Genomic DNA, 282,168 nt, shown 5'->3' with positions numbered 1-282,168 from the left:
TCCTTTTCTATGTCTATGGAGGCTGAGAGTCTCCTCTAGCCAGTCGTATTCCTGACATAAGTTTCTATTCTCTTGAGGGCAGAGAATGTCCATTCAGCCAGCTAGCTAGCGTCGGGGTTGGCCGACCTCTCCTCACTATGTTACTTTTCTGGAAAAGTCTGCCTGGAAAATGGATTTTTAAGTATGTCCGAGACCAAATCATTTTCCTCTCCTCCATCAGCCGTTGTGGGCGTAAAAAAAAATTCTACCTCAAATATGTTAAAGGAGTGATATTTTGCTTTTTAAAATGGAATTATGCATTTTAAAACATTTCCCAGTGTTCTACATAAACTGTAAATACTATGCTTGGGTCTGAATTCTTCATTAATTCAACTCCACAGGTCTATCTTCAATCCTATTTCTGAGTAATGACACCAGAAAGGTCGTTTTGAGCGCTGGCCCTTTAAATGCAAATGAGCCACTTCACGCCCTACCTCCTCCAGGTTGCTGCTCTGTCCCATTCAACCACTTGTGTTCGTTAATACAACCAACAACTGAACATTTTAGGTAATCAACTCGAAGTTTGGACATATTTTCAGTATGGACTACAACCGCTGCTGACAAACATGTTCATCGGAAGTCTTGACCTTATACGTGTTAATGTCGTGACGTAACTAGTTATAGACGTAACAAATTAAGAAGGAATTAAAACGGGTTGCAGAAATAAACTTGACTTTTTTTTTTTTTTTGCAATATATTTTATTGATTTCACAAACAACAAACAATGAACAACACAGCACAGATATAGCCAAACCACAAAAGAAAACAACGATTCACATACATAAACTGCACATATAGTTTATATAAATTTACATTGGGGCTATACAATGGAGGAGATAAAGAGAGTAAAAATATTCTATGACTTATTAGTGAAGACAAAATACGGCCGCCCTTTCTTCAACAAGTCAGCAGTATTGTTGGGAAGGTAATTCAGGAAGGGATGCCAGACATTATAAAACAAGTTGTCATTGCCCTTTAGTGTAGCACTGAGGCGCTCCATAGGAAAGACCTTAAATATTTCCCTGTACCACTGTGTTACAGATGGAGGTTTATCTTTAATCCATTGAAACAAAACACATCTCCTTGCCAGAAGTAAAAGTTTGCCCATCAATACAACCTGTGCAGCAGGTAGCGAGGGCTGCTCCCCAGGTACTCCCAGGAGAAACAAGACAGGCTCCTGCTTAACTGTTGTTTTGGAAGATTGAGCTGAGCTCCCTAGCGATGTTCTTCCAATATTTGGTTATCATGTGACACTGCCAAACACAATGGTCGTATGTCCCTACTTCGTTTTTACACTTTCCACACAGGGGGGAGATCTGGGGATTTATTTTTTTTAGAAGGTGAGGGATACATTGTAGTCTGTGTAATATCCTGTACTGGCTTTCTCTGAGTCTGTTACAAGTAAAAATTTTCTTAACAGATTCAAAGGCGTCTGACCATGCGTTGGCATCAAGGTCAAGCTCCAAGTCTCTTGCCCACGACTCCATATATCTACTGACCGTGAAAGGATTAACAGAGTAATAAACTTGACTTTTGAATATGTGAAAATGAATATAAAGATAGCTTTGCAGCACCTGGAGGTTCAAATTCAAACTTTTTGAACTATTAGGGTCCAAATACACAAATAAATCTACCAAAGACTAATAAAAGTTGGTTTAGCAAAATATGACCCCTTCAAAGCACCGTATGACTTTCATCACTAATTTTTCTTCAAAACTGTAAAACCCCACTGATAGTCTAACTATCAGTAATCCATTAGGCTTTCCATGGTTACGCACCTAAATCACTTCCCTCACAGTGAACAACTTTGAAGATAACTCCATCACAAGCAGTCCGTTTGTTTACATACCAAAACAATAAGTCACTCAGACCTTTTGGAATTTTGTTGCGAAGTGCATTGTTGGAATGGGAATTCCACCCAACCGCATCAGCAACAAACACGGAGACATCAAGCAATGAAATCGTGCCCACTATCAGGTCAGAAGAAATGAAAGGAATCACTGTAAGTCAGTTGTCGTCTTAGAATATGGGGTGTGTGATCGTGAAACACAATACTTAGACATCAGTTTCATGGCATTTTAGGGATATGTCATTGTGTAGGCTTATCATACATGCTTCACAAGCATACAGGGTACGGCCAGGCCCTCACTGCTCACTTGCTCCTTACAGTTTGTGCATGATATCAATCAAAGCTAATGGTGGTTTAACAAAATATTAGACTGCAGGCCTCATTTTTGGCCAGGCTTTGTATGTTATATCATGCTTTAAAAAAATACTTTAAAATATATATCTGTTGTAATCCATGCAGACATTTTGTTTTTGTGAATTATTGGCAATTGGTCTATTCTGTCACTTAAGTGCAAGAATTTAGTTTTGAAAACATTTTATTTTCACGGTCCCGAATACAGTAACCTGGATAACCATGGACCACAGATAGCTCTTTTGTCCTGCCAACTGGCACACCGCCTCATGGCATTGCCGCTTGCTTCACAACATGGTCATTATCACAGGCAGCTTCACCAGAAGGGATTACACTAAATATGCAAATCAGAACAATGCTGAAAGTGTCACAGAGCAAGAAGGAAATGGGAACTACCGAATGTGTCCCAAAGTAACAGCATCTGATGTTAGCAAAAGTGAAAAATTACAATTTGAAGAGTCAGACTCAAACTGAGCCAACAGCCACAGGATAATGGGTAACTGCAAAATTGAAATCTCATTTCCATAAAACAAAATGGAACAAAGTCTGCCTGACTGATAGACTCAGTTTGTTTCATAGACAGTCCTGCCACCAGCAGTTTCTGCACAGGCAATTTCTTTGTTTTTGCAGAAAATGAATAAATCCCTTTTGGGTTGCCATATATTCAGAGGAAATGAAGTAGAACTCAAAACTTTGCTCGTCCCACTTACCAGTTAAATGTGATAGGATTGGTCCTACACACAAATGAAAGGAAAACAAAATACAGATATCATATGGGGGGGTTGAGACATAATGTTACAATCAGTCCCAGATGAGATGGACTTAAGAGCATTAAGAGGATAAATGATGGCAAATAATGACAGATGTGAATGAAAATATCCCACAATATTCCATTTTAGTGTGTAAGGCATCATGGGAGGTCCTTGGTTTGAGCAAAAGTGTAGCTGCTGGCTGTTGTGAGCTGCCCTGAGGGCCTCTCTCTCCCCTACTGCTCAATTACAGCCAAGAATGATAAAGCACCTCATAGTAGCCGGGCTACAGAGCTGCAGGCTCTATGTCGGGCCCTCATCAATATTTCAGCTCCTTTCCTTTATACTGTATTTACACTTATCTGGACTACGATGGGCCACATCACACCTCCAGTCTGCCTTCCCCCAGGCTATGGGTCATGCAATGAAACGAGCTGTTACTCAGTTACACCTGAATGAGAGCAACAGCAAAATGGCATAAATGGGGGTTCACTCTGTTTGGGGCAGGGGCATGATTACATTGTCTCACACTGAGGCTGAATTTAGCAACACATTTTACTATGTCCACTGTGAGAGGATCCCCCATAATCCCTGGGGATTTTGCCTCAGAGTCACCAAAAAGCACCTTCAGGCTGTCATCTTTGGATTCCTTCAGCTTGACTTGTTTTACAGGCCTTTTCTTTTACTTCTCCCTCTGCCTCTAGTCCATCTTAGAAGAAGGTTGTTATTTCAGTTACAAAGGTGACTTGGATATATATATTAAAAAAACAGAACAGGATATGACAAGAAGCATTTTTACAGATTTTAAACAAGGCTTGGCAAGGAAAGCAAGGGAAATATTAAGGATATTTATTAATAGGATCCATCACAGAAAAGAAATTGATTTGAATCTACCATATCTGATAGTTACCAGAGGAGATTGTGTACATTATTCTGAGTGTGTTACTTCAACCATCAAATACAGTTTTTGCCCAAATTTGCGCAAACTCTCAACTTTCTCTCATCACTCTGTTGTCTTTATAAACTGATGCATTTGTCTTCCCAAATCACATAGAGTACAACATAAATGTTAAAATAATGGGACAAACTAAAAAAAAAAAAACTGAGATAGGAGAATAGGAAGAGTAAAAAGCAAAATAGGAAAAACTGTACATTGAAATTAAATACATCGGCTGGTCCCTGGTGCAACCAACTGAAGGGACATTGTAAAGCCAGTTTTTCACAGCGAGCTAATATTATGAGAACGACCGCCCCCCAACAGACGCAAGCACACACTCACTGCCCCCCCGTCATGGCGTGTGGTGACCGTTTTTCACAGCAGGTAGCTAATTCCGCTTTTATCCCCAAGTAATATTGGCCTTATCGCTTGCACCACTGCGTCCATGCTGAGATTCAGTGAGCCACAGGGTGGGGGTGGTGGGGGTGAGGAGAGGCGAGGCGAGGCAGGTGCTGCTGGAATGTCAGCTTGGTGGAACTGATTGTGCTTTGAGGCCACAGAGCTGTTGCTCCATTACACACACAAACACCAACACACATCCACATACAGAGTAAGAGAGAGAGGAGCAAACGGCCCCAGGTCCTGCTCGCTCAAGCCCCGTCTAAAGCCACCAATATTGCCACTAATATTGCATTGCGTCACATTCACCCCTCCCCGACCCCTAACCTTATGGCACACACACACACACACACACACACACACACACACACACACACACACACACAGAAGTCTGGTCTGTTTACCCCTCCATACAGTCACTCCTATCACACCCCATCCAGTATCCAATGCTTTCCACTATTGCTTCTTCCACTAGAAAAGTCTCACACATGCATGCACACACATACACTAACACCAGAGCCAGGGAAAAACCATTTCACATTTCACCCACCCCCTCCCCATATGACTATTTTCACTATCCCGTCCACATTTTCTCATTCCACTCCTCAATTACAAGTGAGACCTGGAGCTCCCCTTGTGTCACCCTTCTTCCCTCAGCCATCTCTCACCCCCTCACCCCCATCCGAAGGATAGTGTCCCTCCCACCCTCTTTCTCAGTCAACAAGGTGCAGATGTCACAGAATACAGCTGCCTGGTAATGCACTCCATTGCTATACCACAGCATATATCATCATGTTAAGGTCTCTTGTTGTCATTTACCCTTACAAACAAATGCAAACACATACATTCGTACAGAAGGCTGTTGCACAGTAGACTGGGTGGACTTTGTGGTATTGGAAGCTAAATGCCACTAATAGGTCGATTCTGCACACACAATGAATTCAAATTGCCTGCTCTGCAGCACATTGAGCTTAACACTACACTTGAGCATTCCCATCAAACTGAGGGCATTTCCCCTGATGCCTATCTGCACTATGTTAATGAAGATATATGGCACAGGTACAGTGATGACATTTTCATGGACAGCAGACAGCTTCCATCTGCCCCGAGGCACTGATACATACCACGGCTGTCTGCTCTCTGATTTGGTAAGTCCGTAGTTTTGGACACCGTGAGAAGGTAGTGAAAGATTTAGGCGAGTGACTGCGTGTGCTGTCACATGGAAAACATGTATAGTGTGTGGTTGATTGCATGGCAGCTTGGCTTATATATAGATTGTGATTAATTTTTCTTTTTCACAACACCTTTAGCCATTGTTTCAATCAGTTATGATCAGACACTCCCTTGCCTCATAGCTACAATGAATTTAGATTACATTTCATAAAAGTCACTGTGTACTTAAATAAACTAGAAAAGCACTCGGAGAGTGCAGACCTCCGCCAAGGCAGATCAGTCCTCCCCTCCCCTGATCACCACCAAAATTTAATTATTTGTTCCTGGTGTCAGTATCAACATTTCCTGAAATTTTCATTCAAATCTGTTCATAACTTTTTGAGTTATCTTCCACACGGACAGACAGACAGACAAACCAATGCCGGCAAAAACATAATCTCCTTGGTGGAGATAATAAAATACATAGGAAAGTTTTGTGTGATCACTACAGATGCCAAACAAGATCACTGAGTAAATGACTGATACTTAATACGTTTTGATTGTTTTAGGTAGAGTTGCTGCCATAATAAATATAATCGCAGAAAGACAAGGGAAATGATATGAAATACCCAGTGGTGGACAATCCCAGCTCCATAAAGTAAAAGTCCTACCATGTATTTGTTCCAACCGTTCACTGAACCAGCCCATTTGGATGAGCACAACTCCTCATCCAGGTAGATGAAGGGATAATTAGTGGAATTACCTGTGTTAAGTGAACAGGTAGAACCAATACATGGGAGGACTTTTGCTTTATGGAGCTGAGATTCTCCACCACCGGAAATAACTGGGCTCTGCCTCTCATTGAGTGGGGCATCATCAGCACCTTAAACATCATCATTTGCTAAAAAATTCAGGCAACAACAATGCCATTCTCTTCAGAGTTTGACCAACTTCAAGCTTTGTTCGAAGCTTGTCTGACTGCCTGATTGCTTCTTGGATTTGTTGGGTTCTTCTCTGTAATGGTCTACTGTGAGGTCTTGACCTAAAAGTGCCCTGAGGGGACTTTAGTTATGATTTGGCAATGTGAAACTGAAGTCCAATGCCCTGTCTGATGAGCAATGAAGTGACCCTTCCAGGCATCATCATCTTTTTTTTAACTAAGGCAATGATGGCAGAACAAATAGAGTTACACACTGGACTATCTTCTATGATTCTTAACGATTTCTCTCACTGATGCCTTCCTTGGTTTTCCTTTTGTGACACACCTTCTCTCCTCCTCCACCCATTCCTTCCATCTCTCACTCGTCCCCTCTCCTTGTGTGTTTCTCCCTCTCTAGGTGGTTGTAGCTGGAAGGGTTGGGGTGCTGGTTGGCTGATGGATGTGGCTGAGTGCGTTGCCATGGTACTACCTGGTGGGGAATGTTCTGCACTGGGAGACTGAAGCCAGCAGTCTGCCAATGGGAGCACGGAGCGAACGAGGAGGGTGGTGTGGGCTACATGTGTGTATGTGTGTGTTTGGGGGTTGTCTAATTTCACAAATACATATACACAGTAGCTCAAACAAAACCTCGCAGGCATGCCTGTATCCACTACACACACATTCACAAACACACATGATCATGCACAGTCTCACATACACACTCTTTCCATTCGGTAGAATTAAATCTCACTGCTTCCAGAGACTGTGCAGTTGAATTATTTATGGCTACCCGTCTCCGGGCCAGGCCGTAATAAAGTTACGGCCGAGACTAATTTGCAGTTTGATGAGGTGGGCTTTTAGCTGTGGATCCTGGGCCAACATTAAGTACATATTGTTTTTACAGATTTGATTACCTTTTTATTGTTATTGTTATTAATGCACTGGGTGTGTGCATAGGGTGTAAGGGAACACACCCCTCCTCGTTTGCTCCAGACAATACAAAAACCCGACCAGGAGAGAACTGAAACTGAATAAGCAGTGTGTGGGGAACCATTAGACATATACAGGATGTAATCTTCTCACTTTAAAAATCCAATAAAAGTGGCAGCTCAACACCTTTTATAGCAACCTGGAGGCAATCTACTTCTAAATACATAAGCCTCAGCCGTGAATCAGCTGTGAATTGGACCTGAGCCATCTGCTGCTTGCACATATATACACACACGGGTGAAATCATGCACACTCACACTCAGGAATACGTGCACCTCCATAAGGACCTATAGAAGAAGTATCAGGGCTGGTAAGCTGATGTAGGCACTCAAAGATAGTACATTAAGGCAAGAGAGGGGAGCTTTACAGTAATGGGATGATGGCGTTGGGAATAACTGATTTTGATTCGCGATTTATGCAGGCTAAACAAAATTCAATTTTACACTATTTTCAAACAACCCCACTTTGCCTGGCAAAGACTCCGCAAATGTAAACCCTGTGGATAATTTGATGGAGTGTTGTTGGACTGTAAAATAAGGACCTTCACAAGCTATTAAAGGCTTAAAGCCTGTATAAAAAATGTTATGGTGATTAAAATTCGAGGAGATGTGTGGTTTTAAAACACCTTGCGGACATTCTATAACACTTCACATGGCTAAACAAGAACAAGACACAGTGCATTCACCCTCCCCCTGGTTAAATGATAATCCTTTGATTAATGACACCCAGCATATTTAATGCTTAATACGTAGAACGGGAGCTGACAAGCCAAACAATTAGGTCAATTACCACATGACAACTATGTTGTGTTGGGTTAATTACTGGAATCTTCTATGGTGGGACACATCCATTTGAGGGCCAATGGCACGTAACAGAGCACATATGCAAATGAGTTCACCTACAGTACAGGACACAGTCGTGCTAGAATATGTGATATGTGTTATGGATGAGGATTAGAAAGTCAATGAGTACGTGTTTTCAGTTTTGAGAGAGATAGACGACACTACAGGTTTTAGTGTTAATTACTAAGGTGTACATTACAGCACTGAATGGATTTCTATGTCTAAACTAAAATGTGACTGGGTGCACTTATTTTTGTTAGCGCATTTTCATTAGGGTTTGTCATGTTATATTTGTTTTAATAAACTGCAGAAATCTATCATAGTAATAAAAACAGAGAAGCTGAGGAGAGGATAAATAAAGCATGGGATTAAAACCAGGGTCCTGAACTAGCTTAAAGCCAGCCAGCGGCCACTGTCATTGGAAGTAGATTAATTAATCAAAACCAGAACACTTGAGCTGGTCACAACCACTCCACAGGGCCCATTATGTCATCATGCTTTCTCTCGATCTAGCTCATTTTCGTCCTTTCCCCTGTACTTCTTGTGCCTCCCTGGTGTGCTACATCTTAACAGGAAACTCATAGGCACTCTTCTTTTACATTTAAATGCAGGGACATAAACAGAAACAGGACATAGTTATTGCGCACATGCTGCTCTGTATGTTTGTAGAGGTTGGCGTGGGAGCAAAAGAGGATGGTGGAGGTCATTTCCATATTCACTTAACAGTGTTGCCTCTCTCCTTTCTGCACTGTAGCGCTTTAATCAAAGCGGGCGGCACTGCCACAGCTCCTAAATGGCCCTGGAGCGCCTTTGAAACATACTGACACTAGTGTCGCGCTGAAAAGGACATGCTTTTTATCCCCTTAAATAGCTTGTAAAAGGGCCCCATTGACTACACAAGCTGCCGACACTTCTATGCCTCCTCGCTTTGGGCTCTATTGTACTATCAAGTGAATGTGTCAACGATACTGGACGAACACAGGCAACAATATCCTGTGGGTTTTCTTGTTTTTTTTTTTCAATAGGCTTGGAGCGTTAGTGCATGGCAATGTTTATATTGATGCATGTGCTGCTGGTCTTTTATGCCACAAAAAATTAGACTGCTTTGAAGGAAAATTAAAAAAATAAATAGAGGAGCCTTATTGTAGTATTTTCCCCTTAAATTGAAATTCAAGGACATCATTTTCATAATGTACTTCTAAGAATGGATACACAAACACTGACTCCGACGGTGAAGGCTCACAGACATGCACATTCAATACTGTTACATACACACATAAATGTAATCATATCAACATGTGCATGTACACTGTAACAGCCACAGCATACACATCCTATAAGCACAGCAGTACAGTATGAAGGCTGTCATCCATCAAGAAGTATTGCCTGTCCTCGTTAGAAAGTCCTAATCCACTTGTTTCTGCAGTCTATTCTCCTGGTAGTCGCCCTGCACTACCACTCTAATGGGCCCAGAGAGCTCGCTGCACACACTGTCTCATTGTCTCCATTCTTCTTTCGCTGTCTTTTTTTGTAATGGTCTTGGAGTGCTGAGAGAGAAGAGGGAAGAAGGTTGGGCCATTGCCTCCAAAATAGCATGTGTGTGACATTAAAAACAATACATTTATAGAAAATGCAAGGGTGAGACACCACTAGTCCTACACATTTTATCTGTAATTCTTAAAATTACATGGATAGATAATTGTATTAGTATGTATCACTGTATGTATTGTTTTCTAAATCTTACTGTGTGTCGCAAATTGTAACCTAATTCATGCAAACTAAAAACAGCGAGCATGATACAATAGCAATTTCCATAGCTTGTTTGTATGAAGATGAAAAACTACTGTAATTCGGTCAACATCTATAGTAATAGCAGTATAGTGTCCATGAAATTCTGTTTATAGAAGGTATCATATATACCATTTTTATTCATATTACATTTACTGATGTATACTTGCATTATCTTTCCTTTCATATACAGGGTGGGGAAGCAAAATTTACAATTAACATTTAGTTGTTTTTTCTCAGCAGGCACTACGTCAATTGTTTTGAAACCAAACATATATTGATGTCATAATCATACCTAACACTATTATCCATACCTTTTCAGAAACTTTTGCCCATATGAGTAATCAGGAAAGGAAACGTCAAAGAGTGTGTGATTTGCTGAATGCACTCGTCACAGCAAAGGAGATTTCAAAAATACTTGGAGTGTCCATAAAGACTGTTTGTAATGGAAAGAAGAGAATGACTATGAGCAAAACTACTACGAGAAAGTCTGGAAGATACTATTAAAGAAGAATGGGAGAAGTTGTCACCCGAATATTTGAGGAACACTTGCGCATTTCAGGAAGCGTGTGAAGGCAGTTATTGAGAAAGAAGGAGGTCACATAGAATAAAAACATTTTCTATTATGTAAATTTTCTTGTGGCAAATAACTTCTCATGACTTTCAATAAACTAATTGGTCATACACTGTCTTTCAATCCCTGCCTCAAAATATTGTAAATTTTGCTTCCCCACCCTGTATATATATATATATATATATATATATATATATATATATATATATATATATATATATATATATATATGTATATATATAATATATTTGATATATAATATATATAAAATAGCATTAAGTGTTAAGGTTAAGGGGACAAGTGAGATTGCAGGTGAACAAATAAAATGGGCCGTGGCATCAAATATTATTGGATTTGCCTCTGGGTATTAATAAAGTTTATCTGTATCTGTATCAAATAAAGCTACAGAATTCTCTGAATTTCAGCACTGATGAGAACATTTGATTCAATGTCAAAGTAGAATATATAACATAGGCCCGTCCTTGACATTTTTAGATATTTTAATGCAATATAGCCTTAAAGTTCTATTTATAGACACTCTCGAGCAATCACACCAGTTTTGGTCCATTTACACAAACCCCATTTTCTGTGCATTGAACTGTGACTATACCACCCATGAACAGCACATGCAATCACATTTAGTGCATATTTTATTGACAACTTCTTGGTGTGTAGACAATTTAGCATGATACAGATTTTGGATATAATTTTGTCATCCTCCATTAAAAGGTGACATTATGATCATTTTATTACAACAGTAGTCTACACTGCTGCCCATAAAGTTGGAATAATTTTGTTTTCAGACACATTCCTCTTTTTCTTCTTATTTATACACATCAACAACAACGGGTTGTGACAATGACAGTGAATATCAGTTAGACCTTATCTATTAAGAATAAATCACACTGTCACAACCATTTCATTAGAAGAGATACAGACAAAAAATATATTTAATATCAACAGTGTATATAAGTAATAGAAATTATGTAAAACACTGTATCTGTATTTAACAGACTTTCATTTAGACCTATATGAGATCAATGAGTCATTACTTTGTATTTTGACATTTTCTGATGTAACTGTGATGCAACCACAATTTGCCCTCTTAACGGTGACTCATTGGATTTTGTAATTATCCATGTGAGCTGTTATTTGAGTGAATAATGTAGAATCTTTCAGATCCTTCAGGAGGATAACAACAGAGACACTCCAAGGCCTTGCAGCCACAACATAACACTGTATTGACTATTTGGTTTACCCTTGTGCTGCCTGAAGAGACTCCTCAGACTGCTAGATTAAGTACTGCTGTCTTTTCATCCGGTGTGATTGGTGTGTGTTGTGTGTGCTGTTACATATAATAGGGCGGCCTTTATACCAGTTTTCTCTGCTTTATTATACTTTTCTATGAGGCTATGTGCAGTGCATGCGAGTGGTGGGTGTGTTTGTGGATGTGTGTGTAATTGAGCTGGTGTAAGTACACCCTATCACTTCTCTCACTCTTTTCTCTCTCTCTCTCTCTCTTTCTGTAGTCACTCAATTAGGCGGAGAGCAGGCCCATGGGGAGCCATTGTTTGAGCAGCAGCAGAAGACAAACAAAACTGCCACCACACACAGGAGCTCCCTGGGCAACACTTGAGACTGCTGCAGTCATTCACTCACCCACTCCCAAACGCACACGCACACACACATGTGTAAAGATACCTCAGAAATTTGCATGTACTTACTGATGCATATAGGCACAAATACAACCACATACACACACATAAGCAGGAAACAACTTATAGCACATGCATTTATGCTCATGTTTGGAAACTCAAAAAAGAATTAATTAAAAGGCAGACGTTCATATAAGATTCACAGAAAACACAGACCATATGCACACAAGCGCACAAATGTACACAAAGGATTATTGCACAGTGTTCCTCTTCTTGGTAAATGGACCAAAACCACAGATCCAGAGGGAAAAAACAAGGGCACACATGTTTATACACAAATTACACCCTGTGGGATAACTTAGCCCCATTTCTACAACGAAAGGCCACACAGTGTTTGATGATCATGTGCACATGGATATTCCCTTATGCCTCTTCGTTTACGCCTTAATAACAACAGCTTTGTTAAGACAAGTGGACGAAAAAGACCAAAGGGTTAACATTTATAAACTCACGTCTTCTTACTGGAGAACAGCATCGACAGAGATGCTTGTTTTATTTCTTTCCATCTTTCTCCATTTCTCCATCATCCTTTCATCCTTTAATCTCAGTTTTTTCTCTAGAGAGAGAAACGGAGGATTTTCAAGTCATAAAAGTTTTATAGAAGCCATAAAGGGTAAGCGCACAGTCGGCCCTTCTGAACTCTTTATATCCATCTGAAACGAGAGATGGGCAGTCAGGTGCAGCATTTTTTTTTTCTGAAAATTGTTGAATAGCATCTCTCTTTTAAAATCTGAGTTTCCTTCTCCGCTTAAATACCTTCATTTAAGGTTTTAGTTGTAGCATTTTACCTTGCGCTTTTCCAAGACTTCTCGTGTTTCATGAAAGCAGTCAACACACTCTAAGAGCGTCAATGCTAAAAGAGTAGGGAGCTTATTGGAAGATAAAACCGAACTCTCTCTTTCAGCCTCAAGTCATAGACAGAACAGATATTACTTTCTATTACAATCCGAAGCGCAGAAATGTACTCCTAAGCTTTTAGTGTCAAAGCACAGGTATATTTACTGTTTTGAACTATTGGGATATACAGTACCATCCTATTGTGGGTATCTCCATCTGTCTTTTCACAGAATAAGGAAATGACTTCCACGTACAACATGAGGTAGCAAATGGGAGATGACAGTTATTCAACTGAATGGGGTGGCAGCTCTTTCCCCCTAACCTATGCGGCAAGCTGTAAAATAGCAAGCGAGCGAACAACAAGAGAAATAAATGACTTTCTGGACAAAGGCAGCAGCAAAGCAGAAAGCATTTCTCCTGAGGCTAAGAGGGGGAACGAGAAAGATGGAGAGATGGAGGAGGAAAAGGGAGGGAGTGGGGAGGGGATACATCACCTTGTGCAGCGCTCCATATCATTTGCATGGTTTATACTCTCCAAGGCCCCCACCATGCAAATGACTCATAAAGTAGAAATAGAGAGACTTTGGAGCTGGTGTCAGGAGTGAATTTATATATGATTGCCAGGCGGGCCCAGTGTCCTAAATCATTTTCAATTAGATGACACTTTCAATATCGAGCCGCTGATTTAGAGATATTAAAACTTCTTCTCCTTTATCCTCCACAGAGTTGAAAGCAAGCAAGCTTATCTGCCGCCCCCTTTCACCCACCCTCTCTCCCTCCTCTTCCTCTTTTCATCCAGTTTCCTCATCTTTCCCTACTTAAAGGTATATGTCAGAAATATTCTTATACAGGAATGATCCCGCTCTTCAAAAGAGGAGAGGCCTCTGCATATACAATGAAGGCAATTTGAAATTCATTTTACATTTACCATGTTATTGTCTGGATTGGCTTTTGCAGCACTGAAACAAATAGGGAAATTTTACCATTTGTGAACAATTACTCAGGGGGGGATGCAAGCCAGTGTGGCATCCATCTAAAAAAAAAAAGACATGAGGACAAGAAAGCAATTTTTTTAAAATATATTTACGATTTATGATGACAGAGCATTAAATTGCCTCTGCATTATTAATACTTGAAGAAATAGGACTTGAAGAAACTGGCACTAAAAGATTCCCCTAATGGTGTTTGCGAGTTAAAAAGGCAGCACATTTCTTGTTAAACAGAAGAAACTTTCAACGGCTCACGCTAACAAACAACCTTTATGCACCCTGTCTTTGCTTGCAACTCATCAAGAATTGCAGCAATCTTGAACCTCTTTAAATAGCCCTACCTCATTCACATTCTGCTCATGTGGCCCCCTCGACCTTTCACCAGGCTGCCTTTCAAGCATTCATTGTACCGCACTTAACTCCTCCGTTGCATCTGCCTGCACTATATTGTAAACCTTAGTCTGAAAGGCACCTACATTTAAATAAGTGCATCAGTGTTCTCTTGCTTCATCCAACCTTTCTTCGAGGCAATAAAACTGACTGAAATTGACAGAGTGGAGGTCCGTATCAGAAGCTTCACTCTCTAGCACCATCCCCATCACCTTATCTCCCCAACACTGCGGTGAACACAGTGCAACCCCAACCCATTTTGAGGCAATAAAATCTATATCTTAATGGACATACACCAACTGAATGTCCCTCAGTAATGCAACCAAATGACATCTCCTCCCCTCATCGTTATAGTGAACCTCTCACATTTTGCCCCCCCACCCCCACCCCACAGCCCCACCCCTTTAACACTACCACCCTTTCAGTAACAATAAAACTTAGATGGACATCTCCCATTTCTACACTTCCTTCAACATGCTGCCCTCCACCTCCACCTCCTCTACCTCTCCTTCCCACCCCCCACACTTCTCTGCCTGCCACTCCTGTATCTCCCTCTTCATCCCAGAACCCCCTCCCCTATCTGTTGTACCCCAGCTCTTCTATCTCGTGCTCTGTCCTATAAGCCCATTCCCTCCTCCTCCTCCTCTTCCTCCTCCTCCTTGCTGCTCCTGGTTTGATTGTGTATGGGGCAGGTCTTGCTGACAGGCCTGGGCAGGGCCGATAACGCCGGGAGCTGAACAATGGAGGGAATATTGTAAAGCCTAATGGAAAGGAGCTGGAGGTGGAGAGGATCAGGGACATAAATCAGCACGGCTGGCACTGATGGGGCTTTTCAACAGCAATAAGAGAGGCAATACCTCTTGGAGCACCACTGCAAGAGAGAAGACCCACACAATTCTGGTCTTGTCTCAGATTGAGAAGAAAACACATATGAAATGTCTTGACACAGACACACATATTCATGCATACACAAACACCCATACATATACAAAATTCCTGCTTGAAGACATCCGTCAGTGGACATATTGCACAACACACTTCCATGTACAAACCTAACCTATGTATGTGCACACACACCCGATTTAAAAGCACTTTCTGAAGGGTTATGTTAAGTAGACACTGTCAACCTGTGCGGGATGGATGGGGTGGAGGTGGGGGTCTGTGAAGGGGGAGTGCTCCTATAAGCCATTGAGAGTGATAACTGGTGGGGATGGATGAGTCACATTTTACCTTTATGGTGTTCTGCTATTCACTGTGTAAAGATAATGGACAGAGCCACTTAGTAATCAGAGGTTGAATTAAAGAGCTTCTCTCATCTCTGTTCTGACTCACTACAAAGCCTTTCTTCTCCCATCACTTTTCATTCTTTTCTTTCTTACCTGCCATCTTTTCTAATTATCTAGAAATAAATGAAATGCACTGGCATTTTGAAGAAAAAAAAAGTGCTGTGTATGCTTTTTTTTAATCCAGCAAAAATGTTAGTGAGCTAGTATCTTGACAATTTATAGACTGAGTATTTGGATAAGCTGGTGTTTTTCTTTTGTGAAAAGGCAGTTGTTTTCTCGAGTCTGTTCAGCGGATTGGATTTCTAACCCTGAAATTAGAACATGGGTGACCTTGTCTAATTTCAGTGGCGGAATGGTAACTATTAGTTGTAATTCTGATTAAATAAATACATAGCTAAGTAATGTAGCTATTCTAATCACTTCATCAAGCAATTTGTGATGCTTTAAAAAGAGCAACACTACTGAGAAAAGCATTCATTTAAACCTAAAACTGTACAGTAATATTAGTTCTCAAGTCTGATTTTGCAAATAAAATATTATTCAACACATTGAAATTGTTTTGACCTTGTTCTACTAATCACAAACTCACAAGAGTCTCCACCTTATAACAGCTTGCCCAATCATGTTTCACATGTATTTTAAATCCTAATATAATAAGTAGATAATAGACATAGATATGACAACAAAAATTAATATGTTTACCAGTACATTAGGTCAGTATTATTCAAGCATTAGGGTATCTGACATTGCTTTTGACATAATCACCTGAAGCTTAAGATCTTTAATGAAAATAATAGCTACATTTGGATGGGATTGTTGGGATGGGTAAGTTTTAAATTGGATAAATAATGAATTAATGCAACTATTTTCATTACTTCAACAAAGCAATGAAACCTGTCATAATTGATTACTTTAAGATTACTATGTGTTAAACTGAACAAACAGTATAACAACATCAGAGCCCTGATTTTAGAAGGAAAATGTTGAATTTCTAGCTCTAAAAGGTGTTCTAGTCAATCGCCATGGGATGGTCTATTATTATATTCTACATTATTCTCACATAGCCACACATCATTAGCACTGTAGCTTCGTCTGGCACCCTCCACTATTATTCTGGAACAGGGGTATAAGCTCTCTAGGTTTGGTTAGCTCTTTGAGTGAATCACCCTTGTCTTAGGCTGAGGGGGGGGGGGGGGGGTGTTTTGGTGGAACAAGCATGAATGAGGAAACACACTGTGGTATTAGAATGGTAAAATCTTTGCAGAACAAAATAACATATAATATGTGCATCTTTGTAAAAAAAAAAAAAAAAAAAGTGCCACCATTTTCAGAGTACAGATGCATCTCAGAGGTTACTGTTCTGTCACGTATTTCAAAACATTAACTTGTAGATAAGTGGAAGGAAAGAGAATGCCAAATCTACCTACATACCTAAATCAACTGCAAAGCTTTTCATTCAAAATTACCTATTTAGATGTCACCATTTTCTCAGTAACATCTAATTACTTTAATTTACCTTCTAAATTAATTATATATATGTTTATGTTTATGCATTTGGCAGACGCTTTTTTCCAAAGCGACTTACAGGGGAAAACCAATTAAATCACTCAATCAATCAAATTTTATTTATATAGCGTCAGATCACAAAAAAGTTATCTCATGACACTTTATATATAGAGTTGGTCCAAACCAGACTCTAAGCCAATTTACAGAAACCCAACAGAATCCTCCAGGAGCAAACACTTGTGGTATATAGAACCATTAATCAATTATTTCCATATGCCGTTCATCAAAGTGATTCATAATTATTGTAATCTTTCAATTCTATTTCTAAAAAAGTTGGGACGGTGTGTAAAATGTAAATAAAAGCCAAATGCAATGATTTCCAAATCTCATGAACCCATATTTATTCACAATAGAACATAGAAAACACATCAAACTGAGAAACTATATCATGTGCCAATTTTGTACCAATTTTGAAGCAGAAACACAACCTCCAAAAACTTTGGATAGGGCCATGTTTGTCACTGTGTAGCATTTGCTCTTCTTTTAACAACAGTCTGTGAACGTATGGAAACTGAGGAGACCAGTTGCTGGAATTTTGGGAGTGGATTATTGTCCCATTTTTATCTGACATAGGATTCTAGCTGCTCAATAGTTCATTTTAGCCTGCATCTAAACTGTTTTGGAATTACAGCTACATTTCAATAAAAATGATTCAATGATTTATCCATCTTATTGCAGTGTTTCTGTTTTGTGGTACAATTACATGAAGACAAATATAGAGAAGATTGACGGTAAAAGAGCAGCTTTTATTATGAAGTAATTAATACCGACCAAAGGAATGGATGCTATCTGTGGGGAAATAACTTAAAGTGTCTGTGAAGGGAAAAATCAATGAAAAATAAACTTCTGACCATAGAAGTTGCACAGTAAATGTACAGAGTTGGAATCACACGTACACACACATGCACCCACACACTTTTCCCTCTCGTCTCACTCTGATCTTAGAATATAAAATATGTGTCATGGGCCATCTTCAAGCATTCATCACTGTAATTGGCTGCATAACAGCAGCTGCCCAGTCTGAAACTCCGTCTACAGCAGTCAGTTTTGTTTAAACAGCGACAGAGAGTGGGAAAAAAAAGAGAGAGAGAGAGAGAGACAGACTTGGGGGAGGTGGGCGGGTGTTGATTAGATATCCTTCATAGGTCTTAAATCTCCATTAATCATTGCCCCTCTGTTCACATTCCTGACTCTCACATAGATAACAGCTCAGTATAAAAGAGGAACTGGGGAAGACAGAAAGAGGGAGAAAAAGAGCAAAGGAAAAGGGTGAGATCACAGACTTGTTAAAAATAATAAGCTGCTACAGAGCCACGTGGAGAGGCCCTGGTGGGATGGGAATTGCTGATTAAATTAAAGGCTCATTAATCAGCCCTTGACCATGACTCCCCCATTTCTCTTGTTCAGTTCGCGCCACTGAATTTCCCCATTTTTCGTTTGCTTTTCTGCTTCCTTCTCGCCAAGAGTGGGATCTCCTGCTGGAGGGTCAGGGTTAAGAGTCTGCAGGAGAGAGAGGATAAGAGAGGAAAAGACCTGGCAACCTGCTCCAATGATTAGCCTGGAAAAATAGCAATCTGGCCTCCCGCCTCCTTGACTGCCCCCTGGTGAAACTGAGTACAGCCAGGACCTCCAGTTTGGCATCGCCGCCAGTCCACTACCTCACAAAACAAGCACACATTCTTCCTCTCTTCTGCCTCCAGACTCATGCAAAACAAAGGCGTTGCTGGCGGTCTGCTGTGATTTGGCTGCAGATCTGGCAGCAGCCTTGGTAATCTGTTTGGCTGAATCTGTTTGGAAGAGGAGTGGTGTAAATGAGCGATGGCTGTAGGCATGAGTAGGCAACACTCTGATGATGGAGTGGTTTTGAGAGCTGAGTGCCTGTTTCATAATGGTGGTGATTATGCTGAGGTCATTAGATCCTACGCATTACATCATAGCTGCCAGCAAAGGGAATCCCCCTGATTTACCTTAATGGAGAAAAATGTGTTTTCTTCTCATTACAAAGCCAATCAAGTAGTCTGTCGGTTAATCAATCCATCAGAAAATCCATCAAAAGTCTCGTCGGAAAATGATCCCTGCCCTCTTTAATATGGAAACTGCATTATGGATGTTGTACGTCCTCTGATGCTCTTAGTGGAGACAAACATCATGTCCTTATTATGACTCAATCAATTAGTCAACAAAAGGCAAATCCATCAACTAACATTTGGCTATTTGTGATGCTTAATGCATTATTTACATTAACTGACAAGCTGATTGGTTTTAAGGTGACGCTATACTGAACTGTGCGCCAAAAAGATGAAAGCTGCATTCACATGATAAAACACAAAAACATTTCAGATGCAAAACAGCAGAAGTAAAATATTAACAATATCCCTGTAAGCAGATCAGGCTGATTATATGATCTTTAATATTGCAAATTAACCCTTATGCCTCACTTTAAAAAAAAAAACCTGTTTGCCTGCTTCAGACAATGTTCATGCCATAAAAATGTAGATTTTAATGTTATTTTACACTTTGAAAGAGTTGCTTCTTTTAATCTACATCAGTCCTGATCATCACTATCAAATATAAATTTTGATTTATTTATTTTTAAGTTTGTAGTATTTATTTACTTTCACTTTCACATGCTGGGATGTCAATGATTGAAACATTTTTTTTTGTTGATTTAGTTAATAAAAATAAAATGAAACAAGTGGTGCCAAGCACAACAAACCCCGCCCCTCACATGTATTGTAGCTTATTTTGGCTTTGATCCAGCTGATGTCATCATGTCTGTGTTAGTGGTGATGTCAGCATATCAATTGCCTCTATATATGTGCCAAGTTTGAAGTAAATTGAAACAAAATAGATGTTTATAGACGTGAAATTTCACCCATTATAAGTAAATGGGGGGGAAAATAAAGATTTTAAAAATTCATAAAAAATTTGAACTTTGACCTACTTTTCCCAAAATAGAATGACATCTATTCTGGGTCACTGGCAATATATAAACCAAATTTGGTGGGAATACAACCAATAGTTTTGCTGCTAGTGTTAACAAACAAACAAACAAACCAAACAAAAAACAATACCCCTTACCTCCCCTCCGGGAGGCAGGGTAATTAAATACCACTCAGTACATTAAAAACAAAACTGTTCTTTTCAAAAATTGTATGTATTATTTTTATTATACATAATATTTTCCATTGTAACTGTGATAGATCTTTTAATCAACTTCAGTCCTGATCATAACAATCAAATATTCATTCATTTTTTCATATTTTACCTCTTGACGGGCTAATTTAATGTAGTTTCATAGCAATATGTGTATTTTGTAAGATAGTCATTAATTTTACATACTGATTTTTTTTTTATAAGTCTGGTTGTAATTCCTGTAATTCGCCTTAAAGCTTTATTGTTTACTGAAATTCTGTTATGTTTATCATTGTTTCTTGCCATTCCAAGCTACACTGTACACAGGACCCCACCTCAATATAGTATAATCTCATGTAAACTATAATTATATAGTATATATACTGAATGATGGTTGAGTGAAGAAAAGCAATGCTGTATAGAAAGTTATGTTAATAAAGGCAGTATTTCTTTTCTTTTTTTCTCTCTTTTTTTAAGGCAATAAGAGGAAGATAATACTGCACTGCAAAAAATCACTGTGATACATATATACCAGGCTTTCTGCACATAAGACTAGAACAGAAATACTCTATGTCTCACTACAAGTTGGAATAACTACATTTCATCACAAAATTGTTTCTATCAATGTTGAAAGCCATAGCAGAAAGAGGAATCTGAGGTTGAATGGTGCACCTTTACAAAAGATATCTCTTCTCTTTTACTGTCAAAAGGATGCAGTGAAATTATCTCACCCTCAAAAAACACGGGTCTACATATACTTTGTTCTGCCCGTCCTGTGAGGTCCCCCCTCAGGATCAGCGGATAAATTGAACAGGAGTCCTTGACATATCTGACAGCATCCTTTTCACTCCACTGTCGCCCTACCACTCACTCGCCATAGTCCCCTGCTCGCTCCACGCGCCACGGAGCGGAGGAGTAATAGGATCCCTGGGCTACCTGACCCCCACGTATGAAAAGGGCCAACACACAAAGCAAGGAAGGAGCGGACACTTAAAAAGGAAATGGAATGAAGGTAGAGGAATAGAATTGGAAAGAGGGAGAGACAGAGAGAGAGAGAGAGAGAGAGAGAGAGGCATTGGAAGAACATGAGAAGAGCATAGAAAAAAAACAAGTGCCTAGCCATGTGTGAAAGACATAATTGAAAGTGTCAAAAGATGTAAGGAATGACAGCAATGAACTGGCTGAGCATGGCAGAGCAGTCTGTCAGTGAGCTACTACCTCCATCCTCAATAGATTCTCCCTTTCTCTCCTCCTTTGGCACGTGAACACATCCATGCATAAGCACACACTTAAATAATTTGCCATATTCTCCTTTACTCATTTGATCACAGCCATCTGCTTTTTGTCTCGCTGTGACTTAACCTTTCGCTGGCTGTTTCCCCAGCAGAGCGTGTGAGTGTGCAGCACATGTACAGCTAAAGACTGTAATATGTGCATGTGAGCATATGCATATAGATGGATTTCAAAGGGGAACGTGATGCCAGATCAGCACTTGACCTCATGTCAGCTTTCCCGCTTATCCTCATTTCCTTGCTTTATTCTCTTCTTCATGAGCTATCCCCCTTCTCCTCATCTTCCTTTTTTATCTTTGAAGATGAAGACGATGGTCTTTGCCCACATTGGACATAGATGATGAGCTGAATGCATGACTTCTAATTCAGAAAATCCGCCTGCTGTTTGGAATGTTTCATCTTTTAATAACCCGGGATGGGGGTGCCTTTGTGGGTTTTATCTCGCAAAAATGCCATATAAGCATCATTCAAAATATACAAGAAACAGGTATACATTGCAGTGAATAAATACATATTTCTGTTTATTTTTTTTTCATATCGCACTGGACATATTATACCATGCATAATACTGTGTTCTACTACTACTAATTATCATTCATTAAATCTCAGAGTATATTGAGGTAGGGACCTTATTTACAATAAGGGTGAGAAGAAACAATAATGATAAGTAACAGAAATTTAGTAAGTTAAACAATGAAACCTTAAGGCTAGTTAAAAGAATTACAACAAGAAACACAGAAAAACATCTCATGGAAAATGAATGATTGTCTTACAAATTGCACATGCTAAAAACCTGAAGGGTTAAAATTCCTAAAACTTAATGAAGTTATGATGAGGAATGAAGTTGATTAAAAGATTTTTTGTAGAAAATATACTACTACTACTACTACTACTACCAATAATAATAATAATAATAATAATAATAGTAACAGTATAAAAAGGGTTGTGGCTAAGTGTGGATTATTAACAATACCTTTAATGCACCTTTTAAAGAAAATGCATCTCAGTCACCTCAATTATCATTATTTTATTAAGAAAACCATATGAGTATGAGTAATAAGTAGACAAGTGACTGAAATGAGATCGGTTTGTGTTAAATAAAGGGAATAAGAATCGAAAAGCTGCATACCTAGAAACTGTGAAATTGCCCTTCTTACTATAAATCCAACAGTTACTTAATGGCATTTAAACTGACATTGAATGGAGTTAAAGTCAGAACAAGGACATAGAAACAGAAGCCGTTGTAGAAATGAGCAACAGAATGAAAAAAATACAAAATATCTTTGCGCTTAGATACAAATGCTGACTGACATCAAACGTGCTTCAACTCAATATTTAAGAACCAAAGTAGACTAAACACTGTGACGAGACAGTCAACCACACTACAACAAACTATCAAAGACAGCTTTAATGTTCACTTGAGTGTGACTTGGTGATATATTTACATCTTCTAAGTATTTACCGTACAATTTGAAGCTCCAGTTTGAAGACGATAACATAAAAAGGTGGGATTGAAATTCCTGAAGTCAAAACAAGTGTTGCCTTATCACTTCCTATTAGTCTGCGCACCAGTTCTGTCTTCATGGAGCTAATTTTCCTTCGAAGAAAAAACATTTACTCAGCGTCATTAATTAAAGGGAACTAAAGGACTGTGTGGCCGTATGGAGATGTGAGGACATCATTTGCATAGTGTGATGACACGGGTGGAAATCACTGTGATACATATATACGGGCTTTCTGCACATTCATGAATATTCATTTCGTCAGTACGACACCAACACACAACATCAAAAATAGATGCGCATGGTAGAAATGATCTTATCAGAAAATCCATGGGTGACACACAGCATTCAGCTGCAGTCCTGCACCATGGAGAATCTGCTCAGTGATTTGAAGTTCATTGAGTTCAGAGTGGTGTTGTAAGCCGGTTTACAAAGCCATTTGATAACAGAGCTCAACAGAAATGTCATGCAAGTCTTATGTGAGAGATATCCAGACTCCCTGCTGTAAAAACATGAAACTCTAAAAGACATACTGCAGAATAGTGTCAGAGTCAGAGGGCAACAAAGCTGTGTCTCTTGGACAGTAACTTCTATCCTGCAGCAAAGTTAACCCTTTAAACCCTGACGTGTCTGTGGTGAGCGTTCTGAATGTACGATTTATTTTAAATAAATAAAAATTCAACCGTTTGCTCAATCTGAAAAAAATCTAAATGTGCTGATAGAATAGACCTTGTTCTTTCCATAGACATCTGAGCATGCTCAGTGCACCCCCCTGCCATCTGTGTAATGGGGGGTAAAACACAGAGCAGTGAGTGAGACTGACTCGCTATAAAAAGAGACGGTTTGGGCTTTTTTTTTTTTTTTTTTTACAGTTTTCGTTGTGGTTTTTGTTTTTACTGTTGTTTACAGTGTTGTGGTGATTTTCCTTTTTTTCTGTGTTTTTACCAAGATTTGACCATGTAACTGCTTTTTGGAGTTCAACCAGGTGCCCAAAAAGCAGCTGGACTGATTTACCGAAAAAAGAGCCTTAAAACAAAAATCACTGAGCCATATTTCAAATACTTGTTGTTCAGTGTGTTCCAGTTCACGTTCATCACCCTAAATCTCTTATTGATGTACATTCTGAGTGTCTTTTTTAGTAAAAACCTGTCAAACTTCAATTCCTCTCCTTGTCTTTTTCTGTTATTCCATCCTGTTTTTACGCCAAAAACACACAGTAAAGAAAAACCACTGAAGAAAAGGAACACAAGCACATAGTCACAGCAGCTTTTACGACACTGAAACAGACGCAAATTCACAGCAGCACGTTTACCTGAAATAATGTGTCAGGGTTAAAGGGTTAAAGGTGAATAAGATGGCACTTCCTTGAACACTAATAGGTGTTTCTTCTCTTTGCCTCTGGGAATCAGTTTTACTTATACTGCTGAGCTTGTAGCCCCCCCCCCAGAAACAGGGAGGGAGGGAGGGAGGGAGGGAGAGAGGATAGGGAGGCGAAAAGGGCTGCAGGGTCTGGGGAGTTTATTTAAGACTCAAATTAAACACCCAGAGCAAAGGCGCCAACAAAAATTAAACCTTTAATGACGAATTATTTCCCTCATATTAACAACTCACAGAATACACAGAGAAAGGGTGGCTCGGAGGATCTGTGCGTTTGTGTGTGCGCACATTGTAGAAAACAGGGTCATATCAGCTTTATTGCTCATGTGCTTCACATTAACCTGTAATGAGAATAATATAATCTAGTGATATGAGCCTTTTGTGTTGCTGATCATAAGAACATCCCTGTATTCCAGGAGTATTTACTAAAAGGAATTTCACCAACAGAAAAGAAACGCATCCAGTGTATGATGTAAAATGTTTTATAAGGTGTCTGTTCTTTCAGCATCCCTCAGCAGGAACAAAAAAGTAAACTGCAGAATAATATGAATGTGAGTACGCTTGTATGTAAGCCTATAGACCACGGGCTGGCGTGTGTCTGTACATATATACCATTGAGCACAGTCATGTGCTGTTCAGCTGCATCTAAACAAGTACCCCAGCACAGAGCACAGTGGGAAATGAGCTGACCAGCCAGCAAGAAAGAGTGCCGACACAGCAAACAATGCTGCGACCAGGGACAGCCATAATGGGATAAGTGGCGGGCTGCAAATGTGTCAACTGGAGTGTGAACGCCATGTTAGGTATGCAAATGAACGGTAGAACCTACTGGTTTGGCATGCACGACCCATCTATTCAACAGCAGCCTGCCACAGAAAAACAAGGCTTGCCAGAGACGGTCTGTAGTGGCTGCAGTAGTTTATACTATACTAACTGTAGTTTATGGGTTATGGATTCCAGCCTAAATTAATTCATTACATCTCCCTCTGTAAGCCCAGAAAATGTCATGTTTTGTGAATGTAAGGAACACTGTTGCTCCACCTCAAGATAAAGTTTGGAGAATATTTTGCTGCATTAAAAGGTCTGACTGGCAAAGAAATACCAACTGTATCCAATAACATCTGAGCAGTTTGTTCTCACATAAACAGTTAAAAATGCATTATCCTATTTGATTTTTAGATTTGTGTCATTTCATCACACTGCCTCATGGAACATAACTTGGGACAAATAATAGTCAGTGATCAATGTCGAAAAACAAGTGATTTTTTTTTTATATTGTTTGACTTGTATCACAATTTAAACATACGATGATTGTCAATTTAAAGGATCATTTTATGAAAAAAGAAAGTCACATTTTGTGGCAAAGATGGTTTTGTGTTTAACAGTTAAATGGACTGCATTTCTCATCACAGGTGATACACATCACCAACACCAAAACATCTGCTACTTTGGTATATCTCACCTCAAACTTTGGGATTAAAGTAAAAGTATTAAAACAGGTGAAAATCACTACAGTTTGGTCATGTTGAAGCTACAGAGACATCTTCAGCAGCTCTGAACAGTTCATGGACAGAGATAGTTATGATCACAGTTAGTTTTTTCACACTCACAATTCAACAGTTTACCACAGACTATGACTTTCTTGATTTGTAAAGTTAAATTTTCAGTTGACAAATATCATACATGTAAATGATGACAGAATACAAACAATAATTGTCTCTTGCTATTGACTATAATACAATGTTTTCTGAAGTAAGTTTCTATATGGCACAACTGGAAAGGGCCGTGTATGCCCAAACAACAACACTGAGGGATGAGGGATTTTCATTCAGCACATTTTATAAAGTCTTTCTGTTACTAATAACATGTTATAATAATACTAAAGGAATTTTCATCAGACAACTTTTAAGAGGTTTCATAAACTGAAATACGACTGTCTTAGTGGAGACAAAGTACAGTCACAGTCGCATATATTCTCTGAGACTATAACTTTTACCCCTGCTCTAACCTGATAACAAAACAAAGAACCTTTGTATTTTTAGATATGTGCAGCAGTTCATCAGTCAGGAAACAGGCCTTTTCTGCTCAGACTTGACCTGCACTGTCTGTTTTGGCACAACACATGTTAGTACATATATATAAGAACACCTGCTCCCAAGTGACATGGCTTGCTGTTGATGTGTGAAGCTGCTGGATGGTATCACAGAGCAGATTAGTCAGTTGTTGAGCCCATTCAAACAAATACCAACATGCAAACACACACCCCTCCCACTCTGCCCCCCTTCCCCTTTCTGTTTCAGCACCCCTATTTATCTTTTTGATTTTGCGCCCTTGCAGCCACTGAGTTTGTTTTTCCTCATTTGTACATAAACAAATGAGAAAAGGCCGGCGGTGGTGTTAAGTGGAGAGAGGAGGGGCAGAATTTATGGTGACAGCAAAGGCACAAACAGATGCAAAAGAAAAAGAAAATGACCCACGGCAGAGCCCACATGATACGGCAGCATGCTTCAAGCTCCTTTGAAGAAAAGTCAGGAGCCCTTAAGGTTCAAAGAGGAGAAAAACCTGATTTCTGTTCTCTGCATTTTTCTTTGTCCTTCCAGCCCTCCCTCCTCCGTCTCCTCCCCTCCCTCGACCCCCCCTTTTTCTAATTTTCCTGAGGACGGAGGTGCCTGCCTGCCTGGCACATGACATTGATTTCCATCAGCGCTTGGAAATAACCTCCGAGCCGTTACCAGGGCAACCCGCATCTACCTTTTTGCATTTTTGCATATTGCTGCTGAGTTTTTTTTTTTGTCTTTCTTTTTTCATCACGTCGGCCGCTCCTCACAGAACGACGGGATGACAAATGCTCTCAGGTAGAGAGCCGATGGCAGGGGATGGAGAGGAAGGGGAGGGTGGGGGGTGATGGAAGAGGAGGAGAAAGCAGAGGACGGGTGGGTGGCAGGTGAGGAGGGAGGGGGCAAAAAGAGATGGATGGCTATGCCAGGCAGGAGCAGGCAGGGCCGTAGAAATTCTGGCACATGGTTTGTATGTATGTGTGTATGTGTGTGTGTGTGTGTTGTGGGGCAGGGTTATTGATGTCTCCCCATTGGGTGCCGGGGGGGCAAGAAGGGGGAACAATAAAACACCAGAGCACTGACACCGATGGACTCCTGCCTCCTAATTAACTACATAAGGACAAGCATCAGGAAAAAGAGGAGGAGGAAGTAAGAGGAAAGATGCATGAAGAGAGATCAGAGTGAAGGGAAAAGACAAACATTCCAATTTACAGATAGAAACATGAGACTAAAGGTCTTAGAGATGCAAGATGCTCCCTTATTTCTACTACTAGGAAACTTTCTAAAACACTGACATTTGTATTAGTTATTAGCTCCGCCAAGGAGGTTATGTTTTTGCCGGCGTTGGTTTGTCTGTCTGTCTGTGTGCAAGATAACTCAAAAAGTTATGGATGGATTTGGATGAAAATTTCAGGAAATGTTGATACTGGCACAAGGAACAAATGATTAAATTTTGGTGGTGATCGGGGGGGGGGGGCACTGATCTGCCTTGGCGGAGGTCTCCAAGTGCTTTTCTAGTATTCATATGTAGTCTTTCAGTTTGGATCTTTGATTTCAGTTCAGTTTTATTTATTAGTAGGGTTTTTTCTCTTTTGTGAGAAATGTATGTTTTAGTTCAATTTTAGTTTAGTTTTAGAGCTTTTAGGTAGTAAGAGGAAAGCAGCGGTCCTTTAATATGTGACATTTTAAAGGGTTGATGTATACATGTTGTGTTATTTATATATGTATGTATGTATGTATGTATGTATGTAGGGTTTTTAGAGTATCTTTTTTGGAGGTGCATCTAGGAGGTGCACTGTATCTATCTTATCTTATCTTATCTTATCTTATCTTATCTTATCTTATCTTATCTTATCTTATCTTATCTTATCAATCATTGTATATAAAATAACCTTTTAGTAGCTCTACCTGTGGGGGGGGGGCAATGAAAACAAGAATTTTAGTTTGCACTGCACTGTTCATTGCAGATTTCGGATAATGGTCATTGTTATTTTTTCCATTAAGGGGTCAACACATAAGCTTGACTGTGTATGGTTGTGTGTTCAGATAAAGTTTAAAGGCTGTTTTTATTCTACTAACTTTATGTAACCACTGTCTGTTTTGCTTATCTCTTACAACAGCCTGTATGTCGTTTTCTAGAGGATTCTTTCAGGATGGTCTATAAAAAAACCTTCTGAGGTTCTTCACTATTTCTTGTCTGCTCTATCTCTCCTCTACAGTTGCAACAGTTTGCAATACTAGTTACAATTAGCTTTGAGGCAGAGCTAGCTAACATCAACAAATGACCAGCACAAACTTCAGAATGTGTGCTTCTGTGTTCCAGTAAAGTTTGTGTTGGTCTCTGTTTTATTTGTTTTCTAAGTTAGCCACTGTCTGTTTTGGTTAGCTCCTTAATAATGGCCGGTATGCTGATTTTTTTAGAGGATTTGTTTTGGTTGAACACTAAAAACGTTCTCCAGGTTCTTCCATTCTACTCTTCTGCTCCTCTACAGGGGCAACACTATTTACAGTTAGTTTAGTAGAGGAGTTAGCTAGTTTTGACAAATGAACAGCTCCAAAGACAAACTTCAGTTTATATTCTTCTTCATTCAAGTGAAGTTTGTGTTGGAAAATACGTTGGTAGCATTTGTTGACATCAGTTTCCTCCAGATACCTCTCTTCTGCTCCTCTACATGGGCAACATTCGCTACAATTATCCAACTTCTACAAATGGCTAACTCCCAGTACAAGCTAGATCTTATTGCAAACCTTTAATGTTTTTACACTGTTTTAGTCTTAGCCTGAACAACAGCCTTACAGACCAGTTTGAGCTGTGACACCCACAGTGTAAACCTGTAAAAGGCATCAATCTTGATCTCTGACAGTGACAGTGTGTGCGTTTTGATGTACGTTTGTGTGTCAGTATCACAAGTGGTCTTCTTGCTTTGGACATTTACAGTTCAGTGGCGTGAGGAGGCATCCTTGTTGTTGTGTGGGTCGCAAATTTGTATGTGCACAGGAGCATGGGGTGTGTGAAGAGGTGCGTGGGGGTGGCTATCGAATCAGCGGCGTGTGTCATGAGAAATGTTGATGCACAGTGAGAGAGAGAAGGAGAGAGAGGCCAGTCTACCTACGACATTCCCTCACCAGCATTTGCCTCATGATTTCTCTTCCCCTTCCCTGTATCAACACCCCAGTCAAAGTGCAGCCAGGGAGAAAATTAATTTCTTATTACCTGATTATATTATTAGGTTTCGCTTGGAGTGTCAGTTAAATATTCCACATCAGCATTTCATCAGGCAGCGTATAGCATGGTATAGAAGATTGTGTTGTAGGCAGGGCTATGGGTTGAGCAGGGCAGGCCAGCACTGTGAGTTTGATTTGGGGGCTGTAATCGTCTGAGACGTGCCTCCCTATCCCAAGGAATAAAGACTGGCGCTGGCAATATGCTGCCAGAAAGCAATTTGCTCAAGTGCTATTCCCTCTCCAGCGTCCACTGGACACACACGCACGCACACACACCAGAGTAATGCCATGCCGGCCCATTCGTTTAATAGATGGTTCAGGAGTTACACTTGGGCAAAACACTCACCTACATACACATTTTTCGTCCCTCTCATACTCTCAAATGCACACACAAACAAGCAGAGGCTTTTTTCAAGTATGCTCAAGCTGACTGCATTCATCCAGCCGTCAAACAGATTTGCATTTCATCCTCTGCTCCAACACACAGAGGATTCAAGATGTGACCGATGCTTGAGCACATTCTGTAAAGCCACCTCCCCCCATGTCACAAACACAAAAACTGGTACTGGACTTTAGAGACCATCAGATGAAGGAAATGACATTCTGTACAGTCTGGGAGCAGCAACCAAGAGTATATAAAAGGGTATATAAAATAGACATTTCAGCTGTGAATCAATCTCATGATGTATATCCCTGGCTCAGAATATCCTGATAAGACTTGGAGGGGGTATGGTAAGCAAAATTGATCATTACAAAATTCATGAGGTCTAGAAATCCTAACTTGGGTCTCTTTCCTCCTGGAGGGCAATGTTATTATTTTTTCTATCCCTTGCAACAAATCTACACACTCAGTGGCTAAGGGAGAGAAAAGGGCAAATTTGCATACCTTCCATAAGGAAGAAAATCTGATCATATAAATGTAAATAAGGTGAGCTTAACTTATATTTTCCTTGAGAAAACACTGAATTGATAACATGAGTGGGAAAAGGGATGGAGGAGAAGACATGGATGGAGTGGAGAGGGCTCCAAGGGGCTCATGCATCAGTGTATGAATTAATGTCAGGGACTGACGGTGGGAAATAAGCTTTTTTGCACATGCCTGAAATGCTACTACTTTGGGCAAACAGCAGGAGGCAGTGGTGCATCAGCAGAAGCATAGATACACCTGCTCTTTCTGCACAGCCTGTGCCTCTCTATAGAACATGTAATATTGTTTAAACTGTACTTTATTAGTTTTGTATTCCTTCTGAGCATTTTATAAGTGGAAACTGCAGTTTCTGCAGAGATCAGGACTTTTTAAATCGTATATTATGAATGAATGTCCTTGTCAAGTTCAACATCAACATTTGACTGCATTCCTTTAGCTAATATATTTGGCTGAAAGGCACACAGACTTCCAGACTGAATGTAATTGTGACAGAGTAAAGTTCATGGCTGAGAAGATACAAGACAAGCATTCTATTAGTCCGCTCCGGGACATGCTGCTCTCCCTACAGAGAAAATAAAAGGACAATCTCTGTGGCTGTATCCGCACTGCTGGCTTAAATCAGATTATTTTCCCCACCTATTGTGACTCAGAATTTGATCTTTTCAAATACTCAATCTGATTTTCTCCTTATTTTGACATGTAATCAAAACATCAGATGTATGCTGTATACTATAATAAAAACAGAAATGGGGGGTGAGGAGGGTAGTTGTGAGGGTGTGGTTTAATTTTTGCTCAGAGCAGTACAACCCACAGAAGAACAAAATGTGATTCACATTATCATGACCTCGAAGGGGGTTTCATCACAGTGTGACTGTGAGGATGCCAACTCGGTCAATGGTGCGTGAAACTGCCTCCTTTTATTGGCATGGCATTCAATCAGCTCCTCTTGGGTATATGTCCTTGGCTTTGCAGTGGGGGCCACCCATTACAGCACTGCTGCCGCTGCCCACACCTTACCACCCAATCCCCTTTAATTCCATCCCTCCTCGCCGCCATCCCTGCATAAATACAATCAGTCCTGTCAAGTGAGGCACAACCACTTGCTCTCTTCCTCTATTGTTTCTGATTGATTATGCAGAGCAACCATTGCTCCATCCTCCCATCCCTCCCTGTGACTCTGAATTGCGGTGGAGTTGGCTCGATGCCAACAGATCCACCCCCATCCTTCCTATTTCCACCCTCTGACCTCATAGGGTGCTCACCCACCTATAAATCATCCTAGTCCACCTCGGTTGACACCCTCAACCAGTAAAAGAAAAAAAAGGGACAAAGCAAGATAAGGAACACCTTCTGCCACTTTGACGCTAAAGGCTCAAGGGATTGAAGATGATCTAATTTCAGACAATAAATATAATATTCACTCTTGAAAATACGAATCACAGTGTTTTCACCCTCTTACAATGAGATGCTCCAGGTGCATCATGTTTCTACAGTAGCTTTGAACAATCTCCTTTTCAGTCAGAAAATAATTCTCTTGAATGTTGTTCTCTCTCTATCTCGCTCAGCCATCATTGCTTTACCCTACACTTATTCTGCTGACAGGAAGGGTGAAGTTTGACAATCAACAAGCGAGAAATGTGACAAAAAGCCATGAATGTACAAACCAAGGAACAAAATAAAATAACAAGAGCCTTTTGTATTCTTCAAGGTTTTTGCAGCCACTACAGGGTAAGGTCAGGTCAGGGGCGATCTGCAAGCTCACTGTTAGATGCCACTACATCTTACAGCTTTATTACGGAGGAAGAGCAGATGTTTATTTATTCATAGGAGTATTGTATCAGTACACTGCAAGCTTTAAAACACAAAAAAGACAAGAGACAGCTGGCCAAGGTGAGAACTTTACAGGAAACTTCTTGGAAAGAGGTAAATGTATTGGAGAAGAGCTGCCTTTTTTCTTCGCCAGTCCTCAAGGGAACAGGTTATCTGCCACACACTAAAACATGGCTACATAAGACATTATTTCTCAATTTATTACCAGAACCAGGGGTAGCTATTTTGTCTTGGCAGCCTGGCAGCGGTGGGTAGAAATACAACTGTCTTGGCATGCCGAAGCACCTTGAAAGCTGATGGGGGTCTATATTTCATTGTCAATTGGTGTTGTTATCATGCGATGCACATTCATTCACACTCTGCATCAATGTGAGCTTTAACTGATGTGCCAGTCAGTCAGCCCCATTAAACCCCAAAGCTGTCCCTGGGCAGCCCTTTTGTCTTTGCTATTTGTTCCTCTCAGCAGCACTAAACAGCAGCTCCCACAACATTCACTCCAGCTAAACAACCTTTGCCTCCCCGGAGAGGTATGCGCTCCTCTGTCTCACAGCCACTGGTGACGTTAATGAAATATGCAGCTGTCTTTTAATCAAAACAAGGCCAATTTGCATAAAGACGGGAAGGGGTGGTGGACCCTCCTCCTCCTCCTCCTCCTCCTCCCACCCCGCCACAATGAGAACTGGCTGTGATCCAGGCAGACGAGCACCCATGATGTTGGATCGGGAGGATGGAGATGGAGGGAAAGCAGAGGAGGAGGAGGAGGAAAGGGAGAGGCAGGAGGTGTGGATGGAAGCAAGGGGAGGAGATGGTGGAGTAGGAGGGGCGTGAACACAGTTACAAACAAGCAAAATCCAAATTAAGCAAAAAAACAGATGGATGTGGCACATTAGCATATATCAACAACAAACAGGGACGCCATGCTTGGTGTTCAGGAGACTGAGTTGGCAGTGCTCAAGGGTAAATCGGGCAGAGGATAAGAGAATCCTGGTGGTCTGTGCGTATACGCATTTGTATTTGTGTAAACGTGTCATTGATATTAAAGGTCCCTTGTACAGGATGACAGTGAACAGGATGACATGTAATGCAAAACATCATCAGCATGCACGTTTTAATGAATGCAAGCCATTAACGAACGGCAAATTATGACTAACAGATTACCTTTCGCTGATTACTCTGGAGGTGCTCGGCAGTGCTGCGAGAGGTGGGTAGTGGGTAGAAATCTTTTGTTTTGGGCTGTTTTCGCAGCTGCAGATCACAAAATAGGCAGATACAACAGAGTTTTCTCCTGTTCTGTGTGTGTCTAAGTAGCTCTGAAGGAGACAGAGGCTGGAGGAAGATGTGTGTGTATGTGTGTGTGGACAGAGGGAAGCAAGACAACTAGCCACTGATGCCACACCAGCACAGACAGGCGTTGGCTGGCTTACCATAGGCTTACAAGCCAGATGGTGAACTGACTGACTGGAAGTCTTTTTGGTTGGCTTGAAGGCTGTCTGGCTGGAAGAACTCTGCCTGGTAACTACAGAGCCAGTAGAAACAGAAAGGCGAAGTGTATTTTTTTCATTTTGTATTGTGTATTCTTGATACACTGTGGTGCTCTTTTTCCTCTCTCCCATCTCTTTTTTTCAGTGTCTGACTTTAATACCTCCCTATGCATTGTGGTGCAAATTTATGCACCGATTGAGGGTACTTTAGCATGTGTTTTTATTTGATAAACATCCATCAAACACTAAGACACTGTCACTTTGCATTGGTGAAAATATATAGCGGTATATGCTGCGTTAATTCCTTCATAAGTGCGACATGGATTGCTGTCTCTGTGCCAGAATACAGTGGTAATGTGCCACAGTGGAGCAATATGGTGGCTGAAGAAGTGCAATGATATATTAGGTGATATGATCCAGCTGAGACACATCATGTACCTGCTGTTAAATCTGGCAGGATTTTCTATATTTCCAATTCAGGAGAAAAAAAGGCAAGCCACATTTTGCTTCCTGAGAATTAATCGGAAGCAGAGTTAAGACATTTTTTATTCCACTGATAGAACTGCAAACCTTTTGAATTATTATCAAGTTCCAGCAGAAAAAAATTCTATTCATACCTTGCCAATCTCCGGCTGGCCCACTGTTTCTCTGTGTTCAGCTGACACCAGCCGGCCACCTGCTGACAGACCGCTCACCATCTGAGGTGAGTGATGAAACACATGCTGTCCAATTTAAAAGCCCGTCACATCCACCCTGCTTGTATTAAGTTAAAAATTTAGTTTCTGTTGTTGAATGGCTAATTAATAAGACCTCCTGTTGTTTCACAATGTGCTGCTACTGCCCATATTGGCTCCTCATTTAAGCCAAGCTTTGTTTTTTCTTTTTTTATACAAAACTTTGCATCAACACTCAAATGATAGAGAATACAGCAAAAATGTTTAAGGCAGCACAGAGGGGAGTGTCCATATAACATCAGTTGGTGGTGAGCGAAAAGTCTGCACTTTAAGAACTGCTGAAGGAGCTAATTCAGGCTCAATGGGAGTCAGCTATACTAGTAACATTTGTTAAGATGTTTAGAATACAAATAGTTCTGAAGCACGTTTTGATACACACAGTGATATATTCCAAACATTGACTGGACAAATGGATGAAAGTATACTTAACTGAATAAGATAGAGGTACATGTTCAGTATCATGTTTAGTGTTGCTTGTAATATAGAGAGCTGCTGACAACCACCAACGCAAGTTCAGCTACATTAACCTACAAATACTGTGCATCGACCACAACAATACATGTCTGTTTTATTTCACTGACTGATAGATGTAGAAGTTCTGGCACCGTTGAATAATGTAACTATTCAGAGATAAGAGAGTTCATTTTTACATCACTGATTTCAATGATGCATGTCATTTCCCTCACAAACATATGAGGTGAAACACTACTGATATCCTCGTTGTCTTTGGCATCAATCTACCGTACTCAAAGTATATATTCTAACATGTTTAGTCTGAGATGCCATTGACAAGGTGACTGGAACAAGGTTCTGAATTGTTAGGTTGTGTGATGCATCATCAGATAAGACACAATTTGACACTGAATGTTGCCTTTGTTTTTTGAGAATCTCAAGGTCCTAGTTGTCCAAGGTAAAGATTGTGGAGATGGTGTGAGTGGTAAAAAATATGTTCGAAATGCAACCTTCCACCAGTTTCTATTCATCGTAAATCAAAGAGAACAGAAGGCCTGGAGTGAATGAAACTCTTTATTCCATATGGAGCAATGCTTCTTTGTACAGAATAAAGATTATAACTAAGGATTTTCAATAACCGCCCATTGTACTGAGTATACCTTGCTGGTATACCTAACAAAGAAGCCAGTGAATGTATGTGCTGCTGCTTCAGGGATGATCATGGCCATGTCTTCTGATGTCTGACAGTGCCACTGGATGTTTCCTGTTTTTTGGACCATTCTCTGCAAACCTTAGAGATAGTTGTAATGAAATTCCCAATAGATCAGCAGTTTCTAAAATACTCAAACCAGCCTGTCTGGTATTAACTACTATGCCCAGTTTGACCTTTAGCAGATTGTCTTGACCAATGTTTACATGCCTAAATGCAACAAGTTGCTGCCATTTGATTGACCAATGAGATATTTCTGTTTAAGTTGAACATTTATATTTTATAAAGTTCTGCTTATGAGAGGTGTCCCAGGCATATAGTGGTGTATGTTCACTCAGATGCTCTTATTGATTTAGCCAAGACTCCTACAGTCACTTGAATAAAAGGTCTCATTGACAGGTACAAGGATGGATCACTCATGGTGAATGATGATGGTGATGATGATGGTCATCACCCGCTCTCATAGATCCATTGCTAGAGTTCTTAACTCATATTCTATGCAGAAGAGACATGCTCCATATTTAATTAAATGGTTCAAAACACTGCAGGCCTTCTTCAATCAATGAACACAAAAGATACTAACTGGAGGATGCTTCTATTTTAACAAGGAATGGAGAAATAATGTCAGCAGCATTCCCCTTTCTAGGAATAGCCCATGTGCCTATGACTCTATAAATTGTCGTTGTAGCTGCATACGTATTACCATATGTATTTATCATATACTCATAGTAGGTTCCTGTTAAAATCTGATCCCAGGCCTTGTGAGATGATCTGTGGTTAGCCAATCAGAACATTTGCTGATGAAAATTGGCAGTTACATTCACCTTGTGATGAAATCTGAGCGTGTGTGCAGTGAACCAACATACTTTATTCTATTAACACCATTACAGAAGTCTACATCAGACATATATATATATATATATATATATATATATATATATATATATATATATATAAACAGTAAAGATAAAATTATAGGTGTTAAGATATTGGACCTGTAGCCTCTTTAGCCCAGGTGCCCCCGCTACCTGAGATAACCACAGTTCTGTCTGTGTTACCATGGTAATGCTTTGCGACGCTGGAAGCAATACACACGTTCCACACATCCACGTGACTAGAAGAACATCAGCTAAAAACTGAACAAAACCAATTTTCAGACAACAGATCACAATCCAGACAACAAGCACTTAAATGGGCAAATACCTAAAACAAACACACAGCGTATGTCATGAATGATTTCATAAATCAAAGACCAAAACTTTGCACCACTAGGCTTCCACAAAGCAGATCCAACAGTACAAATATTCAGATTCAGAATACTAGAGAGTTGGAAATGTTATTTCTGCATGTGCTAAAATTCACGGAACAAGACAAAGAGCTAAAATAAAGGTCACATTATGAAGAGATGGTGATGAATTTTATCTTACCTTTGATGTTTTCTGATCACAACTGGTCACAACTTTAGCTATCAGCTAAACCATTGTTTTGTGTTACAGAGAAATGATTCCCACTGGAAACAAAGGACCCAGGGCTTAACAGATTTTACAGTGACATACTACCTTATGGAGTGATTAAAAGAAACCAATTTAAGTATGAAAAAAAAAAAAAAAAAAAATCACCAAACAACAAGTGATGAAAAGTGAGAAGCAATGTGGACAAAGATTTTTTTTAGGATTTGAGGAAATCCCACTGTACATTGTAGCCACTGATAAACCTGCAGATGCAAATAAACTGAAAATTATTGTACATAGTAAACACAAACAACTAAAATGGATCTTTTTAGTTTTAAATATTATGTATCATATTTTACTGTAAAATGTACTACTTTTTTTTCACACTACCACCAGTGGACTGAGTGGACCTGGTGCTGTCATAGCAGTGTCACCGTTGTCATTATCACTCACCTTCATACCTCAGTGAGACCGTCCAGGAAACTGTTTAGATAGAAGTGTCAGTGTCAGGTGAGTGTTCAACAGACGGTGATTTTCCTGGGACTTGTCTCTCACCTTCACATGTGTCATTTGTCGTCATGTGGTGTCGTCTTCATCACAGAGGAGTTTCAACCCAATTGATTCAATGCAGAAACGGAAGGAAAAAAAAGCCACAGGAGGTGCAAGGCGTTAAAGGGTACAGATTTTAAATTTTAGCAACAAAAACTAATTGTAATTACCAGAACATTATTCCAGTGATTAAATTCTATTTTAATACTGATGCATTTATCAATTTCTCGTACTTATTTCTATATTTTTTCCAGCTCCAACCATAGGTTAAAGTGCATTACAGAACAGCTCAAGTTTTGTATAGTATTACATATTTATCAGGTTGTAATGATTAATTAGCCTCCATTGAGAGTTTTTACTGTATAAAAGACCCTAATACAACACTACTGCAGCATTTTACATTTACAATGTTCTCATTGGCTCAGTTTAACAGGATTTTAATTGGCTCAGTTAAACTGGTCATGCATGTTTCACACAAATGCAGTATATAATCTAGTTTAATTCAGGTGGCTGAGAGAGCTATGGTCTAACATGAATAAAGTAAGCAGTGTGTTTATAGTCATTATTCAGAAATTAAAGGGGCAATTCCTCAGTAAACAGGATATGATTAATAGTGGTGAAACCAGATGTGAAGTCATTTTTAACAGATTACAGCACTGTAATTTGAAAACAAGAGATTGAAATTGTTTTAATTACGTACAATAATTTCAATCCTAGTTGGAAACTGACAATGTTTGCAGATGCTTTAACCATTTAATACTGCGAACATTTGCACCAGAGACTGAATAAAAGTTGTGTTTATCCAACATCTCTTTGTAAACTTGTACATGAATCAAGACAAGCAGCTTTAAACAATAAAAATATCAATCTTTATTCTTTGAGATAACATATCAAAGATAAAACCTTAATCTATTATACTGTAACAAATTACACAAGACCTATACAACAGTAAACAAAGTGTAACCCAATAAGTCTCTCAAGAAAAGAATAGTTTGCTCTCCTTTTGCATTTATTATCTCGTTTGTTTGCATGTACTGAAAATATTGCATATTTTGACATGAAGAGACAGAAAAGTTTCTGTTAAGAAATTAAAGAAAAAAAAATAAGGATTTTATCAATTCATTTTTTTCTGCTGAAATAATGACATCATATATGTGCTAAGTATGGGTACTATTTAAGGTTGTTTGGCATAAATCCTTCTGAGTTGTAGTAAAATATCATCCTCCTTTGGCAAATTCAGTTTTCAGTGTAAATGTCCCTGTTCTAACCATCGAATGGATCAGGTTACATCGATATGAATACAAGCAAAAACTAAAAAAGAAAAAGAAAAACCCACGGCCGAGACCTAAAACATCACTGTTTAAGACCAGCAACAAACCTCTGAAAATCAGTTGGAATGAAAGTTGAATAAAACCGATTACACTAAACATACACATAAATACCTATTCATAAATCAATCTATATACTGTATGTGCTTCTCTTTAGAACAGAAAAATCAACTTTTATTTGGTTTACAGTCATAAAAATGGACAAAGGGGCTGCATGGGACAACAGGTGCACAGATTCCTCCATAACGTCTCTTACACAATAATATTAAAACATGAACAACAGCAACAAAAATACAACAGTAAATGAGCAATGTAAAATGCAAGGTATGACTGTTACACAACATTTGCATTAGATAGAAAGACACGCTGGTTTGGCAAAAAAAGGGGTCTTAAAAACATCATTAAACATCAAGAGGAACCATCTTTCTTAAAAGCTGCTCCACGCTGCTATTGCTGTCATTTTTGTACTATGCAGAGTGGAGGTGTCAACAATATCTTTTGTTCTTCCATAATACTATATGCCTAATCTACACATCCCTAATTAATCCTAGTATCTACACAAAACTATACACCACAACACAAAGTGGACCAAGCAAGTGGTAAAAAGTTCTGGTTATCTGAGATAATCTAGCATCTTCTGATATTCTAAACTTTATTGAATTATTCGGTTTCTCCTCATCTGGAAAGCCCCCGTATGGCCGATTAATGCCACCTAAGATAATGGAAAAAGATCCCATCATTCTAGCTGTATCTGGTTAAAATCTTGTCTTTTTTTTCTTTTTACTTTTGTATTTCTTACATCCTGTCCTTGGCAACTGCACTCCACTGCAGTCCTGACAATCATCAGATGCTCTAAAAATAAACCAAGCAGCCAAGCTCATTAATGAGACGTAGATGTATGTTGGTTTTATGGCCTGAGAGTGGCTGATAGTAAACAGGTCTGTATAGAAACTGCAGTGGGCAGTTACAGACAAACAAGGAGTAGCTATATGGTAAGGACTCAGAAAACAGCCCATGTAAGGAAAAAGTTGGTCATTTAAAGCTGGACTCTAACTACCTGATAAATTAAAAGCTGTGGTTTAGGTAGGTTTTATTTTTTTTTGCAAAGACATCCTACTAGGTAATAAAATACAGTAGGCTTCACATCATAGGTTTGTGTTCGAGTGCATGTGGGCTTGTTGGAGTAGACTGGATAGTTGTGTGAGTGTATGTTTGTGCATGGTTATGTCCACGTATCAGAAATCGGGGGTCTGACTGCTCACATGATGGTCTACATCTCGTGGGACAGGGCTTCGTGCTGAGCAGCCACGCCGTTGGCTTGCACAGCACTGGGCTGCACCTCGAGCTGCCCGTTGGCTTTGGGCTGGACAGGAGGATGGTCAGAGGGCTGAGAGCTGAAATGGGTGTTGGATTCATTTAACCGACGGACTCGATACGTCTCGTAGTGGATGCTGCCTGTGATGTCCTTGATGTTCTGCATGTGCGTCCTGAAAAACATAAATCAGTTTACAAAGACTGTAGGTGGAGTGTCTGAGAGTGAAAATAGGCTTTTTTGTTATAGACACTGTCCGCCTCCAAAAAAAAAGTCCCCACCTGACCCTAACTAAACTAATAGATAATTGACTCCCACTTCTTTAAACCAAACTGATGCAGTGAGTTGTTTCTCATTTCAGTTTGTAGAGAGCATAAAGACTGGACTGTGTTTCAATGGATAAAGGTCTGATGAGTCCAGATTGACCCTGTTCCAGAGTGGTGGGTGCATCAGGGTGAGAAGAGAAGTGAATGAAGTGATTACCCATCATGCCTAGTGCCTGCAGTACAAACCTGCAGGGGCACTGTTTTGATTTGGGGTTCAGGTCTAGGATCAGCAACATTATATGTCCATAAAATGAGGTCAGCTGTACCTGAATACACTGAATGACCAGGTCTGAACATCAGTGGATGGTTTTCTTCTCTGATGAAACGGATATATTCCAAGATACCAATACCAGGATTCATCAAACTCATAGACATACCACCAGAAAGACCAGACCTGAACCCCATTGAGAATCTTTGGGATGTACAAGAGAACATTTAAAAAAGTGGTCTGACTTGCCCATCATCAGTCTAAGATTATGGTGAAAACTTCATGAAACTTTGGATGGAAATACATGTTGTGACATTTATTGCATCTTATAAGCACTGCAGGATAGAAATAATACCACAGTGAATATGTCAAGTAATAAAATCTAAAGCTGGTTCATAGAAATATTGTGTATATGAGGTTTTTTTTGGCTGGGCAGTGTAAAACCTTTGTAATGAATAAAGTCCAATATTTTTTTATAACATTTATAATAATAATAATAATAATAATAATAATAATAATAATAATAATAATAATAATAATAATAATAATGATAATAATAATAATAATAATAATAATAATAATAATAATCCCCATGAATACAATGTAAACACATTTCCTCATATTTTGTAGTAATTTACATACTTCATATAATGCAGCATATTATTACAAAACATAGTGAGTTGTAACAATTCCAGCATGTGCATTTCAAACATAAATATACATAAATGTGACAAAATATGATTAAAAACACTAGACAACCATAATACTTGTCTAACTTGTCTTGTCTAATTTGGCTTGTCTAATTTGGCTTAATTCATATTTTAGTTAAACATATGGACAAATGGTACTGCGCAAAAGTCTTAGGTCACCTTAAGCTGTTTCCTTGTCTTTTTCTTTTTTGCAGGGTTCTAAATAACAGATTTAACAGTCTATTAAAGAACAAGGAAATATCAGAAATATGTACAAATGTGTGCTCAACACACACAATCGAATCAAAATTAAATGGCTTCTAAGGCAAAAGTCAGTATTTAAGGTGATCTCTGTTCCCATACACAGTTACCCAAACAATGAGAAACATCTGACATGTATTAAATAAAACCTGGAGTAACAGTTCCAGACATACTAAGCATAAACAGAGCTCATATATATTTGATACTTTGGTTTTTAGAAACCTCTTTCTTGTCTTTTGTGACACCTTGTAAAGCATATTTCCTGTCTATTCCAGTCTGGATCCAGAGACGGAGAAACATATGTATGATCATAAATCATAGTAAAGGAACAAGACATTTGCACTGTACTGTATAATGGAGGACATCATTTTTATTGGATATAACAATTTGTTGTGTTGTCACATAATGCATGAGTACATAATTTTACTGTACAAACTCACCTAATGAGGAGGTCTCGCAGGTAGGCGAACTCACAGTGTGCAATATTCTCAACTGAAAAGAAAAAGAGGAGAGAAAAAAACCTTAAGAGAAACTTCTACTATATCTAGACCTGTCCAATATTTCATGAAGCATCTGTGTAATGAAACATGACAAGAAATATCTCAGTGGGCATGCCTCCTTAAACTCACACTTGCTATTCCTTAATGGCCACAAGATGGTGATGTTGCTCATAAGTCAAGTGAAGGGCATCCTCTTACATGACATCTGCAGCAATTTTCTTAAGCCAAGATAAGACACTCCTCCACTTTCAAGTAATTTAATACATCTCAGCTCCCTTCTTTATTGGGGAAATTTAAGTGAGACATTTTAACAAACTCCCTGTGACAAGCTGCTGGTGCCTCCAGTAGGCCGAACACATGTTTGAATTATAGATTATGTCAAGAGTGTAAATGAAAAAAGGAGGGTGCTATTTATGTAAAGCTTTGAAATCCATGGGCAGGAAATTAAATTCCGTTTGAAAGGAGCAGAGTGGAATAACTGCTGGGTCTGTGAGTGCTGATTAGTCATGTCGAAGGAGCTCTACCAACTTGTAAAAATGAGCTGTGCCTGAATCTCCTAATGTGGAGGCCAGGAGAAGTCCCTATATAAACATAAACACATACCTGCTGCTCGCTCTGCCCTCCCTTCATCTCTCGTTGTCTCCTTAAACCTCAAAAATAAACAGTAACTCCTCTACTTGACTCCTGGCTGCTCCGCCGAGGCCTAATTTATGATTACAGAGCCCAAGTCTAGAAGCACAGCAGCTTCCTCTCTCCTGCTTTTCCTAATGTTCTCTTTCTCACACTGCTTAAGAACTAGAATGGAGCCATTGTTCTCACAGCCCGGACAAGACGGCATTTGTCCCGCTGTAGGTGTACTTCACCTCGTTCGCCCTGCCGCTCACTGGAGTTAATTTCATAATACTTGCAGAGAGAGTTGTAGCTACTTTAAAAAGGCCACCTAAAAGGGTTCAAGACACGAAATCTGAAATGTCATCTTCTCAGAAAGAAAAACATCTTTGTATTAGCTTGAACTACATGTATGTTGGCGTACCAGGTAGGAAAGAAAAGTCCAGAGCTGAAATGACATTTACTGACATCGCACTATTTATTACTTTCTACTCTTTGCCCTTTTGTCAAAATCTATGAGAATAATACACCAATCAATTGATCATTTCTGTACTTTTACATTTTAAAAGGGACTTTGTGTAGTATTTCTGCTTAAATAATTATCTAAGATTATTATTTGAGAGTCTAGAATAACATGTAGATGTGTATCAAGGTAGATTTGTTTCTTTAGTCCTTTAGCCCCCAAAAATATTTTCAAAAAAAACTTCACTTCACTTCAATAGAAAAAAACCCTTTTTCAATCAAAGAAAAAAAGTGTTCAAATGAAATTTTTTGGATCTCAAAAATTTTTTTTTTTTTTTGCATTCAAACACTTTTTTCTTTGACTGAAAAGTTTTTTTTTTTTTATTGAATTTTTTTTTTTTTTTTTTTTTTTTTTTTTGAGGGAACTGGAGAAAGTTAGTTTTAACAAAACCAAAAAGCACATCTCAATATCTCAAAGGGGAATGATAATTAAATTTGAATGCTCTAATAAACCTTTAAGTTTCTTCATTAATCTAATTATACTGATAGGCAAATATATTCATAAAGAAAAGTTCTCCAGATTACTCCCTAACTTTAATATCTTTGTTAAAGAATTAAGATCGTATTATAAAACATTAGCCTTAACAAAAAACTACAAATGTGAACGTACCCTCAAATTGTTTGATGATTTACTTTTTGTTAATATTTCAAAACTTTTTTTTGTGTCGTTATACTTACCTCCATATTGTTTGAAGGAATATTTAGTATGTGTGTTGCTTCCCTTTGTGATTTATTGCAACTGTTAATTTTCAATAAAGAAAGAAGAAGAAAAAAAAGGAGTTTGATGATGAATTTTATGAAGTTATAATGATAGTGTGCAATATTATCTTTGCTAAATTTACCACTTCTTGATCCACGGTCTTGAATAAACTGTGGCAGTTTTGACTTTATTTGGCCGATTCCAAACAGATCTTTAGTGCAGCTATTTACAACACAAACCATACAGAAAATGAAGGTGATTTGTGGTTTTACTGCGGCTGTTTTCTGTCTAAAAACAGAGCTAATAATGTAAACTATCAGCTGAAGCAGCAAGTGACGATTATAAGAGTTATTTTGATCGTTAAAATAAGCAGCTAGGAATTTTAGTTTGAAGAGGAAAATTTAGTGATACCATAATACAAATGTGTGCAAACAATGAGCTTTATACTTTCTTCAGTAAGCATACAGCATACAGTCCATCTATATGTATCATTTATTTGTTGGTGGGTTTGGTAGTCATGACGATGCTCTGGTCCATGACTTCCCCCTGCTGTTTAGACTTTGGAATATGAACACTATATACAACCCCCTTTAATAATTTTCTACTTTCACTGAACTAACTCTAGATACTGAATAGCACTTTAAAACTCTATAAAATGAATGATTTATATTTTACTATGTTTTTTTTTTTATGACACAGCCAATAAACCTGAGTTCAGTGTGCACGTTTGAGTACGCCCATGTGCATTCCTGGAAGCAGGCAGTGTTTAACAATGACAGTCCCCTTCAGTCGTCTACTTGTCCTCTAATTCCACACTCCCCGTCCAGACAAATGCCCTCGTCTGTCCTCTAACTCTCTTCTCACAAACGCTCCCAGCGAGTTGAGACAAGGACATTCACGTGCTTAAATCCTCCTTGGCGGTGTGAGTGCACGGCTCAGGCCAACAAATGTAAACTGTATCAAAGTTATCGCATCCAAAAGCCTGATGGGATGAGTGTGTGTGTCATCCCAACAGACACAGAAAGTCCTTGTAAATCTCCTTCTCCTGTCTCCTACATCTCCCTAACTACAGACGAATGTAAACAAACACTTGGTAGTGAAACAACAGACGGTTTAACCAGCTGGAGAGATTTAAAGAGCTGCAGTCCATAACTTTCCACATGCTCAAAATGCACCAAATAAGACAATCTGGCATCTCCTTTGTGAAGTAGCCTCACCTCGTTTGCAATGGCATGTTGTGTAACAAAAGGGAAGACTCTGTTGGAGCTTAATGAACCGAGCTCAAACCACAAATTAATGAACAGAGAGATCATTTTTCTTTCTTGCGTTGCCAATAGGCCACGTAACACACCTGGATTACATTACGTCTTACACTGATGATATTAAATCACTTGGCTGTCAATAGGTCAGGTGTGGCCTAAGTGTGAGCACACCAAATGTGTAAGTTTATACAGTTAAGTTTGACATAGGTTTGACCAAACTCCAACACACAGATGGTCATGATCTTGTGTTATTATTTATCCAAAGAGACTGATTGAATTAAACATCATCTGGCAGTGGCAGGTAAATATACTATGGACATGGCTGATGCATTTTACTTCCTCAGTGCTCGTTGTGTATTAGGTACAGGGTGGGGAAGCAAAATTTACAATATTTTGAGGCAGGGATTGAAAGACAGTGTATGACCAATTAGTTTATTGAAAGTCATGAGAATTTATTTGCCACAAGAAAATTTACATAATAGAAAATGTTTTTATTCTATGTGTCCTCCTTCTTTCTCAATAACTGCCTTCACACGCTTCCTGAAACTTGCGCAAGTGTTCCTCAAATATTCGGGTGACAACTTCTCCCATTCTTCTTTAATAGTATCTTTAAGAAAGTCGACATTGCTGTGTGATGTTCTATTGGTAGCATGTTCTAAAACGCCCCAAATAGCAGAATCCAGAGGGTTTAGATCTGGGCTAGAAGGCGGCCATAAACATGATTCCCAAAAATTGCTAAAGTTGGATTTGTTGCTGTTGTCAACAAGTGTTTTGGTGTTCTTGTGTAAGATTTTAACTTCAAATCATATTTTACTGCATTTCTAATGGTCTTGTTGTCTACCTCAAGTTCAATTGCCATTTTTCTCATGGATTTGGTTGGATCCTTTAGGATTTTGGATTTGAGAGCTTTAATAAAAGCTTTGGTACGTTTTTTGTTGCTTCCTCCACTTCCAGACTTTCTCGTAATAGTTTTGCTCATAGTCATTCTCTTCTTTCCATTATAAACAGTCTTTATGGACACTCCAACTATTTTTGAAATCTCCTTTGGTGTGACGAGTGCATTCAGCAAATCACACACTCTTTGACGTTTGCTTTCCTGATTACTCATATGGGCAAAAGTTTCTGAAAAGGTATGGATAATAGTGTTAGGTATGATTATGACATCAATATATGTTTGGTTTCAAAACAACTGACGTAGTGCCTGCTGAGAAAAAACAACTAAATGTTCATTGTAAATTTTGCTTCCCCACCCTGTAGGACGTAGCACGTAGCATGTTAGTTCAATACAATATTTCTGTGTTTCAGATATTTTTATTGCAAAGCCTTATCATAGTACAGATTTGAGATCCCCTGATTGGTACATTATCATAGAATACTTGTACTTTACTTCTTCAGTTAAAACTTGTTCTCAATACTGAAAAGACTAAGATGATGCTATTCTCAAACTCTACGAAGTTGCCTGAAACTATCCCAGTAGTGTCTGCTTTTGAGGGAAATGTCAGAGGTGGTTCATGTGTATAAGTATCTTGGTGTCTTGATTGATGACTCCCTCACTTTTAGACTCAACACTGAAAACCTGGTACAGAAGTTAAAGCTTAAAGTGGGCTTTTACTTTCAAAATAAGTTGTTTTTCTTGTGATGTAAAAAAGTGCCTTTTTTTTTTTTTTTTTTTTTTTTTTTTTTTTTTTTTTTTTTTTTTTAAATCGGTGTTGGATAAAGATTGCATCGTCCAAATGTCTCCAAATGGTTGACAGTTTATCATGCTTCGCTGAGGTTTATTACTAATTCTAAAGCCATGACACATCATTGTGAGTTGTATTCCAGAGTGGGTTGGCCTGCCCTGTCCACTAGGAGACTGGTACACCTTTATTTACAAGGCCATACTTGGACTATTGTCTTCCTGTGTCTGTAGTTTAATAACAAGAAGTGTTGATTCTTATTTTCTGTGACCGAATGAGCATTTATTCCCCTTTGTGCCGTTCACCTGTACAGAACTGGGTAAAAGGGCATTTGTCTGCTCTGCTCCTTGCACATGGAATATGTTGCTAAAAGACTGGAAACTGACTGAATTGATCTCCTTGAATGCTTTTAAATCCAAACTCAAAGTGCTAGAGAATAACTCAATGACTTGCACTGGTTTTTCATAGTTTGACTTTGACTGTTGTAGCTATGTGTGTTGTTTCATGCTGCCTCTTGGCCAGGACTCCCTTGGAAAAGAGGTTCTTAAACTCAATGGGATCTTTTTTCCTGGTTAAATTAAGGTTAATTAAAAAAAAAAAAAAAAAAAAAAAAAAAGCTTCATTTTTGATATCAACATAGCAAACACACATTCAGAAATAAAAACAAAACAGCATTGATAAAGTGAGAAAAGAGGAAGGAAAGAAAGAAAAAACACAAACAATTTAACATCTCATCCACCCCCCAAACCCCCTTCCCCATCCCCAGAGCCACTGGGATAGATTGGTGTAGTGCTACGCTGTGGACTACTGCTTATATAGTGGATCTTAACTGTCCGGCCCTTCCACTTATGACATCGCTTTTTTCCAAATTTTTTCAAATTCTCCCAGTTTGTGGTTCAGTGTGTATCTAATCCTCTCTAAGTGAAGGGTATCCATCATTAGTGGCTTTTCCATTGGACACCTGCTCAAAACTTTACCAATATTAACTAAATGTCCAAAAACAGAAGTGCGTAATGTCGGTTTTTCCATTAAATCACAAATGCAATGACTTGTTTATTTATTATCACGAGATGATATGAGAAGCCATTCCACAAACATGGCAACAAACATAAATATGGTGTTGATTTACAGATATATTCATTATTATTATATATTACCCCTCTATCTCGTACTAAATTAAAAAATTGGGTTTCCTGGTGTGTCCATACATACCACGACATGTTTCGTCTTCTTCTTCGCTTGTTGTAACATACATCAACATCCGTTTTTTTTAATTCACCTGAGTCTAGTTGCGAAAAAAGGTCTTTCCATTGCAGTTTTGCGTGATATACCATTTGCGCTACACCCGAAAAACCACCTAATGCCAGTGCAAAAACTTTTAATCGAAAAATGAGACTTTTGGTGAAATTGTCGTTTTTCCATTAGGTACATTTTTATAGAGTTATATTTGCGCAATTTGAGGATCAATGGAAAAGCGACTATTGTTGTAATCCAGGCTTTAAGTTCAGTACATTATTTCTATGTATGCATTTTAGGATTACCTTCTATGGTTCCCCATTTTGTTTTCCTTCCCAGAATCCTCTTCCCGTTCACTTGGTACTCCTGGTCACTGCCCACCACAGCAAAAGGAATCATCTCCTGTTGAGTCAAGTCCAAGAAGTGTTACCAGTGATTTCCAGGTCAGGAATTTTTATAGCTAGATTGTCAGATTCTGTAACTGTTTTTGTTACAATCGTGGCTTTTATATAACACAAAGAGACAAAAAATTATGTGTAACCAGTTTCTAAATTTCAGCCCACATAAAAAAGGGCCATGGCTATCATGCACTGCAGCCAACAGCAAGAAACTGTGGAAAGTGTGAACTCACAGAATCTGGCACGGAGAACTCACCCTGATCTTGTCATTGATCAGCCTGTCATCTGCATCCTCGTCGAACTCCTTCTGAGGGTAAACATCGATTCCATTGGCTCGTAGCTCTTCCCTAATCTGCACAAAGCCAAACACAAAGAAAGTACATAAGAAGGGGCTTAAATTCACACAGAGTTAAAAGAATGAATAATGGATGTTGAGTCTCAATCTGTGTAGGCTATAGTATACAAGTGCAAAATCCCAATCTGCATTCACAAGGACAAAGGGTTCCATAATGACGTACGAGGTGGAGGCTGAAAAAAGGAAAGTCTGATTGGCAAACACAAACAATCAAACAGGCTTAAACGTTCCATTCATCATCTCACCATCGCAGTGCTCTCCCTGCAGCCAACACTTAAATCCATCAGTCATCATAACACACAAACATACTTGACTCCTGTTTACTTATATGTACTTAAGTCTGGGCTATGACTTGAAAAAAGGCCACAAGAGGACTTAAATAAACCCTTGGTTATATGTTATACTGTCTGGTGTTGACTTTAAACGGCTCCTAATAGACATGACATGGAGGAGTTAGCATGTCGGTTAACCGCTCTTACAAAAAAATACACCCACACAGAGGTATGGTTGATAAAGAGAACAAGGGTGGCCTCCTTATGTCTCCATAATGACTGAAAGTCAGGCACGGCGGCAGAAAAATAGATAAGTTGCTGGAAAAAATGCCCTTTTAATGAATGACTGTTCCCTCCACAATTACTACTCTGACAATTTCCACTTGGTTCTTGATCAAACATTACATTGTTTATCCCTGAAAGCTTTCTCAGGGTTACATTATAAGATGCAAACCAAGAGAAATTCTACAAAAAAGCCACATCAAGTATTGGTTAAAGGAATGCGAACAGACACTCACAGCTGGACATAGTGAGGCAAAGCATTTAATAAAAAATCTCTCTTATTCTGTTTGCATGTCAAGTTGCTTCAGGGAAAATAGGGGAAAACATTTGGCACGAGAGGCTTTTAGTCAATAATCTTCAGGGTCATACAGAGCATGTGCAGCCAAGCAAAACAATCCAGCTACAAGCCCCGCAGCTTCCCTTCTGTGCCAGGGCCTGGTCCAATCCCCGCTTTGTTCTTATTGGACAGTGTTACAGTTATCAGGGGGGGAAAGGTAGCCAAGACACCCATTGTGTTTCCTCCACTCTAAAATGAATAAAGCTGTTAAGGAAGTCTGTAGTCTTGGAAAGAGGGATGGAGAGATAAAGGAAATGATGGAGGGAGGCAGGTGGCTGTCTACCTCCTGCAGATTGAGAATTATCCAACAGAAATACTCAGAGGAAATGGATGCAGCGCAGAACGTTTAAGATTCAAGCCAGGTGGAGCAAAAATCTGTTGGAGCAGGAAAGGCCATGATAAGGAGACTGCCAAGCTGTGAGGTTACCGGTGAGGTTTATTCACCTGGATAGACCGGCCCCATGCATGCTAGGATGAATTGGACTACATAAGAGCTAATGTCCACAGAAATGAACAGCAATTCAGTAGGTGTGTGTATGCATAATATACTGAGCAATAAAGGAAATGCACGTATAAGTAGAGAAAGATTAATGACAACATTTAACTCTCTTCCTGTGTCATGTTATATTCTCCTGGAATGGCTAATGGTCGATTATGAACATTTTTACCTCCACCAAGGAGGTTATGTTTTTGCCGGCACTGGTTTGTCTGTCTGTTTGTCTGTCTGTCCGTGTGCAATATAATCAGTGGGGGGGGGCACTGATCTGCCTTGGTGGAGGTCTGGGCTCTCCGAGTGCTTTTCCAGTTTTTTTAATTAATTCAAGTTTTTATTGGAGTTTTTACTTGGTACATGACAGTCATACAATGTTGATTAATGGTAACAAGCAGGGCTTTTATATATAAATGAAAAGTATCAATGATACTACAAGGCATGGAAGTTCTTAGAGAGAATAAAATAAAATAAAATAAAATAAAACAAAATAAAATAAAATAAAATAAAACAAAACAAAACAAAATAAAATAAAATAAAATAAAATAAAATAAAATAAAATAAAATAAAATAAAATAAAATAAAATAAAATAAAATAAAATACCAGGGGGAAGTAAATCAGCCGTCATCCTGCTGATTGGCAGTAATAGTAATGTAAGACCAAAATGGTTCCCAAACTGGTGCTGTGGTGCCATCCCTGTTCTTTAACTTATAAAGCATACATTCATAGGAAGCAGTCTTTATCATCATATTTACCCCTTCTTTAAAAAGTGGGTCTTTAGGGGTTTTCCAGTGTTTAAAAATAATCCTAATCCTGGCTGCTTATGAACATTTAAGTGCTTCGATATGTTATGCACTATCAAACCAACCTTCAGAATGCTAATAGCTCATTCATCAAGATTTTTCTAAGGCATAGTGAGCTGAAAATGTAACCAAATGAACATTTTATGATTTGCTTTTATAGGTCAAACTCATTCCGACTCAAGCACCACTCCTGATTGTTTATGCACTTTTGTAATCAACATTTCCCCAACCTCTGTTACTCTTTACATGTGCTCAAGTATATGTTGTGTGTCTGAATAAATACCTGCACTATCTATAAATCAGTGTTTTTCAACCTTGGGGTCGGGACCCCATGTGGGGTTGCCTGGAATTCAAATGGGGGGGGCCTGAAATTTCTAGTAATTGAGAAAAATATTTAAAAAAAACAAAAAAACAACCTTACTAATAAAAAACATATGGTGAGTTGAGAGAGACAATCACAATCCATAACAGACATGACTGTGAAGCTGAAACTGAAGCACTGTGGTACTGTTTATCTTTCAAATGTTCATTGTGGTCAGTTTCAGATGCTGCAGCTCTTTCATAATTCATAGTTTGAGCTATTGTTTGTTCAGTATTAATTGTCAGCCTTGTAAATCCAAGCTGGACTGACTGTACATATCCTGACCAAGGAAAATTCTCACTTTTTACACCTGGCTTTTCTGCCTCCGTCCATAATAATAAACATTATATAGACTAAATGTTGTCTAAAATTAATGTGTATTTGCAACATAGTATAGCAAACTATTACATGATCAGAAACAAATTAATTTTAGCAAAAAAATGTCTCCATTTTGAATGTCTGGGATCGCCAGTAATGTGTGATGTTGAAATGGGGTCACAAGCCAAAAAAGGTTGAGAACCACTGCTATAAATTCTATCTATGAAGGCTCACAATTTAAATTCTGCTGAATAATAATTCCACACTCTTAAATTTTAACTTGCCTTCCCTTTGTCGTTCAGTAAGCACACTTATACTTGCTGATTTTTGACAAAAGCAATGCTAAATTAAATTCACATTTGTACTGTGGAGGATATATTCATTCTAAAAAAAGAGAAGCACTTGAAGAGGAAGAGACGCAAACATTCAAGGGCAGCAGCTTGAAATTATTCATTAGTAGAAATTGATGAACATTCATTACTTTCCTTCTTTACTCCTGGTCCATGTGAGTCATGTCACAGACAGTACAGGGTGGGGAAGCAAAATTTACAATGAACATTTAGTTGTTTTTTCTCAGCAGGCACTACATCAATTGTTTTGAAACCAAACATATATTGATGTCATAATCATACCTAACACTATTATCCATACCTTTTCAGAAACTTTTGCCCATATGAGTAATCAGGAAAGCAAACGTCAAAGAGTGTGTGATTTGCTTAATGCACTCGTCACACCAAAGGAGATTTCAAAAATAGTTGGAGTGTCCATAAAGACTGTTTATAATGTAAAGAAGAGAATGACTATGAGCAAAACTATTACGAGAAAGTCTGGAAGATACTATTAAAGAAGAATGGGAGAAGTTGTCACCCGAATATTTGAGGAACGCTTGCACAAGTTTCAGGAAGCGTGTGAAGGCAGTTATTGAGAAAGAAGGAGGACACAGAATAAAAACATTTTCTATTATGTAAATTTTCTTGTGGCAAATAAATTCTCATGACTTTCAATAAACTAATTGGTCATACACTGTCTTTCAATCCCTGCCTCAAAATATTGTAAATTTTGCTTCCCCACCCTGTACATATCTATACCGCACAGCAGAGACGTCTCTGAACTTGTGTAATCACCCAGTAATTCACAAGTAAATGAAGGGTCTGTCTGCCCAGTTGGCATCAGGGTAGAGGTTTGAAAAAGAGCCAAACTGAGCAGGTGTAGGTCGCTGTTCGGTAAATAAACGTTTCACATATTGTTACTGTAATAGACATACAGATTTTTCTCAGATAGGTAAAACGTGGGTACGCCCAGATGGCTTCGCTTTGTGGTGTCTGGCAGCTCTTTCCTTTGCTGACCTGTGGTTGCCAGCGCACTCGCACAGAACATGTGTTTATAAGGGAAATCCTCTCACTGTCTGACCCGCAAATGCTCCCGAACATTTACTTTAAACATCTGCCCTGTTGCAGGTGTGATGGGAGGGACATCTAAAAAAATACATGCATAAAAGTTACCACAGTCACATGTTATACACACACACACAAGTATTTTCAGACACTGAGTAGAGGCCTCATTCATCCCAAAACCACACTCCCAAGCATGTCCACAAATACACACACATGTATTCTGTCCACACACCGTCTGTTTAAAGTAGTCCCTCTCTTCCAGGGTGAGTGTGTCAGCCTTTGCGATGACAGGTACGATGTTGACCACCTTACTGAGTCGTCTCATGAACTCCACATCCAGGGGCCTCAGACTGGAAAAGGACAGAAATGACAGAATACAGCTTTATTTCATGCATGAATACAAGTCTGTTGTTTGGCTGCACCTTGAAGACACTGGAATAGAGAACAATTCAACTCTGAGTCACACTGACTTATTTTTGTGAAATGGATCGCAACGTCTTTCTAGCTTTTTGTTTCCAAACTGAATAATTTGATGCCTGGATAAAGGCTTTCTTCCGTCGTATTTTCTTTAAACTTTATCCAACCATCATATTTGCAATGGCTAAGGAGGAAAAAATAACAAGTAGAAGAATTACAAGAGCAGCAGTTATTATGTAGCGTCAAACAATCTAACACACAAATGTGAAATGGGTAGCTCAAAAACAACAGTGGAAAAGCAAGATGAAGGCAGCATGAACAAAAAAAAACAAAAACAAAACAAGAACAAAACAAAAAACCAGTAACAGGAGCAACAAGGTAACAAAAATACAAATGCATGCATGAAACAACAGAAAACCAAGTAGATATTATTGAGGTGGATCACAGCTGTATGTACTGTGTGAGATAGTGTCTATTCTTCCAGTGTAATTCCTCACAGATGTGCAGTATCTACAGTGAAACAGACTAACCACCAGAGGGCACTCATGGTCTGTTCTTTACAGTCTAATAATGACGTCTTACTTTCTGAATTTACACTGCTTACTGCTCCTTCTGCATGTTTTTTTCTTTCTTGTTCTGGTTTCTGTTTAATGTAAGACAGTAAATCAGTGTTAGAGCAAAACCTTGGTGACAGCAACTCTTTGTTTGCTTTATAACATTTATTTTAAACATTCTGCTACCACTGTAGAGCAGATTTGGATTAAAAAAAAAAGTATATTCTCCACATTGTTTCATCATCCTGTGATATTTACAAGAAAAAAATAGTTGTTCCTGCTGATACAGTGATGGTTGCGGTCTTTGCGTCTAAGCCCATCCTGTCTTCGCTGTGCATTGTCTGTTTTTCTTTTCTCGGTGTTACCCATGGTTGCTCCTCTAGACAACCCTTCTCCTGCTGTCTCTGTTCTGCCCTCCAATTAGCCCCGACCAAGACAGGCCAGCCTGGTTCAGCCACCCAGGGGCAGCTGGAGAAGAGGCCTGATCCACTCTCCATGGTGACTGACAGGCATGTCACAATGAAAATGATGAAACACAGGGGAGCATGTGTTACATAGACCAAGGGAGAGGTAAACAGAGATCACACAGTAAGCCATGCAGTCAACCAAAGCATGACAGCATCACACACACGATACATTTTTCACGCAGAGAGGAAAAGTGGCATGTGTCATATGGATGCAGAGAGGTGCAGTAACAAGAGATTTAAAAAAAAAAAAAAAAAAAAAAAAAAAGGATGATGGTTGATTTGTCCCAACATTTATCCAATAATGATTGACAATTCCATAATAACAAACAGAATATTGTATATACAGATGCATGAATGTATAAATAGGCATGTGAGCTACATTATTTGCATGACTGGGCACACTTACACCCTGAAAGATGTGTAACGCACACACGAACATATGCTACATGAACAAAAACATGCATGCACAGATGCACCCACGATTGTGCTTATGTGGTTAGGAAATGGAAGCCACATACAGAGAAACTGAGCATGATAAACTCTGTGGTCGAAACGTGGGAAAAAAATAATAAAAATAATAATAGAGCCAAATGCTTCCCTTCCCTCTCTTATTTCTGTAAAAGATCTGAAACCAGTTCTGAGTTTAAAGAGTCAAAGTGCAGCCTTCCTTTTCTCTAGAAGACATGTTAAATGAGGAAACAGCAAACTACCCAGAGGGAAAATAGTGACTTTGCCATTATCGGAAATGGCTGCTGATGCCAAGAGTATGTTCTGCTTCACTGAGTACTGTTCATCCAGCTGAAACCACAGAAGCAACTTAAAAGCAAATTGCTGACACACAAATTACATTAGAGCCATGATAAATACAAAGTGCTGTTTAAGATGCTTCAAGTAAAAAGACAATCTGAAAAACACTATCTCCAATGTCCAACGACAGTGGCCTGTACGAGCTACCAGGGACGTTCTGTCATCATTTTCCTGCATGTCATTCTTGGACTGTGGTCATACGGCAGAGGCGTCCAGAGGCTTTTGGCGCTGTGTCTGCGTAATTGGTCACAGGCCCTAAATTAAACTTCAACTGACTTTACTGTGTGAAAAAAGGGAAAATATACAAAAAGAGAATAATGCTCTAAGTTTTTAGATTTGTTCCAGCACTTAAAAAAGCCTCTGGTCTTTGAAACAGGAAAGTCTGTGGGAGGATTGTGGAAAACACTAAAGTAACACATTGAGGCAATGGGGATATGACTGCAAAAGTATTCTGTGATCCAAGTCTAAGCTTGAGCCTCTATATTTAACTATGACATTAAAAATCTGTGCAAAATATACTGTATATTTATTTCCACACCGGGTCAGAACCTTTGCTCTCCTGCTTCCAGCTGTCTTACAGACCATAAGAAAAAGAAACACCACTTCCTGACATATATTTGCATCTAGCCGTTCTTAATAAGATGTTATTTCCATGTAAGACTGTAAAACAGGACGATGACTCTTATGGCAGAAAAATGCTGTGTCATATTACGCTCTGCTGTTTATTTTATTTCCAAAATTGCACTCTTTCAACATATTTTTGTAGTGATTTGCACAATACCTCATATTCTTCATGTTTTACTTACTTTATGTATTTTTATTCATAATTCTACAGTTTTTAACCTTAAAAGTTTTGCAAGTTTGCATTTGGTAGATCTGTATTCATTCATACATTCCCCCGGTTTTACACTGATAGGTGTGATCATATTCACATTTTATAGCTGTATTTACAGTTTTTATATCTTTCAAAGTGCATTAAGACGATCAGTCTTTCTATTTGGGCTTTTCTCATAACATTTTTGCATTAAATTTAAAGAAAATTTGCTGTATTGTCACATGTATTGTGATTGAGACCTAAAATGGCCTATATTGGAATTACATTAAGCTCATATCACACAGTGAAACAGCAGTCATGAAGTTCTGACAAATGTTAAAGGTTAGTTTTAAGATGAACTCAATTTATTTTCTCAGTAGGGAAATTTGGTCTCTACATTTTCCTCATCCTAAGATACACAGCACCTAGCATTAGCGATTAGACAAATGGGTAACAGTGTGCATGTGTACAGGCAGCAGTGTTATAAATACAGGTTTCTTATTCCAATCATGTCTGAAAATGTAATGTAAGAGAAGGAAACGACACTGATTCCCTGTGTAAGACAGAGAACAGAGGTTTGGATGTTATGTGGTAAGGGGTCCCCACAGAGGAATGGAGCGACTCATGTGCAGCTGTACACAAACTGATACGAAACACATTCAGGACACGAGTGTCAACATGCCCACTGCCCACTTCGGTCCACCGCATTACTTTAACGTGAATGTTCTCGAAAGGAGCAGCTGTGGTGACATGAGCAGATGATGAGGGGGTCTGTCAAACAGTGGGACCCACAGACGCACTTATCACCCCCTCACTCACAGGGAATAACATCTAAGTAGACAACTGTTGAGTTACTGGTGAGCAGACGTTCGAAGCAACAGTTGATGGAGTGGTCATCAAAATATGTGGTCAGATGGTTAGAGAATGCAACATATGTTTACAGTTTAAGCACATGGATGTTTTTTCAGTCAATCAATCAAATTTTATTTCTATATTATATAATATATATATACAGGGTGGGGAAGCAAAATTTACAATATTTTGAGGCAGGGATTGAAAGACAGTGTATGACCAATTACTTTATTGAAAGTCATGAGAATTTATTTGCCACAAGAAAATTTATATAATAGAAAATGTTTTTATTCTATGTGTCCTCCTTCTTTCTCAATAACTGCCTTCACACGCTTCCTGAAACTTGCGCAAGGGTTCCTCAAATATTGGGGTGACAACTTCTCCCATTCTTCTTTAATAGTATCTTCCAGACTTTCTCATAATAGTTTTGCTCATAGTCATTCTCTTCTTTACATTATAAACAGTCTTTATGGACACTCCAACTATTTTTGAAATCTCCTTTGCTGTGACGAGTGCATTCAGCAAATCACACACTCTTTGACGTTTGCTTTCCTGATTACTCATATGGGCAAAAGTTTCTGAAAAGGTATGGATAATAGTGTTAGGTATGATTATGACATCAATATATGTTTGGTTTCAAAAATATTGATGTAGTGCCTGCTGAGAAAAAACAACTAAATGTTCATTGTAAATTTTGCTTCCCCATCCTGTTATATATATTTTATAGCGCTAAATCATAACAAAAGTTATCTCATGACACTTTACATATCGAGTCGGTCGAAACCAGACTCTAAGCCAATTTACAGAAACCCAACAGAATGCTCCAGGACCAAACACTTGTGAGTGGTGACAGTGGTGAGGACAAACTTCCTTTTAAGAGGCGGAAACCTGGAGCAGACCCTGACTGCTGGGGGATGGTCATCTGCCTTGACCAGTTGGGGTTAAAGAGAGAGGGTAAAGGAGGAGAAAAAGAGAGAGAAATGGAGATAGACTGGGGGAGAGGGGGAGAAGGGGGGGGGAGTAAGGGGACACATATGGATGCAGCTGATGCACAGAAATCTGAACTAGAACTGTCAAAAGTTCAGCTAGTGTTAGTATAATTACTAAAAACCAGAATAAAGGTCCATAACTGTTAATACTACGACTACAAATACAAGTATTAACAGTGGCTGTACAACAACAGTTAGTACAAATAACAGAAACCACTACCATCTATGGAACTATATAATACACACTATCACATTTATATGGGTAAGTGAGTGATGACAATGAAGGCAGGAGAGTCTTTTTTTGTGTGTCTTTATCTGCGTTTGTGCAATACAATACCCTACTAAACAACCTCTGTTAACTACATTATTATGCACACGTTGAACTAAACCACACGTCTGCCTGTGTGTCCTCCTTGACACTCAGTGCATACGAGGACACACCACTCATCACTGTTAAATTTGACCAATTACAGAGTGAACCTGGAGGAAAGGACCCTAATAACTAACAAAGCAGCAGAACAAACATGGTTTGTATTATGGCCACATTAGTAAAGTGTGCCAAAGCAAACGTCATGTAAATAACACAAAAAAGCTTCCACCTGGTTGTGTGAGCAGCAGCCAAAATAGTGCAAGAACATTTAGATGAATATACACTAGTGTTTCCACAAACCATTTCTTACATTTATTTACTCAAACACACTTTTTGCCAAATTACAGCATCATTAGACTATTGTAACTTCAGCATTTCCATCTTTCACACCAACTACTATGTTATTTTTTCCTGCTTGGGTTCCAAATGAACTTTTCTAACAGTAACAGACTCATTAACCTAGACCAGATCATGAACAACATTAAGTGTGACTCAGTTACATCTAAGGTATCATGGCTTAAATTCTATAAAATTGGCGTATTCAGTCTCTTTTACGGGCTGATAATTGTTTCCCTATCTTTTTCAACTGTGGGAACAGTGGAGTTCAACGTCCCTATGAAACCTGACTCCTGAAGTGATACTTGAGCGTCTTTGTGGAGGGAATGAGTTCCACATGTGGTCACTACAGTGGGAGAAGAATAAAAAGAGCTGCAGATGCATGTGGTTAAAGAGCTGTGGACAGACAATAGGTGAGGGAGATTCCCAGTAGACCTGTTTCATCTGTGCAGCTGTGGGAGAAACCGGAGGGGGGATGAGGGACATAATGTGGGCCAGTGAATCACAGAGGAGTGTTTTTTGATGCGTTATCTCACCAGTGGCCAGTGGGAGGTATGAAGTATATGCAGCAGTGCACCCTCGAATCTGGGATCCTCTTCTTCCGGTTGATGTTGATTTCTTCCTGCAGATATGCTTCATACTGGTCATTGATGAATTTCATAATCGGCTGCCAGCTACCAAAAGGAAACACAAGTTTTTGGCATGAGAGGTACAGCAAATGATCTCAAAGTCAAAGCACTTACTCAGGCTTCTGCAGTGACTCTATGTGATGGTTTCTGATTTATCATTTAGACTTTTTAGTGATGAGGAAATATCATTAGAATCTTTACAGTTTTTAATTAAATATGTTGGTAAAACTATAAAGCCCACACACTGGATTTCAACCCTTAGGGGCCCACAGTCACAGCCCCGTGACTGAATCACATGACATTTTCAACACGTCGTAGTGTCGGAGGTCAGTCACGCAGACCACTGGGGACAACTGCATTCAAAAGTGCAGACTTGAAACACCAGAGCAAACAAATGTGAATAAAAGTATGAAAATGAGGTGGGGCGGGTGTTATATTTCTGACCATATCATACTCATTTTTTTGTCCTTTTTCAAAATGGAAAAAACTGCCTGAATCTGTGGATTCTAATCCACAGACAGCATTAGCATTACAGGTGAGGGTGAGAATGACCCCCACCTGAACTGGATGTGGAACCTGGGAGGACCAGGGGTGGGGTGGGGGAGAAAACCAGAGAAAACGCCTATGTAAAGATATGCTTTTATGTCAAATATTTAAGTATAGTTTTAATTTATTACAATTTTGATTTTATATACCTAATATTTGGAACCAATATTCACTTTTAAAGTCTCTGAAAAGGTTCGTTCAGCATCTTTGTGTTATTTATGCAATAATTTATACAAATTTTTCAAATTAGATTTTATATTTTTTGTGTGTTTTTTGGCCTTTTGTGTTGATATAGTAGGTTAAAGTGAAAAAATAATGGACAGATGAGATAGATGAAGTTGTGCTAAAAAAAAAAAAGATACCAAACATGGGTATGGTAAACATTTCTTTATATAGTATATAAAGGCAAAATTAAAAGTACTCAAAAACAAAAAGCCAAAATAGGCTCAGACCCCAAAGGGTTAAGTGAATAAGCATCTATTTAGCTGGAATGAAGGAAAATATGCAAAAACCTTAAGTAGCTATATGACTAAGAATACGGTCCCTACTTTGCATTTATGTATTTTTCTGTATTTATTTATTAATACAGTTTTTAATGTGTGTTGCTACACTTTTTATATGTTTACTTTAACCCATAAAGTTCCAAACATCCAGGATCAACCAAAATTATCTACTGATGTAAATTGTTTAATAACTTCTGAACCACTAAACTTATTAATAAGTATAAATAATTGTCGTAAAATGCAGTTTGTCATCTTTTCATAGTCATCAGATATGACCCATTTGGATGTTCAGAGGCTCTGTAGTTACCGTGGAAACACTGTCATCTTCTACAACATTGATTCACCAGTAAAAACCCATGTAGTTGGATCAACGACAGTGGATGGACTCACTGGGTTTATGTTCAGTTAATGATAGATTTGCTGAAAAAGTCACTTTTTCTTCAGTTTTTTTCTGTTTCTGATATAATAACCCTCAACTTTAATCTGATCTTTTATGAACATATACATAATCAGTGAATTAAATATAGGAAAACACCTGATTTTTACTGAAAAATGCAAAATAAAGAAGATAATATTACAATAAATGGTGATAAATCACTTAATAAAGGTTAAATATAGAGGAAAAAATCATTTGGGAGCTGCCACAAAAGTAGTACTGGGTCTTTATGGGTTAATCTTTACTTTTAATACTATCCCTTATGCTGCTGGAACACTGTAAATTTCCCCACTGTGGGACTAATAAAGGATTATCTAATCTTGTCATATATTAAGGGTATATTAAGGGTAACTTTTGTTAATTGAGTTTTTTCCTCTCTACTGTTTCTAAAATATGTGGCTTCATACCCTTCTCATACCATTATTGTATAACTTTGCTTTCTACTCTTTAAATAAAAAAAAATACATTGGTTGAACAATAATAACGTGCATTCCATTGTCAGTACAATTTTGTTCAATAAAAACAAAAGGCTGATTTTTTTTTTCCATCTAAAAACCCCTCAGCTCACCAGTTTTCATTGTTGATCTGATCCCCAAAGCCAGGAGTATCGATTACTGTCAGCTTCATCCTCACGCCTTTCTCTTCAATATCTGAAGAACAGAGTAGTTGGTGCTTCTTTAACACAGGCACACAGTACGAAAAATGTATAGAGCAACAGGAAACACCATATTCAGGAAACAACAGTGAATTCTAAGGCACTATAACAGTAAAATGCTTTTATCGTCACTGCATGGGTGAAGTTAGACCAATAAAAACAGCTACACTTCAATACGTTTCTGCATCAAGCCTTCATTCAGGAAGTGAAAAATCAATATCTGTATCAGTCTTCCACTTGGATTTGTGGCAAATAAGGAGCAAAAGGGGAGAGAGAGAGAGGACAAATCTAAGAAAATCCTAAGCAGATGGAGGAAACACACTGTCACTGAGTAAGAGAATAAACCCACCGTGACTAATGGACTTGATCTCGATGGTCTTGGGGATCCTTTCCTCCGGGATGGGCTGAACCGACTTGCGGCTCACCTTGGATTTAAACAGCGTGTTCATCAGAGTGGACTTTCCCAGGCCGCTTTGCCCTGAACAGGAAGACAAACATCCAACTGTCAGGAGAAACTAGGTGCATATTTATTACCCAAAATGGGGAGGAAAAGGGTATTGTTTTTGGTTTGGTTTGTTTGTTTGTTAACACTCTAGCAGCAAAACTATTGGTTGAATTCTTACCAAATTTGGTTTATAGATTGCCAGTGACCCAGAATCGATCTCATTGCATTCTGGGAAAAACAGGTAAAAGTTTCAATTTTTTATGAATTTATTTAATTTTTTCCCCCATTTACTTATAATGGGCAAAATTTCTCATATCTCTAGCAGCAAAACTGTTGGTTGAATCCATGCCAAATCTGGTTTATACATTGCTAGTGACCCGGAATAGATGTGATTACATTCTGGGAAAAGTAGGTCAAAGTTCAAATTTCTGATGAATTTTTTAAACTATTTTTTCTTCTCCCATTTACTTACAAATGTCTACAAAAACATCAATTTTGTTTCAGTTTACTTGGCACATATATAGAGGCAACTGATATGCTGACATCACACGCATAGGCATGATGACATCAGCTAGATCGATGTCAAAATAAGCTACAATACGTGTGAGGGGCGGGGTTTGTTGTGCTTGGCACCAGTTGTTTTTGGTTTAGTTTGTTTGTTTGTTAACGCTCTAGCAGCAAAACTATTGGTTGAATTCATACCAAATTACGTTTATAGATTGCCAGTGACCCAGAATAGATCTCATTACATTGTGGGAAAAGTAGGTCAAAGCTACAATTTTTTATGAATTTTTCAAATCTTTTTTTTTCTCCCATTTACTTATAATGGGAGATATTTCAAATGTCTGGCTGGATCGATGCCAAACTAAGCTACAACACATGCGAGGGGCGGGGTTTGTTGTGCCTGGCACCACTTGTTTATTTATTTATTTATTTATTTCATCCTGGACGGTCACAAGGTAAAACTGGTAGAACACAACATTCTCATTCAGCTGGACCACAAAGGTTCCTTTTCAGGTTTTCTCACTAAAAACCCAATGTGCACATGACATCAGCCATAATGTCATGTGTGCATGTGTGTGTAAATGGACCGTAACAACAGTGCAGCTGCAGGGTCAGACGGGCAAGATGTAGAGGCCAAAAGGACAGATGTATGGTAAGACCACACACATATATGCACATCATCTACAGAGGAAAAACATTCATTTGTCATTTTAACCTCTTCAAACATACATCACTGTGTTCAGCACAGGAATTCTGGAGTTTTTTCTACATCTTTACATGGTTCTGCTGGACATTACAGATGTAGACTGGTTCTGTGTACTTAAATGAAAACCTTTAGTTTGATCTTCAAGCAACAGACACAGGTCAGCAGAATGCAAGTCTAGATTTATCATCATCTGTATTACTTTCAACATTCTTTATACCATTTTATTTCCCTTAGAGTCCAACTGAGTCAAACTGAGGTAAAGCTGATGCTGCTGAAGTCATACTGATGCCTCCGTCTGCTCTGTTTTAACCATTAAAGACCGAGAACTATTTTCTTGGAGTTTAATGGTGGATTTTTCTTCCTGGGGTGAGATGTGAAGACAGTAGATGGCCAGTTGTGGTAGAAAGTGATTATTTACAGTCAGAGCACAAAAAATAGTTTAGAAATGCAGAGGTAGAACATTTAAAGTCCTAGTCATGGATAAAAAAAACAAACAAACAAAAACAAAATCAATGTTGAGAGAAATTAAGTAAAAACCATCTCTGAGGCATTTTGGAAACAAAGAGTGAGAATAGAATAGAATAGAATAGAATAGAATAGAATAGATCTTTATATCTATTGTTAGTGTTGTAAGGGTCAAGACCAAGTCAAGACCAAGACTGTACATACAATGAAAAATTATTAGAAGAGTGAACAAAGTAAGAATTCTCTATTTTAAGACTGATTTGCAGTAACCGTGACAAACAGTCTCTGCACTTTCTTCAAAGCACCACAATGCAGGAAAATGTTAATACTTAGTTATCTTTACTGTGTCTAAAATTGAGTATCCATCAACCAAACAGCAGCTGTTTCATTCACAGGATTACAGCATTAAAATGATGGGAACATACCAAGCCTGAATAAAATGCAATGACAAAACACTCAAACATCTTCACAATCCAAAACAAACCCATGAATATATATGCCTTATTTTTTTGTCCTGGTTTTTGGTTCAGTTTGGCTTTACATGTCGTTTTACAGATGTATTCTTTGTGGTTTTGGAAACCAGACTTTATTATTAACAAGTTTGCAGACATCACTGCTGCCGGACATGTTAACACCTTCTCCTGGTTGTCCTTCACTCTCACCGCATGCGTGAGGGAGGGGATGGGGGGAATGTTGTTACTCATGCGTTGTGTCTGTATGCAGCCATTGCTGGGGAACCATGGGAAACAAATCAACCAACCAATAACTGGTTGCTTTGAAGTACATCCCTTTCCACTCTAATCAGTGGTGTGAGCAAATAAGTGAACAGCGGTGGTCTCGACCGGTCTCACACAGTCCACACAGTCCAAGGCTGAGACAAGACCCAGTAAAAAAGCACCCGAGACCGAGGCAAGACCAAGACCTTAAAAAAGCAGTCTTGAGACCAAGACCAGTCTGGAGTACTACAACACTACCTAATATATTAGACCAACTCTAAATGGAAAGTGTCATGAGGTAACTTTTGTTATGATGTAGCACTATAAAAATAAAAAACTGACTGATTGTTTTCATTATTTATTAAGCCCATAAAATCACATATTGTATTTTATGCTCAATTGCAATAACAGCTGAGAGGTTCCACTGTTATGCATTTTAGTTTCAAAGTTAAACACAATGATAAAATCTGCATTTCATTTTAGTTTGGTTAGTAAAACAGATGAAATATTAAGGGTCTGTATCTATGCGGTTTAATAGTGAATGCACATATTCACATGTATATACTAACCACTGAGTCTGTTTCGCTGGTTCCTTCCACATTTGTCCACCACCCCCTGTCCACAAACCCTGCGGGGACCCACTGTGGTGTGTGGAACGTTGCCAGGCTGCCAGCCCCATGCAACACTTAAGGCAGCCTTTCACAGCATTCTGCAACTGTCACACACTCACATTTGCTCTTTTACTCACAGTTATATGTGTCGTCTTTTCAATCTCCTGTGTTCACCCACTGGCAGATACTCACACTTTTCCTCTCTCTTGCTCTCTCTCTGTGTGTCACATGCACACACACACCACCAAGACACCTTATCTGCCCCTGTGCATGGTGGGAATCAAAAGGTCAGGTGGCCGAGGGCAGGAATTAGGCAAATGCATCTCATAGAGCAGACCCCGAGGGATGGAGCCAAGACCACAGCTGTTCTAACCTTTCACGTCCTTACTGACCATCCAAGTGTCAACTCTCTTCGCCAAAAGAAATTTTATAAGAATTGCATGGTCCCTTTTATTTCTCATGCGAGGCCTGGACAGTGTTGCATTCTTGTGATTCTCTACAGCTGAAACTTTTCACTCTTTGCTTCTGCAGTTTCTTGAAGGCTGCACTTCACCCTCAGACATCTAATGTAGTCCATCCGAGAAAGCTCATTCAACATACTTTTTAAAAAATTGTTAATACTCTTACTCCATGAGAGCCTAAAAAAAACAAAACATTTAATAAACATCATTTATTATCAAAATTTAAGGCACGAAGCTAATGCTAATCCTATGGTGAGAATTAGGAGTTGAGTTGTAAGCAAATATTTGCCAACACATTAACAGGAATAACCTGATACACTGCTACACTAATGTGTAACAAAGGTCATTTGTTGTATTTTCATCCCCACAGCAATCAAAAATCAGTTTTTGCGTGTCTAAACTCAGCATTGTTCTTCTCAGCTGTAAACTTTTATTGTGTTCAACTGGTATTATTTCACAACACAGCATTATATCATCTCTTGACACAAGTTTTATCCTCAAGGTGTTGGAGCGATACATGTGGATACACGTTTGTGTTGAAATGTGAATTTTGCCTGCAACAATAATGAAAACTGAGCAGGTATCTGAGGAATACTAAAGAAGCTGTGGGTGTAAGATAATTTCATTTGTTTATTCCTACAAATAAACCTTCGCTGACTTATACCGCTGTGTGATTATTCTCCAACTAAAACTTTACCGTCCACTTCTTTGCTTTGCTTACATCTCTAAATCCGCACACCTCCTCTTTTATTCATAGGACCAGTCTGTATGCAACAAACCTGTGTTAGTCATGCCACGCGCTGTCTCCATGGAGCTGTGATAACATGCAATCGAGCTAAAACCAACAAATACTGGCCTTCAGGGAGAAATATAAAACTAAGTGCAATCTACACCTACCAACATGAAAGTAAAAAACAAACAAAAACACCACGGCTTTAAAAGTTTAAATGAGACACGATAACATTTTTTTTTATATTTACGCAACATGTTTTCCTTTCTTTGAAGATAAATAAACTTTTTTTTTAATATATATATGAATATATTATGTGTGCCCGCATGAATGCAAGAACAAGTGTTTGCATGTGTGTATGCGCTCACAGACTTGATGGTAGCACCTAATTGGCAGTGTATTGCAGATCTCTGAAGACGAGTGAGTGCTCCCTAAGGAGGCTGTGCTTCAGCTTGTCAGAGAAATCACCGTCATTATGCTGCTTTCTCAGTCTGACAACCCCCTTTTATCCACTCAAGCATGTGTGTGTGTGTACGTATTTGTTTGTTACATAATGGATCTGTTAAAAAAAAAAAGGCTTACTCAGAGATGCATCACGCTGGTGATTGTTAACAAAACAACAGATGTAGACGTTGACAGTCAAACAGTTTTCCACTTCTCAGCTTTTTACTCCGGCATCAAAGCACATTTAGAAAAGGTTTTATGATGAATGTAATGAAGGTGAAGAATACAAATCTTGTTTCTAGATTATAGAATGTGCAAACTAAGCATACTGCAAACAATGTCCTGTTTTATGTGTCAGTGGAAATAGATGTGCAAACCATTGTGTTCAGCCACACGCTTTGTTCTGCATTTGATGTGATGTTGCAAACTAAATTTATAAATTTTAAAATGGATTCCATCTGCTGTTTTTGTAGTCAATAATTGCTGTAAATGTAAAAAAAAATTTGGAAGCAATTACAGCCTCATAAGATCTTGGATACATCAGAAAATTTCAGAAGAGTTTTATCTAAATCTAACATGAAGGCATAATAGGACTCAATGTCAAGTCGCAGCAGTATTCTTATAGTATGGTACACATTTCCACTCATTCATTCATTCATTTTCTGAACCCGCTTTATCCTCACTAGGGTCACGGGGGTCGCTTGGAGCCTATCCCAGCTTCATAGGGGCGAAGGCGGGGTACACCCTGGACAAGTCGCCAGTTCATCGCAGGGCTGAACATATAGAGACAAACAATCACTCTCACATTCACACCTATGGGCAATTTAGATTAACCCATTAACCTATCAGTGCATGTCTTTGGATGGTGGGAGGAAGCCGGAGTACCCGGAGAGAACCCACGCGCACTCGGGGAGAACATGCAAACTCCACATAGAAAGGTCCCACCCCCCGTCGACTGGTGTTGGAATCGAACCCAGGACCTTCTTGCTGTGAGGCACGAGTGCTAACCACTGCACCACCGTGTCACCCAAATATTTGCATTTCCATGCAAATATTTAGTATTCCCAATTTATTTTTTCCACTTTTACAATTTGCACCACAATAGATGCTACCTTAAGAGGGATTAATGTCTGGTCAAAAGGTTTTGTTTATGGTTAAATAAGAAAATGAAAACTTTGTGCCAGTAAAGTTCAGTCTGTATCACAGCCATGACAACATAATTCAGATATGATAAATGATTTAAGGTTAACAGAGGTTTATATACTCTAATGGACTTCATATTGATGTGAATGCATTTTGTATCACACCAATTTATTTTGAAGGGATAATCTGAGGTCAAAAGAAAGGGAAAATTTTCATAGATGGAGCAGGGGTTTTTTTTGTATTCATTTAGGATTCCATAGCATTTATTTAAAGGAGTGATATTTTGTTTTTGTTTTTTTTTTAAAATGGAATTATGCATTTTAAAACATTTCCCTGTGGTCTACATAAACTGTAAATGCTATGCTTGGATCTGAATTCTTCATTAATTCAACTCCACAGGTCCATCTTCAACCCTATTTCTGAGTAATGACAACAGGAAGGTGGTTTGAATCGCTGGCCCTTTAAATACAAATGACCCACTTCACGCTCCACCCCCTCCAGGTTGTTGGCTGTGCTGCTCTGTCCCGTTCAACCAACAACTGAACATTTGAGGTAATCGGCTCCAAGTTTGGACATATTTTCAGTATGGACTACAACCACTGCTGCTGACAAACAATTATGTCGTACTCTGAGAAATGTTCATCGGAAGTCTTTACCTTATATGTGCAAATGTTGTGATATAACTAGTTATAAAATGTAACAAATTAAGAAGGAATTAAAACAGGTTGTAGAAATCCACTCAATTTTTGCCAAAATGAATATAAAGATAGATTTGCAGCACCTGGAGGGTTCAAATTCAAACTGAATGAACTATTAGGATCCAAAAACACAAATAAATAAATGAACCAAAGACTAATAAAAGTGAGTTAAGCAAAATATGACCCCTTTAATGCTCACATAAACCGTTTCATGTCATACTCACCAACAACCATTATGTTGAGCTCAAAGCCCTGCTTCATGGCCTTCCTCCTCATCTGCTCTAGGATGGCGTCGATGCCCACATAGCTGAAGTCACTGCCATGGCTCTTCTCCCCCTTACCTTGTGGGTTGGGGTGATGGGGCTTGGTGGATTCAGACATGTTGCTGTGGCTCAGATTAACCTCTGACCCTATGGAATGCACAGAACAGAAGAAACTGAATTTTCATCTTTTCATGGTGTCTCAAGGGGTGTCTGCAGGAGTCCTTGGTGTACTGTGATTTAATCATTCAGCAATAGATACAGTATGATACATTCACATCCCCTTCATTAGGTGCACTTTACTAGTGCCTGGCGGCAAGGTTATTATCATTAACGAAAACTAACTAAATGACAAAAACTAGAATTGTAAAAACATTTTCGTTAACTGAAATAAATAAAAACTATAATTAAAAGAAAAAAAATTATAACTAACTGAAACTGTATTGTGTGCTTATAAAACTAACTAAAACATATAAAAATTATGGATAAAATTCCCTTCGTTTTCGTCTTTGTCAATGTCGGACTGATATAAAATCGATTTATTTCCCTTGAGCAATTTTAGCTGCTGGCACCATATGACAGTTAACAGTTCGTCACTTCTCGTCACTTGTCGTTTACAGTCGTCTTCTCGTCCCCACTACCTGGAAACATGGAGACTAAAGTTGGGAAAAAGCAGCAGAGTCCTGTCTGGGATTTATTTGAATACGACAGCGAAGAAGAGAAAAGATACGACAAAATTAAACTAAAACTAAGCATTTAGAAAATAACGAAAACTAATAAAAACTAACAAACCTGCTCTAAAAACTAATCAAAACTAACTGAATTAGAGAAAAAAAAAGTCAAAACTAAATAAAACTAAACTATGATGAAAAATCCAAAACTATTATAACCTTGCCTGGCGGACCTGATAAAGGGGCCGATAAGTGCACATGCTGCTCCTGTAAGCTCAGCTCCTTCAAGCTGTGACGTGTTGTGCATTCAGAGATGCTCTTCTGCATATTTGGATTGTAACCAATGGTTATTTGAGTTATTGTTTCCTTTCTATCATCTCAAACCTATCTGTCCATTCTACGCTGACACCAACAACATATTTCTGCAGCTCACCCAATATTTTTTTCTTTTTCAGACCATTCTCGGTAAACCCCAAAAATGATTCTTCATGAAAATCCCAACAGATCAGCAGTTTCTGAAATACTCAGCTCATCTGGCACCAACAACTATGCCACGTTCAATGCTGATGGTCAGTCAGAACTTCAGCAGATCATCTGAACTATGCCTGTATGTCTAAACGGGTTAAATTACAAACACATGATTAGCCATCATTATTCACATTAATGAGCACTTGAACGAGTGCACCTAATAAAGTGGCCAGTGTGTGCATTTCAACTAAAATTGTTAACAGAATTTAGAGGCTGAAAAAGGCGGTGGTTCGCTTCGCAACACAAATGCAAAGGCAGCAGAAAACAAGTGTGAAGACCATAGAAGATACTGATCAGAGCTGTTCATTTCCTGTGTGAAACCGGATACCCAAGACTTGAAATTCACATTTATGAGCGTGCAATGTGTATATTAAACAGTACAACAAGGTGTTTGACTAATACACTGTATCCTAAAAACCTGTCTAGCAGGAAGACCTGTGCAAATATTGTTGTAATGTTAAACACAGGTTTCTTCTTTCACTGATCCTCACAGACAGAAACATACATACAACTCTCAAGTAACCAATAAAATAGATAAGTACTGCCACCCATCTACAGCAAAATACTGTATTAATGCTTCATTGCTTCAGCACTTTCTTAGTAACATGCCCAAAAAAGGGACACCCTGATTACTCAACATATTCAGACTTAAATGTGTCAACTTGTTGCAAAATTATGAGCTTGTTAGGAACCAGAGTTGCCAACAATAAATCACTGCTTACCTCAATATAAGGAGGAGCGCTGGTGCAAAGAGCAAACGTAAATACACCTAAACTTTGCCAAATGTGCTGTGTGTGCTTGCAGTAACTGGTGACAGTGGAGGAGGAGACAACATTTCCTGTTCTCAGTCAGAAATGTGTGGTGTCGTCTGCATAACGTCTGCAGTAACAGACATCTAAACCACAGACGTATAGACCTGAAACAGACTCCCAGCTTCATCTCTACCTTGGTGAGCAGCCAGTGATAGTAGAACTAAAATATGTCGGCTCTATGTCCCAATGACTGTTTGTCTCACATGTCATAAAGGAGTGTTTGCAGCATATAAGCCATTTTAAACCAGAACTTGCCAACATCATGCCTGTTGGTGATATTAATATAAAAGATGCAGGCATGACAGTGGAATATTTTATGATATCTTACTTTTAACCCAAGCCAACAGACATGGACATGACATGGAGAGAGTGAGATGATGGGAGGTTGTACAAGATTTTTATTTTTTTTTTTTTACCAAGAGTATCAGTTTTCCAGCTTTTATTACACTGTAGTACCGACTTTGCTTTACAGTAGAAAAAAAAAAAAAACATGGTTCTCAGGGACTTTTTCCTGGGAAAAGTGTTACTAATAACCACCTGTTTCAGTCCATCTAGCACTGTGGGTGGTTTTAATTTGAGGCCACAGTCTCCAGCTGGATATGTTGGCATAATACCATTAGCTTATTAGCACTAAACAAAGCGTAGCTGAGGATCAGTGTTGGAAAAAGCATTTCGATCCAATACTTAAGTAAAAGAAAAAAAACAAACTCCAGTACAAGTTAAAGTCATGCATGAAAAATCCCACTTAAATAAAAGATGTAGTTAAAGTACAGAGATAAAAGTATGGGTTTGGTTCTGACGGATATATTGCTACATAAAATGCTATAAGATTACAAATACTCAATACAGGGAGGCCGGACGAGGCAACTTCATGTCATTTCCTCAAGTAAAAAATAAAAAAATTATATATATGGCTATTAAAATGTGCAATAAATGCCAAGACTTATAAGTAGAAAGAAAGTTATTATATTAACTGTGCAAAGACGACAAAAAGTTCAGCAAAAAAACAGTTTAATAATTTAAGAAGTATTGCTCTTTTAAAGATTTATATAACAATTGTGTCAAATCTTCATCTTTAAAACAACTACAGATGTCAGATAAATGCAGAGAAGTGAAAAGTACCGTATGGGATGTAATACAGTAGAAAAAAGTTGCATAAAATGGAAGTATTCAAGTGAAGAAGTACCTCAGAATGGTGCTTAAGTACAGTTTTTGAGTAAATGTCTTTATTAAATCCCACCGCTGCTCAGGCTGATGTAGAGATCATTATTTGTGAGCCGTGAATGTCTGAACTAAAATGTGAGGGCAATCGGCAACAAAGGGTGTTCAGTGGTTTTTGGCGTATTTTTGTCACTATTAGATGATAAACCACACTGTGATACTCAGTGTTTCTATACAACAAAATAGCAAAAACCAAAATGAGAAAAGCATGTCCTTGTTCTCTTCATCAGTCAGAGTTAATCAGTTTAGTCAGGGCTGTATTATTTTCCTAAACAAAATAGGCTTTTTTTCCAGTCATAGTACATTTTATCCAGCAAATACAGCCTTCACAGTCCGTATTAGTGTTCAGTCTGTGTTGTACTGTGAAACTTCTGTGAATCGAGGCGATCAGGAGCTGCACTGGTGTCCTCAAGAAACCCAATACAGAAATGGATTTAAAGTGTTTGGATAGATTTATGCCTGTATTTGCAAATGTTTTCATGATTCATCACTTGCCCACCATTGCACTGACCTCCCTTAACCTGACTGCATCAATAGATTCTTGAATGGCAGAATGCAAATTAGCTCTAATGACATCCTCTGGGTCTAAAGCCAAATGCCTCCTGGGTACTATGACCATGCCAGCCCCAGGCCATCTGCTGGCTTACATGGTTTCTCTCTAAGAATAGACAAACAGTCGCACTCTGTCAAACACACAGGCTTAGTAACAAGCAACAACTGAGCATATGTAGTGCAAAGAGGAAGAGCGAAACTTTTACAGCCCGACACCTTTTCCTGTTGCTTTGACATTCACTTCTTCTACTCAAATGATCCAAATGAGCCCTTGAATTTTCATCAGCTCGCCTGACTAAACATTTTCATTTTCAGGCCTAAGAAAATGCTGTCCATAAGCAATTATCTTCCACTTTAAAGAAAAAAAAACAACAACAAAACACAATTATATATGAAGTGCATCTTCCCTAATGACAAAGTTGCCATTTGCTTAAACTACAGCCTATAAAGTGTCTTTTAATGACTCAGATCTGCATTCAGGCTTTGTAATGTTCCCCATAGAAAGCATTTGTAACCTTTGCTACTGCAAACTGCATTTCTGGATGACTAAGCTCATTACAAATGAACATGAGCATATAATATGACTCAAGTCACGACTCAGTGGCCTGAGCACTTCAGTCCAAACGGTAAAACACTATAAATGGCACGGACCCAATGGATCCCTCAAAATAGGACAATACATCAGACACAAATAAACTTCATTAGCAGAGGAGTAGAGTGCAGAGATCATTCAAATAAAAAATATGGAGAATGGGACCGTGAATGTGCACCAGTGAACCTCGACTGCCCCCTGCAATGAGACAACATGCAGAATGTTTGGCCTGCTCCTTATCTTCTTTAACCAATACAGATTATCTAAATGAAAATAGTCTTGCTAAACTGCAAACAGATGTCATAAGTAGAGCTCAGTTCCAATGAATACAATGCACAGGGTTTTTTCTTTTCTTCTTTTTACCTCGTGACGAGCAAAAAGCAGCACTTTAGTGTTAGCTGGTTTCAGAGCTTTCTTTAATGAATGGAGATGAGTTCACCCTTTTCATCCGCATGAATGAATAGATCCCATCAAAGAGATGAATCTGGTCCTTAATCTTCAAATAAGAACACTGATAGTCAATCTGGGGCTCCTAAGAATTGGCATTTATACCATTATCCTTATGTTTGTAGAAGGCAATATGCAAAGCTACACTATCTGCAACACAACACTGACAAGGGCTGTTTCTGTTTTACTTATGATTCACTCTATTAAAACTGATTTGCTACATATTTTATATCTACGCTGTGGTAGATGTAGAGTTTCCTGTTTGTCACTGAGGGATTTTCAGCTAGAAAACCACAGTATTTACATCTGCACTAGTATTCATCTTAAAGAGACAATCCACCAGTTGAACAAACATAGAACCCTACTTGACTACTTTTCAGTTTATGAACAACTTCATCTTCTAAAGTCTCTTTTGCAAATGTGAAGCAAATACTTGAGATAATGTCACATCATCACTGTGTTTAGTTGGGCTTAGAAACAATTTCATGATAGACTGAAATAATGATGTACAACAACAGTGTGAAGTTTTAACTGGGTTTTCCCTCAGTGTATCGAAGGCTTAGGTTATGCAAAACTTCACACTTTTGCATAATTGTGGACTTTTATCATCACATAATCAGAAAATAGCTTGAAGAATGGCAAAGCAAATCCTCTCAAAAAACAATTCCAATTTTGCAAATAACTGACAATCTCCATCTCTAATAAATTTATTTCCCGGTGAAAGTCTTTCTGCATCTTCAAGCATGGAAAACCCTGCAGATGCATTGTGGGATGGATGCTCTGATTATGAAGCCTGTACTAAATGAGGGGCAAAACTCATCCTATGTCGTCTTGCAAGTTCCCCTGCATCGTAAATACACTCAATATTCTATCACTCCTTTATGAAAGACCATCTGTTTAGTTTAAAGCTCCAATAAGAAAAGTTTCCATTAAGAAACCCCATTAAAATTGGCCTCTAGCCGGTATGAAAAACTGATGCATTATGATTTATTATTTTGCATCGGTTCTCACATCTTGTAAATTTGGAGACTGGCATTAATAGATGCTATGTCATGCAGCCCTCAAGCTGTGACAACAAAACAAATGTACCTGTCTGTCAAGTCAAGATGGCAACACTACAGCAGAAATATATTCCTCTTCGTCCTAAATGCCTGCACAGCTCAGCGGAGACTAGGAAACACAAAACCACTTTCCGGCAGCGTTTTAGTCTCACCTCAACCTTCGTAGGATAGTAATATATCATGTTAATATTTCCAAAAGTATGTAACATGTAAACATTTAGCTGACAGAAATCAATAACTGCCATCCAAAAACATCACACTCATAGTGTTCCTGCCATGACCTGTAATCCAAGCCCTCTGGACAGCGTTCCTTTTTGATCAGATACAATTTGCTGTTCTGCTGTAACAGAGAATCCCCTTCCCACTTCACATAACTCAACACTCCCTTCTGGAGCCCTTCATTAAAGTCCCATCAGGCACATACAATCCTACATTTAATATTCACTGTGTGAAACATGAACTGGCCAAAAACAAAGCCTTCATTGTCTCCTTATGAGCCTCCTAAAAAAACCCAAAAAGTTTAGTTTCCAGTGATCCACAAGCAGAGTTTTACCATTTTTCATCCCTGCTTTGAATTAAATGTTAAAAAAAAAAATAAAAAAAATAAAAAAATGGTTTTATAGTTTTAGCTCAGACGCTGACAATATCAGTGAGGTAAATATCCTGCAGAGAGTAAAAAGAGAAAGAGAAAAAGGGAAACCGGTAAAGAGATGCATGGCAGCACAACATGTAATTAGCGCTGATGAGCCAAATTGTTGAGATGGTGTGTTTGGTGACACTGATGACACTGTACATAATGATCTGGTCAAAACAGACAGATTTTATGTCTACCCCTAATTTGTTTTCAGTCCTGGATGTAAAACAGTTTGTTTCACAGATTTTGTCATCATGGAAATCCTGCTCTTTAAATTAATGAACCACAACAGCCAAAGCATGACTTCCACTCCTAAAATTAAATCTAAGGAAAATCCTGTTGCCGTCATGCAGGACAGACCTCAATAATGAAGACAATGGAAATTACCTTTGATATAAGACACACAACAGGATGCAAAATCATAAAAAGGATTAAGCAATTCAGCCATGAAAATTTAATAAATCTGATCCTACTATAGAGAAAAACATCTATGAAGCTAATTTTCAGTCATGTGAGGTTTTCTCCCTTTTAATCTCTTAGAAGTTGATGAATTTTACAGCAGTATTACACGCGTATATTGTGTATAATATATATAATGTCTTGATTACTTTTCATAGGTAATCATTCTTATCAAGTACTTCAGTGAAGTTTCAGACAAATCCAGTGTTGTCTGGAGTGAAACATAAGTTCTTAGTTTTCTTCCACTCATATGTATACGTTCAATAGCTGCCCTGTCATTCCTCTGGGATTGAGGGGGTTTGAGCTTTGGGAAAAGGGAGCTGTATGTCTGTTTCTTCACTCACACACTGCTACTGACAGCTCTTAAACACCGTCTGCTGTTTGAAAGCTCTGGTTTTTTTTTGTTTGTTTTTTTCAGACCATGGTTCCCATAAGGTGAAACCACTAAATCTTTACTCGAGTGCAGTTCAGTGAGTGGCATTTTCCTTTTCCTGTATGTTTACAAGCCTGTTTTTCTGCAAATGTCTGATTTTTTTTTTTCCCTTTTCAAAGATGACATTTCCACTGGCCCTTTTTGTGGCTCCCACTAAAGAGGAAGACATCATTAAGTTTTATGCGTCTTGCCTGCAGGAGGAGATAGATAGAGGGTCCAGACAGAAGATGGCAGGGGAAAAGTTGACTGACAGTCACAAGAAAATCGATTTACCATCTGCACAATTGAATGTCATCTAAATTGAGAGAGTAGTTTTCTGCATGCTACTTAGAAAAAAGATGCTGTTTAAGCCAGATTCTGAATTGAGATATATACAATTCTAACCTCAGGCACAAACCCATTAAAACATGCTGGAGAGTAATGAGTATCAATAACACACAGTGTAGGTGTGACCTGCTATGCTCATGTTCAAGAAGATCTAGCAAAAAAAAAAAAAAAAAGATGAGCCATGAAATAAAATCCTGAACGCCAAGGACTGCCAATCCCAAATCTGGACCAATAAGCAGCTGTTGTCAGTTATACTGGGGGCTAACAATGAGCCAGTTAGTTTGCATGTATTTGGAGACACAAGACCTTCAATCATCTGAGAGTGTGTTGTTTAAAGATGTGCCAAAGTATTACAAAGCATACAGTACATTCAACCTCAAAGCATTATTGTATAAGTCATGTTTTTTTTCAGGTCGTAGCCAGTGATGTAAAATGGAGCAGCAGAGTCAGGAGTGTAAAGTTATGCAGATAGCACAATTTGGCCAAAAATATAACTTAGGCAATTATGCTATGAGGTTAATGATATGTCTGGTCACAGCATATGTCAAACACACTTTAGAGTTGTGGCCAAAAGTTTGGGGAAAGGCAAGTTTTGCTGCCTAAGTTTAGTTTAGTTTAGTTTTTTTTTAATTTTCCATGTGTTTCTAATGTACACTGAACTATTAGAGGTGTTATATAGGTCTCAAAAACTTCTACTGAAAAACATATCACATTTAAGGAAAGATAAAATATATGTTTATTAGTCCCACAAGGGGAAATTCCAGGTTTACAGCAGCAAAGTACAAGCACACAAGAGCAAAGAAGTGCCAAATCAAGATAAAACCAATCAAGGAAGTTATATACACTATTTACAACTGAGCACATGCTGATCATGCCACAGAATCCATTTGTGTCATTCCCAAAACTGACTGTACACACACCTGCCACAAGTTATCGCTACAAAAATGGCTAAGATCAGCTAAACTGAACACTCTCACAGCTAAAATTCCAAGACTTCCTTCCAAATGCACTTTTTAAACTGGTTTTTTTGTGTTGCTTTCATTGGTTCCAACCACAGTTCTATATTTATTTGTTTTTTCTTTATGGAAGAATTTCCCAGTTCTTGCTGAATGCAGCTGACTTTAATAACCGAGCACTGATGCTGAATGCTACTCTGTAAGACAGAGTGAAAGTGACAGTGTGTTTACAGTATATCACGACAGAGTGAAGCTGAAAGGATAGAGGGACTTCTCGTTGGGTTGTCCTGTACATCCAAGTGGAAATCCCTCTCACTCAATCCCCTATTCATTTTCTGAGAACAAAAGAACACACTGATTAAAAATCCTGATGCGTTTCTCCATCATAATAAATCAGTGCTGGTGCGAGACGAAGAGCGTAGTTGACACAAACAAACACCCGCACTTCAGAAAAGATCTGAAGAATGCTACTGGCCCATTTCATCTTTCAGTCATGTCACTTGTGTTACAGCACTGAGAATGTGACCTGTGGCCTAATGTGGAGCAAAGCAGATGGTGTTGCTCGGTGTTGAAATGTGGTTCTCCACGCGGAAACTTCTGGCAGAGCAGATAATAAGCTGTCCCAAAACACCTTGAAAAAGTGAGGAAATACAGTGAGAACGAGAGCTGTACGGAAAGCGTGATTGAGCCAAAGGGCATGACCAAAGACAGATGAGAGGTGAGATAAATGTAACAACAACAGTGATGACGAATAAGAGCAACAAAGCGAGTAGAGTTTGGATCGATAACTGTAAGCAGAGACTGAAAAAATCTGAATGTAAATCCCAACATAGCGGGGAATTCATTGTGGGGCCGAGTACCATTGTGAGAGCCTGCTGTTCTGGGCAGCTTTTAGTACTGACCACAGCTATAACTCAAAGCCCAAACATTTCTGAGAAACATGGAAGAGGAACTAGGAGGGTCCAGCCGCAGCCCCATCCACAGCTGCAGTAGGGAACTGGTAGAGGGTAAAGGACAAAGACAGCCCTCGGTACAGTAAATCGCACAACCACAAAGTATGAAGTGGGAAAGGGGCGGCTGGGTCGAATATTCCAACAGGAATGAGAAGAAGTAGGAAGTATCACACTGCTAAAAGTGCATTTGGAAATTATTCTAATGGCGTTCAGTCAAACCAGTTAGCTGTACACAAAACATACCACTAATTAGCTCATTATTTTGCCTTTAACATATTTTGCAGTTTGGAGATGCATCATTTTACTGAATGGGTTACCCAAAGTCAAATTACTCTGTTTGGAGGCCTCGACAAGAGAGTTAAACAACTTGCAGATGTTTGGAGATTCATTTAACTGGTCGTATCTGTTGGATTTGTGTAAAATGTAAAATGAATGTCTTCACTAATAACCTAAATGTTTCCACGCTTCTTAGAAACCTGAATCCAACTGCAAACAGCAACAGTAGGATAACAAGCTCTGAACAGCAATTTGTGAAGTGGGACACATATGGCTTGGGGCGTAATACTGCCACAGCGCTGTAGATGAGACCACCACAGACTACTAGTGTGTACCACCCTGTCCCCTTAAGCCCCCAGTGTTGGCAGATCTAAACCCTGTCAACCTTGACTGGACATGACATGTCTGGCTTCCTCTTTTTTTTGACATACATGAAGATTAAAAATACATCCTCCCAATGTGGGCAGCTGCAGCCACATACACTCAGTAAAAGTTTTCAGTAAGATCGCAGGTTGTTTTTGTGGATAAATCAATAAACCTATGAAATGTTCTTCCCTGTAAAAAAAAAAAAAAAAAAATCCTGCTGTTTTTACGGAAAAAAAAACTGGCAGCCGTGGTTTCCAGAACAATACTGTAAAAAACATCCAACTGTAAACATATTTGCGGAGTAACATGTAGATTTAACATTTTAAACATGTAGATTTAACATTTTAAACATGTAGATTTAACACTGGATTTAAATGGTAAATGGACTGCAATTATTTAGCACATTTTCTACACCTTCATGGAGTCCAAAGCACTTTCCAAAACCACCAGGTCCAGCTGGGAGCAATTTAGGGTTCAGTGTCTTACATGGATAGTTGGACATATGGACAGTCAGAGCCAGGATTCGAACCACCAACCCTTTGGTTATTGGACGAGGTGCTCTACCAACCCATTAAGTCACAAATTTAAAATGTGACATGTTATTTATTGTTAAATGTTTAGTTTTTTATAACTTTTATATATACACATATACATATATATATATATATATATATATATATATATATATATATATATATATATATATATATACATATATATATATATATATACATATACACATATATATATACACACACATATATATATATACACACACATATATATATATATATATATATATATATATATATACACACACACATATATATATATATATATATATATATATATATATATATATACACACACATATATACATATATATATATATATATACATATATATATATATACACATATATATACATATATATATATACACATATATATACACACATATATATACACATATATATACACACATATATACACATATATATATATATATATATATATATATATATATATATACACATATATATATATATATATATATATATATATATATATATATATATATATATATATATATATATATATATATATATATATACAGGGTAGGGAAGCAAAATTTACAATGAACATTTAGTTGTTTTTTCTCAGCAGGCACTACATCAATTGTTTTGAAACCAAACATATATTGATGTCATAATCATACCTAACACTATTATCCATACCTTTTCAGAAACTTTTGCCCATATGAGTAATCAGGAAAGCAAACGTCAAAGAGTGTGTGATTTGCTGAATGCACTTGTCACACCAAAAGAGATTTCAAAAATAGTTGGAGTGTCCATAAAGACTGTATATAATGGAAAGAAGAGAATGACTATGAGCAAAACTATTACGACAAAGTCTGGAAGATACTATTAAAGAAGAATGGGAGAAGTTGTCACCCGAATATTTGAGGAACACTTGCGCAAGTTTCAGGAAGCGTGTGAAGGCAGTTATTGAGAAAGAAGGAGGACACATAGAATAAAAACATTTTCTATTATGTAAATTTTCTTGTGGCAAATAAATTCTCATGACTTTCAGTAAAGTAATTGGTCATACACTGTCTTTCAATCCCTGCCTCAAAATATTGTAAATTTTGCTTCCCCACCCTGTATGTATATATATATATATATATATATATATATATATATATATATATATATATATATATATATATATATATATATATATATATATATATATATATAAAAAAGCAAATATGCCATTATTTCAACATTATGGTCTTGCAATTTAAACAGCACCACATCATTTTTCAATTTACAGTTTTATTTTCTAAAAACAATAGAAATACATCATTTCTACATACAAATCTGGTTTTGTTCACATACTCTTCCTGTAAAAACTACAGCTATATTTGAGTCAATCGTTAACACAAAAATCTTTTCAAATAAACAACTTTGCATCGTATTGTCACTTACAGTTTTTTATGTTGCAATTTTACAACTTCTTGGTGTTAATTCTACAGTCATTTTTTTTTTACAGTGTAGCAATGAGACTGGTTGTGAATGCCCACTACAAACCACAGGCAGTAACCTACAACTCACTGTGATGAAACAGGAAGTCCATATACACATGGATACAATTATTGAAGGACGTTTAAGACATAGTATGATGTGGGAAAGAATATTTTCGGGCAAACAGCGAGGTTGTTTACTGTAAAACATTTTCATGCCTCTCTTCCTCTCAACTCAGCTGCCTTAAGGGTAAATTCTTTGGTCAAAAACATGGGCTGAAAAGTGTACTGAACTGCCAAGCATGGCAACAACAGGTTAGATTTACCCAGCAGTGGATTATAATAGATTAAAAAAACCAGCACCTGCATCAGAAAATGTAGCTTTGCGGGCTCTTCTCCACAGTATTCTAGATGCAGGATACATGAAGGCAGCCTCACACATGGTCTCTGGTCATGTCCTAACAATTTCGACCATGCAAAATTCAGACTTGTATGTACTTGAAGATATATTCTGTTCAGTTAAATGTTATTTTGTTTTTGTCTTAATTTGCTTCGTTTTGTTTTATTTTGTTTCTTTGCATGTTCAAAATAAATAAATGAATAAATAAATAAATACATAAATAAATTTTAAAAAATGAAAATAAACATTCAGGGATTCTGGGAGTCTGTCCTACTTGAAATTAGAAAAATTCTCACAACCCAAATTAATCTTGATCCTCTATCTCTTCTCCTTGCCTTACCAAATAAGTGTATCAGTAATAAACATAATAGGAAATTGCATAATATTTTAACCTTTTGTGCCCGAAAGAATATACTACTACACTGGACTTCTAATAAACCCCCTACTATTTCTGGATGGAGGAAGCTAATACTGAAAAACATTCCGCTTGACTTTTTGACATGTTTGGCACATTCTAAGATTGACATATCCAACCACATTTGGAAACCCTTCTTGGACTATATATCAAAGGAAATATGTCCTCAATTCTGTCTCAAGCTTTCATCTGCTCTTAAATGGACTTCTATGATATTATATAGATATGTATGTGATGCGAATCTGTCTCTATGCTGACTGTAAATTTCTATTTTTGTTTTGACTGTGGTGCTGAGCTGTTTTGTTTTGTTTGTGTTGTTTTGAAAAATGAAAATTTAATACATACATTCTTTAAAAAAAAAAAAGAAAAAAAAAGTAGCTTTGGCATTTATCATTCTTGGAAAATTACGTGAATAGAGATGCTGGCAAAGATGAAGCTTTTATTTCCAGTAAAAAAAAAAAAAAAAAAAGTGTGAAATTCATGCTGCTGGTCCCAAACAATACTAATGAAGTGTTTATCAGTGGTGACTGAATTACTCATTATCAGATTACTAGTCCGTGTAATGCAAATAATGGGTGAATGGCATGAACAGAGGCCTACTATGAAATGCACTGTAAATTGCTTCATGTGAATCAGATATGACCCAGAATTACTAAATTGCGGTATCAGATGCTTCTTATGCTAAGCTTCACACACTTTAACACAGACAGCTGATTCCTGTGGGAATGAATACTGTGATTAAAATTCATTTCTTCATTCCATAACACTAGTTGGTGTTGACATGAGTGCAGCATTCTCAGCGTGTGCAAGGTCAAATAAGTGGGTTTTCTTTTTGGATGCAAAGTAGGGTTGTGAAGAACATCTTTGATTTGATAATGCTTGACTGGTAAATAAAAACAGTAGAAAGAATTGTGGGTTTTTTCATTCTGCTCTATGCGTTTCAACTGGGATTTCTAGGTGCAACATCAAACAAAGCAACCATTCAACAAACAAACTGCAAAAGAGAATCACGTGATGTAAGAAAGATGATATTTCTCATGTTTTGCTGACCTGCAGGGCACAAAATCAAAAAAATAAGTGACAACCACAGCCAAATGACATTACCATTAGAGGAAACTGACGTAGTAGAGGAGTGAGGATGGGCTCTAAGTGTTCTCTGTGGAAGAGCAAACAGAGAACCTTGACCTGCTCAACTCTTTAACTTTCCTTGAACTTGGCAGACACCGAGGGGATTGTCAAAATACAATCACGTCAAAACAGGTCGGCTCCATTAGTGCCTGGATAATCTACTGCACTGGATCAAAAGACAGGCAGGAAACTCTGTCTGATGTGACGAGAACAGAGGCTAAAAGAGAAATCATGACCAGAGAGACCCCCAGAGACCTGAGAATGAAAAAGACAAGTGAGGGCTCTTCTGATTGGTCAGCAGTTGGTTCCATTATGGCAGATTGATTATCCATGCATGCTCTGGAGCTGAAGACACAATGGAAGACAGGAGGAAGAAAGGAGGAGGAGAGGAGGGGGGAGGAGGAGGGTGGGGGGATAGAGAGTGCTGGTGCTGACCCTCTAAACTCCTCTAAACAGCTGAACAATGGGAAAGTGAAAGGAGAGAGGGGGGAAAAAATTGAAGAAATGAGAAAGACCTACTCAGTCAATTACAGAATTCCTGCCAAAAACACACGTATTCCCCACGTCTTTGCCTCCACATTTCATTTCAACATAGCACATACACAAGACACCTGGCAAACTAAACTTTGACACAAGCAACAATCCATTTACCCTTCTTCTTCTTCTCTCTTATTCCCCCTCTCTTCTTTCACAGCTCTTGTTTCAACCCACAGAAGCAGTCATTTACAGCAAAACATAAAAATCGACAACTCACCCAACCCTTCCCTGCTCTTCTTCTCTTTCCTTTCCTTCTCTCTTCCTCACACACACTCTTCCTCTCTCAATCACAGCTCCAGCTGGTGAGGCTGGGCTGCTGCTGCCTTGGCCACGCCCACAGCTGTGTCACATGACCACCATCTCAAGTGGCTAAGAAGGCATTCTGCAGCCACACCCCTCATTCAGAGAAAGTGAATGGAGAACGTTGTGGATATAGTGGACGATCTCAAACCACGTGCGATTAACTAAACCCATCAGAGAGTATGTGTACAGAACGTGTTTGTTCACATTAATCCCGATGACAGACAACGGGACAGTGTTTCATTATTTTTTCAGACTGTGTGTTTGCAAAAGACAAGAGGCAATCTCCTTTTCACTTTGCTGTTCTCCTCATGTGTGTCCATCTGCTCATTCCCTCCCACTGCTTTGTTTCACAGAGGAGAGTATTGGATTATATTTGTGTGTGTGCATGCTGCATATGTGTGTTCAACATTTGGTCATCTTTTTCCTTCAGTTCTTCCGGCTCTTTTTTTAAAAACCGCTCTGACAAACACATCCACACATTAACATCCCCTAAAAACCATGGTTGACTCACAGCTGAAGCTACTAAAAGAGACTGACTAAAAGAGAACATCTCTAAGCTCTGAGTACATCTTAAAGCAGAAAAAGTCCTTGACAAAGGAAGTAAACAAGACAAAACAGGTTGTCACTGATGGGTTTAAGGGCGCCCTGCTGTTGCTGCGATTATTTTTATTTTACCACTTGGCTTACAGAAATGTGAAGTATTCAAGCAACTGCAACACAACTGATTCAAGCTGCGTTCACGTCAACACTGCCAGAAAAACAGACCAAACTGGTTCCAAAACCCAAAAATTCTCTGGAAATCTGTATTCCTCTGATGTACTTCCTGTGTCCCACTTCAGAGATTCACATTCATCACAGCCAACCAAATAATTACGAATGCATGTGAAAAGATGCTTTCTAAAATTAGCATTTTCTTGATTAAAGAAAGATTCTGCTCATAAAAGTGCAGTTTATGTTGACAGCCTGCTAGCAGAGAGTGATTAATTGGTTCCTTTGTTGATATGGTTCATCTTTTTTTTTTCCACAAGTGATACAGACTGAAAGCCTGAGAGAAGTTTTCATTATGCTCAGCACAAATGCTTCCTTCCTGTCAAAACTGGAGCTCAATTTTACACTTGGCTGTGGTTTTATTATAAAGTTGTTTTCACACAGAAATGAATGGAACTAGGTTTGCATTTCATGTCATCTGTGAAGCTCACGACTGGAACATATTTTAAGTACTGTTTTTCATTTTCAAAGAATTAGGTCTTTATGTTCAAGTGTCTTATGCTTTGGAAAAGGTCATATATATAAAGCAGAGAGATTTAATATTTAGATCATACAGTCACCGCCTCTAAAAACAATCTTCTTATGTGACACAATTCTCAAAAATCCCTTTTCTTGTCGGCTTCGTATCCTTCTGCCATGTCATAAACTCCACCATAATATGACCCATACCTGCTGTCTTGAATTCATGCTTGTACAAGAAAATAATAAATAAACCTGGATATTTTCTCCCACATTCCACACACACAGGAGCACAGGGAACACTAACGTTGTTGCAGAAATGGTATGGATTTATCACTGCTTTAGCTCAAGATCATAAATGTGTTACATCCTTATCTCTAATGTGGAAACAAGACTGAAAGTAAATGTTTTCACTGCCAAGAAAGATTAAAGAATTGCCTTTTTTTTTAGGATTCGCACAGAAATAATGACATATTCCTGTTTCCTGTAACTGTCCTTTCATCAAACAAAATGTATTTTATAAAGCTCTCAGTAAATAATAAACCATCTTGTATTAAACTTATGACCCACCAGAGTCAGAAGTTACTGTTTCTCTTGTGGGAACTAAAGATCAAACAAGAGTTCTGCTTGATTGGAGGAGCTCTGCTTACTGGTCCTACTGAGACCCTAAACAGCAGCTTTGAAGAAAGAATTTATGGCAAATAAATTCAATTAGATCCTAAAACCATGATTAACTGCATTAAACTGAGAGCATTTAACAAAAGTTTCTGTTTGTGTGTGAGTTTGAAACAAATAAAGATGAATTCAAATGAATATTCACGGTGCATTACCTTGTTTTTTGACTTTACAAGCACCTGCAGAACAAGTCCAACATGACAAGTAGCAATTTAAAGAAGGACGTGAAGAAACATCTGGAGGATAGAACTTTATACTCTAAACAGATGTGTCTTTCCATATTTTTTGATTACCAAGTGCAGCCATGTGTACGATTCACTCAAATGTTCACATTCGCATCGAGTCCAGGAGGTTGAAGAGGTAACTGAAAACTAAACGGTGGTGATGACTGACACGCTACACCACACCGCTGAGCTCTGGGATTGGCCTGGAGGTCAGGACTGATTGCTGAAGGCCACCCAATCAGAAGAGAGCACATATGGATCTGATTTAAAGAGTCACCTCCATGAGTCAGCGGACCGGGTGACTCGGTGACACATCCTCCACAAGAGAGGGGGAGAAGTCAGCGGAAGGGAGGGGAGGAAGGAAAAGGAAGGGGGGGAAAGCATTTAGTAGTAGTAATAGTAGGGGGAGGAGGAGGAGGAGGAAGGGTGAAGAGCAGGAGGGAGAAGGGGACAGAGGAAGAACATCTGGCTTGGCCTGGATATCTACATGATAGCTGAGTCTGTTGGAAACTTCCTGTTATGTTTTTTTTCTGCTGTGGTTGCTGTGCCTCCCCTGCGGTGCAAATGGAGACAGCATGTGTGATGAGTGAGGGTGGTTTATCTCAACACTATAAAGCGCTTTCCAAAACTCAAACCACCCCCTCTGGATTGCGATCTCTGGCCGCACATTAAGAGTTTAGATGGATTCATCTCTGAATACATCTTAGGCTCCTTCACACTGACACTAAAATACTTCACCCCTACAAGTTTTATTCCTCCGACTCCAGTTTTCACATTTTGCCTGAAGGTTACAATAACTCATGTGTTTGCTCTTTCATCAGTGTTTCACAGTATTAACACAGTAAGAAGCCTCCACTGTTTTATAAATGATGACTGCGAAGAAGATTACACGGGCAGATTTTGTGGTGTGAGTGTTTGTTTAAAGGGAAGTGTGTGCTTATGGTATCTTTTGTCCGTTTTAAGCCACCAAATCTCTCCCAGCTGCAATGATTAATGCTGAGAACTAGCACCAAGGACTCTGAAAGACAAAAAAAAAACAAAAAAAAAGAGTATCCCTGCCTCACTTTAAACACTGTGCTCAGACAAATGCACTTTTAACATAAAAAGGATTGCCTCCTTAAAATTCAACCACAGGAGCACTCTGGCGGGATTTCTGCTTTAACGTGAATTCTACAGAATTTAAAAGTAAGTCCTCAACGGGGACTCATAAGCAGATTTGCAAGAACAAAAACAAAGAGAAAACAAAGGGAAAAAAAACCCTGAAACAGCATCTTGGGATGTTTCTGTTGGAATACATCTTGACCTAACCAGATAGGCTTTAATAGAAACCAGTCGTCCCTTCTGTCTGTGCACAGCCTAAGACAGCTAAGCTCTCCCACAGACGCAAAACACAACCAAACTGATACTCACAGGAGGTTTCCATCTCATGACTGTTGTACATTTCGCTGCAAATAGAAGCCATCTTTCTGTCTCTTGTCTCTGTCTTACTTCCAGCTGGGTTCAAAACCGCAACAAAACAAACAAACAAAAAAACCTCAGATAAAGCACGAAATCACCAAAGATTCCCTGGCCCTGAAGTTTTGTGGATGTGGCAGCTGCTGTTCGATTCGACGCCGTTCTCTAAATGAACACGACTTAAACTAACTGTGCTTCGTCGATGCACACACACACACAACACCCTTGATTTATGATGTTCTGGAGCCGAAGTCTTCCCTGATCAACAATAAACACAGCGGCTCCAGGGAATTCGGCCTTCTGGGGAATCCCTGGCCCCACATTGGATCTGCGGGGGCGAGGGACAGGGATGACTCAACTCCAAAAACGAGAAGAAGACGGAAGAAGCTCTGTGATTAAACTCTTTTGTGGTCTCTGCATGTCATCCAGAAACATCTAACGCAGTTATGATGCTAATTATCTATAATAAGATCCTTGTATGTGCAGAGAGAGCAGATAGAGACCAAAAAAAGAGTTCTGCTTTCAGAGACCACGAGGCATAATCTATATGTATCTAAAAACATAGAGTTAAATATACAGCTCTGAAATACTTGCTGGGCTGTGGTGACAAAGTAGTGAAATGCCAATGACTGTCATAAATGCTGACATCAAAATCCTTCAGGGATTAGTTGTGTAATCGAGAGTCAAAAATCTGGTAAAACTATTTAATAAATAACATGTATTGCATAAATTAACATCTAAAGGCCCAAACATCCACTGGTGTCCAAAACCATCTACTGATGTAAAACTTTAATAACCTCTCATGAGCTAATCCTATCGATACATGTAAATAATTGGTGTAAAATGCAGTTTGTCATCTTTTCATGGTCATCAGATATGACTCATTTGGACGTTCAGAGGCTCCATATTGAATGTGGAAACACCGTCGTCTTCTATAACACATGTGTAAACATACGGCCCGAGGGCCAAATCCGGCCCGCCAAAGGGTCCAATCCGGCCCGCAGGATGAATTTGTGAAATCCAAAAATTACACTTAAGATATTAATGATCAGTGGTGTCAAAATCATTTTAATTCAGGTTCCACATACAGACACATACAGTCCAATTAGATTTCAAGTGGGTCAGACCAGTAAAATATTATCAGAATAACCTACAAATAATGACAAGCCCAAATTTTCTCTTTGTTTTTTTGGTGTAAAAAAGTTAAATTACATGAAAATGTTTGCATTACCAAGCTATACATTCACAAAAAATGTAAAAAACCTGAACAAATATGAACAAATGGAAATATCTTAAGAAAAGTAAATGCAGTTTTACCAGTATTCTGCCTGTTACTAAATGTTTTGTGCGATTGTAATGTATGAGTAAATGATAAACTGATAAACTGAGGCAGAATATTGTTAAAATTGCACTTGTTTTTCTTAAGACAATTCAAGTTGTTTATGTTATGTATAAAGCCAAATTAAAGTTACTCCCTGTCTGTGTACAAAGGTTCTTCACAACACATGAGTCTACATATGATTTGCGAGATGTTTGTAAATTTGTTGTACAAAAAGCTAAAAAAGAGACAAAAAGAAGATGTATATCTGTTGTTGGAGTTAAACTATGGAATGAGGCCAGTATGGATTTAAGAATGTGTATCCCATTTTTTATATTTAAAAAAAATGGTACATAAGGCAATTTTTGAAGGATACAATTGTTAAGATCTAACAAGTAATAGGTAAATTATTTATTTTTGAGTCTACATTAAATTACCATTAATTTGGTGGTTAAGTTTTCTATTTCTCTGGTATATTTTCACCTTTTTATGTTTCGCTTGTTTGTTTGCTTGGATACATTGTTTTTTTGTTTTTTTCTTTTTCCTATATTGGATGCTGGGTAGCTGAATTTGTTATGTAGGACAGGCATTAATATAAGCATTTTGTTTCTGCCTGTACCTTTTCAGTTATAACCTGTTGGTAATGTTTGTAATATTTGAAGTGCTGTTGTTGACACTGGTTATTATGTGATGACTGAATAAAGAATTTCATCATCATCATCATTATTCAGATTTTTAAGAAAACTTTGTGGATGTAAACCTGATCATAATATAAATTAACGTATTTCACTGTTATTATTTTACTGGTCTGGCCCACTTGAGATCCAATTGGACTGAATGTGGCCCCTGAACTAAAATGAGTTTGACACCCCTGTTCTACAACATTGATTCACCAGTAAAATGGAGTTTGATCAACGACAGTAGATAGAGACACTTGTTTTATATTCAGTTATTTATATATTTGCTGAAAAAGTCACTTTTTCTTCAGTTTTCTCTGTTCCTGATATAATAACCGTCAACTTTAATCCAAGCTTTTATGAACATCTACATGATCAGTGAATTTAACTTAAGAAAATATATGATTTTCACTGAAAAAATGCAAAGTGAAGAAGATAATATTACAATAAATGGTGATAAATCACTGAAGAAAGGTTAAAATATAGAGAAATCATCATTTGGGGACTATCATCAAAGTAGCACTGGGTCTTTATGGATTAAGAACATCTGTTGCTGAGAGCCAGTCTAGGAACTATTAATATTCCAAAAACAGAACAGCTATAGGTCATCTGAAGGACTATTATATTGAGTTTCTGCAGAACATCACTGGTGGTCTAATAATTATTTCCAAAGCACGACTTGCCAAGTCTGGACTTCCAGAAGTGCTTCAGTCAACCATCTATTATTATGATTTAATTTGCTAGTCCATATCACGTCCAAGGAAAGTTGCCCTTTAACCCAAACCTTCATTTGTTAATCTTCCTCGGTTTACCTCCTCTTCTCCTGAGTCGTGTTCGTGTCCACAGAGTGTATCAATGCGGTCGTGGGTGAAAGTTCACCTGAAGCGGCTCCAAGCTCCACTGCCAACAGTTTTCCCAAAAGATTATGTTGTTATTTGATGAAACTAATTGCTCATAAATCACAAAGCTACAATCATATTTTCTAAATCCATAAATCATTACAACTGACCTCAGTTATGCCATTAAATATAGACAAGGAGCAGCAGTGTTTTTGATTCTGTGCCAGTTATAGAAATGTTAAGACTTAAGTATATTTAATGATTCAATAAACGCAGGCTGCACATTCCAAAGTGAGAGAACAGTCAGTCAAAGCGAACAGCACATCTGCAGGGCGCTTGCTTGACTAGTCTACACCGACAACAAAGGCGACTGTGGTACTTCAGTGTTGAAATAAAAATGAGAGTTTACTGTTGGGCTTCATGTCCACTGAGCTGACAGCCTGGAAACAGAGTCAACAGCACTGAAAGTATATTTTACCGTCACTTTATCACAGCCCAATGGACCATGATGCTTTTACACTATCACAGTAACATGTCAGGTGGGATTGGAAAGTTATATTTGTCACTTCACAACACATCTTTGTAAATGATCACAAAATCTAGAGGTAGACCCTTTTCTACTTCGCCAGTCCACATCTAAAAAACATCACATTCATATGATAGAGGAATGTTCTGTTAACCTTAAAAGACCTAGAACTATTTCAATTGTGACTTCCAAATGAGTTTTCCCTACACCTAACCTTAAAATTTACCGCCATTTATTATAATATTATCATCTGCGTTTTGTATTTTTCAGTTAAAATCAAGTGTTTTCCTATACTTAACCCTTTCATGCACTGTCCACTCCAGTGGATAGTTCTTCTCCAGCTGTTCTCTTGTGTATTAATGGGTTTTGTTGTTTTAGTTCCATATCAGCCATCACAGTGGACGCTTATGCACCATCCCATACACTGTAATTCAGATCATTACTATAACTTTGCTGTTCTTGATAAACCTGATCTGCAGTAACATGTCTGAATGTAAATCAATTGTTATTTGTAAGACAAGAAGGTTTTTTTTTTGCATATTATCTCCATGAAGTGAGTAATTACTAGCATTAGAATATGTTAAAATGTGAGAAGACATCAGATTAGCAGCATTAAAAATGTTTTTATTTCATTGTTTTCATATCACTTTCTGATATTGGGTTTTAAACACATGTTTCTTTACTTCAAAAATTAAATGCATGGATATTTTTGTGACTCCATAGAAAAAAAAAAACCTCGATCGCATTGTTTTTTCATGGCTAAACACTGAAGAAAAATATCTTGACTAAGGTTCTCATAATTCGTGCATGAAAGGGTTAATTTACTGATCATGTAGTAAATCTCAGTAAATGCAAAGACTATTATATCAAAACAGACAAAAGGGACGAATAAGTTACTTTTGCAGGAAAATATATCATTATCTGAGCATAAAAAGTGTGTCTGATCACAGTCATTTGACAAACTACATGGATTTTATTAGCGAATCAATATTGCAGAAAATGCCAGTGTTTCCATGTTTACTACGGAGCCTCTGAACGTCTAAATGGGTCATATCTGATGCCACTGAAAAGCTTAGAAATGGCATTTTACTTGATTTATTTGAATGCGTCGATAGGATCAGTGGTTCAAAAGTTATTAAATATTTTAGATCAGTAGATGCTTTTGGTTGCTAGCGGCTTAAACAGAATTGATACAGAGAGTTTACGTTTAAGCTGAAAAGGTTTGTGATTAAAAAAAGCACTACACCAGGCTTTTACCTAAGCAGCGTATACCATCTTGTGAGATTAAATGATTCTTTAAGAGTCTTTAGCTGCACATACCCTCATACCTGTCACATTACTGAAATCAGGACAGACACTGATAATGTCTGAAATAAGGAAGGGTTTAAGGCTCAGACACACACTTGAATAGATAATCAATCTAGAGCCTTGTCTTGTCTACACCCTCTTGTTTTTCATTTCCCCACATGCCCACTTCACACAGACACACCCTTACCCATGAATCCCTTTACACCCTCTCATCTACCGTTTCAACAGATGGCACGACTGTGGCACAAATGGCCATCTGTCCATCTGTTTGTCAACACATACACACACAATTGTTATTTCCAGTATGTCCGTTATCAGCCAACAAGTGGGCATCATTAGCAGGAAATGTGGAGGAAAAAACTGACCTCAACCCTTTCATCTTCATGACAACCTCCTGTGTAATTAAAACATTGTCGCATTGCAGATGGTCCAGTTCAACAACATTCACTCACCTGATTTCACACTGTGATCATGTCAAAAACCTGCCGTCAAGCCGCCTCAGAAATAGGAACACAGGATGATAATGGATGTTTATATTTGTCCTGTGTTTATCTCATGAATCAGATGATTTCCTCCTGAATCTGTTTGATATGTTAATACATCGTATGATCGTGCATTTTGACGACAGGTGGCTCTGGTGCTTGGCAGCAGATCAGTGCTCCTAGGACAGTTATGTTTGACTGATGACACTGAAAAAACATGATCTAAGGCTCTCACTGGCATGATGTTTTCCCATTGATGGTCCCACATTAGTCTGGCTTCATTTCTTCATTTTCATGGCCAAGATAAGGGGACATGATTTTCCCATCATTTTCTTAGACAGGGGATCCACAGCAGAGCCTGATATCTGGATAAACAAGAGGAAGGATTCACTCTGCGACAGGGCAGATAAATGAAGATAATGTCATCTGAGACTGAATGTTATCTCAGTTTGCTTCATCAACTTCTGATGGCCCATATCCTACTATTTGTCTTTTATCTAACGAAGATAGAAAAAGGAAGATAAAAGTACTTTGTGTGTGGGTGTGTATGTGTGTCTAAAACTAGTTTTGTTTCAGTCAAAGTGTGATCACTTGGCCAAGAATCGCGCTCCTAGTCAGATGACAGCAAGGAGGGGTGAGTGCATGTGTGCCGTAACATTTATGTGCATTTACATGTATGTAAAAGTGAAATATGTCAATGTGTGTGCTTCTCAGCACCCAGGAGAAATGAGAAGGGGTGTAGTGCAGTTGTGGGATTTGGCAAGATTACTCCAAAGGACAAAGGTCCTTCTGCAGTGGTGGGAAACTTCTTTAACCCTTGACTTCCCCCAGATGCTCAATGTAAACTCCAACTTCCGAAAGCCTTATCTGGAGGGGAGGGGAACTGTGTCATTGCGTATGTGTATGTGTATGTGTGTGTTTGTGTTTACAGTGTGTGTGTGTCTTTTTATCTGGGGCAGAAGAGTTGTTTCCTTTCCGTTCATCTCAGTTACACTCATCGGTTAATTTACTGTAAAGACAGTCACAAAAAAGTAAAATATGTTGTGTCCAGTCCCATTAGACACATCAAAGAGCAGCCAAGACATTGTTTTGAGTGGATGTCTATCCTTAAGATTAGTTGGAACTGAAACAGCCTAACATCTGCGTTGGATGTATTTCTGCCGTCCACCAGTGGAATCCGAGCTTTTTATCAAATATTCCACCGAGAAAAGCAAACCGTGCCTAATACAATACTGTTTAATTCATATGAAACTGGCAGCAAAAAAGAAAGGAGCAAAAACAGTTGAATATCACTTGCCAGTTGTGTTCAGTGGCTGTCACACACTGCCCCCTGGTGGTTAGTTTATGAAGCACACAATCAGGGAACGACACTAAGTCATTGAACAGTAACAGTCATCAGTGTTCATATTATTTAGTAAATAAGCCAAACAGGAACAGCTTGGACTTCAGTGTAAAAAATGTAGCATTTTCTCAAGCAATCTGTTTAGTTTTACATCGTAACATGGTCTATTTTATCTCACGTGGAGCGTTATCTAGTCTTTAAAAGCACAGGGCTAACTTACTCCATGTTCAGCTCAATTTAGTATTTATCTTCCAGAACCAGACTTCCAGAACCAGAAATTATTTTTAAGGCTTATCCCCCTATCCAGAAAACAGTTACTACCAATGCAGATCCACAATTCAAACACACAAAATAGTTGATTTTTTTTTAAAAATATGAGCAAAGATAATAACTAATAATGAAAATGAAGTGATTCATCTAAATTGCCCGTAGGTGTGAATGTGAGAGTGAATGGTTGTTTGTCTGTATATATCAGATCTGTGATGACCTGGTGACATGTCCAGGCCGTACCATACCTTCACCTATAGGTAGCCAGGATAGGCTCCGACAGCCCCATGAGGACTAAGAGGTTCATAAAATGGACGGATGGAATAATGAAAACCAAACATATTACATTGCTAAAATTCTGTACATATTAAATTATTGCAGATCTCATCTTACAATGTGTTCCATGACCAAAAAAATTAAATATAACCTCTAATGTTTCCTAAAATAAAGCAAAAATGTTAAAAGTTTTATCCTTCACTGGTTTATTTTGGACTGAAACATAAACACACTTAGTGAAAAACTACTATGAACTAGTTCTACCAAAGTGTCACTGAGGAAGACACGCAAGTTTTTGTCTGTTGTTTTGAATACTTTTATATAATTTTAAATTCATCATCTAAGTTTAGTGACTATAGATCCATAATGATGACAATTATATACTGAATTACTGCTACTTTGTAGTCTTAATCATTCATTCTTTCATCTTCCTATCCCAGTTACCATCAGGTGAAGGCGGGGTACACCCTGGATGTGTTACCAGTTTATCTCTGGGCTGACATATTCTCCTGAGACCCAGCAGTGCATTTTTGTGCTCTTTAATGGACAAGTTTCACAGGTTTACTTAAAATAAAAAAACAAACAAACAAAAAACAAACACTGTCCACTGCAAAGGGCATTCTATAAAATAAAAATAACACACAAAAAACAAAAACAACAAAAAAACAACAACAAAAAAAACAAAACGATTGTCAACTGCAAAGGATATTCTATAAAATAAAAACACACACAAAAAAAAAACAAACAAAAAACGAACAAAAACAAAAAACAATTAAAAAACAAAAAAACTAAGAAAAAAAAACATTGTCCACTGCAAAGGACATTCCATTGAAAAAAAAAAATTGCATACAAAAACAAACAAATAAATAAAAACAAACAAAAACACTGTCTCCTGCAAAGGACATTCCATAAAATAAAATAAAATAAAATAAAATAAAAAATGTATTTGAAAAACTGCCATATCATATTGTTACCAATCAAGGCAATTATTAAAAAAAGCCCAAACTCTAACTCTTCTGGTTCTCAGGAGGATATACAGACGAATAACCGTTGTTGTGAGGTGACAGTGCTGCTAACCACTACACCACCGTACCGCCTATAGTCTTTAACAGCCATTTAGAAATCTGTCAGAAGATATGACATGATTTGCTCATGGCCATCATTGAATAGTATAATTCTGCTGAAAGGTGAATTTCTGATTCCTCTAAAACAAATTAGTAGAAGGAGAAAGTGTGATTTACGCTGTAGCCGCTGTGAATATTTCTAAGACCTTAGAGTTAACATAAAGGGCCACAAAATCCTGCTCAACCAGCAACAGTTTGCCATCTCCAACACAGAGGCTCAACTTTATTTTTCCCTACCTTTCTTCAGTAATTAGCCAGTAGGTCACCCTGAGTAATGGTCTGGGTTCAGTCCAGAGTAATTACCCGGGGAGAGGATTGACCTCTGATATGCCTTCAGCTGAGGGTGCGTGTATGCATGTGTGCTTGTGTAAGGTGTGTCGATGAGAAACAACAAAAGTAAGCTAAAAAAAAATCTGAGATGATGAAAGTATGTGTATGTGTGGGCGCCCTTTCCTGACCTGTGGACAGGCTGAAACAAATCACCCATGACCCTCCACTGGCCTCCCCTCCCCACTTTTAGAAGGTCAATAGGAGACTAATGGCTTCAGTTGTTCTTTCTTCCATAATGACTATACCTCAATTATAAAAACAAATGCCCAACAATATGTTTATTTAGGCAGTCTAAGGACATGTTCCAGATGCAGCTCAGCGTTACAGCTGTGCTAGGCAAAAAAGCAGATAGTTCTATTAATCTTTATGATCGCAGCAGGATGATAGGACACACTACCACTAAAATGACTCCACTGTAATGCTATGAAACCACATTTCTTAAAATAATAACTAAAACTAATATCTTATATAGCTTTGGTTGCCATATGGGACTCTTTTAAGGGCTTAACATGTGATCTAGCTGTGATGAAAAGACACATTTGTGGTGAGACCAATTTTCTCTGTTATCCTAATAAAACTCTTCAGACAGCTGGATGTAGCCTCAGATGACAGCCTGTGAGTTGGTATTTTAACAGCAATAACAGCACGCTTTACTCCTCCTCTTTCTAATGATCTCTCCTGAGTGTAGCTTGTTTAAAAATTCAATTAAAGCCCATCTTTAATCATCTCCACAGTCTCATAAAACACAGCCAAAAGCATACAAATCCAGTTACTTTATCTATACAATTAGTTTTGTGATGTTGCTAAGTTTAAGCGGTAGAAGAACAAAGAGGGTCTCCAGGTGAAGTAAACTTTCTTAAATTTGACCGCTGGTCTGGAAACTGATAAGATGCATTATTTCTGACCATAGGTAGTCTAAGCCTCTCCGTCTTGAGATGTTAGATACTGTTCTGCAGTGTTTGATGGATTGATGAACTGCAGGCCTGCCTGTCAAGATAAGGTTCCTTGTCTGGTGAACACACAGCAGTAGACCAGATATCAATCACAATGAGTTTAGTGCCTGTAGCCTGAAGTGCACCTGGTGGCCAGGCTTTGCTTTGTCTTCCATATAGATTTTCAGTCCAATAATTTAGATTTTGTATTCTTATCTCGTTGCATTTTCCTGAATTCTCTATCAGTTATAAAGAACGATATTCTAAAATCAAAAGAGTTTACCATGCATTCTCTGCACTAAGTCAACAGCCAGGACATGAAAGAAACCTCAAGCTACAGTGAATTAAAGAAAAGCTGCATGTCCGTTCTGCATTTTTGTATGTTTACCTCAAACACCCCCCAAATATGACACATTGGACTTTATCCACAGTTACCTTATGGTGTGTGCATGTATGTTCAATGCTTCAACCTCTTACATAAACATCCCATTGTTTCTCACTGCTTGTGACTCTTAGTTCAAAGTAGAAAACACATATTGGCTAGGAAGCTGAGTTACTTAGATCACATGACACCAGAGAAAGGAAGTGCACAGCAGTGAGGTCACACAGCGAGGGAAACAATCCCACCGACAGAACACGGAAGGAAACTCAGTGTATGTGTGTGTGTGTGTGTGTGTGTGTGTGTGTGTGTGTGTGCAACTGCAAATGATGATGTCATTTCCTTCTGGAAAAACTGAATGAACAGGAAAGCAGCTTATCTATGAGGCGTCGAAAGCACAGCTGATAACTATATGGAAAATTATCAAAACAACACTAAATATTCACTTCGTGCAACTTTACCATGAACTCTTACACGTCATTAAGCAAATTGTTTCTCAGTTAATGTCACTTTAAGAAAAAAAAAAACAGCAAATGTGTACATATACCTTACTTTTGTAACTATTCGGGTGTGCAACATGTTTTTCCTTTACTCTTTTTTTCTTACATCTTGAGAGGGTGAACCCCTTGATTTAGACCTTGTTTAGGACCTATTCCAGGGAATGACTATGTGACTACAATCCCATGTAAAGGTCTGAAAAAGGACCTTATATATTAGGAATAACAGACAGTACAAAGACTTCAGCTTTGGGAAGTTGGACTGTGTAGGTGTAACAGAAAGAAACATCTGTGTCTGTGTACCTTTATCTTCTCAGGTCTTGCTCCAGCATTTTCCTTTGACTATATAATTACAAAACTGAAAATTTAACAAAGCGCTGCTAAACGGTGCTGCTTTTTGCATTACAAAATCAAAGACAACCAAACACAAACATACTGCAACTCCAAATGTCACAAGTCGAAGCATAGAAAGTAAACCCTGTAATCTGGCCTAACATCTAACCCTCTGTAGTGCATATACTTTTACTGCAACAGTAACATTAACTACTATTTAACTACCATACTACTGTTGTTGTGCTGCCAAGGTTCATCACATAAAAACCACCACAACTCCAATACTACATTAAGAACAAACGTGGATTACCACACAAACACAGACATACCGTCTGCTGTTTCTGCCATCACTCATGCCTCCAAGGACATGGTTACTTGAGTTACTGACCGATACTCGATTAATCAAGCCGCTTCTGTAACTGGCATTTTTTCCAATGAGAGATCTGATACTTTAGTAGTCTGTTACATCACTGTTTGTGGAGAAAGAGCAGGACTTTAAAGGAAGAAAAGAGACCGACACGAGTCTGAGACAAAATCTGGAAAATGTGACAACATTTTGTGTCAACAGAGGGCTTTGACTTAAACTGCCCCCTTCTCACATAAGAAAATGTAATTTTGCTTTGCGTTTATTACAACCACTTTAATCTCTTTTTCCACTGATCACACTGTGACACTGAGCTGGTGAGGCCATGCTAAAGCAATCATGAGACTGGTAAAGTAAATCTGCAGAAATAGTTACTCACAGTTGCCTCTGATTCACATTTAGCAAAAGGCTCTGAGTGAGAATCAATGCAAGTAAGTCAGAGAATTCTGCAGGAAAAGACAATATGGTAAACATTTGGAAAAGTTTATCACTTGGGATCTTGCAAACACAACCAAATCACCATCAACAAAAACCAACAACCCAGTAAAAAGCAACTCAATAGATCACAGAAGAACCGTAACTACCACACAGGGACATGTGGGACAAACAAAAACAAATAGTGAGGATCAGTTTTTCACTACTTGACTTCACTGGATGAATTTATTGCTGTTGGACTGTGGACATGAAAATAAAACATTTACACAAAAGCTAAATATGCCTCAAGCACGCCACAGTCACACAATTCACAAGTTAAAAATACATCATCTGATCCTCTCTGTCAGTGAACATTTGGACTTTGTCTCAAGTTTTTTTAACACTGCCAAAAAAAAAAAAAAAAAAAAAAAAAAAAAAGATCTGGAAGAAATTTCTGAACTTCAATTCAGCTGAGTGATACAAACTTGTGTCGTTGTTTAATGTCAGTTAAGAGTTTTGTTGAACCAAACACTACAGCCTCCAAAGCAGGAGGAGTGTAGCCACAGTTGTCTTGTGGACACACTGGACCCTCACTCTGAGTGGGCTCAATGACAACATCCTCATTCATAAGCCCAGATTTTTATTTATTTATTTAACTCTCAGTGTTTTTTGACTGTTGCAAATCTGGCATTATTTGGCATAGGTCACAAAATTATACAGACCAAAACTACAGAATTTCTAAACAAGTGTTTTCATAACTTAAATATCAGGAAAATATTTAACCTGTTTCATATTTTATTGCATTATGTTGTAATTATGGAACAATACACTCATACAAATTAACTTTACTGATCCTATCCAGTTTATTAGAGGCAGCTTTCATCATTGCTTGCATTTTATCTGCTTGTTAACAGAGCAGAATCAGCCTATCAAAGCAGATTCGATTTTGATATGTACTTAAAGGGGTTATATGTAGTATTGATATTCTAAACTTTCATTAGCAGTCACATACAAGAACACACTTATGGCAGGTAAACAATGAATCAACACTATGTATCTACAGTCTATATCACTCACTGAATAAAGTACAAACTCATTGCTTACACACATCTGTATTATGGTATCATCAAGTTTTTTTCTTCAAACAAAAATAGCCAATTATTTATTTGAAATGACACCTTTTTATAATCTTCATACACTGCATCAGCTGATAGCTCACATTATAAGCTCTATTAGCTCAGCTAAGATTCTAGACTGAAAATATCTACAAGAAAACCATAAATTACTTCTGTTTTCTGTACAGTCTGTATTGTCAATAGCTGCACTTATGATCTGTTTGGAATCGTCCAAACAAGGTCAGAACTGCCACGGTTTAGCGTGAACCGTGGATCGACTAACGGCCAACTTAGCCTCATAATCAAACTCCAGAAAAGAAACGCTGTGATTTCATCATCAAACTCCATTCTGTTCGTTTACAGCTGTGTCCAGTGGTGGAAACAACAACAACGCTTCTAGCTTTTATCACTTTGTCTCTTCTCTGACTCTAAAAGTTGTTTCCTGGTGGTTCTCATCCCATCTGGTCACTTTTTGACGCTTTGGTCAAAGGCCTCGTGGTGTTGGTTTTCGTCAACATAGGAGAGTAACTCGCTACTCCCTCGGTTGGTGTGAATCTACAGGGTGTCCCAAAAAAATTGTATACACACTTTAAATAATTGTAAAGTAGATGATTATTAAAATTCATTTAATTTTTAAAATGTAATAGAATTTACAAACATCATTTTATTGTTTTATCACTGCCTGTTCTCAAACTGACGTCCATTTTGGTCCAGACACTGCTGACAACGCCAAAAAATGGAATCGCACACATCACGAAACAATTCCCTTGGTATTTGCGTGCATTCACGTTCAATGGCTGCTCTCAATTCAGTGACTGTTGCAGGTCTCATAGCGTAGACTTTGTTTTTTAGGTATCCCCATAAAAAAACTCTAGGGGTGTGAGGTCTGGTGAACTTGCCAAACAGGTGGATTGGACGGAGGGGTTTGGTTGAATACCCTCTGTGTTCACCAGCCATTGAACGTGAATACACGCAAATACCAAGGGAATTGTTTGGTGATGTGTGCGATTCCATTGGTTGGCGTTGTCAGCAGTGTCTGGACCAGAACAGATGTCAGTATGAGAACAGGCGAAACAGACAAAACAATAAAATGATGTTTGTAAATTCTATTACATTTTGAAAATTAAATGAATTTTAATAAACACCTACTTTACAATTATTTAAAGTGTGTATACATTTTTTTTGGGACACCCTGTATTCAGTTTATATCTCTACAATCCAACACATTGGTGTCTTCGGCATAACTTCAGAGCTCTTTATTCTGAGCACTCTCATGATAATTTTGGGTATTCTTTTAGTATTTACAATTAAAATATTATATGTAACTCGTTTAATGTTGCTATGTAAATTGTAAAAGAAGTGACTCACAAACAAGCAACACTTACTGTCAGGGTTTGGGGATTTGCGTCCTGCATGGTTGGGTGAAGAACAGCGGAAGGTGGTGACGATGGTGTTGTGGTGAGGGTTGGGGTGGTGTGGGTGGTGAACTGCCGAATGGTGGCCATTGTTCTCTGGAGGGGCCCTGGTTATGCTGATATCAGGTTTACGGACATCCCCGGGGCTAGGCGGCTCAAACCTGCGAGTGTGATTCTGCTCAGGGGTCCGAGTGATCCCATTGTTGTTGTTGTTGCCCTCATTACGGCGGATCACTGGGGAATCAGTAGGTGTTTTGGCAAAAGTGACCTCCCTCTTGTGGGTCATCTCAGGGGTTTTGGAGTGGCCCAGCACTTCAGGGCGTTTCAGGGCGCTGTTAGTCGCAAAGCGTGTGGAAGCAGGGCTGGTCATGTTATCCATCTGCTTACTGGAGGAAGAGGAGATGTCAATGGAAAGTTCAGACCGGCGGGAAACGGGCTCAGGAGTCTTGGAGCCTCCGCCACCCATGATGGAGCGAGGTTGAGTGTAATTGAGGTTGTTGTTGTTGGTGGCCGGGGCAGCCGTGCCCAGGTCACGGTAGTAGATGCTGGTGGGAGACATGGCATTACGATGAGGGGAGCTGGTGGTCCGACGTGAGCCAGGGGAAGAGTGAGATGAAGTGTCGACATCCTCCACCTCAAAAGACCTCTTCAGAGCTGCATTGGAAGAGAAAAAACAACAGCCACTTTCGTCATCAATCTGATGGTGTATGACGGAGAATCTAACAGTGAAGACAAAATCTGCGATAACTGGAATGACCATTGGTAGCTGCTGTCAAAACCAAATCAATCTCCTTTAGACCCCATGTTTAACCCTTTCATGCATAGTGGTCACTACAGTGGACAGCTATTCTGCAGCTGTTCTCTTATATATTCATGAGTTTTGTTGTTTTAGTTCCATATCAGCCGACACAGTGGACGGTTATGCATCATGTAACTTTGCTGTTCTGGATGAACCTGATCTGCACTAACATGTTTGAGTGTAAATCAATTGTTGTTAGACTGTAATTATCATTTTTTCCTTTAACAAAAAAGTTTTTTTTTTTTCGTATATTATCTCCATGAAGTGAGTAATAACTAGTATTAGAGTATGTTTAAATATGAGAAAACATCAGATTAGCAGCATTAAAAGTGTTTCTATTTCATAGTTTTCACAGTATATCAGTAAATACATGTTTCTTAGCTTAAAAAATGAGACGCATCGTATCCATTTGAGTGGACATTTTTGCAACTCCATGAAAAATAGGTTCATAAAAAGCTGTCAATCCCATTGTTTTTTTGTTGTTTTTTTTCATGCCTAAAGAGGAATAACAATGGGGGAAAAAATCATGATTAAGGTTCTCATAATTCATGCATGAAAGGGTTAAAAGACTAAATTTAGAGCATAAATGAACGTGTTCATAGCCTGCTATGAAAAAAGGTTTTGGTCTCTATAGTTCATGTCTGTGACAGCTGGATAGGGGTGATTTTTTGATAAAACTCATCCCTTTGGATTATCCAAAACTAAAAAAACGTATGCATAATTAAGGGAGTGTCTGTTGTGATTGACATTTTTTTAGTGTGTTGTCTAAACATGTTGTTGAAACATATTTTTCTCCCTGACAGACAGCTTGTGAAGAGTTACACTAACAATACCAGATGATTCTGTCTTGAAATTTACCAGTGCTTAATTACAAAAACATTAGCTGACAGTAGCATTAACTGGAATAGAAATGGTCTGTCAGCTAGCCTGCTAATTAGTTCAGATAACCGTCATGACTTTGAAATTACTGTTATCAAACACAACTGAATCTCTTCATATTTATCAAGTATCTGAAATCACCTGATGGAGTTTATTATTACACTGTAAGTGAATTCGGTGGGTGTTTTCAGTGAGGTGCTGTTCCATCCCTTACTGATTCCATAAAACTAACATGACGATAATCATGTTTCACATCAGAACTGCAGCTCACAAACCAGTGGATGATGTTACAAATGGTTCATCCACTATTTACTACTGTATACAGTCTACAAGTGCAAACAACTGGATACTCCTTGCCTCCTTCTCCCCTACAGTGACTCCTAAAAAGTACATTTGGGTTTTCCAGGGTGGGCTTTTCAATTAAGTGGTCAAAACCTCTGGTCTACACATACTATGGGATGGTTATGCACCTTAATGCTACCTTAACGCTGCCTGCCACCCATTGTAAAATGGTAAATAGAAGCTCAGTCAGTAGAAACATGGCAGAGAGGAGCCACTCCGTCTGTAGATATAAATGGCCGACTCTAAGATAGTGATTCTCAATTGAAATATGAATATGAAACGAAAATAAAATTATTAAACTTGTACTCCATTTCTGTAACTGAATTCCCATAAATCTTTTTTTTTTTAACCATGGAAATAATAGAGTCTCAGATACAATTTCTTAGCCAAATAAGTTCATCTTTCCCTTATAAACCTTTTATGGGTAAAAATGACTGTTTATAGGAAGTAGGAACAACACCATAAAATATTCATCAAAAAGGTCATACCAATTAACTGAATAACAAATGAATTCAATTGTGTTTTCTAAAAACATCTTGAACAGCATCCAAGTAGTAAAGGGCCTGAGGTTTGAGGGTGGAGTAGCAATAGGAGCAATTTCAGATGTAACACAAAAGAAACAACATGCATTGGCAATTAAGTCATACCTATCTCATTTCACTACATCCCCATTCCCCAGGTTTTTCCTCTATTCCAGACAGCATTCAACCTATTTAGGTCAATTCTTGTGTCGTGACTTGGATGCTTTGCATGTGGTATACTACAAAATAAAAGTCTGGGGTTTAGCACAAAGCCATTTGAAGCAATTCAGCACATGTTAAAATGCATGCAATCAGCCAAGCGTTGTTCATTGCCAAGCATTTAGGCAAAAACAACCAAGTATCCCTGTTTATGAGCAACATGAGTACAGAGATGGAGGCACTTCTCGCCCTCAGGTTAGTTGTGACATGAGAAAATGGCTGCACTGTCCAACATGAAGATACCAAGGGATGGAATCACCCCCTGGGATGAGTGCATTGGCTGAAAGTCAACTTCAATTTGACTTCCATCGTGGAGTTGCTGTGCCAAGCCAGTGGCCAGGAGCTGGTATCATAATGACACACTAGTTAGACCAGTCCGCTCACGCACACCCTTAAGAACATCTCCCATTCCCTACAATCCAAAACAAAGTGCTGATTATTTGATATGTTTGTGGCCTGTGGCATGTCTGTGTGTGCGCATGTGCTTTTCTATGTGACTATATGTAGTTCTTTTGAAAGTGCTCGTAAAAAAAGTCTTGTTCTTTGCAACAGGAATGTATACATGTTTATTTTTAAGCCAGTGAACCCACAGGGAGGGGACCATGCCCCAATCCCACTGCCCTCTGTGTAAAGCTGAAACTCTGTTAGGGGATGCAGAGCTCAGGACAATCACATCAAAGCCGCCTCCCTACACATGTCAGCCAGCGCCGCTAATCTAATTTACCACTATAAGCTGCTGCGGTCCAACATGGTGGACACTGCTTACAGTTTACCGCCTTAGAAAAATTCAGGCCAGAGCCAATCATTTGTTCTCAGCTCACATTAGTTGGACACCTCAACAATGTTCTCACTCACTACCGGAATGAATGGATCTGCTCTCACATCCTGCTGTTTATGGTGTGTTTGAAGACTCTCTAATCTAAAACACGGCACCCTGTCATATTTGACATTTTTACACAGTGAACGTCCCCTTGTAAGAGACCATAGAATTGAAAAAATGCACTTGAGTCACTTCACAGAGAGGTTAAGTACTTTACAAAGCATGAAACGTCCCCTATTAAGTGCATAAATTTTACTATTAGAAATGTAGTAAAGGCTCACTCAGATTCTCAGACTCCTGATGCTTATTTTCTGTGCTGAAGTTCTGATGAGAACCAAGTTAATTATCCAGTGAGGCACAATAAAACAAAGAATAAAAATAAAATTCTTTGATAAAGATGCTTATAAAAAAAAAAATCACACACAATAACAAACTTGTAATCTGTATGCTGTGTCCAAACCCACAGTGCCACTGAACCGTGCCCTTCATTCCCCTCATTCTGCCCTACTTTCCCCTTCTCCTCTTGTGTTTTTATGATTGCTGAGTGTGAGTCCAAGGCTGTGGCTACTTTCAACTTCTGCCAAAGCATAAGTTCGTCTCCCAAAATCAGTCTGCAGATTGCATAAGGAGCTGAAAGCTGTAATGTACACTTTGGGGCTGCATTGTATAGCAAGGCATTCATTTTACCCTCTCCCGAGACCTCCAACATTTGAAGAAAGTGCACACAATCTAACATGTTTTGACACTTACTATTGAGTTTTTTGGAAGAGCTGTAAATGTGAGAACTAAAGTTTACATCGCTGGGTCCAAACTGACAAGTTTTATCCAAACAGACAGCTGAATTATGTTGTTGTGTAGTGTCTGACCTGTTAAATGACCTTAGATTAGTATTTCTGTTCTTGGCTGCTTTATGATTATATGCCTTCAGGCACACAACAAGAGAAAATGACTTGAGTGCTTTCATGCTCTCAAGCTATTTGTTTGTATTTAGAGACTGTGCAGTGAAGTAGACGTGATTTAAGAGCAGAAGCAAAGGGAATATAGCGAGAGGCTCGTCTACAACTCTGAGTTTTTAAGGATCAAACCTCTTTATAAAGATTTCAGAATTTTCCCTGCGGTCAGAAGTTATTCTTGTTTTTGTTCTTGTTTCAGTTGAAGCAGACAGGTCTTTCGCTTCCACTCAGAGCCATATGAAACACATTGCTACATAACATATACACAGAAACAGTATTTTGATGTGTGAGTGCTGAATCGACAGATGTAGGAAGGAGTTCTCGGTCCCAGTGAAACAGCATTCCCAGACTATGAGCTGGAAGTGAGAGGTCCGGTCCACCTCAGAGGAACCTCATTAACAGCAGCAAGGAGTCTCATCCCACTACAGTGCATCTCTTCACTACCTATCAGCGCTTAGTGTCCAGTACCTTTCAGATTCTCATGTGGGAAGATAATGAAGCACATGCAACATAGCTAAGGATTACTGGTGTGACAAAAAAATGGAGGTGGCTCTGTCCTTATTTTGGTTCACAGTCATTTGTACTAATACAGCCCAGGTGTTAGACTAGCCTCCTCTTTCTCATCAGTGTCGTCACTAGCACTCAAGGACAGTGATACCCATGAACACAAACATTCGGTATCATCACAGCCCAGGTGCTCTAACAGGAGATAGTCAACAGGAAAAAAGACAGACGAGAGTGAGAGGAGGAAAGACAACTGGAGACAGAGAGGCAAAGATGGTCCACTGTGGGAAGATGAGATGATCCAGACAAACTGACACCTATTGTGTTTCATATCCCTTACAACATGTTAGATTGAAATCAGTGAATAAAGACTAGATAAGGTAATACTTCCTTACATCCTGTCAAGAATATATGTCATGTTTAGAGCTGCAGCTATTGAATATTTTCTCTGGTTCGATTTGGTTAAATGATTGTTTAAATAGGCAAAAACATCAAAAATGTGAAAATTACATGTTTGAAAATGACAAAAAAAATTGTCCTTTATTCCAGAACCAGCTAAAACAGCAAAAAATAAAAAGTACAAAAGTGAGAGGTGTATATATATATATATATATATATATATATATATATATATATATATATATATATATATATATATATATATATATATATATATATATACACACAGGGTGGGGAAGCAAAATTTACGATGAACATTTAGTTGTTTTTTCTCAGCAGGCACTACGTCAATTGTTTTGAAACCAAACATATATTGATGTCATAATCATACCTAACACTATTATCCATACCTTTTCAGAAACTTTTGCCCATATGAGTAATCAGGAAAGCAAACGTCAAAGAGTGTGTGATTTGCTGAATGCACTCGTCACACCAGTGGAGATTTCAAAAATAGTTGGAGTGTCCATAAAGACTGTTTATAATGTAAAGAAGAGAATGACTATGAGCAAAACTATTACAAGAAAGTCTGGAAGATACTATTAAAGAAGAATGGGAGAAGTTGTCACCTGAATATTTGAGGAACACTTGCGCAAGTTTCAGGAAGCGTGTGAAGGCAGTTATTGAGAAAGAAGGAGGACACATAGAATAAAAACATTTTCTATTATGTACATTTTCTTGTGGCAAATAAATTCTCATGACTTTCAATAAACTAATTGGTCATACACTGTCTTTCAATCCCTGCCTCAAAATATTGTAAACTTTGCTTCCCCACCGTGTATATGTGTGTGTATATATATATATATATATGTATATATGTATATGTATATGTATGTATGTGAGTGTGTGTGTGTGTGTATGTATATATATATATATATATATATATATATATATATATATATATATATATATATATATATATATATATATATATAATTAACAACAACAATAACAACAGTATAAAAGTATACATAAACAATATGTGCACTGTCACAATAAACGTCCGTGTGAAACCCAAAAGTGGAACCAATGTTTACTGGAAGAAAAATTAAGGAAATACAGCTTTTAAATGATTTGAGTCCATTAATGATTTCTGCTCTTGTTATGTTATTACTAGTGGACTTCTAAATCAATTGACAAATATTCTGATATATCTGTGTAAAATTCAAATTTTTCCAGGTCATTTTTCACCCTTAGCTTGTTTTCAAAGTTCAGCTGGACTGGTTTTTGTTCTTGAAAACATTTTATTTTGGTGTGGGAAACCCTTATTTAACCCTTTAAACCCTTTAGACTTACTTATAATTCTGCTTTTCCCCATCAGTAAATAGTACTGATAAACTCTGTTGGATGACAGATTTATGTCTTTTTTTTTATTTTTAAATTTTTAAATTTTATGTTCTTATCCTGGTTTTTATCCTGGACTGTTTTTATCTTTTCTGGTTTTTAATTGTGTTTTATTGCATCTTGTTTTTATTTATTTGATCTTATTTATTTTATTCTTTTACTTATCCATGCTGCTATACCGGTGAATGGTGGAACACTGAGCACTTTTTGTTTTTGTCCTGTCTTTTTGTCCTGTCTGTAAGCGTGATCAAGTGCCTGTCTTGCATGTTCAATATATGTGTTGTTGTAACGCCAAGGCAATCACCTAGACTGCAAAACAAATCTACCTACCGGTATAAATAAAGTAACCTTGACCTTTTTTTTTGACAAAATTTTTTTGTGAAAAATGTCTGGTTTCTTTATTCTTTAATAATATTTAACTGAATATCTTTGAGTTGCAGTCCAAACAAGAAATCTGAGGATGTCATCTGGAGCTTTAGGAAACACTTTTCTGATCATTTTTAGGCTAAGAAATCAAGAATATAATCAGCAGGTTAATCAACTGAAAACAACCCTTAGTTGCAGACATATTTATGACACAGTTCATTTTCTGATGATGTAATGACATAAAGGACTGCATCAGATTATTGTGAGTTACGTTACTGTAAAATATCAAGGATGGTAACGACTTCATTTATTAGAATTTAATTTAATTTATTCAATTAATTGGGGTTTTGTTTTCTGAAAATTGTGAAAAATACCTCAATGGCAAAATCAAGATTATTCCTCTGGAGAACCTTCTTGCATAACAATATATCAGTTGTGAAAGTGTCTCTCATCAGAAATCACTTATAGGTTTAATAAAGAAAGTATTTTTGGAGTTCTACATATCTTCAGTTTGTGTCAAAGCAATCAATTAAAATCCTCAACTGTCCACATGACATTGAATAAAAAGCTAACATTTTCATTCAGCTCTGCTATGACTATACTGAATAATCTTCATATAGAGAGTATGAGCATAAACCGTTGTAAACCTCCACTCTGCATTTCATTACTATTCATTTAATCAGTACAGAACAGACCTTCAATGCCACTGATTGTGCTTTGATGTGATTTCTATAAATAAAGCCTATAACAAATAACCTCAACACATGTTTCACAATCACAGCCTTAAAAAGGAATGGATAATGGTTCACCCACTGCCAGGAGGGTATTTAATGTGAATCAGGTGGACAGAGTGCTGAGTTGGCATTGGCTGTAAACAACAGCAAATTAACACAGAAACAAAAGGAACACATCACAAATGAGGGATTATTCATGCTAAGTGGTCACCAAGAGAAAGAGACAAATAAAGATGGTTAAGTTAAAATAAAAGGTTTCTCTGTTTTGTAACTAAAAAAAATGGGTACTCCTCCAAGGCCAATAGCCCACTCTTCATTTTGTTCCACAATATTATTAACCCACAAACAAACCACAAATTATAACCTATGTTAGTCTCCATTTTGTCAGTTGGTGCCACTGTGTGGATATTTGCTTTAATTTCTAATTCCAGACCATCAGTTCATGGCCCTTTTTATGGACAGTCTCCAAAATGTAATAGTCTCGTCCTTGGTCTGTGCTCTACCCCTCTATCAAGTGAAAATCAGTGTTCTAGACAAACACATAACCTCCATGGCAAAGGTAATTAAGATGAGGTTGAAAACTGCATGTAAAAATGTGTTTTACATAGTTTAATAACAACAGAAAACCAACTACACCACTAATTAAATTAATAAGGTCTGTCCTGTTCAGCCTTGAACTCATAATCGGTCCAGTAATTCTGACCTCAGACAATAAGTCTTGTGATCAATACACAGTATATTCTCATACATAAAACCAGGTTCCAGGCAGTGGAGTTTATGTGATGTCAGCAGCCACAGAAGAGAAGTAGATGTGGTCTAAGCAGCTAAAACATGACCAAACCTTCCATTTGACAAGACAAGGCCAAACAAAGAGTGGTAGAATTTCATACTATGGTATTTTTTCTTGGTCAGATGAAGCCTTAATGCTACACTGTCAAACACACACTTCCTCCTTGTGACCACTGACAGTCTCAGGTTTACTAATGCTGACCAGCAGCAGCGTTGTCGGGTATGTCAGATTTACTGTGTTGTTCACCACTGGTCTGGCCGATATGCTGTGTCTAGCACAAAGCAATTCTGGGAGTGTATGACCAAGATGGAAGACATGGGTTAAGTCGGTGCAAGTGACGGGTCAAAAGGGTCCTTTCCTCTTAATTGTGATGTTGATAAACTAAATGTGGATCAGCAACAACGGGAAAATTAATCCCTGATTGAGTACCTTAGATTAGTGTTTCCCAACCACTGTGCCCTGGCACATAAGCGTGTTGTGAGAAATCCTCAGGTGTGCCGTGGAAGATTATTCAATTTCACCTGACTGGTTCTCTAACCAAGCACCATGATATAGATATGTACAACTGCAGGTGCCAATGATCCACTCTATAACAACAAACCCTTTGCAAAGTAGGGCTGGGTGTATTGATCTAAATATCGATAGTGTCAATTCCAAGGTGAGTATTGGATTGGATTGATACTAGTTTAATGAGATCGATACTTTTGTTGCAGTTTCTTTTCTACTGTATACATCCAGCAAATTACTCACATTTTCTCACAGAGTTCATGTGAGTGCAGCTTCTCTCCAAGTCTGTCTGTGCAAACAGTGCTCTCTCTCTGCTGCTCTCTCAGGCACACCCCCCCCACACACACACACACACTCTGAGGGCAGATAGTCAGAGCACTGACTGAGAGCAGCCTGTGATGGCAGAGAAAAAGAGAAGCGCTGTGTGGAGCTTATTCACTGCAGCTGACAGGGAAACTGCTGCATGTGATGTGTGCAATAAAGTCATTTGCCACTGTGGTAACACCACAAACTTAAAATATTTAATATTTAAATCATAGTTAGTTAATAAAAAAAAAAAAACATGTTTATTTGCCTAAAATCTTTGTCCTGTGTTTTATTATAATCATAATCAACTAACTAAAGGCAAAATCACAAAATGATCATGACATTTCAAGTAGAGTATCGGTATTGGTATCAGTGACACTAGCCCTGTATTTACTTGGTATTGGATCGATACCAAAATTCCCAGTATCGCCCACTCTTATTGCGAAGTGAAAGTGAAAGTGAACCAGCCCAGATGCGGTGTGTTCAGTTGATAAAGCCCCCCTCACTAGTTATGTGCAGATCAGCAGGTTACCCACAGGACATGTGTGTATGTGTGTGTGTTTCTTCAATTTCTGCAAGAATATCAGCTTTGTGTTCAATTAAACAGGCCCAGGTTTCACTCTAAGTAAATTGAGACTAGATTTGCAGTAAATTTCAATAAATATACTTTTTGTGACATTTTTGTTTGGTGGTGTGCCTTTTGATTTTTCTAATATAAAATATGTGCCATGGCTCAAAAAAGGTTTAGAAACACTTCCTTAGTTTTAAAAATACACACAAATTTTCAAAGTCATTTCGGCCGCTGTTGAAAAGATGCCCTGGTGCTTAGCTTCAGGCTCAACCTTTGACAGGTACAGCTTTATTCAGTCCCTGTGATCAGCCACTGGGTAACTAACTGATTTACATCAGCATGCACAGAAGGATGAGAGTATCTGCATTCCACTTAACACCTGTTAACACACACTATTTGGAGTTTATTGCAGTCCTGATAAAGAGGGAATGCAGGGGAGGGAAAGTAGTAAGCAACGCATACTGATGAAGAAAAGATTAAGCACATGATTAACTGGTATGCCCAGTGACCTGACAGCAGAGATTCAGGCATTCAGAGCAAGCAATATTGTATAAATCACAAAGCCTGACAAAGAACACGCTTTCAGGAGAAATTTGTTTTTCAAGAAGGCAGGGCTTGAATCTGCCACTAAATTACTGGGTAGAAAACATGATAATGCAGATGTGTCACTTCAGATCTGTGGCCTTTGGGTGCCTCATGTTTATAAGTGTGTGATGATGGCACCAGGTGCACAGACAGATCAACTAATAAAAGATTTGTAGAAAAAAAAAAATCATCTAACACGGGCATACTGCTGCTGCAAAACCATTTTTCTTCCACACATGGTTTAATACAAGTTATGATGAACAGAAACACAGAGGACTTTTATATACATATGTAATCCACTCAAACAGACTTCAGAACAGAATGGCCTCTGTGCCAGGTTTACACAGTGCACCACACACACACACACACACACACGCACGCACGCACGCACGCACACACACACTCCATCCATTTCAATATTAATTTCCTCCCTATGCCTAAATACCTCACTGGAACAACAACATGGCACCTTTACACAGATAATCAGCCCAAAAAACTTGGACTGGACATAAAGTACAGTTTAGGTTGGCAGGCACTGAGGCCGCCTGTGTACAAGTCGACAAAGTCTCCCTGAATATACAAATATGGGCTTATTCTGGGCTTATTCTCTGATGACTCATAGTTTAGATTCAACAGGGCCATGTTCTACCTTTTAGACAACTGTTGTTTCAATGTGTAGTTTCTATGGTAGTTTCTCTCAGTCTTTATTTTCCATAATATACACACACGCATTTACCCCAAAGGCATTATTACATCTTTATTGTGCTCACCGACTAAACTGACTTTCCCTTTCTCTGCCCATTTCCTCATCACTGTGAGATACAGTGCAGTGTAATGTACTGGAAAACATAATGATCTAGGATAAAATGGAGATTAACTCAGTCAAGTGCTTGCCATGCACTTTTCTCTGCAACTTCTTCTATGGTCAATGAGAACACACACTGACTATTATAACCTATGATATGTTATAATGTACAGTACTTCTATATCGTGTACTACTAAACCAGTGTTTTCCAACCTTGGGGTCAAGACCCTACGTAGAGTCGCCTGGAATTCTAATGGGGTGGCCTGAAATTTCTAGTAATTGCTTAAAAAAAAAAAAAAAAGTATATGGTGAGTTGAAAGAGACACTACATAAAAGACATGACAAACTGTGAAGCACTGTGGTACTGTTTATCTTTCAAAGTTCATTGTGGTCAGTTTCAGATGCTGCAGCTCTTTCATAATTCATAGTTTGTGTTATTGTTTGTTCAGTATTAATTGTCAGCCTTGTAAATATAAGCTGGACTGACTGTACATATCCTGACCAAGGAAAATAAAATTCTCACTTTGTGCAGTAATCTACACCTGGCTTTTCTGCCTCCATCCATAATAATATACATTAAATAGATTAAAATGCCATCTGAAATTAATGCTTATTTGCAACATAGTATAGCAAATTATTACATGATCAAAAACAAATTAATTTTAGCAAAAAAAAAAAAAAAAAAAAAAAAACAGTTTCTATTTTTAATGCCTGGGGTCGCCAGAAATTTGTGATCTTAAAATGGGGTCACAAGCCAAAAAAGTCTGGGAACAACAACAACATTACAGACATAGATCCAACTAATGAATAATATATTAGGAATATGTGTGTACATGTTTGGACAGAATTAAGTGTTGCACTGTATTTTATGTAGAGTCATAACATTAACTGTATTGAACAATGTAATAACAGCTTTAAAATCGTCAGAATCTCTCACATATTACAGTTTTTGCAGATTTCAATAGTCTTATTTAAAACGTTGTGACTATAATTTAACACTTATTTGCAACCAGAGTTTGGAGATGCTCCTGGTGTGAGCCTCTACAGTGTCTTATTACAGCCACTTTATGTTTTGTTGACATCCAAAGCAACTAATTTAAGACTTTTCTCCCTGATGCTGTGAACACCAAATTGGGATGATATTCAACAGATTTCAATCAAGTACGACACTCAGTTTTTTTTTCCAAATTCCAACTGGTCTTTAAAGAGTCTTAAAACATCTAAAATATAATGACCTGAATTTCAAGCCTTCAATGTTTTTCTGTTTTTTCTGTCAAAAACATTGATGGCTTGAAATTCAGGTCATTAGATTTTAGATGTTTTAAGACTCTTTAAAGACCAGTTGGAAATTAGAAAAAAATTGAGTGTCGTACTTGGTTGAAATCTGTTGAATATCACCCTAGTTTGAAGTTCATGGCATCTGCAAAAAATATGTCTTAAATTAGACGTTAAACTTGCTTTGGATGTCAACAAAACATAAAGTGGCTGTGAAAAGACACCAGTAAATGCCTCCCATCTCTCAATATTGGTTTGCACTCACATCAGGAGCATCACCAAACTCTGGTTGTAAATAAATGTAAAATTACAGTCAAAATGTTTTAAATAGAACAGTTGAAATCAGCAAAAACTCTAATATATGAGAAATTATGAGGGAAGTCAAAGCTCTTATTACATTGTTCAGTAGCTAATTCTACATAAAACACAGTGCAACACTTAATTCTGCCCAAATGTTTGCACAAACTTCACCCAAGGACGACACTGAATTTTAAGACCTATCAAAAACACTGAAGACTTGAAAGAGATTTTAGATTAGATTTTAGAAGTTTTAAGACTCTTTAAAGACTGGTGGAAATGTAGAAAAAACTGTCAATTGTGGCTTTTCCATTGGACATCAGTGCAAAACTTTACCGATATTTCCCAAATGTCGCAAACACAGGTGCGTAATATATTTTGCATTAAATCACAAAAGCGATGATTTGTTTATTTATTATCGTGAGATGACACGAGAAGTTATTCCATAAACATGATGACGAACATAAATATCACGTTGATTTACAGATGTATTCATTATCATTATATATTACCCCTCTAACTTAAAAAATTATTCGGGTTCCTGGTGTGCTCACACATACCGCACCATGTTTCTTTTAAAACTCTTCTTCTTTGCTTGTTGTAATGTCCATCAACATCCATTTTTTTTTTAAATTCACCTGACTCTAGTTGCAGAAAAAGGTCTTTCCATTGCAGTTTTGCATGATATACCAATTTCACTACGCCAGAAAAACCTCCTCTTGCCAACGCAAAAACTTTTCATCGAAAAACGAGACTTTCTGGCAAAATTGTTGTTTTTCCATTAGGCAAATTTTTATGCACAAGATATATTCGCGCAGTTTGGAGGTCAAGAGTCGCTTTTCCATTGACCCTCAAACTGCGCAAATATAACTTGTGGATAAAAATTTACCTAATGGAAAAATGACAATTTCGCCAAAAGCCTCATTTTTCGATTAAAAGATTTTGTGCTGGCAAGAGGTGGTTTTTTGGGTGTAGCGCAAATGGTATATCACGCAAAACTGCAATGGAAAGAACTTTTTTTGCAAGAAGAGTCAGGTGAATTAAAAAAACAGATGTTGACGTACGTTACAACAAGCGAAGACGAAAAATGTTGCGGTACATGTGGACACACCAGGAAACCCAATCAGCTTTTAATTTAGTATGAGATAGAGGGGTAATATATAATAATAATGAACATATCTGTAAATCAACACCATATTTACATTCGTCGCCATGTTTATGAAATGGCTTCTCGTGTCAACTCCCGCTAATAAATAAACAAATCATCGCATTTGTGACAATACGCACTTCTGTTTTTTCGACATTTAGTAAATATCGGTAAAGTTTTGCGCATATGTCCAATGGAAAAGTGACAAATTGACAATGTAAGGTGGAAAGAAGAGTAGAAACTGAAAGTTTTGTTCAGCCTATTGTAAAAAATAAATAAATAAATAAATACCATTCTGATCATTTTGAAGAGGACAGTCGCAAACCAAAAAGAAAATGTGAAGTCCATCTGTCGATTTTCAAATATGTTCTATGACATTTTACCACTCACTTTGTAGCTCATACACAGATGTACTGACATACAAACTGCATACAACTGAGCAGTGAGCAGTAATTGTTCCCTGACTCTGTGTGAACCGATCTATTGGATGGTTATTGTGTTATCCAAATCACTCAAAACCTAATAGTGACAGATGTACATATTTTGTGGCTTCTCCACTCAGCGTGAGTCCATCACATCCGACAGCTAGCGTCAGGCCAAAGACCAGCTGGAGAACCAAATCTGACCAGAGGAGGGACAGGAAAGAAGTGTGGAAGGAAGAGAAAAAGAATAGAAGAGGAAGAGCAGAACAAAGGGAATTAATGCCAGCCCTGTACTGGCTTAGCAAACAAAGGAGAGACACAGTTGTGAGTGTTGTACGACCAGTGAGACAGATGTTAGCTCTTAGTGCTGAGGTTTTCACTGTCTTCTTCAGCTGAAGGCTTTCCGGTGCTGGAACAGTGTAGTGTCAGTGCTGTGTTTGTTTCTATTATTGACGTAACTCTGGTATAATCAATGACAGACTATAGGCAACAGGGACTTGGCTAGCATCTGCCCACCGCCCTGTTTTTAACACAGTTATACACTTTCAGAATACTATTAGTCATACAAAAAAAATGTTTATGAGATATGAGTCTAAATGTCATATATTCATAAAGGAAACACTGACAGATGCTGCTGTACTAAACCCGTCAGAATGCACAGTGAAGTGAAGGAAAAGCAAAACACAAACCTTCAAAATCAGAAATAATTCCCTCCAAGTGTGGGTTGACACCAGAGTCAGACATCTTGTCAGTCAGTCAATTAACTCTTTCAGTGTTAGGTGGTTTCCTGTCAGTTCCAAAATAGAGTTAATGAGAATGTCCAAGCCCACAGCTCTCTTAAAGGAGCAACTTATTTTCTCTGACTTTTCACTGACTTCTCAATCTCACTGCATTCAGACTTCACAGAGGGAGAGAAAAGCCGAGCCTCCTCCCTTCTCCTCTCCTCCTCACAGCAAAAAAGCACACTCCCCCTTTCTCCCCTCATGCCCCATGTGTGTGTTTTTGTCAGTTCCCGTCCCCCTCCCCCAAACACACACGCTCATACATACACGCACAAGCATTCGCACAGACAACAGGTCGTGTCATATAGAACCTTTTTTTTTGTTTTTGACCCAAATGGTTTTCAGGCCTGATTTTCTCATTTAGCTTCTGAGTAACTCTGACTGTAAAAGTGGACCACATGTCACACAGTTACTTTAAGTAAGTTAACCTGCAATTTGATAAGACCTGCTGTTACAGCTGTGACTCTGCTAATAGCCTTTCAGAAAAGCTGTTTTACTTCATCGCAGCACACAAGGGACTAAAGTAAGAGTAGAAAGGTTTGGTTTTGAGGAAAACAACTCCTACGAACTGTGGCATTTTAATTAAAGAGGTGCTACTTGTGTAGTAGCTGTTTCACTGACAGAAAAACCTGAGAGACTTCCTGGAGAAAGTTGACATTAGGGGTATACGACAACGCCTCTGGGCAATAAGTGCATGGTTTGTGCACCAACCCATCCCCTGTCACTTCATATTATCAGAAGGAATACATCTGAGCTTGGTGCACATATCTGGTCAGGTAATCAGGCCCTCTTGCTTTTCTTTAACAGGAGGAACCTTGATGATAGGTTTACTTTTGATGTGGCGGGTATCGTTGCATTTTTTGACCATGAGCCCACTGTGGCTAATTAATGCCTGTGCCAGAGTAAGAATGTTGAAAAAGACAACGATCAAAAAATCCACACTGATTGAAATATCAAAGCTGGACTTACATTTATTCAACTGTTTCATTGTCTCCCTGTGGGACATGGTATTTCTTATCAATTAATCTTCCACAAAAACAAACCGAGTGATGCTATCTCTGTAATTAGAAACTGGTAATGAGTGATCTCAGACCACAGCTTCCTCTCTGGCGACAGCCGTGACTGCAAATTAAAATGATGATAACTTTCCCTGATGCTGGAAAACTTTTACTATTTCCACAATAATGGTAATAGTCATAACAGTGAAAACTGGCCCCAATCAGTGTTCAAAGGTAACTGTATCCTAAGCCAGGGGCCATATGAAGCTATTTCCACTCTCAGATAGAGGCAGCACAGTCAGTCATTGAATGCAGCAAAACAAATTAAGTACTTCACTTTTAGGGCACACAAAGAGGCACAGCATATAATCCTGCCACTTTACGGACTGTGAGATTTCAAGAAAAGCCCCTTTAAATGAAAAGCTCCTTTCTAAGGGCCACTAATAGGATGCCAAGGCCGCCCAGTGGCCCCCTAACCCTAACACCTGAAAGGTCAACAGTAATGCATAATAACAGTGTGTGTGTACGCGGCTGCCTGGTTATTTCATAAAACTGCTGCCAAGGTGTCACAGGATGAGGAACAGAATATTGCTCCCACAGTGGTGTGTACTACCATTATATGACCATATCCTAAATCCATCCATCAGGAGCTTTACTGGCCACAACATTTGCCCCCTGAGATGTTTGGTGTCACATTATGTACAATTAAGCTTTGAGTCACATGTTGTCAGAGGGCACATGGTATCCTTCATACAGCCTGACAGCTGCGTATGCTGATTTAATGTGTTTGTTTGCGAGTGTTTATGATCACAGTTGAATGTGCATATACATGTGTATGTGTGAGACAGAGTGCAGTCTACAACTATATGTACAAAGTGTGTGGCCCCTCAGCACCCATGCAGGCTTACAGAAAGTGGGCTGCACTTTAAACCATATGCCACAAGGCTCTGTAGTACTCAATTAAACAAAACACACGGTGTGTGAAATACACACACCTCCCCCAGCCAGTGTGTGTTTATCTAAACATGGATACACACTCTGGGCTGGCTGCAAGGCAGAGCTGAGCGACAGAATGAGGGAAAGCTCCAAAACAACATCTGGAGTGTGTGTGTACATTTACGCTGTGAGTGGCTTTATGTGAATATGTCCCTGTGCTTACATGTGCTCATGTGGTTACTGGACTGTGACTGTGAGTTGTGGTGTGTTTGTGTGTTTGTGTGTCTGCATGTCTCGGTGCCCCTGAAATAGCACTGTAAACACAGAGGCCTTTGCACATTGAACGATAAATCAGCTCAGCCGTAACTATTCAGCCTCATATCAGTGCTACTTAAAGATATTTTATACTTTGATAATATTAATAATTTGAAACTAACTATTCTACTAATTAAAGGTGAGGTTTTACTTATTATTCAACGCTTTCTTTAGTAAGTTTTCATGATTCAACAAGTTTTTTAGCTGCTACCTTTTTACTCTTGCCAGGATGCTTTACTTATTTGGCATCATGCTGTTAGATGAACTTTAAGATCAAACACAACTGGAATAATACTGCATAACTGATCACATATACTGGTGCATGAAAAAAAAAATTAACTTTAATATAGAAGACATTGTGTACCTCCGATTTAACGTGTAGTTGGTTGGTCACTTGCAGATAAACAAGAATTCAGCAAACCACAAACATTTATTGGCAGGAAGTTGTACAAAACCACTCTCTCGATTTGAGAGTTACGTCTATTCGCCTGTAAGAGCTAATGCGTGTGGTTTGAGCGTTTATCTAAATGACACCTTTTAAAGATGATCGGTTTGACCTATGGGTCCAAGAAGCACGACAAAATTACACTTGTGAATGTTAGTGGAATAAACTTTCTTATTGTAGCAGAGTCTAAATAACATGCTGTCAGTGCAGAAATACTGTGCAATTAAACAAGGAAGTGAAACCACTGCACAAATCCAAAGGAAGAATAAAGGGAACATACAACCAAATTGAGTGCGATTCGAAAGAGAGGTTTTTGTTCACGTTATTCACAGTTCATCAACAATGAGAAATACACAAATACAAGAATCTCCACGTTCATTCATACAACAGTGTGTATTTACTGTACATATATGTGGTATTTAAGGTCTCACATGAATTAATTTGTGTTAAAAGTTCATTTGTGTGGATCTTTTAAAAAAATTGAATAGAAAATAAACCCATATTTTCTACAGTATATTTTGCATGAAGGTGGTCAAGGGATCTCTGCTGATTTTCTCTCTATCCACGTTACACAAGTGTAGCAGTAACACAAAGAAGCTTTCACTTAGAAGTTCATCTATCTTTGTTCTATCACCTTTTGCTTGAACTGTGTTTCCATCATACTGAATAATATCACCTGTCACAAATCTTCCCAGAGGAGGCCCGAAGGTGGGGTTCCCAGCCAGTTTCCTGCACTCCCTGACTGTTTTCACGAGTCTCTCACTTATCATTACTAAATAGTCATCTTAGAAACAATATGAGGTGAGATACCGCAAGAGCGAGAGAGGGGAGGAGAGCTGTGGGGCGTTCACTTGTAGAGGATATCCTGTACTTTTTTATGGAACAGAGTGAGCCATGTGATTTTTCTGATTTCCTTCACTCAGGGTTCATGTGCGGCCACATAGACGGGATTATGTACATGAGAGTCTTTAAGCATACATCAGCACGTTAAGAACAGTAGACTCACATTTAAACTGAGTAAATGGGACAAACTGTGAGCTCATGTACCATTAAAGCACAAATCTGAACATTATCTACTGCTGAAGGCTTGTTCACATCTGTGCTCTACCCGGAGACCGAGAAACTAAAGAGGTCCAGTAAATGAAGAAGAGTTGAATTAGAGCTGAGTACAATAAAGCCAAAAATAATAAATCTAGATCTTTTTTTCAGTGTTGCGGATGACTTATGATTTTAATCAATTGTTTTCTGGCTACATGAGCTAAAGACAAACAATGATTCACAAAACACTTTCTTTACGGAAACTATACGACATATATGAGTGTAAAAAAAAACACAAGTTGTACATAACTTGGACAAAAACTCACCATCTGGATTTAAGATCCATCCATTGGAAAATTACTGCAGTGATTCATAGGTTTCATCTGCGACAAGTTCTTCAGTGATGCAGTGAGTAGCTTCTTATTTTCTTGAATAACCATCAGTTTAATAGAATATGTGATAGAGCAGGTCATGTGGTCTGATGAGTCCAGACTGACCCTGTTCAAGAGTGATGGTTACATCAGGGTGAGAGGAAACATGGATGAAGTGTTTAGCCATCATGCCTAGTGCCTACAGTACAAGCCTGTGGGGGCAGTGTTATGATCTGGGGTTGATTCAGTTGGTCAGATCTAGAACCAGACTGTACTCTTAGTCTGATGACTGACAGACAAGACTGATGATTGGTTGGTTATTATCCCCTCACCCCCTCCCCCACCCCTGAAGGGATGACAAGGGGTATTGTTTTTGGTTTGATTTGGCTCTTTCTTAACACTCTAGCAGCAAATCTATTGGTTGAATTTATACCAAATTTGGTTTATAGATTGCCAGTGACCCAGAATAAATCTCATTACATTTTGGGAACAGTAGGTTAAAGTTAAACATTTTTTTATGACTTTTTAAAATCTTCCAGTTTACTTATAATGGGCAAAATATGTGCAAGGGGCGAGGTTTGTTGTGCCTGACACCACTTGTTAATTCTGTTTTTCTTTGTTTTTCTTGAACTGACGGAAAAGTTTATCAAAATGACTGCTATTATGATGTCATGTCAATCCAACAAAATATTAGAACATGACCTGGCTGTTTATATTAACTTGTTCGATTGCCTTTGTGCTCATTCAGAGTGTGCTGGCTGGCTTGAACCTAATTAACTCTTTGTTGTAGTTCTGCAGATTCGTCCATCTCTCTTATGGGACACCTAAGCCAGAGTCTCCCCTGTCATAAATCCCCACCCTCCCCTTTGTACAGTGGAGCTCTCCTCTGTCTATGAGGAGTTACGTTTTGTCTCATCCAACACATACATCACTCTGCTCATTCATATTTTACCATTTGTAGTGACTCTTTCCTTTCCTTTGTTTTGTTTTGTTTTTATTTGATTGTTCAAACAGTATCTCATTGTTTTTTGTCATGGCTTTGGAGTGATATCATGACAAAACAAAATGCCATGAAAATCTGAAAGACTTTAAGTGCATTTTTATGTGTAGGCCTGTGTAATGAAAACAGTGTTGGGAGTAACACATTTCAAAAGTAATGCATTACAGTAACACATTACTTTTATCTTTAACGCGATAGAGTGAGGAATTACTAATCAATTTTCAGAAACATTTTACTCCGTGTATGTTCAATGGCGCTTGCGTTACAACACACTTTTCGCCCATAATTTAATTGCTAAAATGAAAAAAAAAAACAAAAAAAAAAACAGCAAGACCATGACACCTTAAAGGTGCGTGAGACTTTCGTGACCAATTATTCATTAAATCTGTAAAACCTCAGTCATAGCCTAAGTATCACAAATCTGTAAGTCTTTCTGTGATTAGTCACCTGAATCTCTTCCATTACGGTGAACAATTTCGAAGTGCCATCCACCATAAACAAACCATTTGTTTACAAACAAAGCCGGGAGGTCACTCGGGCATCTTCGGAATTTTGTCGCGATATGCACTGTGGGAAAGGGAGGTTCGCGTAGCCACCTGACAGTGGCAGCGGCAGCACAATCATAATGGTATTATATGAATGAAATAAACACGACGCGGAAAAGGCTGAAACACGGAAACGGCTAGAGGAATATGTATAGAGGGAAGGGAGCTCCTGCCGTTTCCGTGTCTGTTCCAGTTGCCGCTGTAAGGTGGCTGCACGAGCCTTTGCTTCCCACAATGCACATCGCGACAATATTCCAAAGATGCCCGAGTGACCTCCCAGCTCGGTTTGTAAACAAATAGTATGTTTATGGTGGATGGCACTTTGAAATCGTTCACCATGATGCAAGAGATTCAGGTGAGTAATCACAGAAAGACTTACAGATTTGTGATACTTAGGCTATGACTGAGGTTTTACAGATTTGATGAAAAATTGGTCACAGAAGTCTCCTGCACCTTTAAGGAATCAAAAATGCGTCAGGAAAGTTCTATTTCCAGTTGGTGTTCAGCCAATGGGTGAAGACAGCAGAAGACAGTACACTGGCCACATGGACTCATTACTAACCCTAACCCTGGTTTACAGAAGCTAGTTAGCATGATCCCCGTGATCAGCAATGACAAGGTAAGCTAACGTTTCTATGACTAGTTAGAATTCTTTATCAACTGCGGATTTATCTACTAGTGTCCTCGGTGCCGTACCCCCTGTTTGAATATGTATGTATGTAAATGCAAGTGTTCCTACTGGGATTCGAGCATCGTAGACTGTAGTGTTACGAACTGAGCTATCTGTTTACATGTACTTCGGGGCGCAAGGCTCTGCTCTAGTATTGGGGGGGGGTGTTGGGTTCTACTGCGCATGCGCCATTTATGACAAGAGTCTGTATGTAACTCAAAAGTAATACAGGAGTCATGTAACACATTACAATTCTGAGACAGTAATATTGTAAGATAAGGAATTACTTTTAAATAATAGTAACAAGTAATCTGTAATGAATTACAGTTTGGAACTAACTTGCACAACACTGAGTGAAAATGTATGTTTCCTTAATACAAAAGGGGGATAAGTAACAGCAGGTCATATGACCCTGACATTGTCATTTTAAATCTCTTACGTTGATATTTTGGTTAGATTACTGATTTCTTTCGTAAGTACCTGTGTAATAAGTTAAATTTCATTTACTCTTGGGGTTAATTTTGTAATGACTGCTCATAATACACTGTCTCTTACTTGAAAAATTATAGACCTGCCCCTGACTCCTTCAAATGCTACTTTCTTGAGCTAATACACTATTTACAAAATAAAAAAACTTGTCATCCTTAAAGTTAGATGCTGCATCCTTTCTTTCATTTTTTAAAAATATTAAACAGGCTGCATTACATTGTGGACAGAGTCGCCTGATTAGATGGGATTGTTTTGGTTTTAATTCTAGGCTTATTTTACTTTACACTAAAAAAAAAAATCAATGGGGTCACCATACCAAGGTTATAATAGTTTTGGATTTGTCATTATAGTTTAGTTTTATTTAGTTTTGACTTTTTTTTTTCTCTAATTCAGTTAGTTTTAATTAGTTTTTAGAGCAGGTTTGCTAGTTTTTATTAGTTTTCATTTTTTTCTAAATGCTTAGTTTAATTTTAGTATTCATTTAATTTTTGTCGTATCTTTTATCTTCTTCGCCGTCGTATTCAAATAAATCCCAGACAGGACTCTGCTGCTTTCTCCCAACTTTAGATCTCCATGTTTCCAGGTAGAGTGGAGACAAGAAGACGACTCTAAACCATAAGTGACGAGAAGTGACGGACCGTTAAATATTATATGGTGCCAGCAGCTAAAATTGCTTGAGGGAAGTAAATCGATTTCATATCAATCCGACACTTACAAAGAAGAAAACTAAGGGAATTTTATCCATAATTTTTATAAGTTTTAGTTAGTTTTGTAAGCGCACAATATAGTTACAGTTACGTATCGTTTTTTTCTTTTAATTATAGTTTTTATTTATTTCAGTCAAAACGAAAATGTTTTTACAATTCTAGTTTTCATTATTTCGTTAGTTTTCGTTAACGATAATAACCTTGCACCATACAGGACAGTTGGACCAAGTATATAACACATTATCACACACACTGTTACAAAAAAGTAACTGTACATGTCAAATAAATGTCGATTTGAGTAAAAAGTAAAGTATTTTCCTCTGAGATGTAGTACATTGTCCAGGTTAGTTACATTCCTGCGCTGATTAGTCCTGAACAGGAACACTGGACCGACTCAAATTTAAGATAAATGTGACACAGATGCATTTACGGCTTAAAAAAAAACCATCTATACACAGCTTGAACCCATACTATTGTCAAAATAAAGTATGATAGGATCCAGGGTGAGAGGGTTAGGACTGGTTGCTGTATCCATGACAACAGGTACAAACAGAACTACATAGCCTAAGATGAAAACTAGGAAGTAGCTCAGCCCAGGACTTCCTCAATTGAGAGGAATATAGTGGGAAGTGATACACAACAGCAGTGTTTATACGGAGGAAAAAATAATGCTCCACTACTTCACCTCTTCTCTTCTTCATCTTTTACCTCAATTTTTGCTAAATTCCTCCACCTTCCATTAAAAAAAAAAAACTCTGTCTGTAACATATGAATCATCCACATGGAACATTTTCCAGAACTGTGTGAGATTTTGGCTGCACTATAAAAAGGACAAAACGACATTACAACACTGCCATCAAGTGGAACATTAAATAGGTGTGCAGTGGGTTTGCATGCATCATATGTCCCACTGAGCTCAGGAACCTAATTAAAGGCGGAATTAAAGACTAATTTGCAGAGTGTCCCTCAGCTTGATGTCCAGACTTAATCACTGTAAGATGTTAGATTTGTGTTATCCTCTCGGAGCAGGCTGAACACATACGGGCCTGAACAGAAGCACAATTGTTTCTCCTTTAACGTTCCACAAACCACACATTAAGACCAACAGAGGTAATGATTAAAGACTTAAGAATGATTGCTTGTGGCAGCGTCTAAAGCGAAGTTCTAACAAACGCATGACAATTTAAAGTCTCAAAGTGACAGAATGTGACTGCGCTAAACATTCCTCAAAAGACTCTGCTGTCGAAAGCAAATCAAATCACATCAGCTGAAATATGAGCTGCGTTCTCATTACCAGTAACTTAAAAATAAACCATGTGTGTCACTCAGCAATAATCTGACAACTGAACTCCTCAGCTTAAGTCCCCTCGTGTGACGATGGGAAGCAGATTTCACACTGTCCGTCTATTGATGCATCACAGTGTGTATGCGGTCGGCTGTAAATCAGTATCCAGCATAAGGCAGCCAATTACAGCCCAGCAGTCACTTCGCACTGGAAGATTAGGCTCCCTCATTCTGGGAAGTCGCCTCTGACAGCCCGTCACATGAGGTTTATTCACTAGAGCTCTACATACGGTAGCTATTCGGAAAATTGTGTGTAGGCTATGCAAAGTGCTCTGCCGTGGCTGTCAATTCAATGAGAAAGAGAGAATTTTCATTTTCTTTAGACAACATCTATGACAAAGAAATAGGAGAGGTAAGTGGATAAGGACCCAGACGGCTGCTCTCCCATCAACTAAGCAAAGCAAACACAACACAAGCAGAGTGTCTTTTAGTTGACTGCTGCCACTGCTAAGAAAGCTGCTTCCTCTAGAGACTTAACAAAGAAAGTCCCCTCAGAGGAAAAGCTTCTCAGTTTTAAAAACAACTGAAGAAATTAGAAAAAAGCCACAACTTACCGGCTATTCTGTCTCGCTCCATGATTCAACGCCTACCTCAAATAGCCACATGTAACCTCTCCTTTTTCTCTCCTCTCCTTCCTTCCCTCCCTCCCTTTTTTCATGGAGACTTCCCCTTTCTCTTGACTTAGTCACCCTGTCCCCCTCTTTTTAACCCTCCCTCGCTCCACCCTCCTTTTCCTCCTTCTGTCTCCCTTGCTCCTACTTCCTCCAACTTTTAATGTCTTCAGTCTGTCAGGATAACAAGTGAACGGAGCAGACGTCTGCAGCCATGTGCTCATCATATGGAGCCCTTCGTTCTTGATTTCTTTACTTTTTCTTGCATAACTCTCTTTGTCTTCCACACACACATATGACACAGGCTTTTATCTTACACTCAAGTGGACACGCTTCCCCTCTTTTCACCTTTCCTTTCATATTTTCTATTATTCCCTAGATAGCTAAACGATCTCATGTGCTCTTCTCTCTTTTTCCCTTTCCGTCACACACATTCATATACACTCAGATGTCTGTCCTGACACTGAGGCTGTTCTGTGCCTCAGCTGAAAAAAAGTCTAAGTAGGTTGGTAGAGCAGAAGAAACCCACAAAAAGTCATTATCTAAACAACTAATGGCTGCTTCTATGTTAAATATGTGAGGCGACCCTCGATAAGGCTGTTTATAAGCTGCTCATAATCTGTGCTTGGTGACTCTCAGATCAGGAGATAACTTGACATTTTTTTCTAAATGCATCACTTGGATCCAAAATGAGATGTCATGTTACGAGTCATGGATTACAAGTCTAGCGTACATAGAAATATAACCCTCAATGTACAACTTGACAAGGTCGAGGGCCACTTAGTGAGGGCAAAAGCCCCTATGAGAATATATACACTCACACACACTCATCACATCTTTGTTTTTGTGTCAGCAAAATCAGCAGAAGGAGCAGCCCTGCTGAGGACAGCTCATTTCCTCTTCCTCCTTCTTAAAGGCCACAGCTCAACCTGCCCCTTGTCTTCCAGATGTCCACCCAGCAACAAAACTGGCATAAACATGGCTTTCAACGTACATACTGTCTCAGCCCACATGTACCTGTCAGAGTTATTACAGGTCAGTTTAAGTGGGTTTTACTACAACTGGGTGACTTATATTGAGTTTTATTATGTTTTCATGATTTCATTGAAGTTTTAGGTGTTTTTACTTGACGACTTGGTTAATTTTACTATAGCTTTTAGATGCTCTGACTCTTCAAGCGACTCTTAAAAACTCACTTTTATAAACAAGCATTTCATTAAATCTCGTCTGTTTACGCCCCAGTGAATTCATGTTACTGACTTGACTTCTTCCCTGGAGTCTCTGTGCTTTATCACCTCACAGGTTTTCCCAGGATCATCACCAGTTTTTCCCTGGATCTTCACAGGTTTTCCTAAGATCATCTCTGGACCTGCTGCTGTGGTCCTGCCTCTTTCCACCTTTATCGTCATCACTCACTTATCCATATAATTACGATAGTGTTTATTATACTGTTCTATACATGTTTTAGTTCGGTTATCTGTGCATGTGTCACCACCTACTTCCCCCCTCTCCACCCTCTCCCCCAGTCTCTCTCTATCGCTCTCTCTTTTCTCTTCCTTTACTTTCTTGCTCTAACCTCAACTGGCCAAGGCAGACAGCCATCCTTCAGGAGTCTGGGTCTGCTCGAGGTTTCTGTCTGTTAAAGGGAAGTTTTTCCTCGCCACTGTCACCAGTCATAAGTGTTTGCTCCTGGAGGATTCTGTTGGGTTTCTGTAAATTGGCTTAAAACTTGATTTGATTTGATCTATCTCCCCTTTATGTGAAGCACTTTGTAACATGTTGTTTTAAAAAGTGCTATATAAATAAAGCTTTACTTACTCTATTGGGCGGTCAAGTTTTACGCCATGGTGCCATAAAACTAATTCCAGGGTCCATACAGTCTATAGGAGTGGAGCCTGAATGTCAGTTTACCATAACTTCCTTCAGTTGTAAGGTACCAGTTTGAATCAAATTGTAAATTCATTATTTTCATCAAATAGAGTTACTGATGCAATTCTTGTTTACAGCAGTTCTGCTGACAGAAATCATGACTATAGAGTACAGAATAGCCGCTTAATTCTAGTCATTCTAAAATAAACACCAGTTACTGTACACTTATTATAAAATTTCAGTACATTGAGCCATGGGGCTTACACTGTACAAATTTGGCATAAAGGATAAAATGTCAAAATAAAGCTTCTAAAAAATATCTGCATACACAGGGGAAAAGCCATACCACTTTATGTAAATAAAAAGACAAAAAAAAACAACAACAAAAAACAGCTGACTAAAGCCAGGCACACACTCGGTCACATTCGGTCCGAATTAGACACGATTTCATCCCGTACAACCCTTTTCAAATCCGGCTGAATGTCAGCTTTGTCATGCGTCTTTACTGTGCAGTGTCCAGAGGGTCATGACTGCTCACAGCACCTGCACGGTCAGAAATCGGATGATCGCTGGACTCTCTGACATGTCAGAAATTTTCTTCCCAGTCGTGTGGTTTTACGTCACCACGCAGCACGTAATCACGAAAATACAACTGCAGCCATGACAACCTGATAATAACTACAGTGAGAAACCTACACACTGCGAGAAAACAGAGCGTCACCGACAGCCTGTCTTTGGAGCTAATAACCTTCCTGAGGTGGGTGTCCTTCTGTTGGATGAGTGGAGAAACTTTCTGGAGTAGCACATTAAAATCTTCCACGGTCATACGTAAAAAAGTGCCCGAAATCCCCTCATATCATCTATCTATAGGAATAAAAAAGGCTATGAGATACAAAGAAAAAAAAGTTCAGTAAAGTCGCACTGTTAGCTTCAGCCTAGTTGTTAACTTACCTCCAGATCCCTTTGCAAAACAGACAGCCCATACTGTCCTTGTCATTGCAGCCATCGGTGTGTCCAGATATGATGGAACTTTATTCTTTTTGGGTTTGCGCATATAATTGCCAAGCCTGTCAACACGGTGCAGATTTTTGCCTTCATTTTCATTTTTTGCCACTTTGAGGAATGATTTAGTAAAGGGCCAGTTATGGTTAAAGTAATTTTATTCATGAACATTATTAACATTGTTCAGTCCACAACAGAATACCTGGAGCTAAATCAAAAGGTAAACAAACAAAAACAGATTTTACTTGGAATTCACTGTCATTTGAGTTGATCACTGTTGGCATTATTTAGATTCAGTTTTTTTGGCTTTCTTATACTGTATATATATATATATATATATATATATATATATATATATATATATATATATATATAATATATATATATATATATATATATATATATATATATATGTATATATTCTTTTTCCCTGCAAGTTTTAATCTAAGTTTCCATTAATGGTAATTACTCTTGTACAAGCTCCAGCTCAGTCTTGAATTTAAACAAGTATTGACAGAAAGACACGTACTCATACACACAGAGTTTAAGCTAACAGGAACATTTAGGGTGAGGCCAGTGCTGGGATAAAGCAGTGATATGACCTGGTGTTTCTCTGAACAGGCAGTGATGACATATGCCTCTCTTTATCTGACCTGCCCTGATACAGACAACCTTTGCCCAAGTAAATGTTAGTCTGTTTTTGCATGTCTTACATTTCAGAGCTATGTTAGAGGAAGAACCTTTTCATTATTCCACACTCAACAACTCTTTATATGACACATTTAATTTTATATTCATGCAAAGGGGTGGAGCATCCTGGTAGATACAATGCAGCTCCCCCTCCCCTGCAGCTCCCATGGCCTTTTCTGACATCCACAACAGAGAAGTGAGGAGAAGCAGAGCAGATGAGGCAGAATTGGAGATTTTCAAGCGTAACTGCAGTGCAGGCGCTCTGACTATCTGTCTCTTTCAGGTTATTTTATGTTGAAATTTAAATGTTGATCATTGTGAGCATTAAAGCAGAAGTCTCTCAGGGCTGGATCCGTGTGGAAAATGATACAAAACTATAGCTTTAAATACACAGTCATGTCTCCTCTGGCTGCTGGCTGTTTCTGTCTTGCAATGATTTTCCAGACTTCTTAATCACAGGGTCAGGGTCAAAAACACATGAAACGCTCAACATGTGCTTATGCATATGTTGACTGGAGCGCACAAACAAACATGCACACGTAAGTAAATACACATGAGGAATTGCCAGTTTTGTGCATACACTGCTACTGTTGCATTATTTATTCCAAGTTGTTTACTTCTCCTCTTTCTCTGAAGTTTTTTGGATTCAACCAAATGAAAACACTGACATTCAGACCTGCACCTCAGGTCTGCCCTGCAGTGAGCTCTTCTGGCCTCTGAACAAAGAGCAGTGGCCTGGGATGAAATGGAAACCCGCTCAGCTACACACATACACACATTTGGGAGTTCACACAGAAAGGCTGACATTTTATAAAGCATGTTCTCTTTATGTATGTTTACAATAGAAATACCATTAACCCTTAACTGGGCAAGTGACTATTTTTGGTCATTTCCACACACATCACAAGACACTGATGTCAACAGTTCCAGTGAGGACAGTAAGTCAACAATCTCAGGTCTAATGTGGTCTACAGGGTCTGTAAGGTCCACCTCTGCATGAACAGTGAGTGGACCTGCTTTGTTAGGTACCATGAAGTAATGGTACTAATGTAAGGAATGATGTTCAAACGGAGAATGTGGATGTGGACAGGGGTCTGGATCAGCACTTATGTTCTAAAAGTAGGGATGTCCAATAATATCGGCCCACCGATATTATCGGCCCGATATTGGCATAAAAATGTAATATCGGTGAATATCGCTATTGTTTTTTTTGCCTATCATTAAAACCGATAAAATAATGCTTTGATTTCACCAGCATTTACCAACGCGTAAATGAAGCATTGTTTGTAGCTGAAAGAAATGTGCAGTTTTCAAAATTGTACAGTAGAGTTGCCACACTGTAATAGACTCATGGAGGGAGGGAGAGAAAACACATAAATATGGCATTTTTTCCACAACTTAAGTTGAAGTATGTATTCTTTGCACAGACAGTGTTTACATTTTGAAAGCCTTGTTGCATTTGAGAATGCATCCAATGGGGCATCACAATAAAATTAGGCATGATGTGTTAATTCCATGACAGGAGATATGTGATGTTACCTAAAATTAGTTTAATATCCCACATATATCAGCAGCGGTATCGGTAGATATCAGAATCGGAAATTAAGCGTTGGACAATATCGGCATATCGTTTTTTGGCAAAAAGCCAATATCGGACATCCCTATCTAAAAGTCATATTCCTTCCACATTATATGTATTTTTTTAATATATACTTTTTGGAATTTTATTTTATTTTTTGCCACATATGGGCAAGGAACCACATATGGTAACTTCAATGACCTTGATTTCCTACATGGCAATAAAAATTTTTGAAAAATTTCACAAAAGTAATTAAGTCTTGTGTCCTTTAATAATACACTATGGCAGTGTTTTTACACCATGGGGTCGGGAACCCACATGGGTTGCCTGGAATTCAAATGGGGTCACCTGAAATTTCTAGTAATTGAGAAAAACGTAAAAAAAAAAAAAAAACCAAAAAAAAACTTGCTAATAAAAAAAATATGGTCAGTTGAGAGAGACAATCCCAATCCATAAAAGACATGACAAACTGTGAAGCTGAAACTGAAGCACTGTGGTACTGTTTATCTTTCAAATGTTCATTGTGGTCAGTTTCAGATGCTGCAGCTCTTTCATAATTCATAGTTTGAGTTCTTGTTTGTTCAGTATTAATTGTCAGCCTTGTAAATCCAAGCTGGACTGACTGTATATATCCTGACCAAGGAAAATAAAATCCTCACTTTGTACAGTATTCTACACCTGGCTTTTCTGCCTCTGTCCATAATAATATACATTACATAGACTAAATGTAGTCTAAAATTAACGTTTATTTGCAACATAGTATAGCAAACTATTACATGATCAAAAACAAATTAATTTTAGCAAAAAAATGTCTCAGTTTTGAATGTCTGGGGTAGCCAGAAATTTGTGATGTTAAAATGGGGTCACAAGCCAAAAAAAGGTTGGGAATGACTGCACTAAGGTTTTTGTGAGTGCCCTATAAAGGGTGAACACATGTTTGAGTTCAGACTTTTGTTTTTAAATGTATAAAGACCAAACAGGAATTTTAGAGTCAGTACATTTTTCTGTAAAGTCAATTAAGAATGAGATATCGGTGGACTTCAATAATGTAACGCAGAACATACTTATCTCCACACATATACAGAGACAAGTGAAAAAAAACAAACAGAAGAAAAGAAAAACTGTGAGGAAAGATAATGGAAAAAAGTCTACTGTAGTCACCTTTTGAGATAAATACATCTGGCTGACGTCCATTACATGCGACAGTGAGTATCCCCACTGACGCCACTTTGAGATGGTATTTTATTTTATTATTTATGCAAATTAATACATTTTTAAAGAGCTACTGATTACACTCAAGCTTCATTCAGAGATTAATTTACAAACCAAAATTCTAAAAAAGATGGGGCGCTGTGTAGAATGTAAATAAAAACAGAATGAGTTTATGAGGTTTGCAATTCATTCCATTCTGTTTTTATTTATACTTAACATTATTTTTAGAATAGAGGTTGTATTCTGATATTTATGATACACAAAAATATAGATGTGATGAATATGTGTGTGTAATACAGTCATGGCCATAAGTTCTGGAAATGACACAAGTTTTGTTTGTTTTTTTGCAAATTTGACAAATTCCACATGTTTCTGAAGCATTAGAAGAATTGCATAGGTTTCAAAGAAATTTAATATTAAATAAATCACATTCAAGCAAAGAATGCATTTGTGTCATTCGCAAAACTTTTGTCCTTGACTGTTTGTGCAGAAAAGTCTATGCCCTGCCCTTAATTTTCTGCCCTTATTAGAAGATTATGTTCATTTACATTGTATGCAGTACTGGTTAAGAGTGCTGGTTTAAACTAGCTTGCAGGCATTATTTCATTTGTGACATTTCATAATTGTATTATAATTCCTTCATTTTTATTCATTTTTCTAAAAATCTTATGCAACCTACTTTATAGAGGTAAAATCACCCATGTGTCCCTGGTAGATTATTCACTTCACTGCTCCCAAGGATTATCTAAAGTGACACTGACCTTTGAGTATTAGATACATATATTTATTTTTAATTTAAAAGCATTGGTGGAAGTTAAAATTAAGAAAGACATCATTAACATAAGCCAGCTGATATGGGTAGGATTATGCGAGAATCATACTGCCTTTAAAATAACATAAGAGACTGAACATAGAAGATGGTACTAACTCTTTTTCCTCAAGCTTTTTTTTTTTTTTTTTAATTTTGTTTATTTGTTTTCTTTTTCTGTGCTACTCCTGTGTTCATGGTTGTGTTCATGGTTGCCTTTTGTGCTTGAATATCCAAATACTAAATGTACATGTGCACTTTTAGGCTCTTTTTTTTTCTTCTTTCTTTGTATTATGATTATGAATTCTCCTTTGTGTGTATACATATAAATGTATTTATGCATCTTTTTTTGGTCTTATTTCCTAGAAGTGTGGTTGGCTATGTGCACAGGCTTGTTAATATCATTATTATTATTATCCATTTTTTGCATACTTATTTCATTTACTTATACTACCTTTTTTTTTTTCTCTCTCTCTCTTTCTTCCTTTCAATGAGCATTATTAATACCCTTTTGTTCCTCTTAAAAAAAAAGAGAACAGTGTACTTTGTATGATTGATGTCCTGTATAATGTCTTATGAGACTGTTATGGATAAACATTTGAATTAAAAAAGTAAATAAATAACATAAGACAGGCTTCCTGTCATTTATTATTTCATTATTATTTCTTTATAATTTTCAATTCTATCTCATTTTAATTTTACACTTTTTTACTGTCCAAACTTCTTGCCGTAGAGGAAGACATTCTCCATAACAGTTTTACAGTAAAGTGCAGTACAGTTTGGGCTTGTACAAGACATCATTTAGACAAGACTGATGCAAAGAAAACAGACTGAGCAGGCCTCCCTAACTCATACCTTTCACCACCTCCCTTCTCCATCATACCAGCATACAAGATACTGGCAAACCCTCCCACCACACACACACACACACACGCACACACACACACACACACACACACACACACACTGCACCCATGTACACAATTGCATGGTCAAACATTCACTTAAAACCAGGCACACAAACACACACACACTAACTCCAGGTTATCCGAGCAAATTCCTCTTGCATGACCGTACGTCCTATAGACACATGCAGACCCAAACACTGAGCATCTTGCTTTTTTGACATACATACATACTCCTGCAATGAACATGCAGCCTATATTTGCCCCCGATGAGGCAGATGGTCATGAGGCACAGACGGACACGTGTGCTTGTTCACTCATGCAGGACAAACTCAAACACACCATACAACATACAACAACCCCCCCAACCCCCCCAACAAAAAAAAAAAAAAAAAATCTGTATCACACGTTGACTAACAGAGGATGGTGAGCCTTGGGGTGCACATTAATGTAAGCCGTCACTTCGGAGCATGACCTATGGCCAAACGCGTGACTCAGACGTGCTAAATTTAGTTATATAACAGTTGAGCAAAAAACTCACCAGCGTGCTAGCCAGCACTAAAGGGATGCCTGCAGGGCAGCGATGCACAATGAAGGAGAAAGAACAGTGGGAAGAAAATAAAAGATAAAAGCAGAGGGTGAGGAGGGGGAGCGAGTAAGAGAAGTAATGAAAGAGGTAAATGGATGGGAAGACCAAAGGATGTAAGGTGATGAAGGACAGAGGAGGATGAGGACATGGAGCTGCTGTGGTTTTACATGTGTAAAGGATCTACACAAAGACCTCAACATTCAGTATCATGGTGTGCAGAGGTTTTACCACAGGAAATGATTTAGAGTTCAGTACTGAACTCTAAACTACTGCAGCACTAAAGCAAAGTTACTATTAGCAAATAAAGTGGTAGTTAGACAACATGTTTTGGCATCGTTTGGGCAAACATTTCTGGAGAATAGAATAGAATAGAACAGAACAGACCAGAATAGAATAGAATAGAATAGAATAGAATAGAATAGAATAGAACAGAACAGAATAGAATAGGCTTTATTGTCATTAGACCAGTTGTGCAACAAAATTGCAGGGCGTCTCTGCTAGCTACAGTGCACTTACATCTAAGTAACAACAGTAAGTAACAACGCAATACAATACAGACATATGATAGAAAATATAAAATAAAATTAAAAACATTTTTTAAAAACATTTTTATTCTCATTAGCCTTTGAAAGGAGATAAAAATGGGGTCACAATTCAGGAACCAGGAATGTGCGTTTTTTTTAATTTTTATTTTATTTTATTGTATTTCTGTTTTTATTTTTTATTTTATTGTATTTCAAATTTCATCTTATTTCTTGCACTTCAAAAATTTTATGCTTAATGTGCGCTGCTTTTATTTTTATTTTATTGTATTTCTCTCAAATTTCATCTTATTTCTTGCACTTCAAAAATTCTATGCATAATCAAATATTTTAATGTGCGCTGTTTTTATATTTATTTTAATTTTATTGTATTTCTAATCAAATCTTAATGTATTTTAATATTGTATTTTTTTTCAATCAATGTGAAGCACTTTGGGCTACAATTTCTGTATGAAAGGTGCTATACAAATAAAGTTTATTATTATTATTATTATTATTATTATTATTATTATTATTATTATTATTATTATTATTATAAGATATAAAGTATAAATATGTGCAAATTAGAGATATACTGTATGAAAGGGTAAGATTTAAGAATATCAAAGTAGGACTCAAATGTGTAATTGTATCAGTGTAAGCAATGTAAACATACATCAAACAGTGTAAACAGTGCAAATATAACAGGGTAATAAATGGTGTATCTTTCCATAATGTTTCCATATATTGTAATTTAATAAGTCTGAGAGGAAACTAACTGTCTGTGCGTCATCTTGGTGCCGTTATCACGCTTTAGAGCATGGATATCAGACTTGTTTTAGTACAGGGGCCACACACATCCCAACTTCACCTCAAATGGACCAGTAAAATAACTGTAAAATAACTTATAAATAATGAGAATTCCTTCTTTGTCTCTTTGTTTTAGAGCAAAAAAGAAAAAATGTTTAAAAATGTTTACATTTCCAAACTATCCTTTCACAAAAATGCGAATAACCTGAACATTCATGAACAATCGAAAATTTATTGAGAAAACTAAGCTCAATTTGAACAATATCATGCCTCATCTTACCTTTTACACATGTCCGTTACAAATGTACAGATCACAGTTGATTTACAAGGGCACAAAACATTTAGTACAAGGCATCTGGAACTGAAAAATATATTATTTAATTTTATGATCAAAACTTATTAAGACTCAATACACCTTTGACTGTTTATGTCTTCTGTGTCATTTTTGCACTTTATAATTTCATCCTGTGGGCCAGAATGAACCCTTTGGACGGCTAGTTTTTAGCCCACGGGCCATATGTTTGACACCCCTGCTTTAAAGGATATCATCTGTGATGGATGATTTCAGCCAGTGGTCACTGAAGGGGATTTAAATAAGATAATTGACAGCTGCAAAGACCAGTCACCGTCAATAATGTCTTAGATGTGTCTCTACTGCTAAGACTTTGTGGCTCTGCACAGAAACAACATGGCAACCCCTATAACTGTGACATTTGAATGTATGGAGCATGACAAGTTTGTTTTGCCTTTTAATAGTTTGTCTATACTTAGGACAGAGAAGAGATAGCTGCAGGAAAGGAAAGGGTTTGCATTTTCAATTCTGACAGTTATTCCTACGTCCTGAGAGAGACAGAGAGAGAGAGAGATAGATAGATAGATAGATAGATAGATAGATAGATAGATAGATAGATAGATAGATAGATAGATAGATAGATAGATAGATAGATAGATAGATAGATAGATAGATAGATAGATAGAAAAAGAGACAGATAGATAGAGAGAGAGAGAGAGAGAGAGAGAGAGAGATAGATAGATAGATAGATAGATAGATAGATAGATAGATAGATAGATAGATAGATAGATAGATAGATAGATAGATAGATAGATAGATAGATAGAAAAAGAGACAGATAGATAGATAGAGAGAGAGAGAGAGAGAGAGAGATAGATAGATAGATAGATAGATAGATAGATAGATAGATAGATAGATAGATAGATAGATAGATAGATAGATAGATAGATAGATAGATAGATAGATAGATACCGCCCCCCATGGGCCGTTGGGACACTGTCAGGGGGCATTTGGAATGAGAAAGCTGAGAGGGGGTCGCTGTGACTGAAATGGAGATGTTAGTCCCCCCCCCCCCCCCCCCCCCCCCCCCAACACACACACACACACTTCTAAAAAGTAAACTTCTACAAAGTATGTTGCGGCACCCCCTGGTCATCAACTTGTTACAGAGCAGTATGACACCCCCACGCCCCGCGGGCGACAAGTTGTTACTGAGCGAAACAACACCCCCCCCCCACCCCGGTTTGCCCAGGGGTATTTGTTTAAAAAAAGGTTGAGAAATACTGGCTTAAAAGAAAAAACTCATTTGTCTCATCTACAAACCAGCCCTCACAAACATCCTAAACTTGTGTGTGATAACAACAAACACACAATGGAACACAGTAGAATTCACAGTGTGATGCTCAGTGTCAGTGAGCACACATTTCCTCTGTTTCTTTCCTTCCCCATAAACCCTCTCCTTCCAAACATAACGAGAGGTTCAGAAATTCCGTCTACACACAGGAGACAGAGCAGAGTGAAAATAGAAGTGTAGTAGTGTAATGTGTGTGTGTGTGTGTGTGTGTGTGTACGTGCGACGCTGCCAGCCACAGTCTGATGACCTCACCACAGCGTTCATCTTCTCGTTGCTTCATCTGACTTATAACCCTGCACATGCTCAGTGAAAGGGGGGGTGTAAAGGCGCTGTCCTCCTCATTTGTGTCCCCTGCTGCTGCTGCTCCAGCCTACACATCCTACCGGGGGCAAGTACGAGGACGACACAACTCTTCACATCACTCATTTACACAAGCTAAATTTAGATCTGCATCCCGTGATCTCAAACCGTGAGGAAATACATCTCTGCAAAAACACAAAACGCTGGTTTCAGAAAGACCAGGAGTAGGAAACCCATCGTCTAAATCACAGCGTTACTAGCACTTGGGTCTATTTTTAACCAATAAGAGCCGCAAAAATCAAATCCCGAATCTGGTATTCATTTCAGAAACCTAGTCCTCTAAAACATGGGACAGAATCTGGAATAAGCGCAGGAGTAATTCAGACACTGTTAGACAGTAAGTACACATCATTACAGCAATCTGGAAATAAGAAGGTCTGATTCTATCTCAATTTTCCAATCAGGCTTCCCAGCTTGCCTTGATGGCAGCCACATGGCCACATAAATGATTCCCACTGAGGCGAGCTGGGTGGGAAAGGAGAGAAGTGGATGCTGGGAGGGTCTCAGTATTGTTTTGTGGCCTTTTAATTCCCACTGGTGTTTCACAAGGAGGGCTGATCCTGTCCTGGAGTCTGATTTACAACAGAATAATATGATATTCCCTTTTATATTGCATTGAAAGTTCTTAAAGCATCTCAGGTATGAACGTGGGCTTTATTAATCAGTCTGCTTTGCATTCACTGATGTGGAATTTCCGTGTGGGGCTATAGATTCGGAAATGCTGATCTGTCTGGGTTAAGCCAACAAAAATGAGCCTGGATTCAATTAAAGGCATGAGTGATCGTCTGAGCATTGTAAACATATCAATTTTTGTATCATTAGAAAAGTGTTGTAAAAGCAGATTTCTGTATTTATGAGAAAGATGGATTATACTAGAAACTGCACTATTGCACATATTTCTCACCCATGGCCATATCTATATTATAAAAGCCAAGCGGCCTCTGTTTGCGTGCATGTGTGAATGTGTGTGTGTCCGGAGATTCACACAAAATCCGGAAAGAGCTAACTGCTGCAGTTTGGTATACTTATGTTTTTTTGGTCAAGGAAGAGACTAGCGAAAATGGAAAAATGATAGGACCAACATTTTGGGAGATATTAGTAATTTTGGAATACAATAGTCTTACAATCACGTTGCTATGGCCAGAATGCTTTGGTAGTGACTGCTGGACAAATGCGGTACAGGATGCACGAATACACAACAGCATAAAAACGACCACATCTAGAACCTGTGGATCCTCATGCATCAACGTGCTAGTTCGTCATATTTATATTTCATATCCATACTGCACATTTACTCAGTTGTGTGGTGGTCCCTGGAGAAGTGCATACTCTAAATTTTTGCCTTTTTTTTTTGAAGTAGTCCAGAAAAACGATGTTTTAGAAATACTGACATATAAGACTACTCTATTTAGTTTACCCAAAAATCCATCAGAAGTATTTGCAAACTTTTATAAAATTTTCAAGACTTGATCAGGAGCAGTTTGTAGGTTTTACTGGTCACACAAGCAGCTGCATGAATGTAAATGTATTGAACATGAGGCAAACACAGGATAACATTAGCCTTTCATAACGTTAGCCTTTCACAACGTTAGCCTTTTATAATGTCAGCCTTTCATAACGTTAGCCTTTCATAACGTTAGCCTTTCACAACGTTAGCCTTTCATAACGTTAGCCTTTCACAACGTTAGCCTTTCACAACGTTAGCCTTTCACAACGTTAGCCTTTCATAACGTTAGCCTTTCACAACATTAGCCTTTCATAACGTTAGCCTTTCACAACGTTAGCCTTTCATAACTTTAGCCTACTCGTGCAGTTTAACTACTGGCGACAACATCTGCTCTCTAAATGTGCAGTCATATGGTCAGTAGTTTAAAACAGTGACTCGTTCTAAAACCACCTTAAAACTTACCTCAGAATTACATATTCCATGAAAGTAGCTTCTCTCGATATGTGTCACTAATGTGAAAGACATTTATTCTCCCTTTCTTGTTTGCATTACTCTGCCTCGGATTGGCTCATCAGTCCTCATGCCTAAAGTTAACCAATCTAATCAGTGAAGGTGCCGAGTACTAGCCAATTAGAGGCAGAGTAGGGCGGGTCATGGCTTCACCATCCTAGGGGGAAAACATGGGCAATTTGGCTCAGATACAACAGATTGGTGCACATCAGGGGGATTTAGAAGTGAATATACCCAATGCTGACTGAAAAATAAGTAGGTATACTCCGCATTTCACCGCATACCCTGGACTACACCACTGCATTTACTACCTTACTATCTTTGACCAGCATCTGTCTTTCAAACAACATGTCACTAAGCTCGTCCAGTCCTGTTTCCTCCAACTCAGAAATATTGCCAAAATCAGGCACATCCTCTCCCCTTCTGACCCTGAGCTCCTCATCCACACCTTCATTTTCTCCCGTTTAGACTATTGCAACTCTTCACCTGCCACAACCAGTCCTCCCTTAATCGTCTACAGTTAGTCCAAAATTCAGCCGCCAGGTTGTTAACACGCACCAGTCGTCGGTCCCACATCACACCAGTACTCGCATCCCTACACTGGCTACCAATAAAATTCCACATCCACTTCAAAATACTCCTAATTACTTTTAAAGCCCTGCACAACCTCACCCCCAGTTACATTTCTGACCTCCTAGTTCCCTACTCACTGCCACGACCACTCCGTTCATCAAACATTAACCTCCTATCCATCCCCCACTCCAACCTCTCAACAAAAGGCGACCGTGCTTTTGCTATTCTGGTCCCAACCCTCTGGAATAGTCTTCCCAATCACATCAGATCATCAGATTCTATAGACACCTTCAAGCGACTCTTAAATACTCATGTTCATAAACAAGCATTTCATTAAATCTCATCTGTTTACACCCCAGTGAATTCATGTTACTGACTTGACTTCTTCCCTGGAGTCTCTGTGCTTTATCGCCTCACAGGTTTTCCCTGGATCTTCACAGGTTTTCCTAAGATCATCTCTGGACCTGCTGCTGTGGTCCTGCCTCTCTCCACCTTTATCGTCATCACTCACTTATCCATATAATTACGATAGTGTTTATTATACTGTTCTATACATGTTCTAGTTCGGTTATCTTTGCATGTGTCTCCACCTACCTCCCCCCTCTCCACCCTCTCCCCCAGTCTCTCTCTATCGCTCTCTCTTTTCTCCTCCTTTACTTTCTCGCTCTAATCCCAACTGGCCAAGGCAGACGGCCATCCTTCAGGAGTCTGGGACTGCTCAAGGTTTCTGCCTGTTAAAGGGAAGTTTTTCCTCGCTACTGTCACCAGTCATAAGTGTTTGCTCCTGGAGGATTCCGTTGGATTTCTGTAAATTGGCTTAAAATTTGACTTCATTCGATTTGATCTATCTCCCCTTTATGTGAAGCACTTTGTAACATGTTGTTTTAAAAAGTGCTATATAAATAAAGATTTACTTACTTACTTACTTACTTACCCTTAGTTGCCTTCTATTTGGATTTTTTTTTTTTTTACTTTTATTTTATATTGGGCACTTTACAAAGATGAAAAAAATCTTGTTGCACTATACTAGTTGTGTTCTGCAATGACAATAAACCCTATTCTAAGAAATCCCTATATTGCAGACACATTATAAGTGAAATCCCATGGTCTAGAATAAAAACATTTAAAGCCTGCACAGAAATATTAACGCCTACTGTATAATTAATAGGAATCTCTTATAAATTCTTGACTGTTAAAGATGTTTCACAGCTCATAAAACTGGTAGTCAAAACAAATCTCAAATCTCAAGGCCTAAGTCATTACTGATGTTGAATCAGCGACTGGCTCAACTTTCAGTCAGTGCTGAGATGAGCCAATTTTTCATGAGAACCACAAAATAACATTATGACAACTAGAAAGCTCCAGGGTCCAGTAATTCAATCAACACCCTATTTGGCAATGTTATAAAATAAAACAAAATAAATAAATAAGAATCCACACCTTCCTATGGAGCTGCATCTTTGGCCCATGCCCTCTCTTTTTTGGCAAGTTTCAAGAAAATCAGCACAGTAGTTTTTGTGTAATCCTGCAAATTGTGAACACAAATCAACAAATGTGGGCGAAAAACATAACCTTATTGGCCTGTTCATGACCCTGTTAGTCATGACACATAAAGAAAAAAAAAAAAAAAAAAAAAAAAAGCACACTCGGTTCAATCTAATCCAGTGCACAGAAAACCCCATCACTTCATGCTATAACTCACTCAGGCTCCTCTTTTCCAGGGCTATGACACTTTAAATCCCCCTCTCAGGTCATTTGGATGGTCGGAGGCTGAAAAAGTGCAAATAGTGCAGTCTGTCTGTCTGTCCGTTGTAGACTGGCTGTGGTAACATGGCCGGTTATTTCTTCCTCGCCATAAGGTAATGATTAGATGTGAGAGGCAGCTGGCAGCGGGCTACGTAAAATGGGATATCCTCAAAGTTTCAGATCCCTTAAAAGAAATAAGGGGTCTGTTGTAGAGACTGGTGTGGACGTTGCAGATAGAAGAAGGCAGCAGCAGCTTTAATATTCCCTGTAAGATTCAGTCATTGTGGGGTTTGGGGTGAGAATAAATAGGGCTTCAAATGCTGGCTTCACAGATCCATATGAAATTTGTTAAACTGGAACAATAACAGTCTGTCAGCAGTGCTTAGTGTCCGCTACAGTGTGAAATGGACCTCATTGTGCTTTGTAGTGTTACAATCTACAATGCTTAACTGTGCATTAAGTAATTGGGTAAAGGTAAGTACGGATGAGAGGAGCGCAGCTATGTGATTTGGCTGATTATCATAAGGAAAAGAACGCAGCCACATCAGCCCGAGGCCTGCTGCGTTCACCTCTGCAAATTAGCCTGAACCAAATGAAGGGATGATGCTGGAAAGAGAAAGAGAGAGAGAGAAGAAAGGAGAGAGTTCCTGTGGTTCCCTGTGGTTTCAGACCTCTGTAATCAGCATGCCAAGCTCCTGATGTCTAAATCCACAACTCGGACCCAGACAGTCTACACATATTCTACGTAAAAAATATATGCACACACATATTCACAGACAGATGTGCACACATACACACACACACAAACACACTGAGTTCCTGACACATGAGCTCTGCGGTGATCTGTGTTCATGTGGAGTTTGGCTAAGAGAGCATGTCCCAAATAAATGCGAGACAACTGAAAACCGTATTTCATCTAGTACGTAGCGTTATGCTGGACTGTTATGCAGCAGACATTTACAATTCATTAGCATCTCAGTTTTCAGTATCCTGATTATATGATTAGATATAACCTGTGACCGTGACCTACTTCTGGATGTTTTCAGCTAGTGCTAATATTGGTTTTACAGAGAACAAAAATACATGACTGAAAAAAAGAAAAAAGAAAGTCTTGCAAATAATCAACATAATATACAAAATACACAATGCAAAACTCAACAGATGTCTGATCTAACTACCATTGTGTTGAAGGGCCTGGTGCACCAGAAGTAAGAAAGTCAGTTTGGATCAACACATAGCAGGTTACCTGAATTATTATGCACATTATGATGATAATGATGCTACTGTGGTGGAATGAAAAAAATCCAAACTGGTTGCTGTCCTTGGGGGGATTCCACCTACTCTCATTTCTATGTATTACATATGATTTTTTTTTTTGTTTGTTTGTTACCTCCACCAGGGAGGTTATGTTTTTGCCAGGGTTTGTTTGTTTGTCTGTCCGTTAGTGTGCAACATAACTCAAAAAGTTATGGACAGATTTTGATGAAATTTTCAGGGTTTGTTGGAAATGGGATAAGGAAGAAATGATTAAATTTTGGTGGTGATCGGGGGTGGGGGGGCCCACGGGGGGGGGCCACTGATCAGCCTTGGTGGAGGTCTGCGCTCTCCGAGTGCTTCTAGTTTATGTGTGATCTGACCCCATCCCCTGTTGTTTTTGTTGTTATGGTTGTTTTTGTCTAAGACAGCACTGTTTGTTACCTCCGCCAAGGAGGTTATGTTTTTGCCAGGGTTTGTTTGTTTGTTTGTTTGTCTGTCCGTTAGTGTGCAACATAACTCAAAAAGTTATGGACAGATTTTGATGAAATTTTCAGGGTTTGTTGGAAATGGGATAAGGAAGAAATGATTAAATTTTGGTGGTGATCGGGGGTGGAGGGGCCCACGGGGGGGGCCACTGATCAGCCTTGGTGGAGGTCTGCGCTCTCCGAGTGCTTCTAGTTTGTTTATGTGCTTACCTATGCTGGTTTGTGTCTGTATACATTTGGCTGTTCATAATGACATGTTGTATGTGTGAAGGAACAGAAACGATTTTATTTTTTATTACGTATGGCATAACTTTCCATACATGTCTCTCCAGCCTCTTGCTTTATATTTGTATTTATTTTTTATCTATATTTTTTGTGTATTATATGAACAACTCAATAAAGATATTGAGAAAAAAAAAAATGGATCCAGATCAACAAAACTGCCAGGACACGACAGGAGAACCAGGTCCGGCTGTGATCACACACTAGCCTGTTAACATTCCCCTCTGGACCCCCCCACCTCCCCCCGACTGTTCTGCAGAGACTCCAGTCAGACGGACCAGAGTTCAGCAGATCACTGACCATAGTTACTGCCAGTCGCTGTGGATGGCAGTGACTGGGAAAAAACCATCACGTTCAGTCCTGTGTCAAAGTCTTATGCTGCCTTCACGTGCACCGGGAATAGTAAGATTCACAAACCGTCACGTTCAGTCCTGTGTCAAAGTTTATGATCTACATCAATGTCAATACAAAACTAAATCAGAGCCATTCTATTTTTTCCTCATCTGTGTATTACACCAGTAAGCTTAGCTCAGCTCCCCATTTTATCAACTCTACTGTTTCTAGAACCCATGGATTCCCACAGATCAACATGCTAGTATAATTATTTATTATTATTTTATTATTATGATTATTATGATTATTATTATTATTATTATTATTATTATTATTATTATTATTATTGTTATCATTATTATTATTATCATCGTCATCATCATCATTATTATTATTATTATCATCATCATCATCATCATCATTATTATTATTATTATTATTATTATTATTATTATTATTATTATTATATAGAACCACAGTTTATGTTTTCTATCCAGTGAAGAACCTACTAATATTTTTTTTTTTCCCCCAAAAATACATGTTTGCTATATTTACAAGGGTGACTTAAGTGCACAGTATGACATTTTTGCTACTTAGAGGTCTTCCAATTAAAAAAGCTGATGATGTAGTTTGATGATATCACACAAAAAAATGGGATCATGGGAGTTTCTACAAACAATATTTACAGATGAGATTATGTCTTTAAGTTTAATTCGCATTACATTCTGTGATATATTTTCTAAAATGCTATTCAAAGCTGCAGTTAATCTTAGTAACAGTATGAGGCAAACAAATTACATGTTTGACATAAGGTATGTTAATATGGAGCTGTTATACCTTTTTTTTTTTTTTTACCTCTGCCAGGAGGTATTGTGATCACTTTGCTTTGTGTGTTTGTTTGTTTGTTTGTTTGTTTGTTAGCAAGATAACTCAAAAAGTTATGGACGGATTTGGATGAAAATTTCAGGAAATGTTGATACTGGCACAAGGAACAAATGACTACATTTTTATGGTGATTGGGGGGGGGGGAGGGTGCACACACGACTGATCTGCCTTGGCGGAGGTCTGCTTTTCTTGTTTACTACTAGTAGGGCTGCATGATATTGGAAAAAACTGACAGTGCAATTTTTTTCAACCCTGCGATATATACTGCGATATGAAAAAATACTCAGGAGGAGATAATAGCTGTGTGGTGCTGGCATAAATAGTCAAACAAATTAGTTGTTTCCTCTCGTTGTAGCAACAGCTGCAAGGCACTGTCAACACAGAACACGTGTTTCAGAATCATCCTTCTTGTAACGGAAATAATTCCAGATAACTGACGTTGCTTTTCTTTTGGGCACCAAGTCTTCATTTATGATGATTTTCTCTTGTTTGTTGCTCATTTTTCAGTGTTATTACCAGCGACTCACTCTTAACTGATTAAAAAAGATTGTGATTGGTGGATCGCTGTATGCAGTGTGTGTCACATACCACTGAAATTAGATGAGAACATGTTGAGGTCATTTGCCTTTACATTGAAGGACCTGTGATGTGACTATTGCGTGCATGTACATTGCGACGATGATGCTCAAACGATATTTTGTGCAGCTCCAACTACTACTACTAATAATTTTAAAAATAACAATAATATTTTAGAGCATTAAATAACCATAGTCTCTTACTGACAAAGTCTATTAAAGTTACTCCAATCCTACACAACTACCGAGGCTTATGTGGCATTTCCTTATTGTAGATTCTACTGTAGAGCATATTATCTAACATACATGCTATAGATATAGATAAACTCTATCCTTACAGGAAAATTCACCATTTTAATTAAGAAACCATATATCTGTTTCTTAGATGGCATTTGTGGTTACGAAGCCTACAAATGCGATTATGTGTTTGTGCTATTATTGTGCTCAGGCAAAGCTGTACTGATGGTATCTGCTTGTAACATCAGCTGTTTCTTTCATGAATATGCAGCTGAATCAGTCACGACTGGCCGGGTGCACATCACTGTAAGCACCAACGACATGGCCCGTTTTTATCCTTATGTTACTCAGAGCGAGGCTTTGTGGAGTTGAAACGTCATCGTTGACCCTATCTATTTGCAGCTGAAGTCTGACGCACTGGCAGATGATGTCACATGTGCATTTCTCTGGTCATGTGCACACAAATAGAAGGGTGTATGAGACTATTCACTAAGGAGAAAGGTCTCCTTCATGTATGTATGCATTGTTGAAGCTCAGGTCTGCATTTCAGAGTGTTATCAGATCGAAATCACAGCTGTGGAGAGAGATAAAATGAGAGAAGAAACCACAAAGCAAAAACTGCGTGTCACTTCCTGTAGTGGGAGGGAAAGGATTACACTAATAGATGAGGCAAATTTCCCTAAAGGGAAAAAAAAGCCCAGTTTTTTTGATAAGAGAAACTTTTGTTACATAACTGGTATCTAAGGCAACCCTCAGGGGCTAAGATGGTGAGCTTTTGTACATAGTTGGCACTTATGAAAGAAGGCTGATAAAGGTATAGTCTAATACTTCAAGACGCTTTCAAGAAGGGGTTTTTAATGTGATAAGGATTATATGAACCTGAGAGCTTGGCAGCTTGACTCTACGGTAGTGAATTAAATAGATTCATCACCAATGAATGGCAAAGTCTCCTAAGACAGCTTTATTATCACAGGGAGTAGCTGTGAATGTGGTGGTGGCCAATATATGAGTCAGACTGAAGGGAATCCAGCTCAGATGTCACTGAAGAGCCATTGTTAAAGCGAAATAAAGAGCTGTATTGACTCTCATCATCTGCTAGTCCTCTATGGGCCCTACTGGTGTGGTTTAGTGGGAGGATAGATAACATGAAGGATGTTGTAGTCTTAAGTGTCATGGCATTTGCAAGAAACCGGTTGGACCCAAGTGTAATGTAACGAGTCCCATGAATTCATCTGAGCTTGACTTCACAGTGTTTCAGAAAGGCTGCACTGACCTATCTGACCTCAATCTTCACTGGTATTTGAAGTTTATTACATTGATATAATTATTGACCTAAAGCTTTGTTGATTAATCAGTTATTCAGTCGGCTAAAAATTCATGTTTTTTTTTTTGTACTTTATTTTTTACTGTTTTAATATAAAATACAAAACAAACAGAAACACAGTCACAGGTCACGGGTACATTCAGACATTTACGTACTGTTTACTGTCCACAGATTGAATGAAAAAGTCCCATTTTTTCCAGTGCTTTACACCCTTATGCTGTTGTAGGCAGAGATTGTATGTCATCATTTCCATTAAATGGATTTGGTTGACAATTTTTATCACCAAGGAAATTGAGGAAGGGTCCTTTTTAAGCCAGTATTTGGTGATGGCTTTTTTGCCTGCGGCAAGCAGTATTCTAAATAAATATATGCCACTTTCCTGTAATTCCTCCGGGGGAATGCTAAAAAACAAAGCAGCCAATGACATATCAAAATGAACACCAAAAACTGAATACATCAACTTAATCATCTCTCCCCAAAAGCCAACAATACCAGGACAGGAGCAGAATACATGTGCTTGATCTGCCTCGAGTGAACCGCACTCCCTCCAGCAGGAAAAATGAACTCCAGAAAAATGTGATTTTCGTGCAGGTGTAATAAAGAAGCGGGCCAGACATTTCCAACAAAAATCCCTCCATGATAGTGAGTTTGTAGTACAGTTTTAAGATTTCCATCCCTCTGACCATATCTCATTTGGTATTTCCTCATGCAGGTCCCTCCCATTGATTTTTTGTGTGACAATATATCTCATTGTCTTTTGAATTCAAAGCTGTATAAATTTTACCAGTGATGTTTTTGTTACTGGAACCTTTATAGGCTTCTACCAGTATTTGAATTAGATGAGAGGGAGGTTCTGTCACAGAACATTGTATTTCCTTTACAAAGTAATCACGGAGTTGGAGATATCTGAAAAAAATCATGTTTACCAAGTCCGGCTAAAAATTCATTTTGACACTGATTTATGTAGTTATTAAATGCCAAAATGGGCTGAGTCTACAGGAATAATTGATCAGTTTAATAGTCAACGCAATAACCACAGTCAACATCTTCTAAGACTTGACTAGTGTTTATTTGGGGTGGGGGTTTGGGAGGAAATTCACATTATACTTCATAGAGATGAATGAATAATGTTTATGGGACTGTTTCTGTCAGAGTGCTGCACATGCTAAGGCTGAAAAACTGTTAGAAGTGCTTTGAAAAATGTTGTTATATACTTGCAGTTCATTCATTCCTTGGTTGGTCCCTTTTCTTTATTTTTATTATTTTAGTTTGGGAGGAGGACATATGTGAAGGATGATGTCACAACTAAAAAAGTAATTAAAACGCCCATCCCTACTAAGTTTTTTTTTTACATCTATGCAAAAGGAATTAGAAAATGTGACAGTTTTGTGTTATTACTTTTGACTCGGGAGTTGGCAATGAAATTCCCCCAAATAATATTATTATTTAATATGTACAATGCATATAGTCACAGATAAAAACTTACCCTCAAAGACCTACCAGTGTCCAAAAGCATCTACTGATCTAAAATCTTTACTAACTTTTGATCCACTAATCCCATTAATACATATAAATAATTCAGGTAAAATGCAGTTTCTAAACTTTTCATAGTCATCAGATTTGACCCATGTGGACGTTGAGAGGCTCTGTAGTGAATGTGGAAACACCGTCATCTTCTGCAGCATTGATTCACCAGTAAAACCCATGGAGTTTGATAAATGACAGTGGATGCATATGCTTGTTTTTTACATTCAGTTTATGATGTCACTTTATCTGTTCTAAACTCATAGTCTTGGAGTTTTCTCTGAGCTTTATGAGCATCTACGTCACAGGTGTCAAACATGCGGCCCAGGGGCCAAAACCGGCCCAACAAAGGTTCAAATCTGGTCCACGGGATGAATTTGCAAAGTGCAAGTTAGGGCATCAAACTCAAAAATAATATCATAATAGCCTATAAATAATGACAACACCAGTTTTTTTCTCTTTGATTTAGTGCAAAAAACATTAAATTATGAAAATGTTTACATTAACAAACTATCCTTTAACAATAAAATGTGAATGACCTGAACAAATATGAACAACCTGAACTGTCTAAAGCAGGGGTGTCAAACTCATTGTTGTTCAGGGGCCACATTCAGCCCAATTTTACCTCAAGTGGGCCATACACATACACAGGGACGCCACTACCAACTGTGGGCCCCATGAAAGGTAAATGTTGTGGACCCTTTCGTAAAAATTCAGTGTCTTGTCAATCTGTCGGAGTGTATGTGTGTGTGTGTGTGTGTGTGTGTGTGTGTGGTAGGGGGGGGGGGGGCATACATGACATCACTTATGCTAGTGTGAAAACAAAGCCGAAACTTTGCATACTTTCAACGTCTGACTCCCGACTTCTATGCCTCTTATACAGTGGATCTTACACGAAATTTTCACAACTTCTAGCCCAGGGGTCGGCAGCCTGCGGCACCGTAGCCTCATGCGGCTCTTTATCCTCCTTGTAGTGGCTCTCTTTACTGCAGTCAAGCCAGCTGCGATTCTCCTCTGCATGGTCAAGCCAGCCGCTAGCATTTTTCTTGTGCGCTACTCATTCGACACTTACGGTAGATGAGCTACATGGAGCAAATGTGCCTTCCAGACAACTAAAGTAAGGGCTCATTTATGCTCTACGTTAAAGACACAAATGGAGACGGACGGAGGGTTCTGTCCGTCCTTTGTATATTACTCACGTAATTCTGTCCGTTTTCTGGGAGCTTGCGGATGTGAACCCAGACGGAGAATATGGAGCAGTACAACTGGGAACTGCAGAGGCAGTGTTGAGTTTTGAAGAGAATCATTTCCATAAATAGCGATACTTTTCATAGAGCGACTGTATGAGTATGAGTACTGTGTACTTTTGGGGTAATCCTACAACAGACTCCCTTCCAAGATACAAAAGCGTGTTTTTTCGTCTGAAATAGGCTTTAGGACTAAATTCAATGATGAATAAAATTATTTTTTCCAATAAGTACCTCGTGAATTTGGTATATTTGGTATTAGTCCTTTATATACTATTAGCACAAATACTATGAACTACTTTTACTGTGCACTTTTGGTGTAATCATACTCAAAAATCCCTTCCAAGCTCCAAAAGTGTTTGTTTTTTCATCTGAAACAGGCTTTAAGACTAAATTCAATGATGAATAAAATTATTTCTTCCAATAAGTACCTCATGAATTTGGTATTTTTGGTATTAGTACTTTATATACTATTAGCAGAAATACTATGAAAGACTTTTACTGTGTACTTTTAGAGTGATCATACTCCATTCCACACTGCACTTCTGTTTGTTGTATTCAGTGGTTGTAACAGATAAAATGTAAAAAAAGATTAAAACTTTTGAAAGTTTATAAGCTCTGTTATTTTTTGCAGTTCCAGACAATTTTTTTTTGGCGGAAGAGGGGGCAAAATGGCTCTTTTGATAATAAAGGTGGCAGACCCCTGTTCTAGCCTGTATCCACTGGACCCCCTCCACTGTTCTATGGGCCCCCCACTAATGCTGGACCCCATGAATTTGTAACGTTTACCCCCTGCTTATCGGCGCCCCAGCACATACACACACTGTCAGTGTGAGCAGCTTAATGCAGTCAAAAACAGTTTGGCTTCGGATTTTCTTTGCTCATGACGTACAATTTCAAAATAAACCCAAACACACTTAAACAAACATTTGACTAGAGACAAGGATAACACTGGGTTGAGAATAAGATAAATATGAATAACAGGGTAGATGTGTACAAAGAACCAGTCTATTAAAAATAAGTGTTTATGTATAGGGGTGTGTATTAGCAACAATCTGGCGAAACGATACAAATCACAATACTAGGATCACGATACGAAATATCATGATACTGTTAAAAAGGCAATTTTTTTGTTCATTTCTTTTTTTAAAATGATTATTTCCTAGAAGAATTGAACTACATCAGAAATATGCACAAATACTAAACACATTTTTATTTGATCACAACAGGATCTAATGTTATATCACAAAACGTTCCTGTGTTAAACTTAAATTATATTTAACGGACATTACAGTTTAAGATCCTGCTCAAATGTTCATATTCTATTAGTTTATAACTAACATCATAACATTATTTTTGTGCAGTCCCAACAAAGGAACTACCACATGCCTCTCAGACAGTAAAAAGTGCTTTTAGGACGATTCAAATAACCATTATTTAATAAAACAGTGTTAAATAATAATAAATACGATATAAACACAAAAGAAAACAGGAAAAAAAAAAAAAATGAACCTCCGCCATATCGGCACTTGAATAAATACCTAAAAATATCGGTACAGTACTTTTTAATATCGTTACAGTATTGTGAAATGAAATATCGCGATATATTGCAGAACCGATATTTTCTACCACCCTTATTTATGTATATATTATTTACAGTGGATTTATACTGTCAGTATGTACAGAATAAATGAAATGATAAAAGGTCACACGGAAATAAAAAAGAATACATCTAGATCTTCAGTATCTGCAGCTATAGAAATGAGTCAAGTAAATCCCATTGAATTTCTGCATCACTGAATAATAAGATCTAGTAGAAATGAACATTTTTTTGTATGTGAATGCAGAGGAACTTTGGTCTGATAAGTGCCTAGTCTCATGATAATTATGACCCCATGTTGACATAATTCAGTGGAACACTAAAATGTCATAGGCTAAAGCCTGTCTACGTCCTCCACTGTGTCTGGCCCAGCAGGCTTATCCTGACCAACGTTCACTCTAGTCCACGGAGTCACAGAAAAAATGTATAATTTGATTAGCGAATGTATCCTCACAACATCCAACCTTGTGATCTTCTAAAACAGATGCGTCACACAATAGAAAGGTTAGTCAGTATGATGTTAGAGTGACGTGTTTTTATCGAGAATGAAAAGTCCAATAAATCCACCTAACTACCCCCCAGCAAATGTTCATCACAAAAGAGCGTATTCAAGCTGAGGATGAGCTGTTTTTTTTTTTTTTTTATAGAATGACCCAACCAGATGACTATATAGCACAGCTGACTGAGATCTCTCATGCGTAGGAAGATAGAAAGAAAAAAAGGGAGGGAAAAAACAGTGCATTTACTCCGCTGGGTTTCCCTGTTCATTCTGGGTCACATTACTTGAAACCAAAGAACAACATGGGTACATCCAGTTCATTAAGTCCAATATGGGCAGGCAGAAATCAGCTCCAGGTCCCACCGGCCTTTCCGAAAAAGGATCCAACATATTTTTGTTGGTGATCTAACAGACAACACAATGCTCCCGTTTGGAGAGTAAAATTAAACATGAATCACAAGAGAAAGCACAGATCTGATGCACACTTTAGAGGATGTAAAATACATGTTATGACTAAGTAGTGGCATTGAACTGATCTTCACAGGTATTTTTCTGTTTGTGTATTGTGTAATTTTATTCTTACAAAAAAACCCTTTACAGTATAACTTCTGTGACATTCTGTGATCTGGTTATAAATAGCTTTTTTGTCTTAGTTTGTCACAAGGTTAACAGATATTTTGACCAAAAAAATACAAGAGGTATTCGGATTATCTTTGGCCAACATGCTAAGTGGGTCCTCTCGTCTCAGGAATTTGGCAGATGTTTTGACTCCTTAACCTTCAAAGATCTAAACCCACCAGTGACCAAAAGCATCTACTGATATAGAATGTTTACTTCCAAGCCACTAATCCAATCAATGGAAATAATTCAGGTAAAATGCAGTTTCTTTTTAGCTTTCAATGGCATAAGATCTGTCTTTTTTGGACACAGTGAACACGGAAACACTATCATCACTATCATCTGCAACACAGACTCACCAGTAAAACCCATGTAGTTTGATAAATGACAGTGGTTGTAGTTGCATGTTTTTGTGTTCAGTTAATGATATATTTTCATCAACAAGTCACTTTTTCTTTAGGTTTCTCTGATATAGCAACCTTTGAATTTACGCTGAGCTTTTAGTAAAATGTTATGTTTATGTTTATGCATTTGGCAGATGCTTTTTTCCAAAGCGACTTACAGGGGAAAACCAATTAAATCACTCAATCAATCAAATTTTGTTTATATAGCGCCAGATCACAAAAAAGTTATCTCATGACACTTTATATATAGAGTTGGTCAAAACCAGACTCTAAGCCAATTTACAGAAACCCAACAGAATCAACAGAACTTATAAAAGTAATGCATTACAGTAACAGATAATTTTTTGCTATAATGCAGTAGTGTAAGGCATTATTATTTAATTTTCAGTAATATTTTACTCAGTATATGTTCGATAGTGCCCATAATTTAACTGCTCAAATAAAAAAAAATAAAATAAAAAAACCACAAGACCGTGAGACATTAAGGAAGGTTGGGTTCTACTGCGCACATTTATGACAAAAGTCTGTATGTAACTGAAAAGTAATACAGGGGTCATGTAACACATTACAATTCTGAGAGAGTAATATTGTAAGATAAGGAATTACTTTTAAAAAATAGTAACAAATTATCTGTGATGGATTACAGTTTGGAAGTAACTTGCACAACACTGTACATGATCAGTGGATTAAATACAAGTAAATACTGGATTTTCACTAGAAAATGCAAAATACAAAGGATAATATTTCAATAAATGGTGATAAATAACTAGGAATTGTCAAATGTAGAAGTGGCCATAAAAGTAGTAGGTCTTTAATGTTTAAGGTCAGACTTGGCTGAGAATGGGAGAGTGTGGCTGCCTGATTTCAGGTTTGTGTTTGTATATCCTATAAAGACCCAAACATCCATAGGTATCCTAAACCATCTACTCATGTAACTGTTTAATACCTACTGACCCACTCATCCTATCCATACATGTAAATAACTGGTGTAAAATACAGTTTGTTTTTTCATGGTCATCAGATATGACCCATTTGGAGGTTCAGAGGCTACATAGTTACTGTGGAAACACCACGGTACAACACCATCATCTTCTAAAACATTGATTCACCGGTAAAACCAATGGGGTTGGATAAATGACAGTGGATGGAGACAGTGGGTTTTTGTTCAGTTGATATATTTAACAGAAAAAGTCATTTTTTCTTCAGTTTTCTGTGTTTTTGATTTAGTAACCCTCAACTTTAATCTGAGCTTTTATGAACATCTACATGCTCAGTAGTAGTAGTAGTAGTAGTAGTAGTAGTAGTAGTAATTTATTCAGACATTAATTACTTTAAACAAAAAACAACATATCCATTGTTCCATATACAATGACACCAAAAGGGTTTAGGCTGAAGTTAAGACTTATTTTGCCTAACCCTATTTACAATTAACACAATGTTTCCACGTGAAAACAAACAAACAATAAAATTTTCAGTGTAATCAATGCTAAATATACAACAGAAGAGAATACATAGTCATATTCAGTGAATTAAATATAGGAAAAAACAATATTTGGACTGAAAAAATGCAAATTACAGAGAATAATATTATACAGGGTGGGGAAGCAAAATTTACAATGAACATTTAGTTGTTTTTTCTCAGCAGGCACTACGTCAATTGTTTTGAAACCAAACATATATTGATGTCATAATCATACCTAACACTATTATCCATACCTTTTCAGAAACTTTTGCCCATATGAGTAATCGGGAAAGCAAATGTCAAAGAGTGTGTGATTTGCTGAATGCACTCGTCACACCAAAGGAGATTTCAAAAATAGTTGGAGTGTCCATAAAGACTGTTTATAATGGAAAGAAGAGAATGACTATGAGCAAAACTATTACGAGAAAGTCTGGAAGATACTATTAAAGAAGAATGGGAGAAGTTGTCACCCCAATATTTGAGGAACACTTGCGCAAGTTTCAGGAAGCGTGTGAAGGCAGTTATTGAGAAAGAAGGAGGACACATAGAATAAAAACATTTTCTATTATGTCAATTTTCTTGTGGCAAATAAATTCTCATGACTTTCAATAAACTAATTGGTCATACACTGTCTTTCAATCCCTGCCTCAAAATATTGTACATTTTGCTTCCCCACCCTGTAACTAGAAAAGCACTCTGAGAGCGCAGACCTCTGCCAAGGCAGAGCAGCCCACCCATCACCACCAAAATGTAGTCATTTGTTCCTTGTGCCAGTATCAACATTTCCTGAAAATTTCATCCAAATCCGTCCATAACTTTTTGAGTTATCTTGCTAACAGACAGACGAACAAACAACCACCCCCACACACCACCCCCATCCCCGATCACAACCAAATTTTTATCATTTGTTCCTTGTGCCAGTATCAACATTTCCTGAAAATTTCCTGAAAATCCATCCATAACAAATAAATAAACAAACAGACAAACTCTGATGAAAACATAACCTCCGCCGTTTTGCTTGGCGGAGGTAATAAATGGCGCTTAAAAAAAGTCAAATATAAAGAAAAACTATTTTGGAAGTGCCACAAAAGTAGGACTGGGTCTTTACGGGATATGTTGAATAGAAATCCTCCTAATGATTAAACTGCAGCTTCTCGGTGGTTCCCACAAAGCCCACGGTCTTATCACAACAGCCCCTACTCTCCATTCCCCTTCATCTGTATCGTCTCAATGGCAAAAACGCCCAAAAATGCATCTACAAAAAAAAAAAAAAAAAGCATTGAGTCCTCCAGAAATCGTCAACACCAGCTGACCAGTCCACCAGTGGTTTAAGTAGACAACACAGACAGTCAGTGGGTGTTTGCACAAAGCTCTCCACTGTATCACAGCAGGTGCAGTGGTGATGGTCTCCAGAGATAGACACTGACACTAAGTGATAAGACTGTTTTAAAAAAGCCAGACAATCACATAAGAAGGACATTTCCTGCATTTCTCTTCCCTAAAAGGTCAGGCCCTGACTCCTTAAGACTTGTAAATAAACTGTTATATGAGGTTAATACTTGCATCTGTCAGTATCCAAACACATTTGGTCTGTAGATGTGGGTCATGCTTCATGTCAGTGTGAGAATGCAAAAGACTGTTATGTAGCTTTAAACTTCAATGCAAGAGACTTAATGGCAAAATTTTTAGCTTCGAAAAGACAAAGAATAGTTCCAATGCTACTCTTGTCCGTGTCAAATAAATCAACAGAAATATAAAATTAGGCTCCATTAACCTTCGCGAGAATTAACCCATACAGACCCAAACAAACACCGGTGTAGTATGGAATATGGACCCCCTGGAATATGGACTCGGGGTCCTGATTCCGCAGCGGAATATGGACCCCCCCTATGGAAAATGGACCCCCCTCCAAATTTAGGGAATGAATTTTTTTTTTTTAAGTTTTGAATTATAAACACATAAAATAGAAACAAAAGAACATGTTGCAAACAAAATTTCTTTATTGTGTTCTGTTATTGTGTGATCTGTCTGAGGGAAGAGAGAGTACAAGAACATGTATCAAACGACCGTCGCCGCCACAGTGACGTCACAATGGGAGGCCAGGCTGTATGGGGAGGTACGCTCATGCTGCAAGGCTTCACTACAGGGCCCAGCTTTTTTTGTTTGTTTGTGGTGGTGGTGGGGCACCCCCCACCCCCACCTCTGATAATTTTCTTAGAAATAAGCATTTAGGCCCCTAATATGTAGAAATTATTAAATGAAGTACTGTATGAAATAATGGTTATTTTTAACTGTACTGGTCATGTGAGAAATAAAATCTTACACAGGGAAGGGGTAAAAGATAGCTTACTGTCAAACTCGTTGTTTCCATGGTTTTTTCCCGAGCTTTAGCTAGGGAAAAACCCTGGAAACAACTCGTTTGACAATAAGTTTATCTTTCACCCCTTCCCTATGTAAGATTTTATTAATATAACAAATAAATATAAAATATAAAATATAAAATATAACACACTGAATGACAGACCCATTTATATGAACGCAGATGTCAGCAACATGGCCCAGACTGGAGAGTATGCCACAGAAGTAGAAATACTTGCTGTGGCCAGCTTACTCGCCACACCAATCTGGACCTACTCACCATTTGGGGAGGAACACAGGTGGCAGTGCTATGCGCCACTTTCTGGCCTTCCTTCACCTTGTGAGGCTTCACCAAAAGCCATGTTTGTGAAGAACATGTTTGAACATTTTGAGCCTGTCATAACAGTGTAATTTGCCATTCAGTGTGATATCTGTGATACTGTTACATTTTTAACTTTGTATAATACTTGTTATATACCTCAATAAATATGTTTTTTTTTAAATGTTGTTTTGTTTCCATTATGTGTATATATATATATATTCCAAAAATAATAAAACGAATTAACCATTCCCTAAATTTGGAGGGGGGTCCATTTTCCATAGGGGGGGTCCATATTCCGCTGCAGAATCTGGACCCCTGGGTCCATATTCTATGGGGGTCCATTTACAATCTCACACCGGCAACCAAAATGACTTACTAGTATATAATGTTAAATAACTGTTGATCCACTAATCCTATCAATACATGTAAACAACTGGTGTAAAATACAGTTTATCATCTTTTCATGGTCATCAGATATGACCCATTTGGACGTTCAGAGGCTCCGTAGTGAGCGTGGAAACACCGTCATCTTCTACAACATTGATTCACCATTAAAACCAGTGGAGTTGGATCAATGACAGTGGATGGACACACTGGATTTATGTTCAGTTAATGATAGATTTCACTGAAAAGGTGATAGAAAAACCCTTAACTTTAATCTGAATTTTTACGAACATCTGCATAATCAGCAAATTAACCCTTTATCAGGCGAGTGACCGTTTTTGGTCATTTCTGCCCACGTTACAAGACAGTGACAGTACAGTTGCAGTGAGGACAGTGAGTCAACAATCTCAGGTCCAATGTGGTCTACAGGGTCTGTAAGGTCCGCCTCTGCATGAACAGTGAGTGTACCTGCTTTGTTAGGTACCATGAAGTAATGGTACTAATGTAAGGAATGATGTTCAATGGGAGCATGTGGATGTGGACAGGGGTCTGGATCAGCACTTATGTTGGTCTGATGTTCTAAAAGGGATGATCTAAAGGTGCTAAAATGCATGTTCCTAACACCTTACATGTGTTTTTTCTTGTATTTTTTATATTTACTTTTTTTTTTTTTGCCACTAACAGATAAGGAACCAAATATGGTAACTTCACTGACCTCGATTTTCTATACAAGAATAAAAATTGTTGAAAATTTTCACAAAAGGAATGCATTTGTGTTATGTCCTCCAATAATACTGGTCTACAATTTTTTAGAAATGATTTGCTTCAGAGATTAAATGTGCTAAATGTTATGTATTTTAATAAGATTAATTGGGAAAAAAAATAAATGACAAAAGTGCCAGTTTGCTGATGTTTTCAAGGTATATGACTAAGTGTTATTACACATATATATTGGTTTATGTACGTTTATATAACAGTTTTATAAATCTTCCACTAAATAGAACCTGTAAAGTGAATGTATTCTAATGTGCAGACAGTGTTTTGAAGTAGATCTTGAAGCTCTGAGACAAATATTCCTTTTGAGTCAAACTCATTCTCTCGTTAATTCTTGAATTTCACATTTTGACCCAAGGCTGTATCTTGGAAAGTTTAGCCAACCAGCATTTTTGACTTGATTTTTCTTTATCAGTGACTCATGTGGTAAAATTTCATTACTTTTATTCTGGAAGCATTTTCCTTGTAGACCAGTGTAACACAAAAAGGTTGAAATTTACAATTTCAGAGTATTTCTATGAATGCCCTATAAAGGATTAAATATAGTAAAATACCTGATTTTCACTTAAAAATGCAAAATACAGAGCATAATATTAGAATAAATTGTGATAAATCACTTAATAAAGGCAAAAAATAGAAAACTAGAAGCACTCGGAGAGCGCAGACCTCCGCCAAGGCAGATCAGTGCCCCGGATTTGGATGAAAATTTCAGGAAATGTTGATACTGGCACAAGGAACAAATGATTAAATTTTGGTGGTGATCGGAGGTTGGGGGGGGGGGGGGGGGGGGGCACGGGGGCCCACTGATCTGCCTTGGCGGAGGTCTGCGCTCTACGAGTGCTTTTCTAGAAAAGACAGCACAGACCTCCTCCAAGGCAGATCAGTGGGCCCCTGTGGCCCCCCCACCTCCGATCACCACCAAAATTTAATCATTTGTTCCTTGTACCAGTATCAACATTTCCTGAAATTTTCATCCAAATCCGTCCATAACTTTTTGAGTTATCTTGTACACAGACAAACAGACAGACAAACAGACAAACCAATGCTGACAAAAACATCACCTCCTTGGCAGAGGTAACAATTCATTTGGGAACTGCCTCAAAAGTAGCACCAGGTCTTTACAGGTTAAGCAGTCTGGAAAATAATTGAATGAATCTAAAACTGAAAATGTTCATGCTTCCCAGATCAGACCCCTAAAAAACTTGCTTCGAGACTTAGACTCAAACTGGTCCTAAGAGAATTTCTAACATTTGTTTGTTTTACTGGCTTTAATGAAGATGATGACTTTTCCTCCAGCTTATTGTTTGATACAGCTCCAGTGTTAAACACAAGCCTCAGCAGCATCAGCTTGTGCCACTTTTCTGTGTCTGTTTAATCTGAAGCGTAATATTTCCGTCCCCAGAGCCCATCGTGTGTTCCTAAATGTTGAAAGAGGGGGAACGCACAGATGGGGCCTGAGCAAAGCCAGAGAAGCACAGTGTAACTCACACACAAGCACACACTACATTATATCATGCCAGCAAAATACGTAAGCACACATGAAGCAAGTTCACTAAAGAAAACGCATATCCACAATGTTTGTTAATGCCAGATAAACACACACGTCCTCATATGCGTAGCACTATGAGTCCACATAGTGAGCACCGCCTGAAGGGGCTGGCGCACCCATGAAGGTCAGGCTGAGAAGAACAGATGATGATGCACATCAGACTTTAATAGCCAGGGGACCCCGAGGGACTCCCAAGGGTGCTGCACACTCAGCCGCAAAACAAAGTGACTCAAAACAACAGAGGGAGCCACGACTAAGTGAAAGAGCTTGGTAAGTTGAAGAAGGATGAGTAAGACAACTTGAGAGAAACATAAAATAAAGTTTAAAGACTGAAGTAACTAAAGCAGGGACGTGTTTCTCACATGAAGAAGCTTCAAATGGATAATTACAGTGTACTGCGTCACATATGATAAACACTAAAAGTCACTGTATAGGAACTTATCTAAATTATGCATGCATTTCATGAATAGTACATGTGTATATGCATTTACACTGGTGGAAAAAAGATTTAGGACGCTCCATGCATTTGTGATATATTGCATTAAGAATCATTCTTAAGTTATTGAACTCTGCCAAATATTGTTCTGTTCTCTAAACCTACATGCTCATTTCTGCACATGCTCTGTTCCATCGAGGTCAAACTGAATGTTTTACTACATCCAGGGCATGATATGTTGAACCTGTCAAGAATTTTGTTTTTGTTTTTTTGTGTGTTTTTTCATCTGTTTGTGTCCGTCTGATGCATCTACACCTTTCGAAACACAAATAAGATTTTCCTGCAAATATTTCCTAATAATACTTCAGACTGTGTAACATTTTAAGGGTGTCCAAAAACTTTTTTCCACTACTGTGTATACAGCCCATAACCACCTGGACTTTAACATGCAAAGGAAGGTTTTAATAATCTAATCCAGGGGTGTCAAACTCATTTTAGTTCAGGGGCCACATTCAGCTAAATTTGATCTGAAGTGGGCTAAACCAGTAAAATAATAACATAATAATATATAAATTATGCCAACTCCAAAACTTTTCTCTATGTTTTAGAGAAAAAAAAAATAAAATTGCATTATGAGAAGGTTTACATCTACAAACTATCCTTTCAAAAGATGTGAATAATATGAACAAACTGAAAAAATAAGTGTAATTTTTACAATATTCAGCCTCAGTTTATCATTTACACATGTACATTATAATTTACACATCACAGTGGATAAACAAATACACAAAACATTTAGCAACACGCAAAATATTGTTAATATTGTACTTATTTCTCTTAAGACATTTCAGGTTGTTAATATTTGTTCAGGTTATTCACATTTTTTGCAAAATTATACTTTGTTTTAGTGTAAATACATGAAAATATTTACATTTACAAGGTGGGGAAGCAAAATTTACAATGAACATTTAGTTGTTTTTTCTCAGCAGGCACTACGTCAATTGTTTTGAAACCAAACATATACTGATGTCATAATCATACCTACCACTATTATCCATACCTTTTCAGAAACTTTTGCCCATATGAGTAATCGGGAAAGCAAACATCAAAGAGTGTGTGATTTGCTGAATGCACTCGTCACACCAAAGGAGATTTCAAAAATAGTTGGAGTGTCCATAAAGACTGTTTAGAATGTAAAGAAGAGAATGACTATGAGCAAAACTATTACGAGAAAGTCTGGAAGATACTATTAAAGAAGAATGGGAGAAGTTGTCACCCAAATATTTGAGGAACACTTGCGCAAGTTTCAGGAAGCGTGTGAAGGCAGTTATTGAGAAAGAAGGAGGACACATAGAATAAAAACATTTTCTATGATGTCAATTTTCTTGTGGCAAATAAATTCTCATGACTTTCAATAAACTAATTGGTCATACACTGTCTTTCAATCCCTGCCTCAAAATATTGTAATTTTTGCTTCCCCACCCTGTACAAAGAGAAACATTTGGTGTTGTCATTATTTCTATGTTATTATGATAATATTTGACTGCTCCTGCCCACTTGAGATTGAATTGATCTGAATGTGGAACCAGAACTAAAAGAATTGTTAATATCTTAGTGTAATTTTTGCGTTTCACAAATTCATCCCAAGGGCCAGACTGGACCCTTTGGCGGACCGGATTTGGCCCCCGGGCCGCATGTTTGACACCTGTGCTCTAGTCCAAACTGTTCTCAGTACAGGTCACATTTCCTTTCATCTACACTTTAGTCAGATAAGGCTTTCTGTTGGACTCTACCTGTATTGGCAGTCTTCTTCATGGTCTGGTCCTGCTGCTGGTCCACTTTCCTCAGCCAAAAGTGTAGAGCACAGATGCTCACAGGAAACCCGGGTCACTTTCACAGGGTCCCCGTCGACCAAAACCTGGAGCCGGACTAAGTTGCCTCAGTTTCTTTGCACTTGTTCTGGTGCAGTTGGAGCTCAGTGGGTGATGGTGGTGTGTGACTGCAGGCACAGCAGATGCACATATGCCGTGTGGTCCGCTCGGGTTTCTGATGTGCACTTCACTGGGATGCAAAGACGATCCAGACCACACGAGCATAGTTAAAGATACATTAGAGAGGGTGGGAGTGGGGGGAGGGTCTTTTACGCGACTTTTACGCACGACTCTCAGCTGGAGACTACAGTACAGTGCGTAAACTGGTTGGAGACATTATCATATCAATGAGAAGTCAGTGTCTGTTGGTGTAAAGGGCTGTTGGATTAGTTTGAAAGGGTTGCTTTGCTGACTGATGAAAACTACTAACTATCAGTAATAACATCAGACTCATGTTATTAAATAGATACTGTAACATATGGAGACAGAGCACTGAGCATGCGCACGTTGCAATAATATTAAGCCACAATACATTACATTTGAGCAAAGTGAACATTAGAGTGTAAGTCATTTATTTCTCCATAAGCCAAAATAATGTTTGTGCAAAAAAGATGATTTATTGCATTGCCAAGATAGATAGATAGATAGATAGATAGATAGATAGATAGATAGATAGATAGATAGATGTAAAAAACAACAACAAAAAAAAAAACCTCTGTCTCATGCTGCCCTCTGCTGGTCCAATGTATTACTGCCAACAAGTCAGTGGTTTTGAAAAAATACACACACACATACACACATGCACACACAAACCATAGCTCAGAGGTGTCAAATTCATTTTAGTTCAGTTCCACATTCAACTAAATTTGATCTGCAGTGGACTGAACCAGTAAAATAATAATATATAAATAATGTCAACACCAAACTTTTCTCTATGTTTAAAAGTGAAAAAAGTAAATTTACATTATGAAAAGGTTTACATCTACAAACTGTCCTTTCAAACAATGTGAATGACATGAACAAACTGAAAAAATAAGTGTAATTTTGACAATATTCTGCCTCAGTTTATCATTTACACATGTTCATTATAACTTACAGATCACAGCGGATCTACAAACACACAAAACATTTAATAACAGGCAGAATCTTGTTAAAATTGTACTTACTTCTCTGAAGACATATCAGGTTGTTCATATTTGTTCAGGTTATTTACATTTTTTGCAAAATTATACTTTGTTTTAGTGTAAATACATGAAAATATTTACATTTATAAAGAGAAAAATTTTGAGTTGTCATTATTTCTGTTATTATGATAATATTTGACTGGTCCTGCCCACTTGAGATTGAATTGGTTTGAATGTGGAACCAGAACTAAAAGAATTGTTAATATCTTAGTGTAATTTTTGCTTTTCACAAATTCATCCTAAGGGCCAGACTGGACCCTTTGGTGGGTCGGATTTGGCCCCCAGGCCGCATGTTTGACACCAGTGCCATAGCTGTGTAACCCCTTCTCCACTCTGGTGTTGTACCTTTACCAGCTACTGCACACCAGAAAGTATTCCTAGCCCTACACATTTTCTTGTGTTAGAGCCTTATTCCAAAATAGATTAGTCTTTTTTTTCTTTTTTTTTTTTTACCTCAAAATTCTACACACAATACCTCATAATGACAAAGTGAAAAAAAAAAATGTTTGAAACATTTGCAGATTTATTAAAAATAAAAAAATATAGCATGTACACTACTTAAGTATCCACAGTGTTTCCCATGACACTAACTGAGCTCAGGTTCAGCCTGTTTATACTCATCCTGCACCTGTGGCAAATTGGACATGATTTGGAAAGACACACCTGTCTGTAGAAGGTCTGATAGTCGACGGTGCATATCAGAGCACAAACTAAGACGTCAAGTCCAAGGAATTGTCTGTAGACCTCTAGCACAGGATTCTATCTAGGCACAGATCTGGGAAAGGGTTCAGAAATATGGCTGCAACATTGAAGGTCCCAATGGGCAGAGTAGCCTTCAGCACTGGTGAATGAAGAGAGGAGAACCTTCTAGAAGGACAACCGTTTCTGCAGCACTCCACCAAGTAGGCCTATATGGGGGAGTGGCCAGATGGAAGCCCCTCCTCAGTAAAAGGAACATGACAGTCCACCTGGAGTTTGACCAAAGGCCCCTGAAGGACCCTCAGACCAGGAGGAGCTAGATCAGTGTTTTTCAACCTTGTGGTCGGGATCCCACGTGGGGTCGCCTGGAATTTCAACTAATTGATAAAAAAAAAAAAAAAAAAAGGCTACTAATAAGAAATATATGGTGAATTAAGAGAGACAATCCCAATCCATAAAAGACATGACAAACTGTGAAGCTGAAACTGAAGCACTGTGGTACTGTTTATCTTTCAAATGTTCATTGTGGTTGGTTTCAGATACTGCGGCTCTTTCATAATTCATAGTTTGAGTTCTTGTTTGTTCAGTATTAATTGTCAGCCTTGTAAATCCAAGCTGGACTGACTGTACATATCCTGACCAAGAAAAATAAAATCCTCACTTTGTGCAGTAATCTGCCTCCATCCATAATAATATACATTATATAGCCTAAATGTCGTCTAAAATTAACATTTATTTGCAACATAGTATAGCAAACTATTACATGATCAAAAACAAATTAATTTTAGCAAAAAATAATGTCTCTATTTTGAATGTCTGGGTTCGCCAGGAATTTGATGTTAAAATGGGGTCAGGAGCCAAAAAAGGTTGGAAACCACTGAGCTAGATTCTGTGTTTTGATGAAACAAACATTGAACTGTTTGGCCTGAATGCCAAACATCATGTTTGGAGGAAACCATGCAGTGCTCATCACCGGCCGAACACCGTCCCTACAGTGAAACATGGTGGGGGTAGCATCAGGCTGTGGGGGTGTTTTTAACAGCAGGAAATGGGTCAAGAGAAAGATCAATACAGTAAAATACAGAGACATCCTTGATGATAACCTGCTCCAGAGCAATTATAGTTTGGTGCAGTTTATTCTTTAAATAGAATCAAGTGGCTTATAGGATAAATAATAAATATAATAACGTGACTAACAGATGCATGATTCAGGGTCAGTTTGATTGCTGTTGTCATAAACATCACAAAATTATGATTTTTAGGTATCTTCATTCACTTCAGCAAAATAGAACAAGCATTTGGCAAGTCTAAGGTAGAAAGAAGTGACAAATTAGTGGACAAACCTGAATGATGAAGACGAAAACTACAAATACAGACCTATTCGGCAAAATCCATGGCTGGGTATGTGATTAACTGATGAGATGAGATGAGATGAGATGAAATGAGATGAAATGAGATATACTTTATTGATCCACCATGAGGGAAATTCAAATGTACGGCAGCACAAGACAACATGCATCAAAAGACCCAGTGTGACTTTTGTGTCAGTTCCCAAACAAATTTGTCTCTCTGTTTAACCTTTCTTAAGTGATTTATCACCATTTATTGTAATAATATTGTCTGTATTTTGCGAATTTGCACTGAAAATCAAGTATTTTCTTAGATTTAATTCACTGATCATGTAGATGTTCATAAAAGTTCAGATTAAAGTTGAGGGTTATTATATCAGAAACAGAGAAAAATGAAGAAAAAGTTACTTTTTCAGCAAAGATACAAGTAACTGAACATAAACCCAGTGTGTCCATCCACTGTCATTGATCCGACTCCATTGGTTTTACTGGTTGAATCAATGTTGTAGAAGATGACGGTGTTTCCACGTTCACTGGAGCCTCTGAACGTCCAAATGGGTCATATCATTCATATTTACTGATAATGTAGACGTTCATAAAAGCTCAGATTATTTGAGGATTATTATATCAACAGAAACAGAGAAAATAAAGAAAAAGTGACTTTTTAACAAAATATATCACTAACTCAATATATACTCAGTGTGTCCATTCACTGTCATTTATCGAACTCTATGGATTTTACCGGTGAATCAATGTTGTAGAAGATGACGGTGTTTCCATCTTCACTACGGAGCCTCTGAACTTCCAAATGGGTCACATCTGATGACCATGAAAAGATGACAAACTGTATTTTACACCAATTATTTACATGGATTGATAGGATTATTGGATCAACAGTTATTAAACAGTTTAGATCAGTAGATGGTTTTGGTCGACAGTGGATGTTTAGGGTTTATGGGTTACTATTCAGTTATGTTTCAGACTGTTGATTAAGATGAGAAGTTTTAAGTTGGTTTCAGACTGAGTGTCCCAGTTTGGGGCTGTAAAAAAAACAACTGATCAGCTTCAAAGTGTTTCTAAAGGAACTGGACAAAATGTCATCTAGATGTAGATCGACAGGCAAGACATCAGTAAACAGAATCAGACACTGTGGTTAGCAGTTCACTTTTGAAGGTGTGGTATGTGCTAAAGGTCAGAAAGCATACAAGATAAAAACAAAAAGTTCTGTGTGAACCTTTTTATTGTTCGATGAAACAGTTCTATTCTTCCAGGAAGATAAAGGCCCTTTTAGCTGTACATACCAAAGAGCCTTAAAGCTGTTCTAGAGGCTCCGTCACTTTACTAACCTTTAACTTGTCACCTGTCCTGATGTGCACCTGTCTTTTAGTAATGTTTGTCTTATATGTTGAGGCTGTGGGAAGCATTTTTTTGATTGTATGATAGTCGTGATGACTACTTGAGAAAATACTCAAGACAAAGGAAGCTTGAAAACTGGCGGTTTTGAACTGGGGTTAGCCAAACTGGTCAGGAAGTCTGCTTGGTTGGATTGTTGATATCGAGACAGCCACCATACGTACATGTTTTTTCCTGTAACGACCCCCACTCACAACCACCACCACCCCCACCCCCACCCCCACCCCCACACACATGCGTACACAAACAGCCACAGTCTGGTCCTATAGTCACGACAACAAGTGTATGTTCGAAGTATGTTTTCTATCGCCATAAAATAAAACAGTGTCACTTTTCAGTTATCAGTGCGGCAAATTGTAACCTATGAAACTATTTCTATGCATCTCAAGGGATGCTTCTGCAGTTTTTGTGGTAGCCTACACAACATGATACACATCCTGCCCTTTGGTGATAAACATGTTGACTCTCTTTGAAAAAAAAAAAGATTTGTCAGATACAATAAGAGAGAACAGACAGATTTTCACATTTAATCCATAACTTTATTGAATGTATATTTGTAAAGCCACAGAATACACATATACAAAGGTAAAGATGTCAGTTGTGTCATAGAAAAACTTCATTTTTAAAGTTAGATACAAAAGCAATTATTAAAAAATAGTAGAAAAATAAAAGCAAGTTCAAGATATAAATTATAACAGCAAAAATTGTATCCATAGCTTTCTAGTAATAATGAACCATTACTATTGCAATTATTAACACATAATTAATTTTGCAAATATGATCATTATTAATGCCTCAATATTAGAATTTTCTCTTTTTTTTTGGCCTGTTGATCAGTTGTACTGTTGCATTAATTGTTGTGTGATTTCTGTCAAATGTGAACTGAGTGAATAAAGTGAAGTGTGTTGTGTCTTTTTTTTCAGCAATGTCGTCCTTTAACGGGTTGAATCAAGGCTGTAAATAAACTTTAACCGGAGCGTTTCATGTATTTTTGGTAATAGAACAGTCTGTTTTAGCCAAAAGGTTAATTTGATCATTTAATTTATTATAATTAAACATTTTGGGGTGTAGACAGGTAAACTGTTGCATGTTTTGTTTTTGTTTTTGGCTTATATACAGCGCCGTTCAAATGTCTTTGGCCACCTTTAGCAGGGTTGTAACGACCATGCAAATGTATTTCTCTGCTCCTTTATATAGGAAATAATGCACGTTAAACACAAAAAATCAGAACTCAATGGTAAAAGTGTTTTGTGTTGTTACATCTTGTAAACGTTGTGGTGCACTTCCCTCTAAACTACTCCTTTTCAGACTAAATTGAGTTTCTTTAGACTTTTTTTCAACTGCCTTATATCAACTCTCTCTCTAAATGTGTATTTATATTTTTCTTTCTTTTTCTCTGTTCAAATGATTCCATACAATTTCAAAATTTTCATATTTTTCCCAACATTTTCCTGTAAATTCCAGTTGCGTTTTGATGCAGAAATCAACAATTGCACATAATCAATATGACCTTAAAATAAGACTTTTGAATTATATTGTATGTCTGAACACAATTACTTATAGAGCTAAGTAAAACACAAAAAAATCAAAAAGAAGCATGGAGATGTTTAGCACGAATCCCATTTTATCAGTTTTTTAAGCACAGGGGCTCTGGAAATTCCCGGTAACAGGACGAAAGCCGTTCTTAGTCATAACTTCATACACGTATTCATTGGGGACTCCTGGTTCAGTTCTTGTTGTTAATTTTCTTCTGCCAGCCCATCGTTTTACCTGTTGATAATGAAACATCACCGTACATTTTGTATATATTTCAGTATGTGAGTGGAAAACTAACCTAGAAATCTATTTATGTATTTTCTATTGAGGAGCTCTCTTTGTGATTAGATTAACCCTTTCATGCACGAATTATGAGAACCTTAATCAAATTTTTTTCCTGAGTGGTTTTATTCCTCTTTAGGCATGAAAAAAACAATGCGACTGAAAATTTTCTTCTGGAAAAAAAAAAGGAATAATTTAAATAATGTAAAAAATACATTACAAAAATAATAATAATAATTAAAAAAATCTTATGAACCTATTTTTCACGAAGTTGCAAAAATGTCCACTCAGCTGGACACCACACGTTTAATTTTTGATGCACAGAAACATGTATTTATTGATAAATTGTGTGAAAACTATGGGGAGAGCTTATGATTCTGGGGGTTTATGCTCAGGAGTGATCTACATAATGTGACCAATTCATCTCATAAAAGATATGTAGTGTCTAAAAACTTTAATAAAGGTATGTGTAAAAAAACAACAACAAACAAAACAACAACAAAAAGAACAACAAAATCCATGAATATATAAGAGAACAGCTGTAGAATAGCTGTCCACTGGAGTGACCAGTATGCATGAAAGGGTTAAAAAGCTGTAAACCACTTAAAAAAACAGGTACAGTAAAAGTTTGATGGCAAACTGGATACAATAATAATAATTTTTTAAGTATTTTTAAGACAGAAGTGCAGATATCTGTAAAAAGTCATCTAGATAAGAGAAAAGAAATCTAATTTGAAAGTCTTGTTTAGTCTAGTAATAAACCGAGAAGTTATTTTATCTTGAGACAAGTAGAAAAAAAGAGTCTTATCTACATACTTCACTTGTAGATGGTGGATTTTAATGCACATTACCTGTTAATCTCTGGGGATATGACGCAGTTATGTGGTTTTATGTGATGACTGATAAACATGTACGTATACGGAAGATAATATCTTCTGATTCAGAGGATAGCTGAACCCTCCTCTGGACTGTGTTTTTGAATTCAGGCAGAGATGTGGTGGTTTGAACTCACCATCAGGATCATCGGCAGGGTGAAGATCAGAGTTAGGAGGACGCTGACGGCCGAGGTGACAATGATGATGTACGACAGCGAAGGGCAACTTGTATTCTTGGTAGATTCCTGTGCAAAGGTACCTGGGAGTTCTGCTGGATGCGGTGGTACCTCCTCTGAGAAATGAAGAAGGAGCAAAATTTGGTTTAATCACATCACTTAACCCTCAAAGACCTAAACAGCCACCAGATCAAAACTATCTACTGATCTAAAATATTTAATAACATTTGAGCCATTCATCTTATCAATAGATTTAAATCAGATTTAGGTCAAATGTAGTTTCTCTGCTTTTCAGCACCATCAGATATGTCTTCTTTAGAAGCGTATCAGAAACACTGTCATCTTCTGCAACATTGATTCACCAGTAAAACACATATACTGATAATAAATAACAGTTGGTGTACATGCTTGATCTTATGTTCAGGTGAGGATATATGTTGCTGAAAAAGTACCTTTTTCCTCAGTTTTCTCTGTTCTGATCTGATAAATGTTGGTTTTACTCTGAGCTTTTATTAACATTGACATGCTCAGTTTTTTAAAGATGGGTGCTTCTATGAAACTGGGTTTATTTTGGTACCTGACACTTTGCCATCTTTTTAGACCCAATAATAGTAGAGAAATTTAGAAATATTTTCCCTGAGGATGTACCAAATGATGACCTCAGATAAATGCAAAAAAAAATTATACTCTTGCTCTGAGCCATCCCAAAATGAATGAATTTTTAATAAAATATTAGGGCCAAAAATCAGACCAAAATTGGGACAGGAAAAACTACCTATAGGTGTCAGTGCATTTGATCTTGAAAACATGGTTTGAAATGGTCTTATATACCGTTATAAATAAAGACACTGTTAAATTTAATGATCTTAGTGGTTTTTCTATTCCAGACATGCAGGTTTTTCATGAAGCAGCAGTCTCATTCCAGGTTTCATGTGTAACCCATTGTGTCCACTGGCGTTACATGCAGAACCTGCCCAGTTCAGCGCATATAAATCATGTGTCATTTTGCAACAGCGGTCATTTTTGTGAAACTCTCTGCCTTGCATTTTTAATTTGATTCCCAAAAACGTACCTGTGAGAGAATAAAAAACAGTAGCGCATAATTTTCATGTCCTTTTTACCGTGTTACATGTGGATTTTTGCATAAAAATAATATAAAAATGTGTTTTATCTGAAAAAATAATTTCTCTTTTATCTCAGTAAAAATTTATTTTTAAAATAGACTCAAAGTTCTTCCAAACTTGCTTCATAACATTAATCTACGTCTGATTTGCATTTTTAGCCCTATGTCCTGTTTTTAGGAACCAGTTTCATAGATGCACCCATATAGAAAAATAACAAATTTTCACAGAAAAATGCAGAAGATAATATTTTAATAAATGGGGATTTTCACCTACAAAATGTAAAAATTAATTTAGAAAAAGTTGTAATCTTTAAGGGTTAAAATTACTTCTGTTTGTAACTTCAGAGACTGTTAAAAACATTGACATTTTAATAGAAAAAAAATCTTAACTAGTTCTGACTAAATAGTATAAAACAAAATATCTAAAGAAATGTGACAGTTTTTAAATAAAACATAAAACATACTTATTTCAATTTTGTAGACATTGCATTTCACATCATGACGGGGAAACTTAACGTAGACACAGGTGTACACGCCAGAATCTGCCACAGTGACATTACTGATGATAATGATGTTATCCTGCAGACATCCTTTTTTCTGAAGCCGGTCGTCATATCTCTTTTGCTGTGGTACGATTTGATCTTCTGGTTTTGGAGACTTGTTATAGTAAAGCACCGCTTCACCATCTTTATTAAGATACATCCCAGCAAAGTCATCGATTCTGCCGTCACAAATGGAGCACTCCAAGCTGATGTGTTTGGGCTGTTGATACACTGCAGTGATCTCTACAAAGAAACACACTGTGTGAATGAGCTTTAAACACACCACTGGACATGTGTTTAAAAGCATGAGACATTTATTTCACCCAGTGGTTACAGGTATCTACAGACCCCTTGGAGGGGATAATAAGGTGAAAGTGACAACTACAATTGCTTCCAGTATTACAGAGTAAAACTGTAGTTAGCGAAAATAGTTTCAAGTAGACCTAAGAGACAAGAAAAAGTTTTGAAATGTGACCAAAGTAAACTGACAAACCTGCACTTGCAGAAAGACAGAGGAGCCACATGAAGCAGTAGAGCATCATCTTGACTGCACACACAGTTTCCTTCTTGTTTCTGTAATAAGAACCTACCGCAACCTGCACTTCCTGTACAGTGAAAGGAAAGATTTAAAGAAAAACTCCTTCGTTCCAAAAACTATACACTTCTTAGAACAATGTAGAGCAATGTCATTTCTTACCATTGGGGTGAGATCATTTTAAATAATTTTCCGTATCTCTCGTTGGATTTTTGAATGAATTTTACAATGGACACTGTCTCATGAAGATTATAAAACAGAACCAGTATGTGCTCTTTGAGTGTTGAATATGCTGCTCTAGGAGCTACAGCATGCCTACTTTCAAATACAAAAAACACTTTAAAATACTTACAAAAAAAGTGATGGAAAATGATCATTTAATTGTTCAGAATACACTTTATTTATGTATTTATGTATGTATGTATGTATGTATTTATTTATATGTTCTTTTATTTAATTTTATGTTTACAGAGTGGGGAAGCAAAATGTACAATATTTTGAGGCAGGGATTGAAAGACAGTGTATGACCAATTAGTTTATTGAAAGTCATGAGAATTTATTTGCCACAAGAAAATTTACAGAATAGAAAATGTTTTTATTCTATGTGTCCTCCTTCTTTCTCAATAACTGCCTTCACACGCTTCCTGAAACTTGCGCAAGTGTTCCTCAAATATTGGGGTGACAACTTCTCCCATTCTTCTTTAATAGTATCTTCCAGACTTTCTCGTAATAGTTTTGCTCATAGTCATTCTCTTCTTTCCATTATAAACAGTCTTTATGGACACTCCAACTATTTTTGAAATCTCCTTTGGTGTGACGAGTGCATTCAGCAAATCACACACTCTTTGACGTTTGCTTTCCCGATTACTCATATGGGCAAAAGTTTCTGAAAAGGTATGGATAATAGTGTTAGGTATGATTATGACATCAATATATGTTTGGTTTCAAAACAATTGACGTAGAGCCTGCTGAGAAAAAACAACTAAATGTTCATTGTAAATTTTGCTTCCCCACCCTGTATTTATCAGGTACAATACATACAGCATTGCCACAAAAGGGAAAATGTGATGCATATAACACGTCTAGCTTCAGCTAATTTGCAGTCTTTATCCCTGGCCAGGCTTTTGAATACTACAAAAAAATATACTGAACACTATAAAATACTTAATACAATAAAAAAAAAAAAACAATAAAAATACAATGTATACAATGAGTAAATACCATAAATTAATAAACAAAGTGACTCATATCAGACAACTGAACACAATGTAAAGATCAAAACACTAAATAAATTAGACTTTACACTGGTAAAATGATGTGTATTTTGATTATGAGCTGTGATCATTAATGGTCACTTCTCTGCTCTTGCTTGACTGTGACACTAAACACCTTCAATTCTTTTTGAAATTTGATTTCTGCTGGCAGAGAGTTCCAAATGACAGTGTATTGACTTTTTTTTTTTTTTAAAGATATGAGCTGCAGCTGTAGATTTGACCACTAGAGTGAGTATTGAGTCATGTTCAGATGAGAAACAACTTTAAAAGTGAAGAAATGTTACACTGTTAACACTGTTTTCATAACCGGACACAGATATGAAGGAAAAGAACAAAATTAAACAGAACAGTTTCTCCTCCACGGATGAGTTTGATTAAGAGGCTTATGAAGGTATAAAGCTATTATTATTATTATTATTATTATTATTATTATTATTATTATTATTATTATTATTATTATTATTATTAAAGGATATGGGTATACAGAAGTGAGAAATCAGAAAAGGGTTTTAAATAATAGTATAGAAAGAAGCTCAGGGGGAGAAGAAAATTAAAAAAAAAAAAAAAAAAAAGAAGTGAAGTGATGTTATTATTTTTGCTAAGTTGCCATTTGTTGATCCATGGTTCAGACCACACTTGAGAAACTTCAAATAGATCTATAGTGCAGCTATTGACACCACAAACCATACAGAAAATGCAGGTGATTTGTGGTTTTACTGTGATTATTTTCTGAGTAAAAACAGAGCTAAGCTAACGGAGCTATAATGTAAACTATCAGCTGACTCAATATGTATCAGACACAATACTTGCTTTTCCATTGACCCTCAAATTGTGCAAATAAAACTTGCGCATAAAAACTTACCTAATGGAAAAATGACAATTTCACCAAAAGTCTCATTTTTCGATTAAAAGTTTTTGCGCTGGCAAGAGGTGGTTTTTCGGGCATAGCGCAACTGGTATATCACGCAAAACTGCAATGGAAAGACCTTTTTTCACAACTAGTCAGGTGAATTAAAAAAGCAGATGTTGACATATGTTACAACAAGTGAAGAAGAAACATGTCGCGGTATATGTGGACACACCAGGAACCCAATCATTTTTTAATTTAGTACAAGTTAGAGGGGTAATATATAATAATAATGAATATATCTGTAATTTAACACCAAATTTATGTTTGTCGCCATGTTTATGGAATAACTTCTCGTGTCATCTCCCGATAATAAATAAACAAATTCTCGCATTTGATTTAATGGAAAAACCGACATCACGCATTTCTGTTTTTTCAACATTTTGTAATATCGGTAAAGTTTTACACAGATGTCCAGTGGAAAAGCAACTAGTGTTATTTTGATGGACTGTCAAAATAACACTGTGAGTTTTTTTTTAATAGAGAATAAAACTTAACGACACTATAATACAGATGTGTTTATACAATGATCTTCATAGTTTTGTCGGAAAGTGGTCATTACTCTTTGCAGTCTGGGGGGGGGGGGGGGGGGGGGCTCAGTTATGGAGCAGCTATATTCAAATCACATCTCAATCTACTTCATTTAGTCATTTTAAGTACAGGCTTAGGATAGATCTGGTTAAACACATTTAAATATTCCTCATACACTCTTACACAAATTAACACATATTCTTTTTCTTTTATTCTTTGTTTATATTTTTGTTGTACTTAGTCTATTATTGTTTTGTTTTTACTGTCTTTGTTTCTGCTAATGTTGTAATGAGGTGAGATTCATTTTAAAAGCTCCATCGGGTTTTCTGATCTCACCTGCACAATTTGTTTCTTGGCTCGCCCAAATATTTGATTTGTTGTTTTGTGCAAATAAATACATAAATAAATTGTTTTTTTTTAAAGTGATACAGTCCATAATTCTCTCTTGTTCTAGACCTGCCTGCACACATAATAATAATAATAATAATAATAATAATAATAATAATAATAATAATAATAATAATAATAATAATAATAATAGTACATTTTATTTGGATAGTGTTTTTCATGGTACTCAAAGACACTTTACATACAGCAGCAGATAAAAATAGGACCAATGGCCCTGTAGCTTACCGGCCAAATTCAAAGCTTTGAGAAATGTATCCAGATGCCATTTATTATCACCTAGTTATGTGTATTTATTATATTACAGAAATAGCGATGACTATTGAGCAATGACGTCACCAGGAATCCTCCTCTGATCACGTGAATGAGGTTATTTCTAAACAAATAACATGTGCGAAGGATCACACTGCACATGCCCGAAGGAAGAACAGTCGGCAATTGGTTGTTGACAATAACATGACGGATTTCTTTACCTGAATGATGTTATTTGTAAACAATCAAACATGTGCTTCTGTAACACGCAGACATGTAAGAATTTGGATACCTCAAAACAACAAATTCGAATCCAGTTTAATGGTGCCAAGCGAATCAGCATATGCTACCGTGTTTTGGTCATATTCCAATCAGATCTGTAAAAAATTCAAATTCCAACTTGATATCATTGATATTTACTGATTCAGTCCACTTCCTATCTCTTATAATGGGAAAATTTGTCAAAGTCACACCAAATCCAGAATCAGATCCGGATCAAAATAACTGCAATACCTTGTGTTGACATCATCATACAGAAGCTGTATACCAAGTTTGAAGTCAATCAGAACTGGAGTTTGGGAGAAAAAGACGATTGAGATTTTTTCCCCATAAGAGCCCATGTTAAATTTTCCGTAAGTTCCCGGATCCAGAAGAAGATCCTGATCAGCATGTGACCATTATGTTTTGGTCATCTCCCCATCAGGGCTGGACTGTAGAAATTTACACTTGATATCATTTATATTTACTGAGTTATTACATCAATCCACTTCCTATCTCTTATAATGGGGAAATTTTTCAAAATCGCACCAAATCCAGAATCAGATCCGGATCCAAATAATTTCACTAACTTTTGTTGACATCATCATAAAGAAGCTGTATACCAAGTTTGAAGTCAATGGGAACTGTAGTTTTGGAGAAGAAGACGGTTGAAAGTTTTGTAACGTACGACAGACGTCGCCGCCGCTGGACGCCGCATGACGACAATAGCTTACAGCCTGTCGGCTGGTAAGCCAAAAATAGAAACCAAACACATTGAAAACAGATAAAAAGCAGCCGCAAAAGGCAAGTATATGAATGTAAAATAGTTAAACATTAAAAGCAATCTTAAATAAATGAGTTTTTAAAAGGGATTTGAAGGTGTTGAGGTCGGAGCAGTGTTGGATGGTAGGTGGGAGGGAGTTCCACATCCTCATGTCCTCATCTCAACCAGGCGACACATTTCCTGTACAAAGACAGAAAGTATTTGTGTGTGTGTGTGTGTGTGTGTGTGTGTGTGTGTGTGTGTGTGGTCATAGTCAAAATACTTCCTCAAATTTTCTTCTAATGAAACAATTCAAGTTTATTTACTCCACCTTGTCTCCTGTCTGGATTTAGCTGCAGATTTACTCAATCAAACTGAAAATGTCTCTTTCCACCTGACAGGCATGATTTCAAGCAAATGTTGACTATTACTGGTTGTAAAATTTGTGTTTTTAAAGAAATGTTTTGGTCTTTATTAAATGTTTATACATGTAAATTGATGCATCTGCATGTTAACACAGTCTCCATTATGTTCCTTGACACATAAAGACCCAAACATCCACTGTCGACCAAAACTTTCTACTGATATAAACTGTTTAATATCTGTTGATCCATAAATCCTGTCAATCCATGTAAATAATAGGTGTAAAATGCATTTTCACACTTTTTCATGGTCATCAGATATGACCCATTTGGATGTTCAGAGGCTCTGTAGTGAATGTGGAAACACTGCCATCTACTACAACATTGATTCACCAGTAAAACCCACGGAGTTGGATCAATGACAGTGGATGGAAACACTTGGTTTATGTTCAATTAATGATAGATTTGCTGAAAAAGTCATTTTTTCAACAGTTTTCTCTGTTTCTGATATAATAACCCTCAACTTCACTCTGAGCTTTTATGAACATCTACATGATCAGTAGATTAAATGTAGGAAAATACCTGATATTTATAGAAAAAAACACAAAATACAGGAGATAATATTACAGTAAATGGTGATAAATCACTTACGGAAGGTTAAATATAGAGAGAAATTCATTAGGAAACTGCTACAAAAGTAACACTGGGTCCTTATGGGTTAAAGCATCATTTGTATCAATGAAGTCAAATATATCTTTACTTCTTTTGGTAACCTTGCTTATTTTTTCTGTTTATTTTTTCTTGCCTCTTTATTATTTGTTCAAAACATCCAGTCACTGTTTTTAGATCTACTTCTCATTATTGTCTTCTCGGAGGTCATTTTTCTCATATCTGGTATATGCTGCCTGGAGTTTTGATTAATGAGGAGTGCAGCTATAGCAACAGCAAAAGTATTATTACATGATTAAATTAAATGCTCTTGAGCTCGCTTCCTCTTGATCTAATAGCTCATGCAGAGGAGTTTATGCAAATGGAAGTGATGTAATCTTTTGCACAGTACTGTATGTATCTGACTACTTTTCCAGTTACAGTGCTACTTGGGGTTTCCCCTACACAGCACATATCAGAACCATATTAAAAGTGAAACCATTATGTATGTATTACATCATTACTGTATGTCTTAGTAGTAGTAGTAGTAGTAGTAGTAGTAGTAGTAGTTTATTCAGTCATGACAACACCAAATATTGTACACAGTATTGACATTTCACGCAAAGGAAAGAAAAAGAATCACAGAATCACAAAATCAAGAATCTTGTGTTGAATAATGTGTTGAATAATGACTGAAAAGGTATAGGCAGAAGCAGACTGCTTATCAAGGCCTATCCTATATTACAACTTTTTAGGCTACCAACCTCCAAAGAAACAACAACAACAGATAATTAATCGCATTTATAAGCTTCAAAAATAGCTTTACAAACCATTTTCTTAAAAACCAAAAAAGAATTACATGTTTTTAAATTTATGTTGGCATCATTCCAAAATTTAACTCCAATAATGGACACACATCTCCTTTTCATACCTTTTTTTTTTTTTAGCTTTTTGTACAGTAAATTTGCAAATACCTCTGAGATTATATGGAATGTCCTGAATTGAAAAGAACCTCTGTATTGGGTCAGGGAGCATTTTTGATTTTGCTCTGAACATAACTTGCATTATTTTATAATAAAAGAGATCATAAAATTTCATCACATAAGAATTTAGAAAAAGTGGCTCCGTGTGAGCATAATAATCAGCCTTATTGATAATACGTATAGCTCGTTTTTGCAGTTTTATTATTGAATTTATAGTGGTTTTGAAGGTGGATCCCCACAATTCCACACAGTAAGTTATATAGGGAACAATCAATGAGTAATAGATTAAATGCAAGTATTATGTAAGTGTGTATTTGCTCTCTGTGTTGCTCACTACTGCTTGTGGTGTAGATTGATGTTGTATCATGATTTGTCCAACAGATGGCAGGATTGAGATCTGTTTAAAAATAACAACAGTATTCTGCTCAAGTGAAACAAAAACTAGTATGACATTGAATTCAGTTTTTGGGGGTTGTTTGTACAACCTGATTATTGCCTCATTTACATTTTAACATTCATACAAACATATCAGTCAGACACACACACACACACACACACACACACACACACACACACACACACACACACACACACACACACACACACACACACACACATTCAACTTTAACCCATAAAGACCCAGTGCTACTTTTGTGTCAGTTCCAAGGCTCATTCTTTTCTATATTGAACATTTCTTAAGCGATTTGTCACCACTTATTATAATACAATAATAATAATATAATAATTTTTTACACTGGGTTACAAAAAAAAAAATAAAAATGTTTTTTTCAAGTTGTCTAGGTTTTTTCAACTGAATTAGGACCATTTTGCACCGCTAAATCCAAAAATGACATCTGTTTTTCTCAAATCAGGTCAGGTTTTTTTGCTAATTTGATTTTGAAAAATTTGATCTTCTCACAAAATTGATTACATTTTTGTGACTTTATCAGTTGATTTTTTGTATAGTTCTCACCCAAAATAGGTTTTAAGAGAAAAAAAATCATTTTCTAACAGGATGATTTATTATTTATTATGTATTCACTGCAGATGTAGCAAAATGTGTCAGGCTTATTTTTGCAAGATCTTCTAGATGAAGCTATTTCATTCACCTGTAATATTAAAAAAAAAAAAAAAAAAAAAAAACATTAACCATAAATTGGCAAAAGTAAAATCTTCAGAACTCGTTTATTGCAAGAAATATGAAAGAATTTTGTATCATATGATGTGAAAATGCCCATAAATGTAAGCAAAAATGTTAAAAAGCAAATATGTAGCATAGTTCAGAAAGTTGACCTGACTGAGCAAAATTAATGTGATTTTTGGATTCAGCACACCCAAATTATCCTAAATCAGCTCAAAAAACTTAATCAATAAATTTGTTGTTGACCAGTGTTATCCTCTGTATTTTAAGTGAAAATCAGGTTTTTCCTATATTTAATTCATTGATCTTGTAGATGTTCATAAAGGTTTAGATTAAAGTTGATGGTTATTGTATCAGGAACAGAGAAAACTGAAGAAAAAGTGACTTTTTCAGCAAAGATATATGGTAACTCAACTAAAAATAAGCATACTGGTCATCAGATATGACCCATTTGGACGTTCAGAGGCTCCATAGTGAACGTGGAAACACCGACATCTTCAACATTGATTCACCAATAAAACTCAGAGTTGGATCAATGACAGTGGATGGAGAAGTTTTATATTCATTTAATGATATATCTGATGACAAAGTCACTTTTTCTTCTGTTTTATCTATTTCTGATATAATGACTTTCAACATTAATCTGAGCTTTTATGAACATGATCAGTATTTCATGATCAGTAAATTAAATACAGAAAAATACCTCTTACAAAACTTACAAAACACAAAATACAGAGTATAATACTATGATAAATCGTGATAAATCACTTAAAGAAAGATGAAATGAAGAGGAAAAATTATTTAGGAACTGCAACAAAAATAGTCTTTGTGGGTTAAAGTATACATGTACGATAAAGAAAATGGTCGAGGTTTTTATTTTGTTTATTAGAGAATGTTACTTTCAAAACACAAAACTGATTCATTGTGTAATGGAGACACTACTCAACTGTCATGTCATGTGGAGGTTTAGTCACAGATAGGCTGTGAACATTTTGTACTTACAGAAGCTTATATGGCATGACACATTTTGGCTGAGAAATGCGAAATTATTCTGTTCATAGTCTGCATTTTACAGATGGACAATGTATGAATGGGTTTAGATCTAACACAACAATCACAGAATGTTAAAAAAAAAAAAATTGTTGTTCTTTTCCATATGTTTTGTATGTTTTGAGAGAGGCTGAAGAACCACATGTGGCTCCAAATCTGTGGGTTTCAGCTGTTCTTCATGATGTTAAAATGATAAAATAATTCAATACTTTTTGACAACATGCATCTGCTTTAATCATCTTAACACGTAATAGTTGTCAATAGTCTGTTGATGTAATAATAAGCTTTTATAACATGTCATAAAGGCTAATAATCCCAAGTACTCTCAGAAAAATACACTGCTGCCCATAAAGCTGGAATAATTTAGTTAGTACATATCAGTAATGAACATTGACCAGGTGTAATGAATACATAATAAATTTCAGTTACACTTAATCTATGAAGAATAATATCATAATTGTAAAAAAAAAAAAAAAAAAAAAATCACAGTCACAGTCAATTCATGAGAGGAAGTATATTCCAACTTTATGGGTGACTGTATTTTTAAGGATACTTGAAAGATAAGTTTTTTTAATGCATGATTAGACTCGCAAAACAAGAATTCTGTAGTAATACAACTGTCCCAAATTACCCAACTTATCACTGAGAATAGTTTCGTAACAAATACTGCAAAACTGCCAGCTATACTTTGTACTAATGTGACAAATTTCTTTAAAAATTAGTCATCTTGATGATGTCAGAATATATATTATGTGAGACTACTTAGCTCTGCGATGTCCAATCCTGGTCCTCGAGGGCCGGTATCCTCCATGTTTTAGATATTTCCCTGTTCCATCACACCTGACGGTCTTTATCAGGCTTCTGCAGAGCTTGATGATAGGCTTATCATTTAAATCAGGTGTGTTGGAAGAGGGATACATCTAAAACATGCAGGATACCAGCCATGGAGGACCAGGACTGGACACCCCTGACTTAGTTAAATTGTTGAGAAGAACATGATCATAGGGTAGAATTTTTCTTTATTTATTTTTTTTAAACTGTCCCAATAAACCTGAACTCATCCTGAAGAGTAGCTCTAACTCAAGAATTTGCATTAGTTTCAGAAAAGAGAATAGTCAAGGAGGTGAACAACAGGGAATAGATGAGAGCCCCTCCTCTTATATAAACACTGACATCCGTTTTCAGCCGAGAGCCAAGGCCCCTGGGAAATTTGCAGAGCCCTAAACAGTTTCTGTCTGTCATATGGATGTAGACACATGGAGGCTTATTATGTCTATAAAGCAAATAATGATCATGATTAAAAAAACTGGTGAACTATCTTGAATATTAATTGAGACCTTTGTCAAGAAAGGATAAAGTGACAGGGAAAAGAAAGAGGAACTTTACAAGTTTGGACATGGTGTTACATGCCAATAACACTCTTGACAGTTCAGTGGTTTCGAGAGGGAAATATGCAAACTATCTAGTATGTCACCTAAAAAATAGCCACTGACTGACAGCCACAGGTTAAGACACTGTTACAGAGATGTCACGTGTTGCAGTTATGAAATGTAAGCCAGCCTGATAGACGTGTTCACCTCCTGAAACTTATGTTTGTGTTGTCAGTCTGAAAAAATCCTGTATATTTTTCACCTAAAATATGAGAGGAGGAAGAAGCGATAATAATACACCAAAAATCAGTCATAGTTTTGTTTGTGTTTTTAATCACGTAAAAAACATTAGAACATGACAATAAAACTCACAATAGATATTCAAAAGCAAACTCCACAAATATACACGGCAGTCACATTAACAACATATGCTTAAACACAACTGATTTAGTTTTGTATCAACTTGTTTTGATCTGACTTCCATTTTAATGATTAACAACAAGTGTGTTAAAACATTTACTTCGAACAAATGTTGATAAGACTGTACTGTGGTGAGTTAATCTGGTCTCAATTTACAAAAAAAAAAAAAAAAAAAAAAAACAACTAAAAATACTGGAACCCATTTCTGTGAAAGCTGTTTTCGAATGAGAAGTGAAACCAAATACCTTTGTGAGATAGTGCGGATAAGATCTGATAGGATTACAGAGTTGCATTGTGCTGCCAAAAGTTACATAAACAAATATTCACAGTCTCACAGAAGGATACATTATTTATTTATGTATATATATATATATATATATATATATGAGATCAAGTGACACAAAACGCCAGGCATCCATGTTACAGCCTTGCAGGGTTTTAGAAAAAAAGACATGAAAATGAAAAAATTACAAAAATATTATTTTTATGCAAGTAAGATTTTATATATAAAATACAGTGGCAGCCAAATTTATTTGAACACTTTACATAATTTTAAGATGATTTTTAAGAGATTTTATGTTTTTTTTGTTTATTTGTTTTTTTAAATTGGCCATTAAAACAACCATAAAACAAATCGAATATGAACAAAGACAATATATTATCATTTAGGTCATTTTCCTACAAAAAAAAAAAAAAACAAGCTAGGCCTATTTTACTGTCAATGTCAGTCCTGTTCCTTGACAGAAGATGATTAATTCCCTGTGTGATCATTTTCAGAAGTGATAGTGGTTCCATTGATGGTTATATAACAGTCTTATGACAGGGATGTACAAGGCCTTTCCTACTCATTATGAAAATATTGAAGTTAAAAATGAATAAAAACAGTAGGACTCACTTCATCTGATATTTGTTGCCCTCAGAGCAACCACCTGCATGTTTCATGAACATTATGAAATAAAATTTTAGCCACCACTTGCATGTATTTAAATTTTTTGCATCAAAGCTTGAAAGGAGTATGCACTAAGAACATGGCTGAACGCAGATTCTTCACAGAGCAGGGCTGGCTATAGTTTTCTTATTTGGAAATAACAAAGACAAAACAACAACGTTTCTAACATATGGAATGGCACATGTGGCTGTCTGTGTATCCAAAGTCTACAGTAGCTTCAGTCGTTTATTTTCTATAACATCTTAATCCTTTGAGGGGTCGGGGGGAGGGGGGGGGGGGGGGGCACCAACTTACATTCACGCCTACATCTAGGGGGCTTCTGAGAGACCCAGCCTCTCTGAGATGCACTTTCACACATTACCATGTTAACCTGTTAACCTCATTTCTCTCATCATGTTCCTCTGACTGTTTCTTTTTAGTGCCTACTTTCCCCACCCTTTGTTGCCCCCATCCCAACTTTTGGAAACATGTTGCTGCCATTCTTTTCAAAAGTACCTCTCTTTTGTCAGAACGTTTGATATGGCTTTATAAGATTTGCAAACACACAGTGGCTTAACTTTTTTGGGATCAGGGTTGCAGAGTTAATAAGGTGTATGTCAGACTATAGGAGGAGTCTGGAGAGAATGTGTGAACTCCACACAGATCCAGGACCCAGTGTTGGTAACATCCAGTGTTGGTATTTACTCCTGGAAAATGTATTAAGTGCCTTCTTGTTTTCCTTCACCTTTTCTCTCAGTATTACATCACACTCCTATGACTAATGACCACAAACCTAGCTGCTGTATTTAGAGTAGGGGTGTCAAACATAAGGCTCCTGGGCCAAAACTGGCTCACCAAAGGGTCCAATCTGACCCATGGGATGAATTCGCAAAGTACAAAAATTCCACAAAAGACACTGACAGATAAGTCAAAGTCGCTTTTCCATTGGACATCTGTGCAAAAATTTACCGATATTTACTAAATGTCGAAAAAACAGAAGTATATAATGTGTCGCTTTGTCCATTAAAACACAAATGCGATGATTTGTTTATTATCGCGAGATGATACGAGAAGTCATTCCATAAACATGGCAACAAATGTAAATATGATGTTGATCAAGGTTATAATAGTTTTGAATTTTTCATTATAGTTTAGTTTTATTTAGTTTTGACTTTTTTTCTCTAATTCAGTTAGTTGTAATTAGTTTTTACAGCAGTTTTACTAGTTTTTATTAGTTTTAGTTTTTTTCTAAATGCTTAGTTTTAGTATTACTTTTTTCCGTATCTTTTCCTCGCTGTCGTATTCACATAAATCTCATACAGGACTCTGCTGCTTTCTCCCTACTTTAGTCTCCATGTTGTCAGGTAGAGTAGGGATGAGAAGACGACTGTAAATGACAAATGACGAGAAGTGACGGACCGTGGAGTGTCGTATGGTGTCACCAACTAAAATTGCTTGAGCAAAATAAATCGATTTCATATCAATCTGACACTGAAAAAAACATAAACAAAGGGAATTTTATCCATAATTTTCATATGTTTTAGTTACTTTTGTAAGCACACAATACAGTTTCAGTTAGTTATCGTTTTTTCTTTTTATTATAGTTTTTATTTATTTCAGTTAACGAAAATGTTTTTTCAATTCTAGTTTTCGTCATTTTGTTAGTTTTCGTTAACGATAATAACCTTGGTGTTCATTTACAGATATATTCATTATTATTATACATTACCCCTCTATCTCTTACTAAATTTAAAAATGATTGCGTTTCCTGGTGAGTCCACACAAACCGTGACATGTTTCTTCTTCTTCTTCGCATGTAACGTACGTCAACATCCGCTTTTTTAATTCACCTGACTGTAGTTGTGAAAAAAGGTCTTTCCATTGCAGTTTGCATGATATACCATTTGCGCTACGCCCGAAAAGCCACCTCTTGCCAGTGCAAAAACTTTTTAATCGAAAAATGAGACTTTTGGCGAAACTGTTGTTTTTCCATTTGGTAAATTTTTATGCGCTAGTTATATTTGTGCAATTTGAGGGTCAATGGAAAAGCGACTAATGTCACTGAGTAAGAATAAGTTAAGTTGTTCTGATCATCGAGTTAAATACTATATTTTTCACTCCCAGATGACCGTTCCTAAATGTTTTGTGCCTTTGCCAATCCACTGTGATTTGTAAATTGTAACGCACATGTGTAAATGATAAACTGAGGCATAATATTGTTAAAATTGTTGTTATTTTTCTGAACAAATTTTAGGTTGTTCATAGGTGTTCAGGTCATTCACATTTTTTGTTTTGTAAATGTAACTGTTTAAATAATGTCACTTTACTTCCTTTTTTTTTTTTTTTGCACCAAAACAAAGAGACAAATTTGGAGCTACCATATTTAATATGTTATTATGCTAGTATTTTACTGGTCCTTTCCACTTCAGATCAAATTAGGCTGCATGTGGCCCCTGAACTCCAACAAGTTTGACACCCCTGATTTAGACCCATATTTTTAGCCGAGTAAACGACTGACGTGTACACATGCAGTCTTTTTTTTTTTTTTTTTTAAATTCAGAGCACTTCCTATTCCTTGTTCACCCATAGTCTATTAAAGCATTAGTGTGCCACACAGTTAGAGGGAAGTGGCGTGTTTGTTTCTTGACAAACAGAAAGACTGTATTCTGTTTTGAGTTAACGCCACCTAGTGCCATAAGGACTTAAAAGAAAAAGCAATGTTACCATCACCTGTTCAACATTTACTACACTGTGGTGCCTCCTATTTGAGTTTCCACCTTAATCTTTGTTACGCCCCAATGCCACAGACAGCAGCAATATTTACATAGAATCATTGTGAATCTGACTCTTTTGCATACAAAATATACTCAAAAAAATCCCAAAACAACATATAAAAAATTGCTTTCTGCACCACCTTCTTCCTTTTCTTGCATACAGGAAATGTTAGCTATTTTTTTGACTCATGCAGAAAAACAAGGAAAAAAGGAACTTGCTACATTGTTTAAAACTTTTTCCAGACAAACACACAATCACACACACACACCTATACAGTAACTCCCTCTAAAACCATTCAGCATTTTCCTTCTAACGCTGACGTAATATAAGAACAGTCAGTTAAAAGGAAGTCTGCTGCTGCCAAAGTTTACAGTGACCATTTGGGACAGTGCTTCCCCCAACAGGGACGGTTGGTCAAAGGTTCACTGGAGTTAACAATCACAACCAAATGGATTTATATGTTGTTTGATTTTGCTTTGGATCAGGCACTGGGCTTCAATATAACTGCCCTCTGAGAAAAATCACATTAATACACATCATTTGTCGTGATTAACAGTTGTCTGCAATAAGAGCACAGTGATACAGAGACTGGCAAACGAGGAAGTGGTTACGTCAGAAGATTCTTGTGAATCCCTTTTCTTCTGAGATTTTCATTCACTTGAGAGACAAAGATGAAAAGAGGGTGAGGTTTTAGATATGTGATATGTTCTATAGACTATGAACATGAATGTAGACTTGGACTAATGGTTTTGATGGACGTGATAATGCACTTACCTCAGGCGTTCCTTTTCTTCACATTTAGCAACCATCTCCTGATCAGCACCTGCAAAAAACAAACATCAAATCCAGGTGAATAAATCAGTAGATGGAGGTCAGGATGGATACTTTTAGAGGAAGGACCAACATTATGGACAAATGCACATGTAAAGAAAACACTTTGACAACCCAAACCAACACTTAAGATAATATAATATGTAAATACTATTTAATTTTTAATCCTAATAATTTATTTACATACCAAATTTCTTATTTTTCTCTTATATTTCTTTTTTCACTCATTTGTGGTTTTTCTACCTGTCTTTTCTCTGTATGTTTCTGCAGTTAACTGTGAAATTTCCTCATGGTGGGATAAATAAAGTCATATCTTATCTTATGTTTATAATGTAACTTGTTGCTGCTCACCTTCATAACAGACAAAGGCTGAATCCCAATTCACCCCTTGGCCCTCCCCCTTACCCCTACTCCTCCATTTGGCATGTACGCGTGAAGGGGTAGTGTTGTCCCGATTCTCAATTAGACGGAGGTGAAGGGCTAAGGCGGAGGGCTGAATAGCCCTCGAAACTGAGATTTTAGAAATTTCCCATAATTCTATTCGAATAATTGGCTAGATGGAGGTAAACAGAGTCAAAAAGTGCAGCAGTGTGATCAAAGAAACACACAAATGTACGTATTTTCTTCATAAACAACTTAATCATTTAATTGACCGTTTAATGCCATTTCAGTGTGTAATAGATTGCATTTCTGTGGTTTATAGTTGATAGCCGTAAAAAGATGACCAAAGCCCATGGAACAGAAACGGTTACAGCTACTGACGATATGATGAATACTTTTGGAAACAAAGTTGTTGCATCTGTTTATAGCGGCATTGATGACTGCTGATGACGTAACAGGTTGTGAAGGGTTGTCCCATTTCATACGAGAATGTTTCAACCCCTAACCCTTGGAGCTCCATTTCAAGGGGTAGGGGTAAGGGGGGGGGGGGGGGGCTAAGGGGTGAATTGGGATTTGGCCTAAAACTTCTGCATCTAATGCATCCCATTTTATCATTTAGTTAAGTTTGCAGCTTTAAGTCCACCAGAAACAATGGATTAAAAAAAAAAAAACCTGGAGGAAACTATCTTTAGAAAAATACCTGTGTTAGTGTGGATGGGACGTTAGAGTTATACAGACATACCTTGCTCAGCATCGTATTCACATCGACAAACTTGAGGTTCATCTGGAACAAATCAGAGATTTTAATGTGAGTCAAAATGTGTCATGTAACAAATATGCCATGTAAGTTAAAGCAGATCCTTATTTTAACCAGAAACATTAGTAATCTTGCATGATTACAAAATCTGGAATGTGACACCCAAGCCAAGACTGTTAATACCCTGAAAAAAACATGTGTCCAGTGTAGAGTGGGACAAATCATTATGTATCCCAGGACATGTATGTCAGATCACATGAAACCCACTAGAAATCCAGTTAGACATGTTGAAAGCTACAGTGCTTAGCAGGATGTTTTTAGTTATTTTGTTCGGTGACCAAATGTGCACCTGAATTTATGACTAAAGTTCAAAACATTGCAGGAGCACATTGAACAGAAACCAAAAGAAAGCTGTCTTTGGTGAGTCACAGTGGTTTTACACTGTGTTATAATATGCAAGCCAGACATTTTTGATAAATTTAACTCAATTTATTTCGTGATGGTACAATTTATACCTAATTTTGATACATTTTTGCGATAAATATGTTAGTTTAAACTCACCAAAAACACTGCTCATTATAAGAGAACAGGTCTGTAGTAGATATTCTAAAGAAGCCGACAGATAGAACCTTCATTTCAACCCTTAAAGACATTCAAGCCAAGTATAAAAACAAGATGTCCAAAGATGGACGTACGCATAAGTGGTGTTGCAGAGGGCCTCCGAGCCTCTGTCAAAAAAATTATACAAACATGTGAGTGAACATTCACAGCCAACATACAACTGCCAGGATCACTGACTGTTATTACAAAGCACCATTTAGTTATGGGAACTGTTTTTAACTTACTATTGTAGAGCAGTAACTGTGTGGCCCGATTAACCAACAGCTTGTGTACTTCCCCAAATAACATGGCAGTTTGCCAGGTACATGTGGCATTCAACAGCCCTACAGGTTTATCCACTTCTGTGTTTTGGGTATGATACTTGAACCCATGACACAGTTCATAGGTCCGTATTAGCACAGTGAATAAAATACAGAATGTGTTCTCAGAGAGTGAAGGGGCATATAATCTACGAGGGAAACTGTGTGTTTGAATCACTGGGGTTAAATTATGGAAGTCTAACAAAGTAAAAATATATTTCAGTTTAAAGGAACATAGAATAGAATAGAATAGAATAGAATAGAATAGAATAGGTTATATTGTCACTGCAAAACACTATTGTATAGTGCAACGAAAATTGTTGGTAAAAATGTTGGTAATTTTTGAAATATACAATAAATTTTTTAAAGAAATATAAGAAAAGAAATAAAAGGATGATGAACAGCAGTTTAACCCAGGATCATAATGGAAATGGCAAATACAGCTGTATTGTTTTGTGTTGCTCTGTTCTCTATGGTATGTTATAACTTAAGCTCTTTTTCAGTAAGTTGACCTGTTCTTTTTATGGACTGTATTATATATTAGTTATGTAAAACTGGGGCAGGACAATATAAGCTAGGCTTCTTCCTACCTACATTTTTGGACATAATAATAATAATAATAATAATAATAATAATAATAATAATAATAATAATAATAACATATTTTATTTGTATAGTGCTTTTCATGGAACTCAAAGACAGTTTACATACAGCAGATAAAAACAGAAACCAAACGCATTAAATACAGGTAAAAAGCAGGTGCAAAAGGCAGGTATATGAATAGAAAACAATTAAACATTAAAATTAAACATTCATTTTAAAGCTGGGGGAGTAATGGATTTTATGTAACGGAAAGTTATGGTACGTTTGAGTTTGGGGGTGGTGGTGGGAATGCTTATGTCCATTTTGATAAACAGGTGATCAGAGATGTGAAGGTTATGGCATGATGGTGGTGATATATGGAGAACATGAAGTGCTGTTGAGGCGCCACAAAGAGGAAGTTGGACATTATATGACTTACTTTTTTTTTTCTTTTTTTTTTAGGTTGGCTTGTTGCCATCGATATTCTGGAGTTTTCTGTTTAAATTTGTGGTTCCTTTTTGCTTTTTGTTCACGTCATATTTTGTTCCTACTTATGTTCAAAATAAAGTTTATCATATCATGTCATAAGTACTGCAACAGCATTGAATTTAAAGCAGAAGGTAAATACCAAAATTATCCCGTATGCCTAGAATAATATACTGTAAATGCTAATATTGGGGATGTCCAGGTCCAATCTGAAATGGTGAGAATCGTAAGTGTTGGTGTCTTTGTAGAAGACCGTTTTAATGACAAAATTTCATGCGTCATGTACTCACGTCGAGATCTTCTTCTAAGAAACAGCACCAAGAGCAGTCCGACAATCAGCGATCCGATGACCACCAATGGAGCGACAACTGCGGCATGTGACTGTTTTGGCTCGGAACCTAAATAAATCAGGTGTGAGATTAATGTTTAATGCTTCAAATCTTGACCAACAACATAAATGTAAATAGATATTAAAGTGAAGTTTCCATGCACAGATGGGAAGTTTCTCCTCTGATACACTACATTTTAATTTTCAGACAGGTCTAATTTAACCACGGTTTCCACCTGTTCTAAGTGGTTTTAAACAGACTGTAAATAAAGAACAGAATGGTGGCAACACAATGGAGCTGATGGCAGAGGTGTTGCAAAAATGTGAGGGCTAACTGAGCTACATCTGATCAAGTGATAAGTGAGAACCAATCACAGATCAGGAGCTGTGAGGTTACTAAAGGATTGAGTATTTCCTTTATTTCCATGAATTAACCAATGAATAAAGTACAGTGACATGATTAGACAAGCACAAACTAATCTGATCAGGATGGCCTCAAGTTTGTTTTTTTTTAAAGAACATTATATATAAAGTTTGACTAGATAAAAATTGAGGCATGTTGCAGCCTGTTGATATGTCTACAGCTACAGTAAAACAAACATACAACAGATGCTTGCCTTGGTTGGATTAAAGATTACCAGAGTGATGTGAATGCCAAGATCGCCATCAAAGCAGAATGTGAGCCAACATATCCGCCTACTCTCGGCTTTTTTCCATGACGAACAAGCCTCTTTTTACTTCCTCTACAGGTTCCCACCATACAAAACAAAAAAAGCACTAACTTGTGGTACAAGTTACTCTGACTTGGAAAACAATGGTGTTTATGCAACTATGGGCTGAAGTGCAGGTAATTTATGACCTCATAATGAGAATGAGAAAAAAATCGGATAAAATAAAAGTACCTTGACTCTGTACATCCGTGTCCAGGATTTCAAATGTAGCTTCATTTTCTTTCTCTCCACTTGCATTGAAGACTACACAGGTGTATTTTGAGATGGTTGAGCCCTTCAGCAAAATCAGTTTGCTGGATAGGTTATATGTGCCACTTTGACTTTTCTTTACATCCGTTTCAATGACTTGCTGCCATGGCATTTTGTCCACAAACCAGCGAAGTTGACCTTGAGGGTAGCCACCATCTGAGCGACATTCAATGCCATTTTCACCTGCGGAACCTGTTCTCTGGATAGTCGGTGTGTTGTATTTGGCTGCGAAGACAAAATGCAGGGTAAACATCATCATTACGTTGAACCTTGAGGTCACATGACCCCTGGTTTACAGAGGAGTCCTGTTCCTGAGTGAGTTAATTGGATTTGTATTGAGAATGTATGTGAATCTCTTGGGTTGACTTCAATCCATTTTGATATTTTGACATTTTATCACTGAGTCTTGAAGTTTTATTAAGATTTTGTTTGATTCAACAATTGGACCTTTTATCTGCTTTCTTTCACAAGGAATTACCAGGGAACAGGCCACATTGTCAATCAGTTGTCCAATTACTTCAAAGTTTCAGAAAACAGAGAATGTTTAAGCTGACAGTCCACACTTCAATCGCTTCTTAATTGAACTAAGGTCAATCAAATGTTACCAATAAAGTATCACAATAATGCAGTGGTTCCCAACCTTTTTTGGCTCGTGACCCTATTTTAATATCACAAATTTCTGGTGACCCCCGATATTCAAAACGGAGACATTTTTTTTTATAAACTTAATTTGTTTCCAATCATGTAATAGTTTGCTATATTATGTCGCAAATAAACGTTAATTTTAGATGACATTTAGGCCATACAGCTGCCTACAGCTGCATTTGAATAGTTTTTAATCAGAAGTTCATATCTGCACTGTTTCTTTAAAGCTTAAAGTTTTTATCCGTTTTATTGGTTTTATTGTTTTTTTTTTTTCTTTTTGCCCATACTGTTTATTGCTTCCCCTGCCTCCTGCTGTAATGCTTTTATGTTTTACGTAAAGCACTTTGAATGGTCTTGAACATGAAATGTGTAATATAGATAAGCCTGCCTTGCCTTGCCTATATAATGTATATTATTATGGATGGAGGCAGAAAAGCCAGGTGTAGATTACTGCACAAAGTGAGAATTTATTTTCCTTGGTCAGGATATGTACAGTCAGTCCAGCTTGAATTTACAAGGCTGACAATTAATACTGAACAAACAATAACTCAAACTATGAATTATGAAAGAGCTGCAGCATCTGAAACTGACCACAATGAACATTTGACAGATAAACAGTACCACAGTGCTTCAGTTTCAGCTTCACAGTTTGTCATGTCTTTAATGCATTGGGTTTGTCTCTCTAAACTCACCATATATTTTTATTAGTAATTTTTAAAAAATTTTATCAATTACTAGAAATTTCAGGCGACCATTTGAATTCCAAGCGACCCTGAGTGGGGTCCCGACCCCAAGGTTGAAAAACACTGCAAATAAAGGCATATGATAAGAAGTAGACCAACACCACTAGTAGACAAAATGAGTGTCGTCACTGTGAAAGTGAAAGCAGCTCTAAACATCAGTTAGAGGCCGTTGAAAGTATGAAGGGAAATACCACTTTTATCATCCAGGAAATCCCCTTAAACCTTCGGCCACTCTTTCAAGCTAGCAGTGTTTTTTACACAATACAATAGACGTCAAAAATGAAAGAAAAAGAAAGACTTGTGGCTTGGTTTTGAAATTAGACACACTGCTATCATTACTCTACTTATGAACATACTGCCCAGCCAACAAAGATCACACACAATATTTCTTTGGATTATGTTCAGCTTTGATTACGGTAAACCTTTGCCACGGCATCATTTTGATAAGCTTAAGTAATATCACAATAAACTTTACAGCATTTCCATTCTGAGTTGCATTAAAATTTCTCTGAGATCTTGTTGTGATGATGGGAGTCGAACCACTGTGTAAAGTCTTCTCTAGCACATCTAAAAAGATCAATGGGGTTCAGGTCTGAACTTGGTGGTGGCCAATCCACGTGTTCAAATTATGTCTCATAATCCTGGAACCACTCTTTAACAATCTGACCCTGATAAATACTGGCTTTGTCATTTTGGAAAATACCTGTGTCATCAGAAAAAACCTCATCAACCTGGTCCTTCAGTATATTCAGGTTCAGCCGATCTCATTTTATGGACATATAATGTTGCTGAACCTAGATTTGACCACCTGATCATAACACTGCCCCCACAAGCCTGTACTGTATGCACTTTTCTATTAATAGATTTTTTAAATTTGTGTATTGTTTATTATTATTATTTTTGTTTTTCTTCCATATGCTTTGTATTATGTCTGTGTCTGAAATAAACTAAACTAAACTAGGCATAATGGGTAACCACTTCATCCACCTCTCTTCTCACCCTGATGCATCCACTCCATAACTCTGGAATAGGGTCAGTCTGTACTCATCAGACCACATGTCCAGTTTCCATTGAAACACAGTCTAATCTTTATGCCCTTCCTCAAACTGATGGTTGTTTAACCCTTACAGACCTACAACTATTTTTGTCTTTCAAATTAATTTTCCTCAACATTTATTATTTCCTAAATGTTTTCTCATTATTTATTATAATTTTATCCTCTGCATTTAGTTTTGTTCAGTGAAAATCGGGTATTTTTGTGAATATATTTACTGACCATGCAGATGTTCATAAAAGCTCAGAGTAAATTCAAACACTATCGTATCAGAACAGAGAAAAATGAAACCAACGTGATGTTTTCAGCAAAACACATGACTAACTGAACATAACAGCATGACTGTATTTTGATGTTCACTATGGAGTCTCTGAACGTCCAAATGGGTCATATCTGATGCTGTGGAAAAGAAAAATTATTTAAATGCATTATTAGAATTATTACTTTACAAGTTAGTTCATGTTTTAGATCAGTAGATGGTAGATTTTCGTTGCAAGTAGCTGTTCAGATCTTTGAGGGTAAAGCTACTCACTGCACTGTTGTCAGCTGAGATGGGTTAATCGTTGCACTAATCGTCTTATGTGCTTAATTCAAAATTCAAGAGACTTTTTTCTTTTTTTTGGCTGGGTAGGGTACTTTGTGGACTCATAGCTTTAATCTGTACCAAATACTGTACAGATTCCAACTGTTTCAGGGGTCAACCATGGGTGGAGGTCCTCACCTGTGACTTTGAGGTTGGTTGAACCAGTGGAAATACCGCTGTCGGTGATTACTGTGCATGTGTATCTTCCAGCGTGGGCCAATTCAGTGTCGGTGATTAGCAGAGATACATTTGTGTTGCTGCTATTCCAGGACTCGACAGCAAACTGGTATCCTGGCTCCTTTGCAGTATCCGGTGTAGTACCATCCATTGGATTATATGCTAGTACAGGTTTATCAACTTCCTCCTTCTTCCAGGTGACAATCATGATGTGTACATCCTCCACTGTGTAATGGACAAGACACTGCAGCATTGTGTGCTTGCCTAATTGGCCAACCTTTTTAGCCTCGCATTCCACACTCACAAAAGCTGAGGAAGGAAACAGACGCATTTTTAAAAAAATTAAAATAAGCATTTCAGAGCACTGCACAATTGAAACTTTCATAACAAATAATCTGTGATGGAACTTACTTTTAGCATTTCCAGCACTGAAATACAGTGAGAGCACAATGACACACAAGGCTACAGGGAAGGCCATGCTCATTAACCTGCAATGACAGAGTTGAAAAAGTATTTATTTAAAGCAGTGATACTTAGCTTTTTTTTTTTTTAAATGGAATTATGCATTTTAACACATTTCCCTGTGGTCTACATAAACTGTAAATGCTCTGCTTGGGTCTGAATTGTTCATTAATTCAACTCCACTGGTCCATCTTCAACTCTATTTCTGAGTAATGACACCAGAAAGGTCGTTTTGAACGCTGGCCCTTTAAATGCAAATGACCCACTTCACGCCCTGCTCCCTCCAGGTTGTTGGCTGTGCTGCTCTGTCCCGTTCAACGAAAAAACTGAACATTTTAGGTAATCGGCTCAAAGTTTGGACATATTTTCAGTATGGACTACAACCACTTCTGCTGATAAACAATTATGTCGTACTCAGACAAATGTTTGTCAGAAGTCTTGACCTTATACAGGGTGGGGAAGCAAAATTTACAATGAACATTTTAGTTGTTTTTTTCTCAGCAGGCACTATGTCAATTGTTTTGAAACCAAACATATATTGATGTCATAATCATACCTAACACTATTATCCATACCTTTTCAGAAACTTTTGCCCATATGAGTAATCAGGAAAGCAAACGTCAAAGAGTGTGTGATTTGCTGAATGCACTCGTCACACCAAAGGAGATTTCAAAAATAGTTGGAGTGTCCATAAAGACTGTTTATAATGTAAAGAAGAGAATGACTATGAGCAAAAATATTACGAGAAAGTCTGGAAGTGGAGGAAGCAACAAAAAACGTACCAAAGCTTTTATTGAAGCTCTGAAATCCAAAATCCTAAAGGATCCAACCAAATCCATGAGAAAAATGGCAATTGAACTTGAGGTGGACAGCAAGACTGTTAGAAATGCAGTAAAATATGATTTGAAGATTTAAATTCTCATGACTTTCAATAAACTAATTGGTCATACACTGTCTTTCAATCCCTGCCTCAAAATATTGTAAATTTTGCTTCCCCACCCTGTATGTGCAAATGTCATGATGTAACTAGTTATAGACGTAACAAATTTAGAAGGAATTAAAACAGGTTGTAGAAAATCCACTCGATTTTTGCCAAAATGAATATAAAGATAGCTTTGCAGCACCTGGAGGGTTCAAATTCAAACTGTATGAACTATTAGGGTCCAAATACACAAATAAATGAACCAAAGACGAATAAAAGTGGGTTTAGCAAAATATGACCCCTTTCAGTGGGGATACTTATGGATGCCAAGGGTGCTAATGAAGACTACTGTGATACACAGCCCTGTTTTCTGTATCAACCGCTATCTACTCCAAAAGAAAAACAAACTCTTATCTCTGGGATACATATAAAGTCTGACTCTGATAGTTATAAAAATGATATAAAATATGGTGCTTCCTTTCCTTTATAATCTAACACCTTTATTGCTTCAGTGGTGCATACGTCATGTTCTGACTGTAACTTTGTCTTATAATATCTCCAGCTATCTCACTCACATCTTTGCACTCCACGTACTATGGAGCTACTTTATACAGCATAACACACCTGAAATATCATTAATAGTTTGCAATAGCGCAGAGGTCTGTGTGCTTGTTTCACAACAGGCACATACTGTTTGCATATTACTAAGCATTTCCCGGGAAAGGCGTCCATCCATTCACGTTATTCGGATGAGTGTACTAGGTGTTCCTGAAACTACAAGTCTCCAGCTGGTATCAATGTCAGATGCTGGTAAGAATTACAATAAAGAGTTTTATGTTGTTTTGTACTCTGGTTTTTCTTGTGTGCCATTAAAATTGAAAACAGTTTGGTGAATACACATCTAAAACAGTAAAACAAATAAGCAAAGCAACAAAGCACGACAATATTTTTCTGACAAAGAACCCCAGCGGTCTTGTTTCCTTAAACCCCACCCTCAGATTGTCCAAACTGGCTTACTGCATGTCTCAAGTTGCAATAGAAAAAAGAGCAAATTAGATCTAATTTCTTTTCTTTTTTTTTTTGCAACTTGAGCTTTTCATACCTCGCAGGTATGAACCATATACTGTAGCATGTAAAGGTGACATGAATGTATGAACCCTTTCATTTAAGACTGTCTTGCAGAACCTGGCTCTGTATGGGTATCACAGCAGGTTTTTTTTGTTTTTTTTTTTGCTGTGCCTCAAAATCTGAACCATTTGTATTTTTTCTCCTTTCTACTACATAACTTTGATAATCCTCTGCAAAATTCTAACATGAAGATACCAATCTAAGCCGACGGTCAAAAATCTGCCAAAAATCTGTTTGCATGTGTGTTCAGTTACACTTCCTTTTTAGACACAAACAAACAAGAAAATAAGTAAATCTAACTTTTTTTTTTTTTTTTTTTTTAGCTCCAGATAATTTTCATAATTTTTTCCCTGGAGAAGCTGGAAAAATACACACAGGATATTTTTCACACAGGATACTTTTCACAACCTTTCTCTTCAAAAGATCCCAAAGAGCTGGATTATGAGAAAGTTACTTACTTTGCATTAAAAAAAGTTTTTTTGCGCTAATTTCTTTTTTCCCTTTTCCATTTTCATTCTCCTTATTGATTCAACACACATAACTAAGCAGAAGAGTCGACATCAGTACCAGCTGCCTTTGTATTATGTTGACATGCACAAATAAAATGTAAAAAAAAAAAAAAACATATGTCTTTCCACAGAAAGAAATTAATTCATACAGAACAGGAAAATCATGGTATGCATATATGTGTGCACCATAAAATGTTTTTACAGTTTGTGGAATCCCACCTAAGGCCATAAACTTGTTTGACTGGGAGTTCTCTAACTCCTGTGAGTTTGCTTTTGCTTTAAAACCCATTCAGATTTCACTTTAGACCACACGCAAAGAGGTCACAATAAAGTACACAGGACTCGTAAGGAAAGAGAAAGTCCACAATCTTGCATCCTACTTGACACGGATATGAGCTTTAGGAGGTTAATAAATTACTTGAACAGATTAAGAGCTCATACTGTGAGTATCCTCTAAACCTTTACACCAGTGGTTTTCAACCTTGGGGTTGGGACCCCACATGAGGTCACCTGGAATTCAAATGGGGTCACATGAAATTTCTAGTAATTGATAAAAATTTTTTAAAAGATTAATAATAAAAAGTATATGGTGAGTTGAGAGAAACAATCACAATCCATAAAAGACATGACAAACTGTGAAGCTGAAACTGAAGCACTGTGGTACTGTTTATCTTTCAAATGTTCATTGTGGTCGGTTTCAGATGCTGCAGCTCTTTCATAATTCATAGTTTGAGTTATTGGTTTTTCAGTATTAATTGTCAGCCTTGTAAATCCAAGCTGGACTGACTGTACATATCCTGACCAAGGAAAATAAATTCTCACTTTGTGCAGTAATCTACATCTGGCTTTTCTGCCTCCGTCCATAATAATATACATTATATAGACTAAATGTCATCCAAAAATAACGTTTATTTGCAACTTAGTATAGCAAGCTATTACATGATCAAAAACAAATTAATTTTAGCAAAAAATTGGTCTCCATTTTGAATGTCTGGGGTCGCCTGAAATTTGGAGAGGAGTCTGTCTGCAGGATCTCCATTGTGGAGCCCCTCCCTCCGCAACCTCCGCTGTCAGGTCCACTCCATTGTCAGGCTCAGAAGCTCGGGAAACACGCAGAAAATACAAAATAAAATTCCAGAAATACACGTAAAACCTACATAAAAGAACCTCCGCTGTGGATTCCCTCCGCTGTTCAGCCCGGAAGTTCGGGAAACACGCAGAAAATACAAAATAAAATCCCGGAAATACATGTAAAACCTACAAAATACAATCCTGACACTTCTGCTGGAACCAATTTTGTCATTAACTTTGATTTAATTACGAAACAACTAATTATTCCTTTAGCTATAGCACATATATTTTCTATATTCTGTCTGCCTGGTGACGTAGGTATCGATTAAGAAATGTTACTAAACCGATCATATTTGCACACGCTTACACATATTTTCATTCAAATTTTCCTTTTACTGCAATTAGCCTTTTAATGAATATACTGACCACTACAACTGTTTAATGGACAATGATGTATACTTGTGCAGTAAACTAGACAGTCATATAATAGTTTATTTTGAAAAGGCCAGTAAAATATTTTCACTAAATAATCAATGTTGGCATTGTTAAAACTAGTCACATTAAAATAATGAGCTTCCTTATTATGTCATGAGTAATTTTATATGTATATAATTTTATCACATCATATATATTTATATATATACACACACACACACACAAATACGTGCATTATGCCACTACTTCTCCATAATTTAACTTTTAGATTTTACTATGCTGTTTGTGTATCCCTCTAACATTTTTTTGCACCCCATCTTGACTGTATTTTAATTTTGTACTTCCTCAGTCATTTCTTAATTGCTTCTATTTATTAGTACTACTAATGTCCGTGTGCTGCTGGAATACCTACATTTCCTTTATTGTTGGTTTAGAGTTAAAACTAAAAGCTTATCTTAACACATACTACCTTCGCTCTTTGTTTCATCGTATAGTCAATGTTATAATCAAAGAAAATCCACAACACAGAACACAAAGTCAAAACACAAATTAATGTCCTTTATTCACATGCACTATCAATATCCTTTTGACATTCACAATATGCCATGTATCCTCTGACATCTACTACTTCATCGCAAAATGTCCATGTCTCCAATATTCGTAAAATGTAACTTGAATGGTTCCCGCCTGTCCCATTCATCATCCTCTTTGCGCTCTCCATCCCAGAAGTGAAGTAGTGAAATAGTAGTTTATTCAGTTGTTAATTACTTTAAACAAACAAAAACAACATATCCATTGTTCCATATACAATGTGACTGAAAGGGTTTAGGCTGAAGTACAGACTTATTTTGCCTAACCCTATTTACAATTAACACAATATTTCCATATGAAAACAAACAAAAAAAATTTCAAAGTAATCATTGCTAAATATACAACAGAAGAGAATACATATTTAATTTAATTCAGGTAAATCATGTCCTTATCTCAACTACCAATATTGATCCTAGTCTTTTAAACAAGTATTTTCTTTGGTCAATCCTGAGCTCTATATTTTTAAATAATACTTAATTTGTACATCTTTTTTTTTCATACTTTATTTTTGACACATTTAACATTTTTTAAACAAACAGACAATAAAATGAAAATGCAAAGACAGAAGAAGCAACAGATGTCAACAAGCACAGACAGGGCGGTATCGGTAAAGAAGTGGGTCAATGAGTCACAATATTATCCCATCATTCATTCATTCACATGTTTATTTCAAACCTGCTACCACAGTTTAACACTTAACAGACGACAACTGGACAGACCGATAAACACGGGAATGGAAGAAGCATTAAAATTCCAACCCCTCACACCACACAACCCATCACAAAACATCTCACTACACCAATACAGAACATTACAGAACATAACAGAACATTATAGAACTTTACCAAACAACACCGAACATTACAGAAACACATCCTCACAGGACAGGAACACAGACAGGCCCAGACACATTTATCATGATAAGACCGTTGAGATAGCTTAGGTATTGTCCTGTTTCAGTGATGTTCTCATGTTTCATCAGATTACGTCCAGGTGTGCAAAATGGTTCCTCTGTGACATCACTTTCATAGGAATTTCATACACTTTGTTATTACATGTAACTGAGGACATACATCCACCAACAAGTCTACAAATATAAGCATATGTACAAATCGTTGTTGCACATGGACAAGTACTTAATGGTAGCCCAATAGATACACATACGTCTGCTGACATGATTACATCCACCATTTTCATAGACATTCGTGCACATTTCCCTGAAGTGCATATTTACACGTTGATAATAAAGCACACAGATGTTGAAATATATGCGTATTTTTCAGGAGAATAACAAGGTGTTGTCCTATTGGGGTGTCACATTTTCTAGGATAGTTGTCCATTTTAGCCAATAATTAATAAATTTGTCCAAATTAAGGTTCAAGGAGAAAGTTAGTTTGTCCATGTTGTATATTTCTTTAACAATTCAAATCCATTGCGTGCATTCACGTTCAATGGCTTTATCCTTGGTTAACTGTAATGTGCAATATCTAATCCTAGGTTTTTGTCCCCTCCATATGAAAACCCAAAAACATTCTATTCTATTCAGAAGGCCTGTAACAGTACACAAAATTTTCGGTTTGGTACGTTTTTGGTTTTGAAAGCCACGGTTCTTTTTTTTTTTTTTTCAGTTCAGTACGGGAAGAAAGAAAACCCCTCACAATGTCTTTAATACATTTATGAATTTTTGAAAATTTCCCCCCCAATTTTTGGACACAATAGAAGATAGAAAAACAGAAATATACTTCTGCTGCTATAAATCAAATAGAAAATAAAATAAATTATTAATAATTAATTGGTGATATAATTTCTCTTAACATTTTACACCATTCTGCTGGAAATCCATCTGCCCCTGGCATTTTATTTGTTTTTAATCTTGATCATCTAATTCTTGCCTAATCTAATTCTATATTTTGTTATCTCACGCATCAATATTCTGTTTTGTTCCGTTCCAATGGATGGTAAATCCAGAACATCCAAAAAATCTTTAATTTTTGAGGGGTCAGCACCATCTGGTTGTGTATATACAGGGTGTCCCATAAGTCTCCATACATAGGAAAAATAAACGTTTCTTGACATAAACCATTTTTATTTATACAATATGCTCTATATGACTGCCATTTTGTCGAGAACACATTTCAATGCGTGTCTGCTGAAGAACTATAAAGAAGAAATATAAAGAAATACATGTTAGAACCATATATGCATGGAATGTATTATGTCTCCTATGTATGGAGACTTGTGGGACACCTTGTAGATGTTAGTAATAGTTTTCAAAGGATTGTTGTATTTCTTTCAGTGTGACATATCTTACCTGATTGTGTATCTTTAATTTTGTGGATGGACCTAGGTGATGCTGAAGCCTAGATGGTTTCGATGGCTTGTAAAGGGGGTAAAGCAGACAACGAAAAAGCTTGCAACATGTCATGCAGCGCTTGATGGTAAAATTTCCAGAAGTACAAATGATTGAATGATGCATCTAAGACAGAGACAAAAATATGTTATCATCATTACATAGACTTCAGCACTAATAAAACAATTTTATAGTCAGCAAAGTCTTTTCTATTCTACACCGAATGGTCTGAATGATGTACAATATTTACGTTTTATTGAACTACTAATAACCAAAGGGAACATTCAGGGCAAATGCATATACTCTCTCTTAAACCTCTTGCATAAACTCCTTACATTAATTTTCAGCACACTGTTAACGCTACATCATAATGAAGATTTAGGAAGAGCAAACACAGACATAATAGCACTACGAGCTAATGTTAGCCACCATTGATGGAGCTAACTAAATGACTAATTACTAAAACATGGCAGGTAGCCTATTCTTGACTGTAACGTGGTAACATCGCGACACATACATTAACACATTTTAATTAAAAAGGCCTTTTCGCTGATTTGGCCAGAGCAGATAAGACACTTACCTTTGCAAAATGTAGTATGCATATGGAACTTAAGCGTAGGACATTAAAAGCGTTGGACTTCTTTGTTTTCTAGTCAAAGGAGGATGAAATTGCGTCGTGCGTTTGACGTAAACTGCATAATTTCCGTAATTGCCTGACAGCGGAGGTTGCAGGGGGAGAGGCTCCACAGTGGAGGTCCTGCAGGCAGACACTCTTGGAAATTTGTGATGTTAAAATGGGGTCACGAGCCAAAAAAGGTTGGAACCACTGCTTCAGACGAATGCTCCACTGCTGTTGCTATTGTCGCTGAATTGTTTTGCTCATATGATACAGTAAACAAAGTCATACTCCTTTGTAGGTCACAGAAGGCTAGTCTGGGCTTGCTGGGGTTGTTTTTTAGTCGAATGCTTCACTCCTGAAGCGACCTGTCTGGCAGCATAACAACATACCTGTCTATATCAGGGGTGTCAAACATGCAGCCCGGGGGCCAAAACCGGCCCGCCAAAGGGTCCAATCTGACCCATGGTATGAATTTATGAAATGCACAAATGATGCTGATGATATAAAGCCCTACTTTTTGTCTCAAGTGGGTTGGATTAGTAAAATATTACCATAATTACCCTACAAATAATAACTCCAAATTTTTTCCTCTAGTGTAAAGGCATAATATTAGATACATACTATGGATAAAATTGCACCATTTTTCTCCAGAATTTTCAGGATGTTATTGTTAATCACATTTTTTAAAGGATAAGTTGTAGATGCACACGTTTTCATCATGTAATTTTATTTTATTTTTTTACTGTTATTTTATTTGTTTGTTTTTTACTGTTATTATTTTATTAGTCTGGCCCGCGTGAGATTACATTGGACTGTATGTGGCCCCTGAACTAAAATGAGTTTGACAACCCTGGTCTATGTTCTTTTCTGCTTACTTTAAATCAGCCATTTCATATCACAGCATTATTGACAGTAAAAACTATCATGTGACGCTTGTAACCCAAATTATGTTTCTGTCATGTGACTGATGAAGCTGTTGTCTACATAATAACCGAATGTCTGGGACAGTCAGACACAGAAACCAGTAAGAGTCCACCTTCCCCAAATTACTTGCATTTGTGGGTGAAATTAGAATTTTCTTCACTACTTCTCTGACATTGATATACAGGGTGACCCAAAAAAACGGGAATTTTTGAAGTGCGTATTGGCAGACATGAGCAAGTAGCAGCTCTGCGAGACAGTGACGTTGAGCAAGTAAACACACCCCCATTTTAGTAAACATGGATCAGTGGAACGGGCAACAGTGTGCGTTAGCCATAAAAAGATTTGTCCATTTGTGATTTTTTCTTGGGGGGCTATCTCAAGAGTAAAGTGTACACGACTTGATGAAGAACTCTGGATGAGTTAAAACAGAGAATTCAGGATGAAATTCACAGTATCCCAGCTGAGATGTTGCAGCGGTCAATGAGGAATCTCAACAGCAGATTTCAAGAATGCATTCGTACAGGAGGACGCCATCTACAGCACAGGTGTCAAACATGCAGCCCGGGGGCCAAATCCGGCCCGCCAAAGGGTCCAGTCTGGCCCTTGGGATGAATTTGTGAAATGCAAAAATTACACTGAAGATATTAGCAATCCTTTTAGTTCTGGTTCCACATTCAGACCAATTCAATCTCAAGTGGGCAGGACCAGTAAAATACTATCATAATAATCTATAAATACTCACAACTCCAAATTTCTTTCTTTGTAAATGTAAATATTTTTATGTAGTTACACTAAAACAAAGCATAATTTCACAAAAAATGTGAATAACCTGAACAAATATGAACAACCTGAAATGTTTTATAAGTAAGTACAATTTTAACAATATTCTGCCTGATATTAAATATTTTGTGTATTTGTAGACCCGCTGTGATCTGTAAATTATAATGAACACGTGAAAATGATCAACTGAAGCATAATATTGTTAAAATTACACTTATTTTTTGGGTTTGTTCATGTTATTCACATTGTTTGAAAGGATAGTTTGTAGATGTAAACATTTTCATTGTTTAATATTACTTATTCTAATACATAGAAAAAATTTTGGAGTTGACATTATTTATATATTATTATGTTTTTATTTTACTGGTTTGGCCCACTTCAGATCAAATTTAGTTGAATGTGGCCCTTGAACTAACATGAGTTTGACACCCCTGATCTACAGGAAGTAATTTTTAAAAAATGAAAATTCCATCATTGTTTCTTAAATGGCATGTTTTAAGGTTTCAATTACTATGAATAAAATATTTTTCTTCCATCACTATTGGTTTTATTGGATTGTTAAAAAGTTCCCGTTTTTTTGTGTCACCCTGTACAAGTAACAAATCCAGTCATTTTAAGTTGAAGAACAATACTGTCCCTTGTGTTTTTCCAATAATCCACCAACTGCAGCTGTGTGGTGTGGTGAAATATCTGTCTGAATTTCTTGGAAACTGCTGCAGGACATCTGCATCTACTACATGACATGACTCATGTAAATCTCATGCACTGAACACCTACATCCATAAGGCCACTGAGACTACACAAATCAGCCTCAGATGGATAACCCAACCCTGACAGGCTGTCTCTGTTTCCTGTCTGCTGTGTGTGAATATCCTGAACTCCCTTTGACCACCACTCTTGAAGTTTAATATCCAAGAGTAATAAGCTGTGCTACACTTCTAAGTTTGAAACTGTTATTTCATCAAACCTAGATTTCTGAGGAGAGCAAAGACACCCATTGGTGGCAGCAGACAGAAAATTTAAAATGATTGAGAATGAGATGGTGATATAAATAGACAAACCCAAGAATTCCATAAAAACTAAACAAATGCTTCAAACTCCACAGGTCACTGGGATCGCACTTTATGATGATGTGTTTACAAGGTTGCTTTCGAATCATCTTAACTGTCAGACAGAGCAAAACAAAGATTTACAAGAAGTCCGCGCAGCAGGAAATAAACCTTATCAGTGCTTTTCTGCAGATATCACATCTGACGACACAGACTTTACACAGCAATTAACTGCAGACCAGTATTGCACTATTATTACATTAGCGTGTGTGTGGTCTGTATTAGGTTAGTCTGTCAAAGCTCTTCTGATATTATTAAAAGTACTCATTATTATTAGGCATATTATTCCTATTTTCCAACCAAAAATATTAACCTAACATAATCATATGTAAGCTTTTTCCCTCAGAAAATTAACCCTGAAATCCACACTGGTATGTAGTCTTGATACACATTACATGCAATAAGATAAGAATTTATAGTAAAATGCAGCAATGTGATAGCATTTTTAGATATTTTTCCCAAGTTTTGCTGTATATCACAAGCAATAATGTAATTAAAAAAAAAAAAAAAAGCAATAAGATAACAATTTATTGTAAAATGCAGCAATGTGATGGCATTTTTATATGTTTTTTCCTAAGTTTAGCTGCATATTACAAGCAATAATGTGATTTAAAAAAAAAAAAGCGATAAGATAATAATTTATAGTAAAATGCAGCAATGTGATGGCATTTTTATATGTTTTTTCCTAAGTATAGCTGCATATTACAAGCAATAATGTGATTAAAAACAAAAAAAACATACAATAAGATAAGAATTTATAGTAAAATGCAGCAATGTGATGGCATTTTTATGTTTTTTTTCCTAAGTTTAACTGCATATTAGATAGATAGATAGATAGATAGATAGATAGATAGATAGATACTTTATTGATCCTTTGCAGGAAATTGCAACAATTGTTATTTTTTCCTAAGTATAGCTGCATATTACAAGCAATAATTGGATTTAAAAAAAAAAAAAAAAAGAAAAAAAAAAAAAAAAACCAGCAACATGATGTGTTTTTCTAGTGTTTTTTCCTCAAGTTTAGTTAAATATTACATGCACTAAGATGATACAAACAAATTTAAGAAAAATGCAGCACTCTGACGGCTTTTATGTTGCAGATTATGTACAACAAAAATGAATTGGAAAAAAAAAAAAAAAAAAGGGGGGGGGGGGGGCTAGCACATGTACCATGTGAACTAAAATGGCTTATATAACTACCTCCCCCTTATAGCTTTATGAATCAATAAAAGTCACATAAACCAATCCAAATACAGGCGTCAATATAACTTAAAAAAGAGAGGGAAAAAAACAAAACAAAACTATACAACTTGCACAGATGGGGTCTTATTCTTAAAAGCTGATATACAATGCAAAGAAAACATAATTCTTTTTTAATATTCAATAATCCTTATTTGTCTGGAAACAAATAGTGCCAGGTTCCACTACATTATATCGTCACTCCGCGTGTATTTCCGTCACCAACACTTAAAACAGCCTGTATTTCATTGTATATTATTTAAAATATCACGGACAGAAATGACTTTGAGAGCAGAAGAAGAGGCTCGGTATAAAATTCAATGAGCTGTCAACGTTTTACATTAACTCGTCTGTTACACGTCGCCTTCTGAGGACGTCACCATATGTCACAACAGCTCAAACTAGTCTAACTGTATAAACATACACAGGTTCATATGTTGGACTGACCGTACACTTTCTGCCGTCGTGGAGCCGTGGTGTTTCTGGATCGTGTGTGTTCCTCCGACTGGCTTCAGCTCCTTTGTCACGGTGGTTCAAGTATTTACTTTCACTTTCAGAATGAGTCCACTCACATCACATGACCATCACTGAAGTTCATTTTACAAGAAGCGTCTGCACAGCACAGTTAAATATGTGGTGCAAAAGTAACACAACACAAAGCACAAACATGTTCGTTCCCTATATCACATGTTTTATACACATGTGCAACTGATATTAAAACACCTGGGTTTATCTGAGTGCAAAGGTCAGGCCACGCCCTGTTTACCTGTTGCATTTAAAAAAAAAAACACACTGCTGTGATAAAAATCAGGAAAATAGACACAACAAAAAACAAAACAGAACAAATGATCAAGATTGATTTTTAATGCTCAATTCAATTTGTGCCATTTCTTGAATTTCTGTAGTGACTTAACATCCAGCGACAATACTCGGTACATGATGCAAACAGTCATCCCTTGTATCACCTTCCCATTAACACCACAGTAAATACACTTAATGTGCCCGGAAGAAATGTTGGTTTTCTTGCAGGACAGCCGGCCGACAGCCACAGTCACACCTGGGGTCCAAGGAGACAGAAGCAGGAAGGGGGGGGTGTACAGTATGTGGGTATGAATGATCTCACATAAAATGTTAAATAATAAAAACAAAACAAACAAAAAAAAAAAAAGACAATTTTTTTTCCCTACTTCCACTGAGCGGCTTGTTTTAACAGATAAACCGGGGGGGGGGGGGGGGGGTAAAATATAGAAAAGGCTGAGCTGTTATAAGGTCACTTGTCAAATCCTGGATGGGTTTTACCAGAAACACTTACTGTAAGAAGCAGGACCTACAACATTCCACTGTAGCACACAATGGAAAGCCTAGTGATACCGGTAAGTTAAAATTACAAAAACCCAACCATGTTTGATGTATTAGCCTAACACGCAAACAGGCACACTTTGCTTTAGAGGAAATTGTTAACTATAAAATCACGGCACTCAAAACTGGCACTGGGGTTACAGTAATCTAAGTTTAGAGACTACAATATATATATAAAAAAAAGGCTTATTCCAATTCTGTCACCTGACATGTGGCCCACAGCACTGCTCGCCTTCCTGACCTCAAATGTCTGTATCCTTTAGATCACAATGACAGTAATTTATGCACTCCTAGTTTGTTCATATGAGGGCAGTAACACTGTAATCAGTAGAAAGAGTTTCCATGCAACAATAATACAATTATTCCACAGTAAACACCCAACAAAAAAACATGTTGAATCAGGAAAAAAAATAAAAATCTTCACAGTTATGTTTCTTCACATTCATACAGCACAGACCAGACGTGCATGCAAGATGGGTCAAAACTGAACACAGTGCAACAGTGAGAGTTTGTTCATCTTCCTGTTCTACAAACCAGTTGTGTAATCACTTACAGCTTGTGCTGTTGTGGTAAAGTCAGGGGATATAGAAATATGGACGATGCGATCCTTGTGCCCTTTCTGGCTGGGCAAAGGTAGACTCTGAATCATATACATAGAAATACATAAAGTGCTTCTGTCAAAATAAATAAACAATAAAAACAGTACAAAACTGTTATCAAAAAAGAGGTATCAAAACAATGCACTTGGGGACATGGAGGAGACTGGTGTCTAACGGATGCTGGACATCAGACTGGATGCCTGTGGACCAAGACAAATGGACTGGGGTACCGTTTGGAAAACAAACAAAAGCAGATGAGTTCAGAGAGGAGTGGACATAAGGAGGGGACAGGAGCTTGGAATTCATCCCAGAATGAGGCTGGATTTTCCCCCGGGTGGATTCCTGCGGCCCGACGGTAGCCCTGCTGCAGCCTCCTCGGCCAGAGGGGCCTCAGCCTGGTGGTCTGGACCTGCTTCAGGATCAGCAGCACTGTATTCTGTAAAAGTAGAAGATATGTTTGCAGAACTTTAAGTACAGAAATAATTACATTTAGTGATGAAACGACCAAACCGAAACCTAACCTTTTTTTCTGAATTCTACACAGCCGCAGTAGGAAGAGGCAATGAAGCTGTTTCTGTTTGTTGCCGCTGTGGCAATAATGTGGCTGCGTGGAATTCCAAAAAAACTAACCCAGAGTGATGATTTGTTTAGGTTTAGGTTTAGGTTTGGTATGTATACAGATAGATTGTTTGTGGTGGAGTACACTTAGAAGTTGTTCACCGTGAGGGGAGTGATTCAGGTGCGTAATCCCGGAAAAACTAACAGATTTGTGATAAGCTTTCCCACAAACATTTAAAAAAATGTGGCTTTATTTTTTTAAATTGTATGTAAGTTACATTTTAAGTTAGTAAAGTTGGATACAAATTTGTTGCAGACTGCAGCGCACATGTTGTTTGTACATGTCATTTGACTTACCGTATTTTCCGAACTATAAGCCGCTACTTTTTCTTACACTTTGAACCCTGCAGTTTATACAACGATGCGGCTCAAGTATAGATTTATATGGGCTAACGGCCTCCAGGGGGCGCTCTAGCACGAAGCACAAAAGCAAGACAGACAGGTGGAAGAGGTTATGCGAAGAGAAGTTTTAAGCCTAACTTAATCATTTTGCATGTCATGCACAAACCCTCATCATGGAAAACACACAAAGAAATGCATATGATGCAGCTTTTAAGTTAAAAGCAATCGATCTGTCTGTCCAAGAAGGAAATAGAGCTGCTGCATGCAAGTGCCATGGAGAGCGACAATGGAAGAGAGACTGAGAAGGTGTGTGACGAAGCCTTTCTGAGGCTGTTCAACTCCAACACTGAAGAAGACGACTGCAGTGGTTTCAATGAGCAGAAGGAAGATGAAGATAAAGATCATTGACTTTTCTTGTTTTTTTTTAACCAGCTGTGTTACTGCCATTTTACTGCTGTGTTACAGGCACTGTTTAGAAAAAAGCAGTTAAGGTATGTAAATAAATATTTAAATAATCTTTCTGTTTACCATCTTTCTGTGTAAATATCTCATGTTACATCATGGACACCTGCGGCTTATAGTCAGGTGTGGCCTATATATGTACAAATATTTTTTTCTTTTAAAATTTGGTGGGTGCGGCTTATATTCAGGTGCACTCTGTAGTCCTGAAAATACGGTAGCTGTTGATTATATATGTACATACCGGTAGTTTTCTATAGAATTTTAAAATGTTATTATTCTTATTTCTATATAGATATTTTTATATATACTTTTATGCTTTTTGTGGTTATTGTTTCAGCTGGTTCTGTAATAAAGGACAAGTCAGTTTCAGACATGTCTTTTTTACATTTTTACTATTTTTTTCACTTAATTCAAATAATTATTTAATTGAATTAAAGAAAATAATCGATTAATTAATCTATTAGAAATATAACCGATACATGCAGCACTAATTACATTTATGACACTTGAGCCTGTGGGAGTTTGTGAGGGTGAACATTCTCTTAATATCCTTGGGGAACTTGAACGTTCTCATTATCATTTGTTAACTCCTTTTGGTGCCCTTTGTCATTTAATGTACTTCTACTACTGTACTTAACCTCTCCTTTCCTCCTGTTTCATGCTCATATCCATTCACTCAGATTTACCCCTCTTGCCTTACTGTTTTATAGCCCTGACTTTCTTAAACATAGGGTGAAAACATGATCACTCTGATAATGCGGAGTGTGCATTCTGTGATTCCTTTACTCTCGATCATGTGTGTAACACAGAAAGGAAACTACAAGTAAGACTTATGAGCTCTGGTTTCACCAAAGGTTTCAGTGTGTTAGGTGGAGATGCTCAATAATGAAAGTTTTGAAATGAACAAAGAGCAAAGACATCTTCAAACAAATTACTTGGACAAACGAAAGCACAGGGAAAGTTTGCCCAGTGTTTTGGTAATGAAAAGGTCAATTGGTTATGTGTTTGCTTGTGTATGTTTGCAATTGAACCATTTCATGTGTGTTTGTTACAGTGTTGTGTAGTGACCAAGTAATAATACTTCATTACTGTACTCAAGTATGTTTTGGGGGAATTTGTACTTTACTGAGTATTTTTTACTCTGTTTTCTGTCACTTTTACTTCACTCCATTTCCTAACTCAATTGCATACTTCTACTCCCATACATTTTTAATGCACAGTATCGTTACTTGACACAAAAAATAAATTTAAGGAAATTTGGTGTTTTCATTGCTGAGATTACTGGTGGCTGCAACAAAGTCTGGAAGATGATTTATCATTGGGCCTAATCACGTAATGCACATGTGCAAATGATGGTCCACACTCAACTTGTTGGTAATCTGTTGATGTGAAGGAGAGTTGAATGAAACTCTGCCATAAACAGGTTGGTATTCTATCAGTGGTTTAGACGGTGGATTCCTTGTTTAAAAGTGTAATGTAGACTCCATGTTTTGAGGTGCAACATATGCTTCTTAGTTTTCTTTTTCTTTCTTTTTTTTTTTTTTTTAATTCTGCCATTTATGACAGCAGTATCCTACTCCTGCTTAGGTTTTTGAAACCTTGTTTTTGAAGTGTATGATGTAGGATCATTTTCAATATTTTGACTGTTCTTTTTTACTTTACCATGTTTTAAAATCCTGGATAAACTTTATAATATTCCAAATTCTGACTGCCTGTGGTTGTTATTAACCTTTACTTGTACTTTTGCTTTCATTACTTGAGTACATATAATTGTAGATTATTTGATATACTTAAGTACAGTAAATACTAGATACATAAAGACTTTTACTTGAGTAGCACTTCAGTTGGTGACTTGAACTTCTACCAAAGTAGTTGTGTAGAAGTGCCTATACTTCTACTCAAGTTGTGACTTTACCGTACTTTATACAACACTGGTTTGTTAGTGATCAGCGTGTTGACAACTTAGGAGCAGCTGCTGACATGATCTTGCCAGCACTGTCTTGACTTGTGTTCAAATATTGTCTTCAAATATTTTAAAAATGACTTAGAAGTATCATTAGAGGGTTCAAAATAAAGTGCTCTGAACATCATTGTATTGTGGCGATGTTAACTAAATTTATTTACACCGATGGTCTGTTGGTCAGATTTACGTGACCACTAGAGGGAGTTGTGAGTCACTCTGTTTGTCAAACATGGTGAGGAAAACTAATGCCACAAGGCCGTTGACGCAAGCATCAGAAAGTTACAGGATGGGGAGGAGAACCGTGAACAAACAACTTTTCGAGTCAAAGAAAGTGTCAAAGCGTTAAAAGCCAGAAGCACTGTTGTTTTCACCACTGGACACAACTCTAAATGAAAAGAATGGAGTTTGACGCTGAAGTTGCAGCATTTCTTCTACATGGGTGAGTTTGATTGTGAAGCTTATGAAGGTAAAAACATCATTGATTTCATTTTCTAAGTTCAGCATTTGTTGATCCACGGTTTAGACTAAACTGTGACAGTTCTGACCTTGTTGGGACGATTCCAAATAGACCTTTATTGACAATTAAAATCGTACAGAAAACAGTGGCGATCTGTGGTTTTACTGAGGCTGTTTTCTGTCTAAAGGCATTACAGCTAAGTTACCAGAGCTATTATGTAAACTACTGGCTGACACATGAAGACTGTAGGACACAGAATTATTTTGACTGACTGTCAGTAATCAGCTATGACTTAAGAAGACACCAAAGTTTAACATAATACCATACTACAGATGTGTGTAAACAATGAGCTTTATATTTATTCAATGACTGATACAGTCTGTGGATACATAACATTGATGTGTCAGTGGCTTTGGTTGTAAATGTGTTCAGTATGTTACTTCCCCCAGCTGTTGAGAGTTTGGAATATCAATATGACATAGAACTCCTTTAATGTGGTCTAAGCAGCAGCAAAGTTTATCTACTGAACATTAATGTGTACAGGTGGAAAAAGTCAGCAAAAAAGGTTGATGTTATGACAAATTAGGGCTGCTCGATTATAGAAAAAAAAAAAAATCACGATTATTTTAGCAATAATTGAAATCACGATTATTAAAAACGATTTTTTGTTAACCTTAAAGTTGTTTATTTTTTTCTTGCAAAGCAATGTAAAATATACTCTTTAAACATAAATAAAGCTTTTAACCACTAAAACAAAGTATGTTCACTTATGTATGAAACAAAAAAATCTTTGAATGCAAATAAGTGTACTGTAAATTCCAGTATGTTTCCTTTTGTAAATAAATAGTGCACTGTAATTAAACTGCTATAGACTTGCCATAGAACTGTAGCAATAAAAAAAAAAAAACCCTCACGTAAAGTGCAAATTATAAATTCAAGTATGTTCAATGTAGTGTGAAGCATAGTAAATTCAGTGGCGTGCCGTGAGGTTTCAGTTCAGGCCCTCTGTATACATCAGCCATCTAGAATACGTACGTTAGGGTTATACGGGTTAGGTTAATACAGGAGTTGCAGCGTAAAGAGATTCGGAAACTGAAGATTGCATTGCGGACGAAGTTGTTTTTATGCGTTTTAGTTTTTCATAAGATTATGATAAAGGTGGCGGTGGTTAAACTTTAAATGGTTAAAAAGGTTTGCTGTGTTAGCGGTCGGTGCGGACACAACTACGAAACACTTTTTGCACGTGATGTGTTTTTGCTCTTAGTGTTCTTCATCAAACCCAAAGTGATTCCATACAATTGAATTGGACTTGTCTTTTTTGTTTACCAAGCACTTCTGCTGGGATTCTCCTGCCATTTTTCCAGACCGCTAGGTACAACTTTCCTCTTGGGGTGGACCTGCCGGCTAGCTGGCAGCAGTAGCTTAGAGGGGGGCGGGGCAGAGCAGCTCATGGTAGCTTGCGTGCGCGTGAATTAAAACAACTCAAAATTAATAATCGTTTTTTTCTCGATTACATAATTTTTGTAATCGTTGCGTGTAATAATCGAAATCGTAATTGAATTTTGATTAATTGCACAGCCCTATGACAAATGATAATGTATTTTAGTAAGTCTGAGTTGGGAGGAGACCTCACATTTCTCTTTTGGGCTAAAGCTGGGAACCCCCTGCTTTAGCCATTTTGGTACCAATGCTCATACCTAATCTATTTACTTTTCCATTGAGTGTTGCCTTAAATAGTAGTCCTTTGCAAAGCACATGAAATGTTCTAAAATTAGAATGAGTGTAGCATTTTATTTTTAAGCCAAGCCCCAAAAGTGTTGTGTTGATAGAAATTTAAGATAATATGGATAGAGAAATTTAGGTTGCAATTAAAAGCAAATTTATGTTGTAATTATTCTTAAACTGCAGGACTTGATCATGTGACCAAAAGACAGAAACACTTACCAGCATCACAAACAGAATTCTCTCCATCCTAAGAAAAAAGGCAGAATAAAAGGGGTTAGTATAAAACATTTGCATGTTTGTGTTGTCACTAAATATATCATGTACTGTATCAAGGCACTTGTCAAATGTCATTTAATAATGTGCTCTTCTTTTTTACTAGTAAACTAACACTTGGTTCCCTATGTGTTTTGTGTGCTCTCAGGTTTCAATTCCTGTCTTCCCACATCTCATGATATGAAGCATGATCTTACTGTGGTGGTAGTGGGGGCCTCTGCAGAGTGGTTGGTGTTGTGGTTCATTCCTCTTCTCAGGGGGGCAGATGACTCACCACATAGCACACCAGTGGGCTTCCCACCTGGAAGACCAAGGAAACAAAATGGCTTAAGGAGGGAGGATGTCTTAAAGATGGTGCAAAAACAGCAACCAGTGACAATTTGTAAAACTCTTTGCCTGCATTTAACTAGCTGATGGAACAAACATGACGTCACCCATTGGATTTTGAACTACCCTTTAAAAGCCAGACGTGACAATATCTGGAAATAACAGGTGAGGCTCCAGGAACACAAGTGCTCAGAGAGGAGCTAATGCTAAACGCTAGCTAACTGACTCCGTAGAACAGTAAAATTCATCCAGCACTGTGTAACAAAGTCTGCAACAAAGTCATTTTTCAGTCTTGTTAATGTAACACACTCCCTTCAACTAGGGTTGTAACTATATTATGGTGTTCACAATTAATTGTGATTTTAAACATCATGGTTAATGGTCAAGACAATATGCGCTTCCTGCACAGAATGAAAGCAACATTACAGAAGCACTGCATTCAACATTCCACGAGTGAAAATGACAATGAAGGAACAAGCTGACAGAAATTCAGACCGTAAATATATTTTCGATCCGGGCTCACTTTCGTTTCCATACAGTTTGCGTTCACTACCATCATCTACGCAGCTTCATGCTACCATTGCGCAACCCATTCATAACAACCTGGCTGCCTAGCTTTCCTACAGTAAGGCCATTCTTCTCCAGCCGTTTAGACTGTCATACAAGCTTCAGGAGGGTTAACTTGTCAATTGATGCGGTTTGGTCACAAGGAAAACTGCATAAAATAGTCTGACACTTCACAACAGGGGGACACATAGAGGAATTAGTAACGCACATTAAGTTTCACTTTCATTTTGGTGGGGGTGCGGCATGGACTGCACCCCCACACATAAACCCCCACAAAGTAATCGTAGTAATTGTGACACCGCAATTATTTCTGTGATGATAACACTGGTCTACAATTTTTTAGAAATGATTTGCTTCAGAGATTAATTATCGTTAATTCTTGAATTTCACATTTTGATCCAAGGCTGTATCTTGGAAAGTTCAGCCAACCAGCATTTTTTACTTGATTTTTCTTTATCAGTGACTCTCATGTGGTAAAATTTCATTACTTTTGTCCTGGAAGCATTTTCCTTGTAGACCAGTGTAATCATACCACCAAAATCTCTACTCATTATATCCCTACCTTCAATTGCAGTCAAAAAAAGTAAAAAACAAAAAAGTGTTTATTAATTAAAAAGTGATTCAGACGAGTCAGTCCAACTGGGAGACGAGTGAGATGACATACCAACATGTCAATCAAAGTCCAACATCAATGACGTCAACACTTTCTATTTGACCTGAGATCGTAACGATAGAACAAAAACTTAAAGACAGACCAAATCACTTATTGAAGGGTTGAAATAAAATGAATAAAACTGGAGTAACACCTGGATAAAATGGTTGATAAAGTATCTTTAGACAAATTGTATGTCAATATAAGTTTACTGGACCCTAGGCTTTTTGGGGCCCACACCTGTTGCTGTGAGCTGTATTACAACTTTAAAATATTTTAATATTAGCTTCGTTTTGGAACCGAGGTCCTTGTCCCGTGGTAAAACCGAAAATGTCAGAGTATTACAAGGGGAATTTTTTCGCACAAGTGTCACTTGTGTCTCTCCATTGGACTGCTGAGTCAGGACAAAGAAATTGGCATCAAGAGGAAATAAAGACCAACAAAGGGAAGTATCTAAATGGCCCTTCCTCTGCTATCATGTTCTGGCCAAATAACAATCATTATACAGCTCATTTCCTTCTAAGCAAGTTATTTGGTCACACATCCTGCTTGGTTCCCAGTGGGCTTTGGGAAAAATCTGAACTTTCACTTTCATTTAAAATGTCACTTTTAACAGTAAATAATTGTTACAATGATAATAAGCTCTGTTCAAACTACGACAGCAGACATAATCTGCTAAGTATGCATTCCCTCTATGAACCCTTTGTAACTGGTTACTACTCCCTTTCTGTACAGGATAATGGCATTGGCACCAAATGTGTGTGTTATTTTTGGGCAGGGTTGGGCAATACAGGCAAAATCTTACAGAGCAGCTTTTGTAAATCTAAATAACAGTAAGCATATATATTGCATTAAAAGATCAGATATAAAAATGGATAACACAACACTGATTTTCCCCACTGCGTAAAAGTGAAGCCAAAATCCCAAACAGTGACTGGTCATTAGCTATAGCTTTCAATAATATATTTTTACATCATCAAGTAATACAAAAAAACACTTATAAGAAAAAAAAAAAGATGATTTGAAGACAAAAACATTAATCAATCAATCAATCAATCAATCAAATTTATTTATGTAGCACCACATCATAACAAAAGCTATCTCATGACACTTTTTATTTAGAGTTGGTCTAAACCAGACTCTTAAGCCAATTTACAAACACCAACAGAATCCTCCAGGAGCAAACACCTGGTGACAGTGGTGAGGAAAAACGTCCTTTTAACAGGCAGAAACCTGGAGCAGACCCCGACTCTGGGGGCTGGTCATCTGCCTTGACCAGTTGGGGTTAAAGAGAGATGACAACGGAGGAGAAAGAGCGAGAGAGAGAGAGAGAGAGAAAGAGAGAGAGAGATTGGGGATGGGGCACATGGATGTACAGCAAACTAAACTATAACAGTTAAAAACAAGAACTGCTGTTGCTACTATAATTACCAATAACTAGAACAAATACCCGTAACTGTTAATACTACTACTCAAAATACAAGTATTAACAGTGGATATACTACTGCTGCAGCAGTTAGTACCAATAATAGAAACCTCTACCATCTATGCAACTATATGATAAACACTATCACTATATGGATGAATGAATAATAATGATACAGGAAGGAGAGAAGTCACATCCTGATAAAATCTGTCTGAAAAGACAGAAATCATCTATGGGAGGAAATGACATGGACAAATGCTTTCAGTTTTTAGTTTTGCCCAAACCCCACATTTCAGAGCCGACATTAATGACCCATACTGGCTATAATGGCCATGGTGCAGCCAGAAACCAGATGGAGAGTAAAACATTTTATGTCCATTTTTACACACAGTCTTTGATCAAGATACAGTAGGGCAAGTGTTCTGTAAATACAATTAACAAATGTTTTAACTCAACCGTAGTACTTCCTTTACTTCATCACATTTGATCAATTTCTTCCATACAAACAAAAACAAGTGCCTCACATGAGAAAACCAGCTCAAAACAGGAAAACTAGCATTCTGTCAAAATGCTGGATTGTGCAATTCCAAACTGGGCCACAACAAATGTTGATGCCAAGTCATAAGTTCTGTCTCATCTTGAGCTAACTCAGTGTTTCTCAAACTGTGGGGTGCCCCCCCCAGGGGTGCACAAAGGCTTGCCGGGGGGGCATGGGATCATTCCTGGGTATTTTTTTTCCTTTTCTTCAGGTTAGAACATGTAACAGGTGGAACTAATGTTTCAGTGTTGGAGAACCCTGGACTCATTTTAGGGACGTACAAAAAACAAATCTACTGCCATGGTGATCTGTCACTAGACTAGACAGAGTTTAGGTTTGGAGAATGGACAAAGGTTTAACTGGAAAAGAAAAATGTGCAACGTTTCTGTTTTTGCAGTTTGTACTTTAATATTCTGAGATGTGAAATGTAAACAGGCTCATTGCAGACACTGACATTGTTAAAATGTTTGTTTGTTGTTCTAAAAAAAAGTAACTTTACTGTCATAGTTGTAAGATAATTGCAAAAATTGAAGTTATTTTTAATTTGCACAACAAATTACTGAAGGAAACACAAAAGTATTCTTACATTATTGATGTTTCTTTCAATAAAAGTTATAATTGCACCACTGTTACAATGTTGTTGAAGTTAAGGGGGGCCTGGAGATTTTTCGTCCTCCAAAGGGGGGCCCCACAGAAAAAGACTGAGAACCACTGAGCTAACTTAACCTCAAATCAATGTTGATAACATCAAGGTGATCTAAAATCACATGGGTGCAGGGCAGCATGGTGGTACAGTGGTTGGCACTATCAACTCACACCAATGGTTCTTCATCTGTGTATATCAGCCCAGAGATGAACATGTCCTGGGTGGACCCCTCCTACAGTCGGGTCCCCTTCACCCTCTTGAGGAATATGAAAATGAATGAATGAGCTAGATTGTAGTTTGTCCTCATTCAACTTTGATAACAGGTTTAATTTTGAAACTTTTTTTGATGGTGTTAAGCTTTTTACCTTTTCCAATTCCACACCCATAGAGATACTAATAACAGATGTAAAAAAAAGTTGTGAAATTACAGACTTTTTATTGAAAAGTCCTCTTTTAGGAGGATTCCCATATCACCTACCAATATGCCTTAGTCTCACAAAAACTTGGTATTAATACATTTTTAATCAAGTAACAATTTTCTTGCAGATGTACCCCAAATCCCAACTCATGTTACCATGTAAAGCCACTGGATTCAGCACATCATGAGAGAATCCAGCCCTAGTTTTATTCATGGCCTGCCCTGAATACAGCAGACACCGATAGATCTGGCTGTGGAAACAGTACTGCCAAATCTCTCTGCCCGTCATGTCACACAACCAGATTTTCTGAATACACAATTTACACTTAGACATGCCATCACAGTACACAACTGCCATCTTTATCCACAGTAGATGTCAGAGCCTGGCAGTGGCCCATATTTTTCTTTTTACTAGAGGCCATGATGACAGATCTCAGTGGAAATCAGTCAAAAGTCCACCGTCCACTGACACATGACATTCTTGTGTGTCTATTGTGAAAATAAATGGAACTACTACTTTCAAAGAATTAGTTTTTCTCACTTTACCATCTTTTGTGTGTGTGTAACAATCAGTTATTCTGTCTGTGTAGGAGACAGTGAGAAAACCATTGACTAGAATAATGTCACTAACATTTAATCATAGTCCAAAATATTTAAGGACTGACCTGCAGAGAAGTACAAAGAAGAAGGAAATTTGGCCAGACTCCATTAGATTAAGGTCAAAGTACTTTCAGCACTCATGGTTTATTTCTTTCAACCAAATTTGAGAAGTAAAAGAAGGAAGAAGGAAATGTCAGTGCAATTACTTTAATGTTCTTCTTCTTGTTTAGGGGGTTTTGTGTGTGGAAGTGAATAATAGAAAAAACATCTAACAAGATTTTTCTCAACAGCTTGTATTTTCAAATTTTATTGTCTTCATATTAGGCCTGCACGATTTTGGCCAACAATCAGGATTTTTTTCCTCTAAAAACTCAATTTTCAATTTCAATTTTTGGGTAAAACTACAAAAGACAACAGAAGTTGGCATGTAGTTTTCATGTGCAGCCCACAATGCAACAAACTGCTCTCACTCTGGCATATGATGATGTTTGTGCCGAAATAAGTTGGTTGTGCTGCTGTCTTTGACAGATACCGCTGTCAGGCTGAGTTTGCAGAGAGGAATGGTTTGGTCTTCATCGGAAACTTCGAAGTCGTAACAATTCTACACAACCGACTTCCTCTTGCTATTTTTAGCCACGAACTTCTCACTCTCCTTAACAAACGTCATTTTTGTACTGGTGTGTGGAGACCAAAGACTGTGGAGACTGCTCTCACAGTTAGGGGGAGGAGCCTACAGTAGCCTGGAGGCACGCGGTCCAGAGACAGGAGAGAGATGAAATTTGATTTGACGATTATCCTTTTTTGAACATCGTCCTAATTAAATAATCCAATTTTGATTTAAAATCAATTACTTGTGCAGCCCTAATTCATATACTGTACTCTGATCAAGAAACACATCAAATAAATGTTAAAATGAGCATGACTGGATTGATTTGGAGAGGGATAATAAAAATTTGATGTGGTTAAAGTTAACTAGGGCTGGGTAAAAAAATCGATTTGATCGATTTTAGATCAATTTCTTTTTAATTTTGTGTAATTGATTAACAGTGGATGAGATTGATTTTTCAGAGCAGGATCACGAGTACCTGACCCGGATACCGCAGATGCGGAAGCGCGGCCGACTTTGTCTTGTGAGCCCCTGGGGAAGACGGGGTGTCTCAATCTCGCTCGCGACAGTTCTGTGTGATTTGGGGGAAGTGGAAAATTAATCACATTTCCTTTTGTATTGTCCTCTATATGATGAACTGAGAGCCCCTTTGTTTGATATGTGTATCCGAAATCCTGATATGTTCTGGAGCACTGATGATGACAAGATGAAATGGTTGTTTAGTTCTAATGTATATAAATTAGCATTATTTGTTTGTAAAGCCTGGAAAAAGCGGCAGATGTGTTTGTTTAAATAGGTCACTATTTTGTTTTGTTCATATCTATTGTGCCTATTGTCTGGTGTTTGATTTTTGGTGTGTATTTTTGGTGTCTTATAAGCCCATGTAAGGGCTGGGCATGTTTTTTTTTTTTTTTATGCAAGACTCAATGATAAAAACATTCATTCATTCATTCTGGTACAGGAGGGATGCAGAGGAAGGGTGGGGAAAACCCCTCCACGGGAGGTCCTCCTGTCCTCAAACTCAAACCCGAAGTGCGGAGGAACTGACCGCCCAGAGTATCTCCGAGGCGAGTCGTGGAAGCTGGACGTTCCAGGAATATTAACTTGGATCCATACTCCTACGGCTGAGTGTGGCATTAGAGGAATATAAAGCAACAATGACAGACCACTACAACCCCGCCTGCTCCGACCAACAACCACAGAGTGCTACCCCCCTCCCCCACACCGAGTCCATGTTAGTGACCTCAGTAATGAGATGTCAAACACGCCACAGGTTTTGGTCTGAACTTCTCAACACGCTCAAGGGTCATGAAGCTGGTGTTTAACTGTCTTATATAGTTGACAGTTCACAGCCCGCTGTCATAATCTAAGCCAGGGGTGTCAAACTCATTTTAGTTAAGGGGCCACATACTGACCAATATGATCTGAAGTGGGCCGGACCAGTAAAATAATAACATAATAACATAATGTAAACTCCAAACTCTATGTTTTAGAGTGATAAAAGTTCAGTTACATTATGAAAATGTTTACATTTACAAACTATCCTTCAAAAAAAATGAGTAACATGAACAACCATGAAAACATAACGTGGTGCACACTTAATCCCCCTTGGCCAAATATAGTGTAAGATTCTGTTGAAAGTTACTGCCCTATAATTTAGATTAGATTGTCTTTGTGTAAAACTTATTACATACATATTCATATTTTAAAGTGCTAAGATATTATAAGTGCATAAGCCACAAGGCCATTGGACCTTGAAAAAGTAGGTCAAGGTCACCTATTCTCAATAGGCTTCTGCTCCATGCCAAGATGCATCCACAGAATAAATTTGGTGCATATATCTCAATGCATTCTTCAGATAATGTCACTGAATGGACAGTCAGACAGATGACAAAATGATTACAGTAACCCTTCGGCCAAATGTTGGCTAAGGGGTAAAAAACTGAAATTTGTTAAGAAAAATAAGTGCAATTTTCACATTATTATGCCTCAGCTTCTCTTTTACACATCTGCATTAGAACTTACAGATCACAGTGGATCTACAAATGCACAAAACATTTAGTGACAGGCAGAATACTGACAAAATTACACTTCTCTTAGGATATTTCAGGTTGTTCATATTTGTTCAGCTTATTCACTGTTTTGTAAAAAGGACAGTTTATAAATGCAAATACTGTCATAATGTAATTTTAGTATTTTACTGGTCTGACCCACTTGAGATCATATTTGGCTGAACGTGGCCCCTGAACTAAAATGATTGTTAATATTTTCAGTGTAATTTTTGCATTTCTCATATTCATCCCATGGGCTGAATTGGACCCTTTGGCAGGCCGGTTTTGGCCCATGGGTCGTATGTTTGACACCTGTGATCTAAGCCTCCTCCTCTATACTTTATAAACTTGATTCACAGTTATCAGATAGCATGTTGAAGCGACACCAAGATCCTAAAAATGTGATAAGACTGACAGTGTCACGGTTAAAAAAAGATTGAGATCACATTGCATTTTCTCACAGTGTATTGCTTTATTCAGTTACAGGTATTTTCCACATTTGATATTTTAAGAACAAGAACATGTTTGTCTTCCTGGTTTCAATCAAGATGAAGAGACATCACATAGCAGAGATTTACTGAGGTGTTTAACCTTAAGGGAGTTTAAGTGTGTGTGGTGATAGGATGGGATGGAATACAGTGGAAAGAGTCAGAAATTTAGAAAGCAGTCTACATCAAAACCATATAAATAGTACTACTTATATTTCCTAGTATGTTACAATTCCTCTTTTCAAAGAATCTGCATTTTTCTCTGGTATTACTCTACATTTAGAGTGCCGCTTTTCACTGGAGATTCAGACCAAGGGTAGGAGAAGATCATGACTACTAATGTCTAATGTCAGCAGGGCTTTAGATTACCTTAATTTGGGCACATCAGATGCTGGAATCGGCGGAGGGGGTGGGTGCGGGATTAGATTTTTCAACAGTAATTCCTGTTTTCTCAGACTATTTCAGATATATTCAAGAGTATGAAGGCATGGATTCCACAAGTCTAATTTCCAGAAGTATTGATCAGCATATGGCCAGCTGATTTTAATTCCAAAATCACAGGACTGCATGCAGGCAGATAATTCATATGTCATATGTTTCACTGCGTTTGTTATGTGAGCGGCCTGAACTTATAGGTCGCCCACGAGGCATGGTTGTTGAGAGAAAACCTTTGGCGTACAACGTACGAGTCAATCTCCAAGCTCTCATCACCTCTCATTGGCCGAAACGGGTGATTTAGACCAATCAAACGGCGCAAATATGTCATACCTGCTGCCAGACAATAGTCTGGTCTTGTCTGTCTTTTATGTTTTGTGTGTCACTTCCTGTTTTATTTTGTTAAGTTTTCCCTCATGTGTCTTGTCTGTCGTCTTTACTTCCTGTTCCCCGCTCATCCTGACCTCTGTCCTGATTACCTGTCTCCGCCCTAATTTGCTTCACCTGTGTCTAGTTGTCTTCCCTCCCTTTTGTGTATTTAAACCCTGTCTTTTCCCCTTGTCAGTCGCCAGTTTGTAACTCCAGTAGTTCAGACCAGCGTACTTGACCTCGTTTGCTTGCCTGTTTTTTGACCTGTTTTGGATTCCTCGGTTTTTCGTCTTCTGCCTGATCCCTGTCGGTTTTTGTCTGCCTCATCTGATCTGGTTTTGACCTTCTCGCCCTGACTACCGGTACGTGAGTTTGCCTAGTCCTTATGTCCTGTTGCTCGATTGTTAGCCTGCCTGTGTATGACCTGTTTCCGTCCCTGACCTCCCTTTGCTTTTCCCCAGTCGGGGAAAAGACTCCTAACACCGCTCGGGGAGACGGGCTGCTGCCCTCGATCCGGAGGACGAATCTGAGGAGAAAATCCCCAACCATTATCCTCAAGATTCTGTCACTCATTATATTTTTTCACCTGTGTGTGTGAACAATAAACCTTTTGGAACTAACTTTTGTTGTCGGAGTTCTGCATTTGGATTCTGTGTTTGTGCTAACGGTATCACAAAATATGACTTCTGCGGGAAGCATGAATACTTGTGCTTTCCTGTTCGGTACATATGTGTTGTTGTCAATGTTTTCTCTGTCGTTATGAACAAGCCTTGTATATTATAACCGATGTGTTTTACGGGAGGAAAAAAAGCAGGGGCGAGTGAGTCAATACTTTCGTTTACACTCTGCTCTTGCCTTTTTTTATTTTTAATTTGGGGACACTAATTTGGGGACATTTAATTTGGGCACACCGTTAGTCGGCCCAGCCAAGGTGTAATCTAAAGGCCTGGTCAGCCTCAAAGATAAATCAATTGATACTATTACTTTTGTAAAGTAGCAGAGGTAGAGGCACTAAATATTTAATTAACTGTCTGGTTTTGGGTTACCGATTGATGAAGAAAATCTGCCCAAACAGTAGGAAAGTAAATAAAGCTTCAGTGACATTTCATATTTCAAAACATATCAGAAAACTTCACAAGTACCATCTAGTATTAGTGACAATTTTGGTGTTCAGTGGTTGTTACTTGCTCTGGTTTTACGTTTCAGTTGAATTATGAAAGTTACGGTAAACTATGAGATCCAGTAGACTGTACCTGGAGGGTTGTTCCTTCGATTGGCATAGGGGTCTTCGGGTTCAGCAAAAACACTGGAGGCCATCTTGTTTTTCCGGACAGGGGGTTTCTCTTCATCTGCACCAAGTGAAATGTTGGAGCCACCACCGGGAGGGCGCAAAACCCTGAAGGAACAAAAAAAAAAAAAAGTCATTCCAGTTACTGAAACTTGGATCATACAGGGGAAAAAATTGCTTTTGAATTTTGTTTTAAGAAATTATTTAGGTGTATCTGACCCATTGTAGGAGGCATAATAAGGCTGACACCAAATAATACAGGTAAACATAATTTACTCTCCAAGGTCCCCTCCAGAAATGTTTTAAGACAAAGAAAAAGATGCTCCCCAAGAATATACAATAAACATGTTACAGCTGATATATCCTTCTTTTGAATAAAAAAAATCTAATAACATGCAAATTCTCTAAATATATAATGTGTATCTGTAAATTGGAAGACATCTCTTACATCTGGGGTTGGGCAATATATTAATTGAATTAAGATTTTTATTTTTTGAAAAACTTAAAAAATGCCAAAATCTCAAGATGGAGATTGTTCCACTGAAAACAATTCTTCACCCAAACCTTATTATGCAACCGGTTTGCATCTTGTAACACACTGATTGGGAATGTGCTTCTTGAGTCATACATTGCATGTATTTTGAGTTAAGGGTGTTTTTGAATAAAGCTTTGTCTTTATAGCTACAAAATAATGGATTAAAAGTGAAAATTGTCCTTGACATAAAAAAATAAATACATTTGAGTCAATGTTTGCCTTTACTGCCCAGCTCTACTTACATCTACAGATGTCACAGTATTAAATATGATGAGTTGATGAATAATTGATAAATATTTATGACTTATGATGCTGTCTGTTGACTTCAAACCACCACTGTAGTATAAGTCTAATAATTGCTTAATTATGCATGTACACCTTAAGGAGAATTACATCCATTTATTTGTACAGAGAAACACAATAAAATGCTTATTGTTCTGTTTGCTTTTTGTTAAAAACTGAACATGACAAATGTGACATGACAAAAATATGCAAAAGTACAAAATTAAAAAACAAACTGCTGGAGGACTCATTCTCCATCGAACAAAAAGCATGGATCATAGCACGATAATGTCATCAAAAGTCAAATGAAGAAAAACAATGTGGAAATAATATGTCACTACTGCTAGTTTTACTCAACATTTGTTATGCAGATGAAGGAGAAAAACTGTCATGATTTTGTAAAATAATCAAGACCATGTAAAATAACTTTTCATATGGCAATTATGTACAGTACATGTCTGGAAAACCAGCCTCACAGTTCTTTAAGATGCAACAGAGATCATGGCTGACCCTTTAACTAGTTGTACTTTTAACTTGTTCAAGGTTCAAGCTTTTTATTGACAAAGACGGGATTATATAACAGTTCACTGCACAAAAAAAATACTTATGAGCTGACAAACACCAGCTGCTACTTTTTACAATGAAAACATTTAATAAAATAAGTAATATGACTAAAATGATACATGGCCAAGGGCCTGCTAAACAATGTTGAAAATTGGTGCAGTAGGTTTATATCCAGCATATCCAGCTGACAAGTGAACAGGCACAAACATAACCTCTTGGGTGAAAGTAATAGTAATAAAAAACAGAAAAAGAATGGGGGAAAAAAAGAGTGATGAGGCTCTGTCTTTCCACTGCAGTGGAGTTCAACAACACTATGTAATACTGGTACATGTGCTAGGCTTGGGTGCTCTGATGGCTTTTATTGTTAATTTACAAAAAATACTGCGTTTTCTGCATAATGCTGGACCTATATTACTACAATATTTTTGAAGATGCCTCAAATTCATCTCAATTTCTTCCCCGCAGCAGTCACTTTAATGAACAGTTAACATTCTCCCTTGATTTCCAAAATTGTACAAAAAATTTCACTATAAGTTGATATTGTGTCTTTTATGTATACAGAGTTTAAATAGAGTTTCTTTTCTTTTTTTTTTGTTTTGCTAACTTGTCTTGTCCAGCATCATAACAGCAGAATGGTGGTCTGGCTGCCTTGTGCTGAAAAAATTTACTTTGCCAAGGGGGAACTTCATAAAGTGTATGAGGCTCTCCTTGATATTCCACTGTCTTTATTTTAGGTTTTGTTGAACCACATTTTTATGCCGGACCTGACAGGAAGGAACAGGGAGAAGGAGAAAAAGGGGGAAGAAAGAAGGAGAGAGAGCAAAGAGGAGAGAAAAAAAAAGAAGGTGGCAAAGACCCTCACAAGAAAATATCAACAATACTAACAATAACAAACATGATGGTAATTATAATGATAATAACAAGAACTGAGTAAACTGAGTTTCTTTTTTTTCTAATATTACTGAAGAGACAACATCAACATTTACACACTTAGTGAATAAAGATTATTCTGAGTATGATTCAAATGTTCTCAACACACAAATCTAGTTTTGTAAATAAGTGACAATTGCCACATTATTTCCACAAAAGAAGGCAGGTGTCAAACTTGCGGCCCGGGGGCCAAATCCACCCCGCCAAAGGGTCCAATCTGGCCCTTGGGATGAATTTGTGAAATGCAAAAATTATACAAAGATATTAACAATCCGTTTAGTTCAGGTTCCACATTCAGACCAATTCAATTTTAAGTGGGTCAGATCAGTAAAATACTATCATAATAATCTATAATACTCACAACTCAAAATTTTTCTCTTTGTAAATGTAAACATTTTCATGTATTTACTATTTACACTAAAACAAAGTATAATTTCATAAACAGTGTGAATAACCTGAACAAATATGAACAACCTGAAATGTTTTAAGAGAAGTAAGTACAATTTTAACAATATTCTGCCTGATATTAAATGTTTTGTGTACTTGTAGATCTATTGTGATCTGTAAGTTATAATATACATGTATAAATGATAAACTGAGGCCGAATATTGTAAAAATTACACTTACAGGGTGGGGAAGCAAAATTTACAATGAACATTTAGTTGTTTTTTCTCAGCAGGCACTACGTCAATTGTTTTGAAACCAAACACATATTGATGTCATAATCATACCTAACACTATTATCCATACCTTTTCAGAAACTTTTGCCCATATGAGTAATCAGGAAAGCAAACGTCAAAGAGTGTGTGATTTGCTGAATGCACTCGTCACACCAAAGGAGATTTCAAAAATAGTTGGAGTGTCCATAAAGACTGTTTATAATGGAAAGAAGAGAATGACTATGAGCAAAACTATTACGAGAAAGTCTGGAAGTAGAGGAAGCAACAAAAAACGTACCAAAGCTTTTATTAAAGCTCTCAAATCCAAAATTCTAAAGGATCCAACCAAATTCATGAGAAAAATGGCAACTGAGCTTGAGGTAGACAACAAGACCGTTAGAAATGCAGTAAAATATGATTTGAAGATTTAAATTCTCATGACTTTCAATAAACTAATTGGTCATAAACTGTCTTTCAATCACTGCCTCAAAATATTGTAAATTTTGCCTCCCCACCCTGTATTTTTTCAGTTTGATCATGTTATTCACATTGTTTGAAAGGATAGTTTGTAGATGTAAACATTTTCATTGTTTAATTTTACTTTTTTCACTCTAAAACATAGAGAAAATTTTGGAGTTGACATTATTTATATATTATTATGTTATTATTTTACTGGTCCAGCCAACTTCAGATCAAATTTAGCTGAATGTGGCCCCTGAACTAAAATGAGTTTAACATCCCTGCTCTAAAGACATGTATCGTTTCGTCTCTCCAGAGTTATTCTGTCACTTTAGATGCTGCACAGAAATATGTAGGGAACTGCATCAGAGAAAACCCTGAGATGGATATTGATGCAACACGTTACAACAACTGGCAATGCTCATATTTTCCTGTTAAAATTCACTAACACACTTGAGACTCGACCAATTATTAACTGTTATGGACACAATGAATTAACACTGTGTTATCAGAGCTATAGCTAATTCCACTGCAGCTCTATAGTGTAAAATACAGCTGATTGATGTCAGGTGTGGCCATTTGTAGCATGGCCCTCGTCTCAATAACCCATACAGTGCAGATTAATACTGTTCAAGCATGTCTGTAGTGGTGGTCATCTGTGTGTGTCTGCAACTGATGTGACTCGGCCCCACCCTGCTGGATGTATACACCAGCCTCCATGTTTTAGATATCTGCCGTTTCAAAGGGAAAAAAAAGAACAGCTAGTATGGAGGATAGACAGACGCATGCAGCCATTGTAAAGGCCTTCAGAGTTACTACTGATGTGCTGCGCTTGCTAACATCGCTACAAAGGGAAAGCTACGTGTGTGCTAGCTAGCTAAAAAATGAGACGTTAACGGACAAAACGGGAAGGTGTGGTACCGAGCATCAACCTAGCATCCTCATTTCATGTCTGCTATTTTACCATTTCGAAACAGCGACGGAACAATAACAACCAAACCTCTAGAAAAACATGTTCTGTATTTTATGTCAGCTAGCGTTAAGGTGATTCGAGGATGCTAGGCTGCTTGGTGTTAATGATGGGGTTACTGAACGACGCCTTTTTACCTGGAACTGCTTTTAGCTCCGGGCTCCATCCCTTGAAATGTCGTGGTCGTCGTCATTTTTGTTTTGTTTTTGTTTGTTTGTTTTTTTTTTGTAGCACAGAGGGTTCGTAAAGTATTTCTCAATCGGACACAATACTGGCGAATTTCACACGCTCATCAGCAGTACTTCACCGCCTCATCATTGTCTCAGTCTAGCCGGTGGTTCCCAGTTGATCAACCTGCATCCAGTCTGCGCGTGGACCAGTCGTCAAACTAGCACTGAGGCGATAGTGCATTTCCGGTGTAGCGGTGAAATATGTTTCCTTGACTAAATCTGTTTCCGGTTGCCGCCATAGAGGACAAATACAAAAAATAATGTTGCTAATGTAATTATTATGTATTAATTGAAATATTAAGACGCACGAGACGCATGGGTTGTGTTTCTTTCCCCACTCTCGGGGGGGGGGGGGGGGGGGGGGGGGGCTATATTGGGGTAAGATTTCGACACTACACCAGTCAATTCCAAAATAAAACCATAATAAACAATTTGCGCGCTTGATTTACACTGAACAAAAATATAAATGCCCCACTTTTGTTTTTGCTCCCATTTTTCATGAGCTGAACGCAAAGATCTAAAACTTTTTCTATGTACACAAAAGGCCTATTTCTCTCAAATATTGTTCATAAATTTGTCTAAATCTGTGTTAGTGAGCACTTCTCCTTTGTCCTTTGCTGAGATAACCCATCCACCTCACAGGTGTGGCAGATCAAGATGCTGATTAGACAGCAGGATTATTGCACAGGTGTGATTTAGGCTGGCCACAATAAAAGGCCACTCTAAAATGTGCACTTTTACTGTATTGGGTGGTCCAGGGGGGTCAGAAAACCAGTCAGTATTTGGTGTGACCACCATTTTCCTCGCACAGTCGTCTTCATGAATTCTCAGAAACAGCTTTGGTAGAGAAATGAACATTCAATTCACAGGCAAAAGCTCTGCTGGACATTCCTGAAGTCAGCATGCCAACTGCATATTCCCTCAAAACTTGTGACATCTGTGGTATTTTGCTGTGTGATAAAACTGCACATTTTGGAGTGGCCTTTTATTGTGGCCAGCCTAAGTCACACCTGTGCAAAAATTATGCTGTCTAATCAGCATCTTGATATGCCACACCTGTGAGGTGGATGGATTATCTCAGCAAAGAGGAAGTGTTCACTAACACAAATTTAGACAGATTTGTGAACAATATTTGAGAGAAATAAACCTTGTGTGTACACAGAAAAAGTTTTAGATCTTTGAGTTCAGCTCATGAAAAATGGGAGCAAAAACAAAAGTGGGGCATTTATATTTTTGTTCAGTGTAGATCGGGAGTGTTAAACATAAGGCCCGTGGGCCAAAACTGGCCTGTGAAAGGGTCCAATTAGGCCCGTGGATTAAATTTTTTTTAGAAATGCAAAAATTCCACTTAAAACATTAACCATTAAGGGTGTGTCAAAATTATTTTAGTTCAGGGGTGACTTACATCCCAAGATCTCAAGTGGGTCACACCAGTAGAATATCATAATCTGTAAATAATGACAAGTCCACATCTTGCTCTCTGTTTTAGTGTAAAAAAGGAAAATTAGACTATATGAAGATGTTTACATTTACATTCTGTCTTTTCACAAAAAATGTGAATATCTCGAACAAATATGAACAGCATGAAATGTCAAAAGAGAAGTATGTGTAATTTGAACAATACTATTCCTGTTACTAAATGTTTTGTGCCTTTGTAGATCCCCTGTGATCTGTAACTTGTAATGCGCATGTGTAAATGATAAGCTGACATATAATGTTGTTAAAATTGCACTTATTTTTCTTGAGGTTTAGGTTGGATGATGTTCATGTTATCCACATTTTGTTTTTTGAAGGATACTTTGTAAATGTAAACATTTTCATAATGTAATCTTGCTTTTTTCACCATTATTACTTTACTGGCCCATTTGAGATCATATTAGGCTGGATGTGGCCCCTGAACTAAATTAGTTCGAAACCCCTGCTTTAGATGATTAACAGATAACAAAAATGTAATCAACATTAACTGATGGACAAGAGCCCTCACTTCAACAAAAATAACACCTGTAATATGTAATTTGAAGGAAAAATTATTTTTTATCTGTCTACAGACAGTTGTAGAATTGTGGAAATCCAAGTGGACAAGTCTTTATTGATTCGATACTGGAATATTTATCTAACATTATGATCTATATTAATTGCATTCCATAAATGTAGATAAATATATTGGATTCATTTGCCTGTTTGTCAGGGACGGTTTTTATCCCTTAGCAGAAAAAAAAAAATTGTCAAAAGCTGAACCATATGCAATATTCTTGGTACTGTGCAATACTTGTTTTTTTTTTTTTTTTTTTTTTAATTTAACCAGGAAAAAGATCCCATTGAGATTAGGAACCTCTTTTCCAAGGGAGTCCTGGCCAAGAGACAGCATGAAACACAATACATAGTTACAACATCCAGTTACCTCAAACAGTTACAACAAACAATAATTTACAGGACAATTCAGCCTATGAAAAACATGTGCAAATCATTGTGTTGTTCTCCAGCACTTTGAGTTTGGATTTAAAATCATTCAGGGAAATCAATTCAGAGAGTTTCCAGTCTTTTAGCAACATATTCTATGTGGACAGAGCAGAGCACACAAATGCCCTTTTACCCAGATCTGTACGGGCGAATGGCACAAAGAGGAACAAATGCTCATTCGATCACAGACAATAAGATTCTTGTTATTAAACTACAGATATAGGAAGGCAGTAGCCCAACTATGGCTTTGTAAATGAAGGTGTACCAGTGTCCCAGCCTCCTAGTGGACAGGGCAGGCCAGTCCACTCTGGAATACAACTCACAATGATGTGTCATGGTTTTAGAATTAGTAATAAACCTCAGAGAAGCATGATAGACTGTGTCAATCATGTACAACCAGTGGATTGAAAGGTTGAGTGCATGTGATGGTATAAGTATTTTTATACATTTATTTGTAATAATTTCAGAGGCACTAAACAGTTTCAGAAGAGTTTTTATAAGAATGGTATTTTATGCTTTTCTGCACTGATGCAGCTGTGTACATTTTCATTGTATGTGTGCATTGACAAAGGTACTGAATTGAATGGATTTTACTGGTAATCAGTCATGCATTAAAACTATAGACTGATCATACACCAAACATGTTTCTACTTTATTCAGTTACATTTCTGCTTTAGTGAATTTCTGCTGAAGACCAAATCCAACAAAAAATGTTCATGTCCTACTTAAAATTCATGTAGTATGTTAAAACTAGTTTATTGCTTTGAAAAAAACAACCAAAAAACAGATTAATGACAAAGTTACCATAAATACGTAGTTCAGACTAGAGTAGTTTAGACAGATTAGGAGGTTGAAAGTTGTGTACGTGGGACATAGAAGTCTGTCTGAATAAACATGCAGTATGTGTGGCATACATTTCCATGTCAAAGTCCTCGTCCTGTCTGGTACAAATGTCAACAGCATGTCTAAATAACGCCTTCTCACATTCCCACAAAGGCACAAAATTAAAGGTTATAGGTACAATCTCATAGAGGTCCACACGTGGCACTCCCGCTGACATGCGCTTCTATGTAATGTTAAGGTAAAAAGGGAATTGAAAATCTAAATGCTTTGTGCACAGTTACAGAAGAAACAGAGGAGGCTGATTTAATATTAATAGTTTACCGTTTATGGGTATGGAGAGTGTTAGGCCTATTATCTACTCTACTGTGCATCCAACTGACAGTTCTGAGACAGGAAGCAGTGAATCAAACTTAATGTATTTAAAGCTTTCTGCAGAAATGATCAGAAAAAACAGGTAGACGGCAAAGTTCTAGTGAGGGTAAAAAAGGAAGTCAGCACTCAATAAAAGAGGAGTTAATGTTTCAAAGGCCTATTTCATGAGTGGAATTCCATTTTCTATCACAGATACATTATTACAGCCTCATAGTGTAATTGCTTAGATCATATTTTTGGCCAAATTGTGATGTTCATAATTGTACTCTCCTAACACTGCCACTTCATTTCCAATCATTGGCTACAACCTGAAAAATATGACTCAGGCAATTATGCTATGAGGCTTCTTTATGTGGGATTAACTTACATAAGGATGTTTTTTTGGTAAATCAGTCATTGACCTAACAGTTTAACAGTATGGATTTGTCCAGAGATCCTCACTTTGTTTTAGGGGACTGTTAAAAATTGTTAATGCTTAAGACACAGTAAAAATGTCAAACTACTAGAGTAAGTTTCCAACTCAATTTGTTTTTTCACACAATCAGTTTGGTTTACAAATGAAATAAGAAATTAAGTTATCATAAGACACCAAGTCGAGTAACAGGCATAAAAATTGCAAACATGGATCCAAGTACATCTTTCTTTTTATCATGGAGTTGGTCAAATTAGACACATTCACTTCACCACGAGGCATTACCCACCCTGGAACGAAAACTGGTAATCGAACGCTGGCAAAGAAATCAAATGTCTTTTCCTTCAGACATTCTGAGCTAGGAGAAAAAAATATATCTGCTTAGTTTTCATAAACCATACAAGAGACACACATTTAAAAAAAAAAAAACCCTCATTTTATTCCAATAATACATTTTCAGAACAACAAATGTCAGTGAATTTAAAACACAGGCTTCCTTGACAATAACAAAATTCCAAAATAAAACAAAACCTTGTTGAAACAAGTTAAAAAAAAAAAAAAAAAAGGATGAAAAAATGTTCCCCCCGCAACTTTCCGAAAAAAAAAAAGAAAAGAAAAGAAAAAAGAACAAGTTTAGGTTCTTGGGCACATCAGATTCACTGCAGCTTACAAGTTGTCTACACTGCACAGTTCTGACATGATGATGTACAAATGATAGTAATAAAATCTATACCAACTGTGCTGCTGCTTTTAACCATTCTGTAAAGTATTCCACTGGATGGTATCAACACTGGTCATGAGCATAAAGATGTTCAGGGGTGAAGAGGGGAGGTAGGGATGTTTGTAGGAAACAGTCTTTAAAGAGAAGAGCCTCCAGTTTGCTGTTGGAATACGTCAATCGTGTCCTCGTCCTCCATTTCTAGCTGCAAGTGAAGATGAAATGATATGCGAGTCTTAGTAGTGTAGGAAAAAGATAAAAGCACCACTGTTACAGCCGTTTTTCATAAGTTGTGGAAGTGTTTTTCCTTACATATACTTTTGAGATGTCAGCAGAATAGAGCATGTGCTTCAAACTCAATAAGCTTTCAGGAATTAAAAAAGTGGAATTTTTAATGTGTATACCGTCATATTAAAACAATTACAACTTGGCTTAGGAGTTAATAAAAACAAAAACAAAAAAAAAAGTAGTCTGGAGTAGTTCAGGACTGCTACTGTAGACAATGTTTAAAGTCTGAAGAAGAAGCCTCACCTGCGATGGGGTATCTGTTTCATTGATGGGCTGACCATCAAATCGAAATCTTATTTGCCTCATCGACAGGCCCTGTGTGAACAAACAGAGAAATATTTTTGAGTATTATGGTTTAGCTGTATAAAGTAGAACTCGATTACCCCCGATTTGTGTTGTCTGGAAACCTCTACCCTGTGTTTTTGTCACATAATTGTAAGTAAGTACTCAGGTGACAGAGCCACATTTTTTGATCTTAGAACAAATATCAAGTGTATGTGGAAAGATGAGCAAGACCAGCACAGATTTATTTAACAGTTAAATAGTTTGAGCATCATTTTGGTCTGGCACATTTAAAGTAAGATTGCATAACATATTTGCATCTTTTTATTTCAATGCTAAGGACTTATCCATTTGCTTAGCTTGCCTCAGATGCAAATTTGTTCTATGTCACTTTTGTACCAGAGCACTTCAAATTTGTAAAGATCCCCTTAATGCCCGATTCCACTCTAAGTAATTAATTCCAACTCACTTTATGGGACTTCAGTCATACCATATTTTTTCACAATGGGGATTTCAGATTTTCAAGGCACATTTCATCAAGTTGATTCATGTTAATGTTTCAGTCATTTAACATCATAAAAACTGCTGAACGACAACTGTAATGACCAATAGCAGCCCCGCATCCATCAGGTGTGGGGCTGAATGTCAGTGACGTGACAGGCCAGAGAACATGATGTCCCAGAATCTCTACTGTGCAGACTCTGACTTCAAATTGCTCCAAATACACCCTGACAAGACAGTAGTAATCGTGACTGGTAGATTTTTGCCTTGTTTTTACATAGTAGGAGGCGGTAATGGTGTCCATCTTCATACACAATCTATGATTACATACATAAGTTTGCACCTGAATGTTCATCCTGCATTTGCACTATTGTCTTTGTACTAATTTGTCTACAGACCTTTTTGGTTTTTATACTATTTTCAACATTTTTTCATTATATGCTTTATAAAACTTTCATTCTATAGCAAGTAGGAGCTAAGGATAAACCAGTCAGATTCCACATTTGTGTGCACAACCCTGGCCAAAAAAACAGATTCCAGTTACAAAGGAATTTAATGAGGTTACCAGTAGGGGTGTGCCAATACATCGATTATTAGATTCACCATGATGCAACACGTGACAATTCAATAACAATTTAGAAATGATCAAAAACAATAATTTTTCATAATGACTAAATGACAGATACACAACCACAGTGCGCGGCAGGAAAATTAAAGTGGTGCATGGCAGATACCTTAAGGACCGGACCAGGGGGAACACAGTAAAACCAACTCTGTTTGGCTACAGTTGCAGAGCGTCGGATTCACTCATCGGGTTTAAAAGCTAGCGCTTGGAAGCAGAGCTGTCGTGCTCTGATGCAGACACTGGAGCGCATACAAACTTCCAAACCGAAAGTATTTTGCCTGGAAAGCAGCTCCTGAACTGTACAGTGAGACCAAAACCAAAATAGTGGAATCACTGAAGTAAACATGCAGGATGACTCCAACATGTGATGCATGCTTTGTTTGTGGATTGTGAAATCTTCAGTTTGTTAGGGGATTTATGCTGCTCAGTAAGGATTTTGTTTGGATATAATTTATTATGACTGAATATGCTAGCACTTGTGTTGGTTCAGATTGAATTAGCTGCTCTATACAGTTTTCTACAGAAGCATGTAAGTGGGGAGAGTCTGAGAGTTTGAGTGGGTTCCTGGGGAGCTTTTGCAGGGCCAGAAAAACTAAGTAAGCAATTGTTTTTGTTTTTTTATTAGACTAGTACAAAAATCTGTGAAAACCACTTTTGATTGAAATAAATCTTATTTATTTCTAAAGACACTTTATTTGTTTTCCTAAAAAAAAAAAAAAAAAAAAAAAGTGGACTTCATACCACCAAAGTTCTTGTGTACTGTTAATAGAGAAACAAATATTTTTTGAAAAGTATTGTTTTTCATACAGCAAAAGTTTTGCAGGTAACTGGAAATCTTTACTTGTGAATAAGAGCAGCTTTTGTTGTATATGCCACTGCTACCTTTTTCCTGTTGGATCCCTGGTGGAACATATGTTAGACTATTCAGTGGTTTGACACAAATAAGAGACAATGGAGGTAAATTGGTTGGTTACTTGAATTTATGGATACCTCGTTTAAAAGTATGAAGTAGCCATAGAGTGAGAAAAAAAATCCTGAATGGGGAAAAAAGATGCATCGAAAGTCATTATAATTATTATTGTGTTAATTGCTGATTAATCGAATCATAGCACTCCGAATCGTAAACAAATCAAATCGTGAGGTGCCTTAGATGGCACACCCCTAGTTACAGGTATTGCAGTGAACTTGACAACAGAATGGACTTTGGACTGACAAAGGTTATCGACAAATAACATGTCACACTGATGTGAGAAGCTGATTATTACTCTGTAATATTATATTCCATTAATTTGTATGAGTGAATTTCAGTACACTTAAAGGCTATGAGTTACTGAAATTTGAGTTATTGTATTAACACGACAACTTGAGTTTTTTCTCAACACAAAAATGGACAGTGTATAAATAACAGTACAACAGGCCTTAGGTACTGGCCAAACTGTTACTTTACACATCAATATCATAAATGGTCCATCTCTAGTGATCAGATTTACATTAATTGCAACAGTAATCTCACCTGCCGTTCACAATAAGCTTTCATGAGTTTGCTGAGAGGAGTGTGCCTTTTGATCTTGAACTGCACCACTGATCCATCCTGTCCTGCCACCTTCAGGTTGATGTGCTCATTGTTTTCTGTCTTCACTCCCTCCTGAAAGCGGGAAAGATAACAGTTGACACAAATAAATAAATGAATGAAAATCAGACACCTTTCAGACATAAGGAACTACGGAGGGTTTACTCAAATGCAAACGACGCAAACCATGTAAATGGTTTAACTATACGGTCGGAGTTACGTACAGTAAATACATTGCCCATATAAAGGCAGATGCCCTTAACTGTATATACGTTTTTATATTACGACGGTAAACTACACTATGAAACCGATTAGCACATACCAGTGAACTGATGTAGTGAGTGAACACAGAAGAACGGTCAGATTGACGCAAACTAAAGTTAGCGTTAGCATTTAGCTATCAGATACACAGACAATGGCCTATTACTGTCAGTAATGGCCAACTCCCAAATCGCAGATGGAGACACAGTTATCTGGCATCACCCTCTTCTCCTCTATAAATGACGGCAAATATCTCAAAAACATAAGGTCAGTGTTTGATTTAAGATCCGTTAACTCTGGTAAAATCTAAGTTAACGGTCCGACAATTCATTCTGGCCCACTACTACTGTACGCCGACATCTCCTTAGGATATAACAGCATGTTCGGTTCTTTCCGGGCTTAGCCTAAGTTGCCGTAACACATGAATCAGTATTTAAAAGTAATATGAAACGGATGCTGTGTTAGTCTGTGTAAGGGAGAAACGATATTTCTTTCCTCCATCGGGTCTCCGGCACATTAGCCACGCTAGCTTATCTTGCTAACTTTACCCGCTAGCATGCTATCACGATAGCATTAGACAGAGCCGCTGGTTTTTGTGTCATTACGCGGTCATAAATAAATTGCGAATCCAGGTAGCTTTTCAAGGTGCCGGCTACACGATTAATGCACAAGGAATGGGTACACGTTGTTAGGAACACCGTACAAAAAGTCCACTCCTCACCTTGGGTTTTTCGTCTGCCATGTTTGCTGCTGTGTCTGTGCCTGTACTGCTGCGGCTGCGCAGTGCGCTGTCTGGCGCGCCACTTTCCTTCGGCTGTAGCGCAAACAGCTGCGCCAGATCCACTGAGCACTGTGTGGAAGCATCCTTCACTTTAACCCTTTCATGCATGAATTATGAGAATGTTAATCAAGATTTATTTCTTTATTCCTCTTTAGACATTTAAAAAACAATGAGATTATTTTTTTATAAAGCTATTTTTCATGGAGTTGCAAAAATGTGCATTTAATTTTTAAAGCAACGAAACGTGTATTTACTGATATACTGTGTGAAAACTATGAAATAAAAACATTTAATGCTGCTAATTTGATGTTTTCTCACATTTTAACATACACTGCAAACAAAAAGTTATGGATATTTAAAATTTTTAGGGCTATTTTTTTCAGTTGGGATTTTTGCACAATGCTTTTTACTTTTTTGTGTGTGAATTGAATTGAAACACATTTTTTTTAACAACCAGACATAGTTTTATTTACAAATGGCAAAAATGACAAAAAAGAAAGAAAGAAAGAAATATCCTTAACTTTTTGTTTGTAGTGTACTCTAATACTTGTCACTTCATGGAGATAATATGCCAAAAAAAACTTTTGTTGTTAATTACAGTCTAATAACAATAACAAGGAATTGATTTACACTCAAACATGTTAGATTTGGTTTATCAAGAACAGCAAAGTTACAGTAATGTTATCAGTTGCAGTGTATTGTGTAGGCTGATATGAAACTAAAATAACAAAATCCATAAATATACAAGAAAACAGCTGTAGAATAACTGTCCACTGTAGTGACCACTGTGCATGAAAGGGTTAAGATAATGGAATGAAACACTTAAAGCTATTAAGATTAGCAGGTTTGTAAATTAAAATTGGAGGAATGTGATGTGTGCAAAGACCATTATGCTATAATATGGTTAATGGTAGAAAATTACAATCTTTAAAAGGCTAATTATTTCCTTTTATGCTATGGTAGTTTTAGAAGGCAGCTCTACTTTGACAGTTCACGTCACCCACAACAGTCAATCTTATTTTAGATTAAATTATCTCATTTTTTATTTATACTTTGAATTTATTTGATGATGCAAGGCTATTGTAATGAGCAAATACTCCCTCCCTCCCTCTCACCCACCCACTGGTTGGCCAATATTTTGCCTCTCCTGCTCACTGATACCCTGCCAACCCAGGGATTAATTTTGAGTCTTGACTTTCAATCTTTTTAAAAACTTTTCAAAAATTTGTTTTAAAAAATGCAAAAAAATTGCAAGAAAAGCACATGTAAAGAACATCAGTGAAATTGAAAAAAAAAAATTGGGTATGAGAAAAAGGTTAGACAAGTTTTCTATGCTGAAATTTTCCAAAATTTGTGAGAAATACAATTGAAATTCATCCATCAAATAATTCGCTGGATCTCTCCCAGTGGTAAATAACGTGTGTGAAATTTTTAAACAATCAGGTGAATAGTGTCTGAGTAATGGAATGAACAAATATCTGAAATGGACGCCCTCTGGGGTGGATGGGGGTATACGAACGTTTTCGCATTTGAGTATAGAGACTAAGAAATGAGGCAAAGTTGACACAGATTGTAATACAAATAAAACCATCTTATCTTTATTTATCATGCACAGAAATAACTTTTCAAAAATATGCAATGGCAAGTAAATTTACCAGTCTAAGACAAATAAATAACTTTGTACGAAATATGTAGGGAATCTCCTATATAGCACAAATAGCCTCAGAAAAAAAACACAAATAAGAAGTCACAGTCTTTGATGACCACTTGATAGGTGTAATACTTTGGATTAACCACCATGTTTTTAGTGTTATTAGATTTCCTCAAAACTAAAATAAATACTTTACCAGTTTGATATAGTAAAACTCCCACACGTCTTATATTAATGGATAACTGAGAAAAATATAACCTCCCCGGTAGCTTGTCTCCCAAAATATTGTTTAATACAACGAGCAAGGAGTCCATTGTCACCTAGTCTGTGCTGTCTGTAACTCATGCACCTTTGCAATCTTTACCCATAACAATTAGCATCACACCTGCAAAAGGTCTTGGCTGCTATAGTCTTGCAGTAACTACTTCTCAATATTCCTATTAAAGTTATTTGCATATGTTGCAGGCTGAGCATGTGTCAAGACATGTCATTTATCAGAATCCACCCTGCTGTTGCTACATAATGTTGCATACTATGTGATGTCTTGTCTGAATATTTGGTAACATTAAAGCCTCTTGGTTAGACAACTTCTATGTTGTGTCTCTACTGCGATAGAGAAGGAAGGAACAACACAGCTCTCAACTGCAATACTATAAAACAAATAGATACGATACTTTTCTGCCCAATCATAAATAATATACAGACAATATTACCATTAAAACTGAAAGAATACAAAGCACAATAACAGTGTTCAATAGCAGTCATGAATCATACAGTGTATTTGCATTTTGGTACATTTTAAGTAACTAACTGCTAATGAGCCAATCTGTTTTTGCTTTAATTAGCTACGGTCCAATATCTATTAGGGTAAAATGTTATATACACAAAGTCATTTCCAGATCATGTTCAAATGGTTTTGCTTTTCTGTCTCAACATAGGCTGCTGCTTGATATCAGGACATCCTGATACACAAAAGTACTCTGCAATCAGATCTGATGCCAAAGAGTGACATGTAAGCATTAAAGTAACAGCAAAAAAATATAATAACTTACCACTGCTTCATTTTACCAAACACTGATTTTTCCCATGTGAGCGTCACCCACAATACATTCAACTAATTCAAACCATCTGTTAATGCACTACTCAAACTACTTCTGCCATTGTCACAAGAGTCGAGCTGGGTTTGTGCAACACAACGCCTGCTATTTCAGTGGGTCATCTCATGCAGACATCTCTAAGTTCAATTAAAGTTTGTCAAAACCATTTCTTTGTCCCTTGAGTTGCACAGACGAGCTGATTTTTCTTTAGTGTTAGTTCAGGTACTAGTTGTGGGTAGGGCTATAGAGCTCCCCATCGGTCAGCCGGTGGAAAGTCACTCACCTCGCCCACTTCAGTGTGAGGTGACTCTCCCAGTGTGAATGTCAGCTTATACCTCATCCGGACTTTTTCCTGCAAAATACATACACACAGCTTTCATTAGGATCTTATTTAATCAAGTTGCAGTATGCAAAACAAACTCACATGGTTACTTTTTGAGTTAACAGAACAGAGCATGAAGACTATAAAATGAGTTGAAATAAGTGCTGCATCAATGAGAATGTTAGAAAACAGTCACTTGGCATAAAAAGGCTCCACTGAGCCCTACCTTGAGTGGGTTAGCGAGCAGCATGACCTGTGTGATGGCGGCTGGTGGAAGTATAGGGTTAAAAGGAGCCAGCTCTGTCCCAGAGGGGGGTTGCAATCTCACTTTCATTGTCTGGAGAACAGTGGGAAAAATTGCCAAACTCACATGAATGATGATCTCTCTTTTTGTGATTGCAGGAACCAGCAATGTTCAGTAACAGCGCTAAAAAGGAAATCAACATTTTTTTCCCCACTGGCACTTATTATTGATAAAGTCTTCACTTCAATACAAAACCCCAGTAAATACTTTGGATTGCAATGTAAAGTTTTGTGTTGCATTATACATCGGTTCCAAATACGACGCTCCTTGAATAGTAATAATCTAATCGATCCTCACCTCATATGACCTCTACAGATACTGTTGTATTTATACATTGCTTATGGCTCTCTATGCAGTACCAGCAATAGATTTATTTGTACCTTGGGCACAGCAGCCTGCAAAACAACATTCCTGACAGGCAGAGGGGCTGTGTTTAGCATGGATGCCACCATCACCAGCACATCAGGCCTGCCTGGTGGACAGTCGGTGGCAAAGTGCAGCAGAACACGAACTCCACTTTTATCATAGGCTGTGACAGGAGACATTTTACCTAAAGAAAAGGACACAGAAAAAAAGCACAAGGACTTAAGATGTCAGACCTCAGATACTAGACACATGGGAGTCTCACTGTTTGGAGTCATTTGAGTCAGTTAAAGTTAAGTGCACAAATCAAACACTGGTATACTTTCAATGTTTGCTGTAGTAAGAGTATATTTTCTTGAACATACTGACACAAAAGCATCAGGGAAAATAATGCACAACTCTCCTTCCTCAGTTTTTAAGTTTGACACAGTCACCACTAAGTGGCAGTAATGTACAATGTTCAGATTTGCAACTTCCAGTCACTACTCATATTTATTCTGTCTACAAAACCACTTTTAATTTATCTTCTGTAAAAAATATTACATTCAATGTGGAAAATACTGCAAAATAACATTTTAGCAATGACCTTGATGAGATGACCTGACATACGTTGGTCCAGAGTTTGAGGATATAAAATGTATCTGACAAATGGAATTAGACATTACTTCTTTGCAGTTATCAATTAATCCTGTCAGTAATCTGATTAATTTTGCTGCTATTTATCTTTGTCAGGATACTCTTGTAAAAGACAATTTTAATCTCAATCAGTCTTTCCTGGTGGAAAAAAAATAAAGACACTAATTCACTCAAACCTACTCATTATCCTATTTAATTATCACATCAAATACAATCTGCTGCATTAGATTGCTGATTGGGTGCGTCATTGTCTTCTACATTATTCATTCCTTATTTTAGTGCTGAATGCAAAGATGGACCTTTGAAGAATATAGCCACTTCTTACAAATCTCAATAATTGAGTCTTTCTACTGAAAATTTAAAATGACACTTTTCTATATCGTGTCTAGGGACAAAATGACAAGGAGGGAAATCTATCATACATAAAAAGATAGAATTTGTCCGAGTTTGCTTGTGGCCATCGTGCTGAGCAGAGGAATATAATGTGTTCCACCACAGCTGGGAGAAAAAGTGATTATGAAAAAGCCATCTGTGTCCAGCTCTCAGTGCATTTTATGTTCCAACTCAATCTTTGTGGTGAGTGTAATTGCTATACCATGTCACTTTGATTTAAATGTTGTGATTACCACTTACTGAGTGCTTTAGAGAATTATTCGAATTGCATTTACTGCTAAAAAACAATTCCTGCTACCTCCTTGTAAAAGTTTTTGACAGGAGAATCAGCAGGAGGCTTTTACTATTAATGCAGTTCACAGATGAAGACATTAGTGAAAATAGGTGCTTTTACTTTTCACCGAACTAAATCCGTACACCTCCAGCAGCTTTACACTCAAGACACACAAAGTTTCAAGCCTACTTAAAGGGACTCACTTGGTCTGATGGTCTCCAAAGGGACAAAAACATTGGCCAGAGAAACATCTTGTCCTCTTCCTGGGCTTGTGTGGCTCAGCGGCAGGATGGGGGACAGAGATCGTAACAGAGGGCTGTCATCTGCTTGACTCTTGGCAGCTGAGAGTGGTGACCCATCCCTCTGTCCTTCTCGGACCAGGGGATCAGATGTCTTTGAAGTGACACCAAGACCAGGGGAATGAGTGGCAGCAGGTTTCACATCCTCATCTTTGACCAGCAAGCTGCCAAAATTCATCACACCAGGAGTACTGTGTGCAATAAAAGATTAAAAAAGTTTTCGTCCAAAGACATTTTAAGGTTCCGGGATTTTTTCCAAACACTGAATTGAGTAATTTTTAACAGAAATGCAAAACAAAGTCAGACATCAAATATCAAGGTGCACAGATGTAACATCATTTTTAAGTGCTTAATCTCAAGGTTTTTGCCATCTGCTCTGAGCCACGTTGCTTGGTTACAGTTCTCACCCCAGTTCCTGTTAATGACTGTGGGGGTGAACAAAAGATCCCACTGCATGAAAGGTTAATGAAATCCTGTGAATTTATCTGCCAAGTGAAAACTAGGGGTAGACCCTCTGCAAGTGACAGAGGAATCAATTAATCATCACAATGGGCAGAAGGGACTGTAAACTTGAGCATTCAGACACCCACTCAGGTAAATGTTCCTGAAATTAGGGCAGATATTCTTTTTTCATTCAATCAAGCAAACACAGAATGGATCGACTAGAGATGAATCAGATTTCCTAATGAATTTTACGCATATTATTCACTTTGTTACTTACTTTTTAGGACTACCCAAGTCCAGCTGCGCAAGGTCTGGCAGATTGTGGATGAGAGAAGGCGAGGCAGACTGCGAAGGCCCTGCTGCAGTGGAGATCAGTTGTGGAGGAATATGGGTGGTTGTTGGAACCGTGGATGAGAGAGAGGATGATGTCTTGCAATACGACTGAGGAATGGAACCTTTGGCTGTGTTGGTAAATACTGGACCAAGTAACAGCTGTGGGTTTGTGAATGAAGATGCTGAGACAGACTGTGAGGAAACCGCAAGTGTGGAGAAGATAGAGTCGGGGAGGCTTAAATTAGAGACAGTTGATAATGAATTCACAGTGCTGACCGGGGCATCTTTGATGGAGACGGCATCTGTAAGAAGTGGAGATGTAGAGAATGCCAATGCTGGAGGCAAATTTGGATCAAACAGGTCTACATCCTGGCTGGAATCCTGGCAGACACAATAAAAACAGACAAGGAGGAAGTCATTCACACTCAATAAATATATATATATATATATATATATATATATATATATATATAGATAGATAGATAGATAGATAGATAGATAGATAGATAGATAGATAGATAGATAGATAGATAGATAGATAGATAGATAGATAGATAGATAGAGATATATAGATAGATAGATAGATAGATAGATAGATACATATATATAAATTGCTATCAATTTACAATGTCCTCATACCTGAAAAGATGGTAAATGACTGCTCAGGTTGACATGTGTTGGTGCAGTCGATTTATTTTGATCAGGGATATGTTCACTAAGGCCTGACAATAAAGACAAAAGTAAAAAACATATCTATCATAACTATTAACACGGCATATTTAAAAAAAAAAAAAAAAAAAAAACAATAGCTGAAGTGACATAATTTAATGTCACAACATTGATTTCCATCCTTTTTTGGACACATAACATTGCTGAACCTGGACCTGACCAGCTGAGTCAACTCCAGATCATAAATCTGCCCCCACCGGCTTGTACTGCAGGCATTATGCATGATGGGTAATTACTTCATCACTCTGGAACAGGGTCAATCAGGACTCATCAGACCACATGAACTTATTCCATTGAAACACAGTCCAAGCTTTATGTTTTCTATCAAACTGATGGTTGTTTAAGAAATGAGAAGCTACTAACTCCATCAGTTAAAGATAAAGAAATGTTTGCAGCTTAAAATTTTTAATCACTACAGTAACTGGAATGAAATGGAAGTATCTGAGCTATTTGCTAACTGAAATCCAGGTGGAGACAAATTTTGGCTGGGCTGAATAATATTTGCTGTTATTTGCATTTAGATTTGGTTACAGTGCAATTATTGTGAAGATATTGTGTAATAATGTGTTGATGAGTTTGACGTATAACACTGTCATGAAATGGACAGTTTATTTTTGACATATAATACAGTCATGAAATGGACAGTTTACTTTTGATATGTGAATTATATATAAAACTATATTATGGCATTTGCCATTATTGTTTTGTAGCCCAGACCCCTGTTAGAAAAGCAACACCTGAATTCAACGTGTCTGAATACTTTTGTCCATATAGAGTTTGTGTGCACACTTTGTCCAAAGTTTCATCTTTTACACAGAACTATATCACACTCAGAGTAGTGCAGTGAGAAGTGAGAGGAACAGAACAAACTGATGTCACCACATTTTTATATTGGACTGCCTACACACCTTATGTAATGCTTGCTAAAAACTCACATCTAAAGATGAAATCGCAAAAATGTCACAGCAAAACAGGTGGAAAAAATACAAAATATATGTAGAGGGAAGGGACTGTGTATACCACTACACCACTTACATACTCCTACTATGAGTCATAATTGGTTTTGGTTTTTTTTGCACAACAAAGTGTTTAACCACACATTACCTAAGGACAGCAGCTCCTCATCAAGCAGAGATAGCGCTGCAGAGGGTGTGCTTGGGTTCATGGATTGAAGGTCGGTGGTGGCAAACCCACTCATCAGATCGGCAGTAATTACCAGAGAGGATGTTTGTGGTTGCTGCTCAGGTGAAGCGGTGGTCTGGGTGTCCAAACCGACCAGGTCGATCAGGATTTCTGAGTGATTTGTGCCGCCATGGGTGACTGAGCCTGTCAGACGGAGAAGGACAAGGGCAAAAAACACAGGTCTTTTTTCAGAGTTTCACAACCATTGGCTGTCCAATTAAAGTTCAGTGGGTGGAAACTTTCCAGCACAAAAAAACCCAAAAGAAAATAAAACTAGAAAATCACTCTGAGAGTGCAGACCTTCGTCCAGGCAGATTACCCACCCCCCTGAATCACCACCAGAATTTAATCATTTGTTCCTTGTGCCAGTATCAGCATTTCCTGAAAATTTAACCCAAATCTGTTCATAACTTTTTGAGTTATCTTGCTAACAAACAAACATACAAACAAACAGACAAACCCCAATGAAAACATAACCACTGCCGTTCCTTGGCAGAGGTAAAAATGCCAGAAACTGTTTTGGAACCATTTTCTTGAATTACTTCTTGTGAAATACAGCTCACAATAAATTCATCCAGAAATACTGGAAGAGTTCAAATGCACTAACACCTGCAGCCATCTTGTACATTGAATCACTTTAAAAACCTTCTTACAACCTTGTGAAGAAAGGAATTACACCAGTACTGCAGGAAATGGAACTGAAAGGTTTATTTGAACAATTACTGAAGAGTGTATGTGTCAGCCTAGATGAATAACCCACAGCTTCTGTGCTTTTACTAGGGCTATCAGAACAAAAAGTGCTGAATGCTCTCTATTGAAAACAGAAGCTGGAGCTCTGTTAGAGCAAATACAAAAGTAAATCCTTTCAGTAATTTCATATCCCTTTATCCCTCACAAATGGATTGATATTTCATATAATTATATCATTGTGCCTGTTAATAGGAAAAGAGACTATGAACGTGATCCTACACAAAGGCAACTAGGGATGGAGAGAAAGAGGAGAATACCCACTGTCCTTCATTATCTACAGACAACAGTTGGAGTAGGACAGCTCTGTTAGGTTACCAGATGCTGCATCATTGTGAATGTGAAAACATATTTGACACAGGTAGTATGAGCAGATGATTGTGGTAATTTTTTTACAGACGCAGCCTCAAGGAAAAGTCTAATGCTTTGGGGAGCAAAGATTGGCAGAGGATTACTAGTTTGTCAACAAAAAGGTGAGAAAATATTGAAATGTTAAAACCATATTCATCACAGAAAGATGGAAAGAGATTTGGATATCATCTTCAGTAGTGCATAATTTTAAGTAAAATTATAACATTTGTTTTTGTTTTGCACCTTCAGTTTTGGTCTTGTATCAGCCCTAAATCATATGCCACACTGTGCCATAGCTTGTATGTGTGTGTGGACAAACATACATGTGAATGCATCCAAGTATCTATACAAGGATGTGTTCTGAATGCATTTTACAAGTTCTTCACAAAGTATTTGTCTTTCAGATTTGTTTGGGTTATGAATATTAACTTCAAGCTTATATATTGTTTTTGTATTTGGTTCAATGCTGCAAACTTCCAGTGATGGTCTAGTTGACATTTTTCTGTATTTGTACCTGTTTGTATTTATATTTACTATGTACACGAGTCGAACAACTGATACAGTAGACAGAAACCGGTTTTACACTTTAATTTCAATCCACTGTAGTTTTACCTTGTTTGTGTGATGACTGATGTGCTTCTTCAGTCCCTCCATTAATAGTTTGTCCTTCCACAATCTTCTTGTAAGTATTGATGACATGGGAAAGATCATCACTGGCCTGCAGAATGTCTCCTGAAAGTGCATTTCATGTAGTTCAAACTTTCTTATAAAGCAGCGAAATCCTTAAAGACTAGGGATGGGCATTTCAAGCAGAAATACTAAACAATATTCTCTGGTAATATGTTGCCACTATTTGGGCATATTTCAGCGGAGGTTGCAGTTACATAATAAGGGTTTTGTAGTTATGAGTAAATCCCTGTTTGATAATTGTTCGACTGTCTAACACAGATGATGGGTTAATTATAAGTCAATTGAAGCATGTGCTATACAGCACTTATAGCAGGAGTGGAATAAGCAGGATGAGCAAGTGAAAAAGCAAGCAGAGGTTGCTAAGACTACTGCTGCACAATACTTTGCCCCTCTTGCTCACTGATACCCTGCCTAGTTGGGTATTCATTTTTAATTAAAGATAATTGTAAACTAGATTTAACTAGATTACTGTCCTATCTGGATAGTTCAGTCAATCTAAGACAAACATTATCCTGCCCAGGTCTTAACTTTCAGTTTGATCTCACTCTGCCTGCTGAATTGAGTGAATAGTCTTGCAGAAATTGGTTGGACAAATCCAAAAACTGAAATTCAGCCATTAAACTTGGCACATGGGTGTCAAATTGGACGGTGACTGTCTACAGCTGGTATGATAGGGAACTAAACAAGACCCAATTTTGTTACCCAACACAGTCTGCCTCTAAAAACAGCTGCCTCTTAATAAAATCATGTTGGAAACTTTTCAAAAATAAATTGACTCTACTTGTATATTGATTAAGCTTTATATATTAATCTAGAATGATAACAATCATTAATTAATTTGCTGTGATTGGACAGTGAGTGTAGTCCGGGGTTACTGTATGCATCATGTTCTACGCAACTTTATATATTGACTATTCATGACCCATCCTTATCCAGGACAACATGAAAAAAAAACCCTAATTACCGAGATTGTTGTCGTTGTCCTCCGTTTCCGTAGCCAGCTGCCACACAGTTTGTCTGAGTTTATCACAATCAGTATACAACTCCTAGAAAAACAATTTCAAAGAGACACTCACTCAGAAGTTGTTGAGCCATAGAAATGAAAACAGAAGAAAGTGATGGAAGGAATGTGATAATGAGTTTGCAGACCAACTGAATCTATCAATTAATGCAAACAGACTGAAGGTTATGAAATAAAAACGAACCTTAATGAGTTCCTTGTCTGCGTCAGTGGAGTCCTCACTGCTGAAGTGAACAAGCATCTCATTCAGCAGTTTGACACTATTGTTAACTGCCTCCAGTGTGCTTTTCTGCTTTGTTGCTTTCTGTGCTCTCACCTCATCCTAAGACAAAAAAGTGAGTCACACTCTATTTTTAATGCTACCTGAAAATAGGTGCAGTAATTTGCCATCAATTTGACTTTTGTTTCATATCCTCTCTGCCCTATCTATAACACAATAATCAAACACAGACAAAATGCACTAAAAATGTCTAAAACAAAACTACTAAACTCAGTGCTGGCATCTTCATTTTGTCAGTGACACACCTCTTTGACCATATTTTTGATGAGTCGATTGGCCTCCTGCAGATCTTCAGGCTTTTTGCTCTTCAGAAGCACTGCCAATCTCTGCAGACAGATGACAGAAGCATCAGATAAACTAAAAACTGCAGCCATTTCCCACAGATTAGTCAAATACAATCCATAAAGTCAGTTCCCAGAGCCTGAAAAAACAAAGTTCATCCATAGATCAACTGCAGTCAGCACAGAGTAAACATGCAGTCATGACCTATTCGTGCCACAGTGGAAAACAAAAACAACAAAGCAACTGTCCCAGATAAAAAAAATCTGTTCTATAAATGGGCACTGAGGGTGAGCTTTGAATTTTGGTCAAGAGCTTTCATGCAACAAAAAGTCAAGTTTCCAGTTAACAAAAATATGATAATTTTAAATAAGACAAAAATGTCTTAGTGAATTGTGAAATTTCTGTTTGTATAATTTTACATTAAAGGGGTTACATGTAGTATTGACATTCCAAATACTCAACAGCATGGGGAAGACATATTCCTGAATACACTTACGACTACCAAAACCACCAACAAATCAATGCACGGATTGTATTATTCACTTAATAAAGTTTAAAGCACTTTGTTTACACACTTCTGTATAATGGTATCATCAAGTTTTCTTCTTCAAAGTAAAACTCACAGCCGGTTATTCGGTTAATCACTCAAAATAACACCTAGCCTTATAATCTTCACATGCTGCATCTGCTGATAGTAAACATTATAGCTCCGTTTTTAGACCTAAAAAAGCCACAGTAAAACCACAAATCTCTTCGTTTTTTTTAACGAATTGTGTTGTCAACAGCTGCACCAAAAATCTGTTTGGAATACCATACCATACCAACTTTATTTATAAAGCACTTTAAGAACTTTACAGCAGGCCAAAGTGCCGTACACCAAACATAAAACAAGGGATTAAATAAGTAAATAAAACTAGTGATAACACAGGGTGTTAAGTGGGCTAAGAACAACAAAATACAACCATCATAAAAACAAACACAAATTAAAATCTGTTAAGAACAGCATAAAAAAACCAGACATGTCACTCACTGATTAAAAGCTAATGAGAAAAAGTGCGTTTTTAGATGTGATTTAAAGACACGTACAGACTGAGCCTGTCTAACAACTAAGGGCAACTGGTTCCACAACTTTGGGGCGACAACAGAAAAGGCACGATCCCCACGAAGCTTCTTTTTAGTTTTTGGAACCACAAGCTGCAGCTGATCTGCTGACCTGAGAGCACGAGGAATCATCCAAACAACATCAGAACTGTCACAGTTTAGTTTGAAATGTGGATCAACAAACACTAAATATAGCAAAAATATCGTATAATACCTTTATACCTTCATGAGCTTCATAATAAACTCACCCATGTAGAAGAAATGCTGCAAACTCAGCCTCAAACTCCATTCTTTTCATTTAGAGCTATGTCCAGTGGTGAAAACAACAACGGTGCTTCAAGCTTTTATCACTTTCTTTGACTCTAAATGTTGTTTCTCACTGGTTCTCATCCCTTCTCATCACCTTCTAACACTTTGGTCAAAGGCCTTGTGGTGTTAAGTTTTTCTTTATATTAGAAATGAGCAGAGCGACTCACTACTCCTTCTAGTGATCAATAACTCTGTCAGACCATCTTTTTTAGTTCATATCTCTAGAATTCAATACACTGACATCTATGGCATCTTTAGTCTAAATGCTCTGGTGATAACTTTAGGTATTTATATTTTTTTTTATATTTGAAAGTAGAAAAAGTACATATAGCCCCTTTAAAAAAAAAAAAAGCCTCACTATGTGCCACATAGACAAGATGTTTGTAAATGCAGGCAGTGTTTGTGTCCTATTTTTTTATAGCACCAAAACACAGTAAAATTAGAATTCATTACCAGAGAGGGAACAAAAGATCAAACTAATTTTGACAATGGGCTGCGGTGTTGAAACACCCACATCCCAAAATAATTCTTACCCTGCTTTTCTCCTCGTCATCAAACACAGGATTCTTGGGTCGTGGAGAGGGTGATGGTGTTAATGTTGCATCAAGAGGGATGTCAGGGTCAGTTAAAACAATACCTGAGGTAAATATGAAGCCATTATACTCTTGAAATGACAGTTTTAGGACAATAACACACATAACTTCAAGCACAAGAAACTTAGAAATATGCGTACAGTGTGCTAATTTTAGATTCTTCACATTTATGTTGTGTTATTATTGTAGTGAGTGTCACATTCCAGTAGCAGATTGTAGCTCACCCTGTGTCTTCAGCATTTGATATGCTTCACAGATCTTTGCTTCATCTGGCAGAGAAACAGTCCAACTGTACAACATCTCAATAACTTTTGTCTTTACTCTCTCTGATACTTTCTCTCCCAGGTACTGTTAAAAAAAACAAAACAAAACAAAAAAACATGCACATCTTATAGCAACCAAAAACCATCTCAAATGACAAACATATCACCACAAAGCTGAGTTACTTACTTTTGGTGACACCACTTTGATTAATTCATTTAAAAACCTAAATTTCCCGACTTCATTGTGAAACCGTTGCCCACAATTCTTCATGCAAGCTTCAAGAGTCTTGAAAAGGAAAACAGTTGAAGGTAAATATGTATGAATGGTACAAGGTTACACTGAAGGGCGACAGAGTTACAATGATTGTAAAGTGATTACACGACTGACCGTCAAAGCTTGTATTGCCTCCCATTCCTGAGGAGACTGGATCTTGTGAGCCAAGAGCCGGACTGATATTTGTGGACTGGCATACATGACAGAAACAAGGACCAAGTTAATTACAGCAAAAGCAATAAAATATTTGGCTGATTCTAAAGTTTACATGTAGGGCTGGGTGATGAAACAATAATGATATATAATCGCAAAATAACTTTTCCTTGACAGAAATATAAGAAAAGTTCGATACAATTTCGATAGAATTCATTTGTCCATGTTTTGACAGACATAAGAACAGCCAATCATAATTAAGTAGCGCCGCACCGTACCAATCACACTAGAGCCATGTCAAGTTAGGTTGATGCACACAGCACAGGCATAAGAGCAGCCGCAGTACACACACTAATGTTTGGGCTGCAGCGGGAGGTAGTGAGTGCTCCCTCAGGAGAAAATCTGACCGAGAAATCGCACGACCGGGTTACTGAAAAGTAGGATGCGAACCGTTTTGGTTTCGGCATACAACAGAGGCATAGAAGCCAGGAGTCGGACATTCAAAGCAAGTTAAGTTTCATTTTCGGTTTACACCAGTTACTTCAATTACAGAACACACCCCCCACATATATACTCCCAGCATTGTTTCATGAAGATGGTTTGTTTTGTCTGTGTCCTCTTTTAAAACTCGAAAGCTTTTGCCCGCTAGTCAGACTTTTAGTTTAGTCTTAAATATATGGATCTGTTTTATTTATCTCACACAGTTGTATAATGTTCTTCAGCACGTCGGTCATGTTCAACCTCTGACAGAAAATAAATCATATTTAAATCAAAAATAACCTTCTGATGTCTTCACAACTAACTTATGAGTAATGGAAAATTTAAACTTGACAAAAATAGTGATTTGATTTATATCATGATACATATCAATATCGTCTGATATGGAAAAAATAATCATGATATGACTTTTTTCCATATCACCCAGCCCTTTTTACACGTATTTTCTCGACATTAATATACAGTATTGTGCAAGTCTTTAGCATTGCTGCTTTTGCAGGCTTGTACAGGGTGTGAGTTTTTATTTCTACCAGGAAATACAGAAGAAACATGTTCAAAGTATTGAAACACAATACAGCCCCCCCATAAATAAATAAATAAATAAATAAATTTGAACTTAACAGCCTCTGCAGGTAAAGTCAATATTAGTGTGATTTGGATTCAGTAAATTCTCTCTTTGGTTGATTGTCTGGATATTTTCTTAAATAATCTTGGGTTATGTTACACAGACCATCCAAATGTCCCAGAGGCTTTTATGGTCTTTTCTTTTCTTTTTTTTTTTTTTTTTTAAAGCACAATCAAATGTATGCATTTCTCTGTTTTAGTATTAAAATATGTACAACAGGAATATACAGCAAATATGCAAACAGTGTTAAAAACAACAATGCATTTCAGAAAAAAAAATCTGAAAGAAGCTATTAAGTTCTGTTTTTGAGTGTGTGTTTCAATACTGTGCACTGTATGACAGAAATAATAAGAGCAGAAGTAGAAAAAATAATAATTTGGCTCATTCAGGGGATTAGAACTTTGTTGTTGTTTTTTTAAGTTTCGTGTTTACACAATAAAGACACAGAGGAGCAACTTGAGATGAGTGTGACTCATGGATTTAGAAGAGACAACTATGTGCTGAGTGACTGTGACCATACCCTTCAAGCTCCTTATTGATCTGGTCACAGAATCCCATAATATACTCCCAGTCTTCCTGTCTGTTTGAAGGGTTGGTGGCTTTGTCTGTAAAAGAGCAGGATACAGTGTGATGTAGAGGTATCCCATCAGAGACAAGCTTCCCAATCTCTGAAATACTATAATAAAGGACGAAGCTGTGTGATATAAATTACACATTGGACCCTCCTGTATCAATCTCCCCCACATGTGAGGAAAGTAAAAATAACCCGGCCAATTCTAAGCTTGTTTTGTAATATGATTTCTCTCGGTTAAAGCCCCCAGACATCGTAATGATCCAGTTTGCTGCCTCTGTTACAAGTTTAATCTGGATAAGTTTACGCCTGGGGCTTCATTCACTCTCAATATCAAATGCCGAACACGTACATCACCAGAATTGTCACATTTTTGCAGACATTTCTACATCATTTGCACTAGTCCGAAGCCAAACATCAGAGCTGATTTTAGATAACGACATAGATGAGTTTGACAGCACAGACGATAACACACGATACTTTTTCGACACAGCACTGTCAAGCGACTAAAACTTATGGTTTTGACAACAACGGTTATAAGGCAGGCAAGAAGTCAACTATAATATGAAGACATTTCGTGGAAACAAAGACTTTAATGTGTACTTACTAAGCCAAGACTCCAGTGACTCTCCATCATCCGCCATATTTGTTCTCTGGATCAAACAACGCGTGACTGCTGTTGATGCCTTCAAAACCGTCGGACATATCAGTGTTAGTAATGCTACTTCACGTCCTACTGATATCTCTTGAAACAGTAATGGAAATTATATTGTTCTTCATAGCCGCGACGTCACAGAGCTTTAAAAATAATTGCATGAATGTGTCACTTGACTGCTGTAGTTTCTTTTTTTCTATTTTTGGTTCCTTTAGTCTACTACTGTTGTCTGGCTTGATTTTAACCCTTAAAGACCTAAACAGCCACCAGCATCCAAAAGCAGTCTACTGATCTAAAATGTTTAATAACTTCGGAACCATAAATCCTATCAATACATGTAAATAATTCAAGTAACTCAAGTTTCTCAGGTTTTTATCGTCATCAGATACGATCCATTTGGACATCCAGAGGCTTCATAGTAAACATGGCAACATTCACCAATTCACAAATAAAAGCTATGTAGTTGGATAAATGGCAGTGGTTGTACACACATATTTCATGTTGAGTTGATGATATATTGTGCTGAAAAAGTCCGTTTTCTCTGTTCCGATTTAACAAACTTAATTCAGTTAACTCTGAGCTTTTATATCAGTAAATTAAATAAAGTTATAAAATTATATCCATTAAAAACACCCCTGTAGAATGTGTGGTATGCTGTTATGGTCTAGTTGACTTTTTTTTTTTTTTTTACTTCTTTTATTTCTCTTTTTCTTCGTTGTACCATCTTTTTATTTTGCTTGTATATATTTAGTGTGTACTATGTAAACTGGTTTTTCTATGTGAAACTATTTGTTTCTGCCATTTTGATATGGTCTCCCTGGAAATAAGAGCTTTCGCATCTCAGTGGGTCCTTTCAGGATAAATACATAAAACACAAAAAGCTCTAACTTAAATTTATTTTTGCCTTGATTTGATTTTTTGGATTTTTGAGTAAATGCCATTTCTTGAGTAAGACTGAGCTGTATTTCATTCATTCAAATCACCATCCTAGGCAGGTTTTTCTGATGCATGTAAACACTATACACCAATGGATCTCAAGCTTTTTTGCCTCGTGACCCCATGTTAACATCACAAATTTCTGTCAACCCCTGACATTCAAAGTGGAGACTTTTTTTTTTTTTGCTAAAATTAATTTGTTTTTCATCATGTAATAGTTTGCTAAACTATGTTGCAAATAAATTTTAATTTTAGATGACATTTAGTCTATATAATGTATATTATTATGGACAGAGGCAGAAAAGCCAGGTGTAGATTACTGCACAAAGTGAGTATTTTATTTTCCTTGGTCATGATATGTACAGTCAGTCCAGCTTGTATTTCCGAGGCTGACAATTAATACTGAACAAACAAGAACTCAAACTATGAATTATGAAAGAGCTGCAGCATCTGAAACTGACCACAGTGAACATTTGACAGATAAACAGTACCATAGTGCTTCAGTTTCAGCCTCACAGTTTGTCATGTCTTTTATGGATTGTGATTGTCTCTGTCAACTCACCATGGATTTTTTTATCAGTAATTTTTAAAATTTTTTATCAATTACTAGAAATTTCAGGTGACCCCATTTGAATTCCAGACAATCCCACGTAGGGTTGCGACCCCAAGATTGAAAAACACTGCTATACACATTCACAGATATATTAATGAGCAGTAGTGGAGGAAATATTCAGATCCTACTTAAGTAAAAGTACCATTGTAAAAAAATACTCTAATGCAGATGATCAAAGATCTGCATGGCAAGACTTTTTTTCCCCTTTAATCCATTTCATACATCAAAGCAATACATTGTGCTATACATAAAGTAAAGTAAAGTAAAGTAAATTTTATTTATAGAGCACTTTTCACAGACAGAGTCACAAAGTGCTTTATCAATTCAAATCAGAATCAAATTAAGTTTACAGAGACCCAACAGAATCCTTCAGGGGCAAACACTTGTGATTGGTGACAGTGGCGAGGAAAAACTTCCCTTTAACGGGCAGAAACCTCGAGCAGACCCAGACTCCTGAAGGATGGCTGTCTGCCTTGACCAGTTGGGGTTAAAGAGAGAGAGAGAGAGTAAAGGAGGAGAAAAGAGAGAGCGATAGAGATATAGAGAGACTGGGGGGGGGGATGACACATGGAGTACGTTATGATGAATACATAGAGTGTAATCAGTCTGTGGTGGTCCTGGGTCAGGTGGGAGACTAAAAAGCCTTTTTGAACAGGAGGGTTTTGAGGTGTTTCTTAAAGCTCTCTACAGAGTCCATGGACCGTAGGTGTAGAGGCAGGTCATTCCATAGACGTGGTGCCACAGCTTTAAAAGACCTGTCACCGCGTGTGCTAAAACAGGTCCGTGGAACCATCAGCAGGTACTGTCCTGAAGACCTCAAGCTACGAGTCGAGCTGTAGGGCTGGATCAGGGAAGCTATGTATGCAGGGGCCTGGCCATGTAGGGCCCGGAAAGTTAGCACAAGAATTTTGAAATGAAGACGATATAGAACAGGGAGCCAGTGGAGAGATTTAAGGATGGGAGTGATGTGGGTTCTCCTGTTTGTGCGGGTCAGGAGCCTGGCAGCAGAGTTCTGGACAAACTGTAGACGGGCCAGCTCCTTCTTGTTTAAGCATGTAAACAGGCTGTTGCAGTAGTCTAAGCGAGAAGATACGAAAGCGTGAACGATCATCTCGAGCTCATTTGTGGACACCATAGATCTGAGTTTGGAGATGTTGCGTAGGTGGAAGAAACAGTTTTTGACTAGGTGTTTGGAGTAGAATTCTAAAGACATGTCCTGGTCAAAGATGACACCCAGATTCCTCAGTTTTGTCTTTACCGAGGAACTCAGGTCTCCAAGGTGATGTTTGATCCCTGGGATTGCACTATCCGGGGCAATGATGAGGGTCTCAGTTTTGCTGGAGTTCAGCTGGAGGCTGTTATCATTTAGCCACTGCTTCAGCTCTGACAAGCAGTTTATTAAGGAACTTAGTTTGTGGGGCTCAGAGGAGTTAAAGGAGCAGTATATCTGGATGTCATCCGCGAATAGATGATAGGAGACATCACTGTACTGTCGGATAATGTGGCCAAGTGGGAGGACATAGAGTAAGAATAGGACTGGTCCCAGGACAGAGCCTTGGGGCACACCACACAGTAGATCCGCTGAGTCAGATTGGAAGTTGTTTATTGACACAGTGAAGCTTCTGCCGGTCAGGTAAGAGGAGAACCAGTCTAGCACATGACCTGACATCCCTACCAGGTCCCTCAGTCTCTCAATCATTATGGTATGGTCCACTGTGTCAAAGGCCGAGGAGAGATCTAGCAGGACCAAGACCGTGGATTTCCCGGAGTCAGCCGCCATCAGGATGTCACTAGACACTTTTAATAGTGCGGTTTCTGTTGAGTGGCGTTGTCTAAACCCAGACTGAAAAGTGTCATAGATCTGGTGTGTCTCCAGAAAAGCTGTAAGTTGTTTAGACACTGCTTTCTCAAGGATTTTGGCCAATAGGGGGAGCTTTGAAATGGGCCTGTAGCTTTTGAAGTCTGTGGGGTCCAGTGTGGTTTTCTTTAGTTTAGGTTCTATGATGGCCTGTTTGAAGGAGCTGGGAAACAAACCAGTTGTGAGCGACAGGTTAAAAAACTTTATGACCCATGGTCCAATAGTGTCAAAGACACCGACAAGGAGCTTATGGGGGAGGATGTCTGCAGGGTTGGAGGAGGGTTTCGTTTTGGATAAAAGTGCTGAGATGTCCTCCAGTGTCACAGGGTCGAAAGAGGACCAGGTTTGCAGAGGGGGATCAGATAGGGTCAGACGGCCAGAGGGTGGTGGGATATTGTGTTTAATATCCCTGATCTTGTCTGTGAAGAAGTTTAGGAAGTCATTGCTGTCAGCTTTACAGAGCACAGGGGCAGCAGGGACAGCAGGGGACACAATGGACTGGATTGTGTCAAAGATTACTTTGGGGTTTTTCTTGTTTGTGGCTATAAGTTTGTGGAAGTAGCTGGATCTTGCCTCCTTAATCATTTATTTAATGAGGTTATGAGATCTTTAAGATGTAACCTGTGTACTTCCAACTGGGTTGATTTCCAAAGACGCTCAGTTTTGCGACAAGTTCTCCTTAGGTTTAAGATGTTTTCATTTATCCAGGGACAAGACCACTTACGAGTGACATTAGTTTTCACGGGAGCCACCTGGTCAAGAATAGAGCTGCAGTGTGTGGCAAAGCACTGGATAAACTCATCAACATCGGGACACTCATTAAGAAGACTAGGGTTAAACAGGGCACGGAAATCCTGGGCTGTGGACTCTGTAATGATCCTCCTCTTGGCCCTTCTAGGTGCAGGCTTGGGCTCAAGAGGCACACATAAGTCAAAAAACACACCACAATGATCACTCAAGTGGACATCCTCAACACACACATTTGTGACGTGTAAGCCCAATGAGAAAACCAGGTCCAGGGTATGTCCTTTCTTGTGGGTGGGGCCAGATACATGTTGTTTGAGGTTAAAAGTGTCAGTCATGGCTAAAAATTCCATTGCTGGGCTGGATGAATTGTTATCAATGTGCAGATTGAAATCCCCAAGAATTAAAACCTTCTCCAGTTTTATTATTGATGTAAGGAAATCACTGAAATCGCTTAAGAAGGCACCAGCAGGGCCAGGGGGACGGTAGATTAAGAAACAGTAAAACACACTGGACGAGCCAATCTTGATCATAAACAAAATTAGCATAATAAAATGACAACAAAGTCCCTTATCAAAACATCAAAATATTACAAATATAATTAACAGAATTATGTAGCCTGATGTACAAAACAGTGAGGGTCTGAGACAGTTTTTACGCTACTGCCATCAGACTGTTAAATAAACACACATAATGTCAGAGATGAACAATGCAATACACTGAGTGGATCTCAATCATTTTGTGCAATATTGACTCTGCCTGTTAACTTGTGCTATATTCAGTACATTTTAACATCAAAATAGTACTGTTTTTATCAGATTTTATTAGGTGTATTATTTATTTATGAATATGTATGTATTTTTATACTCATTATTTTATTCTGTTTATAAGTGTTCTGTGTGTTTTTACTGAGACTGGGAATTGTCATTTCATTTGGTAGTAGATCTATGATGTAATGGTTAAATGACAAATAAAGACCTGAATCTGAATCTGAAAAATATAATTAATAGAAAGTAGAGAAGTTTAAAAAAAAAAAAAAAAGCAAAATTAAAGTGATGAAGGTAAGTTAAAACTAGAAGCACTCGGAGAGTGCAGACCTCTGCCAAGGCAGATCAGTGCCCCGGATATGGATGAAAATTTCAGGAAATGATGATACTGGCACAAGGAACAAATGATTAAATTCAACCATTTGTTCCTCGTGCCAGTATCATCATTTCCTGAAATTTTCATCCAAATCCGTCCATAACATTTTGAGTTACCTTGCACACAAACAGACAGACAGACAAACCAACGCCGACAAAAACATAACCTCCTTGGCGGAGGTAAAAAATGATTGAAATGAAATGAAAGAATGCAGTCCTCCAGACTTAAATACAAGCCAACAGTGCAAGAAGCACAGGTTAGGTATAATGTTTACAGCGGAAGAGCTAAATGCTGCTTCTCCATGTTTAGTTTAGACTCAGAGTTCAATTCTCTGACCTGAGTCCATATGTCTAAGAGCAGCACAACATTAGAATCTGTTATATAACCAACTGGAGGCTGGTGTAAAGATTTTCGATCTGATGCAAGTAAAACAGATTTGAAGAATAATGTTGATACTTTAGTTATGTACAAGAAGGGCACACAGAAACCCTTAAAGTTGGAATAAAATATTTTTCTTCTTCTCATGAAATGATTGTGCCAATGTGATTTATTCTTGATAGACAAAGTGTGACTGGGACTGTACCTGGTCTAAGGTGATTACTGATGTGTATAGATAGGAATAAAAAGAGGAATGTGTCTGAAAACAAAATTATTCCAAATTAATGGGCTACAATGTATTTTCACTGATTATGTGGATGATCAGCTGAGGTTGAAGAAGTCTGCTACTTCTTGTTGTGACCACTGTGGTCAGGCACACCTGGATGAATCAGTGTGTCCAATAATGGAAGACAGGAAAATAAAGGAGCTACTTTAAGTTCAGGAAGTTGTGGGGCTGTGCATAGAGCCCAATGCAACACATGACAGAGGGGTGGATAAGAGATAGGCTTACTGTCAACTGTTATTGTTAATATGTGAATTCAGTGAATTCACATCTTTTCAGTGCCATTTGTTCAAGATAGATACCACAGTTGTTTTCTTTCTTGGCTTGTCCACAGGTCTATCTTTTTGTTTTATCTACCTCTGTGATAGACTCAGAGGGTGATTGTAAATTGTATTTTCAGTCTATTTTCTTTTTCTTCTCCTTTTCAAGGTTTTTGTGCAAGTTTGTTTTGTTGCTTACCCCATTTGCTACCTCTGTCCATGAGTTGTGTTTTGTGTGTGTTTGTAGAAAATGAACACATTATGTTAACCTTGTTAAAATTGTTCATGCAAATTACAAATACCTGTCCTCTGTGATTTGTACATTTAGGTTTTGAGAAACAGTCAATAATTCAGCTGATCATTATTGTTTTGTCTTTCCTGTTACGCTGTTACACAGTTATACCAAACATTTTTTTTGTAATAAATAACTTATGCATACAAATAGAGTGCATAACAATATAACTTTCATCCAAATATATGCAGCACTTTATAAACAATCCTTCTTTAGTACTATTCCTTGCTTTTACAATGCACCTAGACACAAGTCCACAAATCCAGCAAGAGGCAAGCACATGGATTACATTTCCTTCAGGAAATGTGCGCATGTGTAGTTTGGGCTTCTTGTGTATCTGTGGCTGGTGAAGTTATATATGCAATTTACCTTTAGTCTTTCGATTTGGCCATGTGGTGACACTAACCTCAGAGGACAGTTAAGCAATTAATAAAGCTGGGTTTTGTTGTGTTTGTGTTCCACAACTTCTAAAAGCATTTCCAGCAGTCTTTGTAATGTTTGGACGCATGTTATCTACGATATTGGAATTGATTCTGACCTGGCTCATACAAATGGCATTTTCTTTCATGAACAAACGCAAATAACAAAAGACTTTCTCTTATTCCTGACAGCCATTGAAACACCAATTTATGCTTTGAGCATCACAAGTGGCAGCACAAAGTAATGTTTTAAGTGGTAATTGCGATGTGAGGAATAGGAGTGTAAAAACCTAATTAAAATCAGGAGAAATGCAAGCCTCATTCAGCAAATATTTAGAGCAATGGAACTGAATACAATGGATGCAAACCTCAGATTGTGATTTTGTTGTGAAGGTCTGAAGACCTGCTGCAGAGATATAGCATTGTACAGATATGAAAGAAATACATCACAGGTGTAGTTTACAGATGTGGGTGGAAGTATGACATGATGTATCATCTGCTTTTAAAGTAATGATTTAGATTGGTTAGTCATTCAGAGAACAGAGACCAAGGCCTTTTAAAACTATTTTTTCCATTACAGCAAACACAAAACACATCTATACTATCCCTGTAAAACAAAACCAATGCATCTTCAATGTCTTTCAAAAATGAAAGAGATTTGTACAAATTAAGGAGTCTTGTCAGTTTCTGAAAGACTCTGATATCAAGATTTTTCCTGTAATGATTTTTGCAAAAGTCACAAAAAGTAGCTGTAATAATTCAAGGCAACACATCAGCTCTTTCCCACATGATTCTTTCAGCTAATTGAATAAATGTCGCAGAGTTCACAACTCAATGTGATTCAACAGTTTAGTGTAATGGGTAGCGGAGAATGGAGGAGCCAAACGCTACTTCTTCCAGGTCAAAGATGAGCAAACTTTACAGTTCTTTTTCAAATAGGCAGGAAAATGCATGGATGCAGTTGATGCACAGATAACTGAACTAGAACTGTCAAAAGTAGATCAGCTGGTGTTAGTATAACTACCAGAAACCAGAGCAAAGGTCCATGACTGTTAATTCTACTACTACAAATACAAGTACTAACAGTGGATATACTACAATTACAACAGTTTGTACAAATAATAGAAACCTCTACCATCTATGGAACTATATAGTAAACACTATCATAACTCTATGGATAAGTGAGTGATGACGATGAAGGCAGGAGAGAAGAAGGGCCACAGCAGCAGGTCCAGAGATGATCCAGGGAAAACCTGTGATGATCCTGGGAGAACCTGTGAGGCAATAAAGCAGAGACTCCGGGGTAAAAGTCAAGTCAGTAACAAGTATTCACTGGGGCGTCAATAGAAGAGAAAATTAGGAGAGAAAAGGTCAGGGAGAAAGAGGAGCAGAGAGGAGGTCAGAGAGGAGGAGTAGAGCAGAGCTCAGTGTATCCAGATGAGTCTCCCAGCAGTCTAAGCCTATAGCAGCAGAACTAAGAGCAGCCTGAGCTGCCCTAACTATAGGATTCATCAAAAAGGAATGTTTTTAACCTACTCTTAAACATAGAGAGGGTGTCTGCCTCCCGGACCGTGGCAGGGAGGTGGTTCCACAGTCGTGGAGCTTGATAGCTGAAGGCTCTGGCCCCCATCCTACTTTTGGAGATTCTAGGGACCACCGGTAAGCCTGCATGTTGAGAGCGCAGTGCTCTAGATGGATTGTAGGGAACTAAAAGCTCTTTCAGATAAGTAGGCGCCTGGCCATGAAGGGCTTTGTAAGTGAGGAGGAGTATTTTGAAGTCTTTCCTAGCTTTTACAGGGAGCCAGTGTAGAGAAGCCAACACAGGAGAAATATGGTCTCTGATACTGGTTCTAGTCAGTACACGGGCAGCAGCATTTTGACTTAGCTGAAGCATCTTGTAGGACTTCTTGGTACAGCCTGAGAAAAGTGAGTTACAATAATTTAGTCTGGATGTAATAAAAGCATGGACTAATTTTTCTGCGTCATTCTGTGTTAAAATATGCTTAATTTTAGTAATGTTACACAGATGAAAGAAAGAATTTCTAGAAATATGTTTTATGTGAGAGTTAAACAATAGATCCTGATCAAAAATAACACCTACATTCCTCAGTGGTTTTGAGATCCAGAATAACACCATCCATGGTGACTACTTTGCTGGACACTGCATCCCTGACAGTTTTTGGGCCAAACACAATGACTTGAGTTTTGTTTGAGTTTAACAGCAGAAAGTTAGCTGATTGGCTTCATCAGGTTTAATGGATAAATATAATTGGGTATCATTAGCGTAGCAATGAAAGTTGATGGAATGTTTTCTTATTAAGTTACCTAAAGGAAGCATGTATAGGATAAACAGTATTAGTCCAAGAACCGAGCCTTGAGGTACTCCATAACTAACTGTAGTGCACTGAGATGTTTCATTATTAATGTTAACGAAGTGAGAACGATCCGTTAGATAGGATTTGACACTGGCATGGATTCTGCAGCAGCCACCCCGGGTGCCGGTCCTTCATGCCATGGGTGAAAATGGCATGTAGCCACGGCACCTGCAGTATCGATGGCTCAAGCCATGGCACACGGGGTGGCTGCCGCAGAATCCATGTCAGGGCCTCCATGTGTGCCCGCTGTCTCTCAGGCATGGGGGTCACCGTCATCAAAACATCACACCTTGGTTAGGGCGTCTCAAAAATCACTTTTCTCCTCAGATCATGGTGTTATTTAAACCAGTTAATCTCCAACATGATAATAGCCCCCCCAAAAAATTTCAGCAAAATCTGTCAAACTTTGACACCCCCCCCCACCACCACAAAGTATGAAAAAACGCCAAAAACGCTCATTTTAATCATTACAAAGCGGTGATAAAGGTGGGACCAAATGATCCCACCACTTTATTTACACAGATGTCATTCCAGAATGAAGGCAAAATTTACCCGTAAGTGAAGTGCTGTGTAAAAGGGGCTTGTGGCTAACCCTTTCACAGCGGCTGAGGAATGATGACGCTGGGTCGGCAATCATCACATTATCATAAACAGAGAGCAACAGAAAATCCAAAAACACTGAGCTTGTAGCCACAGGTTGAAAAGCAGGTCAGGTTACCAGGACTGAGGCGAGGAGAAGTAGTCTTAACAGGCAAGGTCAAACACAGGAATCCAAACATATCGTGTTGTGCACTTTTAATCCCCCTCAACCAAATATAGTGTAAGATTCTGTTGAAAGTTACTGCCCTTTAATTTAGATTAGATTGGCTTTATGCAAAACTTATTACACACATATTTACATTTGAAAGTACTCAGATATTATAACGGCCCGAGGTCAATTGACCTTGAAAAAGTAGGTCAAGGTCACCTATTTTCAATAGTCTTCTGCTCCATGCCAAGATGCATCCACGGTATAAATTAGGTGCAGATATCTCAATGCATTTTTACCTCCACCAAGGAGGTTATGTTTTTGCCGGCGTTGGTTTGTCTGTCTGTCTGTCTGTCTGTGTGCAAGATAACTCAAAAAGTTATGGATGGATTTGGATAAAAATTTAAGGAAATGTTGATACTGGCACAAGGAACAAATGATTAAATTTTGGTGGTGATCGGGGGGGCAATGATCTGCCTTGGCAGAGGTCTCTCTGAGTGCTTTTCCAGTTCAGATAATGCATTAATGTCATTGAATGGACAGACAGACAGATGGTAGAATAGTAATGGGCAAATGAAACCAAGGCTTTGGAGCTTGTGTCACTCTTCTTGAAACGGAGTGATTCGAAACACTGTGTCGGAGCTTGTATCAAAACACCAGTGGCACATGACTGATGACGTTTAAAGCTTCAAATGCCATCGCTGCATCTCTTCGCGCTTCATTGCTTCAAAATGTTTCCAAGTTTTTCATTTGCTTGTAGTCTTTCAGTGCATTTCATTGGCTCATAGTGTTTCAATGCATTCTGAGCCAATGACAGCTTGACAGGTCTGACAAATTTAAGTGGTTTGGTGCCATACCAGCTATATAAGGTGCATCATTTTTCTTCAAAATGGGGCTTGTGTTCTGGCTCAACAGGACACTGGCACTGGCCGGCCTCTGTGTCCAGGCCGTGCCGAGAACCATGACTGAAGAGCCACAACAGCTGACCATAGGTGTACTTTGTGTTGTGGTATTGGTATGAAGGTAAAAAAAAAAAAAAAAAAAAAAAGATGTATTTATGCATGTGTTTAAAACATCTTTTCACTGATAAAGCACCTGTTAAACACACAGTCTGTCACTCTGTTGCCTCAACCCTTGCCTTCCAACATGTCTGCATCCTGTTTACTTCCGGTATTGATGATGTAGGTGGCATCAGTCTATTAACTGGAGTAGCAGCACCTGCTGTCTGTAGCCGCCACCATTGGAAAAAAAACTTCATGAAAATGATCTATGACTGAGGTCCGTCATTTGGTGATGCCTGCCCTACACTATACATGTCGTTATGAGATGCTCATCATACCATCTAAATATTATCACAGTTAATGTGACTGGTCTGAGCAGATCAGGTTCAGGGTGCAGTACATCCCTATAGATGAAGTATCCATTCATTTTCTTTTTCCTGTCATCTTCATTCATTCTGCTTCGTCCACTTTTTATTCAGACTTTCTTTAGGACTTTACTGAGTATCTCTATCAAAGGCTGCATTTGTTTAACTTCACCTAAACAGCCTAACAACAGGATGCAATGCGGTCAAACAACATCCGGTCCCGTTAGATAATCTGGACCTGATCTGCTCAGACCTGCCACATTAACTGCAATCATATTTAATGTCATATGACTGTAATTTCATACGCATGGTAAAATGACGGGTGATATCAGTTATAACCTACAGCTATTTCAGTAATCATGTGTTTACTGCAGTAACTCCCACTGGTAAACAAACTAAAAGCAGAGATAAACTAACCCCCCGGCATCATCACCCTGCTTGTTGCAAGACGGCTGTGCCCTGCAGTTGAGAAAATGAAAAACAATGAAATACAGTCATGCTTTCTAAGAAATATATTGCAGTGCCATATCTTAACTAAGGCTCAAAGAAAACAACCTCCAGTAATATTTTTTCTTGTCGAAGGTCGTGTTTAGCATTGACACTGTTTTTGTGAAACTGTTTTATTCTGGATTCATTGAATCTGTTCTAACCTCTTCTCTTATCTGCTGGCACGGGCTATTCTCTGTTGAACAGATAAACTGCCTGCAGGGTAGTGTGAAGTTGTGCTGCAATATTGCTGATAGATATATGAACAATCTTCATGACCTGTATAGGGCCAGGTCATTGAATAAGGTCCAATCAATCCTGTCCCCTGTGGTGTGAATATCTGTTGTTGCCATCAGGATGCAAACACAGTCTACCACAATGCACAATGAACAGGTTCAGAAAGTCATTCTATCAGCCTTATAAATGATACAGTGTTATTTGGACATTGTGTTGGTATTTGTTGTTGTTGGATGATTGGTTGCTGTTTGTTTATTTACTTACTGCTGGGTGTAAATCAAATTCCCCATTAAGGCTAATAAACATAATCTACAACTTTGAACCTTGAAAATTTACAAGCAGAATATTGTTAGCCTCATAGCATAATTGCTTAAGTCATACTTTTAGCCAGATTCTGGTATGTACGTAACTTCACTGTCCTAACAGGGCTGATTCATTTTGCATCATTGGCTATGATGTAAAAAAAAAAAAAAAAAAAAAAAAAAAGAACTCAACAGTTTTGCTGTGACGCTAACGATATGCGTGTTATTTCCTGTTTAAATAAAAACATATAAATCCGATTCAATATGTTATTAAATAAACACAGTTATTTGCCAAAGAAAAAACATTCATTTATTTTTCAAGGAGAAAGCTAGTGCATTAACAAAGTAAGCAACCAAACTAAATTCAGTCAGCTGCATCATAAATCCACATAATTCCATGTATCTGTTTGCCCACTCTCCTCCTTCACCTCCACCTGTTCCCACATTTCGTCTTATTTTTTTCTCACATGGAGCAGAACAGGTGATGGCGCTAAGCTTCTTCCTTTTCTGTGACATCATAGCTTGGTGTGCAGCGGTGCAGTGTAGTGCTGTGTCAATATTCAAGACACCTTACTCTTTGCTTCTCGTTTCATCAGGTATCGTTACACATCATTGTTGTCTGCTGTCACACACTTGAAAGAGAATATGCCTGTCTGCCGGCTGCATGTACCTCTCCATCAGCTGTCAGGAGAGTTATCCACAAACTGAATAATGTCCTTCACTTGAAGATTGAAGTCAGAGGAGCCTCACAATATATACACAGTAAAAAGTGACTTAAGTTCAAAAGTTATTATCTTTGTTTATCTTATTTTAAAAAAAGATAAGATTTGTCTGTCTGTCTGTCCGTCCATCCGTCTGAAATTTAGTCTAAATTAAACAGCAGATAGCATCATGGCAGCACTGATTCAAATTAAAAAGTTATTTCAGATAAGTAAAAAATATGTACATACAGTATTCAAATAAAGACTAAATAATTCAGTACAAATGAATGTTAATAGCAGCTCATAGAACTAAGTAATTATGACAGCTTTGTTAATGTAACCTTGCTAGCACGACTTCATCAGAGCTGCCTGTCAAGGAGAACAATGAGTTTATTCAATAAAGCCTACACAGAATGAAAAACACAGATGGTGCACCTGTCAATCACAGAAGCTCCAAAATTATGCATAACTGTTGACCTTGGATGATCTAAACTGACAACTTATTTCAAAATTCACCCATGGAGAGGTGTCACAGAAGAGGAAAAGAACTGTAAAGATCCAACCTTTGTTGTGCAAGGCTTTAAACATGTTTACATTGACTATAAATGTGGTTATTTTAACATGGGGGTCTGATGGGGTTTGTTGGAGGTTCTTGAATGGACTAGTGTCACTAGCCTAGTTTTGATCAAGATAGAAAAAAGATTCCATGAGGACTTGGAGTGCTGCGCCTCAACCAGACAGAAATTATGTAGGTCAGCTGAAATGATAATATTCTGAGGATAAAACTGACTTCATTACCTAGATTCGAGCAGAAATAGGTCTAAATAAAGACTAGATCTGGTGCCAGTAGTCACTCAAGCCCCTTTTACGCAGCACTTCTCTTATGGAAATATTTCGCCTTTATTCCGGAATGACGTCTGTGTAAACGAAATGGTGGGATCATTTGGTCCCACCTCTATCACAGCTCTGTAACGCCTCTGGAGGTAGTAACACAGCTGTGGTAAAGGTGGAATCAGGATTCTGGAACACCTCTTGTTCAACAGCCAAGGTGTCGTTTTGATGACGTATTGCATGTGCAAACCCCCGCACCTAGTGGATTTAAAAATGAGCGTGGGCCATGTACAGTAAACAAACATATCAATTCGAGCAGAAAGATGTCGAACTGGGGAGACTCTGAGATTCGTGAGCTGTTGTCACGTAGGCGGAGGACTCTATTGCTAATACTGATTTTAACACTGACCATAAGTCTTCTGTTAGTTTATAAGACACCTGGGAAGGTTCTTCAGTTTTCATTCTCTTTCTAGCCACAGGCCTGGATATGAATGTTTACTCTGAGTTTCTCAATTCTGGATGTTTTGTAAGCTACTTTAACTCTAACAATACCACAAGCTACAGCGTGACCCAACCTCCTCAAAACTTCCCAGGATGACTTCAAGGTCTTACATTCTGTCTGTGTTCATCTGATATTCTTTCTTATGCTTAGCGACAACATATTAACCAATCACATCTAAGCTTAGCAGAGGCTACTATAAGTTAGACTGACTTCCTGGATAGGTCAGAACTGACTACTGAGAGAGGGCAAAGCTTTGTCTGTCAGTTTCTCACTTGCGTACAATAAAGGAAGGCCTGAATGAAAACCAATCCATTCTCCATTACTTTCTTTGTCGTTTATGGTCCATGACACTATCCATGCTAACATTTTTGGAACGGTGAAAGATGGGTCAACCTTGGAGAGGTTAGCAACATTGCTATGCTCGGGGTACTTCCGTCACACAATACGCTGAGCTGCATCACCGCCTCATTAATTCCGGAACGCAGGTCCACTGTGTAAAAGTCCAGCCTGTCTCACCTCTGTTACTCCTTTGGCTTGGCTGTGGAAATTGGTCAATGGTGGAACAAAGGTGGGATCACTGTCTTGCCTTTTTTCCGGGATCTCTGTGTAAAAGTGGCTCCACACTCATCCCCCTGTCCACTCATAATTATCAATATGGATCCTGAATCAGCATCATCAATCATCATCAATATTCAGTCTGTGCAAAATTAGAATAAAACTACAAATGATGTCTCTATGTCTACTACCGTGCATGTCATCATTGTTATGTTTATTGCGTGAAATAAAAACATCTGCATTGATTTGTACATTTTCACCCACAAATACAGTGTACCTGTCTGATTCGACTGCATTTCTCTTCCTGCTGAAGATCCAGTTCATAGTTCATTGTTTACAGTTTATTTTTATTTAGGCATCAATGACTGAAGTAACTGAAACTAATGAATTATATAACTATAAGATGTGCAATAACTCATGCAAACTAATCATTTCTATTTACATTTATGCATTTGGCAGACACTTTTTTCCAAAGCGACTTACAGGGGAAAACCAATCAAATCAATCAATCAATCAAATTTTATTTAGCACCAGATCACAACAAAAGTTATCTCATGACACTTTATATATAGAGTTGGTCAAAACCAGACTCTAAGCCAATTTACAGAAACCCAACAGAATCCTCCAGGAGCAAACACTTGTGACTGGTGACAGTGGTGAGGAAAAACTTCCCTTTAACAGCGGAAACCTGGAGCAGACCCAGACTCTTGGAGGACGGCTGTCTGTCTTGACCAGTTGAGGTTAAAGAGAGAGGGTAAAGGAAGAGAAAAAGAGAGAGTGATAGAGATAGAGACTGGGGTAGAGGGGGAGAAGGGGGAAGTAGGGGGAGACACATGGATGCATTTGAGGATAAGTGAGTGATGACGATGAAGGCAGGAGAGAGGCAGGACCACCGCAGCAGGTCCAGAGATGATCCCAGGAAAATCTGTGATAATCCTGGGAAAAACCTTATTAATATATTTAAAATGGAATGTCTGACAGTGCTAGGACAGGAGGTGTTCTCTGAAGAGATGGGTCTGCAGGAACTTCTTGAAGATAGGCAGGGACGCCTCTGTTCTGGTAGTGCTTGGTAGAATGTTCCACCAGCGTGGAACGACCCATGAAAAGAGCCTGGATAGTCTTGTACAAGGTTTTGGGACCACCAGACAACATTCCCCAGACGAGCGGAGTGGTCATGGGGCAACATAAGCTTTTATCAGTGCACCTAAGTAGGTAGGAGCAGACCCATTGAGAATTTTGTGGGCTAGGATTAATGATTTGAATTTGATGTGGGCAGCTATGGGTAGCCAGTGTAACTCAGTGAGTAAGGGGGTGACATGTGCCCTTTTAGGCTGATTGAAGACCAGATGCGCTGCTGCATTCTGGACCATCTGTAGTGGTTTGACAACACTAGCTGGGAGGCCTGTTAGAAGAGCATTGCCATAGTCAAAGCGGGAGATAACCATAATCTGCACCAGGAGCTGGGTGGCCTGTTGGGTTAGGTATGGCCTGATCTTTCTTAAATTGAACAGAGTAAAACGACATGATCGGGTGACAGAGGCAACGTGATCTGTGAAGGTCAACTGATGATCAATCATGACTCCCAAGTTTCGTGCTACATTGGTAGGAGCCAGAGATAAGGAGTCAGTTTTGATGGAGATGTAATGCTGTATGGTTGGCTTAGCGGGGAAGACCAGCAGTTCAGTTTTGGACAGGTTCAGCTGAAGGGGCTGAAGGGGCTTTCATCCATGCAGATATGTCAGAGAGACAGTCTGAGATTCGCACTGAGACTGTGGAGTCATCAGGTGGGAATGCCAGATACAGCTGGGTATCATCAGCATAGCAGTGATATGAGAAGCCATGTGAGTGGATGATCTGACCCAGTGAGGTGGTGTATATGGCAAATCACTGGCCATTAGTTGTAATTTGGATACATATTGTAACATTTTACACCAACAACTACTTGAAGTGAGAAAAAAAATCAACATAATTAGACAGTTGTGACATAAGAAAAAAATACAAATCCTGTTATGTTGATTGTATATTTTTGAGAACAGTACGGACTCCAATTTTACCGCTGCAGTAAATTGTGGGACAGCATATATTCTTCTCCTTTAGTAAAAGATGGCTCAGCGTATCCTACACTAAAGGGGACACTTAGATACTTGTAGGTCTGCAAATCTACTCCTGTACACATCATACTGATAATCATAATCATAACGCACAAATAAGTCACTCGCAGCTTTATTTTGGCCACTCTTGTCTTCCTTCTGAAGCATTGATCATTTTTAACCCGACTCTATTAAGGAATCTGTGACTGAAGTCGAACTAATGATATTCCTGAAGCTTGCCAATGCAACAGCGTTTTGGTTGAAGACATAACTGATGCAAACTGAGGCAGGGATTATGCTACATTAAATTCACGTTGATCATTTTGCCATTAATGCAATTAGTGCTTCACACTAAGGCAATGGTTTAAACAGATTCTTGAAAATCCAAAACATATAAGCATATAAGCTAATTATGGCTTAAGGTTATAAATGTGTCTTTCATCCACCATGTTGACTGGTTTCTGGTCTGATGTTTGCAGCTGCGAGGAAGTGTGGGATGGCATCATGTCATTTGTTATGGTAAATTATGTAGTCTATGTTAAATAAGACTCTGAAGGAAGCACTCAAGCACCTTTTCTTGGCATTTAGAGAATTTGATCTGCCCTTATCATAAGCATATAAGACCATTTGACCACAGCTTTGAACACTAACAGCAGATGAGACTTTTGATAATGCAGAACTTTGACACAATATAATGAAAAAGATATGTGATAATAAAAAAAAAAACAAATGTGTAAAAAAGTGTCATGCTGAAATTGAATTAAAAGAAACAAAACAAAATGTGAGGTGTGTGTGTGTGTGTATAAATACTTACAATCATATATTTTACAAGATTATAAGACTTCCAGTACTCAGGGACACTGACCATTTTAAGTGATTTGGCTGTCAGTAATATGAGCTGGTACGTGTGAAATAATACTGTAGGTATAGGTAGTTACATAGACACTAACAAGATTTAATAGTTATCAGTAGTCGCTTTTCCATTGACCCTCAAACTGTGCGAATATAACTTGCGCACAAAAATGTACCTAATGGAAAAACAACAATTTCATCAAAACTCGCGTTTTTCGATTAAAAGTTTTTATGCTGGCAAGAGGTGGTTTTTCGGGCGTAGCACAATTGGTATACCGTGCAAAACTGCAATGGAAAGACCTTTTTCCACAACAAGAGTCACATGAATAAAATAAATGGATGTTGACAACAAGTGAAGAAGAAGAGTTTCAAGAGAAACATGGCACGGTATGTGTGGCCACACCAGAAAACTGAATCATTTTTTCATTTAGTACAGCATAGAGGGGCAATATATAATAATAATGAATATATCTGTTAATCAACACAATATTTACGTTTGTTGCAATGTTTATGGAATAAGTTCTTGTGTCATCTCATAATAAATAAACAAATTATCACATTTTTGTGATTTAATGGAAAAACCGACATTACGTGCTTCTGTTTTTTTCGACATTTACTGACAATATCAATAATGTTTTGCACAGATGTCCAATGGAAAAGCCACTAGTGACAACAGTTTTAGTCACTATTCTTGATGGTGCATTTATTATTGGTTTTGTTAATTATTTAGGGACACTATTGGCTCCCAGTCAGTTCTGCTTTAAACCAGTGCTGTGTGTTGACTTTACTCCTACAAAGATTACAGACATAAGCAGAAATGAAGCAGAATATAATCTTTTAAGAAGAATAATGGCCACACTGTTATGTTGCTGGTCCACTACAACACTGCCGTAAGGGAAGCTTTAGTTTCTAGAAGGTTAGAAATCTCAGTTTTCATCTTTGCTGTACAGATGAGTAATTTTGGCGGGACATGTGGACACAATGTGGAGGACAGTCTGAAAAATCAGAGAAACTGAATGACTCCATCTGTAGTCTCCAAAATGCCATCCTTTATCTTAGTGTCTGAATCTACCAACTCAAACTCATTTTTCTGACATTTCTAATATCCCCTCTGCTCTTTCACTACAGCATGAGCACGCTCACAGCACATTGCATTCCAAGCATCTGGTGTTATGGCTTCATGTATCGGCCATAAACAATAGTCAGTTATTGGGTGGGATGATTTTATGCATTTAGCCAATGACCACCATGCTTCCCTGCAGTGAAAACAGCTCGGTGCTGCCTCATAGACAATTCAACAGTATAGGCTGCTGATACAAGAATGGATCAGGGAATTCTCGTCAGAAAGGAAACGACAGAATGAGATAGCCATAAAATTAAGTGCATGCTGGTGCAATTTTAATGTAAATGTAATTTGCGTCTTTGTTGTAAATTCAACAGTGCATTTCTGCCTATTCAATTCCTGAAATGTTAGGGGAAGTTCAGCTTCCCTTGCTGTCTCAAAGCATCGCCTCTGATTAATACTCACTAAATATTTTGAAAGTGAATAGGAAGGAGAATGACGATGATTTAAAATATGTGTTAAAGGTCACTGTATGAAATGATCACTGCAAGTATGTTATGAAAAAAATGAAATAGAAAATAGCTAAAGCAGTGGTGTAGAGTGCAGTAAGGCTGTGTTACAAGAGAAAGGTTATGTAAGGACATGAACACAGCTGTGCTGAAGGGTGAACCCATCAGGCACTGAGTCCTGTGAAGTTATCCCAAAATGTTCAAGCCAAGCCAGAGCCTCTGTGAAGCCATCAAGCATTATGCAAAACAGGTCAAGATGCTTTTGGGATCTGTCCAGAAACAGTAGAGCTGTTTGACAACAGGAGGAGCTAATGGTGTAATCTGATTACATGGCCAATAAGTTTTGGAAACGTTATAATGGTGTCAAATTCTCAAATCCTATGAAAATGACATTTGGAGACCTATTGGTTAGAGTGGTTCTGGTGTACTTGCTGACACTGTGAATTGCTCTCAGACTTTTTGTTGACAATAAATCTTGGTTGCCTTGAATGCCGACTTTTTCCGGTGATTTTTTTGAAGACCAATTAGAAGATTTTGGCCAGTAGAACTAAGTCCAGTCTTAAATTTAAACATGTTTGATCTAGGACACTCATGCTACGACAAAATTTAATTTGATTCAGCTTCATTTCACATATGGGTATCCATCTGTTCCTGATATTCAGACCTGGAACACATTCAGGCTGAGGCTGGACTTGGGGCTACTGATGATTAGAGTATTTGGATGCACCATGGTTTGGAATAGGTCATACGGGCTGATGATTGTAATCATGATTTGAGTCAAGGCATGTATTAATATACTTCTGTGTTGTAGAGCTTGATAAAGACTTTCCACAGTAAGTAAGTAAGTAATTAAAGCTTTATTTATATAGCACTTTTTAAAACAACATGTTACAAAGTGCTTCACATAAAGGGGAGATAGATCAAATCAAATCAAATTTTAACCCAATTTACAGAAACCCAACAGAATCCTCCAGGTGCAAACACTTATGACTGGTGACAGTGGCGAGGAAAAACTTCCCCTTAACAGGCAGAAACCTTGAGCAGACCCAGACTCCTGAAGGATGGCCGTCTGTCTTGGCCAGTTGGGGTTAGAGCGAGAAAGTAAAGGAGGAGAAAAGAGAGAGTGATAGAGAGAGAGAGACTGGGGGAGAGGGGGGAGGTAGGGGGAGACGCATGCACAGATAACTGAACTTGAACATGTATAGAACAGTATAATAAACACTATCATAACTATATGGATAAGTGAGTGATGACGATAAAGGTGGAGAGAGGCAGGACTACAGCAGCAGGTCCAGAGATGATCTTAGGAAAACCAGTAGTGTTTCTATAAGATGTAGATAAATACCAGACCTTGATGTAGTGTTTTCTGAGGGATCCAATATCATGGGTGTTCATCTTAGGTGTTCCCTTTACCCGTCATGCACTGAAATACATCCAGTAATTGCATCCTTTACCGTACAAGGTGAAATACCCTAATCCCTTACTTACTTACTTACTTACTTACTGCTCCATCTTTTGCGTTTCCACTTTGGAGTCACATTGTTATGTCATTATTTTGTTTGGTGATTGGGCCAGGATTGCCCATGTCTTAAATTGTGCTTGAATCTGTTGCATCTTAGGTGTGAGGCATGGATGTGTACTTACAGATAAAGGGAAGATGCACCAGATACAACATGAAACATGTTGTGTCAACACTTTCTGCGAATAGATACATAACAAGGTCAATTTCAAAATCACTACTTTCCTTGTTAATTTGCATTTACGTACTGTGCCAACTATTTCTTTTTCAGGGTTATATCTTGTAAATATTCTTGCTTGAGACAAAATACAGGATGTACTGCTCTTAAAGGCAACTTTCCAATAGAATTATGGCATACAGTAAATGAATGAAGCGTGCGTACAGCATTGAAAAGCTTCTGTATCACTGTTAGGGGAGTTCAACTGTGGAATAGATTGAGTGCAGAACTAAAGCATATTGTCAGTATGACTGTGTTTAAAAAGAGGCATAAAGAAATGATTTTCCAGAGATACATTGATAAATAAACTCCATAAGGCACTTGTTTGTTATTTGGATATCAATTTTGCAATGTGTTGGTAAATGTGTTGTAATATGGATGAGTAATTAAATGTACGTTTCAAAATTGCTGATAAATTTGGGAGTGTTGTTTTCAGTAAACATGGAAAGGTTTGAAGGGGTAGGATTACGTAAGTTTAAACATCTTCCTACTCCTTTTTGCTCATGTAAAGACATTGCAGAATTAAGTTACTGTCTTCTACCCCCCCACCCCACCCCATGTCAGGTCCGGAATCGAAATGTGGTTCAACAAAACTCATAATAAACACAGTAGAATATCAAAGGGCGCTTCATATACTTTATGAAGTTACCCTTGGCAAAGCAAATTTGTTCAGCACCAAAAGGAGCCAGACTACCATTCTGCTGTTAGGATGCTGGACAAGACAAGTAGGAAAAAAAAAAAAAAAAGAAAGTAGTGTGAGATACTCCCTGGTAAAATGTCCAAATAAAAGAGGATACACAAGCGAAGGTGTCAGAAAAATGGGCAGTGATGACTGGGAGTACAGTTGGTGTCGGCTGCTGCCTTATCAGTACAGACAGCTGCCTGTCAGCCAGCTGAGCCCATAAATAGAAAAAAAAAAAAAAGTTACTGTTTTGTTTTGTTCTCATTCTCTTGATTATCATTTATTTGCACTTCTGTTTTTAAATTGTCATTTACATGATCGAAATAAAGATATCAATGAATAAATGAACTATTTCCATTAATAGTGTGGGGTTCTCCAGACCTGACTGTTGATACTGTTTGATTAGGTAGAAATAAAATACAAAAGATGACATAGAAATTGATGATATAGATTGGCTAAACATGTGGAAATTACATCATACAACTACTAGCTTTCGGACATGGAGGGAATTCGCCTGGAAAAACCTTCTAAGATTTTTTATTACACCCAAGTTTAAAAGTAAACAGTTCCAAAGGCATCAGGAATATTGGAGAGAATGCAGGGAGATGGATGTTGACCGTTCTCATGTTTTTTGGAAATGTTCAAAACTTTCGGAATTTTGGGAAATGATCTACAATGTCCTATGTCAAGTATGAGGATACACAATTCCAAAGAAACCTGAAATTCTTTATTTGTGCAACTTTGGTGATGGCACTATATGTGAATACGATAAATATTTGGTAAAGGTGATGTTGATAGCTGCAAAAAAATGTATAACAAGGAAATGTGGGAAGATGAACGTTCCATCAAAGGATCAATGGATAACTACGATCGAGGACATATTTCTAATGGAAAAACTAAAACACAGATTGAGACTACAAGAACCACAAATGAACATAAAGTGGAAAAAATGGAGATTATATAAGCAATATAATTGGTAAGACTGTGCTGCCCAGACTTGTTCATGTTATTGTGTTTTCATTTTGTGGTTATTCTTTTAAAAATTAATAAAATATAAGTTACAAAACAAAAAAAGAAATAAAATACAAAAGATGAAGATATTTACATCTTTAACCCTTTAGCCCCTGACGTGTCTGTGGTGGGCGTTCTGAATATATGATTATTTTAAATATTCATAAAAATTCAACCATTTCCTTTATTACTTTTTTAATTGTGTTTTTACTGAGTTTTGGCCGTGTAATTGCTTTTTGGTGTTCAACCAGGTGTCAAAACACAGCTGGACTGATTTAGTAACAAAAAAAAGAGCCCCAGAACAAAAACTACTGGGCCAAGCTACTGGATTTTGGAGTTCAAAAATAAAATTATCCACAAAAAAAAAAAAAAAAAAAAAAAAAAAAAAAAAAAGTGAAAAATAATCAACTAAATCAACTAAAAGGAACAATACCAGGTGTGTTCCAGTTCACAGTTCATGTTCAACATTCTAAATCTCTTACTGATGTACATTCTCAGTGCCTTATTTAGTAAAACCCTGTCAAACTTCAATTCCTCTCTTTGTCTTTTTCTGTTATTCACCCTGTTTTGACCCTAAAACACACAGTAAAGCAAAACCACAGAAGAAAAGGAACACAAGCACATACTCACAGCAGTTTTTAATGACACTAATACAGATGCAAATTCAGCTGTTTCATTGAAATAATGTCTCAAAGGTTAAAAGGTTAACCTCTCCTTGGTATTTGTATCAAAAGTAATATCCAAAAAGTCACAGTTTTCTTCTCTTCCACATATGATAATTTTCAAGGCAAGACAAGGAAATGTAATGTAATTATTCCAGTTGGCAGGAGGTGTCTCACACCAGGTCAGTCACAGTCAGCTGCCTGTGGTGAAGATAATTAAAAGAGTCTATTTCCTATTTTACACACACTGCGTAATTTCATATACTGTGAGAAATGTGGTGGTTCATGCAGTAAGAACAACTTCAACACCTAAACATATGCTGGCAACCAAAAGGATCTACTGATCTAAAATGTTTAGCTACTTATAACCATTAATATTATTCAGTTTGATTTGATTCAGTTCAGTTCAGTTCAACTTTTTAGAGAATTTGCTGTTTTTTGTCGTGGAATGAAATAAGTTTTTTAGCCTTTTATATCATTGTTTATCAATCCTGAACTGCCTACCTGAGGGCAGCAGTGTGAATGGGGAACGTCCAGAGTCGGATGGATCTTTTAAAAATGTTCTATCTAAGGCAGTGGGAGCTGTACAGTTCTGGAAGGAGGGGAGATAACAGCTCAGGACCTTCTGAGCTGTGTGGCAGACCCTCTGGACACCCTCTGCAACAGTACAATTGGCAAACCAGACACACAAACAGTATGTTAAAATGCTATCTATACAGCAACCATAGGACACAAGCAGTTAGTGTGTAAGGGTGTTCTTTTTCAGTATTCTCAGAGAAGGCAGTCTCTGCTCTGCCTATCTTAATGAGCGCCATGGTGTTTGTGCTCCCTGTTAGGTCGTACCCTGTGTGGACTCCCAGGAACCGGATGTTCCAGGGTGTTGAGAGCCAGGTTATTATTCTCTGCATCACACAGACAGCTGCTCCTCCTTGGGCTGGTAAACAGACCCCCCTCCCAAGACCCAACCACCAACACCACCAGATGTGAACACCACCACAGTGATTTTAATCAACATATTTTATAATGTTGTTGGTGGAGTTGATAGGGATGCATGTGTGTCATGTGTGTATAGGCCAGTGGTTCCCAACCTTTTTTGGCTCATGACCCCATTTTAACATCACAAATTTCTGCCAACCCCAGACATTCAAAAAGGAGACTTTTTTTTTTTGCTAAAATTAATTTGTTTTTGATCATGTAATAGTTTGCCATACTATATTGCAAATAAATATTTATTTTAGATTACATTTAGTCTATATAATGTTTATTATTGTGGACGGAGGCAGAAAAGCCAGGTGTAGATTACTGCACAAAGTGAGAATTTGATTTTCCTTGGTCAGGATATGTACAGTCAGTCCAGCTTGGATTTACAAGGCTGACAGTTAATACTGAACAAACAAGAACTCAAACTATGAATTATGAAAGAGCTGCAGCATCTGAAACCGACCACAATGAACATTTGAAACATTTGAAAGTTTGTCATGTCTCTTATGGACTGTAATTGTCTCTTTCAACACACCATGTATTTTTTATTTGTAAGTTGCTGTTTTTTTTAATCCATTACTAGAAATTTCAGGCGACCCCATTTGAATTCCAGGCAACCCCACGTGGGGTCCTGACCCCAAGGTTGAAAAACACTAGCATAGGGTGAAGAGCAGTGAGGCCAGGTACGTAGCCCTGAGGCATCAGTGCAGACACTGACAGCTGAGGAGTTGCAGAGGGGCTACTCTCACCCTCAGGGAGCGGTGCGTAAGGAAGTCTATGATCTCAAGGCAGATGGAAATAGACAGTTCCTTGTTTAATAGTTTCCTCACAAGTCCTGTGAGGTAGAATGGTGTTCAGTGCTGTGCTAAAGTCTACAAAGAGTAGCCGAGTAGCTCCTCTGCTGCTCCAGGTGGGTCAGAGCAGTGTGAAGAGCTGTTGCTATGGCATCCTCTGTCAACTTGTTGGCTTTACATGCAAACTGGTGTGGGTCAAAGCTGGGAGGCAGACATGTTAGAATACGTGAGGAGTTTGTTAGGGCACTTCATAATGACGTGTGTGAGTGCTACTGGACGGTTGTCAGAAAGCTGCTGGTGGATGGTGCAAGTGGAATGACGATGGAGGACTTCATGGAGACCTGGGACAGGGACTTGTTGAAGATTCTTGTTTGCAAACAGATGGTTCAGTTTCTCTACCAATCCAGCGTTCCCTCTCTAAGCAGGCACTGGACTCCTCTTGTCATCTAGAGCTTCTGGTCGGCATAGACCTAAAGCATTTTCT

General features: G+C 37.6%; 5 protein-coding genes and 1 long non-coding RNA gene across 14 annotated transcripts; 1 reads left to right on the top strand and 5 right to left on the bottom strand.

The window, feature by feature from the left end:
* Positions 1–38,941: 38,941 nt before the first annotated feature.
* On the bottom strand, positions 38,942–163,731 carry septin9b (septin 9b). Of its 6 annotated transcripts, none has more exons than XM_030137300.1 (11): positions 163,419–163,731; positions 101,882–102,565; positions 69,261–69,446; positions 62,463–62,591; positions 62,027–62,108; positions 59,881–60,018; positions 53,971–54,088; positions 49,382–49,477; positions 49,033–49,129; positions 42,660–42,711; positions 38,942–40,910 (listed from the first exon to the last, which is right to left on the bottom strand). In XM_030137300.1, the coding sequence occupies exons 1-11, from the start codon at positions 163,438–163,440 to the stop codon at positions 40,694–40,696; spliced, it is 1,821 nt and encodes a 606-aa protein (XP_029993160.1). In that variant the 5' UTR covers positions 163,441–163,731; the 3' UTR covers positions 38,942–40,693. The 6 variants fall into 6 exon arrangements, with proteins under 6 accessions (XP_029993160.1, XP_029993168.1, XP_029993151.1 ...); XM_030137308.1 differs by lacking the exon at positions 163,419–163,731 and adding an exon at positions 126,748–126,875; XM_030137291.1 differs by lacking the exon at positions 163,419–163,731 and adding an exon at positions 117,243–117,357.
* A 23,236-nt stretch (positions 163,732–186,967) lies between these two features.
* On the bottom strand, positions 186,968–208,448 carry LOC115421444 (butyrophilin subfamily 3 member A2). 3 transcript variants are annotated; one of them, XM_030137340.1, is made up of 9 exons: positions 208,331–208,448; positions 196,156–196,232; positions 195,706–196,053; positions 192,465–192,767; positions 191,525–191,632; positions 189,942–189,974; positions 189,232–189,273; positions 188,052–188,100; positions 186,968–187,934 (listed from the first exon to the last, which is right to left on the bottom strand). In XM_030137340.1, exons 2-9 carry the CDS (start codon positions 196,226–196,228, stop codon positions 187,928–187,930), a joined length of 963 nt encoding a protein of 320 aa, XP_029993200.1. In that variant the 5' UTR covers positions 196,229–196,232; positions 208,331–208,448; the 3' UTR covers positions 186,968–187,927. The 3 variants fall into 3 exon arrangements, with proteins under 3 accessions (XP_029993200.1, XP_029993209.1, XP_029993217.1); XM_030137349.1 differs by having other exon boundaries at positions 208,336–208,410; XM_030137357.1 differs by lacking the exon at positions 189,942–189,974 and having other exon boundaries at positions 208,331–208,441.
* Positions 208,449–208,727: 279 nt separating this feature from the next.
* jpt1a (Jupiter microtubule associated homolog 1a) lies at positions 208,728–230,900 on the bottom strand. The gene is made up of 5 exons (XM_030145446.1): positions 230,630–230,900; positions 226,059–226,201; positions 215,879–215,982; positions 215,628–215,655; positions 208,728–210,277 (listed from the first exon to the last, which is right to left on the bottom strand). Exons 1-5 carry the CDS (start codon positions 230,683–230,685, stop codon positions 210,144–210,146), a joined length of 465 nt encoding a protein of 154 aa, XP_030001306.1. The 5' UTR covers positions 230,686–230,900; the 3' UTR covers positions 208,728–210,143.
* A 4,322-nt stretch (positions 230,901–235,222) lies between these two features.
* Positions 235,223–239,862, bottom strand: sumo2a (small ubiquitin like modifier 2a). Its single transcript, XM_030149125.1, has 4 exons — positions 239,776–239,862; positions 238,737–238,868; positions 236,059–236,130; positions 235,223–235,732 (listed from the first exon to the last, which is right to left on the bottom strand). The coding sequence occupies exons 1-4, from the start codon at positions 239,794–239,796 to the stop codon at positions 235,667–235,669; spliced, it is 291 nt and encodes a 96-aa protein (XP_030004985.1). The 5' UTR covers positions 239,797–239,862; the 3' UTR covers positions 235,223–235,666.
* A 1,543-nt stretch (positions 239,863–241,405) lies between these two features.
* On the bottom strand, positions 241,406–256,283 carry gga3a (golgi associated, gamma adaptin ear containing, ARF binding protein 3a). Of its 2 annotated transcripts, none has more exons than XM_030137096.1 (17): positions 256,228–256,283; positions 255,570–255,654; positions 253,888–253,963; positions 253,687–253,785; positions 253,461–253,584; positions 253,177–253,280; positions 251,197–251,277; positions 250,856–250,993; positions 250,615–250,696; positions 249,573–249,692; positions 247,785–248,006; positions 246,591–246,673; positions 245,896–246,332; positions 245,079–245,365; positions 243,590–243,759; positions 243,132–243,242; positions 241,406–242,935 (listed from the first exon to the last, which is right to left on the bottom strand). In XM_030137096.1, exons 1-17 carry the CDS (start codon positions 256,262–256,264, stop codon positions 242,825–242,827), a joined length of 2,367 nt encoding a protein of 788 aa, XP_029992956.1. In that variant the 5' UTR covers positions 256,265–256,283; the 3' UTR covers positions 241,406–242,824. The 2 variants fall into 2 exon arrangements, with proteins under 2 accessions (XP_029992956.1, XP_029992964.1); XM_030137104.1 differs by having other exon boundaries at positions 245,079–245,338.
* Positions 256,284–258,426: 2,143 nt separating this feature from the next.
* On the top strand, positions 258,427–270,503 carry LOC115421399 (uncharacterized). The gene is made up of 4 exons (XR_003935668.1): positions 258,427–258,438; positions 258,976–258,977; positions 264,949–264,954; positions 270,267–270,503. It is a non-coding gene; the product is annotated as an uncharacterized LOC115421399 (long non-coding RNA).
* The last annotated feature ends 11,665 nt before the right edge of the window (positions 270,504–282,168 follow it).

Source organism: Sphaeramia orbicularis, chromosome 1 (assembly GCF_902148855.1).
Source record: "Sphaeramia orbicularis chromosome 1, fSphaOr1.1, whole genome shotgun sequence".
Taxonomy (NCBI): domain Eukaryota; kingdom Metazoa; phylum Chordata; class Actinopteri; order Kurtiformes; family Apogonidae; genus Sphaeramia; species Sphaeramia orbicularis.
Note: the sequence above shows the minus strand (reverse complement) of the source record. Positions and strands in the feature narration are given on the sequence as shown.

Excerpts from the sequence above, each read along its gene's own strand:
- septin9b (XM_030137291.1), bottom strand. The coding sequence starts at position 117,297 with ATGTCTGACTCTGGTGTCAACCCACACTTGGAGGGAATTATTTCTGAT. Across the intron at positions 62,109-62,462 it reads GATCAAGTCCATTAGTCACG|ATATTGAAGAGAAAGGCGTG; the intron begins GTGGGTTTATTC and ends TCTGTTCTTCAG. Across the intron at positions 60,019-62,026 it reads CAGATCAACAATGAAAACTG|CTGGCAGCCGATTATGAAAT; the intron begins GTGAGCTGAGGG and ends TCCTTTTGGTAG.
- LOC115421444 (XM_030137340.1), bottom strand. The coding sequence starts at position 196,228 with ATGAGCATGGCCTTCCCTGTAGCCTTGTGTGTCATTGTGCTCTCACTG. Across the intron at positions 192,768-195,705 it reads AACCAACCTCAAAGTCACAG|CCAAATACAACACACCGACT; the intron begins GTGAGGACCTCC and ends TTGTCTTCGCAG. Across the intron at positions 188,101-189,231 it reads TGAATACGATGCTGAGCAAG|GTGCTGATCAGGAGATGGTT; the intron begins GTATGTCTGTAT and ends TGTTTTTTGCAG.
- jpt1a (XM_030145446.1), bottom strand. The coding sequence starts at position 230,685 with ATGACGACGACCACGACATTTCAAGGGATGGAGCCCGGAGCTAAAAGC. Across the intron at positions 226,202-230,629 it reads GGAGCTAAAAGCAGTTCCAG|GGTTTTGCGCCCTCCCGGTG; the intron begins GTAAAAAGGCGT and ends TTGTTCCTTCAG. Across the intron at positions 210,278-215,627 it reads GAATTCTGTTTGTGATGCTG|AATACAGTGCTGCTGATCCT; the intron begins GTAAGTGTTTCT and ends CTACTTTTACAG.
- sumo2a (XM_030149125.1), bottom strand. The coding sequence starts at position 239,796 with ATGGCAGACGAAAAACCCAAG. Across the intron at positions 236,131-238,736 it reads AAGCTTATTGTGAACGGCAG|GGCCTGTCGATGAGGCAAAT; the intron begins GTGAGATTACTG and ends TTGTTCACACAG. Across the intron at positions 235,733-236,058 it reads AAACAGATACCCCATCGCAG|CTAGAAATGGAGGACGAGGA; the intron begins GTGAGGCTTCTT and ends CTTCACTTGCAG.
- gga3a (XM_030137096.1), bottom strand. The coding sequence starts at position 256,264 with ATGGCGGATGATGGAGAGTCACTGGAGTCTTGGCTTA. Across the intron at positions 253,786-253,887 it reads AGGCAATACAAGCTTTGACG|ACTCTTGAAGCTTGCATGAA; the intron begins GTCAGTCGTGTA and ends TTCCTTTTCAAG. Across the intron at positions 253,585-253,686 it reads TCAAAGTGGTGTCACCAAAA|TACCTGGGAGAGAAAGTATC; the intron begins GTAAGTAACTCA and ends TTTTTTTAACAG.